At 68.6% G+C, this 261,166-nt stretch overlaps 21 protein-coding genes and 1 non-coding gene across 37 annotated transcripts in view; 16 read left to right on the top strand and 6 right to left on the bottom strand.

The window, feature by feature from the left end:
• The window catches only part of MADCAM1 (mucosal vascular addressin cell adhesion molecule 1), a 3,589-nt gene extending 2,100 nt beyond the window's left edge, over nucleotides 1–1,489 (top strand). The window contains exons 4-5 of the mRNA XM_055344270.1: nucleotides 542–916; nucleotides 1,380–1,489. Coding sequence (XP_055200245.1) covers nucleotides 542–916; nucleotides 1,380–1,489 — 485 coding nt within the window. The remainder of the gene's footprint in view (nucleotides 1–541; nucleotides 917–1,379) is intronic.
• A 94-nt stretch (nucleotides 1,490–1,583) lies between these two features.
• On the top strand, nucleotides 1,584–8,792 carry TPGS1 (tubulin polyglutamylase complex subunit 1). The gene is made up of 2 exons (XM_055344879.1): nucleotides 1,584–2,690; nucleotides 8,014–8,792. The coding sequence occupies exons 1-2, from the start codon at nucleotides 2,353–2,355 to the stop codon at nucleotides 8,549–8,551; spliced, it is 876 nt and encodes a 291-aa protein (XP_055200854.1). The 5' UTR covers nucleotides 1,584–2,352; the 3' UTR covers nucleotides 8,552–8,792.
• Nucleotides 8,793–12,846: 4,054 nt separating this feature from the next.
• Nucleotides 12,847–19,848, top strand: CDC34 (cell division cycle 34, ubiqiutin conjugating enzyme). Its single transcript, XM_055343604.1, has 5 exons — nucleotides 12,847–13,079; nucleotides 15,285–15,371; nucleotides 15,477–15,574; nucleotides 16,355–16,489; nucleotides 19,273–19,848. The coding sequence occupies exons 1-5, from the start codon at nucleotides 12,903–12,905 to the stop codon at nucleotides 19,484–19,486; spliced, it is 711 nt and encodes a 236-aa protein (XP_055199579.1). The 5' UTR covers nucleotides 12,847–12,902; the 3' UTR covers nucleotides 19,487–19,848.
• A 9,009-nt stretch (nucleotides 19,849–28,857) lies between these two features.
• BSG (basigin (Ok blood group)) lies at nucleotides 28,858–37,139 on the top strand. The gene is made up of 8 exons (XM_055343603.1): nucleotides 28,858–29,016; nucleotides 34,164–34,320; nucleotides 34,985–35,067; nucleotides 35,167–35,303; nucleotides 35,376–35,652; nucleotides 36,028–36,052; nucleotides 36,201–36,262; nucleotides 36,340–37,139. Exons 1-7 carry the CDS (start codon nucleotides 28,950–28,952, stop codon nucleotides 36,259–36,261), a joined length of 807 nt encoding a protein of 268 aa, XP_055199578.1. The 5' UTR covers nucleotides 28,858–28,949; the 3' UTR covers nucleotide 36,262; nucleotides 36,340–37,139.
• A 4,274-nt stretch (nucleotides 37,140–41,413) lies between these two features.
• Nucleotides 41,414–60,523, top strand: HCN2 (hyperpolarization activated cyclic nucleotide gated potassium and sodium channel 2). The gene is given in 9 exon segments (XM_055344868.1): nucleotides 41,414–42,069; nucleotides 50,156–50,579; nucleotides 51,418–51,579; nucleotides 52,445–52,663; nucleotides 53,868–54,014; nucleotides 56,936–57,176; nucleotides 57,345–57,509; nucleotides 59,166–59,818; nucleotides 59,820–60,523. Coding segments are annotated over 9 exon segments (2,727 nt in total). The 3' UTR covers nucleotides 59,880–60,523.
• A 77-nt stretch (nucleotides 60,524–60,600) lies between these two features.
• On the bottom strand, nucleotides 60,601–72,847 carry POLRMT (RNA polymerase mitochondrial). 3 transcript variants are annotated; one of them, XM_055344059.1, is made up of 21 exons: nucleotides 72,123–72,847; nucleotides 71,682–71,780; nucleotides 69,292–69,881; nucleotides 66,947–67,077; nucleotides 66,643–66,835; nucleotides 65,926–66,075; nucleotides 65,618–65,782; nucleotides 65,376–65,546; nucleotides 64,968–65,192; nucleotides 63,992–64,780; nucleotides 63,576–63,698; nucleotides 63,139–63,261; nucleotides 62,703–62,882; nucleotides 62,494–62,580; nucleotides 62,300–62,413; nucleotides 62,158–62,210; nucleotides 61,948–62,046; nucleotides 61,217–61,289; nucleotides 61,001–61,092; nucleotides 60,843–60,913; nucleotides 60,601–60,761 (listed from the first exon to the last, which is right to left on the bottom strand). In XM_055344059.1, exons 1-21 carry the CDS (start codon nucleotides 72,208–72,210, stop codon nucleotides 60,712–60,714), a joined length of 3,666 nt encoding a protein of 1,221 aa, XP_055200034.1. In that variant the 5' UTR covers nucleotides 72,211–72,847; the 3' UTR covers nucleotides 60,601–60,711. The 3 variants fall into 3 exon arrangements, with proteins under 3 accessions (XP_055200034.1, XP_055200033.1, XP_055200035.1); XM_055344058.1 differs by lacking the exons at nucleotides 71,682–71,780; nucleotides 72,123–72,847 and having other exon boundaries at nucleotides 69,292–71,437; XM_055344060.1 differs by lacking the exons at nucleotides 69,292–69,881; nucleotides 71,682–71,780; nucleotides 72,123–72,847 and adding an exon at nucleotides 67,270–69,285.
• Nucleotides 72,848–77,198: 4,351 nt separating this feature from the next.
• Nucleotides 77,199–80,219, top strand: FGF22 (fibroblast growth factor 22). 2 transcript variants are annotated; one of them, XM_055343999.1, is made up of 3 exons: nucleotides 77,199–77,427; nucleotides 79,478–79,581; nucleotides 79,698–80,219. In XM_055343999.1, exons 1-3 carry the CDS (start codon nucleotides 77,214–77,216, stop codon nucleotides 79,896–79,898), a joined length of 519 nt encoding a protein of 172 aa, XP_055199974.1. In that variant the 5' UTR covers nucleotides 77,199–77,213; the 3' UTR covers nucleotides 79,899–80,219. The 2 variants fall into 2 exon arrangements, with proteins under 2 accessions (XP_055199974.1, XP_055199975.1); XM_055344000.1 differs by having other exon boundaries at nucleotides 79,675–80,218.
• A 929-nt stretch (nucleotides 80,220–81,148) lies between these two features.
• RNF126 (ring finger protein 126) lies at nucleotides 81,149–88,704 on the bottom strand. 4 transcript variants are annotated; one of them, XM_055343998.1, is made up of 9 exons: nucleotides 88,466–88,704; nucleotides 83,925–83,983; nucleotides 83,724–83,787; nucleotides 83,255–83,418; nucleotides 82,640–82,708; nucleotides 82,496–82,565; nucleotides 81,981–82,074; nucleotides 81,725–81,840; nucleotides 81,149–81,645 (listed from the first exon to the last, which is right to left on the bottom strand). In XM_055343998.1, the coding sequence occupies exons 1-9, from the start codon at nucleotides 88,538–88,540 to the stop codon at nucleotides 81,577–81,579; spliced, it is 780 nt and encodes a 259-aa protein (XP_055199973.1). In that variant the 5' UTR covers nucleotides 88,541–88,704; the 3' UTR covers nucleotides 81,149–81,576. The 4 variants fall into 4 exon arrangements, with proteins under 4 accessions (XP_055199973.1, XP_055199970.1, XP_055199969.1 ...); XM_055343995.1 differs by having other exon boundaries at nucleotides 83,174–83,418; nucleotides 88,466–88,701; XM_055343994.1 differs by lacking the exon at nucleotides 88,466–88,704 and adding an exon at nucleotides 84,320–86,176 and having other exon boundaries at nucleotides 83,174–83,418.
• Nucleotides 88,705–92,845: 4,141 nt separating this feature from the next.
• FSTL3 (follistatin like 3) lies at nucleotides 92,846–102,602 on the top strand. 3 transcript variants are annotated; one of them, XM_055344814.1, is made up of 5 exons: nucleotides 96,316–96,495; nucleotides 97,790–97,975; nucleotides 99,637–99,852; nucleotides 101,136–101,363; nucleotides 101,451–102,602. In XM_055344814.1, exons 1-5 carry the CDS (start codon nucleotides 96,393–96,395, stop codon nucleotides 101,501–101,503), a joined length of 786 nt encoding a protein of 261 aa, XP_055200789.1. In that variant the 5' UTR covers nucleotides 96,316–96,392; the 3' UTR covers nucleotides 101,504–102,602. The 3 variants fall into 3 exon arrangements, with proteins under 3 accessions (XP_055200790.1, XP_055200789.1, XP_055200788.1); XM_055344815.1 differs by lacking the exons at nucleotides 96,316–96,495; nucleotides 99,637–99,852; nucleotides 101,136–101,363; nucleotides 101,451–102,602 and adding exons at nucleotides 92,846–93,520; nucleotides 94,743–94,922; nucleotides 95,432–95,724 and having other exon boundaries at nucleotides 97,790–97,856; XM_055344813.1 differs by having other exon boundaries at nucleotides 101,136–102,602.
• Nucleotides 102,603–103,338: 736 nt separating this feature from the next.
• On the bottom strand, nucleotides 103,339–106,815 carry PRSS57 (serine protease 57). The gene is made up of 5 exons (XM_055343959.1): nucleotides 106,325–106,815; nucleotides 105,917–106,070; nucleotides 105,484–105,628; nucleotides 104,078–104,341; nucleotides 103,339–103,660 (listed from the first exon to the last, which is right to left on the bottom strand). The coding sequence occupies exons 1-5, from the start codon at nucleotides 106,401–106,403 to the stop codon at nucleotides 103,436–103,438; spliced, it is 867 nt and encodes a 288-aa protein (XP_055199934.1). The 5' UTR covers nucleotides 106,404–106,815; the 3' UTR covers nucleotides 103,339–103,435.
• Nucleotides 106,816–112,790: 5,975 nt separating this feature from the next.
• On the top strand, nucleotides 112,791–134,150 carry PALM (paralemmin). 2 transcript variants are annotated; one of them, XM_055343957.1, is made up of 9 exons: nucleotides 112,791–112,881; nucleotides 122,241–122,292; nucleotides 122,621–122,701; nucleotides 122,797–122,927; nucleotides 124,034–124,154; nucleotides 125,076–125,097; nucleotides 125,968–126,027; nucleotides 128,195–128,326; nucleotides 132,172–134,150. In XM_055343957.1, exons 1-9 carry the CDS (start codon nucleotides 112,877–112,879, stop codon nucleotides 132,699–132,701), a joined length of 1,134 nt encoding a protein of 377 aa, XP_055199932.1. In that variant the 5' UTR covers nucleotides 112,791–112,876; the 3' UTR covers nucleotides 132,702–134,150. The 2 variants fall into 2 exon arrangements, with proteins under 2 accessions (XP_055199932.1, XP_055199933.1); XM_055343958.1 differs by lacking the exon at nucleotides 128,195–128,326.
• A 1,273-nt stretch (nucleotides 134,151–135,423) lies between these two features.
• On the top strand, nucleotides 135,424–142,487 carry MISP (mitotic spindle positioning). Its single transcript, XM_055343878.1, has 5 exons — nucleotides 135,424–135,559; nucleotides 138,568–140,227; nucleotides 140,658–140,785; nucleotides 141,561–141,599; nucleotides 142,069–142,487. Exons 2-5 carry the CDS (start codon nucleotides 138,622–138,624, stop codon nucleotides 142,147–142,149), a joined length of 1,854 nt encoding a protein of 617 aa, XP_055199853.1. The 5' UTR covers nucleotides 135,424–135,559; nucleotides 138,568–138,621; the 3' UTR covers nucleotides 142,150–142,487.
• Nucleotides 142,488–143,190: 703 nt separating this feature from the next.
• LOC129522253 (collagen alpha-1(I) chain-like) lies at nucleotides 143,191–162,251 on the top strand. Its single transcript, XM_055344376.1, has 15 exons — nucleotides 143,191–143,339; nucleotides 146,405–146,643; nucleotides 147,139–147,401; nucleotides 148,399–148,596; nucleotides 149,315–149,440; nucleotides 150,160–150,310; nucleotides 151,276–151,475; nucleotides 152,234–152,523; nucleotides 155,278–155,434; nucleotides 158,866–159,064; nucleotides 159,853–160,107; nucleotides 160,284–160,547; nucleotides 160,884–161,041; nucleotides 161,096–161,327; nucleotides 161,968–162,251. Exons 1-15 carry the CDS (start codon nucleotides 143,191–143,193, stop codon nucleotides 162,249–162,251), a joined length of 3,165 nt encoding a protein of 1,054 aa, XP_055200351.1.
• Nucleotides 162,252–164,999: 2,748 nt separating this feature from the next.
• Nucleotides 165,000–177,033, top strand: PTBP1 (polypyrimidine tract binding protein 1). 2 transcript variants are annotated; one of them, XM_055343637.1, is made up of 15 exons: nucleotides 165,000–165,132; nucleotides 167,119–167,149; nucleotides 170,470–170,545; nucleotides 170,862–171,034; nucleotides 171,116–171,262; nucleotides 171,353–171,523; nucleotides 171,612–171,722; nucleotides 171,794–171,968; nucleotides 172,206–172,283; nucleotides 173,000–173,148; nucleotides 174,292–174,325; nucleotides 174,759–174,851; nucleotides 174,948–175,164; nucleotides 175,255–175,332; nucleotides 175,436–177,033. In XM_055343637.1, the coding sequence occupies exons 1-15, from the start codon at nucleotides 165,125–165,127 to the stop codon at nucleotides 175,566–175,568; spliced, it is 1,674 nt and encodes a 557-aa protein (XP_055199612.1). In that variant the 5' UTR covers nucleotides 165,000–165,124; the 3' UTR covers nucleotides 175,569–177,033. The 2 variants fall into 2 exon arrangements, with proteins under 2 accessions (XP_055199612.1, XP_055199614.1); XM_055343639.1 differs by lacking the exon at nucleotides 172,206–172,283.
• Nucleotides 177,034–177,258: 225 nt separating this feature from the next.
• Nucleotides 177,259–182,448, bottom strand: PLPPR3 (phospholipid phosphatase related 3). 2 transcript variants are annotated; one of them, XM_055342674.1, is made up of 7 exons: nucleotides 182,430–182,448; nucleotides 181,959–182,064; nucleotides 179,869–180,054; nucleotides 179,649–179,790; nucleotides 179,383–179,578; nucleotides 178,985–179,297; nucleotides 177,259–178,703 (listed from the first exon to the last, which is right to left on the bottom strand). In XM_055342674.1, exons 2-7 carry the CDS (start codon nucleotides 182,031–182,033, stop codon nucleotides 177,330–177,332), a joined length of 2,286 nt encoding a protein of 761 aa, XP_055198649.1. In that variant the 5' UTR covers nucleotides 182,034–182,064; nucleotides 182,430–182,448; the 3' UTR covers nucleotides 177,259–177,329. The 2 variants fall into 2 exon arrangements, with proteins under 2 accessions (XP_055198649.1, XP_055198650.1); XM_055342675.1 differs by lacking the exon at nucleotides 182,430–182,448 and having other exon boundaries at nucleotides 177,262–178,703; nucleotides 178,985–179,158; nucleotides 179,240–179,297; nucleotides 181,959–182,232.
• An 8,098-nt stretch (nucleotides 182,449–190,546) lies between these two features.
• LOC129521404 (neutrophil elastase-like) lies at nucleotides 190,547–192,420 on the top strand. Its single transcript, XM_055342763.1, has 5 exons — nucleotides 190,547–190,616; nucleotides 190,748–190,904; nucleotides 191,261–191,402; nucleotides 191,851–192,081; nucleotides 192,175–192,420. The coding sequence occupies exons 1-5, from the start codon at nucleotides 190,547–190,549 to the stop codon at nucleotides 192,418–192,420; spliced, it is 846 nt and encodes a 281-aa protein (XP_055198738.1).
• Nucleotides 192,421–193,715: 1,295 nt separating this feature from the next.
• Nucleotides 193,716–196,389, top strand: CFD (complement factor D). Its single transcript, XM_055343362.1, has 6 exons — nucleotides 193,716–193,860; nucleotides 194,523–194,611; nucleotides 194,864–195,020; nucleotides 195,102–195,246; nucleotides 195,347–195,604; nucleotides 196,171–196,389. Exons 2-6 carry the CDS (start codon nucleotides 194,539–194,541, stop codon nucleotides 196,330–196,332), a joined length of 795 nt encoding a protein of 264 aa, XP_055199337.1. The 5' UTR covers nucleotides 193,716–193,860; nucleotides 194,523–194,538; the 3' UTR covers nucleotides 196,333–196,389.
• Nucleotides 196,390–198,909: 2,520 nt separating this feature from the next.
• On the bottom strand, nucleotides 198,910–210,110 carry MED16 (mediator complex subunit 16). Of its 2 annotated transcripts, XM_055343360.1 has the most exons (15): nucleotides 210,026–210,110; nucleotides 209,383–209,542; nucleotides 208,062–208,169; nucleotides 207,570–207,739; nucleotides 206,772–207,203; nucleotides 206,173–206,278; nucleotides 204,395–204,550; nucleotides 204,054–204,265; nucleotides 203,018–203,224; nucleotides 202,606–202,816; nucleotides 202,174–202,307; nucleotides 201,637–201,829; nucleotides 201,088–201,304; nucleotides 199,948–200,031; nucleotides 198,910–199,459 (listed from the first exon to the last, which is right to left on the bottom strand). In XM_055343360.1, exons 2-15 carry the CDS (start codon nucleotides 209,513–209,515, stop codon nucleotides 199,333–199,335), a joined length of 2,490 nt encoding a protein of 829 aa, XP_055199335.1. In that variant the 5' UTR covers nucleotides 209,516–209,542; nucleotides 210,026–210,110; the 3' UTR covers nucleotides 198,910–199,332. The 2 variants fall into 2 exon arrangements, 1 of the variants encoding a protein (XP_055199335.1); XR_008666849.1 differs by lacking the exons at nucleotides 198,910–199,459; nucleotides 199,948–200,031 and having other exon boundaries at nucleotides 201,169–201,304; nucleotides 201,518–201,829.
• Nucleotides 210,111–210,403: 293 nt separating this feature from the next.
• Nucleotides 210,404–210,510, top strand: LOC129522626 (U6 spliceosomal RNA). The gene has a single exon (XR_008666927.1). It is a non-coding gene; the product is annotated as a U6 spliceosomal RNA (small nuclear RNA).
• A 1,257-nt stretch (nucleotides 210,511–211,767) lies between these two features.
• Nucleotides 211,768–220,389, bottom strand: R3HDM4 (R3H domain containing 4). Its single transcript, XM_055343361.1, is given in 9 exon segments — nucleotides 211,768–212,718; nucleotides 213,498–213,553; nucleotides 213,636–213,721; nucleotides 214,178–214,263; nucleotides 215,082–215,205; nucleotides 215,605–215,711; nucleotides 215,714–215,728; nucleotides 216,106–216,260; nucleotides 220,260–220,389. Coding segments are annotated over 9 exon segments (816 nt in total). The 5' UTR covers nucleotides 220,343–220,389; the 3' UTR covers nucleotides 211,768–212,614.
• A 2,216-nt stretch (nucleotides 220,390–222,605) lies between these two features.
• Nucleotides 222,606–228,417, top strand: KISS1R (KISS1 receptor). Its single transcript, XM_055344375.1, is given in 9 exon segments — nucleotides 222,606–222,852; nucleotides 223,458–223,582; nucleotides 223,942–224,077; nucleotides 224,341–224,573; nucleotides 224,956–224,997; nucleotides 225,000–225,036; nucleotides 225,039–225,249; nucleotides 225,251–225,385; nucleotides 228,225–228,417. Coding segments are annotated over 9 exon segments (1,359 nt in total).
• Nucleotides 228,418–231,639: 3,222 nt separating this feature from the next.
• Nucleotides 231,640–259,430, top strand: ARID3A (AT-rich interaction domain 3A). Of its 4 annotated transcripts, none has more exons than XM_055343075.1 (10): nucleotides 231,640–231,784; nucleotides 235,074–235,713; nucleotides 236,379–236,709; nucleotides 250,993–251,065; nucleotides 253,294–253,477; nucleotides 253,934–254,181; nucleotides 255,317–255,613; nucleotides 256,021–256,119; nucleotides 256,396–256,968; nucleotides 257,791–259,430. In XM_055343075.1, exons 2-9 carry the CDS (start codon nucleotides 235,307–235,309, stop codon nucleotides 256,563–256,565), a joined length of 1,809 nt encoding a protein of 602 aa, XP_055199050.1. In that variant the 5' UTR covers nucleotides 231,640–231,784; nucleotides 235,074–235,306; the 3' UTR covers nucleotides 256,566–256,968; nucleotides 257,791–259,430. The 4 variants fall into 4 exon arrangements, with proteins under 4 accessions (XP_055199050.1, XP_055199049.1, XP_055199051.1 ...); XM_055343074.1 differs by lacking the exon at nucleotides 231,640–231,784 and adding an exon at nucleotides 231,872–231,937; XM_055343076.1 differs by lacking the exon at nucleotides 231,640–231,784 and adding an exon at nucleotides 232,011–232,074.
• Nucleotides 259,431–261,166: the final 1,736 nt, after the last annotated feature.

Raw genomic sequence — 261,166 nt, 5'->3', positions numbered from 1 at the left:
CGCTCCACCGCTGAGCCCCCAGGGGCCCCTCCTGCTCCCTTTATTTCCATCGTCTGCATCCCCTACTGCTGGCTTCACTGAGAAAGGAGTATGTCTTGTTCACGGCTGTGTCCCCCCAGCGGCTAAAACAGTGCCCAGCACGTAGTAGGTGTTTGTTCTGGGTGGGTGGGCGGGCAGGGGGAACCACGGTGCCCAGCACATAGTAGGCGCACAATAAATACTTGCTGAATAGACGGATGAAAACCCTTCACGTGGGGCCGAGAACACTGTAGGTGCCCAGTTCCCGTCTGACGCTACTAACTTAGCAAACGTGTCTAACGTGGGACGGGCCTCGTCCACGTCATGGAGCCTCGGGCAACCTCTCCCCAGGTGCCCTGAAGTCCCCGTTAACGCACCGGGGGCTGGCGGGGGTGCAGATGGAGCGAGGGAGCTCCCAGGGTGCTGGGAGGGGGTGGGGGGCCAAGAGGGGCGGCGGGAGGGCACGCAGAGGGGCCACCGGGTTTGAAAGATCTTTCACGGTGGGATGCGCTCTGTTTTCCAGTCCTGCGCAGCCTGACCTCCCGGGAGCCCCCCAGCACGACCTCCCCCGAGGCCACCCTAGAGCTGAGCTCCACCCGCAGCTCCGAGAGTCCTGCACCCCCGGCCGGGAACAGCTCCGCCAGGCCCTGCCGCCCCAAGATCCACCAGTCACCCGCAGCAGGGGGTCTGGAGCTGCTGTGTGAGGCGGCCTGCGGCCCCGGGGTGGCTGTGGGCTGGACGCAGGCGCCCGGGGGGCTGGAGGCCTACCAGAGGTGGGAGGCCGGGGCCCAGGCTTGGCTGAGCGTGCCCCGGGCAGGGTGCGGCCCTGAAGGCTGGTTCCAGTGTCGCCTGGACCCAGGGGGACAGATGGCCAGCCTGTACCTGGTCGCGGAAGTCTGTGAGTTCCGGGGGGGTGGGGTGGGTGGGAGCCTCAAGGAAGGGGCCTGCCCAGCCTCGGTCCCCCGTCCCGTCCGGGGGCACCGCGAGGGCTGTGCATCTCGGGGCCTCTGGATTTCCCAGCACCCCGACAGCTTTACAGCCTACAAAGGCCCCGGGAGTACAAGTAGGACACAGCCCCTCCGGCGGCTTCAAGTGTTCTAGTAGCCACGTTTGTTAATAAGAAGGAGACAGTTTACATTTACGTTCTTCCTCCCCCCCCCCAGCTCCGTCTCCAAAACGCGAGGTCCTCTGCGCCTTTCGCCCCCAAGTCCTTTGCCATCCCCGCGGGTTTGCACCCCTCAAAGGTCCTTCCTAAAACCTCAGGAGCTCAGCAAATGCGGGAGCCCCCAGCAGAGGCTGCTGAGCTCTCCCCGCCCCCGTCCCTGCAAAGAGGTGCTCAGGGCCCCTGCTTCCTTCCCCAGGCTCCCCGCCAGCGCCCCCAGCCCTGTGGACGGGCAGCTTGGTGCTGGGGCTGCTCCTCCTGGCGCTCCTCGCCTACCGCCTGCGGAAGCGCTGCAGGCCCGCCCGGTGACCACCGCCCCGCCCGACTGCGCCCCCGGAACCGCCCGCCCCCCCCACCCCCGGCGCCCAGAGGGCAGGGCTGGGGCCCGCGGCAGGGAGCCCGCCAGGCCCCGACCCGCCGGCCCGCTCCCAGGGGTGCAGAGCTGGAGAATAAAGAGCACGCGCCCCGGCCTCAGTGCTTCTGTGCGTTACCGGGATGGGATGCCGCGCCCGGCACCCGAGGATGGGACCGGGCAGGGGCTCCGCCTGGGGGGTGGGGGGCGCCGTGCCTCGGCCCGGGGCTGGCACGCCGGGGCCTGACGCCACGCAGGTGCCCGCTAAAGGGAACCTTCTCCCTGTCGGGGCGGCCTGGGGTCGGACGGGCGGGGCAGAGGCCGGGAATCCGGCGGCCCACCGAGGGCTGGGGGTGCAGACGCTCAGACGGAGACGGGACGAGGCTGACCGGAGGCCGCGCTGGGCCGACGCTCAGTGCGCCGCTGGCACTATCCGCGGGGCGTCCCTGACAACCAAGGAGACCGGTTGCTAGGGGACCATGCTAATGAAGGACTCGCCCGCTACCAAGATGGCGAGCAACCCGGCTTCAGGCCAGAAACCGTGCCCTTCCTAGAGAGCCATTTTGGAGTCTGGCAAAATTCCGGTTCCGGGCCCAGGCCTGGCAGGCTAACCAGCACACGCGGAGGACCCCGGAAGCAGACGGGCGATCAGAACTTGGGGGCGTAGGGGGCGGGCGGTGGCAAGTGGCACGGTCTAGTTATTTTTGCCAGTCTTCCAGCCCGATCCGGGGGCCCTCTGCCCTCAACCAAGATGGCCGCCGCGAGGCGCCACGCACTGTAAGCCTCAACGGCACTTCCGGTCCCGCTGCCCTCAGCGAAGATGGCGGCGGTGGAGAAGCGGCGGCCGGCGGTGGCTCCGGCGGCCAGTTTCACGGACAGCGGCCGGCCGGCGGTGTCCCGAACAGCAGCACCGTCCGACAGCGAGGAGGACTTCCTGCGGCAGGTCGGCGTGACGGAGATGCTGCGCGCGGCCCTGCTGAAGGTGCTGGAGGCGCGGCCCGAGGAGCCGATCGCCTTCCTGGCGCACTACTTCGAGAACATGGGCCTGCGCTCGCCTGCAAACGGCGGCGCCGGGGAGCCCCCGGGTCAGCTCCTGCTGCAGCAGCAGCGCCTGGGCCGCGCGCTGTGGCACCTCCGCCTGGCTCACCACTCCCAGAGGTGCGGGGCGGGCGGGGCCGGGCCGGGGCCGCTGGGGGCGGGGCCGGGGCGGAGCGCTGGGGACTGGGCCGGGGGCCCTGAGGACTGGAGGGCGGGGCCGGAGCGCTGGAGGCGGGGCCGGACCGAGACTGGGGGCGCTGGGGGCGCGGCAGAGGGCGGGGCTGGGGGCGCTGGGGACTGGAGGGCGGGGCGGGGGCGGGGCCGGAGCGCTAGGGGCGGGGCCTGGGCGGAGCGCTGGGGGCGGGGCCTGGGCATTTGGGGCGGGGCCTGGGCGGGGCGCTGGGGACTGGAGGGCGAGGCGGGGGACTGGGGGCGGGGCCGGGGGCCCTGGGGACTGGAGTGCGGGGCGGGGCCGGGGCCGGAGCGCTGGGGGCGGGCCTGGGCGTTTGGGGCGGGGCCTGGGCGGGGCGCTGGGGACTGGAGGCGAGGCGGGGACTGGGGGCGGGGCCGGGGCCCTGGGGACTGGAGTGCGGGGCGGGGGCGGGGCCGGAGCGCTGGAGGCGGGGCCGGGCTGTGACTGGGGGCGCTGGGAGCGGGGCAGGGGCGGGGCCGGGCGCTGGGGCGGGGCCGGGGCGGATCACGGGGCGGGGCCTGGGGCTGCGGACGCGGAGCCCCCGCCCCCACCCCCCCCCCCCCCCCCCCCCCCCCCCCGAGCTGCTCGCCGGACACTGGTGCGCTGGGCTCCGCGGGCGCTGGACGCGGACTGCGGGGCTGGGGGCGTGGGGGCGGCGCCGGGAGCTCTGGCCGCTGGTCTCCGAGACGCCCTTCCGCAGGCGCAGTTCCCCCTGCCGCCCCCACCACTCCTAGAAACCACCGGCCCAGAGAGGATCCAAAGCCTCGGAGCGAGGCCTCCCACTCGGGGTTTCTCCTAGATGCCTTCGTACTAGCGTCATGGCGTCCCCGTCCATCAAGCCAGAAGTGGATGTTTCCAGGGCGGGGCAGTGGAGACTGAACAGCCGGGACCCCCAGGCCCCCGGAGGCAGCTCCCAGTGGGCAGGGCCGTGCTTCAGGCACAGGGAGAGGAGCGGGCAGGTGCGCGGGCCCCCAGGCTGCCATGGTGCCCTGGAGGGGATGGCACCGCCACCCTCCCGCCCAGCAGTTCTGAGCCCACGGATCGTGCTTGAGGAATAGGTGTTGAGCGGTCGGCCCCCATCAGGTGGTTGAGGGGAAGCTTTTCGGCTTGCAGCATCCACCAGGTGAGGTCGTGACAGTGCGGGTGGGCTGGGCCTTGGCTGGGGGCTGGGGTCCCTAGAAGGAGAACCCGAGGCAGGCAGCCACGTGCGCCCCCAGGAGCACCCAGGAAGGGAGAGGAAACCTGGCCGGCAGGGGGTTCCCTCGTGCTTCCGCGCCTGCCCACCTGTGAGAGGCACGACCAGTGACGCTGGGGAGTGATCCCGTGTGGGAAGGGGGGCGGAGGGTGGGAGTCTGAGCAGAGCACCCACGCGCTCTGCAGGCCATCTGAGGCTTGCAGGGGCGACGGTGGGAAGGAGGTGTGCAGAGCACTCCTAGGTAGTCCGCGGGGCCGTCCACAGAGAGGGGAGGCCACTGGTTGGGGGACGTTCTCAGGGTTGCTCGGGGACTCACGTCGGGCGGCTGGGGGATGGACAGCAGGTTGTCCAGCTGGGAGAGGTCGTGGAAGCCTCAGGAGAACGGACAGGAGCCCAGGACCCAACCCTGAGGAGTCCCAGCCTCGGAAAACCCACAGAAAACCATGATCAGGCCAACCGGATGGGAAGGGGGAACCAGCAGACAATGGCATCCCGGGACATCTTACAAAGGGGAAAAGTCATCCGCGGTAGGGCCGCCACGTACCGTCGTGCAGGTGAAGCACTGCGCGAGTCACTCACCTGTAGCCAGTCCCAACGAGGGTACTCCTGTGGAGGCTTCCTGAGGGTTTCCCTAAGTCCCGCAGAGGCACCTGGTGGGCTGGCGGCACTCCCGTGTCCAGTGGCCCACGTCCGAGGGCTGAGGAGTACCTTGGGTTTAGGGCCAGGAGAGCTGTATTCGTGTCCTGTGGCTGCCCTAACAAACCACCACGAACTTGGTGGCTTAAAACAACAGAAACTTGAGGTGCCCGACCGGCTCGGTCGGTAGATCCTGTGACTCTTGATCTCAGGGTTGTACGTTTAAGCCCCACATTGGGTGTAGAGGTGACTTAATAAAATCTAAAAACAAAAAAAAAACCCACATAAATTTATTCTCTCACAGTCCTGGAGGCCGGAAGTCTGAGATCAAGGGTCAGCGTCAGGGCTGCGCTCCCCCCGGAGGCTGGGGGGGCGGGGGTCCTCCTGCCTGTTCCAGCTCCTGGGCCCCAGTTATCCTTGGCTTGTGGCCACATCCCGCCAGTGCCCATCGGTGTCCTCCTCTGAGTCTCCGGTCTCTTTCTCTCCTAAGCACAATTGAATTGAGCGCCACCGCATCTCACGTCCAGGTCGCGAACTGACTGCATCTGCCAAGACCCTGTTTCCAATACGGTGGCCCTCGCAGGTTCCAGATAGACGTGCATCGTGGGGGCCTCTGTGCACTGCCCTGCAGGGGTGTTGGAGCCGCTGGGGGCACCTCGGGGCTGCAGGGGCACGGCAGGCGGGGGCGGGGGTGGACGTGGGGAGTGGCCAGCGCTGGAGGCAGACGCGCCTGAGCCCCTAGGCTCACCTGGTCTCCCTGGAGACAGAGCCAGTGGCTAACTCGGAAGACCGGGTCACCGTCGGGAGCCCCTGAGCCCAGCCCGACGGGCCAAAGGCAGAAGCCAGGCCAGACCCGTCCCCTTCCCCTGAGGCTGGGCAGCTGCCCCCGATGGTGAGCGGGGCCGTCCTTGAGGGCCCCTCAGCACGAGAGACCTGGGGAGAACTCCCCAAACCCCCTTCCTGTGTGGCGCCAGAGCAGAAGCGCCGGCCTCCAGGGGCCCCTCGGCCACCCCCTGCCAGCCTCCAGGCCCCAAGGGCATGAGAACGGTGTTCACGTGACTGGCTGCGGGCGGCGTGCCAGGCAGGGCAGGGTGGGGGCAGATCTGGACCTCTGAGCTGCTCCGCGGGCCCCGTGACCTGGGAACCTGGCGACGGGCCCCAGCACGTCCAGCTGCCTTCGCTTGGTCTCCGGGCCGGGCTGTCCTGGACGCTGCGGGGTGCTGACCCACACCCCCGGCCTCCATCCGCCCGGTGACGCCAACCAGACGTGCCCCAGATGTCCCCAGGCGGCCCTGGGTCAGTCACCCCCCAGGAGCCCCCGGCCTACAGCGAAGAGGTTCCGTGTGTCCCCGTGGAACGTTCCACACGTGCTCGCACACACGTGTCGTTTAAGCAAAGGCTGACCTGTGGGTGCTGTGGGTGCTCCGACCGGCCCTGCCTCTCCGGGAAGCCTGGTCCCGGAGCCCGCGTCCCGCAGAGTGGGCGCCCCCTGGTGGCCGCGGGGAGGTGCAGCCGCGCGGCGGGGGCTGGAGGCTGGTGTCACCCTCAGGATCCTGCGCCCACCCGGGGTGGGACTACGCCTGCGGGGTCCTCCAGCCCTGGTCACGGGGTCACCCCCGGGCCGGGCACCGTCGTAAGTCCTGGGCACAACTTCCGTCCTGTCCTCACGGGAACCCTGCAAGGCAGGGATGAGGACGAGAGCCGGGGACGGCGACCAGGACCCAGGTGCAGGTCCGGGTGGGCCAGGTGCTCATGGGGGGCGCTGGGTGCCCCCGGGACTGGCTCAGGAGAGCCGGTGGCAGGCAGCCCGGGTGCTGGGGGGGGCAGGCGGCAGGTCCCAGGCCACCATCCCGTCGGGACAGCTGCACCAGGGCAGCGACAAACAGCTCTGAGACCTCAGCGGCCCTGACAGGCCGCGGGTTGACCAGGCCTGGCACCGGGGCGCGGACCACGCTGCTCGGGCTCCCACGCTGGCCTCGGCAGGGCGCACAGGAGGCCTCCAGCCCCGCGTCTTGGCGGAGCGGGTCACAGGCTCTTCCCCACCTGCGGGTGCCCCCTCACCTCCTGCTCACCTGTCGCCCCCACACCAGGCAGGTGGGCAGCGCCGTGGGGGGCACGCCCGTGACCCTGGGACGCCAGGCGGGACGGAGGCCCAGGTGTGCGAGCCTCCAGGGCACAGGCCGTCCCCGGCCCCGAAGCTAGAATCTGTGACCGCTGCCATTTCCGGCTGCAGGGCCGGCGTCGTCAGCGGCCATTGGTCGGTGACAGCAGGGGGAGCGCCGTGTCCGCGTCATCGTCCTTCCCGCTCCTGCCGCAGGGGCTTCGGGGCTCGCGGGACCACTAGGAGGTGGGGTGGCCACCCCCGTGATGCAGGGCGATGCAGGGTGAGCCCGTGGGACTGGGACACCAGTCGGGTGCCACCCTCGCGCTTCGCAGGCGCCCGGTACAGCGTCAGGGCCAGTGAGCGAGGGGGAAAGGGTCTGTGGCCACGCGGATGGAGAAGAGCCCCAGCTAGGAGCCCCCCTGCAGCTCCGGTACTGCCGGGCCTCGGTTTCCCCCTGTAATGGGCTCTGACCCTCAGGGCTCCTGGGGGCGCACAACCTCCACGTGAGCAGGTCCCCCCACGGGGAGCCCAGATGCTGTGCGGGTCACGCAGGGGGTGCACCGAGCCACACATGCCTCCCCGCGGGGCTGAGCTGGGGGCGCCCGTGCCTCTGCTGGGACCCCTGGCGCTGGGACCCCAGGTGAGCCGCCCTGAGCCTCCCCACCTGCCTGTGCAGGGAGCGGGGGGCAGCTGGGCCGCAGGGCGCGAGGCAGCTCCCGAAGCTCCTAGCACAGCCCGCGTGGGTCGGGTCGAGGGGCCTCAGGTCAGCAGACAACGGGTCGTACTGCCGGTGTCGTGGCTCAGCCTGTCGCAGCCCGAAAGGCGGCAGCAGCGGCGGGTCAGCGGGTGGACGCGGGCAGCTGCTGATAAAACTGTTGGGCCCGATTTCCGCGGGGTGCGGGCCGGGGGGGGCCCAGGGGGAGCAGCGGGCGGCCTCGGCGGTGCGCACGGAGCACCAGCCGTGTACCAGGCGGCGTTCTGGGCGCTGGGGGCCGCGGGGGCCGACCCGTACACCCTGATGTGGGCTCCTGGGCTGACGTCCGGAAACAAATGAAGCTGTGTCATCAGGCAGGGGTGGGGGCCCCGCAGGGCGACCCCTGAGCAAGGACTCAGAGGAGCTGCAGGAGCCGCGGGGAGACCGGGGGAGGGCGCTGTGGGCAAAGGACGCAGCCGGTGCCAAGGCCCTGGGGCCTGACCACGCCCGGTTCTCGGAGGGAGATAGAAGGGGACAGGACTCGGGGCGGCAGGCGGGCGGGCGAGTGAGCCAGGGGCCGCCGGGCCCCGCCGCTGGCCCAACGCTCCCGCCCTCCCGCAGGACAGCCTTCAACAACAACGTCAGCGTGGCCTATGAGTGCCTGAGCGCCAGCGGGCGCAAGAAGAAGCCGGGGCTGGACGGGCGCACCTACAGCGAGCTGCTCAAGCGCATCTGCCGGGACGGGGAGGCTCCCGAGGAGGTCGTGGCCCCCCTGCTGCACAAGATCCAGTGCCGGGACCACGAGGCCGTGCCGCTGGACGTCTTCCGCGCCGGCATGCTCACCTGCTTCGTGCTCCTGGAGTTCGTGGCGCGGGCCAGCGCCCTGTACCGGCTGCTGGAGGACCCGGCCCTGGCTGTGGCTGACCGCCGGGTGGGCCAGGCTGTGCTGGACACGCTGGAGGGGGCCCTGCAGGCCAGCGACGGGGCCCCGGTGCCTGCCCGCTACCTGGAGGCTGGCTCGCGCCTGGGCCCCGACAGCCTGGCGCTGGCCATGGACCGCGCCCTGGTGGCCCGGCGGCCCAGCTCCCCGATGACGCGGGAGGAGTTCCTGGAGAAGGCCGCCGCCCTCTTCATCGCCAAGGTCAAGCCCGTGGCCTGAGCCCGCACACCTCGCCGCCCCCTCCCGCACCCACAGCGAGGTCGCAGCCGCAGGTCGCTGATGCGGGTCTGGGACTGGGGTATGCCCGCGGGCAGGGGCCGGGCAGGGAGCCCCCCACCCCCTTCAACCCTGACATCGCGCCCCAGCCCCGTCGGGGGGCCTCGGGTCCCAGGAAGTGGGCACCCCCACCCCCACAAAGGCCTCTCCTCCCGCTGGTAATAAAATCTGTTCCCAGGCCAAGGTCAAGCGCAGTGTGTGTGCCCCCCTCACCCCCACCCCGGCCCGTCCAGCTCGCCCCGGTGCTGCCTGGGGTTGGGCTCGCGGCTTGCACACGCCGGGGCGCCCCCGAACTCGGCTTTGTGGAAGCGGTTGGCTCCCGGGTGCCCGGTGAAGTGCCCCGGGCCTCAGCTTCCCAGCTGTTGGAGGAGGAGGACAACGGGGTGACGGGGGAGCAGCAGGCGCCTGCGAGCCCTGTGGGGCCACCTGCCCTCTGAGGAAGCGACTGGCTACCCAGGCTTTGCAGATGGGGAAGTCGAGGTGCAGGGCCTGCTCAGAACCCACACGCCACCCCCACCTGCGCCGGCCCGTCCAGAGCCCACTGCCCACTGGGCGTCCCCCCCACCCCAGGGGCTGCTTCTGTGCAGGGAACCGCGGGCAGGGAGGGCGGCCGGGGTCAGACTCCCAGCCCCTGATCGCATCAGGCTCAGGGACCAGGACAGCCCTGCTCTGCCGGGGCGACCCCGTGGGCAGAGTTGAAGCCCTCCCGCGTGCCACGGGGGGCCAGGAGCACCAGGTCCCCGCTTCCCGGCACAGGGCAGCCCATCAGGGAACCGGTGACTTGTGGCTGCTGACTGTGCGTTTTCCAAAAACGCCCACGGCACCATTTCTGCTCCCAAACGCTGGCCCAGAACTTTCCGCCCCACCACCAAAGGCAGATCAATAGGTGGCATCTGCGTGAATTTCAGTGGCTGTGTGACGCGACGTCATTTCCACAGCCGGGTCACAGAGGTGGCACCTGCCCCCTGCCCCGCCCCCGGTGTTCAGGACTGCGCAGCCGTGTTGTGACCCGGTGACCAGGTTCACGAGCTACACGATCCTTGTTTTCAGCCACAAAGTCGTTGGCCCGTTTATTGTGCAGCGCTAGGTCCCTGGAAGGTCAGCTGTCGCGGGTCCCCACCCACCTCGCCACCTGCACGCTGGGCCCACCGATCCCGGTGCCCCAGGTGCTGGACGAGGGGCCCCGGGGGGCACAGGGCAGCCCCCTGCCTCAGGCGGGAGCCAGGACCGCGGCCTCGTGGCGGCGCCACCGTGCCTGGGTCCAGATATCGTGGCGGCGCCACCGTGCCTGGGTCCAGATATCCCCGTGTGTCGTGACCCGGCTTGACCTCTGCCAGCCGACGGTCCCTGGGGCGGACGGGACCTCCTTACCTGGCCTGGACCTCCCCCTCCCCACCTCCACCCTGAAGCCTCCTCCTCTCACCTGGGCTCCGGGGCCTCCCGGCTGCCCCTGTGCATCCTCCTCGGCTTCAATTACTGCCCGGACATCCGGGATTCTCAAATTCATGGCGTGGGTCCCCGGCCCTGCCCTGGAGGGCCAGCCGCCTACCGCGTCTTCCAGGGACACCCCAAGCACATCCCAGGCCCCACGGCAGCGCCCAGGCCTCCCAGGGCCGAGGGTTGGGGGGATGCCCCCGTCCCGCTGGCTGCTGTCCACAGCTTCATCTCACCGCCCCGTCCTCGGGGTGATAGCTGCAGGTGACCCGGCGGTGGCCGATGAGATGCAGCCCGGGGACGTTTTTTGAGGTGGCTGAGCCGGGAGGACCTGGCCTGCAGCGGTTCTGTCACAGGCCCCGAGCCCAGAGCCCGTGCTGGGCTGACCCGGGGACCCCCGGCCCCTCGCGCGGCCTCGCTCTGCCCCCAGGCACGTCGGGTTCTCCTGCGGCAGCTCGTCCCCACGTCAGGGCCTCTGTGCACCTCCCCCTCCATCCCTCACACGCTCCTGGGGACCTCAAGGCCCGATCCTCGCTCCCCTCCCCGGACACCATCTGGGTAAAGCCCCCACCGCTAGCGCTCGCCTTGTGCTGTCGCAGCTCCTGCTGCTGGGTGTCCACCGGCTGGTTTGTGACCAACGTCCCACTTCCCCAAGGGGGAGGCGTGGGCACCTCTGGTCACTGCCGTATCCTCAGCACGTAGGTCGCGAGTCAGTCAGCTTCGCAGTGGAACAATCCGAAGCTCATAGATGCGTGTTCAATTCCTACGGCTGTCGGGACAAATCTCCACACGCTTAGTGCCTTAAACCATTCACGCCAATCCTCTGACAGTTGTGGGGTCCTTCCGCCCAGGCCGTGACCCCGGAGTCCCGGGATCGAGTCCTGCGTCGGGCTCCCCGCAGGGAGCCTGCTTCTCCCTCTGCCTGTGGCTCTGCCTCTCTCTCTGGGGGTGTCTCTCAGGAATAAATAAATAAAATACTAAAAAAAAAAAAAAAAAGGAACTGATCAGCTTGCACATGTGGAGTGTGCAGGGAAGGTCAGCCGGCCCGCCTCGGGGGCACGCGCGGGGTCACCGGCACTGCCTTGCCCATCGGCTCAGGCTCCCCGAGTGCCAACTCCATGTGTGGCGCTTGAGCTGACGAGGTGCCCCACCCCCCGACTCCAGGCCCAGGTCCTCCCGGCTCAGCCACGGGGGGCGGCCTTCTCAGAAGCCCCAGAGCTCCCTCGTCAGATGGCTGAGCCACGTGCTGTTCCTGGACCACACGGCCGCGGCTCTGCCTGGGTGACCCGTCCCTACGGCCGGGGCTCGGGGCTCAGTCCAATTCGAACGTCACAGACGAAGAGTGGGACGCCCCCACAGGAGACGGAGGTGCGGTGGGCACAAACCCTGGAGGCCTCAGAGCCGGGAGCCGGCGTCCCTGGGGGGGGGGTGTGACGCCCCTCGTGGCACCTGCTGGAGCGGCCCCAAACCAGTACGTCCCTTTACATCTCCAGAACCAGCCCCCCCACCCATGCTTCGTGGGGGAGCGGGGCTTCCATCGGGAGATCCTGGGATCTGGATTTGCAAGAATCGTGATTACTTCTAATTACTATTTACTGGCAAGCTGCTCCATGCCGCTGCTGACATGGGCGCCGCGGGCACAGAACGAGGGCCAGGGAACCCTTGGCCAGGGGCACGGAGCCAGGCGGCCCGGGGTGCAGGGCGGCGGCTGCCCACTCTGCGGATGGGAACGTCGGGGTCCCCGCCTTGGGGCAGCCGCCGGAAGCCGCTGCCGGGCCCGGGGCTCTTCCTCCCGTCCTCTGTCCCTCTCCTCTAGACGAAATGCTGCTTCCCTTGCCCCAGACAAGGCTCCCTGTGTGTCCTCGCCTGGGCGACGGCGGGGGGCGTGGGGGGAGGGGTGGCAGGTGTTGGGGCACCTGGAGGAGGGGCTCGCAGCACAGGTGCTGGTCTGGGGCCTGCCCCCGACACCTGCCGGCGAGGCTGCGGGCACAGCGCCACGCCCACCCTCTGGGTCCCTGAGGGCGTGGAGGATGGAGGCCGGGGCCAGGTGTGCGCGCAGGTGTGCGTCCAGGTGTGCGTCCAGGTGTGCGCCCGGCGCGGTGGGGACTAACCCCGCCCCCAGCTCGGCCCCGCGCTCCGCTCCCCGGACGGGAAACTGAGGCACCGCCCCCCGCGCCCGCCCGCCGCTCCTCCCCTTCCGCGAAGCCACCTGCTCCGCCCCGCCCGGGCCAGGCGACCCCGCCCCGGCCCCGCCCCGCGCTGGGACGTCATAGAAAAGACCCCAAAAGCCCCGCGGCGCGTGCCGGGCCGACGCAGCCCAGCCCTGCCCGCCTCCCCGCGCACAGACGTCCGGGGTGCTCGTCCGAGCGGCGGGCGGCGGCGGCGGCGGCGGCCTCCCGGGGGTCGGAAGCGCCCGGGCGCCTGCGCGCTTGGCCTCCCCTCCCCCCCGTCCCCTCCCGGCGGTCGCGCCTGCGCGCTCGGCGGGCCGGGGGCGGGGACTCCACTTCCCGGCGTGCCCCGCGGGCGGGCGCGCAGGCTCAGTGCGGGCCCCGCCGCGGCGCGCAGGCGCGGTCGGGGGGCCGGAGGCGGCGCGCACGCGCAGCGCGGGGCGGGGCGCGCGGGCCAGGCGGAGGCGAGCGCCGGGCGGGCGGCGGCGCCAGAGCGAGTGGAGCGCCCCGGGGTCCCGGGCGGCGGCGGCGGCGGCGGCGGCGGCGGCGGCGGCGAGGAGGAGGAGGAGGAGGAAGGCGGCGGCGGCGGCCCCGGCGTCCCCCCGGCCGGCGCGCGGCCCGGCCCGTCCCGCGCCCCCGCCGCGGCCCCGCGGCCCCGCGCGCCCCCGACCCCGGGCCCCGCCGCCGCCGCCATGGCCCGGCCGCTGGTGCCCAGCTCGCAGAAGGCGCTGCTGCTGGAGCTCAAGGGGCTGCAGGAGGAGCCGGTGGAGGGCTTCCGGGTGACCCTGGTGGACGAGGGCGACCTGTACAACTGGGAGGTGGCCATCTTCGGGCCCCCCAACACCTACTACGAGGGCGGCTACTTCAAGGTGAGCCGCGCCCCCCGCCGGCCCGCCCCGCCCCCGCCGGCCCGCCCCGCCCCGCCCCGCCCCGCCCCGCCGCCTGGAGCCGGGAGCCGGGAGCCGGGAGGGCCGCCGCGCCCGGCCCTGGCCGCGTTTCCCCTGGTGTGACAAAGGACTGGAGCCAGGCCCCAGGCGGCCCGCTGACCTCGCCATCGGAGCCCGGACGGGCCGGAGGACGCTTCTCAGGTTGCAGGGCCGCTCGCGAGCCAGAGGCGGGCCCAGGGGTCTCCCTGCCGGGCGGTGGCGAGCGAGCCCTCGGCCCAGGCCGGCCCAGGACCCTCCCTGCTCGGGAGCCTGCGCGCCCTGCCCGGCCCGGCCCGCCCGGCCCGGCCCTGCCCCGGGCAGGGTGGGGAGCAGAAGCCAGGCGGTGGGGGAGGGGCGGCCGCCGCTCCGGGGCACACGTCTGTGTTTGCACTTTCAGCTGATGTTTCAGCTGCTGCTCGGCCGCCGTCAGGGAGCAGCCTGGCCAGCTGGGGCGACTCCCGAGTTGCGAGCACCCCACCGTGGTGCTGCAGTGGGACGGGGGGGGGGGGGCGTGAGCGGGGACAGCCCTGGGCCAGCTTCCGCTCGGCTCGGGGAGCCCGGCCCCCGCTGGCACGCAGGGCACGGATTTGGGGTTGGCCACCTAGTAGCGCATCCCGGGCCCTCGCCAACCTCCTGCTGTCTGCTCCGGGCTGCAAGGGCGAGGGCTCCCGCAGCCGGGCCCTCGCAGCGGCCCTCAGCAGGCCGGGCCCCTGGGTGAGGCTGCAGAGCTGGAGGGAAAGGGCTCGGGCTTCGGGCTCCTGACTTTTGCCGGTTAACTGGTTGCAAGGGATTCTGGGTAGATCCTCCAGGCTGGCTTTGGGGGGGGGGAGGGGTCATCCCACTTGAGAAGAAGGGACTGGAGCTGGGCCACGGCCAGATTTCCAGATTTCCAGCACGTCTGCCACAGGCCCTGTCCTGCAGGAGGCCAGCCTGGGCCCCACACCCAGTGTGGTCCTCGTGCAGGTGCGACCGGGCGGGAGCGGAGCTGGGGAAGCGCGGGGCAGTACCACCGTCACTTCCAGCCGCTTCCCCCAGCGCCCTGCTGCCAGCCCAGCCTCCTGAGCCTCCTCCGTGAGCCTCGGGGTGCCAGAGACGGGCAGTTCAGAGGCCTCCTCCCGGCTTATCGCCGGGCGTCCTCAGCAGGGGACTTTCCTTCTCTGAGCCTGAGCTTGCTCAGTGGTGCAGTCTCCCCGGGGGATGCTTGACTCCGTGGGTGCTTGGTGCCAGGGAGCCCCCCCCCCCCCGCCCCAAGGGCCATCACTGGAAACTCTTAGGGCAGGTTCTGAGTTCCAGGAGTGCTCTGCAGTCCCCAGCCAGCTGCCTGCCTCCTGGGCCTCAGCACGGTCACCCCAGAGCAGAGGGACTTCCCCCAAATGCCCCGAGTGCCCCCTGCCCAGGAAGGTGACTTTCCAAATTCGGGCCTGGGGGAGTTGCCGCACACGTGCCCAGCTTTGGCTCCCAGCTCACTGGCTCGCCCCTGCCAGCCTGGAGCTCCGCCAGGATCCGGGGCCAGGCCTCCCCACGTCTGGGCCTGGGGCTCAAACAAGCCAACGCGGCTTCTTTACCTGCTGAGGCCTGAGCAGTGTGTCACCTGGGCAGGTGGCCCTCCCCAGTCTGCCCCGTGACCTTCCTGTCTGCCTTCCTGGCACCCCCGTGATGGACACTTGTGGGCAGAGAGCCCGTCTGTCCAGCGCTGACTCATCTCCTCCCACAGGGCCCGGCCCACAGAGGTGTCGGGAGTGATTGCTGAGTGAACACACGTCTATTTTAGTCTTCCCCACAACCTGGAAACTGAGGCCGAGGAGTCCACCACCGTGCGGGGGTGCACAGCTCCCAGGGCCCTGCCAGCCGGAGCCGTGTGCCGGCCCGAGCCCGCCCTGCTCCCTGGGGCCTGGCCACGCGTCCCTCCCACGGGCCCGGGCTGAGCACGGCCTGAGACCTGTTCCCAGCCGCGGGGTGGGGCCCGGATCAGCTCGGTGGACCCGGAGTAGTCCTGGGGCCTGCGGGGGGCGCATGCGGCAGGCGGGGTCCAGGCAGCCTCCGGGCGGGGGCGTCTGTCCCGGCTCACACCCTGGTCTGCGGCCCTGGGCTGGGGGCCCCCAGGGCCGTGGGCGGCACTGGCTGAGCTCCTGCGCTCTGCCCTCCCAGGCACGCCTCAAGTTCCCCATCGACTATCCCTACTCCCCGCCGGCTTTCCGGTTCCTGACCAAGATGTGGCACCCCAACATCTACGAGGTGAGTCCACCGCGTGCCCTGCAGCCTCCCTGTCGGGGGACACGCTGCGCTGCCTGCCGAGCGGTGAGCGGTGTGGACCCTGATCCCTCCGTCCTGTCCCCACAGACGGGGGACGTGTGCATCTCCATCCTCCACCCCCCAGTCGATGACCCCCAGAGCGGGGAGCTGCCCTCAGAGCGGTGGAACCCCACCCAGAACGTCAGGTGAGAGTGGACCGGGCCCTGTGTGAGGGGTTGCTCAGCAGATGGACCCCTGCCCCTGTGGGGCTCCCTCAGGCCCGGCCAGTCCTGGGGCGCGGACGCGGGAGGACAGGGCCACGACTCCCTGCGGTACCGTCCGATCTGCCCTGGCTCGCCTCCCGCCGCGATGCGGGGGGCCCCAAAGACCCCTGGGCCAGCTCGCAGGCCTGACCTCATTTCCTGAAGCCCCCTGGCCCGTCCACCATCAGGAACAGTCAGTCACTGGGAATCTCGAGTCCGCTCTGGCTCCCTCGGTCCCTCCACCTTTCCCCAGGGGGGTCCCCTCCCTCCGTCCCCCACAGAGCCCGGTCCCCTGTGTCTCAGGGCTGAGCCGCTCACCGAGTGGCCGGGCCTCCCTGCCTCCCGGCCTGCATGTCTGGGTCCAGCCCGAGCCGTGGCAGATGCTGGTGTCACAGAGGGACCCACTGGCCTGCAGGATGTCTGGGGGGCGGGGACGTGGGCGACGCAGGTGGTCCTCGCTTCAGCTGCCCGCACGTCTGCCCCTGCTGTCCTCGGGGCCTGAGACAAAAGCCCGTAGCAGTGAGAAGTCCAGGCAAATGTCGCTTGTGGGGCTGTGGGTCGGGGGCCTCTGGGCTGGCTTCAGGGTGTCTGGGAGCTCGCCAGGGACGCTTGGGCCTGGGGGTAGCTTGCGAGCCGGGCTCCGGCTGTGCCCACAAATGCCGTGGCCCGAGGTGTGTGGCCAGGCCAGAGAGCGCCCTGCACCTGTTCCCCCCACGCCCCCAGGACCATCCTCCTGAGCGTCATCTCGCTCCTCAACGAACCGAACACCTTCTCCCCGGCCAACGTGGACGCCTCTGTGATGTACAGGAAATGGAAAGAGAGCAAAGGCAAGGACCGGGAGTACACGGACATCATCAGGTGAGGCACGGGGACGGCGGTGCCGGGGAGCAGCCAGCCAGGCCCAAGCCACGCACGGGTCCTTCCTCTTTCCCCTGGTCTCTGTGGCCCCCGCCCCACTCTTCTTAAGGAAACGCGTGTGACCTGTCTCAGGTCGCCAGGTGCCCCCATCACGCAGGCGCGGGGGCCGTGTGTCCACCACGTGTGACGCGGTATCTGCGAGCACAGCTACGTGGTCTGCACCATGCGCGGGCCTGACGGGCGTGTACACGAGCCCCCGAGCCTCCACCACTGAGCTTGAAGCAGGTCTTACCGGGGCTCCTTGGCTCCGGAGCGAGACGGGGCCGTCCTCGTGGTCGCCTCCGTCCCTGGCCCTCGGCCGCGAGGCCGCCTGCGTGAGTGTGGCCGTGACTGCTCACCCCCAGCACTGGCTCCCGTCCTCAGCGTCGTGCTCATGCTCTCTCTTGGGCGGGAGGCGCTCTCCACGTGTGTGTAGAAGTCCCTCCTGCTCCTGTATCCGCAGCAGCGCGGGGTGTAGGTTGGCCAGAGCTGATCCCCCCCCCGCCGCCGTGCTCGTGTTCAGTGCCCCCCCCACCCCCGGGAACAAAGAGGCGAACATCCCTGGGAGAGCTCCAGAGCTCCCTTACGGAGCGAACGCTCTGCGGGTCTGGACGGGGTCGGAACGCAGTGAGGGCCCGGCTGGCCCTGGGTGGACGCGTGAGCCGCCTGCGTAGGCCCCAGGGCGGCTTGACCTCATTCTCTCCCTCCCCCGTGCTGCCGGGTTGTGTGACTTCCCTGTGTCCATTGTCCATTGTCCATTGTCACCTCGGAAGCGGGTTTACGGACTCTTTCCTGCCGGGCTTAACCCTTCGTGAGGTCGTTCACGAAATCTTCCAGTTCCTGCTTTAGCTTCTACCTAGGAAGACAAGCAAGGCGTGCTTGCGCCTGCGTTACGACCCCACGGATCGAGGTCTTAGCATTTACTCAAGGGAAACGGGCAGTGTCCCCACCGCTACCCAAGTGAATGTTCAGAACAGCTTCGCTTTGCCAACCACTGGCCACAACCCGGGTGTGCGTCCGGAGGCCCGAGGGAGCGAGCCGCGGCCTGTCTGTGAGGCCCCGGGGGCTTGTCAGTGGCTCCGCAGCACTTCTGGGACGAGGGGTTGGAGCCACGGGACCTGCGTGGTCAGAACCGCGGCCGTGCGCTGATTGGCAGGGTTCACGCAGGTGGAGCTGCAGGAGCTCACGTGGCTGAGAAGGTGACGCGCTTGTGACAGAGAAACGTGTGCTCGAGGAGTCACGGCAAGGAAGCCCCGTGATCTTACTGGGTCGCCCCCCGGGTGCCGTCCTGCGTGGCCTTCCAGATCCCCGCACCCCCCAGCAACGCCCGCCATGTACCCGGGGCCTTCCGCGGCTGTCACGCTGCCCTCGGGCCTCACGCACGGGCCCCCCTCCAGTCACTGGGCGCTGTCCAGAGCCGCACGGGCTCCCTGGGGATGGCGTCCTGCGGCCTCCCGAGCCCCTGGGCCCCGCGGGGTGCAGCTGGGGGACTTCTTGTCCGCTTTTCTGTTGGTTTTTGTTCTCTCTGGTCAGAGTGAAATCACATCCATGGGTCCGGCCCATTTTTGTGGGTTCAGGGGTGTTTGGTGTGAGCCGGGTCTCGTGAACGATCTCTGCAGTATTGCTCGTGTGAGCTGAGCGTGTTTCACCCCCAGACCACACACACGCGGCCCCAGGGTGATCCGTGCACATGCCGGCAGCCCCTTCCCACGTTCCGTGCGCCCCCCACCCCTGGTCCCGGGAAGGCTGGCCCCCGATGCTGGGCGGGCGCAGCGTGTGGGTGTGGAAGGCAGGGCCGGGTGCTGCGGGGTGCCGGCCCCCTCCGGGAGGAGCTCTGCGACCTCGGGGGCTGCGTGTGGGACCTGTGGGGTCACGGCACCTGGGGGGTCCTGCCCACGCGGCCCGCGCCTCGCCCCAGTTCTTTTCCCAGCCACCTCCCACGTGGCACCAAAATTAAAACCAGACTGTTTTTATCCTCAAGACTCCCTGTGGGCCAGCTCGCAGGCGCCCACGTGAGGGAGGCTGCGGGGCTGCTCCTGCCCGCCCCCCGCGTGGCCGGCCCGCGGATCGAGAGAGGGTGCGTCAGTGGGTCGTCGGTGCCGGGTGTCTGTCCCGGGGGCGATTCGCGTGGGGCCGCTGGGCTCCAGGTGGGGACGCTGCCGCCTCCAGAGCGGCGCCGGGCGGGTCCGCGGGAGAGCAGCGCGTGGGGGGAGCCTCGGCGTCCTCCGGCCCGTTCTCCTCGTGTTGGTGCTGCTGGTCTGCGCCACCCCGTCCACCTGTCCACCCATCTGTCCACTGTCTTCCTGTCCATCCCATCCACCTATTCGTCTGTACACCTCGCCTACCTGTCCCTCCATCCACCCCGTCCACCTGTCTCTCTGTCCACCCATCTCTCTGTCCATCACATCTACCTGTTGCCCTGTCCACCCCGTCTACCTGTCCCTCCGTCCCTCCGTCCCTCCTCGTGTGGCGGGCGCTACGCTGGGGCAGGCCCTGAACACAGGAGCAGCAAGTTCAGGCTGAAGCCCTAATCCCGTCGCCCCGGTGACCACGCTCTTGGCGCCGCGTCAGGTGGGGTGTTGTGGCTGGTGCGCTGAGCGTCGTGCAGAAGCGTGTCGTGTGCTCCGGGCCCACGGCCCTGTGGCCCTGCGTGCTGCCCTGCTGGCCCCTGCCTTGGCGTCGGGCTGGGCTCCCGGGGAGGAGCCCGTGGGGCACAGCCTAACCCGCCGGCGCGTCTCCTGCAGGAAGCAGGTCCTGGGGACCAAGGTGGACGCGGAGCGGGACGGCGTGAAGGTGCCCACCACGCTGGCCGAGTACTGTGTGAAGACCAAGGCCCCCGCGCCCGACGAGGGCTCGGACCTCTTCTACGACGACTACTACGAGGACGGCGAGGCCGAGGCCGAGGCCGACAGCTGCTTCGGGGATGACGAGGACGACTCCGGCAACGAGGAGTCCTGACACCGCGACCCCGAGAATAAACTTACAGATTTTACCTCAGCAGGCCCGGACTGTGTGGCGCCGAGACTGCCGCGCGGGAGGGACGCTGCCCGGCCCTTGGGGGGTCTCCTTTCGGGTGTCGCCCTCCCTTCCCGCGTGTGTCCTGGGTCCTCTGCTTCCCAGGGGCCGCCTGCCTCGCCCCGTCCCTCGGAGCCCGCCAGGCGGGGTGGCGGGGCCTGGGGGCCCTGGGCCCCGCCTGTCTGCAGCGCCTGCAGCTGGAGCCAGAGACGGCCCCCAGCTCGCGTGTGGACGGATTCACTTGTGGTCACCTCTTCTCTCTGCTTTGGTTTGTTTGGAATCTAAATAAAACGACTTTATGAGAAGCTAGAGAAGCAGCCTGTCCTTGGCCTCCCCGAAGGGCTGCGGAGAACCGGGTGCCAGCAGGCCCTGGGGGGCGTGGCCCCGGGACACCTGCAGCGGCGCGTGCCCGTGACCCCCAGTGCCCAGGGAGATTGAGGGGGCCCCTACAGGGATCTGGGGTCCGGTCACAAGGGAGCTGCTGGGTTAACTGCTGCCTGGGGCGGGACAGCTGTTGGCAGCCCGGGGCCACCCCGCAGGACCTCGGGGTGGGCTGACCACCAGGCCCAGGCGGCCCCCGTGCAGCCCCCCTGCGGCCACAGCACCGCCGGGTCCTGCGTCGAGCTGTCACCCAGGCCTCGCAGCTTCACTCACAGTCGCCTGGATTTGGGGTCGGATGGCAGCGTCAGGACAGGCCCCTGCGGGTCGGACGGGTGGGGGGAGGGCGGCAGGGGCGGGCCGGTCCGGGGCTTCTCCGCACCCACCTACGTGCCACAGCACGACACTGTCCTGCGGTCAAGTGTGGAAGGTTGCACCCCTCAGTCTGGTTTCTGGCTTAGACTCGAAGGGCTGGGGCTGCAGGGCCTGCGAGAGGCCCCCGGTGGGACCGGCAGCGGCGTCCTCAGCCCACAAGGACGCCTCAGTCCGCCTGCGGCCGCCACGCCCCTTCCCCTCCTCCCGGCCTCGGGGCCTCGCCGGGCATCACCAGTGACCAGGGCTGGGGCACCCGGCAGGTGTGGAGCCAGGCCACCTGCGGCGTCCCCCCCGCTTCCCGCCCGGAGGCGTTTGCGGGGACAGCTGTGGTGGGGTGGCTCGTCTCCCCTCCACCCTGTCTGGGGGGCCCGGAGGCGTCTTGGGCATCCTCCCATCCTCCCCCCGGCTCCGCGGAACAGGCGCCCACGGGTGCCTGGGCCTCCTCACTGCACGGCGGCAGGGGCTGCAGGACGAGGGGCCCGGCAGCGAGGCCGCCTCCACCCGCTCCACCCCTGCACGGGATTGGACGCAGGCCCGAGGCGGGGACCGGGACCCCAGGTGCTGACGGGAGTCATGTCCCCCGCAGACCACCCCCCACTCAGCTGCCAGGGAAGGCCTCGCACACAGGCCCGACTCGGTGCCAGTCCTGCGACCTGTCCCTGGACGAGAGGCGTCGTTAGAGCCTCGGCGTCGGGAGCCGCAGAAGGGACATGAGTGGGGCTGCCCGAGGGGTGGGGGTAGCACACGTCAGACCGCGGTGGCTGTATGCAGACGGCGCAGTGCGTGTGTCCTGTGCAATGTTTTAACGGCAAGGAAATGAGGCCCCTGGGGGGCTCAGCGGTGAGCATCTGCCCTGGACTCAGGGCGCAACCCCGGGTCCCGGGATCGAGTCCCGCATCAGGGTCCCTGCGTGGAGCCTGCGTCTCCCCCTGCCTGGGTCTCTGCCTCTCCGTGGGTCTCTCAGGAATAAATAAATACAATCTTAAAAATACTGAGGAAGTACGTTGCGTGTGTCCGGGATCCCAGCAGCCCGTGTCTGCCCGGTGGGACCCCTGGCACCGACGGGGCCTCCTCCCCGGGGCCGGGCGCTCGTGGGTAAACTGGAAACATGCGTAACACTCTGTAAATACTGATTCTCCTCGAAGCCGTCCCTGGCCCGACACAGCCCCCTGGGTGAGGACGGGGCCCGGCCTCGCATGCCAGACGCCATCAGACGAGCACGTGGGTGGTGCCTTCAGCGGCCTGTCGGGACCTTTGTCTCCGGCCGCCTCTCCTTCCCAGCGATCCCTCCAGCGGCGAAGGGCGAGACCCCCAACTCAGACCGACACGCGCAGAAAGGAATTTCATTGGTTTCTGTGAGTGAAAGGCCACAGGGGTTTCAGGCACAGCTGGATCCAGGCCCTGCCCCATCCAGACTCTGTGTCCCCCGACCCGTGGTCAGCAGGGTAACCCCCAAAGATGTCCGTGCGCTCCTCTGGGGTCTGTGGAAACCGCAGGGGCAAGGGAATGGGTTGTGCCCTGGAGCCTGCAGGGGAGCCGGCCCTGCGCAGCTCAGCCCCTGGGAGGGCCGCTCACCCCGGGGGGCTCCCCTCACCCCGGGCCCCCCAGGCCAGCCCCCCGGATCGCCCCCAGGCCAGCAGGGTGAAAGCTCCGCGGACGAGGCCCAGACCCCGGCCTTCAGTGAGCTGACCCCCGAACCCCAGGGGAACCCCGGGAACCAGCGCGGGATGGGATCGGCCCCGCCCATCATCTGAGCCCAGGACCTGGGGGGCCTGCCCTGCCCCACGCCCTCCGCGCCCTCACGGTGGGGGGCTGGGGGGCCCTGGGGCACGGCATCGGGGACACCCCCTCAGGAATGCATCCCCACCTGCCCATAGGCCCCCCTGGCCCACACGGGGGACCCGTGCCTCGATGCACGAGGATGCCGCCAGGTAAACCCATCCCGGATCGGCCGGCAGGAGGGCGCTGAGGCCAGGGAGGCTCGGGGCCGTGCTCGTGTCCCTGAGGAGCCTGCAAGATGGGGGCTTCAGGTGCAGCTTGATCAGGCGCTCGGTGGGGGCCTCCGGAGCCCACCTGCCCCTCGGCCTCGTGATCAGGAGACGGGCTCACGCGGGGCGCCTGGGGTGCCAAAGCCTGGGCGCTGGCAAGGGTCGGTCCCGGGCCCCAGCCCCGAACAGGTCCCGGGTGAGGAGGCACCAGCCTCACCCTGGGCGGCCGCCCACTGGCCACCGCCCGCACCCTGACCCCACTGCCCAGGGGCCCCCGTGCTCCGACACCACCTTGGCCCTGTGCCCGGGGCCCACACGTGACCTGGGGCGGGTGCGAGACTCGGGCTGGCCGCAGCCCCACCTGCCCGTCCCGTCCTGCTCCCCTGCCCGCCCCCTCCACTCACCTGCCCCCAGTCCCCTGGCCACGGCGCTTCAGGACCTGGACCAGCGTCACGCTGGCCCCGCGATGTCGCTCCCTGCATAGTCCGCCTGGCAGGCGGCCAGTCGCTGCAAGAACCGGCCCGAGCACGGGCAGGAGCCCCAGGCGGGAGGCCCGAGGGCATCGGCCGAGGCGGGGGCCGCTCGACAAGCCCGCGGTTGACCCCAGCAGTAGCCCATTTCTCAACTACAGAGAGTGACACACAGAGAGGGTCTGTGACAGCCCGCGGTCACACAGGCAGCAGTGGTACCAAGGACCAGGCCCAACGCAGCATGTGCAAATGTGGCTGTGGGGGCTGGGCTGTGCCCCGAGTCCGGGCCCCCCTACGGGCACACGGGGTGACCTGTGCTCTGTGGCCTCCAGCAGGGGGACTCGAGGGGCCCGGTGTCCAGCCAGGCTGAACCGGCTACAACCCCGCCCTGCAGGCCTAAGGCCAAACCTTCCTGGCCCTGCTGTGCCCCACCCCCACCCCGACAGCCACGTCACAGCCGCTGTGCACCCCCCCCCCGACCTGATACCCCGGGGGCGCCCACCCCAGCTTGGCAGAGCCGAGCGCCAGGATGGACAGGAGGGGCCGAGAGCCGGCAGCCGGCCTGGGGGGCCCACCGGTGCGCTCCGCCCCCGCCGGAGACCAGCGAAGTCCAGAGCTTCTGCTGGGACAGGCTTGGGGGCAGCGCTGGAGCCACAGCCAGGGGAGGGGGGCGGGCGCAGGGGGCAGGGGGAGACACCCAACAAAGATCCCAGGATCGACTCCTGCCTCTTATTTTTTTGTCACATCTTTATTGAGACACAATTCACTGTTGTTCCCTGGGTGCGAGAATGTTCACAGGGCTGTGCGCCCAGCACCTCCAGAACCTTCCATGAGCCCAACGGCACCCCCGCCCCACCCCGTCACCCCCTCCCCGGCCCCCCGAGCCCCCTCCCCGTCCGGCACGTGTCCACATGTGGACTCACACCCCGTGGGGCCTCCTGTGTCCGGTTCCCTCCCTGAGCGTCGGGGGCTCGGGGTCTGTCCCCGGGGCGGCGTGGGGGGACCTCACCCCCATCGGAGGCCGATCAGGCTCCCGCGTGGGGCGCACACGTGTGTTCCCTGCACCTGCCCACGGACATCTGGGCTGTTTGGCGGCGTTTGGCGGCCGTGAGCAGCGGAGGCTTCAGTCCTGGCCTGTCTGTCCTGCCCGGCGCGGCCTGTGTCGCCAGGGCCCCAGCATGTCCTTGCCCCGCGGGGAGCTGCGGCTCCTTTGTTCTGTGACGGCCTCCAAGGCCACGAGGCCCTTCAGAGGCAGGGAGGCCCCGAGCAGCTTCCTCCCCAGCCCCGGCCTCGGGCGTGGGGCCTCCATCTGGCTGCCATCCGGGCAGGGCGTGCACCAGGCGGCTTATCTCCCCACACCAGCTGTTCCTGCCAGCCCGCGGGGGTCCCCCCACTGCTCCCCAGGTGAGTGGGAGGGAGGCCCGGAGGCCCCGGAGGAAAGAGAAGGGCCCCACCCGCCGGGGAGGAAGCTGCCCCTGGCCCAGCTCCTGCCCCTGGCCCTGGCCCTGCCGCTGGCCCTGCCCCAGCCCCTGCCCCTACCCCTGCCCCTGGCCCTGCTCCTGCCCCTGCCCCTGGCCCTGTCCCAGCCCCTGCCACTCCCCCTGCCCCTGGCCCTGCTCCTGCCCCTGCCCCTGCTCCTGCCCCAGCCCCTGCCTCAGCCCCTGCCCCTGCCCCTGCCCTTCCCCCTGCCCCTGGCCCTGTCCCAGCCCGGGCCCCTGCCCCTGGCCCTTATTCTGCCCCTGCCCCTACCCCTGGCTCTACCCTAGCTGATACCCCAGCCCTGGCCCAGCCCTGCCCCAGCCCCAGCCCCTGCCCCAGCCCCTGGCCCTGCCTCTGCCCCTGGCCCAGCCCCTGCCGAGCCCCTGGCCCTGCCTCTGCCCTGACCAGCCCCTGCCCCAGCCGCAGCCCCTGCCCCAGCCCAGCCCCTGCCCTGCCCTGCTCCTGCCCCCACCAGTTCCACAGGACACTGGGCCGCTGCCACTGCGGGAGCCGTCAGGGCAGAGGCAAAGCCAGAGAGCAGGCGTCAGACAGTCGGAGGCCGGAGGTTGGGCTGGGCTGTCCCCCCCCAACCCCGGCTCCCCCAGCTCCCAGGGGCCCGGTCCCTCTGGCTTGTGCCCGGGTCACTCCCGTGTCTGCCTCTGTGTCCCGTGGCCTCTGCTCTGTGTCAGGATCCCCCTTCTGTGAGGACATGAGCTGCAGGACAGCCCCCCACCCAGTGTGACCTCATTCCACCTGGTGACCCCTGCCCTACGCCTAGATGAGAGCCTTTCCTGAGGCTCCCGTGACCGTGGGCTGGGGCACCACAGGCCCCGGCACAGACACGGACACCCGTCAGCACCCGTGGCCTGTGATGGGCACATGGAGGGGAGCCGGGCGGGGACAAGGCCACCCGTCAGGGAGGGGCAGGGGCAGGGCACGGTGAGCTCAGGACGCGGACGGGCAGGGGGAGCCTGGGCCACCCCCGGGATGCCCACGGGCCCCAGGACAGCCGCCTGCGGTGTGGGGCCTGCGCCGCCCCGGGTCCAGGTCCGGAGCAGCCGCTGCCCTGCAGGCGGGGGCGCACCCGCGGAGGCGTGACTGGAGCATGGATCCCACGTTTGGCCCTTCCTCCCTCACCTGAGAGTGAAGGTGGGCGCCTGCCGCTCGCTGCCGTAGGCGGGGGGAGGAGAACCCCTCGGGCGCCCCCAGGGTGCCACCCCAGTACCCCGCCCACGGGCCTGCACCCTGGCCCCCGCCCCTTTCCCGATGACCTCCCAGGCCCCCTCCCCTGGGGCCCGGCGTCTTTCCAGAGCCCGCGGACATGACATAACATGACATGGACATGACCTGGCTTGACAACCCCCTGGCCCGCGCCCTCCCGGGGCTCCCTGACCCCGAAGAGGAGGGTCCCCCACCAGCCTGCGCACTGCCTGGACGCGCTGGGGCTAGAGCTGTGCCAGTGCAGGGAGGCGCACATGGAACACGGGGCCCAGACGTCTGGGCAGCGGACAGGTGGCGCCGCACAACGAAAACCGGGTGTCCTCCGCCCCTGCTCTGAGTTCGAGAGGCGGCGATCCCAAGCGAATGCTCGGCGCCCGGCGGGGATGGAGTCCAGGGCTTCGGGGCGGGACAGGCCTCCGCCGGAGCGGCCCACGGTACCCCCGGCCGGCCAGGACCACGGCGGGACACACGGCCGGCGAGGCTGGGGACACGGGCCTGGGGTGCCAGGGCCACGCGGGACTTTGCCACCGGACGGCTGGACCCAAGGGAGGACAGGCCGGGGAGGGGCCCTGCGATCCTGGCCGTTCTATTTGAGGGAGACGTCCAGAGCTGGGGCGCAGGCCCCTCCCAGAGAGGGTGCAGGCCTCGGTCGCGGGGGCGGGGGTACAGCGAGGAAGGGCCCCGCGGACGGCCGGCGGGCAGGGAGCTCGGGCTGCGCACGGGGTCAGAGTGGCCGGTGCGCGGGGGGAGCCGACCGCAGGTGATGGAACCGGGCTGCCTCGGAGCAGGGCAGAGGCCCGGACACCCGGTGTCTTCCCCCAGGTACCGCGTGCCACAGACCTATGCTGTGAAAATCGATTTTTTTTTTAATCTGAAAATTAGCTATAACTGGGCGTCTGCATTTTTATTTGCTAAATCTGGCCACTGCGCTTGCCGGAGCAGCCCTAGAAGGGCTCTCGCGTCTGGGGGGGCCGGGGGGGCGGGGCAGGTGGGGAGGGGACCAGGCACAGCTCAATTTGTAAACAAAGCAGAGCCTGCCTGGCGGCCCTAATATTTCCCACGAGATCTGTGCTCAGCCCGCGGGGCGGGCAGGGGAGGGGGCCGCGGAATTCCACCCGGGCCCAGGGAGTTTGAAGCCAGCTGGCCGCCTTCCCGCTCCTTCTGCACGTAGCTCTGCCCCGTCCCCCCCCCCCCCAGAGGCCTTGTCCAGCCCGAGGCCCACAGGCCAGGGCTTCTGCTCGGCCGCTGCTCCCGCTCCCTGGTGCTGAGGCAGGTCCTGGCCTCTCACCCTCGCACTTTCTAGTCAGCCGGGCCCTGGCTCTGCTCAGCCTCCCCCCTCCGGCGCCGCCTCCTGGGTGCCTGCCGGGCTCTCCCAGGCTGCCCTCCCCTCCGGGGGCTGCTGCTCAGCAGCTCACGGCCGCTCCCCCCAGAGGGCCGAAACCTCCCCTGTTTCCCTTCTGGGTGCTCCGGCTGGTCTAATGGTTAAACTGACATCACCCACGAGTGGGGGAGAAACAAACATTTAGCTTAACGACACGTGGGAGATGTGCGGAGAAAGCAGGTGGGGCTCCCAGAGCGGTCGCCCTCATGCAGGCTGCGGCCAAGAGTGGGTGCCGTGTGGGGGGTCCCCAGGGCGGCGGCCCGGGAGAGCACAGCGGGTGGGGCAGGGTGCACGGGCCAGTCCTTGGCCGCTGCCCTGGACACGGGGGATCCCCGTCCTGGTCCCCAGAGGGAGGCACCTTAGGAACGGGTCTCCCCGTGAACGTCGACGCCTCTTCAGAGCTTCTCTGGTCTCCGCCGGTCTTGAAAAGCGCAAGCAGGTGAACACAATGGGAAGAGGCACCGGGGCTGCAGGGGACGCGGGGAGCCTGGGTGCAGCCGCCCGCCCTGGGGTGCGCACACAGCCGTCGGGGCGCTGGGTGGAGCAGGAACTGCTGGGGCGTGACCCGCCGCGGCTGCACCCGTGTCCCCGTCCCTTCCTCCCAGCCGCGTGGGGGGCTCTGGGTCCTCGCCCGCCAACGCTTGTGATTTTCTTGCTTCCAGCAGGGCCCCCGCCTGTGATTTGCGTTCCCTGACGGCTCACGACGGCACCTCTGCATGGTTAGTGCCCCCGTGCACGTCTTCTTTGGACAAGTGTCGCATTCGGGTCCTTTGTCTGTTTTCAATTGGATTATTTGTCCGTGTTTTAAATCCGGTTGTAAGTGTTCTTTACATGCTCTAGATATGAGGCCCTCCTGGGACGCGTGATGTACCCGTGCTTTCTCCCGGCCTGCGGGCCGTTTCCTCACTTCCTCCTTGCAGTTCTTTGAAGCACCAGCTGTTTGATCCTGATGAGGTCCTGTTTAGCTATTGATTGTCGCTCATGCTTTTGCTGTCGTATATAAGAAACCACTGCCTGAGCCAAGGTCGTCAAGATGACACTACCTGGTTTTTGTTTGAAACCATTTTGTCATTTCGAAAAGTGTTTGCGGTACGGGGTGCCTGGCTGGCTGGGTTGGGTGGAGCACGCGACTTCTGATCGCAGGGTTGCGAGTTCGAGCCCCACGTCGGGTGTAGAGAATACCACTATCATTAAAAATAAAACCTTAAAGGGGCACCTGGGCGGCTCAGTGGTTGAGCGTTGCTGGGCGTGACCCCAGAGTCCCCGGATCGAGTCCTGCGTCGGGCTCCCTGCATGGAGCCTGCTTCTCCCTCTGCCTGTGTCTCTGCCTCTCTCTCTGTGTCTCTTATGAATAAATAAATAAAATCTTTAAAAAAATCATAAAATAAAATCTTAAAAAATAAAAATATGAGTAAAATCTTAAAAAATAGAAAGTATTTGTCGTAAAATATAGGGACCTCACGGCAGGTTTTCCAGGCAAAATGCGGCACGGCCAGTTAATGTGCATTTCAGATAAACAGCGAATGCTTTTCCTGGCAAAACTGCGTCCAGATACCGCCCGGGATCCTTGTACCAGGAAATTACTCATTCTCCATCTGCAATTCAGACTTAACTGCCATCCAGGTATTTTTATTTGCTAAATCTGCCCGCCCGCGCCAGCCCAGGGCGACGTCCCACCTGCTCACAGGGATCCCTAACCCCCTCCCTTAATGCTTTCTTCCCCTTCCGTACTGGGATAAAACACACACGACAGAAAGCGAGCTGTCAACCACCTGGGAGGATTCCCCCCCCCAGTTCTGACGTCACAGCCTGAGAGGCTGCAGAAAGGGAGGAGGGGCCCAGCGCAGGCCCCGCCCCCGTTCCCTAGCAACGCAGCCACGCCCCCAGGCAGCGAGGCGGGGCCTCCAGGGTCACGTGGGGCGCCCGCCGGCGCCCGCTCGGGCCAGCGCGTGCAAACGTGCTTCCGCGCGCGTGCGCAGGAGGGCCGACCGGCGTGCCGTGCGCGTCCCCGCCCCGCGACGCCGCCCTGCGCGCGCGCGCCCGGGCCCCCTCAGGTTCTTATAGCGCCGCGGGCGGCGGTTGGCGGCGGCGGGGTCGGCACGGACGGCGGCGGCATGGCGGCTCGGGGGCTCGTGGTGCTGGCGCTGGCCCTGCTGGGCGCCGGGGGCGGCTCCGGGGCAGGTGAGCGTCGGGACGGGCGCGGGCGGGGGCGGGGCGGGAGGCGCGGGGGCTCCTGGGGGTCGGCGCGGTGGTTCCTGGGGGTCGGCGCGGGGGCTCTTGGGGGTCGGCGCGGGGCGCGGGGGCTCCCGGGGGTCTGGGCGGGGGCGCCGGGGGCGGACGCGGGGGCTCTTGGGCGGGGGCGGGGGGCGGGGGGCGGCCGCCCCGGAGGTGGGGTCCGCGAGCCCCGGAGCGCCCGGGCGGGGGGCGCGGCGGAGAGGCCCGGGCCCGCGCGGCCCAGCAGCGAGGGCCGCCGGGTGGGCTGCGGGGCCTGGGGGGACTGTCACTCTGGGCAGGTTCGGGCCCGGAGCTGCTCGGGAGGCTCCTGCCCCGGCGTCGGGCGGCGCGCTGAGCCCTCGGGCGCCGGGCGGGCTCGTCCGCCTGCGGAGCCGGGGGAGGAGGTGGCGTCCTGCCCACCCTCTCCTTTTCCGGGGCTGGAAACCGAGGCCCGGCTGCGGAGGGGAGTGCCCCAAGGTCGCCGCGAGGTCGCCTGGGCAGCCCGGGTCCGGGCAGGGGGCAGGGGGCAGGGGGCAGGGGGCAGGGAGCGCGCCGAGCCCCGCGTTCAGCTCACACAGCGTCCGTTCCGCGGAGGCCTTGGGGACTGGGCAGCGTGTGGGGCCGGACCGACGGCGAGAAAGAAGCGGGCTGGGAGCCCGAGTGTCAGGGGACACACAGCAGGACGGTTCTTCCCGGGTTGAGACTCCCCGCGTGGCTCCGGGTTAAAGATTTCCAGGGATGGCAGGTAGGGAACAAAGTGCAGGAAGGGTCTGGGCCTCCTGCGGAGCTTCCCCCGCTTCCCCCTGGCCCACTTGACTCGCTTGGCCTCTGACCTCCTCCTCGTCGGACGGTTTATTGAGAGCCTCCGGGCGAGGGCCTTGGGCTGGCGGGCGCGCCGCCTGCTGTCCACCTGCCAGCGGGTCCCGTCCCCGCAGGACTCAGGAGCCCGCAGGCTCGGCGGACGCGGAGGATAGGCTGCTGTTTCTGGCAGCGCCAGCCCTGGGGAGTCGCTCTGCGGGGCTGGCGGCCCCGGCCCGCGGGGCGTGGAGGAGGACTCGTGCTTTTCCTGAGCCGCCCCTCTGTCAGAGGTGGAAGCGCGTCTCTACCTGGTTCCTGGCTTCAGTCACCAGCGCTCCAGCCAGGAGGCCGGGAGGACCCCTGCCCCCTCTCCGGCAGCCTGTAGCGGGTGGGCGGTCTCTGCACTGAGCCCACCTGGGATCCGTGTCTGTGCTTGCTTCTTCCTCAATTTTTTTTTTTAAATGAAATATCTTGACGTGTATCTCGTTAGTGGTTTTTTTTAGGCAGAGACACAGGCAGAGGGAGAAGCAGGCTCCCTATAGGGAGCCTGATGTGGGATTCCAACCCAGGACCCCAGGGTTACACCCTGAGCCGAAGGGAGACGCTCAACTGCTGAGCCAGCCAGGGATCCCTCTCTGTTTGTTTTTAAATATTTTACTTATTTATTTACTTATATGACAGAGCACGAGCGGGGAGTGGAGGGCAGAGACGGAGGGACAGGCAGGCTCCCTGCTGACACGGGGCTTGATCTCCGGACCCTGGGATCAGAGCAGAGCCGAAGGAGACGCTCACCCACTGAGGGCACCCCCACCCCCACCCCCACCCCCACGCCCTGTTTTGTCTCACCTTTGACAGTTCCACCTTTTCCGGGAACTCCCAGGAATGCCGTGGTCCTTTTTCCACTGGGACGGGTGAATTATTGACAGCGTGCGCCTCTCCTGTCTGGGTCAGTGTCCCAGATGCTTGCTTCAGGGGACGCCGCCAGCAGTGGCTTTCCTCAACTCACGCAGCACATGCCTGGCAGGTTGGCGCCCGTGTTGGCCGAGGCCCAGGACAGGGCCCTCCCTGGGACTGTCGAGGGTCCCATCGTCCTGGCAGGCCTGCTGGGGAGGGCACAGGCGGGCCCCAGGTTGCTAGCTGAGTCCTGCAGGCGGTGGATTTGGCCTCTGGGCCTCAGTTGAAGGGAGCGGGGAGCTGCCTCCTGGTGAGATGGAGGGGAGGGGAGGGGGGAGGCCCAGAGCCTGTGGCTGGCATCCCAGAAATGTTCTCTTGCTCCTCCTACCTGAGCGGAGCTGCCTGCCGGAGCTGCCTGCCGAGGTGGGTGGGAGGAGGCTGGGTGCTGGGGCCTCCTCCCAGCTCCTGGGCTGTTTACCATAAGGCCTGCCTGGCTGAGTGCCCTGCCCGGCTGCCTCAGGGCGTGGAGGAGGGGTGGCTGTTTTTAGATGAAGGTGACTTGAGAACGTGGGTCACAGTCACTTGGGCCAAAACAGAGTTTTCGCTTTTCAGGCTCTCTCCCTGTTTCCTTCCTGCCCCTGTGAATTCCTGGGGTGCCTCGGTCAGGGCACAGGTGTCAGCCTGTGGTTCCTCTGAGACGGGGTGGGGATGCCCTGCCTTGGCCCCTCTCTGAGCCCCTGCAGTCCCTGCCGCCTCCTGGAAGTAGCCCTCAAGCCTGTGGCCTTGGGCACTACTTTCTCTCCCGGCTGAGATCGGACCTTTCCAGCAGCCTCCGGGTCAGGGGACACGGCAGAGACGCGAGTCCTGAGGCTCTGGAGAGGCAGGCCCTGTCTTTCTGGGAGGAGGCCCCTCTCTGGCCTCGCTTTGTGCCCTGACTCACCGCTCCCGGCTCTGCACAGAGGGGTTGGTTTTGCAATCTTGGGAAATCGTGACTCCTGAGAAATGCGGCTTACTGGGAGGTGATCCTTGTGTAGAGACGGCACCGCCACAGGAGGGTTTCACTCCTCTTCTGGCTTCACGCCTCTGTCTGGTTGTAGCTGTGCACGTCCCACCTTGCCCCGGAGCAGAAAGCCTGTGCTACCGGCCGTGTGGCTGTGAGCACGTGCATGTGTGTGACGGGTGTGCGTTTGCACACACGCGTGTGCATCTGTAGGCCAGCATGCGCGCAGGAGGGGCTGCCTGGGGCCCCGGAAGGGGGCCTGTGCACTTCCTGTCTGGCTCTTCCCCTGCATGCCTGCAGTTCTGAGACCTCGCGCGTCCTGTCCCCCACCCAGGCTTCACACAGAGAGGCCACACCCCCCACACAATGGAGGTGCATCTTGAGGAGCCAGAGCCCGCGGGTTGGGTCGGGTTCATGGTGGGTCAGGAGGGGAGCTGTCAGCCCACGGGTGGCTGATGCACGTGCCGGGGACTCTGAGGGGGAGACATGCTTTCCGCCCGTGAGTTGTTCTAGGAAGCGGCCCTGCTGTGACCCCCTCCGGTAAAGAGCGCTGCTGCCCTTGGGTTTCCAGTTTAAATTTTCTTTCTTTTTTTTTCTTTTTTGAAGATTTTATTTGTTTAAGAGAGCATGAGCCGGTCCAGTTTAAATTTTCTTTCTTTTTTTTTCTTTTTTGAAGATTTTATTTGTTTAAGAGAGCATGAGCCGGGGAGATGGGGGCAGAGGCAGAGGGAGAGGGAGAAGCAGATGCCCCGCTGAGCTGGGAGCCCGAAGGGGCTCGACCCTGGGATCACGAGCTGAGCTGCAGGCAGAGGCCTCACCCCCTGAGCCCCCCAGGCGCCCCTCAGGTTGAGTTTTCTTAATGACCAGGTGTCTGTGTGGATGAGGGCGCCAGTCTTTTGTTGGTACTTCCCTCTCCTGAGTTTTCACCCAACTTTAACCTGTAGGCGTAAACTAAGTGGGAAAAGGCTTATTGCCAACTGCCCTGGGGTGGCCCTGTCTGTGCCCACATTCTCTGACCTTCTAGAAGGAAGGCCTGTGGGGCACTTGAGTTTGGGTGACGGATGCTAACGCTTGCACTGAGACTGCTCCCGGAGGAGGCGGCCAAGGGACAGGGTGGGCACGATGGTGTCCCCGTGGCCCGTGCTGCAGGCCCTGGGATAGGGCTCTGATGTGGACCCAGGTGGGGGGCCCTCCCCCTGGCCCATTCTCGCGGCTGCATCCTCCCGGGACTCTGGTCCCTGTGGGGAGCTGCTCCCTGCAGAGGGCCCTCCATGGTCAAGCCTTACTGCCCCAGCAGGCCGCTCCCCGTCTGTTCTAGGTGATTTCCACACTTCACTTTCTAAAGTGAACATCTTGAGCCAGTGGGGAAGTTTGCCTAGCTGGAAATTGGACGGAAGGGCCACAGGGCCACCCACAGCATCTGGGCCATTTCTAGTGGCTTAGTGGCAGGTGGGAGTGGAGTCCTTGATGCTCTGGAGGAGAGTGCCGTCCAGGAGAGGCCCCCTGGCCCCACCTCAGATGGCCTTGCTCTGGTGGGGGGATCTGCAGGAGCGTCCAGCAAGGGGATGGCGGCCTGGGCAGGGGTAGGCTTATCATTCATCACTCATTCATTCAAGAGTTGGGGCAGAGGGAGAAACAGATGTCCGCTGAGCCGGGAGCCCAACATGGGGCTTGACCCCAGGACCCCAGGATCACGACCCGAGCTGAAGGCAGAGGCTTTCACCCACTGAGCTCCCCCAGGCGCCCCTAGGTTTACTTTTTTTTTTTTTTTAAATCTTTTTTTAATTTTTATTTATTTATGATAGTCACAGCGAGAGAGAGAGAGAGAGAGGCAGAGACACGGGCAGAGGATGAAGCAGGCTCCATGCACCGGCAGCCCGACGTGGGATTCGATCCCGGGTCTCCAGGATCGTGCCCTGGGCCAAAGGCAGGCGCTAAACCGCTGCGCCACCCAGGGATCCCTTTTTTTTTTTTTTTTTAACATTTTATTTATTCGTGAGAGTGGCAGAGACACCGGCAGAGAGAGAAGCAGGCTCCCGCAGGGAACCTAGTGCGGGACTCGATCCCGGGACCCCGGGGTCACTCCCTGAGCTGAGGGGAGACGCTCAACCGCTGAGCCCCCCGGGGATCCCAGGTTTACCTTTTAAAAAAGGAATTTCAGGTGTGTGCTGGGGCTGGACCCAGCAGTCGAGGTCTCGGTCCTTGTCCCGGAACCCAGGGTGGTCATCGGGTCCTGTTCCCGACAGGGACATGCATCAAGGGCCCTGTTCTGACGTGATAGGTCTTCAGACCCCGGGCCCCTCTCACTCGGCGGGCAGCACTGGGTGTGATTCAGGCCTCGTGGGCAGGTGGCATGGGGCTCTGGGTTTGGGTCCTTTCTTGCCCTGATCCCTTTGCTCACGTCCTCTCGTGTGACCCCCAGGGAGCGAGATCTTGACTTCTGTGGAGGACATTGGCTCCAAGATACGCCTTACCTGTTCCTTGAACCGCAGCACCACTGAGATCACCGGCCACCGCTGGGTGAAGGGGGACAGGGTGCTCAAGGAAGACACATTGCCTGACCCGAAGACGGAGTATGAGTGAGTGGGGTTGAGATGGTGCCCCAGCCTGCCCCTGGGCCCGCAGAGACACCAGGCCCCCCATTTCAGCCTGTGGGTGTCACCCCAGACCCCTACCCGCGCTCTGCTTGCCCTGACGTGTTGTTACTGCCCACGGCCTCTGGTCAGTCGTGGTGAAGGCTGTGGTCAGTGGGCTTGCGTTGGACAGATGTCAGACAGTAGCCCTGCTCCGACCCTGGGCAGTGAGGTGGCCAAGGCCGGGGGTCCAGGGAGGGGCTGATGGCTGCTGAGTGTAGGGCCCGCCTTCGAGACCCTTCCCTTCTTTCTCCAGTGCCGGCTGGGGTGGGCGGGCTGACTGGCTTCTTCCCGGCCTGGAACCCCTGAGTCCCCGGCTCACAGGTCTCGGGCGCTCCAGGCCGCCCCGCTCGCTCCACTCTGAAGCCTCATCTTTGTCGGATCCCGAGCCAGCCAGAAGCTCAGTCCTGTTTCTGGTGGCTTGGTGGCTGGGCACAGAGGGTCGTGGGGTGGGACCAGGTCCCTGTGCTGTGCTCGCACCTCCTCGTCCCTCCTGGGACCACCTGACCAGGCCTTGCTCTGGCTCCCGTGGGAGTCACCTGCAGCCTTAACTCAGGACGGGATGGTTTTCTGCTGTGCGCCCCGCTCATGGCCACGCGTTTGCTTGCAGGGTGGACTCGGATGAGCGCTCGGGGGAGTACTCGTGCATCTTCCTCCCAGAGCTTCTGGGCAAGAGCAGCATCGAAGTGAGGGGTGAGCTCGGCAGGCCTTCGGGCGCATCTGGGGGGCGGGGGCTAGTGGAACCCCCAGGGAGGGGGCTCAGGCGCCCGCCTTGCTCGGTCTCCCCTGCAGGGCTCCCCAATATCAAGGCTGTGAAAAAGTCGGAGCACGCCACTGAGCGGGAGACGGTCATGCTGGGCTGCAGGTCGGACTCCTTCCCCCCAGTCACCGACTGGGTGTGGTACAAGGTGGAAAGCTCTGGGGACCAGGTGAGACCCGCGCCTGCCGGGGGCGGGTGGGTGAGGCTGGCCTCAGCCCCTACAAGGTCTGCCTGCTCCTAGGTCATCAGCAACAACTCCCAGAGCAAGTTCCTGGTCGTGTCCTCGGAGACCAAGACGGAGCTGCACATCAGAAACCTGGACCTGGAGACCGACCCTGGCAAGTACGTGTGCAACGGCACGAACTCAGAGGGCACCAGCCAGGCCGTCATCGTGCTGCGCGTGCGAAACCGCTTCGCCGCCCTCTGGCCCTTCCTGGGCATCGTGGCCGAAGTCCTGGTGCTGGTCACCGTCATCTTCATCTATGAGAAGCGGCGGAAGCCGGATGAGGTCCTGGATGGTGAGCTCACACGCCCTTTGCGCGCTGTTTGGTTGTTGGGGGGAGGCTGGGCCACCGTCCAGGAGCACGGGAGAGGAGGGTGCTGCGGGGTTGAGGGTCCCCAGCTGGGGGCTGCTGGCCCGAGGCCTCATCTGCCCCACTGTGCCCTCCGCTGCTCTGCCCAGGCCTGTGGCATCGGCTTGGCACCTGAGGGCCGTGACCCCGACAGCTCATTTGGAGGGTGCATGTCCTGGGGGCAGGGCTGGCTCCTGGATTTACAGTAAGGGACAGTGAGGGCGGGGCCTGTAGGACCCGTGCCACCCTGCTAGGGGCCTTGTCCGGGGACCGCTCCTCACGGCCTGTCCTCTTCTTGCATGTGGCTGCGCATCCACACAGACGAGGACACGGGCTCCGCTCCTCTGTAAGTCGTGGCCTCGGGCGGGCGGGCGGGTGGGCGGGCTCCCCTGGGCAGGGCTAGCGGGGCTGCCGGCCCTCCAGTGGGCACGTGGTGGGGCTGGGGCCGCCGTCCTGCCCTCCTGAGCTTTGGGAGCCGTCCTTCCTCTCCCCAGGAAGAGCAGCGGGCATGTCAACGACAAAGGCAAGAATGTTCGCCAGCGGAACGCCAACTGAGGTGAGGCGTGGAGGGTGCAGGGGGTGGGGGCCCCGGGCCTCGGGCTGGGGTCTGAACCTCCGTCCCGCCCTGCACAGGCCTCCCGCCTCCGCCTGGAGCAGCCGCGAGCAGCTCAGCGGCTGGTGTCTGCAGATTCCGCGTTCTTTCCTCTCACAGGAGACCCGCCCCACGAAAGCAGACCACACACCGTGGGTCAGATCACACTTTTCTTTCCTTTTTTAATCTAAACTAGGGTTTTCTACACATAGAATTCCATTCTTTAGGGGGTTTTTCCTTTTTAAACATTTTGTGAGTGTCTCGGGGGAGCCGTGAGCTTCCTGCGAGACTCCTGTCCTCCCCCCGTCTGTTCGGCCACCCCTGCCCGCTGTCCCCTCGCCGGCCCCCCACCGCCTCCCACCCGCCCCTCCGGGCCCCGCCACCCGTCCTTCGGCGTCCCTTGGGCATCTAGCCTCCTCTCCCCTCGTGGGGGTCGTGGTGGACAGACTGGCCCATCTCTGGGGCTCTACCTCCTGGGGCTGCTGGGCCTTGTTGGGACCCCTGTGGAGGGTCACAGGCCGTGCACGGTGCACGGTGCAGGTGCACGCATCCTGCCTGCCCGAGTCCATGCTGGCGGGTTGCCTCGGGTCTGTGTTGTGCGTGGGACGGCTCTGACCACGTGGCTGCTGGCGGGCCCCGCCCACCCCTCCCTGTCCCTCCCCGCTCCTGACGTCCACCCGGTTGCAGGGGAGTTGCCTGGCCACCAGTGCTGCGGGTCTGCCGTTATGGCAGCTGCAGGACCCCCTCCCCAGCTGTTCCCCAGCTCCCGACTCGCCCGCCACCTGCCTGCTCACCAATAAAGAAAGCCTGAGCCGTCTCGTTCTCGGGCTCCTGTGCACACCGCCTGCGTCTTCTGGAGAGCTTGTGGGGGCGGGAGCGCCCCTGGTGCTGAGTCCTGGGTGCAGTTGGGGTGCATGGGAGGGGCTGACCGGCTGGCCAGGAGCTTTGTTCCCAGGATGAAGGCTAAGGGTAGGGATGGAGTGTGGGGGGCAGAGGACCATGGGTGCCGTGGGAGTGTTCAGAGAAGAACTGGGCCCCGTGGTGGGTGTGAGCTAGGTTCCTACGTCCACGGGGCCCGGGACTCCTTCCGGTGGGTCCCCCCGGACAGGACCAGACCCACAGCTGCCTGGCACCTGCCTGCCCCAGGCCAGAGGTTCCCTGTGGTGTGAGTGGTGTCTGGGGAGAGGGGGGTGTCCAGGACCCCACTAATGGGCCCAGCCTGGACGGGCAGTGCCGCCCGTGGTGACAGAGGTGGCCCTTCTGAGACTGGCCCCCAGGACGAGGGGTCCCTGTTCGGCTGAGCCTAGCCTGACCCCTGGGGGAAATGACAGTCTGGACGCTGGGTGGTGCTCTGGGAACAGGAGGAGGAGGCAGGGCCTTGCTACTGAGGCCCCCGCCTGGTACCAGAGGGGAAGCTTCTCAGAGAAGGGGACCCCACTGCCCACCTAGGGCCTGAGCTGACCCAGCACCTCCCCTGTGGACCTGGGCACAGGCCTCTGGCCCGGCCAGAGCTGAGGTCCCGGAGCGGCCAGAAATCAGGGTTCGGGGGGAGATTGGTCTTTTTCAAGGCTGGCAAGTTAGATCCCGCACAACAGTGTGAAGAAGGGGTCGGCCCACGAGCCACGGGTGGGAGGCCCGGCCCCCGGGGGTGGCTTTCTCAGGCCCCGGGCCGCCTAGCGTGTCCACCCGCCCGGCCACGTGCTTGGGCCTCCGGGCAGCAGCAGGTGGTTTCCCTGGGCTTCTGTGGCTGGAACAGGGTCCTTTATGGGGCCCCACACCTTGGCCTGGGGGGCTGCGGGCCTGGCCCTTCCCGCTGGCCATCAGAGGGAGCTACGCGCCTGCCACTGAGCAGGGTTTGGAGGCCACGGGAGCCCCTCTTTTACAGAAGGCCCCTGGGGTTGCACCCGCCTGGCCCTGTAGACCCCACTGCCCCCTGCTGGACAGGCCTGGGCCAGCCTCCCTAAGCCCTGGGGCGCCCTGGGGTGCCCTGGGGCACGAACCGCGCACACCGGGGGTGGAGGATGCGCCTTCCTCCTGGTCCCTCCGCGATGTTGACTGAGCAGCCCCGGCACAGCGGGGGCTGGGGTCTTTGGTGGACGGGCAGCGTTCCGGGGGGGCCCTGATGAGCTGGCCCCTCCCTGGAGGCGCTGCCAGGGCTCAGGGGCAACCTCCAAGCTCCCCCGAAGTCGGGGGTTCCTGGGGGTGTCCTCTGGGAAGCCAGGGTCCCGGAGCCCAGTGCGGAGGGGGTGCGGGAGCTCCCGGCCGGCAGAGCCTTGGGCCCCAGAGGGGTTTCCTGGAGCACGACCTGTGGGGGGGTGAGGCGAGGCGGCTGAGGCTTGGCCTCCTGACCCGCGGAGACGCCCCCGACCAGAAATAGCATGAAGGGCTCCCTCGTCACCAGCGGCTTCGGTGGCCCTCCGAGCCCTGAAGCCTCCATCCGTCCGGCTCAGCCTCAGTTCCCCCACAGTGGGATGGAGACAGCACAGGATGGGCGGGGCAGAGGGGCAGGGCACGAGCGATGTGCCCTGCGGCGTCCCTGGGCCCACAGATGGGGACACTTGTCCCAGACCGGGAGCCCCAGACCCCTGCCCCTTGCAGTGGGGGCCCCCAAGGGCTCTCAGGTCGGCAGCAAGGGAGCGATTTGGGGGCCTCACCCGGCAGCAGAGAAGATGGGACAGAGGTGTTGGGGTCATCAGTTTGGCCCTCCCACTTGCTGGGGAGTGCGGTCTCTGTAGGGAAAGGAGAGTCCCGGTGAATCCGCGGTCGGCTGACCCGGGGACCCCAGCTGGGCTGTGCGACACTGGGAACCGGGTGGTGGGATGCCCCGCCTGCCGTCACTGGCCGCCCCGGGCAAGGTGCTGGCGCGGGTGGCTCCCGGACTGAAGCCAGGGGCCCTGCCGCCAGCTGATCACACAGCGTGTCCCTGAGCCGCGGTGGGCTCTCCTGGTGGCCCCTGACGCTCAGAGGGTCCCCAAGCTCGGGGCCTCGGGCCTTTGCACCTGGACTTGCCCCGACTAGAGAGGACGCAGGGTCGGTTGGGGGGTGTCCCCAGAGCCCGTGCTGGGGCCCAGTAATGCTGAGCTGATGGGATCGGGGCTTCTTAGCAAAGGCAGCTTGAGGCCACAGACCTTTGTGAACTCGGGGTCTCACAGCCGTGCACCCTCCGCCGTCTGAGCGTCCACCCACCCCGGGAGCCTTAACAGCCTTTGTTGTCCCACAAGCCAGTCACCCTCCTGCCTCAGGGCCTTTGCCACCTGCCAGACGCTCTTCCCACAAATGTCCACGTGACACCAGCCCTCCCTTCAGACATCACCTGCCCCCCTGGGGAGGCCTCGGGACCTCAGCCCCAGCACCTTTGTCTTCCCTGTCTGGCTTTGAGTTCTGTAGCACTTAACCACCTTCCAGGGGGTTTGTCGTATCTATTAAATGTAACGTTTACTGTGGTGAGTGTCCCTTCTGCCCACCTCGCAGCAGGGTGCCCGTGGCCCAGGTCCCAGCCCACCGGTGCTGAATAAATGTTTGTTGAACGAATGCAGGGCATTGCGCCCTGGCCGAGTGTGGAGAGGGGGTGGGAGAGACTGCGGGGCTGGTGGCTGTCTGTCCAGGATGGAGCCTGTGGGACGGGGAGGAGTCGTCAGGACTTGAGGGCCGGGTCCCCAGGGCCCAGGGAGGGGCTGAGACCCCCCAGGTGACTCCCGGTCCAGGCCCGCCTCTCCCACTCCAGGCTCGGTGGGTCTGCCTCCTCCCCACTCTGTGCGGGAGCCCTGGGGCGCTGGCGGCCTGCCCAGACTGACAGGCTCCCAGGGTGAGCATAAAAGATCCCCCTTCAGCTGGAACACACATCTGCCCGGGGCGGGCTGCAGCCTGGCACTGCCAACCCTACTGCCTGCCCAGCTTCCCCTCGCTGCCTCAGGACGCGCAGCCCTGCCGCCCACCCATCTGGCTGCAGGTCTGGCCCGCGGGTGGGAGCGGCCCCTGGATGCCCGACCTGCTGGGTAGAAGCTCAGGAGACCCAGGCCTCTGTCCACCCCTGTCACCCGTGGGCACCTGCTGTGTGCAGAGACACGCTGGCGGGTGGATGCACCCGTGGGAGCAGGCATGAAGGTGGAACGTTCCTTCCCGGGTTCTCCAGGTCCCTTCTCGCTCCTGTGTCTCTGCCTGCTACTTGCCTCTTGGGACACCTCCTCCTCCCCTCTGGCTGTGCTGGGATGGGGGCCGGCGGCTAGGGACGGTCCCGGGCCTGTGCCCTCGTGTCCCCTAGCACCAGACAGCCCCCAACCTGATTCCAGCCCGGGACACGGAGCCTCAGGCGTCCTCCCAGAGCGCGGGGCCGAGTGGCCGGCCGGGCCTGAGCCGCGGGGCCAGGGCAGTGGGGCCCTCGGGTGCGAGTCCGCGGCCGCCCCGGGACCCTGGCTGGGCACGTCCCCGTTTTGAAGCCCACCAGCGCCCGGGAGATGAGCCGCCGCGGAACCTCAGGGCGCTGTTTGGGGCGGCATCAGCGCCGCTGGGGGGCGCCCCCTGTGGCCCCGGTTCCTCCCTTGCGGGCGGGGAGGGGGAGGCGGAGGGGGAGGGGGTGGCGGTGCGACCCCCGCGCACGCACGTCCCCGCGTCCGCGCCCGCCCGGGCCTTCGCGCCGCAGAGCACGGGCTCTTCTGACCCGTAAAACCCTCCTTTTATTACGGAAACTCTCGAGCCCACGGAGGAGGGAGGCCGGCGCGGCCCCGGGGACCGGCCCCAGCGCGGGGAGGCCGTGGCGGAGGCGCGGCCGAGCCCGGTGACCTTGGGCGCGTCCTTCCTCCCGCGGGCCTCAGTTTCCCTTCTGCGCCGAGGTCTGAGCGCGTCGCCCGGGCCTCCGGCCGCGCGACCTTGGGCCGTCCCCGCCTCCGCGGCCTCAGTTTCCCCGGCGCGGGGCCCGGGCGCGGCGCGCGGGGAGGGGGCTCCGGCAGAGGGGCCCGCGCCGCCCCGCCCCGCCCCGCCCCCGCGGCCCCGCCCCGCCCCCGCGGCCCCGCCCCCCGCGGCTCCGCCCCGGCCCCGGCCCCGCCTCCCCCCTCCCTCGGGCTCGGGCCGGCGGCGGCGGCGGCGGCTCCGCTCCGCACTGCCCGGCGCCGCCTCGCCATGGACGCGCGCGGGGGCGGCGGGCGGCCCGGGGACAGTCCGGGCGCGACCCCCGCGCCGGGGCCGCCGCCGCCGCCGCCGCCGCCGCCCGCGCCCCCCCAGCCGCAGCCGCCGCCGCCGCCGCCGCCCGCGCCCCCCCCGGGCCCCGGGCCCGCGCCCCCCCCGCCGCCGGCGCCCCGGGCCGAGGCGGCTCCGCCGGAGGCGACGGACGAGGGCGGCCCGCGGGCCCGGCTCCGCAGCCGCGACAGCTCGAGCGGGCGTCCGGCCACCCCGGGCGCGGCGAGCACCGCCAAGGGCAGCCCGAACGGCGAGTGCGGGCGCGGCGAGCCGCAGTGCAGCCCCGCGGGGCCGGAGGGCCCGGCGCGCGGCGCCAAGGTGTCGTTCTCCTGCCGCGGGGCCGCGGGGCCGGGGCCGGGGCCGGGGCCGGGGCCGGGGCCGGGGCCGGCGGACGAGGCGGGCAGCGAGGAGGCGGGCCCGGCGGGGGAGCCGCGCGGCAGCCAGGCCAGCTTCATGCAGCGCCAGTTCGGCGCGCTCCTGCAGCCGGGCGTCAACAAGTTCTCGCTGCGGATGTTCGGCAGCCAGAAGGCCGTGGAGCGCGAGCAGGAGCGCGTCAAGTCGGCGGGGGCCTGGATCATCCACCCGTACAGCGACTTCAGGTACCGCGCGGCCGCGGCGGCGCCGGGGCTCGGGGCTCGGGGCTCGGGGCTCGGGGCTCGGGGCTCGGGACGGACGCGCGGCGGGAGGGCGGGAGGGCGGGGCCGCGCGCCCCGGGGGTGACCTCGGGCCCCGCGCCGACCCCGGGCGCGCCCCGGACCCGCCCCGCGAGGCCCCGCCCCGGGGGGGGCGCGGGAAGCGCGCAGGCCCCGGCGAGCCCCCGGCGAGCCCCCGGCGCGCCCCCTCCCACGCGCCCCCTCCCACGCGCGCCCGCGGGCCGGGGTCTGAGCGCGGCCGGGCCGAGAGGACGAATAGAGGGGAACGTGGGCGCCGGGAGGCGGCGGAGCGGAAGGAAGGCGGACGGAAGGGCGCTCGGGAAGGACGCGTCCCGGAGAGGCCGGCGGCGCGGGGTGAAGGGCGCGGGGCCCTCGTCCAGCGGCTCCGCCCGCGCCGCGCCCCAGGGAGGCGCCTGCGGGGTCCCGGCCGGGGCCGCGGGGAGGGCGCCGGGCGCGCGGGGGTCCCCGAGCTGCCCTCCGGGGCCGCAGCGGCCGGAGCCGCGGGGCGGCGTGTCCGCGTGTCAGTGGGTGTGTAGACGTCGGTGTGGATCACGGCGGCGGATGCGTGGAAAGGCTCCGAGCCGGCCCGGCCCAGGGTCAGGCCGAGGATGTCTTTGGTTCGTGCTCCCTGGTGCGTGCCCCGTGGCCTGCGGGTGCGAAGCGTGCGTGTCACTGCGGGCCGTGTGTGTGATCACGAGCATGTGACTGCAGGGGGCGTGGGCCCGGGGCCATGGGCACAGTGACCCGGGGGCCCTAGGGGTGTGTCCGCGTGGTAGGTGTGCCGGGAGAGGGGCTGCGTGCGGGCGGCCGGGGCGAGCTGAGCTGTGTGCACAGTGCGTGCAGGGGGTGTGCAGGGGGTGTGCACAGTGTGTACAGGGGGTGTGCACAGGGTGTGTGCACGGTGTGTGCAGGGTATGTGCACGGTGTGTGCAGGGAGTGTGCAGGGGGTGTGCAGCGGGTGTGCAGGGGGTGTGCAGGGGGTGTGCAGCGGGTGTGCAGGGGTGTGCAGGGGGTGTGCACAGTGTGTACAGGGGGTGTGCAGGGTATGTGCACGGTGTGTGCAGGGGGTGTGCAGGGGGTGTGCACGGTGTGTGCAGGGTGTGCGCCGCCTGGGAAGTTTGAAGCCGCGAGGGACGCGGCCGGTTGGGCGCGGAGGGTCCAGCCGAGCGCGCGCGGCTTCAGCACCACGGACAGCGGCCCGCCGAGCCCCGCGGAGCAGGCATCCGCAGGGGGGACGGGGCTCCCCTGTCCTGGCCCCGCTTCATAGCTCAGGAAACAGGCGCCAAGGGGCGCACAGGCCCGGGACAGAGGTGGACGCCGGCTCCTCACCCTGCAGACCTGCCCTGGGAGGCGGAGGAAGCCTGCCCAGTGGCCTGAGTTCCCCGGGGAGGAAGGGGGTCCACACGGCGGGGCTGCGGGCGGGAGAGCTCGGTGTCTGCACTCGTGATCCGTGACCTGGCCGGCGGGCCGCGGAGCGACATCGGGCACACAGCGGGCAGGGGGCGGGGGCCGCAGAAAGTAGCCATTGCCCCGGGGCTTCTCCAGCACGTCCGCCTGCAGCAGCTGCCTCTCCCCCGCCGGCAGTGGGTGGCCCCGGCGTCCTGGGGCCACAGGAGGGGCAGTTGGCAGCCTGGTGACCAGCAGCTGCGAGGGCGGGCGGGAGGAGCGGGGCTTGCTGGTCCTCGTGCCCTTCTGAGCATGGTCACCTGTGAGGGTCCAGGCAGTCCACGTGGTGCGGGCTGAGCAGATAAACCGTACGACGGGGTGAGCGTGTCCTGTGGTCGGGACGAGGGGAGACGCCGTCAGACCGAACGCTTATGATACCCCCACGCTGCGATGCGGCAGGGCCTCCGGACCCTGTGTTTTGGCATCGTCAGCCCCTCCGATCCCGAACCGCAAGCCTCCTGAGGTCCTCCTGGGTCAGGTGCTGCGGGGACACCTTACTCATACGGATTCAGGTCCCATGTGGGCCGCGAGGTGGATGCGGCTGCCGGTCACAGGAAGGGAGCACGGACGTACAGCCGCTTGCCCAAAGTCACACAACTCATCAGGGGCAAACGGGGGGTTGATGCCTGGGCTGACGGCCCCCCGGTCCCGGCTCTGGCCCCAGCTCAGGCCCATGCAGGCCAGGAGGACCCGGGAGGAGAAAGGTCTTCTGGGGGTTGTGGAGATCGGGGGCACCCGGGCCTGGGCTGCAGGCGTGAGCGTTTGAAAGCGGTTGGCGGAGTGCCGGGCAGGGGCCCCTCTGGGCCCCGTTTCCACACTTGCCTCTTTCACATCTGACCCGGTTGCACAGATGCCATCCTCTCTGGCGCCTGCACCCTCACACTGTGCAGGATTGAAGGCAAAAGAGATTTTGGAGGGCGGCCCCAGGCTCCCTGCCCAAGGCCACGGGGTCGCCACTTCCTCGAGCTCTGACTTTGCTGCTTGTCTGGGAAGCTGTCCCCACGCCGCCCGGCCTGGCACACACCTGGCATCGAGAGCGGGGCAGTTAGTGTCTGGTGACCTGGAGCCACCCTGGCTGTGCCTCGTGTGCCCCGGGCCGTGGCTGCCCTGAGTGGACTCGCAGGAGTGGGTGGAGGGAAGTGTCGGGGCACAGAGCACGCCCCGGGGAAAGGCCCGATGTGCAGGGTGTTGGGGGCAGTCGCCAGCCCCCCTGCCCTGTGCTGCCGGTGGCTGGGCCTCCCTGCCTTGGTTTCCCCTAACTGTGAGGGGCTGGGCTGTGAGGACTACCCCAGCCATGCCGTCTGGTTCTCTGGGGATGCGGGGAGTTAATTCCTGTTCCCTTCCCCTGGACCAGCACCAACCTAGGGAGAAATGGTGGGCATGCGTGGGGCCTGCGGGGACCTGCTGGGTCCACCCGTCCTACTCTCTGCCACTTGACGCCGCCTCCCAGACGGTGACACATGCAGCCCTGGGGCTGTGGGGCCGGAGGGCCTGGCGGCACAGTCCTCACCGCCCCGGGAGAGCTTGGGCGATGCTGCCCCGGGAGAGCTTGGGCGATGCCACCTCCCCAAGCCTATAAGTGCCTCCCAGGTCTGATCTGAGTCTCCCCTGCCGCTGTGACTTGGGTCCCGTAGTCCCTGATCCTGGGCCACCCGGAGGCCAGTGTGACGGGAAGGAGAAGAGCCAGTCCCTCTCCTGCCCCTCAGAGGCATCTAGACGAGGCCAGGACCAGTGGACGCTGACCCGGGTCTGTGTCACGCTCTCTGGGGTCCCCAAGGGGCCTGGGGGGGCGGCGTGCGGAACACGATGGCCCCGAGGTCTCCCGGCCCAGATGGCCTGGCGGAGCTGTGGGAGATCAGTGCGCCGAGCTCTCTGCAAATCCCTGCATTAGCTCGTGGGAATAAATCCTGTATTATCCGGGGACGGGGGGGCCACGGGGGCGGGGGGGTCAGGGCCGAGGCTCTCCCGCTGCAGACCCAGCTCGTGGGCACCGGGGCACCGTAGGGACAGGGAGGCCTGTCCTCCTGTCAGGGAGGGGGGGAAGGGGGCTCCTTGGGCCTGCGGAGGGCAGGGGCCGGGCGAGGGACCGGGGAGGCCGAGGCCCCCTCCTCTCTCTGGGGCCCTCCTGCCAGAGCTTGGGAGTTGGGGTCCCCGCCTTAAGCACGTCGCATGTCCAAGGCCCTGGCCTCACCGTGACGGGGACCGGGCAGGGCCAGGGCGATGCTCGGGTGGGTGCCCACTGGCCCCGTGCCTGCCCCAAACCCACGCAGTGCAGGCCATCCCGTCTCCCTCCCGCCCCCTCCCGCCCCCTCCTGACCCTCCCTTGGCCAGCGCAGGCTTCCCGAGGTGTGCATATGTCCGTCGTCCCCTCCCCGGGCACCTCCCCGGGCACCTCCCCGGGCTGCAGAGCCTGCCTCCCACCCTCACCCAAGTCCTCGCATCTGCGCTCCAGCCCCAGGCCACCCGGCCGGCCGTGACAGGGGACGTCCCACCGCAGCCGCAGGACCTTGGCCCGTGCTGCTCCTCGGCCTGGGCACGCTGTCCCCGGGCTCTCCCCAACGGCTGCTTCTCCCCCTTGCCCGCCCGCCACGCCCTCCGAGACGCCCTCCCGCTCTGGCCAGAGGGACCCTCTGGGGTGCCCCCAACCACGTGTGGAGTGCGGGTCCCGTGGGCGAGGGCGCGGGGTGGAGCTGGTCTGCACGGGCAGCGGGCATCCTCCCCTCGGGCCCGCGGGGCTCACCAGGATGGCGCAGCTTCCCGTCCTAATCCCTGACACCGCCCGGGGGCTGTACCCGCACGGGCCGCTCAGGCCCTGATCCCGGTCCCCTGCTCGCTCCTGATCCCCGACCTCGGCCCTAATCCCTTCAGATTTGCCCGATCGCTAATTCCCGCCTGTTTCCCGCGGGGTTCTCAGCGCCCGGATCCTGGGGCGCCTCCCCGCCTGCATCTGCCCCGTCCCCCCGGGTCCCACATCTGGCCTGGTCCTGTCGCTCAGCACTCAGCCTGCCTCAGTTTCTCCATCTGAGCCCCGGGCCAAGGGGTGGTGGGGCTGGGCCCCCACGGAAGGCCGGTGCCCGTGTGGCAAGTGTGGGTGATGGGGGGCCGGGGCCCCGAGCCCTGACCTCCCCAGTGGACAGGCCGCTGCCCTCCCGGGGGCGGGGCGCAGTACACAGCACTGGGGACCTGGGGTTCCTCGGGGTGGGGGCCCCACTGGGGCGATTTAAACTACGGGATTTAATTATAGTCCTTGAAGGCGCAGCCCCGGGCCCTGCTGGCTGCCCCTGCACACCCCGCGCCCCTCCTGGGGGGGCCAATGTGGGAGGGAGGACGGCAGGGAGTCCCAGGCCGCACAGCCCAGGAGCGGGGTCGGGGTTGGGGTCTGGCTGAGGAGACCTGTACTCCCTGTCCCCCAGCTGGGTCCTTTGTGCCAGACCTTTGGTTCCCCTCGGTAGGTGCAGTGTCTGTCGGGGGGGGACCAGAGGGCGTGAGAGGGCAAGGGTCACGGCTCTGGGCACATACGGGGCATCCTGCTTAGAGCAGTGGGTCACCCTAGTGATGGCCCGGAGCTGCCACAGAGTCCTCTTCCCTCCCAGCCCCGCTCTGCCTCTTCGTACACCCAGAGGACCCCCTGCCCCAGGAAGACAAGCGGTACCGAGGGCCAGGGCCGGGGGCCACTCCCAGGGGCCAGGGCTGTGGACGCAGCCCCAGGTCGAACGAGGGTTGACCCTGACCCTGACCCTGAGCGTAGACAGCTGCAGTGTTGACAGAGGACAAGTCCTGGGAGCGCAGGCTGGGGACTCCCTGGCTGGGCCACATCTGTGTCGGATGCCTGCCCGACCCCCCGCCCAGGAGGCCCCCACACGCCAGCCCTGCAGATTGTTTCTAGGCTCCTCCTGGGGGTTTCAAGCTCCCCTCCATGGTTTCTAGGCCCCCTGGGGGTTTCTAGCCCCCCCCATGGTTTCTAGGCCCCAGGTGGGGGGTTTCTAGCCCCCCCATGGTTTCTAGGCCCCAGGTGGGGGGTTTCTAGCCCCCCCCATGGTTTCTAGGCCCCCTGGCGGTTTCTAGCCCCCCACCCAACCCCGTTTGTAGGCCTCTGGCCTCCTCAATGACTCTTTCCTGCTTTGTCCCAGGGCAGGCCCGGTTCAGGGAGGGTGAGTGGGATCAGAAGCCTCACACCGTGGAAGCGCTGGGGGCTGGGAGTGGGGAGGGGGGCAGCAGGCAGGTGGGGCCCCTCCATCCCGGATCCCAGAGCCCGGCTGCATTCAGCCAAAGGAAGGCCTTAAATTTTGAGCAGTTACTGGATTTTGCCCTTAATACGACCCCCAGGTCGTCAGTCCCTTTCGCCCCGTCCAAGTGTCCGTCCCGCCCCGGGTACTCCCGTGGGCCCCCCTCCCCGCCCCGCCCGTGCCACCCCCCCACCCCGCTGTGGTCCTCTTGCACTGGGGAGGCTCTGCCCGCCAGCCGAGGGGCTCCCACCCCCAGCTCCTCCGTGGGCCCGGGCCGTGGACTTGCCCGCGGCCGCACCTGCCAGCAGGCGGGAGAACTGGGTGTCAGCCCGGTCTGGCTGTTGCCGCCCAAGTGTGAGCCGTTGGGTGCCTTCCAGCCTCTGGCTCTCGAAGACTGAGCTGCTGTGAACATCTTGGTACAAATTGGTTTTTAATTTTTTTCTCTTCCTCTTGGACAGCTTCCTTGGGATCGCTTCCCCGAAGTGGAAGCCCGGGTCGCCCCGCGGGCGGTGTTAGCGCCCCTCCTTGCAGCGCTGGCCAGAGGGCGCCTACTTCCGTGACTCCCAGAACCGGAGCTCACTGGGGCCAGGCCAGGCTGCATCTTATGGCTTTTTATTTCTTTGGGCTCATGTCGGCGAAACCCAGCCCTGGGCCTGGGCCCGCGCTTCCATCCGTGCGGGAGGAGGAGCCAGGGAGCCGGGCCCGTCCTGCCCAAGCAGGATTGAGCCTCCTCTAAGTGCTCGTGGGCCCCGGGCCGCGACGGGGAGAGCCCCGCACGCACCTGCCTGGCGGGGGAACACCTGGACAGCTAGCGGGCTCACCCGGGGGTCACTCCCTGCGGCGTCACGGGAGAACTAAAATACACGATCAGAATTTGAGACCCTCCTTTACCTGAACCTAGACGGGCTGTGTGGGCTCCGGCCCCAGATCTAGGGCATGTGCTCCCCTGAGACCCCCACCCCACGGTCTCAGAGTGTGGTGTCGACGCATATGTAACAGAATTTGGCATTTAATTGTTTAAAAATGTACATTAATATGGCATTAGGTACAGTGACAATGTTGTGTGATCACCACCACCACCCACGTCAGGACTTTCTCATCCTCCCAAACAAAACTCCCTGCCCCCCAAAAAAAAAAAAACAAAAAACTCCCTGCCCCCCATGTCCTCCCCCCCGGGCCCCCCCAGCCCCCTCCCCGTGCGTGGGCGAGCCCCACGGGGCCTCCTGTGTCCGGCTCCCTCCCTGAGCGTCGTGGGCCGGGGTTTGTCCCCGGGGCGGGTGAGGGGGCCCGGAAGCTTCCACCGTTGTCTGTTGTGAACCATGGTCCTGGGAATGTCCTGTGAGGTCATCTGTTTGAGTTCTTGGGGTTCACACCTAGCGGTGGAATTGTTGCGTCAGACGGAAATTCTGTTTACTTTTTTAAAAAGGATTTTATGTATTTATCTGAGACAGAGCGAGCGCGTGGGAGGCAGGGAGGGGCGGAGGGAGAAGTGGGCTCCCCGCGGCGAGCAGGACTGGACCCCCGGACCCGGGATCAGGACCTGAGCCGAAGGCTTCACCGACGGAGCCCCCCAGATGCCCCCTGGGCTACAGTCTTGGGGAGCCAACGGCACGGTGGTCCCAGGGTGCTTGTGATGCACGTCCCCGACGGCCCGACCGTCCTCACGCTGTATTCACAGCTCGATGCACAGCCTGGGCCTTTCCCGGGGACCTCCCCGGGGGCCGCTGAATGCACCTGGGGGCTTGCATCTGCCCCGGGGTCCTGGCAGTGGGATCAACCAGTCCCCACATCCTCAGGAGCATTTGCCGCCCTCCGGCCTCTCGGCTCCTCCCGCCATCCGCCCCCCTGCAGGCCTCGGTCCCTTCCTCGGTCCCTTCCTCGCTGCCTCTGCCCCCCGGGGCACCCGTACCCCGTCTGCGGGAGCCCAGCTGCTCCGGACACTGGGGTGCTGCCCCCAGCCCGCCCTCCCCTCCTCCCTCCTCCTTGCTGGTCTCCCCTCTCCTTTCTCACCCAGACTGGTTTCCTGGACGCTCACCCTGCGTCTCACATTTGGACCTCTGGGGTCATGGGGCACACTTAGCCAGTCTGGGGCCACCTCTTGGGCTCTGTCGGGCCTCCTGCTTCTTCCAGGAGGGCAGGTTGGAGGGACCCAGGCTTGGGGGCGAGCCCAGCGGGCAGTGGCTTGCTGGCTAGGCGTGGGAGGGCTTCCCGGAGGCGGGGTACACAGTACCTGGGAGTCAAGACCAAAGTCCTGGCTCCACGGGAGGATGCGAGATCCGGGCCGGTCCTCGGTGGGGACGTCAGGGCCCGCAGGGCACGTGCGGGCGGAGGCCGGGGTGACAGCGGTGCCTCGCCCCCAGGTTCTACTGGGACTTCACCATGCTGCTCTTCATGGTGGGAAATCTCATCATCATCCCCGTGGGCATCACCTTCTTCAAAGACGAGACCACGGCCCCGTGGATCGTGTTCAACGTGGTCTCGGACACGTTCTTCCTCATGGACCTGGTGCTGAACTTCCGCACGGGCATCGTGATTGAGGACAACACGGAGATCATCCTGGACCCCGAGAAGATCAAGAAGAAGTACCTGCGCACGTGGTTCGTGGTGGACTTCGTGTCCTCCATCCCCGTGGACTACATCTTCCTCATCGTGGAGAAGGGCATCGACTCCGAGGTCTACAAGACGGCGCGTGCGCTGCGCATCGTGCGCTTCACCAAGATCCTCAGCCTCCTGCGGCTGCTGCGCCTTTCGCGCCTCATCCGCTACATCCACCAGTGGGAGGAGGTGAGCCCACGCGGGTGGCGTGGGGGGGCGGGTGGGGGCGGGCAGGTGGGGGGGCAGGGGGCGCTGGGTGTGGGCGGGCGGGGGGGTGGAGGGTGTCAGGTGTGGGCAGGGGGCTGGGGGCTCTGGGTGCGAGCAGGTGGGGCGGGTGCCTGGTGTGGGTGGGCGTGGGTGGAGGTGTCAGGTGTGGGTGGGGGGCGCCGGGTGCAGGCAGGTCAGAGGAGGGCACCTGGTGTGGGTGGGCAGGGAGAGGAGGGTGTCAGGTACGGGCAGGGGGCGCCGGGTGCGGGCAGGTGGGGGGAGCAGGGAGCTCTGGGTGCAGGCAGGTGGGGGGGCGGAGGGTGTCAGCTGCGGGGGGGCCTCCGGGTGCGAGCAGGTGGGGGGCGGGGGCCGCCGGGGGTGCTGTAAGGGCCTGGGTGGAGCCACAGTGCAGGGAAGTCGTGGGGGTCCCGGGCGGCCCGGTGAGCACGGACCAGCGCAGGCGCCCTCCCTTCCCGGGCGCTGTAAGAGGAGGAGCCCACAGCCCCCTCGGCAGGAGCCCAGCGGCTCAGAGGGGCCAGATCACGGGAGATCACGCCTGCCCCCTCCCGCTGCCCCAAGTCGGGCCTCTTCTGGGCCCGGGGTCACCGACCCCTGCTCCCACGCCCTCCCCCCTCCCCCCCCCCCCTCCCCCTCTCTGGCGATGTCCCCTCCCCCTTCCCCGCCGCCACCAGGCTTGAAGGGGACTGTCTGGGGGCTTTGGAGACGAGGCCACGGGCGGGGCCACACGCGGTCGCCTGGGGCACTGTGGAGGGGAGGCAGGGGGACCCTCAGGCGGGACCCTGACCCGTGCGCCCCGCAGATCTTCCACATGACCTACGACCTGGCGAGCGCGGTCATGCGCATCTGCAACCTCATCAGCATGATGCTGCTGCTGTGCCACTGGGACGGCTGCCTGCAGTTCCTGGTGCCCATGCTGCAGGACTTCCCGCGCAACTGCTGGGTCTCCATCAACGGCATGGTGGTGAGCGGCGGGGCTCGGCCGGGCGCTGGGGGGCTCCCCTGGCTTCCCTCGGGCTTGCGGCCCCTGAGGCCCGACCACCCAGGCGGCTCCCAGACCCCGCGAGCGGCACAATGACCTCGTCTGTCACCAGAGATGATGTCATCGGCTCGCAGTTTTCTTCCGACTGATTCTATTCTCGGTGACACACATGTACTTAAAAGGCAGCTTTATTTATCGGGACCCTGAAAGGGGAAGGCAGGGTCACGGGCCGTAAGAACAGAAAGCACAGTGGGGGAGCCCAAGCACCTGCTGGTGCCCGGCTGACACCCCGACTGTGTACAGGGCGCCCCGGGTGCCAGACAGCAGCCTAGGGTGATGAGCCTGCCCGGGGGCCGAGAGCGCCCTCCCCCCGCCCCCCATGGCCTTGACCGACCCCCCAGGGGCCATGAGCCCCCCTGCCCCCCATGGCCTTGACTGACCACCCGGGGCCCCGAGCCCCCCCGCCCCCCATGGCCTTGACTGACTCCCCAGGGCCGCGAGCCCCCCCGCCCCCCATGGCCTTGACCGACCCCCCAGGGCCCCGAGCCCCCCCGCCCCCCATGGCCTTGACCACCCGGGGCCATGAGCACCCCCTGCCTCCCATGGCCTTGACTGACTCCCCGGGTCCGCAAGCCCCCCCGCCCCCCATGGCCTTGACCGACCCCCCAGGGCCCCGAGCCCCCCCTGCCCCCCATGGCCTTGACCAACCCCCCAGGGGCCATGAGGCCCCCTGTCCCCCATGGCCTTGACTGACCACCCGGGGCCACGAGCTCCCCCTGCCCCCCATGGCCTTGACCGAGCGCCCGGGGCCGCGAGCGCCCTCCCACCGCCCCCCATGGCCTTGCAGAACCACTCCTGGAGTGAGCTGTACTCCTTCGCGCTCTTCAAGGCCATGAGCCACATGCTGTGCATCGGCTACGGGCGGCAGGCCCCGGAGAGCATGACGGACATCTGGCTGACGATGCTGAGCATGATCGTGGGCGCCACCTGCTATGCCATGTTCATTGGCCACGCCACTGCCCTCATCCAGTCCCTGGACTCCTCGCGGCGCCAGTACCAGGAGAAGGTCTGAGGGGGACGGCACCCTCTGGAGGTCTGGGGGCCCCTGCACCGTCCCCCGGCCTCCTGTGCTGTGCTTGGGGGGGCCGGCAGGGTCGGGGGGGCGCTGGGCACCTGGAGGGCCGGTGCTGTGATGAGCAGGAGCTGGAAGGGCCCCGAGGCGGTGACGGAGGGAGCGGAGTCTGGGGCCTGGGGGGGACGCAAGCCGAGCAGTGGGAGCCGGGGGTCCAAACGCGCTGGGGGGGGGGCTGTCTCAGAGGCGGGCTCACCCCAGGATCTCCGGACCAGCTTGGGAAGGGCTGGGGCAGGAGACACGTGGGGCAGAGTCTGCGAGCCCTGGGGTCGTGCGAGGACACACGCCGCCGCCCTCAGACGAGGTCTCTGGGGCCCTGGGCGGGGGCAGGGTCTGCAGGGCCAGGCCTGGGCCCGGGTGGGCGGCGGCCAAGCTGCCTCCTGGACTCCGCCCATGCCCGGCTCTGCTCCCTAGTGGCGGTTCCTGGCTGCTCAGCTTGAGCCCCCCCCCCCCCGCCCCCCCACCCCCCGCAGTGCCAGCCGGGTCAGCCGGGTCAGCTGGGCCTGGAGCCAGAGCCCCCGGCTGTCCGGAAGCCACGGGCCTCACACCCAAACATGAGCTGGTGCTGCCACCCGCCCGGCGTCACGGGTTCCGCTGAGCTCAGGGCAGCTGTGTGCGGGCGGAGCCCGGGGGGAAACGGGCTGGGAGACCCCTGGGGGCACCGTCCTGGGGACAGCAGGGCCTGGCACCCCCACCTGCTGCCCACACCCCCGCCCTGCCCAGGAGGGGCTGAGCCAGTTTCTGGAAAGATCTCTGGGGAGGGGAGCCAGAGCCAGCGGCAGGGCTGGGAGCCTCTGGGACAGGGTCTGGGATCTGGGGCCTGAGCCTCTGGGACAGGGTCTGGGATCTGGGGCCTGAGCCTCTGGGACAGGGTCTGGGATCTGGGGCCTGAGCCTCCGGGACAGGGTCTGGGATCTGGGGCCTGGGGGGTCCATCCACCTCTGATAAGGGCCCGCAGTCCCGCCGTCCAGCCGTTTCCCGGGAGGCAGGGAAATCCTGCCCTCGTATACGCTGCCCCCAAATGCCGCCCAGAAGCTCCTAACGCGTCTTGCTGTTCACCCGCAACTCAGAGTGAACGGGGCACCCCGAGTCTGTTGTCGTGGTCGCCGCTGACCCGGGCCCCCGCCCCGTTGTGCAGTACAAGCAGGTGGAGCAGTACATGTCCTTCCACAAGCTGCCCGCCGACTTCCGCCAGAAGATCCACGACTACTACGAGCACCGCTACCAGGGCAAGATGTTCGACGAGGACAGCATCCTGGGCGAGCTCAACGGGCCGCTGCGGGAGGTGAGGCGGGGCGGGGGAGGGCGGGGGAGGGCGGGCCCGGGGTCACCCCCGACCCAGCGCCGCCCCTCGCGGCCTCAGGGACCCCGGCCCGCCGAGCCCACCCACCCGGCCGCTGACAGCAGCAGGGACGACGTACGTGGCCTGCGTGTTCTGGGCCTGAGACCGGAGACCCCGGCGTGGCCGGCAGGCCCTGCGGCTGCCTCCCCGACCCCAACCCCGCCTCGGGCCCGAGTGCCGCGTCCCCCTCCCCCCCCCACGTGTAAGGGCACCTGTCACCAGCTCCGGGGCCTCCGCAGCCCAGGACCACACCTGCGAGACCCTGTTTCCGAGTCAGGTCCTGTTCACGGGCACCTGCGGTCGGGACTTGAACACAGGATTCGGGGGACATGGCTGAGCCCGCAGCCCTCAGCCGGCCGTTCTCGGGCACCTGCTGTGAGGCCCGCCCTGCACCCTCCGGGAGGCCGGGGAGCCTGCAGGCCCCCGGGTGGAGGGCACAGCCCCGGGGAGGGAACCAAGGGCCAGGGGGAGGGGGAGGGAGGCGGGGGGGGATTCCTTCGGGGGGTGGGGACCATTGCCCACAGGAGGCGGGCACTCACCAAAAACCTTTAATTGTACTGGATCATTCATTCATTCATTCATTCATAGACACAGACCCCACAGATCAGAAAAGGCACACGGCCCAGTAGTTTGTGGGGCTTTTCGAAATATTTGTGTATTTAAAATCATCTCCACACCCCGCGTGGGGCTCGAACTCACGACCCTGAGATCAAGAGCCACAGGCTCTGCGCACGGAGCTGCCCAGTGCCCCCGACCAGCGGCACAGCCACTACCACCGGCCACAGCCCTGGGTCCCCGGAGGGCATCCCCCGTGACCTGTTCTGTCCCCAAACAGAGGTGCGCGGCCTCTCCCAGCCCCCATGCTGGACGCTGCCCGCCGGGGGCCCCGCAGATTGAGGCCCCGGGCCCTGCCCTCCTTCCCTGAGCTCTGCGGGCACCTCCGCCATCAGCGGGGTGAGGGCCGAGGGTAGGGTCCGGGCCCTCTGGGAGCGAGCACGAGGGATACGCACCCCAAAGCCCAGGTGAGAGGAGCCTGTGGGGAGGCCTCAGCTGCGTTTCTCTTCTTCTGAGCGACGCTGAGCATCTTCCCACGTGACGATGGGCTGTTTCACTTGTGTTTCTCCGAGAACCGGCCACAACTGTCGCTGCTCTTTTGTCCTTTATGTTTGGGGGACTTTGTGTGACACAAACTTCCACCCCAATGGCTGTTTGTCCTTTAACTTTGCTTATTGTGGGTTTTTTTTTTTTTTTTTTTTTTTTGCCATATGTGATTTTCATGCTGCACGAGCGCTTGCTGTATGCAGCAGGTAGTAAATACGTGCTTGCTGTGCCGAGTGGGTGTTCCGTGTTCCACACCTACTCTCTGTATACAGCAGGTGCCCCGTATGCTTTCTCTACATAGCAGGTGCTCAGTACCTACTCTCTGTATACAGCAGGCACTCCGTACACACGTGCTGTAGGAGGCCCCCATACCTGCCTGCTGTATACAGCAGGTGCACAGAGCAGACTTTTCTGGTTTGGTTTCCCACGTGTGGGTCCCCTTGGAACGAGCCTGAGAGGCCGTGTGGGGAAGCGATCCGGGTCCGTCTCCCGCTACCCGGCGGCCGCGGCTGGTTTCGCCGGGTGGCTTGTGGGGCGCCCCCAGCAGCCGCCGTGCACGGGCGTCCCTGGGCTTGCACCCGGCCCCCCATGCCCACACCCGCGGAGGCCGTGGAGGCCGTGGGGCGGGCTCGTGGTGTGGGGCCGGCCCCCCTCCGCTCTCCTCCCGGACTAGCAGGCTTTCCTGCTGTTCTTGCTGAACGACGTTGCCGGCCTTCAGCAGCTCAAAAGCAAACCCGATGGCACGTCCTCTGCGATCCCGCGACACGTGTGACTGAACGGGGACAGCGGACGTCTTCCGTCGTTGTGGCGGCGAGGTGTTCCGGCGTCCGGCCGTGCCGCGGGGGGTGGCTCTGCATCCTCCCCAGACAGGCGCCGGCGCTTCTCGAGCCCGGGCCGGCAGCCTTTCCTGGCCGTCCGCCGGCGCAGGTGGGGTCTCTCCAAGCCGCGACCTCTTCCGTGGGGTCTTGTCTGTGCAGAAAGGCTGCTGGGTTTCTTTCCAAGGCTAAGCTCCCCCTTTGTTGCAGTGTCGTACTGCAGGCTGCGCTGGGGGGGGGTGAGCGCGACACCCTCACGCGGCCACCGCACAGTCGAGCCTGGGACGTTTCCACGCTCACCCTGAGGAGTCCTTTACAGGCCCTGGGTCCTGATGCCGCCTTTTTCATCTTCGCGCTGGCCGTCTCGACTTGACTCCTCTTACTGTTTTATTTCATTTATTTATTTTTTAAAAATTTTATTTATTTATTCACGACAGAGAGAGAGAGAGAGAGAGAGAGAGGCAGAGACACAGGCAGAGCGAGAAGCAGGCTCCATGCAGGGAGCCCGATGTGGGACTCGATCCTGGGACTCCAGGATCACGCCCCGGGCTGCAGGCGGCACCAAACCGCTGGGCCACTGGGCTGCCCTCCTCTTCCTCTTTCAGTTTCCGTGGGTTCTTTTGGGTTTCCCAGATCACCGTGTTAAAAGAACAGTCGTAAAGAGCTTTAGTGTCACTTTGTCCTTCCCGGTTCTCGTGCCTCTGATGGCCTTTTCCTGCCTGACTGCACAGGCCGGCGTTGCTCACACACACACACCTTTTCTTGCTCCTGTCTTTGGCGGTAAAAGCTCGGGCTCCGCCCCGTAAGATGCCGCCTCTCAGGCTCAAGTGCCAAGCTCCGTTGGTAGATGAAGAAACTGCGGGATCTGAGGGAGGAGATGGGCCCAAGGTGAGGGCCCGATGGACACAGGACGGTGCCCTGCGTCACCCCTGCTTCCTGCCCCTGCAGGAGATCGTCAACTTCAACTGCCGGAAGCTGGTGGCCTCGATGCCGCTGTTTGCCAACGCGGACCCCAACTTTGTCACAGCCATGCTGACCAAACTCAAATTCGAGGTCTTCCAGCCGGGCGACTACATCATCCGCGAGGGCACCATCGGCAAGAAGATGTATTTCATCCAGCACGGCGTGGTCAGCGTGCTCACCAAAGGCAACAAGGAGATGAAGCTGTCCGACGGCTCGTATTTTGGGGGTGAGCGCCTGTGGGGACGGGGGTGGGTGCAGGGCAGGCGGAGGCCAGGAGGCTGGAGCGCACGCCTAGTCGGTGGGAGGCCCGGGCGGGTGGGGCGGGTGGGGCGGGTGGGTGTAGCCGGCGGCTAGGACCTGGCGGGCTGAGGCCGGCGCCCTTGGCCACACGCAGAGATCTGCCTGCTGACGCGGGGCCGGCGCACGGCCAGCGTGCGCGCGGACACCTACTGCCGCCTCTACTCCCTGAGCGTGGACAACTTCAACGAGGTGCTGGAGGAGTATCCCATGATGCGGCGGGCCTTCGAAACTGTCGCCATCGACCGCCTGGACCGCATTGGTGAGTAGGCCGGTCTCGGGGGGCATCAACCCGAGATGAGGCGGTGCGGCCCAGCCGGGCCTCCGGGCCCCCACGAGTCCCCAGACCAGGCTCTGACCTGCTCTGTCCCTTGGCCAAACGTGGCCCTGGTTTCCTGAGGAAGAGGAAGCGTGGGGAGTTCCCAGTTGTGCAGAGCTTCTGCTCACGTGGCAGATGTTTGCTGAGCACCTGAGTGCCAGGAGGTGTGGGTGGTGGGCCAAGAGGCTGTGTCGCAGGCCCCCCGCAGGCTGATGTCAGAGGAGGGGGCGTGGGGGTGGCGGGAATGCCTTGTGAGGCTGGGTGGAGGCCAGGATGAGTAGCCGTTGCCAGGCAGACAGGGACACGGCATGTGCAAAGGCCTGGAGTCCAGGCAGCTGGAGAAGGGGGCGGGGGGAGGCAGGGAGCAGGTGCACGGGGCCGAGTAGGCCGGGGAGGACCTGATGGGACTGGCGTGGGACAGGTGAGTAGTACACAGGAGGGAGACGGGGCCTGGCTGTGAGCGAGGTGGCCTTGGCTGCAGGGAGAGGCAGGGGGTGACGTGAGAGCCCTCAGGGCTTGCTGACGACTAGCTACGGGAGTCGGGCCGACCGTGGCCCTCGCTGCTATTTGGGGGAAAAAAGACAACAGGAAAAGCAGGCCTGGGCGGAGTGCAGAGGTGTTAGAGCAAAGGCTTCCCGGTATACAGAAGGCATTCAATTCACGTTTATATACAACAGGCACTCAACCATTTGCTCTTACAGTAGGTGCTCAACATATTTGGGAGGTGCTTAGATATGTTTGCTGTATACAGAAGGCTGTCCACACATGCTTGCTATGTATGTGGCGGGCACTGAGCGCTCTGGCTGTGTACAGGCAAGTGTTCTCCGTGTGTTGCTGTACACTGCAGGTGCTCAATACATGGATTACTGTACACAGCAGGTACAGTGCACGCTTGCTTTAGCATGATACCCGCTTCGTGTATACAGCAGGCACCTCATGTGCTTGCTGTATACTGTGGGAGCGCAATACATGTTTACTGTATACAAAAAACCGTGCTTGTGTCCCAAGCACGCTGGCAGTATACAGTAGGTGTCTCATGCCAGCTTTGCCTACGCAGTAGGTGCTCAATGTGCTTCCTACTCACAAGTCCTCGGTTAATGCTTGTTGTATACAGCAGGTACTTGATACCTGCTTGCTATACAGGGTGGCAGGTTGTGCGTACTTACAGCATACAGTAGGTGCTCAGCTCTGCTTGCTATCCATGGCAGACAGGTGGTATCTGCTGTGGTCAGGGGCTCCGTGCATGGGGAGTGCTGTGTGTGCCGCGGCGCAGACGGAGCGCCCGACACCTGCTTGCTGTGCGCGCGTGCGCTGTCCACGAGCTTGCTGTACACAGCGGGCGCTCCGTGCATGCTTGTCGACAGCAGGTGCGCGTCTGGCGCCAGCAGGTGCGTGGTGCTGCCTCGGCGCAGGGGGCACTGTGCGTGCGGCCGTGCCTCGCCGGTGCTGCCGGGTGCGCTGGGCCCGGCGCGCGGCCCTAGGCCCCCGGATGCCGCGCCCGCTGGGTGCGTGCAGGAGGCGCCGCATGCATGCCGCTGCCGGGGGAGCCCTCCCCGCGCCCCCCGCCCGCCCGCGCTGACGCCCCCGCCCCGCCCCCAGGCAAGAAGAACTCGATTCTGCTGCACAAGGTGCAGCACGACCTGAACTCGGGCGTGTTCAACAACCAGGAGAACGCGATCATCCAGGAGATCGTCAAGTACGACCGCGAGATGGTGCAGCAGGCAGAGCTGGGCCAGCGCGCAGGCCTCTTCCCGCCGCCGCCGCCGCCGCAGGTCACCTCGGCCATCGCCACGCTGCAGCAGGCCGTGGCCATGAGCTTCTGCCCGCAGGTGGCGCGGCCGCTCGTGGGGCCGCTGGCGCTCGGCTCGCCGCGCCTCGTGCGCCGCCCGCCCCCGGGGCCCGCGCCCGCCGCCGCCTCGCCGGGGCCCGTGCCCGCCGCCGCCGCCAGCCCCCCGGGCGCGCCCGCCAGCCCCCGGGCGCCGCGGACCTCGCCCTCGCCCTACGGCGGCGCGCCCGGCTCCCCCGCCGCCCCCCGCGCCGGGCCCGCGCTGCCCGCCCGCCGCCTGAGCCGCGCCTCGCGCCCGCTGTCGGCCTCGCAGCCCTCGCTGCCCCACGGCGCGCCCGCGCCCGGCCCCGCGGCCTCCGCGCGCCCCGCCAGCAGCTCCACGCCGCGCCTGGGGCCCGCGCCCGCCGCCAGGGCCGGCCCGCGCAGCCCGGACCGCAGGGACTCGGCCTCGCCCGCCGCCCCCCCCAGCCCCTGGCGGCCTCGACCCACTGGACTCCGCGCGCTCGCGCCTCTCGTCCAACTTGTGACCTTCGCGCGCCGCCCCGCGGGCCCGGGCGGGCCGGGGGCGGGCCGTCACCCACACCAAAGCCATGGCATCGCGCTGCCCGGCCGCCCGCCCCAGAAGCCATAGAGGAGCCCAGGCAGTAGTAGTCGGCGGGCGGGCGGGGCACCCCCACCCCCGCGAGCCCCAGCCCTGCGCCCCCCACCTCGTCCTCGCCCCCCTCCTGGCGGCCTCGCCTGCGTGTGCGAGCGCGGGGGCTGCCTTCACCGCGGTGCCTCAGTTCCCCCAACTGTGAAAGGGGACGGGGCGGCCGCGGCCGGAGGAGGAGGCTGTGGAACCCGCCGCCCGCCCCGTAGGTGGCCCGCCCGCCCCCGGAGGATTCTGTTTTTTAAGTGCAATACTCGGCCGCTGGCTTCCTGCTGCCCCCATCGCTCACGCAATAACCGGCCCGGCCCGTCCGCGCGCGTCCGTGCTGACCTCCCCGGGGCGGGCACACCCAGCCCCTCCGAGCCCGGCGTCCAGGGCCCGGCAGGCCCCGTGGCGCCGGAGCGCGGGGCGAGGCCAGGCCACCGTCGAGATGAATGTACTGACGAGCCGAGGCAGCAGCGCCCGCCGCGCCCCACGCCCCTAACCCCACGCCCCCATTCCACGCAATAAACGACAGCATTGGCGTCCAGCCTGCCGGCCTCTGATTCTCGGCGCCGTCCGGGCGCGCAGGTGCCCCAAGAGCGACGGAAGACACTCGGTCCCACGGGTGGCAACAGAGCTTTATTTACACTATGGTACAGGGCGGGCTCCCGCGCGGCGTCTGCCTGGGGACCCGCCTGGGACCTGGCTGGGGACCGCCGCGGGCTGCGTCAGCTGAAGAAGTAAGTGGAGTGCTTCACCTGCTCCAGGTCGAAGGCCCCTGCGGAGCAGAGCGCACACCGGGCGTCGCGGGAGGCCGTGGGCAGGGGCACCCCAGCGTGCACTCCCGGGCCCCGCTCACCTGTGTCCGGCACCGCCTTCAGCGTGTCCTGCAGCTTGCCAATCCACGAGTTCTTAGGGTGCTTCAGGGACCTGGAGCAAGGCCGGGCGGGCGTGAGGCCCAGGGGGCGGGTGGGGCGGGTGGGGGCCGGGGCAGGGTCGGGGCCGGGGGTACTTCACCTGGAGCTGCAGCAGAATCGCTTCACCAGGAACCTGGACAGGTTGTGCAGGATGGGCTGGCTGTGCAGGTGGACAAACTGCTCGCGGCACACCTGGGGGAGGGGACGGTGGGACTGGGCCTGGGCCTCCGAGGTCAGGTGGGGTCACGCCCCCTGCCCAGCCCCGCCGTGGTGGCGGGATGGAGGCCGACAGGTGCCTGCGGCCGCTGGGGCTCACCTGGTTCATGACGGCCACGTCAGCCGCGTGGGTCCAGAAGCAGTCGTGCACGGACACGAAGGTCAGGCCCTTCCTACGGCAGCGTCAGGGTCTCCTGTGAGGGGAGGGCCGCCCCCCCCGCCCCCCCCCCCGTGTCCTCGCTGCTCTCGGGCTCACCGCGTAGGTGCAAAGTTCCCTTAGGAAGAACACTGGGGCCGTGCGTTGCCCCCACCCCTGCTGCCACGGGCACCCCCCCCCCCAGGGCCCTGGGCACCCACAGGGAACTGACAGACAGATGCGACCCCAAACCCCAGGTCTCTCTACTGCCCCGCTGGCTGCCCCCGAGGGGCTCAGGACAAACCCCGATGCCTATGCCTCCCCTCACAAGGGCGCCCCCCAGTTGTCAGAGCTGTCCACAGGCAGCACTCACCTGGGTGGGACCTAGAAACGGGTCACTGAGAGCAGCCGCGCCCTCCCTCCAGGCCCAGCCCACTCCCCCAACCCCCCCCCCCCGTCACACCTCACCGCCGCAGGGCCTTTGCACAGGCTCACACAACCCCTTTCTGGGCACCAGGTCCAACACCGCACACGGTTAGGGTCCTGACCCTGTCCGACCTGGCCTCACAACCTCCCCTCGTCACTCCACGGGCCCCCACTGTGTCCCCAACACCCAGACCAGGGCCCGCACGCAGCAGCTGACGAACAGGTGTGGGGGGCACACGGCCTGCGAGGCCGCCAGACTCAGGGCCCACCTGTAGCAGTGCAGGGCTGTGAGCATCATGTGCGAGGAGTCCAGCGAGTGGATGAAGTTCGGGGGGAAGCCGTTCTTCTGCTTCAGCGTGTTAGGCTTCCTGGGGACACAGGACGCTCAGGCGCCTGGGGGGCCGACCAGGGGCAGTCCCTCGGCCAGGCTCGCCGCCCCCCTGGCTGGCAACCCCCCCCGGGCACCCCCCAGCACTCACTGGGTCGTGTCCCCACTATTGCTGAACGTGAGGCTCTGGATGCCACCACCGATCTGCAGGGTCGGGAGGGGAGGGTCAGGGAGGGGAGGGTCGTGAGTCCCACCCGACGAGCACAGGGGTGGGGGGGCGGGGGTGGACGTACCATCACTTTGGAGTCCCGGTGATAGGGCTGGATGATGGGGACGCCCAGGGGTGTCACCCACTCCACGGCCGAGCCCGTCTGCGCGATGAGCCGGGCGCTCTCGGTCAGCCAGTGCTGTGGACGCAGGGCAGGGGCTCAGGGCGGGGCCCAGTCGGGTGGCCTGGTGGGCCCAGGGAGGGGACAGGGGGACACACCTGGATGGCCCGGGTACCCGAGAACATCTCCTGGAGGCTGTTGAACACCTGGCGCACCAGGTAGTGGGAAGCCTCCCACACGAACTCCTGGAGGGAGCAGGGTGGTCAGCCGGGCACTGGGGGGCAGAGCCGGGACGGCCTCCCCACCCCACCTCGGGCCACCTGCTGCCCCGCCGCCAGGGGTCGGGGGCGAGGGGCAGCGGGCGCACCTGGGGGAAGTTGCTGAGCTCCCGCAGGCGCCTCTCGATCTGCAGGCGGCCCCCGTAGCGGGTGACCCCGTACACCACGGTCATCACCGTCTGCTTGACCACCTTGCGGCTGATGAAGCCATCGAGCACCTGGGCGACCCGCACGCCCCGCTGGGCGTCCTGCCTGCGGAACACCTCGACCTGGGCGGGCGTCTGGGGTCAGCAGGCGGGTGTGCAGACCCGGCGTCTCCCTCCCGCCCGGCAGCTCCCCTGCGAGGCCCCTCTTCTTCCCAAAGGCTCCAGCTTCCCTCCTCTGACACCTCGCTCAGGGAAGCCCACCCTGACCGCCCGGCCCCATCACGGGGGGACAGAGACCACGGGCTCCGCCAACGCAGGCGGCCGGAGGACGGAGACGCCAGTGGGCTCTGCGGACGGAGGTGGGGGACGTGGCGCCCACCTGTGCAGCCACCCCGCTGTACACGTCCTGCGGAAAGTCTGAGGGCAGCAGGTTGACCGAGGCTGCGCCGATGCTGTCGCGGCCCAGGGCGGCGTAGTGCTGCAGCCCGTTACAGGAGCCGTCCTGGCCGACGGGAGAGAGGGGCCCGGGCAGGGCTGGTGACACGGACCCCGGGAACGGGCCACAGCTCCAGGGCTCCCCAGGGCGCAGCACGCACCACCCGACGCCGGACCCGGAAGCCGAGAGGCAGCACAGTGCGCCTGAATGAGGCCACGCAGCAAGGCTGGCCGGGCCCCTCACGGGGACACCAGGAGACACAAGGCGGGGTCTGCAGGAGCCACACACGCACAGCTCCTCTAGCCGAGCCCGCCGCGCCAAGCTCCCCACGCCAGGCTCCCCACGCCAGGCTCCCCACGCCAGGCTCCCCAGCCGCTCACCTGGTGAACCGGGAAATGAGACACGAAGGCCGTGGGGTCGGGGGAGCGCATGGCCCGAGCGATCTCCATGCAGCAAGCCAGGGCTTGCCAGGGCTCGTCCACCTCCATCCACCACTTCCGGCCCTGAGGGAGGGCACAGTGGGGCTCGGGCCGGCCCGGCTGGGGCCGGGGGCCTAGGACAGAGCCCCCGGGGCGGTGGGGGGTGACAGGGAGACGGGAGCAGCCCCCAGAGAGCGGCCAGGGGACGGGGAAGGGCCTGGGAAGGGGACCCAGGATGACCGAAAGGAAGGACAAGGCCAGGAGCCCAGGGCCAGCCGACGGGGGCCTGGGGAGGGGGGTTAGGGCCGCCTGCTCCAGGCACGGCTCGGGGCTGTCAGGAGGGCACAGGGCCCCGGCCGCCCCCTCCCCGCCCCTACCGTCATGGGCCGGTCGGCAGAGTCCAGGATGTCGTCCATCACCTCGTCGGCGAAGACCAGGCGTGCCTGCAGCGGCTCGTGCTTCTTGAGCCCCGTGAGGTTCACCAGGTGGATCTTGAGCCAGTCGAGGCCGTGGGGGCCGAGCGGGCGGCCCTGGGCAAACTCCAGCAGGGCGCGTGCCAGGTCACTGCCCAGGTGGTTGAAGTGCGGCGGGCAGGGGTAGGTGCGGCCGCGGAAGTCCATGTTGTGCGGCAGCCAGAAGACGCGGTGCCGCAGGTGCTGGGCCAGCGAGAGGCGGTAGAGCGCGTCGGAGCGCAGGCTGTGCATCTCCCGGGCCACCTTCAGGCAGCGGGCCAGCTCCCGCCGCACCTCGGCCTTCTGCGCGGGCGAAGCGTCGGGGGGCAGGCGGCCCTCGGGTGGCCGGGGCGCCTCAGAGGGCGGGGCCGGCACGCCCAGGCGGGGGCAGCCCTTGGCGGCGAAGAGCTCCAGGACCAGGTCCAGCACGCGGCCGTTAACGCGCCAGGCGCAGTTGCCCAGCTGCGTGAGGGCGTCCAGCGCGCCGTGCAGCTCGGCGGGTGGGCAGCTGTCCAGCAGGCGCTGGTGCTGCATGGTGCCCTCCAACGAGCGCATGAGCTTGGTGGGGCTGAGCAGGAAGGCGCCCGTGTGCGGCGACGTCCAGGGCAGCGGCGGGCACAGCATGGGCACCTCGGCCGCCTCGAAGACCAGCGTGTGCTCTGCGGCGGCGGCCAGCAGCTCTGTGAAGGCGGGGTGTGGCTTCAGGATGCCGATCTGGGGGCGAGGCAGAGGCAAACGTGGCTCCAGGGCCCGGCCGTGCCCAAGGACGCACAGCGAGAGGACACCGCCCAGCGTCCCGTCGGGCACCCCAGCCCCGAGGCCGTGATTTCAACAGGCCCCGCCGTGGCCCAGGGGTCCCCAGCCTCCTCTCCGGTCCCCGACGCACCCTGAAGCAGCCTACCTGGCGGAAGCTGCGGAAGGAGTACACGTGGTACAGCACGGGGATGAGCGTGCAGGCGCCCTGCGGGGCGGCCAGGCTGCCCGGTATCCGCACGGTCTCCACCAGCAGCTCGGCCAGCCTCTTGCCCAGCTCCACCAGCACCGGCAAGGGCCAGGGCTGCTCGTGGGGGGCCTCAGGTGGCCCCAGCGCCTCCCAGTACTGCCGGGGTAGGTGGGGCGTCGCCACCTGGGGGAGGGGGGGGGACGACAGTGGGTCAGGCCCTGGGGGGCTGGGCCCAGAGCTTACTGCCCCCGGCCACCCCCGAGGGCAAGGCGACAGCCATCCCGGCACAAAGGGGCGGGGCCCGGGGGCAGACCCAGCTGCCCCAGGGAGGGAGGGGAGCAGGGACGCCCGGGTGCCGGGCCTCACCTGGGTGTCTGAGGCCAGCAGGTGCAGGTAGCGGTAGTAGCGCTGCTGCAGAGCCTGCACCTGGCTGCTGAGCTGCTTCCTCTGCACCATGTGTCGGTTGAAGACGCGCATGCCCAGCTGCTGTGCCAGGGAGAGGAGCGACTCTCCCTGCGGGGGCAGCACCTGCAAGGTCTGGGGGGCGGCACTGTGAGCCCAAGCCCCGCCCCCTGCCCCCCACGACCCCGACGTCCCCCAGGCCCCACCTGCAGCAGCAGCTCGGCCATCTCCTTCTCAGTCAGCACGCACAGGAACGGGAAGAGCGAGGGGCGGCCGGTGCGGGCGGCGCGGGCCTCGCTGGCCTTCATGTCCTGCAGCCCCAGGCACAGCGCCTGTGCCCACTCGGCGCGCAGCTGCTTCAGGGTGTCCCGCTGCGGGGGACGGACACAGGAGTCACCACCACATGCACTCCAGGCCCCCGGGGGCAGGGACCCGAGCTCACAGGCACCCTGGAAGGGGCACCCTGAGCCCCGGGGCCAGGTGGGCACACAGCCTACCCCAGCCAGGGCCTCACCGCCTGCAGGACCTCCTTGGTCAGCACCCGGGCCTTCTCCACGGACTCCACGGGCACGGTGGTGGCCATCTCCACGCGCAGCTGCTCTTGGAAGAGGCTCTGCAGCTTCTCCAGGGGCAGGTGCAGCTTCGGGTATGACACGGGGTCGCTCTGCGGGCGCCAACAGGCAGGCGGTGAGGCCGAGAGCCGCTGCCCGCCCCGCCTTCCGTGCCCCCCACCCGCCGGCCCCAGCAGGGCCACATCTGAAAACCGCCCGTCTGTGTGGCTGCAGGGAAGCGGGGTGCGGAGCAGCACCCAGTGCTGGCCTGGCCTCCCCGGGCAGGCCGGGCAGCCTGGAGAGACAGTTCAAGTCCCCGGATGCTGGCATTTTCTTTTCAAACTCAGGACCGTGTGAACACGTGACCCACCCAACAACAGATCAATTAAAAACAGCACGACCGACAAGAGAACCCCGAAAAGGGCCTGCGGGGCGGCGTGTGCCCGCCTGGGGCTCCAGGCCACACAGGCTCAGGCCCTGGTCGCCGGCTCTGCCTGGAGCAGCACAGCCGTGCCCCTCCCGGCGTCCACAGGGTCAGGGCCCCGCTGGGCACCCGGACGCACCCAGTCTGGCTGGGCCGGCCTCTAAGGAGTGGGGAGGGCACCCCCGGGAGGCGGGGGGCTCCGAGAGGAGGACGGGGACGGGCCCAGGCCCCCAGAGACCCCACTGGGCCTGCTCACCGTGGCATAGATCTCCCGGAGCAGCGGCGAGGTGTTGACCTGGGGCGGGCACTGGGGTGGCGGCGGGGGCCTGAAGGTGGGCTGCACCTTGCGCACCGCCCTCAGAACCAGGGCCCGCTCCTCCTGGCACAGCGGCACGGAGGTGAACAGCTCCTGCAGCTTCAGCCCGTCCTGGCCCATCTGGTCCAGGCACCTGCGGGGGACCCAATGCCAGGTGGCCGCGGGGGGCGGGGGGCGGGCTCCCGGCAGGGCCAGGCTGGACGCTTCCCCCCGTCGCCGCGGGTCGGCCCTGGTGCCCACCCACCTCTGGATGGTGGTGGTGCTCTGGTCCAGGCGTCCCATGCACTGCAGGGCAGCCGCGTAGGACAACAGGTCTGGGGTGAGGCCCGCGTCTTTCACCATGAAGAACACGTACAGCAGCTCTTTGTAGGAACCCTGGGGAGACCAGGCTGGGTGAGGGCCTGGGGGGCCGGCCTGCCCCCTCGGGACCTCTCTCCACGGCCAACAAATCAGACAGGAAGACGAGCTAGCCAGACGGCGCCCCGAGCGCCCTCCGAGGGCGGCGCTGCCCGCGGGGACACAGCGGCAGGGGCGGGGGGCTGGCTTCCGAGGGGACCACGTTAACACCTTGCTCTTGTGGACGAGAACACGCATGACGTCAGCCTCGCTGCGAGAGGCTCCCCGGTGCTCCGCAGAGAACCCCGCGGCGTGTCGGTCTCTGATCCGCGGTCCCATCACGCCAGCACCTGGGCCATCCCTTCCCCCAAGACCCCTGCCTCGTGTGAGCGGCGTGCACGTCGGCAGCCGTGTTGGGGGAGCGGCCAACACCCCCGCACACACGGGGCCTAGCAGTGCCGCCCCAGGGCCTCTGGAGACCACGAAGTGCCGCGTCCCACCCCCAGTCCCGCCGCCCACATCTCGGGTGCCACCGCCAGAGACCACGGAGCCAGCAACCGGGTTCTGAGGGGCCTGTCCCGGCCACCCTGGACGGGCTGCCGAGTCACCAGCACGCACGGCCACTCCGGGGTCTCCAGCTCTGCCGGGGCCCAGGGGCCATGCGCGACTGGTGTGCACGAGGAGCGTTTACGAGGGTCGGAGTTCTACCGGGCGCCGCTGTCAATCCCACATTCACGAAGTAAGGCCACCGACACGAGAACACGCCCTTCTGAAGTTCGCGTGCCCTCTCGCCCGGGTCCTCGACACGTGTGGTCAGAGCCCTGAATCAGCTCTGTCAGTCCCCGAGAATCCAGTAGGTCCCATACTTTACAGATGGGAAACTCGGGAGGGGAGAGCGCTGCAGGCCAACGGGGGACACGCCGGGGTCTGGGGACAGCCAAGCCCATCACACACGTGGGCTGCCCAGAAACAAGGACTCACAGAGCCAATGACGGCTGTGGAGTCCGTGCGTATTGGGGGGGCTGGAGCGGGTGGACTAGTGACACCCCCAAGTTCATAACAGGGGCTCTGCTGGAAACGGGGTCTTTGTTGCTGTAACCAGTGAGGATGAGGCCATGTGCACGTGGCGAGGTGGCCGCGTGACCTCAGAGGCAGACCTGGAGGGACGTGGCCACACCTCCAGGAGTGGGAGGAGCAGGAAGGACCCTCCGCGGAGGGTGGCTCAGCGGTGGGGCGTCGGCCTTCAGCTGAGGGCGTGACCCCGGGGTCCGGGATCAAGTCCTGCATCTGGCTCCCCGCAGGGAGCCTGCTTCTCCCTGTGCCTGTGCCTCTGTCCCTCTCTCTGTCTCTCAAGAATAAATAAGTAGAACATACATATGAGAAGGAAAAAATAAGAAATCTCCAGTGCCTGGAACCACCCAGACCGTGGTCACTTGTGGCAGGGGCCGCAGGAAGCTCTCGCAGGGGCTCTTGGCAGGAACGTCCCGCTAAAACAGGGCTCCTTCCTGGGGTACCTGGACGGCTGTGACCTTGCACGGAGGGCACAACCCCTCTGTGCACCCCCAGGGACGAGTGTGGGCCAGAAACCGCCTGTGACGGCCACTCGTGGACACTGGGCATCTCCGCGGCCCATCGTGGCCCGTCAGAGTCTGATGCAGACGTAGGAGTCTCAGTAGCTCCTGGGCCTGCCGCCCGGGCCACGGGGGTGCAGTGCGGTGTCCAGGGAGCCCACCCTCCTGTGCCCGCACCCGCGTCCTCACCACTGCCTCCTTTGCGGGCCTGAGAGCGGGGCTGCAGGTGCACAGCACGGAGGAGGGATCCCCTGGACGCAACACTGTCCCGAGCACACAGGGGAGGTCAGGGGCGCTCGCAGGGACACGGCGCGCGGGAGCAGAGCCCGGAGGGAAGCGCGTGGCCACCAGCGCCCGCGTGCCCATGTGCGAGACGGAAGGAAGCGTCCTGACGGATAGACCCGCTCTGCCCTCCGGAGTCGCCGTGCGGAGGGAGGGGGGAGGCCCCCAGGGTCCGGCAGCCCTGGCGCCAGGAGGAAAACGCCAGAACCGGAGATTTCTTCCTTCTCTTGGCCGTTGGCACTTCCCCCAAGGGCCACGCCCGCTGCGCCCGAGAACTGTCAAGGTGGCCACGGCGGCCAGAGCAGCGCTCGGACGCGGGCTGCGGGGACCCAGTGGTGCCACCACGGTAGAGGGGTGGAGGGGACGGGAGCCCCGCCGACACCCCCCGGGCCCCGCTCACCTTGCGGGCCCAGCCCAGCAGGACGACGTTGTACATGGCCAGCGTGAGCTGCTGCTGCTGCCGGGCCCGGCCGTGGTGCGTGACCAGCACGTGGTGGGCGAGCGGCAGGTGGCCGGTGCGCAGGCAGCAGTCCAGGAAGGCCAGGAGCCGGTGCTGCTGGACCTCCAGGCGCGCCGAGGCGGCCCCGGCCTGGGGGGCCTGCTCGGCCTTGCGGCTCGGCTTGCGCGGGGTCTCGTGCAGCAGGCGCGCCAGCTTCTCCTCCCAGCGGCTGTGGGGCGCCCGGGGCTCCCCGAGCTCCAGGTGGCAGGCCAGCCCGGCGTCCAGCAGGCGGGGCAGCACCCGCAGGGCGCGCTCACACGCCTCCGGCTGCGCGTGCCCCTGCAGCTTCACATCCAGCTGCTGCTTGCGCTTCTGCAGCGTCCACTTCTCCTCGTCCAGTTTCTGGGCCCAGCGGCCGCTCGTCCGCCCAGCCGCGCCCTCGGCCCTGCGCTGGGCCTTCCCGGGGGCCCGCGGCCGGGCCACGCCGACCCTCTTCACCGTCACCTCGGACACGCACTCGGCCTGTAGCTGCCGCACCCGCGCCTCGAGCACTGTGGGAGCAAAGGGCAGGGGCGTCAGGGGTGTCCGCCCGAGGGGCGCGGCCCCTGCTCCTGAGGCTTCGGCTCCACGTCTCTGCTGACAACTGCCTCGGGCGCCCCGATGTTCAGGCACACGCACCCACTCAGCACCTGTCCGCCTGAGCCTCTCCAGCCCAACTCCCCAACAAGCCGCTGGCGTCCCCCCGAAGCCCACTCCTCCACGTCTCCCTCCCCGGCAGGGCCGTCCTCGCAGGTGCTCAGCCAGAAACCCAGGGTCGTCCAGGCCTCTCTCCGTCCACATCCAGCCTGTCAGCACGCCCTCGGGGGTGCGCCTCTGCCTTCAAATCCATCCAGGTGCCTGGAGCCCTCGCGGTGCACTCTGCTGCAGCCCCAATGGCCTCAGGGCCTTTGCACGTGCTGGGCCTGATGCCTACACGTGGTTGGGCAAAGGTTCCGGTGCTGGCCCTTGGCACAGCCACTGTATAGCTGGTGGGAGTCCCAAGCGCATCAACACCGGGCCTCGTTCTAGGTCTTTCTGTCGGAGACGCCTTACTTCACACATACTGTTAATTCGTGACCCCTGAAGCCACAGCCAACAGCACTGCAGCTCACTCCCGAACAAACACCTATTTTCTCCAAGAGGCACCTCACCGCCTTGCTGAGCGCAGAACACCACAAAGCGCCGCTGTGCTTAGGGGCTGCTCTGAACACCGAAATCACCAACAAAAGTGCAAAACTGCAAAAACAGGGCGCCTGGGTAGCTTAGCCCGCTGAGAGTCCGACCCTTGATTTCGGCTCAGGTGGTAACCTGAGGGTCGTGAGATCGGACCCCACGTCGGCTCCGCGCTCGGCGAGGAGTCGGCTTGAGACTCCCTCTCCCTCTGCCCCTCCCCACCGCTCTTGTGCTCTCCCTCCAAGGGACAGACCGTTTAAGTTAATACGACCTGGCAGCACTAAACGTACCTTGCGGAGGGCACCCGTCTGCAGCACGTGCGAAACGAGAGGTAACAAGAGGCCAGCGTGCGACCTGGGCCTCCCTCGGCGGGGGGCGGGCGTGTCACACCACGTGCCTCCCAAGGAACCACGAAGGCACCCCATACTGATTTCAGGGCCGTGCGTGAACTCTGCGACCGCCCTCAAGGACCCACCGTGCCTCTCCCACGGGACTGCGGCCGACCGACCGGGGAGCCGGTCTCGCTCACAGAGCAGGGGCTCAGCAAAGATTTGCCGAAGCGGAGTGGGAAGTCAGGGTGACCTTGGCCCTCCGCGCGCGCCAGACCCGGGACACGTGTGCTGAGGCCACAGGCTGGAGCAGGGCCGTGGCACAGGCCACAGGGACCTTGGTCCTGGGGGGGGGGTGCGGGGGCTGCAGACTACCAGGACTTCCAGAACCTTCCTACGGGCAAACGACATGTGGCCTAATCTTTGCTTTAAGGACCTCAGGGAGCAGGTGAGAGAGGAAAGGCCGCGGACGGGGAGGGCGTCACTCTGCTTCTGCACGTTTGGATTCTCCTGAAGCCGCGGTTCTCGTTTTAGAGGCGCCTCCACCCCGGGCCGGGTCTCGGAGGCACAGGCCCCCCCCCCCCCCGCCTCCTCTGCAGGCGCCAGGGCTGCCCGGTGCTTCCAGGGGTCCTTCCGGGTCAGGAAGACGGGAGGACGCCCCCCGCCCCGCCCCCGCCCCGCCCCCGCAGGAGCCGGCCCAGGAGCCAGCGGGGCGCGCGGTCGGGCCGGGGTTCGGGTCCCGGCGGCCCAGCCTCCCCTGCGCCATCTCGGGCCCGCCGCCCTCGAGGAGGCCCCGGGGGTCGCGCTCACCCTCCAGCAGCTCCGCGAGGCCCCAGTCCTTCCGGCGGTCCTGCTCGCGGGGGCTGGCGGACGAGCTCGCCCCGCGGCCCCCGCCGCCACGGAGGGTCCCTGTGGGCGACACGCGGAGGCTGCGGGCGCGGGTCCTCGCAGGTCAGGGGTCCGCGGCCCCACGCGGGGAAGAAGCCCGGAGGCCAAGGGTCACGGGGGCCCCGAGCTCGCGCCCCCCGAGCTGCAGGCGCGGCGCAGGGCTCAAGCGCCGCGGGCCCCGAGGGCGGGGTCGGCGGCTCCAGGCGTCAAACGGCCCCGTCGGGGGGCCCGGGGGGCGAGGCGCGCTCGGGGCGGGGGGGGGCTCCCCAGAACAGGGCCCCGGGCCCCCGGGCAGGCGTGGGCGCTGGCTCCCGGGGCCTGGGGCGAAGGCCGCGGCGTCGCGCTCGGGGCTCCCCGCGTTACCTTCCTCGGCGGCGAGGCCGGGGCGGCCCGCGGGCCACAGGGCCCTCCGGAGGCCGGACGCACCGTGGCCCCAGCGCAGCGCCGACATGCCACCCGCCGCGCCGCCCGCGCCGCCCGCGCCGCCCGCACTGCGCCTGCGCCGCCCGCGCCTGCCGGGAGTTGTAGTTCCGCGGCCTACGGCGGCTGTGACGGGACCACGCAGCGAGAGGAGGCAGCCGGAACCACAATTCCCAGGGAGCAGCGGGGCCGCGGAGCCTCGGAGGCATGCGCCGGCGGAGCTCTCTGATTGGCTCTTCCGTCTGTCTCGAAGGGGCGGGACAGAGCTGTTGCTTGGGTAACCGCGTGACGGGAAGACCGCTCCGGGAGGACCCGGAAGCCACGTTTGTTTGGGCCCGTGCGGTTGAGCGATTCCGGTCTGCGATTCCCAGGCTCCGCCGTCGACTCTGGGGCGCGAGCCGCGAGCCACGTACCGCGGGGGAGGCCGGCGTGGGCAGCTGCGGACCCGAGCCGGGCCGGCCGGGCGTCTCCGTCGCCCGCCCCGCCCGCACACCGGCCGCCTGGACGGACGCGAGGACGGACGGACCAGACGACCCGGCGCTCGGAGGCTCCCAGCGCGGCCCCCGACGTGACCTCGCTCCGGCGCGTGCGGGGCGGGGAGCCGGGGAGCATGTGCAGTGGCCGCGCCGGCAGCCCCGCGGCGGGTGCAGAGGCCCCGAGGCGCGTCCGGGGTGCTTGGCCGAGGCGGGGGGGCGGAGCCTGGGGAGGCAGGGGCGGAGCCTGGTGGCGTGGGGGCGGAGCCTAGGCGGGGGCGGAGCCCGGGAGGTGGTCAAGGGCGGGGCCTGGCGTGGGGGCGGAGCCCGGGAGGTGGTGGAGGGCGGCGGGGGCGGAGCCCGGGAGATAGCGAGGGGCGGGGCCTGGATGGGGGCGGGGCCCGGGAGGTAGCGAGGGGCGGGGCCTGGATGGGGGCGGGGCCTAGGGGCCGAGCCGGGGCGGCGGGGCCCGGGAGGTGGTGCAGGACACCGGCGCGGCGGGGGCGGAGCCCGGGGCGGCGACCCGCGTCCGCAGGCGTGGGCACCGGTCGCCCAGGGTGGAAGGGCCAGCCCCTGGGCCGCGCGGTCCCTCCACAGCACATTCCAGACGCGGCTGCCCACGCGGGGCTGGGCCTCATGATCCCAGCGGCGGGGAATGTGCCAGCCGCGGCCTCTGCAGGCGCCCGGGGCCTTGACCTCGGGTCTGACTCACTCCTGGGAGCGCCCTCGGCCCTGGGCCCCCCGAGGCCTAGACGCCCGGGACCCCTGCTCCCGCTGGAGCCCGGGAGGCTGCCCGCCCGCCCCCCGCCCCCCGCGCCCCAGGCCCGGCCGCACGGTCCCCTCCTAACACGGCTCATCGCCAGCGAGTCCCCGCGGGGCTCCCCGCTCCTGACGGTGACACCGAGTTTCCTTGTAAAACTTAGGAAAAAGGTGAATGATAGTTGAAGTGGCCCCGGGGCCCCGGGTTCGAGTCCCGCGTCGGGCTCCCTGCATGGAGCCTGCTTCTCCCTCGCCCTAGGTCTCTGCCTCTCTCTCTGTCTTCCTGTGTCTTTCGTGAATGAATAAATAAAATCTTTAAATTAAAAAAAATAGAAAAAAAACTTAAAATAGGGCAGAGAAAGGCAAGGGTCTGCAGATGGAGAGGAGGCTGGATCCCGGCGCTGCCTGTGGGGAGTTGCCACGAGCGGGGGCGCCTGCGGGCTCAGTGGCTTGAGCCTCTGACTCTTGGTTTGGGCTCCGATCGTCGTCTGGGGGTCCCATGAGCCCAGGGTCATGGGATCGAGGCTCATGGCAGGCTCTGTTTAGCGGAGTGTCTGCTTCTCCCTCTCCCTCTGCACTCTCTGTCTCTCTCTCTCAAATAGATCGTTAAAAAAGTAAATGAGTTACCACACACCCAGTGCCCTCGACGACAGAAGCGCATTTTCACATTCCTGGAGACCCACCCGACGCGCAGCATCAGCACCGTGGGCTGGAACCAAGGGCTCGCACTGGGAGCTCCAGGCGGGGGTCCTTGCTGCCTCGGGCAGCTTCTGGGGGCGCCAGGTCCCACGCCTGTGGCTGCACCCCTCGGCTCTCCGCCTCCGTGGTCGCATGGCCTCCTCTGTGTCTGTGTCTGATCTTGCCACGTTTCTCTCATAAGGACACTTGTGACCACACTTGGGGCCTGCTTAGGGTGCTTTCCTCATCTGCTCATCTTAATTTTTTTTTTTAAGACTTTATTCCTGAGAGACACAAAGAGCAGCAAAGACCCAGGCAGAGGGAGAAGCAGGCTCCGTGCAGGGAGCCCGATGTGGGACTCGATCCCGGGACCCCAGGATCATGCCCTGGACCCAAGGCAGATGCTCCACCAGAGCCACCAGGCGTCCTGAGCATCTTAATTTATTCGTATCTTTATCTGCCAAGGCTCTTTCCAAATAAGGTAAAACTCCCAGTTTCCTGGGATGAGAATATGGTCGCGTCTTTGACAGGGGCCGTCGTTCAGCTCATCAGAGATGACACGGGGTTTGTGACCAGGAAGCAAGGCTGTGTGGTAGGGCCGGCGGGGCGCCTGCCTTGGCTCAGGCCGTGACCCCGGGGTCCCGGGATCGAGTCCCACGCCGGGCCCCCCGCGGGGAGCCTGCTTCTCCCTCTGCCTGGGTCTCTCATGAATAAATAAAATCTTTAAAAAACCCCAGACCACCTTGCCTGCAGCAGACACGGCCTGTGCCCCGAGGTGGGGCCGCACCATCCCTGCAGCCTACTCTCATGCATCCGCTACGTGGAAAGGTCCCAGCGCGTGTTTCCTGAGGTGAGATGTCACAAGGGCGCATGTCAAGAATTCAGCTCGGGTGTCCGTGTCCCCCGAGCCCCTGGCACCGCCACCCATGGCCGACACACCCGCCCTGCCGCCTCCCACCGCACAGTGGTTCGCGCACAGTGTCGTGTTTATTCCCTGGGGAACCTGCTGCGGAGCCGAGAGACAGTGGCGCGTCATGGGCCACGTGGCAGCAATGCTCACAGCGCTGTCCTCACACCCACTCCATAGGCGTCGCGTCTCCCGAGGTCGCGCACCGTCTCTCCGCTCTGCCCGGTGAAGACGAGCTGCAGGATGTGCCCACGCGGGCCGCGGCGCGGCGGGTGGTCAGGAGGCGGGCTGGCGGCTCAGAGGTCCACCCTGACCCAGCAGGTCTACTTCTCTACGTACACGCGGGACAAAGGAAACCGCGTCCACGTAGAAACCAGTACACCCACGTCCACGGCGACACAATCCACAGCAGCCAAAAGATAGAAATGACCAAGTGTCAATAGATAAATGATACAGTCCCTGGACCCCGTGCAGGAGCAAGGCCCCCACGTGCCCCGGGGACGGACCCGAGCCCACACGCTCAGGGAGGGGACCAGACACAGGAGGCCCCACGGGCTGGGAGTCCTCGCGTGTGACACGTGCAGGGCAGGGAGGGGGCTCATGGAGGTAGGGGTGGGAGTTGGGGCCGGGGGGAGGGGCTGGAGGTGCAGATGGGGATGAGGGCGGATGGCGACAGGACTTCCTTTTGGGGCGATGGAATGTTCTGGAACTGGATAGAGGTGATGGCTGACGCCGCCACCTTGAAAACACGGAGTTGCAGGCTTACCTGGGCGCACTGTGAGGTATGTGAATTATATTTCAATGAAGCTGTTATTAAGCTCCAACAGCACCCGGGGCAGGACAGCTTCCTGGGCGTGGGTCCACCCCCACCTCACAGAGCCCCCAGCACTGTCGTCCTGGGGGCAGGGCGGGGACACTCCAGGAAGGGGAGTTTCTGGCTGCTGGGAATCAGGATGTTAGGAGTCTGTGCCCAGCGAGCTTGCGCGTCGCCGCCCTCCATCCTCCGGCCCACCTTCCAGAGGCAGCGCGAGGCTCGGGGTGGGGGTGGGGGGGACATGCACTCCCATCTCCGTGCCCAGGCCCCGGGGCTCGGGCACAGCCCGTAGGAGGCCCGCCTGCGCCCAGGAAGGAGGGTCAGGGAGTCCCCAGAGTGGGCCAAGGCTCCCCAGCTGCCAGGCGGCCCACTCCGCCCTCCAGCACTGCACCAGGCCAGGCCTGTCCCCTCGGCTTCACCTGGGTGATGCTTACGGTGCCACCTGGGCCTGCTGAGCAGAGGAGCAGTGGAGCCCTGGGGTGTGTCCTGTGTGCGGCCTGGGGCAGCTGCTGACCCACCCACCCCCGTGTCCCCACCTGTCAATGACATCGCTGGGCTCTGTCTGGGGAGGCTCGGTGCGCCCCTCGCAGGATCCGGGCCGCGGGGTGGCTCCCAGCGGGCCTGGGTGTGTCTAGTCATGAGCGGGGATGGCTGTCGATGGAGCCACCCTCCCGGGCCATGCAGCTCTGGACGCTGGGTTCAGGGCCCGCCCCAGCCATCATCCGCGCCCGGGTCAGCCGGCCACAGACGGGCTCGCGAGCGCGGCACCGCTCCCGTCCCCCGCCCAACCCCGGTGCGCCCGGCGGTCCCTGGGGTCGCTCGCTCCCTGGGGCCTGGCTCTAGGGGGCTCCAGCCTGGGGCCAGGCGAGTCCACCGGGCACGACCCCTGGCAGCTCCGCCCCTCCCGGGTCTCGGGCTCCCCCGGCGCTGTGTCCCGTGTCCCTCCGTGTCCCTGCGGGCCCGCCTGTCTCACACCCACGACCCCGCAGCCCCTGCAGGCTAAGCCGGTGACTCACGGACACGCACCGGCCTCCCCGCCCCGCAAGACAAACACGCGCGGAAGCAAGACAGTTCCCGACTGGCCCCGCCCTCGCCCCGCCCCCTGGCGCAGGCCCCGCCCACCGCCGGCCCCCGACCGCGGTTCCGCCCCGCCCCCTGGCGCAGGCCCCGCCCACCACCGGCCCCCGACCGCGGTTCCGCCCCGCCCCCTGGCGCAGGCCCCGCCCACCGCCGGCCCCCGACCGCGGTTCCGCCCCGCCCCCCTGGGCGCAGGCCCCGCCCCTGCCTCCCTATTGGCCCGCGCCGGCCGGCCCCGCGTGGCCCCGCCCCCCGGCGATGGCCGAGCCGCGGCCGCGCGGGGGGCGGCGAGAGCGGGCGGCGAGCGGGGCGCGGGGCGCGGGGCGATGCGCGGCCGCCTGTGGCTGGGGCTGGCGTGGCTGCTGCTGGCTCGGGCGCCGGGCGCCGCGGGGACCCCGGGCGGCCCGCGGAGGCCGCGCAGCTACCCGCACCTGGAGGGCGACGTGCGCTGGCGGCGCCTCTTCTCGTCCACCCGCTTCTTCCTGCGCGTGGACCCCGGCGGCCGCGTGCAGGGCACCCGCTGGCGCCACGGCGCGGACAGTGAGTTCGGGGCCGGCGGGCGGGCGGGGCCGCAGCCGTGGGGGGGACCCGCCGGTCGTCGTCCCGCGGGGTGTGCGGCGTCGGCCCAGCCGCTCCCGGCTGGGGCCTCGGTTTCCCCAGCTGTGAAATGGGCCCGGCGCAGGCGCTGGAGGGTTGGACAGCGGAGGGAACGCTCCCGGCTCCGGGCCTGGCTCCAGCAGCAGAGAAAGGTGTTTGCCGAATAGGTGAGGCAGGGTCCCTGGGCGCCTGGGCCGAGCGAAGCCCCCCCAGGTCCCGGGGACACCGGGAGCTGGGAGCAGAGCTGGGGTCCGCGCCGCGCCCAAGCTCAGAACCCGCCCGGGTGGGGGCCCCTCTGTTTGTTCCCACACACCCTCTAGGTGGCCGAGGCCCAGAGAGGGCAGACCACGGCCCCAGGGTCACCCGGCTGGCGTGGGCGTCGGGGTGTTGCTGGCGCTCCTTAACGCCCAGAACCTTGTCGGTTGGAGTCACCGCGCTGACGCCCTGCCCAGCAAACAGGAGGCACTCAATAAGTGTTTGTGGAATGTATGCAGGCGAGGAGGCACGAGCAGAGGGGGCGGAGGAGCCCGGGCACCTGCGGCGGGCCGTGCCCCTGCGGGCCCATCTGCCGGGAGCTCCGGGGCCGGGCTGGGCAGCGGGGCGGGGGGTGTAATCATGGCCACTGCCTGAATCACCACCATTAGGGCAGATAATCACCCCCTGCCCTTGCAGCTGCTTTCATCGGGCTCCCAGGGCTCTCATTAGGCGCACCGGACAGGGGCGATGACGAGGGGACTGGCTGGGCCGGTGCATCGCTGGTGGGCACCGGCTGGCAGGTGGCTCCAGGCCGGCTGTGGGGCCCGGGCCTCCGGGTGACTCGGGACGGGCGCTGCGTCTCTCGGAGCCTCGGGTTCCCCATCTGGGCAGCAGTGGTGGTGACTCGCGGGTGGTGACTCGCGGGGTGCGAGGCCTCGCGGGGGAGCTCTGTGGGGTGGGCGTGTGGAGCCCTCCTCTCCTTCCCTACTTCTGCGGTCATTGACTGGGTGGCTCCCGTGTGCTGCAGTGGGCGCAGGGAGGTCGCCGTGACCAGCCCGCCCTCGAGAGGCTCCCACAGCAGAGGGCAAAGCGGTTACACACGCGATCAGCTAACAGGGTCATTTCACAGGAGGCCACATAGGGTGCGAGTCAAATGAAAATAGGGTGAGGTCCTGGTGCAGCTTAATCTGAGGGGCCTGGGGTCCCCGAGGAGGTGGGCCTGGGTGGGCTCTCCTGCAGACAGAAGCTGACTGCGCGAGAGGAGCCGGGTGCCTGACGGGGGAGGTCGCGGGTACAGAGGCCCCATGCTGCGTGGGGTGAGCTCCCCATCGCCTGAGGCATCCAAGTCCAGGCTGCAGACCGGAGGGCAAAGCCTCGACTCCAGATTAGCCCCTGGTACACGGCGGGGCCCGGGTGTGGGAGACTCCTCACCCCTCAGGTCTGCACACTGGGCAGCGGGGACAGGGGGAGCCATGGGGAAGGCTCCCAGGGGCTCCCCCGCCTGCCGATGGGGCCCCACACTGGCTCTGGCACGTCCCAGGCCTCAGTTTCCCTCTCTGGGGAGTGGGCACGGTCAGCACCCCCCACCGGGGTTGTGGGGTGCGGTTGGGGCTCCCTGAGCACCCCATGTCCCCCGCCATCCGGAGCTCCGTGTCCCCAGCCGGGATGGCCAGGGCGGGAGGCCGTGCACCGCCGGTGTGGCCGGCACCCACACCCATCCTGCCTGTCCTGTTTATCACCTGCTGTGACAGCGGAGCTCCAGGCGCCCCCCACCCCAAAGCCCTCCCTCCCCTGCACTCGGCTGCGGCTCCCAGGCCCTTGGGCCCCTCCCCGCTGACGTCCTCCCACCTTTCTGCCCCCGCACCCCCGGGTGCTCCCGGCCCCTCCTGGCAGGGCCTGTGGCTCCCCCGTGTCCGCGCTCGGGGCCCAGCCCCCAGGAGGCCTGGATGACCCATGAGCCAACAGGAGCGCTGGGGCCGGGGGGGCAGGCCCTGGCTGACCCCCAGCCTCCCCCCAGGCATCATCGAGATCCGCTCCATCCGCGTGGGCGTCGTGGCCCTCAAGGCTGTGCACACGGGCTTCTACGTGGCCATGAACCGCGGGGGGCACCCGTACGGGTCGGTGAGTGCCGCGCGCGGGGCCGGCGGGCGGCCGGGTGTCTGCCGGGGGGGGGGGGGTGCCCGTGGCCCACCTCACACGCCCGACCCCCCGAAGCGGGTCTACACTGCCCACTGCAGGTTCCAGGAGCGCATCGAGGAGAACGGCTACAACACGTACGCCTCGCTCCGCTGGCGCCACCGCGGTCGGCCCATGTTCCTGGCGCTGGACGGGCAGGGGGCCCCGCGGCGTGGTGGCCGGACACAGCGGCACCACCTGTCCACCCACTTCCTGCCCGTCCTGGTCTCCTGAGGCCGCCAGGGCTTCCACGAGGGGTCTGAGCCGCGTGGCCCGGGGCGCGGCCCAGCACGTCGGGTCACTCCCCGTTTCCAAGCGCTCCCGGGGCGGCCGCCGCGTGCTGGGCCGGGCACCTGCCTGCCTGACTCCCGGGAGCTCCCGAGTCTGGGGACAGGCGGACGCCGAGCTGAGCAGAGGCCACAGGTGTCCAGTCACAAGCGGGGGGCACGGACGCCCCAGAAACGCTCCGCCCGGGCCGGAGCCTGAAGGATGTGGCCAGGGGTCGGTCCCCAGAAGGGCTGGGACGCGGCCGAGGCGGCTGGGAGGTGGGAACCCGTTGGGGTGTTGGAGGCTGGGGGAGGGGCAACACGGAAGTGCCACGGGGTGACAGGTCTCCATCCTGGTCCCGGGAGGTGGGGGTGACCTGGGGTCCTGGGGGGGTCCCCCCGAGGGGGAGAGCCCCAGACACGGGCAGACCCCGCGAGGCTGGTGGTGACGGAGCAGGGGCCGCGGGCGGGGGAGGGAACGCCCCTGGAAGGTGGGGAGCAGGGGGGTCTCCCTGGGGCCCTGGGGGGGGGTGACCAGTCCTGCCTGCCCCTGGGTTTTAGGACTTCTGAGGCCATCAGAGCACCCGCGTGAGCGGTGGCGTCCCACCGGAGCACACACACGCGCACGCGGGTCTCCAGCAGCTCCGGCGGTGACCGTGGGGCGGGGCAGGCAGGGCGGGTGGTGCAGGGGGCCCCGTGCAGGCCGAGGGGCCGCGGGGCTGCTCCCTCCCAGCACCCCGAGCCCTGCCACCGTGGGCCGGGAGCACGCCGCGCCGGGAGGGCGACGGTCCTGGGGGCTCCCACCCCCAGCAGCCACCCTGCACCTGGAGGATGAGGTCGGGGAGCACGTGCTGGAGGGGCGCTGGGTGGGGCCGGGGCCCTCGGTGAAGCTCTGCAACCTCGGCGGCTGTCGCGGGCGGGGCGGCTCCCAGGCGGGTCCGCGGCCACGGAGCTGGCGAAGGCGCGACCTCGGGGCCGCACAGCTCGGCCCCCCCAGCGCCGCACAGAAGGAAAACACCGAGCACCCGCTTGTTTCTAAGTAGGTGTATTTTTAAATAGCTTTCAAGATACACATATTTTTTTCCTTTAAAAAACGTCTGTCGGAGCAGTTTTGTTGTGTTGCTGGTCGTCCTGTGGTCCCGAGCCCCCTGCGCTTGGCTTGGGGCCTGGTGGCCTGTCCGGGCATCGCGGAGACCCCGGCCTAGCGGCTCCACCCGGTCTTTCCACAGATCATGCAGGGCCGCACGTGAGCTAAAACGTCCATTTATTTCAAAGCAGTAATAATTTAAAATTATAAAAACCTTTCCGCCGTGGACTGTGTGGAGGGTGAGGTTAGAGACAAACGGGTGGGGGAGCCGGGGGCGCCGTGTGCCCAGGCCCCTGCGCCTGACGCCCCTCGGGGAGGCCTGAGCTCTCTCCAGCCTGGAGGCGGCGGTCCTCCGAGTCTCTGCCCGCAGCGGGGGTGGTGTGGGCGCCGAGGCGGGTGGGGGCACCTCCAGGCTCCAGCTCCGCGGCGCCCCCCACCGCCCCGCAGGGCCTGGGGCGCGAGGTCCTGTGCTCACCGGGGGCGGCCGGAGGGGGGCGGGGCGAGGGGCTCAGGAGTTGCCGGCTGGGTTTTCGTTGCTCGGCGAGCTGGAGGACGACGACGACGAGGAGGACGAGAAGCTCACGCCGGTCAGGCCCGGGGGTTGGTGGCTGTGTTCTGTCCCGTGAGGCTTTTCCGGCACACAGGGCAGCTGTCGTGCTTTGTGGGGACAGAGGGGGGGGCGGTTCAGAGGCCGAGCGCGGGGTGGGGGCCCAGAGGCCGCGGCCCAGGGGCTCACCTGCTGCAGCCAGGGCACGATGCAGCCGTCGTGGAAGAGGTGGCTGCAGGGCAGCTGCCGCACGCGCTCCCCCAGCCCGTAGTCGTCCTTGCACACGGGGCACTCCAGCCCGGAGCCTGCGGGGCAGGGAGCCTGTGACAGCCCGAGACCCGCGGGGCAGCCCTGGGGCACGCGGGGCGGACTCCCGAGCCCCGTGTCCTGGGGAGGGGACGGTGTCGGGACAGGGACCGCGGCCCCGCGGCCGAGAGCCACACACCTACGTGTTCCTCGGTGACGGGGACGGTGGGGAGGGCCTGGATTTTCTCTTTGTCTGCAGGCGGGGGGCCTGTGTTTTCAAACTGATTGAGGAGCTGAAAGACAAGAGGCCAGAGTGCCGGGAGCTCGGCAGGCAGGCGCGGCCCCTCGCCCCGCAGGGCCCTGAGATCAAGGCCGGGTTACCTGCAAAAGCACCAAGGCTGGTCCTCAGACCCCCCTGAAGCCGAGCCCCGTGCTCCTACCCGCGCTTCTGCTTGTCCCGTCAGGGCCACCTCGAACCCAGGGGGCGGCGGCCCTGCGGACAGCTCGACCCCTCCCGGCACCGAGAGCCAGGCCCCCACCCCCCGCCCGGGGGGGGCTCAGGATGTGGAGGTTCACAGGCACCCCAGGGCGGCTGGGGCAGGGCACCCACCCCGGGGACCCTCGTCCCCTGGAGCATGGCCCGTCCCGCATCTCATCCTCAGCACAGGGAGATGGCGACTCCCCGGTGCCCACTGCGGGGCGGCCACCCTGTACCTGCGTGATGATGGCATCCAGGCCGTTGGCCCCCCAGGCGTAGTCCATCGGGTTTGAGTGCAGGACACCCCTGGGCAGAGAGGTCTGGGGTTCAAGTGGCGGAGGGGCCGGGGAGGGCCCCAGGGGACCCGCCCCCCTACTCACCAGGGGCCCAGGCCCAGGCTGGGGATGCTGGCGGGAGTGATGATGCCGTTGACCAGCTGCTGGATGATCCTGGAACAGAGCGGGGGCCGGGCCTGTGGTCAGCGCCCTCCCGGGCGGGGCCCTGTGCGTCTGAGCCCACGGGGACGGGCCAGGCTGCACCTGTGAGGACGCTGGCGGCCGGGCCGTCCCCGCTGGGGGTGGGGCCTCCACGGAACAAGCCTCAGCCCGCAGCACGGAGGGAGCTCGGGCCGAGGAGCGGAGACGCCGGCACCACCCTGCTCGCCTGCCGCTGGGACACCGGGACCCAGATGTGAGCGGACAAGTCTCAGCCATGGCGTGGGGGGGGGGGGGGGGGGACGGGCAGGGACAGCCCGGAAGGACGGGGCACGGCACGGACCAGGGGCCTCGCTCAGGGCCCCCCCCCGGGGCCCCCAGGACCCTCAGAAGGGCACACGGCCAGTCCGCCGAGTCGGGATGGGGCAGGCCGCCAGACTCCCAGGAGCGCCCCCGCCGGCGGCCCCCTCGTGCCCTCACCCTTCCAGCGTGGGGACGCCTTCGTGCCGGCCGGTGGCCCGCCGTGCGGTGAGGCGAGCGCGGGGCTGCCGGGCGCCATACCGGTGCCGGGAGTGTTGCTCTCTCTCCCGCCGGCTCTCGGGGTCCCTGCCCTCTTCGGCCTGCACCCCAGGGGGGAACGTGGGGATCTCGAAGCTGTCGTCAAAGATGCCGAAAGCAAACTGCCCGTAGCCCTGCGGCAGCGTGAACAGGTGCTGGTCCACGTTCTGTGGGGAGGAGGGCCGTGATCACGGGCAGGGCAGCAGGCCCTCGCCCGGACCCCACGTCTCCTCCGGGCGCCACGGGGCGCGGTCCCAGGCTCGGGGCTCGGAGGGAGGGGGACGCACCAGGGGAGCCTCGGTGTGTGCGGGACAAAGGAGGGAGGAGAGTCCCCAAGGGTCAAGGGACAATAGTCAAGGGTCAGGCCCAAGGGACAGCCTGACGGGGGAAGGGGGTAGAGGAGGGCAGGGGGCACAGGGGAGGGCAGCTGCCTGGAGTGAAGCCTGCGGTCTGCGGTCTGGGGCCGACTCACCTCGAACGGCGGCCTGCTCTGGTCCGTGGGGGCCGTGGAGGGTGCGGACCCGTTCTCTGTGCTCCTGGGAGGACGGCGCAAGTCAGCAGGGGGTCCCCCGGCCTCGGGGCTGCCCCCCCACGTGGCCCATCTGGGCTCTGCCCACAGACCTGAACCACCCCAGGGGCCTGGGTCGGGCCGCGTGCACCTGGGCCGCGTTACCTGGTCTCTTCTGGAAGCTCCTCAATGAAACCAGACTCGCATCTGGGGCAGATGTAATCCTGCGGAGGAGAGGGCGGGTGAGCGCCGGGCCGGAGGGGCCGCGGACTCAGTGCAGGACACGCTCCACAAGCACCTGGGAAACCGCTCAAGGCCAGGGTCAGACCCACGGGGCGGCCTCGGCGGGGCACGGGCACCCATCACCCGGGGCGACGGCCGCTGGGTCTCCAGGCCTGGAGCCCCTGGACCCGCCTCTGCTGCAGGGGACCCCGCCACAGTCCACCGCACCAGCTGCCGAAGGCTCTGACAAGGCCTGTACCAAACGGGGTCCACGGAGCAGCCCCCACGTGCACACAGAAGCACCCGCCCCAAGCTCCTGGGAGGGTCGCACGACTGACCTTGGGGCCCCAGGAGCTCATGTCCCAGGAAGGTGACCACGGAGGCTGGAAGTGCCACCCAGGCAAAGGGACCGGCCTGTGGGCGTCCCATGACGGCACTTCTGGAACATTCCTGCAGCCCCAGCACAGAGCCTGTGACCCCATCCCCACTGGCCACGCCCTTCCCGGCTCCCCACCCCCCACTGGTCAGACGGGGGAGACGGAGATGTCCTGACTGGAGGCTGGGGGGCCGGCCCAGGGGCAGCGAGGTGGGAAACACCAGACCCCACCTCTGGTTCCCAGAAACAAGCCCAAGCCCACACCCGTGAGGGTCCCAGAGCCGCAGGGTCGGGAAGACAGCTCAGCTCTACCTTCGGGGACTTTCAGAAGCGCTCACCCCGGTGGGAGAGAAGGGGGCGCTGACCGTCCCAGGGGGGCCACGGGCACAGGGCACAGGGGCTGTGACCGTCCCCCGGGGGAGCAACACCGCGGCTCAGCCTGGCCCTTCCCTGCTGACATCCAGGAGCGCCAGGCACCTCACCTCCATCAGGGCAGCGGGTGCCACCGCAGCACAGGCCGCGACCCCTGCACTCCCCGCGCTGCCGAAGGCAAAGGGGCCCCCAAAGGGGTCTGAGCCCGGGGGGAGGGTAGCAAGAGCTGCATAGGCCGTGGGAACTGAATCCCAGATACACACACACCCTGGTAATTCATCGACCGAGGTACAAACAACCCAACTAAAAACGGCTCAAGAACCAACACGCAGGTCTCCAAAGACACGACGGAGGCCGCCCAGCGCCCTGGGCCCAGGCACCGCACCCCAGAACCCGGGACACGCGGCCTGCCCGCAACACACGATGACAAGTGGCGCGAGGATGCGAGGACGCGGAGCCATCAGAACCCCACCAGGCGGGGGGCCGTGACCCGGGGCAGCCGCTTCGGACACAGCCCCGTGGTCCCTGGAAGAGCCGCACGCGGAGTCATCGACCGACCCCACAGTTCTGCAGCTGCCCATGTGCCCGGGGGGCACAAGGACACACGTCACACAAAACCCATCACACGTCCACGGGGATGTGGCCCAGCCATGCGCAAGAGCATCACTCGGTCGCCCGCGGGAGCGAGGCCCCCCCAAGACGCCACCCCGGGGACGGACCCCAGCCCCCGACGCTCGGGGAGGGAACCAGACACAGGAGGCCCCTCGGGGTGCGAGTCCACGCGTGTGACACGTCCAGGACGGGCTCGTCCACGCACGGGGAGAGGGCCGGGGGGGCCGGGGGATGACTGATGGGGACGGGGTGCCCTTGGGGTGATGGAATGTTCCGGAACTGGATAGGCTGGTGGGTGCACGACTCCCGCGTGTACAGAAAGCACAGACGCGCACCCTGTGCACAGGTGGGCGGTGTCTCAACAAGGCTGTGAGGAGGAGCAGTGAGGACAGTGACCTGCGCCCCTCTAAGTGGGGCCGTGGGGGCAGCTCTGCTGCACACGGGGGGACCGGCCTGGGCAGGCGGCACGTGGAGGCGTCTGCCTGGGGCTCCCCTCGGCCCAGGGCTGGTGAGAAGGCGCGGGCTCTCCCCGTTTCCTCGCGGAGCCCACCTGCCCACACCTGCCTGTCAGCCGGGGGCCTCCGTGAGCAGTGGCCCCTGCGTCCCCCGAGCACGCCGCCTGTCCCCAGCCCCGCGCCACCTGGGCAAGGCTGAGGGGCCGGAGCGGAGCTGCCGGGGCTTGCGGCGGCTCCTGAGCGTCCCCCGGCGCACGAGCCCCTGGTCCCGCTCCCTGCTCTGCACTCTGCCCTGTGGGCACCCCAGCCGGCCGCTCCCGCTCCCCTGCCCTCTTCTCAGGGCCTGCGCACCAGGCCCTCTGCGGAGCGTTCTCCCCCAGATAGCTACCTGGCTCGCCCCCTCTCCAAAGCCGGGTCTCTGCTCAAACGTCACCTCCTGGCTGCGAGCCTCGGTCTCCCCACCTGTAAACGGAGGACGGCCTCAAGCCCAGAGCCCTGGAGTCCGTGGCCACTGAGGACCAGAGGGCTGTGGCTCCTCTGCTGGCCGTGGGCAGGGCCCGGCCTCCGTGCCCTCTACCCCGAGCAAGCCCCACGCCCTGAACCCAGATGTGCCCGTCTGAGCCGTGGACCACCTGGTGCAGGATTTCAGGCAGGCTCCAGCCTCTGCTCGCAGGCAGCGGGGAAGGGACCAGATCCGGGGGTGTCCCCGCGCTCTGCATGCCCCAAAGGCTTTGGTTGGCCCGAGCAGCCAAGCGAGGAGACCCCCGATGGAGCGGGTCCCGAGCCTGCGTCCAGGTGGGGGCAGCCCGTGCTCGCCCGCCCTAACTCGCGAGCACCCGTGTCTAACCAATGGCTCCTCACCGTGAACTGCTCGTAAGAGGAGGGCAGGGGGAGGCGAGGGGACGACCCCACCCGATGATGCGCCTAAGAGGTGCACTAACCCGTCCTGAGTGACAAGGAGCACACGGGGTGCAGACAAGGGAGCGCCCAGGCCAGGCAGGTACGGGTAAACGGGGGACCCCCTGGCGGAGTCACAGCGGCGGCTGCCCCCCCCCCCCCCCCGAGATCGTCTGCCCTGGGTGAGGTGGGCCCTAGGGGCGCCCCAAGGGGCCAGAACTCCAAGAGCGGTGCAGACCCAGGGAGGACCCAGGTGCAGAGCCGAGCCGGAGGGACTGAGGCTCGGGCCCACACGCAGACGTGGGACTCCCCTGCCCCACCAGCCCCCGGACCCCAGGAGCGCACCTGCTGCCCACAGCCCGCCTCAGCTGCCACTGCGCAGAGGGACCCGCCCCCCGCACTTTCTTGCTGTGGTCTCAGCAGCTGCCACCACTTCCCACGTTCACACCCCATCTGTCCCCCGAGCGGAGCGCCCGTGAGCGTCGCGCCCGCTGCCGCGTGCCGGGGTGCGGAGCCTCGGCAGGGCCCGGCAGGGTGCGCGGCCTTCCCGCCCAGGGCCACCCGGGCCCACCTTCCTCGGTCTTCCCAGGGGGCTTCTGACGCGGCTGCTGGGGACTGGGACCCCCTGACCGCACACGCGTGGCAGCCCCCAGCGGGCCCACGCGGCTCAGGGGGGCGCCCCAGCGCGCGGCCTGCCCAGCACCCAGCACCCAGCACCCAGCGCCTCTTGGGCTCAGCCTGCTTCCATCCCCGCTGACGTCAGACCCTGAGCAGCAGCAGCCCTCCCTGGAGCACCCAGTGGAGGCGCGGGGTGGGGGCGTCCGCGGAGCCCGGCCCAGCTCCGTGCTCTGCGCTCCAGGGACCCGGTGGGGTCCGCCGCGCGCTTCGCCTCTCCAGCTGCGGACGACGGCTCAGCGCGGAGCAGGGCGCAGGAGGCGGCCGCGGGGTGCCCGGCGGGCGGGGAGGCGCCCCCGCCGCGTCCCGGGGAGGGGAGGAGGAGTCTGGGCGCGCGCGGCAGCCCGCGGGCCTCCGAGCCGGCCGCCTGCCTGGTCCTGCCCCCACACGCCCGGCCCCAGCGAGGCCGCCAGCCTGGCCCCGGGCGGGCTCCCCGGACCCATCCTGCGGGCGGGAGCGGAGCGCCGCGGCGGGGAAGCCCCGAGGGCAGGCACGGGGCCGGCCGCCTCCCCGCGAGCCGAGCGCGCGCGCCCCCGGCCGACGGCGCTCACCGCCGCTGCCCGTCCGCGCCGTCGCGGTCCCCGAGCCTGGGCCCTGAGGACAAAGGTCGGGGCCGCGGCTCAGGCCGCCGACCCGGAAGTGGCCGCGCAGCGCCCGGGGGTCGGGGGTCGGGGGTCGGGGGTCGGGGCGCCGGGGGCCGGGGCCCGGCTCGGGGCGCAGCAGCCGGAAGCGGCGGCGCAGGGCTTCCGGGAGCCGCGGGGCACGTCGGGCGGCCCGGCAGGTGCGGCGCACCTGGGCCCCGGCCCCTGGAGCCCCGGCCCGGCACGAGCAGCGCCCGCCGCCGCCGCCGCCGCCGCCAGCCCGCGGGGACGCGGGGACGCGGGGACGCGGGGACGCAGGCCGAGCCCGGGCGCGCCGCTCCACAGGTCGCCGCCGCGCCCGCCCCGGGGCCCCCAGGCCGCGGCCGCCAGGCCCCCGCCCCCGCCCCCTCCGCCGGCGCCGGTCACGCGGCCGCGGCGGCCTCAGTTTCCCCGGCGGGGCCGGCCCGCCTCAGGCCGAGGGAGCGCTCCCGCCGCCGCCGCCGGCCCGGGCCTCACCGGCAGGCGCGGCACGATCTCGACGGAGCAGCAGTGGCAGAAGTACCGTCCGGGCTGCGGCGACGCCTCGGCCATGGCCACTGCCGCCTCCTCCGCGCCGCCCGCCCCCCGCGCGGCGCCCGCCGCCGGCCGTTTGCTGCTCCCTTGCCGGCCGACGCGCCCGCGCACGCTCACGCACGCTCACGCACGCTCACGCACGGCACGCACGGCACGCACAGCGTGGGGCGGAGGAGCGCGCGGGAGCGAGGCGGGCGGCGCGCGCGGCGGGCGCCGTCCGGGCGACGGTGGTCGCCGAGGGACAAACTCGGCCGGGCGCCTCGCGCGCGGAGCCGCGGGCGGGGGGCGGGGCTTCTGGCGGGGGCGGGGCTCCGGGCGGGGGGCGGGGCCGAGATACCCGGGCGGGGAGCGGGGGTGTGGCTGGGGACGAGCCCGGCTGGGAGGCTGGAGGAGGCGGAGGGGCGCGGCCTGCTGGGGCGGGGAGCCCCCCGGCGGGAGCCCCCCTCTTCCCCGACCTGCCTCCTCGGCTCCCCCACCCCGCGTGCCACCGATCTGACCCCGCGTTGTTGCCCCCGGGCCTTTGCACGACACCTGCGTGCCTTTCCTCCTCCCTTTCCTGAGGCCTGAGATGCTCCTCGGCCACACTTTCTCGCACTTACTCGTCCCGGCGGGAGCCTGCACGCCCGGGCCCTAATGAGGTCCCCAGGTGTCCCGCAGGCCCCGGGCCCGCAGCCTGCGGAGGGGAGACCCAGGCCGGCTGCGCGCAGCGTGACCCGTGGAGCACGGCCTGAGGCTGCCGCGTGTGGCCTGGTTTTCGAGCGCGAAGGAAACCTGACGCCCTCCCCCCACCCCACAAACTAACCCGCAAAACTTTGATGATCACCAGGCACAGGCCGGGATCGTTCCTAAGGCCAATTCCAGCCCGACCGCGCATCTATTTACGCCTCCATCACACGCTCATTGAGCACCTGCTGCACGCAAGGACACGCGTGGAGAAGCACTCAGCGGGCCGTGAAAACGGGGCCACAGGGCTGGATGCAGACGCCAGCCCCGTGACACTGAGCCAAGGATGGGTTCCTGGGGCTGGCCCTGCCTGGGGGGGCAGACGGGGCTTCCTGGGCGAGGGGGCATCTGAGCCAGGGCCTTGAGGACCGGACGGGAGTAGGCTGGCGCTGGGCTGCCCCAGAAGCGGGCAGTGCAAGCGGAGTGTCAAGCAATTAACCCTGGAGCCTGTGTGCAAAGGCTCTTGGATGTCGGGGGGCCAGGGACTCGGGTGCCAGCCAGTCTTGTCCCCATCAAGGTTCACAGGTGACTCCAAGCCATTCCTGCTCTGACCCCTGGAGAGCACGCTGGTCCCGCCTCTGGGAATCCAGGAAACCTGTGCCTCCCACGCCCAGCCCCTAGCTCGTTGACACCACAAACCCTTCCACCCATCCAGCCTGCACAAGTTCATGAGGTGTCGCCCCAGCGGCCCCAGAAGCAGCCGGCCCCGCTGCCTGTGAGACCCTGGGTAGGTCACTTTGCTTCTCCGGACACAGGGTCCCCGCAGGGAGCCTGCTTCTCCCTCTGCCTGCATCTCCGCCTCTGTCTCTGTGTCTCTCATGAATAAATAAAAAAAAAATAAAATCTAAAAATAAAATAAAATAAAAATAAGTTCTCCGTACACATTGCAGAACCTGCCGCCCGGGGTTCCGGGACTGGATGAGGCTTGGCGCACGCACAGGCACCCACGGCACCTCCTCCGTCCTCAGCGGGCCCTGCTGCCGCCCCGAGCTCATCATCACTGGCTCCCCTGGGCGGGCCAAGCCGCCTCCCGCCCCGGGGCCCTGGTCCGCTCGGGCCCTCCCCACCGTCCCTTCTCTTTCCCCGCTTGTCGGGAGGCTGGCCCTATCCCTTTGTGAGGGAGTCCCAGCCCATACAGCACCCCGCGGCCCAGCACCCTCTTTCCTTCTGCAGCCGCCCCCGGCTCCGAGCTGTCAGCGGCATCACAGAGGCCAGTGCTCAGCACGGAGCCGGTGCCCGCGGGTTCCCGGGCACATGAATAATCAGCGGGCCCCTGCTGGGTGCCGGCTGCAGGCCGGGACCCGGGAGCGCAGGGGAACACGGAGCCAGGGTTTTGCGTGTCATAAGACCACGAGCTCAGTGTGTGCCAGGCCTGAAGTTTAATCTTCCTGCAAGCGCCATGACCGGGACCCCGTTTTAGAGCCGGGGAGACGGAGGGTTCAAACAAGGTGGTGCAGCAGGGCCAGGACTCGAGCCCAGGCATGGGCACTCCGGGGCCCTGCGTGGGCTCTTGCCTGCTGGCCGGCCTGGGACTGCGGCGTTGGAACGCAGGTGCTCAGGCGGCGGCCGCAGGTGACCCAGTGGCTCCAGGGTTCTGGGGCCCTCAGGCTGCCGGGACACCCTTGGGCAGCGCCCTCATGTGCGGGCACAGCAGAACCCCGGTGGCTCCTGTCCGTCTCCTGGCATCTCCCTGGAAAGGCTTTGGTGGTGGATTACGGAGGCAGGGGGACGCCTGGGCCCTAGAGATCCCACCCGCCCCGCCCCCCACAGGGCCATGCCTCCCCCCCAGACTTCCCACAACGCGTGTGCTTGCCTCTTGACCCTACAGGACAAGGCCAGTCAGCTCCCATCTGCAGCACGGGGCTCCCCTGCCTCCGGCAGCCGCGACCCTGGTTTCCCAACTCTCTCTGGTCACCAGGCCTCCGCGCCCCCGGCCGAGAGCATCCTTTCCTTCCGCTGCCACCACGCTGAGTCAGGAGCCTCGTGGGCAGAGGGGAAGTTGCCCTGACAGTCTGCACCCGTCTGAGTTCCCCCGGGGCAGGTGACTCTTGCTCTTGCTAGGTTTCCCCTCCTGTCACCCAGGGACACCGCGGTGGCTTCATCCACGGCGTGGGGGGGGGGGTCTCAGGAGGTCAAGCGCCTAGAGGGGCAGGGGCCCTTCCTCTCCTCAGCCTCCGCCAGGTTCAGCCTTTTTCTGTGTCTTTGCCATGTGCTTCGATCTCAATTTGAGGCGCGTGACGACATTCAAAGCTCACTTCCCTTTCCAGGTGAGTGGCCCGTGTGGCAGGTGGGACAGTCGCATAGAAATCATGGCGGGAATTGCGCTTAGGTCAGTGAGCCCGTAGCTTAGGTGGCCCGTCCGGGCCCAGGTCTTCACCCGGCAACATTCCTACAGAGCAACTGTCTGCTTGTGCACTTGTGCACTTTTTCTTTTATTTTTTTCAACCTTTTATTTGTATATTTTGAGTTATGTCTTTTTTCCCCTTTTTATTAACATTTGTTGATGTTTTTTATTTGTGCGCCTTCATTCCATGCCTCCGCACCCAGGGGCCTCCGCAGAGGCGGGCTACTGGTTTACCCAAACCACGGCCCTCCACCCCGTGGGCCTCTACCACGTGCTCGGCGCCGCGGGGCGGCTCGGCTCCCGCACCTGGGACACTCCCGGGACACCGCTTGCGGGGACCTGGCCGCACCGGCTCGGGGGGGGGGGGGGGAGCGACCTCCTCGCCCCATCACAGTCGGGTCCCCGGAGCGTATCTGGAGTCCGGGCCAGCACGGCCCGGCGGTGGGTGGGGGGCGGGCGTGGTGCAGGGACCCAACACCCCGGGCTTGGCGTCTCCGCACCCCGAGCGGCGCACTTGCACTTGGCTGTTTTTTGTTTGTTTGTTTTGTTTTGTTCTTTGTTTTGTTTTGTTTTTTTTGCACTTGGTTGTTACAGCAGCAAACCGCAGCCTCATACCTCCGGCTCCCGGGTCACGTGCACACTCGGCCAGCCCCGCCCAGGCCCCGCCCAGGCCCCGCCCCAGCAGGCTCTCCCCCCCACCATTGGCCAGAGCTGGGTCACATGGCTGCGGCTAAGCCAATGGCTAGCAAGAGGCGGGGCCGACATGACGTCATCCGGCTTGGCCTATCAGCATTCGCCTCTGGGCTGGGGGTGCAAGTAATGCTGCCTGCTTTCTGCACAAAATCAGCTCCCTTTGCAGGGAAGGGGGTGGGCGGGGAGCCCTGGGGGTGGAGCAGTGGCAGCGGGAAGGGGCTCGGATTGAGCAGGAAGGGCCTAGAAGCCAGGCTTCAGGGCCTGGACTGTGTCCGGGGCCGCGGGGAGCCGGGGCGGGTGTGAGAGGGGAGGGCAACGCCCAGCTGTGATCTGGAGTCTTCGGTGGCGGCCCTGGGTTCGGCGTCACGTGCCCGGTTCGAGGACCCAGAGCCCCGAAGGCTTCAGGACCCAGAGCAAGCGCTGCAGGCAGTGGGCTGGTGTGGAGGCTTCCGGCTGGAGGAGGGTGGCGGGGGGGTGATCCTAAGCGCCCTGGGGTTGTATCCTGGAGGCACAGGTTGGCACCTCAGGCCGTGTCACTCCCAGAGCCCCTGCAGGTCCTAAAGGCTCCACTTGAGTAAAATGGCCACAGGTTTACTGAAAGCTGGCTCTGTGCAGTGCAAGCAACAAACTCAGCTTCAATGGACTTCATCTTACGGGGTGGAGGAGTTCAGGCACAGCTGGATCCAGGACTTCCAATCACCGTACAGGGAGTTTCTGCCGCCGCTCTCGGCTCCGAGGCCTGCTGGACTGGCTCCTCCCCGGCCATGGGTACGAGCCACCGGCAGCTCTAGGCTCACATCCCTCCAGCTCTGGCAGGAAGGGAGTCTCTTTCCCAGAAAAAACACCTCAGGGTCTGCTGTTTGCCAGATGATCCTAATTGGTTGAGCCTGGGCTGGTGCCCGCTCCTGGGATCATTTGGGCTGGGAGCACGGGAGGTGATTTCCCAAAGGAAAATCTGGTGCGGCGACCGGAAGGAGGGGGATGCCAGCCACAATCCGGGGGCTGGCCCTCACTGTCCAACCCAGAACGGGAGGGCCCCGCCCCGCCGCTCAGCCCACGGGGGCTGGAATCCTGCTTCTCTGGTGCTGATGTCAGTCCCAACACTGTGGGGCTTTGTGGCTGCCGGAAAGTCACTTCCTTCCTCACCCTCCGTGAAATGGGCGCCCGTCTCACGGCATCGTGGCGAGGGGCAAGGAAGACTCGTGCTGCACCTCCCCGGGCCAGACGCCTATCTGCTGGTGAGTAAGACTCGCTGTACGCGTGCCCTGCCGCGCACCGGGCGCCGGCCCTGGCATCCCGGCTGGGATCTGCAGTACCGGGACCTCTGCCCACTTTGTGGATGAGAAAATGGGGCAGGGAGAGGTCGCGCGTGGCCTCGCCCAGGTGGCACATCCTGCAGCGGCTTCCACCGGCGGGCTCCCTCTCTCTCCAGGCCTCAGGGTCACCTCCTTGGAGGCCCCCCAAGCTTCCTGCTCCCAGGGCCTCGTACTGCCGCCCACCTTCACGCTTGTGTTCGCTCCCTTGTTTGCGTCCAGCCCACGGGGCCCGCGTCACTGTGGCACCAAACCCAACTTGCAGGGCCTGCCTAGCACTCCTGTGACAGATTGCCCCAAACTCAGTGGCTTAAAACAACACAGATTGGGGACGCCCGGGGGGCTCAGCGGCTTAGCGCCACCTTCAGCCCAGGGCGTGATCCCGGAGTCCCGGAATCGAGTCCCACATCGGGCTCCCTGCGAGGAGCCTGCTTCTCCCTGTGTCTCTGCCCCTCTCATGAATAAATAAATAAATTCTTTTTTTTTTCAATAAAATCTTTAATAAAAAAACAACAGATTGTTCTCCTCTAGTCCTAGAGATCAGAAGTCCAACATGGGTCTCTGAACTAAATCAATGTATCGGTGCAGTTGCCTTCCTTTTGGAGTCTCGGGGGTCGGGGAGGGGGATCTATTCCTTGCCTTTCCAGCTCCTATTTTAAAATTTTTTTTGGAAGATTTTATTTCTTTATTTGAGAGAGAGAAAATAAGTGCACATGTCGGGGGGGGGGCGGTAAAAGCAGAGGGAGAGAGGATCCCAAGCCCCCTCCCTGCGGAGCCCAACCCGGGACTGGATCCCAGGTCCTTGGGTTCATGACCTGAGCCCAAGTCAGCTGCTTCCCCCGCTGACCCACCCCGGCGCCCCAGCAAGTGCCCTCCGTAATGCCCGTCACCCACCACCTCCCTCCACCAACTAGTCCCCAAGTTAAGAGTCTGTTAGGGGCGCCGGTGGGCTCAGTCAGAAGAGCACGCGACTCCTGGTCTCGGGATGGAGTTCAAGCCCCACGTTGGGCACGGAGCCTACTTGAAAAAAGTCTTTTATGGTTTGCATCTCTCTCTCTTTTTTCCCTTCCCCTATGTCCGTCTGTTTTGTTTCTTAAATTCCACAGACGAGTGACGCCCTATGGCATTTGTCTTTCTCTGACTTAAGCTTTTCCAGCCTCTGGAGGTTACTCACATTCTCTGGCTCGAGGCCCCTTCCTCTACCTTCACAGCCGGCGACGGCGGGTCACGGACACCTCCCGGGTCGCAGAGGGAAACGGTCTCTGCGCGGCGCTCCTCTGATTCCACCTGTGTCGTCCGGGGCCACCTGCCCATCCAAACCTTCCAGGTGGGCTCTCTCTTACCTGCGGCCCAAACATCCTGCCGCTTCTGTTCCCACACCCCCTGCCCCACCATTGCTCGGTCCAATGTGACATTTAAATGTCACGGTGAATGTCTGAGCTCCTCCCCTGAGAAGTCGGCCTCGACCTCCCCCGTCTGCCCTGGGTACGGCATCCTCCATCGGGACGCTGATCGGTCCCATCAGGGACTGCTTTCTGGGGGGTCTGGAGGAGTGAAGCCTGGGGCCCTGGGGAGTCACGGTGAACGTCTGAGCTGGGGAGGAGCGAGGCGGGAAGTAGGCTGCAGGGGGTGAGGCTGAGGCCAGTCCAGGGTGGAGAGGGGGGCATGGAAAGGGGGCTCCCCAGAGAGGACCAGTGCCTTGCTCTAGGTCGCCCAGCACATGGCCTCTGGGTGTGGGGGCGTGTGTGTGACGTGCCGGGCTGGGGGCAGAGGCTGCTGGCAACCACCCTCAGTTTCGAACCCACGCCCGGCTGACAATAACCCTTTGGTTTGCAGAGCCCAGGCTGGGGCGCGGGGCCGCGGCAGGGTCAGGTCTCGGCCAAGGTCACAACACCCAGCTCTTGCACACCCTCGCTGAGAACTTGGGTCCCATCCCTGCCTCACTCCCCAAGCAGCGAGGATCCCCTCCACGGTCAGAGGCCAAGGACAGGCCAAGACAGCTGGGCCTCCTCCCTCGGGGCCACCAGGCAGGAACCTGGCCCCTGGCCACCGGGGCGTGTGGGTCAGGCCGAGCGGCTGAGACGGAGGAGGGCGCTTGGCATCTTCTGGGGGCGTCTCTCCTGCATTAGGTCTGTGGGGTCTGTGGCCGCGAGGAGCTCTGGCTTCCACACCTGCGGGGGGCAGGGGGAGGAATACGGGGCTGGGGGGTGACCTGGGACCATCGTCGCCCGGCCATACCTCGTTGCTCCCAATATTTTTTATTTTCCGGAAAGCATCTGCCGTTCTTTGAAGTGACACGGTCCTTTGTCCACCTGTGTGTGTGGTTTCTGCGGCTGCTGGGTACTGCCAGCCTGCGCCAGCCCCTGGTGGCTCCCTGGACCCCCGAGGGCAGCACGTGCCCATGGCCCCGCGGTGCGCCTCCGGGACGCGGGTCTCCCGGGGGCGCGGGTGCCCGACATCACCGTCCTGCAGGCGCAAAGCCCGGGCGTCCGGGGCGGGGGCGGGGGCGGGGGGGGTCACCGCGGTCCCGCCCCCGGGGGTGTGGGCGTCCGGGTCCCGGGGAGCCTCCCCGCGGCCCAGGCCCCGCCGCAGCTCAGCTGCCCTCGGGGCGCCCGGGCCGCGCCTGCACACACCGGGCGCCACCCGCCCCGCGCCCCGCCCCGGCCCGGCCCCGCCCCGCCCGCGGCCAGCGGGACTTTATAGGGAGCGCCCGCCGCCGCGCTGGGAAGTCGGTGCCGCCGCGCCCTGCCCGCCGCCCGCGCGTCCCGCCGGGGCCGCCGCCGTCTCTGCGTCCGCCATGCGTCCCGGGGCGCCGGGCCCGCTGTGGCCGCTGCCCTGGGGGGCCCTGGCTTGGGCCGTGGGCTTCGTGGGCTCCGTGGGCTCGGGGGACCCCGCGCCCGGTGAGTGGGGCGGCCGGAAGGGGCGGGCGGGGTGGGCCACCCACGTGGGCTGCCCGGAATGCGCGCGCGGCGCTGTCGGGGGCGCGGGGGCGCGGGGGCGCGGGGGCGCGGGGCGCGGCGGGCGGCCGGGGCTCCCCTCCCCCAGCCCGAGGAGGGTCACCCGCGGGTCAGCAGGCAGATGTGGCTCTTTCACAACTGTCCGGAGTAGGAGGCACAACGCGGCTGCATGCATTGAGCGCTGACTGTCTACCTCCTCCCCCTTGAAAGCACGGAACGGCCCAGCGACGGGTGTGCGCTCTCATCACGCCCATTTAACAGATGGGGAAACCGAGGCACGGGGTCACACAGCTTGTGAGTGGCAAAGTCAGGATTCGGGCTTGCAGCACGTGAGCCCTGAAGCCCTCAAGCCGCAGACAGGCAGGGCGGGGCGGCCCTAACCCTAACCCCACCTGAGGTCTCAGATCCTCCCCCGGTTTGCTGAGGCACAGGGGCTGTGGGAATCCCACGCCTGCCACGCCTGCCACTCGTCGGGGGACGCCAGGCGAGGCATCTGCCTCCCCCTCCCCCCCGCTCCCTCCCGCCTCAGTTTCTCGGTGTGTAAGAGGAGTGCCAAGGTGCTGAGTTCCCCGAGCTGGTGCCGGGAACCAGGGAGCCCTCTGGCAGGGGGGCCACGGCCACTCGGGCCCCCGTGTAAGGGTGAAGGAACCGAGGGCCATCTGCCTCCCCGCCCCACCCGCAGCCCCACCCCAGCCCCGCTCGAGGGGGAGCGCCGAGCCCCCTCCCCGAAGGCCGTGTCCCCAGGGAGATGGTGAGCTCATGCAAGGGGAATGTTCCCAAGTTGGAGTGAGTAAGAGGCGGGCCAGGCAAGGGGGGGCTGCCAGGCGAGGGGGGCTCTGCGTGCCCTCGGGCGCTGTCTAGACAGAGGGCAGAGGCGGAGAGGTGCCCCGGGGCCCGCTGACCCTGACACGTCCAGCTCTGGGTGTTTGACTGGTCGGGCAGGATGCCAGCCCTGGGCCTGGGGGCCTGGAAGCAGGAAGGTGGGGAGCACTTCCCACCACGAGTGGGGGTTGTGGCTCAGAGAGGCGGAATCCCAGAAGGGTCGCCAGGAGCGGGGCTGAGCTGGGATGCGAGCACCCGCGCAGGTCTCGGGAGCACATCATCCCCGCTGTCATGACGGAGCACCAACTGTATACACCCCAAGGGCGGGGAGCGGGGTGGAAGGTCAGGGCCTGGGCGCCGGGAGTGCCACACGGGGGCACCTCTAGTGCCTAGTAACTGTCCCCCGCGTCCACAGGCGGCGTGTGCTGGCTCCAGCAGGGCCGAGAGGCCACCTGCAGCCTGGTGCTCAAGACTGACGTGAGCCAAGCGGAGTGTTGCGCCTCCAGCAACATCGACACCGCCTGGTCCAACTTCACTCACCCGGGGAACAAGATCAGCCTTCTGGGCTTCCTGGGCCTTGTCCACTGCCTCCCCTGCAAAGGTGAGCCCGTGGGCGTCAGCCGCAGGCCAGGGGCCCCGTGGGACAAGTGAGAAGGCGCTGCCCCCTCGGGGGTGTGCAGAGGAGGTTGAGGCTGCCGGGACGAGCGTCTGTGCAGTGCGTCCGGGGTCAGAGAGGGGCTGGGGACTGCAGGAGCCCGGGCCTCAGCCTCCCTCAGCTGAGGAGTCAGGAAGATGCTGAGGACCCCCCGGCCTGGTTTCCAGCCCCCAGGCCCCTGCTCACGCCGAGGGCTCTGCCTGGGTGACTTCCCACCTGCGCCCCACCTGGGAGGAGGACACGCGACTCACACCTAGCTCCTGGAGGTGGGGGTTCCCAACTGGCTGCTTGGGCTTGTGACCCCACAGTCAGCGTTCCTGAACACTTACTGTGCCCACAACCCCACAGATTTCAGGGACCCGTGGGGGGACCACACACGCATGTTTAGCGAGCATGTGCCTCTGGACCCTGATCTCAGCTGCCTCCTTCAGCCGACTAGGAGCTCTTTGAGGGCAGAGTGAACGAAGCAATAAGCCAAGACGTATTCTCTGCCCTGGAGAAGGGGACGGGGACCCTCCCAGGCCCCTCAGGTCACGGCCGAAGCTGCAGGGGCCCAGAGGTGGTGTGAGGGCACGGCTTGAAGGAGGTGGGCATTAATTAGGGTGCTGGGTGCCAGCTGGAGAAAGTATGGGATCCGGCCCTGGTGGGTGGGGCCGGGGCAGGGAGGAGGCTGCAGCTGAGGGCCCAGCTGGCTACTGGGATGTGATTAATCCCTGATCGGCCTGGCTGGGTGGTCTTGGACTCACTGCTGTGTGCCCTGGCTCCTCCCCACCCCCACCCCCGGGGTTCTGCGAGGACAGACTTCACAGAATGCCTGGGCCGGGCAAGACGAGGTCCAGGTCACCCCCCCCCCCCATCTGGCCTTGGGAAAGGCAACTCAGTTCTCCCACTTCCGCTCCGCCTGTGAAGCCACCCAGGGGGAGCGTTTCCAGATGTGTGTGGGCAGCAGCGTGGGAGGTGCCCAGGTGCAGCCCACATGCCCTGGCAGGGGTGACCTGGGGGCACCCGCACAGGCGCGTTACGCTCGTGCTCCCCCAGTCAGCCTCACTTTACACACAGGGAAACTGAGGCTGAACTCAAGAGCTCGGTCGGGCCTCCAGGTCCACAGCAACAGAAGGGGGGGGGCGTCCATCTGGGGCCTGGAGTTTTCATCCTCCGCTCACAGCTGTGACGGGCCTCGGTTTCTCCTTTTGGTAAAATGCTGACCATGGCATCACCTGCGGGGGGGGAGGGGGTGGCTGTGAGATGGGCGGCCCATTAGTGGGTCCCGGGGCCCGCGGGGGCGGCGGAGACCCCACGGGGAGGCTTGCCCTGGCCGAGAAAGAAGGCAGGGGGAGCCCCTCCCCAGGAAGTGAGCGCCAGGCGCGCCCTGGGGTCGGCGGGTTGGCGACCCCGACCCCAGGCCCGCGCAGGGACCGCCGACGCAGCCCTCCCCTGCCCTCCCCGCCGCCTTCCCATAACCGGGCGTCAATCCGGGAACAGACGCCGGCGAGCGGGACCGGACGCCGGAGCTCGTCCCCGCTCCCGCCCCCAAGGGAACCGAGCGCCCGACCCGGGGGCGCCGCGGGCTCCGCGGCCCCGCCCCGACGCGCGCCCTGTGTCCGCAGATTCGTGCGAGGGCGTGGAGTGCGGCCCGGGCAAGGCGTGCCGCATGCAGGGGGGCCGCCCGCGCTGCGAGTGCGCGCCCGACTGCGCGGGGCTCCCGGCGCGCCTGCAGGTCTGCGGCTCGGACGGCGCCACCTACCGCGACGAGTGCGAGCTGCGCGCCGCGCGCTGCCGCGGCCACCCGGACCTGCGCGTCATGTACCCGGGCCGCTGCCGCAGTACGTGGGGCGGGGGGGGGGCGGAGACCGCGCCGCGGGGTCCGGGCGGGGAAGAGCCGGCTGGGGCTGCGGGGAGGCGGGGCTGGGGCTCACGTGGGGAGGAGGCAGGGCTGCGTGACCCGGGGCGGGCGCGGCGCGCGGAAGGGGCGTGGCTACCCGAGGGGCGGGGCCTGCGGGGGAGTCTGAGGGGCGGGGCCTGCGGGGGGGGGAGCCCGAGGGGCGGGGCCTGCGGGAGGAACCTGCGGGCGGGGCCTGCGGGCGAGCCCGAGGGGCGGGGCCTGCGGGAGGAACCTGAGGGGCGGGGCCTGCGGGAGGAACCTGAGGGGTGGGGCCTGCGGAGGGGAGCCCGAGGGGCGGGGCCTGCGGGGCGGGGCCTGCGGGAGGAACCTGCGGGGCGGGGCCTGCGGTGGGGGAGCCCGAGGGGCGGGGCCTGCGGGAGGAACCTGAGGGGCGGGGCCTGCGGGGGGGGGAGCCCGAGGGGCGGGGCCTGCGGGGGGGGAGCCCGAGGGGCGGGGCCTGCGGGGGGGAACCCGATGGGCGGGGCCTGTGGGGGCGGGGCCTGCGGGGGAGCCCGCGGGGCGGGGACTGAGGGGCGGGGCCTGCGGGGGAGTCTGAGGGGCGGGGCCTGCGGGAGGAACCTGAGGGGCGGGGCCTGCGGGGGGAAGCCCGAGGGCGGGGCCGCGGGGGCGGGGCCTGCGGGAGGAACCTGAGGGGCGGGGCCTGCGGGGGGGAGCCCGAGGGGCGGGGCCTGCGGGAGGAACCTGAGGGGCGGGGCCTGAGGGGCGGGGCCTGCGGGAGGAACCTGAGGGGCGGGGCCTGCGGGGGGAGCCCGAGGGGCGGGGCCCGCGGGGGCGGGGCCTGCGGGAGGAACCTGAGGGGCGGGGCCTGCGGGGGGGGAGCCCGAGGGGCGGGGCCTGCGGGAGGAACCTGAGGGGCGGGGCCTGAGGGGCGGGGCCTGCGGGAGGAACCTGAGGGGCGGGGCCTGCGGGGGGGAGCCCGAGGGGTGGGGCCTGCGGGGGCGGGGCCTGCGGGAGTTACCTGCGGGGCGGGCCCTCGGGAGAGCCTGAGGGGCGGGGCCTGCGGGGGAACCCGGGGCGGGGCCTGCGGGGGGAGCCCGGGGGCGGGGCCTGCAGGGGGAACCCGGGGGCGGGGCCTGCGGGGGGAGCCCGGGGGCGGGGCCTGCAGGGGAAACCCGGGGGCGGGGCCTGCGGGGGGAGCCCGCGGGGGCGGCCCAGCGCCGGCCCCGCGCCGGCCCCTGACCCGCTCCCGCGCCCCGCTCGCAGAGTCGTGCACCCACGTCCTGTGCCCGCGGCCGCAGTCGTGCGTGGTGGACCAGACCGGCAGCGCTCACTGCGTGGTGTGTCGCGCGGCGCCCTGTCCCGCGCCCTCCAGCCCCGGCCAGGAGCTCTGCGGCAACAACAACGTCACCTACATGTCCTCGTGCCACCTCCGCCAGGCCACCTGCTTCCTGGGCCGCTCCATCGGAGTGCGCCACCCGGGCAGCTGTGCAGGTGCGGCGCGGAGCGGGGAGCAGCGGGGTCCGGCGTCCCGCCCCTCCCCGCGCCCCCATTTCTCCTCTGCTCCCTTGCACTCTGCAGGCGCCCCTGAGCCGTCGGATGCAGAGTCGGAGGAGGAGGAGAACTTCGTGTGAGCCTGTGGGGCCGGCTTGGGCCTGGCGTTCAAGGCCTCCCCGTTTTATTTATTGCCGCAGCCGAGTCTAATTTATGTCCCACAGACGCTCCCCAGAGTCTGGACCGGGACCAGCCGGGGGGAGGTCCAGGAGCCCCCAGACAATATCCTGGAAGGATTAGGGGAAGGAGGCCTGCGGGTGTGGCTGGGGGTGGGGTGCTGCCCAGGAGGACCCCCTGCGTCTGCCCTGGGGGGTAACTTAGTTATCATCACCGCGGAGAGGGTGGGGGTCCCCCGGCCAGCAGTGGCTGAAGCAGCCCTGCAGCCCTCTAGGCCGCAGATGGGGCGAGGAGGGGTCCGCAGCCCCGTGTATGAGCCTCAGAACCCACCCAGGCCCCGGTGGACAAGGACTTCCCCGTGGCCTCAGTGTCCCAGGTGCGCCCAGCATGTCCCTGGGGTGGGTTGAGGGGAGGGACACTCTCCGTGTCCCCTGACACGGCGTCCAGCCAGCATCAGCCTGGAGCAGGGCATATGTCCAGTGGTGCCCCAAGCAGTTAGGGCGGGACCCTGCGGGGCCACCGGCCCCTGCCCACCCCCTGGCGCGTGCGGGGTGTATGCGCCCATCGCCCCCCTGCCTCCTGGAGCCGCGTGTCCAGGCGCCAGCCCTCCTGCTTGCTGCCCGTCCACAGGTGAGGTCCAGACCAGAACCCTCAGTCCCACAAGACTCGCCCTGGCCGAGCCCCTAAGCCCAGCCCCCGCCTGGACCCTCCTCACCCACCTGCCAGCTCAGGAGGCTTGACACCAGGCGGGTGATGGCCCTGGGCCTCGTGTGGGGTGTTGGCAGGTGTCACCTCCCCGTGTCTGCACGCACACCGAAGGCCCAGGCCACGCGTGGGGGCCCCACGGGCAGGAGCCCGGCTGCCCGAGTCCGGGCGAGCCGCGCAGGGGCCAGTGGTGCTCATCTTACCCTCGCCCCTCAGAAGTGCCTTACCTGTGATTCCCAGAAAAGTGCCCTTGAGTAATTAGTGGGCTCCCCGGAGCCCCTGACAAGGCCCCCTCCCCACCCTGGGGTCCTGCCTCACCAAAGAAATAAAGACTCCACTCTGGAGTGTCCGAGCCTGGGTTTGCCTCTCTCTCTCTCTGGGACTCTGCTCCCCTCCTGGGGGGCTGCGGCTCTAGGCCTCGGTGTCCACCTCTGGGCAGCGGGCAGCAGCCGGGGAGACGGCTGAGGAAGGTGATGTGTGGAGCGGGGTGGGGGTTGGGGGAGGAAGCCCTCCTTCTAGGGCAGGAGATGGAAGAGGGAGTTGGGATAGCTTAGGGCCCCCAGAAGACTCCCCCCCGTTTAGGCTGCAGACACTGAGGACAGGCCCGGAGGGTTGAGGGTGTGATAACAGCAATGATACAATTAGTAATAATAAGGCAACGATCAGCAGCTGGCACTCACCCCCCCCACTTGCTGCTTGCCGGGCAGTTTGTTCCAAGCACTTTTTGGGGTCAAGAAGGGACTTCCCGTGGAGCCAGGCCACCCTGAGACCCCATCCCGCCTTGGCCTCCCCACTTGTATGTGGTTGTGATGAGCTGGAGGCTGGAGGAGTGGCGTGCCCAGGGGGCCCTGACTGCGGGCTGGGGGTCGGGGTGGGTAGGCCCAGAAGGGTCAGTGTGGGGACGGAGGCGAGGGGGCCTGGGGCCTGAAGCCAACGGGCCAGATGACGAACCTGAGCAAGTGGCTCCTGGTCACGCAGGGAGGCAGTGGCCAAGCAGACCCTCTGCCACGCTGAGCGGAAAGAGCAGCTCAAAGGGCCGTGGACGGACCCTGGAGGTGAACCGTCGTGTCTGGTTATTCAGTTAATGTTTTATTTGGTCGTTTTGGCCCTTTGTGTTTGGAAGCCGAGCCCTCTCCTACCGCAGCCCCCGCCCCGTACACGCCGGGCCTCCCCGGGGCTCCTTGGCCATCTCACTTCTGTAGCCAGGCCCGCTGTGGGTCAGGGAGCTCCCGCAGGGACTCCGGGGCCCGGGGCGGGGGGCCTCTGGGCCCTCGAACCACATCCCATATCCAGCTCACGAAGGCAGACACCTGCGTGTACACATCGGGGGTCCTGGGGTCGCCGCACCAGAGTCCGGAGAAGGACACGAGGCCGTGGGCCCGGTTCCTGCACACCAGGGGCCCCCCGGAGTCCGCCTGGGGGTCGGGGGGTGGGGGGAAGGCAAGGTCACGGCCGCACGTCTGGGCCTCGTTCCCGGAAGGTGCCCGTCTGGCCAGGACCCTCCCCGCCGGGAAACCCTTCAGGGGCCGTGAGCCTGTGGCTCCCACCCTCCGGTCTGCCCTCCTTGCCCTTTGTGAGCCCAGGGCCTTCCGGGCTGTTCTGGAAGTTGAACCGAGACGGCTCTGGTCTCGGGCTTTTCCACGTCCTGGGACCTGTTACGGCCCCCACTCAGCGCTTCCGGTGTGCACGCACACGTCTGCGGGGCTGTGTGCGCCGAGGGGGCCTCACCTGGTCACGGGGGAGCTGGGCTGCGTTCCCAGGCCCCGGCCCGGCCCCCCCCCCGGCCACGGTCTCCTCGTAGCCCCGCAGGCCGGGCCGAGGCGGCGTCTTACCGAGCAGAAGCCGCGGCGCCGGCGGTCCCCGCTGCGCGTGCAGAGCATGGCCGGGCTCAGCTGGCCCCTCCAGGAGCTGTTGCAGGCGTCCAGGCCCAGCACGCGGACCTCAGCCTCCATCAGCCCGGGCGGCAGGTCCTCAAAGTCGGATACGGAGCCCCAGCCGGCCACCCGGCACCGCGCCCCCACCTTGAGGGGCCTGGCGTCCCTGCGAGGCAGCGGCAGCAGCCCCACGGCCGGACCCAGGGTGGCAGAGCCGTTCAGCTGCAGGGAAAGCGCCGGCTCAGGGCTTGCCCCCAGCTGCCCCTGGGCTTCCTGCCTCGGTTTACCCATCACGACACCCGGGCCCTTCTTGGCCTTATGTTCCCTGCCTGCCAGGCCTCGCCCCTACCTGTGAGCCTTCCGGGGCTCCCCACTGTCCTGGGTCAATGCCTCCGGGCTCACGGCCAGAGTGAATTTACCGTCATTCCCCGGTGCCCCCGCCCTCCCGCCGGAACCCCTTTCCCATCCAGCCCTGAGGTCTCAGCTTAGATGTCACCTCCCCCGGGGAGCCCTCCTAGATCCTCCCGCGGCGCGACAGGAGCCTCCTCTGGGCTCTCGTGTGCCCGTGTCAGGGCCCGTCGACCCAGCGGGGACGGGCGGCTCTAAGGGCACCCCCCCGGGGCTGTTTGTTCGTGTCTGTGCCCCCAGTGCCCAGCACACAGCGGCCGCTCCATCAGTGCTCATGGGATGTGTGACTCGGGCCCTGGTGTTGGCTCTCAGGCTCCCCCCGGCCTCGGTTTCCCCGGCTGCATCAGCGGATGGGAGGACCAGAGCTTCCCGGTTTTCCAGCAGAATCCGCAGGCCGGCCTGGGCACTCGCTGCCCCCTTTTCATTTCGCAGAGAGAACACGACGCCCTCGCCGCCCCGTGCGCAGGGGCCTGTTCCCGCCACGTTGGGGTTCCATCCCCTGTTTTCTCCGCATTTGGAGAGCAGGTCTGAGGTGTTTTCCCCTCAAAACGGAGGTCCCGGGGGGGGCCCGGGCCTGAGCGGGAGTGTGGAGGCAGCCTCTACCAGGAGGGACGCGCCTTGTGTGGGCAGGAGGACGCCCGGCTTCCGGGGGGAGCTGCTTCCTGCCCGGAGCTCCCGTGTTCTGAACCCCGGGTCTGCATGTGCGCGGGGGCGGCAGTCCCTGTCCTCCCGGAGGAGGCGGCACGCAGTCAGCGGTGCTGGACATTGGACAGGGGGACGGAGGGACGGGCGGTGTCTGCGGGGAGCTGCCCTGGAGGGGGGCGGGGGTGCGAGCCTGCGGGGGTGCGGGGAGAGCGTGGGGGGCACGGAGGGCAGAGAGGTCAGAGCTGACCTGACTTGGGAGCTCGCAGGGTCCCTGCGGCTGTTCCTAAGACACACGCCCGCCCCCGGCTCACCTGCAGCAGACAGATGTCATTGGCGTGGGTGGCCGGCTGGTAGTCCGGGTGCCTGATGACGGCCGAGATGCCGAACACCTGCTGCGTCGGCTCCGAGGTGCGCAGGACGTGAGCCCCCAGCACCACCAGGCCCACGCGGGGGTCCCTGCAGGGGGAGGGGCTTGAGAGCGAGCCCGGGCCCCCATCGCCGCCTGCGGCCCATGGCCCGACGTTCACGTTAACGGAGGTTCTGAGCACGACGTGATGCGTAGGTTGGTCCTGCCTCACGCCTCAGGGACACGGTGGCCGCCGACGCGTCCCCTGCTCTCGCCGCAGCTACTCTGCGGCGTCCTCGGGGTGGACGTGGGCCCGCGTCACTGCCCGCGCACTTGTCTTGCCCTCCCCCCAACCGCCCCGGCGGAGGCGGCGGCGGCGCGGCCCCGGGTGCACCCACCTGTCGCTGAAGCAGTGGGCGGCTGAGACCACCCAGCGGGCCCGCAGCAGGAAGCCCCCACACTGGTGCTGGCCGCCAAACTTCACGGACACCATGTAGGGCCGGGAGTGGGGCGTCACCTCGTGGCCCCCGATGATCCGGGCGCCCCAGGAGCCTGCAGGCGGGTGGGAGCACGTCAGGATCGGGCAGGAAAAGGGCGCTGGGAGGGGTCGGCCAGGGCCCTTGGGGTGGGGGTGGGGGCGGGGGGGCGCGGGCAGAGAGCGGCTGGAGCCAGGGGCCCAGAGGGGGTCCCCGAGTGCGGGAGGAGGGTCTGGATGCCTGGAGCCTGGCCCCGTCCCCGGTCCCCGCGACGAGAGGGGCAGAGAGCAACCCAGAGGGCCCAGCGGCTGCACAGGTCGGGGGTCTCACCCAGGGGCCCCATGGACAGCGCGAGGGCCAGAGGCATGGTGAGCAGCAGGCAGCCCAGGGCCCCTGTCCCGGGCCTCATGGCGGTGGCAGGCGGGCAGCTCCCTCCACAGCTCAGCAGGACAGGCCCCCCCGCAACGGCCAGGAAGGGGGAACCTGGCTGTGGCCTGTGGCCGGAGGTCGGCCAGGCCCTACGGCAACGCCCAGTTCTGCGCCGCGGCTTCGGGGAAGTCGGGGATGTGGGGTGACTCTGCTGCCGCGGGGCCGTCCTTGGTCCTCCCTGCACCCAGGGCCAGGAAGCAGGGCGGCGAGGGGAGGGGCGGCTCAAGGGGCCCGCCTGGGGCCACCTGCCGGCCCTGTGCCTCAGTTTACCCACCCTCTGCCCACGGCGCAGGTGCGGGGAGCTTCCCGCAGCGCCCAGGCGGCCCTCGGGGGCAGGCGCTGGCTCTCCACCGGAACCGGGTCTGTCCCCCCTCAAGCCGCCCTGGCGCGGACCTCGGGGCTGTCAGGACCCAGGGTGGGCCCGTGCCCCGGGAAGCCCTCTGCTTGCTGCTGCCTTTGCTGCATTTACCAAGTCCCTGCTGTATACCAGCCTCTGGCAGGAGCCGGAGGGGAGAGCGTGACGGGGACAAAGGCCCCCACGCCGTGGTGCTCATGTTCCAATGGGCCGGGGGATGCGGGGTTAGATCTGGCGATTCGGGGTCACAGTAACCACAGTCCTGGTGACCGGAGTGCATGGACTTGGGGCCGCCGGGCAGAGGCTTCCGTGGGCACGGGGGCGAGGCGTGAGCGGCAGGGCCTGGGGACGCCTCTGGGACACAGGGGTCCCCTTGCAGAGGCTCTGCTGAGCCCGGAGTCCTCGCCGCGTGCACACCAGGTGGACAGGCTCCCCACGCAGCGTGGAGGACGCAGCAGGAGAGGGTGGCTGGGGGTCGGGTGGGGAAGTGGGGCCTGGCGCCCGCCGTGGTCGTTCCCACCTGGAGCCCGGGGCTGCCCTGGCGCCCGTGGAGGGGAGGGGCCCAGCATGTCCCTCGCCATGACGCCGCGCCAGGGGCACAGTGGGCGGCCGGGCCTGGAGACTGGATGAGTGTGGGCCCCCCGGGGGTCCTGGGGGTCCTCACGACCTCCGGTGTCACGCACATACGATGGTGGTCACCGGACGTGGCAAGCCTGGGCAGGAGGACCTGGTGAGGACGCAGGGTCACCCCCCCCACCGGGCCTCGACCAGGTCCCCTCTGCTGTGGGAGGCCACACGTCCCAGCTCCGGGGACCAGGACGGGGACGCCTCTGGGGCCGAGTGGAACCCACCAGAGTCCCGCATGCTGACTAGACGGCTGCGGGTCGTCACCCCATTTTTACAGCCGAGCCCTAGAGCCTCCAAAGCAGCAGCGGGGGGTGTAACCCACTGGCCCTGGGGGAGTGGCCCGGCCGGCATGCCCGCTCCCAACTTTGGCCCCGTGAGCCCCACCAAGCTGCTGCGGCTGCAGGGACACGTCAGAGCAGTGGGAGGGCCAGAGGCTGGGGACCCGCGGGAAGGGACCACGGGGTGGGTGTGGCTGTTATCTGCGCGACAGCCGACCCTGTGGCCACCCAGGGCCGTGTGGGGCTCCGTCTTCCCCCAGGCCTCGCCTACCCCCCCTGGGGCTGCTGGGGCCCCCTCCCGGTCGGCACTTTCTGTCCCTGAGACCCCCCGGGGAAACTGATGCACGGTGGCGGCGGGGGGCGGCTCCGGGCTCGGGCAGGGTCCCGCAGCGAGGGACTGATGGGGCCCTGAGGTGGCCGTGGCCGCAGGCCGGTCCCCACAGCCGCCCATTTCCTCCCCGTCGGGGGGGAAGGTTGTGAAACCAATAACCGTCCTGCCTCGGCTCCAACCGCCCGGCTCGCGAGGCCCCGAGGAGCGGGCCGGGGACCAGCCCTTCATTCTCCGAACTGAGGCCCCTGACCTGTGTGGCTGCACAGCAGAGGGTGTGAGCCCCCGGACTCTGGGCTTCAGTCCGTGCAGGGTCCCCCGCGGAGGATCCGGGTGGCTCTCCCACTCCAGCAGCCGCGGCCACAGTGGCGGCGGCCGTGATGGCGACAACGATGGCGATGGCTCCTTGGACGGGACGCTTGCTTTTGTTATTGATTTGTCGGAGCTCTTTATACGTTGAGGAGATGAACTCAGGGTCAGCTGAGTTTCTTTTCCTGAGCAACCGTCAGGGGCAGAGGCCACGGCCTCCACGGGAGTGCGTTTAGATGCTGGCGGCGCCGTGCAGACGGGACCCAGCCGGCTGGTCCTGGGTCCCTAACCTGCGGAGGCTGGGGCTCCCGGGGGTCGTGGCTCCACCTGCTGCCCCATGCAGGGCACCCCCCCCAACCGGGCCTGTCGGTTCAGGGTGCTCTGGAGCCCGCGGCGTCCGGCTCACCCCTTCCCGGATCCTTTAGGGAGGTTGTGGCACCAAGAGCTCCTGAGGGGCTGCCCGGTGGGTGCAGAGGCCAGCGCTGGGCGGGGGCTCCAGGCGCGTCTCAGCGGCGGCCACCCCGTCATCGCCGTCGGCTCTCGTTCGTTCCCTGACCCTGCCATGCTTCACCGCGGGTTCCGTCCGCACAAGTGGAGACACTGAGGCACAGCGGAGTGCAGTGACCTCCCTGGGGCGGCGCACGTCCATCACTCACCCCGAGGGGTATGCAGTCGGAGCTCAGTAGGTGCACGGCGGAGCGGCAGGAGAGGGTCAAGCAGCGAGGGCCGCTGCACGTGTGTGGAAAGCCCCCGAGCGTCCCACGGGACGCAGACAGGCCTGGAGCCCTGCACCCCGCAGGCCCTGCCCACGCCCTGAGGCTCAGAGCCTCACCCCCGCCCCGCGGGAGGAGGGAGGAGGGAGGAGGGAGGAGGGAGGAGAGCCGGGGTTTGGAGGTGCTCCCACCGCTGGCATCGCCCGCCGCTTCCTTTAACCCACACGCTCCGGTTCTCTCGCTGAATTTGATGAGCAGTCCAGGAGCTCGGCCCGTTTCCTGACAACGGGCGACCCGAGCAGGAGACGCAGGCCCCTGGGTCCCCTGCAGCCCTCGAGCGCCCCTCTGCGCGGCCCGTGGGGAGTGTGGGGCTGCCAAGCGCCGGGCAGAGAGCGAGGAAAGGATGTGGGGGGTGGGCGCCTCGCACGTGGGCAACGCTGAGGGGGGTAAACTGAGGCCTCTGCCCACTGTGTGTGCAGGCATCGGGGGGAGCAGCTTGGCCACTATTCCCCAGAGCCACCCCCACACCTGGGGAACAGGTGACCTGGGGCGTCTCTGAGATGTCAGAGCGGGGAGAGGGCACCCCTTGCCGAGTCCCCGTGTGCTCACCTGCAAAGGGCACTAGCACCAGGCTTCCCACGGGGGCTGTCAAGGTGGACGGTGGGAGATAGGAACCGCCCGTCCCCTGGGTGTTTGCTGAGCACCCGCTGACCGCCCACCCCGGGTGTTTGCTGAGCACCCGCTGACCGCCCACCCCCGGGTGTTTGCTGAGCACATGCTGACTGCTCATCCCCTGAGGTTTCCTGAGCACCTGGTGGGTGCTGGCACTTTCCTGGGTGCTGGGGCCTTGGCAGCAGGGGAGGCAGACAAGTCCCTGCCCTGCTGGACCACCTAGATGACACCATCTGCCAGAAGCATTGAGGGGTAAGAGTGGGGATCCCTGGGTGGCGCAGCGGTTTGGTGCCTGCCTTTGGCCCAGGGCGTGATCCTGGAGACCCGGGATCGAATCCCACGTCGGGCTCCCGGTGCATGGAGCCTGCTTCTCCCTCTGCCTGTGTCTCTGCCTCTCTCTCTCTCTCTCTCTCTCTCTGTGTGACTCTCATAAATAAATAAATAAAAATAAAATAAAAGAAAAGGGGGGTAAGAGTGGCCAGAGAAGGACAGGGAAGGAGGCGGGCTTTAAAATAGGGGACCCGGGAGACCCAGTAACAGAGGGCAAGCGGGGAAGGTGCTCCTGGAGGCCGGCCCTGCGGTGGGGAGAAGTGCCCACAGGTGTCCTCAGGTGCGGAGGGGGCGGTGCAGGGAGGCCCAGGCTTGCAGGGCAGGCTGGGCCCGGGCTGGGCTGCAGGCCCTGGGGAGCCACCGCTGCGCCGGACCTGACCTGATGGGTCAGAGTGGGGCGGAGCTCTCTGCTGGGACTGTGGGCTCGGAGGGAGGGGGGGCTGGGGTGCACACTGGGCCTGAGCCAGGTCGGAGGTGAGGGCGGCTCTGACTCAGGGACCGGGGACGAGGGGGCTTTGGGGGGCGAGAGTCCCCTGAAGTCCAAGGGCCCCAGAGGAGGGGGCAGGAGCTCAGGGCAGGGCAGGGGTGCTGGGCAGGGTCCTGCGGGTGGCCACGCCCAGGGGGAGGGGGGCCAAGGAAGTGCGGGGGGGAGGATGTTGTCATGAAAACTGCAGGCGCTGGGGGCCGCCGAGGGCACAGTGACCCCACCCAGACCGGGATGGGGGCTGCGACTGGGGTGCAGAGAGGGGCAGTGGGGATGCGGCCTGGCGTCAGGGCCAAGGTCAGTGCCCGCCCACCCGCACCTCTGCCTCCTGTGGCACCACCTCCAGGCTTGCCCCCCCCCCCCCCCCCCCCGGCAGCGGCTGCCTGTACCCCTGACACTGGGCCTTGGGGACTCTGAGAGGACTTTGCTCTTGACCTGAGGGCTGGTGGGTACCCTGGGAAGTTTAGGGCGGGGCAGGGACTAGCCCGGTGGGGGCCGTGGCTCCGTGGCTCCGGCAGGCCCTCCCCGTCCATACCCTCCTCTCCCTCCGGTTCCTGTACAGGACGCAGCAGTGGTGCCTCAAGCCTCGCGTCATCTACCGGCAGCCCCAGACCGAGAACGCCCCGTCCCCGCACCCAACAGGCCAGGTGCCCGGCAGGTGCTCCAGGAGCCCTGGGCTGAGGGACGAGGAGGGGGAGGGGCGGCGGGAAGCCACTCGGGTGCACATGTGCCGCACACCTCGCGGGGTTGCATCTGGCCCAGCACGTGTTTTGGGAGCGAAGTTTGGTCGTGCACGGCCACGCGGGTGCACGCGGGTGCTGCCTCTGGCTGCGTGTGCGCCACGACGGCCCAGCTGAGTCCTTGCACAACCGTTGGGCCTGCAGTGCTGAAGACGTTTACTCTCCGGCCTCTACAGAAGTGCCAACCCCTGAGCTAGCGTGTGCGGGCACCGTTCCAAGCCGGGTGCACATTCAGTCCTTTAACCCTCCCGCCGCGCAGGAGGTGCAGGCCGCGGGGTGCAGGGGGGGGGGCGGGTAAGGCGCAGCCCCGCGTCCCCCGAGCAGCCCGCGCGGCCCTCCGCCCAGCGCCCGACACTTCTCGGGGCCTCACTGCTTTCGCACTAGAGGAGCTCAGGCGGACGCCCTCCCGGCTCCGAGCTCATTCGCGGTATTTCCCTCCATGTGCAGACCCACGTGCGGAGTGGAGGGAAGAGTACCCCCCACTCCAGGCCCCACATATGTTCAGGGCCGCCGGGGGCTGCTGTGGTCATCAGAACCCGGGAGGTGGGGGCTGTGGCCTGCATGGTGGTGGGGGCAGGTCCTGCCCCCCTCCCAGCCCGTGGGGTCCACCTGGTGACACTGGCAGCACGCAGGACTCAAGACAAAATGTAAGGAGCCAACAGCGGGCATCTAGCGGCCTCGGGCGGCTGACCGTGCGGGCTCCCGCCTCGTCTTGCCGGGCCTCCCGGGCTGGGCCTCACGCTGAACCCCAACGTGGTGGTGTCCAGCTGCCCGCCCAGCGTCACCCTTGTCATCCCTCCAACCCTGTCCTTCCGGGGGGGTGGGGGCGCCCCGGGGGGCAGCGGGACCCCAGCACCCCTCACCCCACCTCCCTCGTGGCAATCCTGCTGGCTCCCCTTGCACGATGCGCCCGGAATCCACCTGCCTGTCCGCGGGGTCCAGCCTCCACCCTGTCCCGGGGCTGGGGGGTCCCTTCTCAGCCCCAGGCCTCCCCGCTTCGGCTTCGGCGTCCCGGCCGCGGAGGGGGCCTTCGGAACAGTCAAGCGGGCTGGTCCCTCCCCTGCAAACTGTGCCCTCTCGGCCCCTGCTGTGTCTCGGGCTCCGCGGTGCCCGTCCAAGGGTCCGGCTCAGGGTCGCCCCCAGACCTTGGCGCGGGCGCTCTGGGTCGGACGGGCCCGGGGGGCTCCCACCTGCGGGCTGAGCACCGGCGTCCCCGGCGCGCCCTCGGGCAGGGGCTGGGCGGGGGCCGGGACCGGGCGCTGGCGGGCGGCGGGCGGCCGGCAGGGGGCGGGCGCGGGGCCGCGGCTCCGGGAGGCGGCGGGGAGCGCGCGGGGAGCGAGCGCAGGGGCGCGGCGGCGGCGGCGGTGGCGGAGACGCGCGCGCCCAGCCCACCCCCCGCGCCCGCCGCCGCCCGGACAATAAACAGCCGCGCGCGGGGCGATGCCCGAGCCGGTGCCGGTGCCGCCGCCCCCGCGCCGCGCAGCCCCGGCCGCCAGGCCCTAGCGCCCCCGCCCCGGCCCCCCGGCCCCGGCCCCGGCCCCGGCCCGGCCCCGGCCCGCCCCGCCCTGCCCCGCCGCGCCCCCAGCATCGCCGACCCTCCCGGACCGCGGCGGGGAAATGGAGTGAGTAGGCGCGCGCGGGCGGGCGGAGGGCGAGGCCGGGGACCCGGCGGCCCACGGACTAACGGGGACGCGGGGGGCGCCTGGGGAGGGGGAGGCCGCGCCCGCCCGCGCCCCGCGCCCCCCGCGCCCCCCGCGCCCCGCGCCCCCCGCGCCCCCCGCGCCCCGCGCCCCCCGCGCGCCCCCGCGCCCCCCGCGCCCCGCGCCCCGCGCCCCGCGCCCCGCGCCCCGCGCCCCCCGCGCGCCCCGCGCCCCCCGCGCCCCGCGCCCCGCGCCCCCCGCGCCCCGCGCCCCCGCGCCCCCCGCGCCCCGCCCCGCTCGCCGGGACCCTGCGCCACCTGTGGGCTCGCAGCGCGGGGATGGAGCGACCCTCCCCAGGCCGCGCCGGCCTGCAGCTCCCCGCGCCCCGGGCGCCCAGTCCTCGCTGCGCCCGCTGCCTGCCGCCCCCGAGGGCCCTGCGCCCCCGGCAGTGCCCGGGCCCCGCGGGCGGGAGGGGGCGTCCCCGCAGCCTGCGCCTCCGGATGTGCGAGCGCCGAGGTCCAGGTGCTTTCCAGCAGGCCAGCCTGGGTCTGATCCCCCCCGCAAGGAGCGCGCGTCCCCAAGATGGGCCCCCAAATGGGGTAGCCGGGAGCCTGGCCGGCCTAGCCTGCGAGTGGCCTGGGCAGCCTGGGGCCCTGGGGCTCCGGTGAGGGGCCGCTGGGCGGCAGGGGGTCTTGCACGTGCAGTTCGGGGTGAGCGTGCCCGGTCCCATCAGAGTCGCCTGTCCCCCGGGCGTCAGGGCAACCCCCAGGCCCCACTCCCACAGGTGGGCCCTGGCAGGTTGGGGGGGTGTTGACAGGGCCAGGAGGCGGGAAGCCGTGTGTGGGGTGCTAGCAGCCCCCCCCCCGCCCCCCGCGGGTGCCGAGGCCTGCCGAGCCTCGCTTCGGGCCCGGTCTCCACCCTGGACGCGGAGGTCCACCCGGCCCACCCGGCGGCTCCCCCTGCCCTTCCCACTGGGTGTGTTTTCTGAGCCGACAACTCCCCTCCGGGGATTCACCCGTGACCCGCCACACCCTCAGCTGGGTGGGGGCCGCCGCCTCCCGCCCTCCCCAGGAAGGCGACACCCGATGTCCTCTGCTTTTGAAAACCCAGACAAAGGCCCAGCCTGCTCCCCCACCCGGCCCCGGGAGCCCAGCCAGGGGCTCAGGGGAGCCAGGGCCCGGATGTGTCTGCACTGGGCTCCCCGACTTGTTTATCTGCTCTGCTCCCCAGGCCCAAGGGGGGGGCTCTGGGCCTCCCGACAGCAGACCCTGAGCGCAGTGTGGCTGTGGGGAGGGGGTGTCCCAGGGGCTGCGGGTGACAGACAACGGGGACGTCCGCGCAGAGCGGAGGAGCGAGGGGGTGTTCTGGTTGGACTCCTGTTTCCTGCGGTCCCTCTCACCCTCAGCGGTGACAGTGAGGCCCAGAGAGGGAGTCACACAGCACAAGGAGGGGCCTGGGTGCTGGCTGCCCCTGTGCCTTGTGGTCGTGGGTCAGATATGATGCCGTGGGTCCCACTCGGGGGGTTCGCTGGTTTCTCTGGGTGCAGACGTGGGGCCAGGACTTGGCGTTCGGGGGCCTGAATGGCCGTGAGCGAAAGCCTCCCTCGGTGGGTGCGCCCGGGGGCACGATGGGTGGGGAGTGGCTCCATCTGGGTCCGTTCCCGGGATCGCAGGTGTCAGTGGGGTCCACGAGGACCCGCCCGCTCGTTGCTCGTTCGTGGATGCTGCCGTCAGAGCCGCAGGAAGGAGATGCCTGCGGCTCTGGCTGCTGCCGGCGAGTTGCTTTTAAGAACACGTTTAGGAATTTCACAACGTTGTGTTAATTTAAGGATCGAAGATTCGTTTTTGTTCACTTAAGAATTTGAGGGTTTAACACAAATTGTGGAGGGACCCCCAGGGAGGCCGGGGGCAGGATGACCGTCCCGGGAGCACCTCGGAGGCTGGGTGGGAATCTTCGCTGTGGGGGATTTGAGGGGCTGCTGCGCTGGGAGCCTCCGGCGCTGGCGGGTGCGCGAAGGCCAGCTCGGCTCCGAGGCTGCCCCCCGATCCCCGAGCGGCCGCCCCCCGACGCCCCCCTGAGCGCCGGCCTGGCTGAGGGCAGGGCTAGGCCTTGGGGCCGGCCCGGAGAGCACGACCCTTCCCAGGACCCTTCCCAGCTCCCTTCCGACCCACGTCAGGCCTGGACGTTCTCCGCTGGGGCACGATGGGTCCTCAACGTCCCTCCACCCTCTAGTGCCCCCGCGGAACAAGCGCGGAGCCGGTTGACAGGCAGCAGCGTGCCCCGATGATCGAACCTAATAACAAGCTTTTATTCTCGTTGTATCTATTTTCTGACGTTTTTACTCGGAGGTTTGTGGGAGCGCCTTCTGCTTCTCAGTCTTGGTGACCACGTGGCGGTTCCGCGGGGGAGGGGGGCTCACTGGACCTGCGAGTGGACTTGAAGGGAAGGAACAGACTACGGTGGAGGTGGTGGCAGGAGCACGGCAAGGTGGTTAACGTTTAGTGGGCACCTGCTGTGTGCCCAGCCCTGTTCTGAGTGCTTTGTCTCTGTGGACTTGCTGGATCTTTACAGCAGCCCTGCGAGGTGGGGAAACCGAGGCACGAGAGGTGACAGTGCCACACCCGGGGCCACGGAGCTCCTGGGTCCTTCAGCGGCCAGGGTCGGGGGATGGGGGCCTTTGCACCTTCCTGTGTCCCCTTCCTGTGTCCCGGGCTGTGGTCCGGGGAGGGGGTATCCTGACATTGGCCTTTCACCCTGGTTTTGTCCTCAGCCACATGGAAGGTGGCCTTGGGCGCTAGAAGCACCTGCCTTGAGCCTCCCCACCCCACCCCCGGGCACCCCTCTGTGTCTGCTCCATTTGGGGCATGGAGAGGCGGCGTCCTGACCCCCGCTCCGTGGGACGTTGAGCGGGGCTGAACAGGGACGGGAGCCCGCCCAGCGCCCCGGGGGGATACCCTGGAGGACGGGGGGTGCGGTACGGCCTGAGCCCTGGAGCGCCACGGGCAGGAGCGCTGCCCCAGCCGCATGGGGACGAGGTCTGGGGTCGAGGGTCGGTCCTGATGCTGCGAGATGGGCTCACGTTCACCCTTGTCCGGGTCTGGGGCCCTGTTTCCGTCCGTCCTTCCGCGTTCGGGGAACCCATCTGTTCCCTTAACGCTGTTTGCTGACCCCGCGAGCCTTGTGTAGGGTCGGGCCTGAAGGAGGGTCTTCCCCGCGCTGTGGGCAGGGGTTCCCCGTCCATCCCGTCGCCGACCTTTCCTAGGAGGGTCGTGCCTTGGGGCGCCTGCTTCCGGCAGGTAAGCGGCCGACTCTTGGCTCCGCTCAGGTCACCGTGTGATGGGGGCGAGATGGAGCCCTTGTCAGCCTTGCGCTGTCCCTCTAATCCACACGTAGAGGGCTAGGCAGGCAGAGGGCATGCCCGGCGGGGGGACCGGCCTGTCACCAGGGCGGGGGAAGGGAGCTCTCTCGGGTTTGGGCTCTGGCCGGGTCCTGCCAGCCTGCATGCCCAGCTGCGGCGCCACGGGCAGCCCGGGAGGGCGTCCAAGCGGGACAGGGGTGAGGCTGTGACCAGGCCTAAGAAACAGGCTCTGGAAGCCGAGGAGCAGGTGGGGGCTCAGTGGGGACAGCCACCGAGGGGGCGGCCTGGGGAGAAGGGCCAGGGCTGCGGGGGGGACCCCGCGTCTCGGTGGCCGGGTCGGAGGCGAGCACTTCCGTGGTGCTCAGGGCTGCCCACAGGTGGGGGGAGATGGCGCAGGCCCTGGACGGAGGGACAGAGGGTCGGAGTGCGGGGTGGGATCGCAGGGCTGTGACATCACACTCACGGGGCTCAAGGACCCCCGAGCCGGTCACCCGGACCGTCTGGATCGGGCGGGGAACCAGGAGGGGAGCCCCAGCCGGGCGTGCAGTGGGGAGACAGGAGTCAGTGGGTGGGCGCCTCGGGGTGGACGAGAGGGTGGTGGTGGGTGGGCGCAGGGCTGCGTTGGGGGCAGCAGGGTGGGGCTTTCGGGGCAGGGCCCTGGCCGGGAGCTTCGGGGACCCTCTGGCGCAGAGCAAGAGCCACTGCCCGTAGGGTGTGCGCGGGCCCTTCGGCCCGGGAGCGTCCAGGGCAGGGCGAGCGGGAGCTCACGATGCCCCGTGGGGCGGCCCTGGCGAGACGGTCTGCGCTCCTGCCGCGCGAACGGACGTGTGCTCTTGCGGCCTTGGTTGACGTGCAGCTCACACGGCGCTCGACCCACCTGATGCAAGCACGTCATTCGGTGCGTCGCACGGCCGTACAGCCGTCACCTCTGCCTAGTTCCAGAACATTCCCTGAGCCCCAGTCCGTGGCCGAGGGATGTGTGCACGTGTGGACGGACCTCCCTGAACTTTCATGTTCATCTGTCATGGACGCCGGGGTCGTCTCATACGTTAAATGTAGCCGTTCTTTAAATTAATTTTTTTTTTTTTAAATTTTTTATTTATTTATGATAGTCACAGAGAGAGAGAGAGAGGCAGAGACACAGGCAGAGGGAGAAGCAGGCTCCATGCACCGGGAGCCTGACGTGGGATTCGATCCCGGGTCTCCAGGATCGCGCCCTGGGCCAAAGGCAGGCGCCAAACCGCTGCGCCACCGAGGGATCCCCCTTTAAATTAATTTTTGAATTAAAAAGAATTTTAAAGATCTTATTTATTCATTCACGAGAGACACAGAGAGAGGAGCAGAGACACAGGCAGAGGGAGACGCAGGCTCCATGCAGGGAGCCCGACGCGGGACTCGATCCCGGGACCCCAGGGTCACGGCCTGGGCCTAAGGCAGACGCTCAAACCGCTGAGCCCCCAGGTGCCCCGTGTAGTCACGTCTGGGGTGAGGTGCTTGGGGCCTGTCCCTTGTCCTCTGACGGGTGTGGGGAGCCTGTGCCCTGTTTTAAATAAATGTGACATGTGACAGTGAGTTTTTTCAGAAACAGGGACGCCCGGGTGGCTCAGGGTGAGCATCTGCCTTCCACCCAGGGCGTGACCCCCGGGTCCCGGGATCGAGTCCCCCGTCGGGCTCCCTGCATGGAGCCTGCTTCTCCCTCTGCCTGTGTCTCTGCCTCTCTCCCATGAATAAAATTCTTAAAAAACAAAAACAAGCAACAAAAGGAAGTGGTTGTAGGACAAGTGGCCCACAGGGGTGGCAGGAAAGTGACAGGGGAGGGAATCCCTGGGTGGGGACCTGAACTGACTCCTCGGTCCAGCAAACGCTTATTGAATCCCTCTAGGGCCGTGTTAAGGACAGAGACGCTGTCCTTGTGGGGAAATAAGGGAGAAAGTAAGTGAGCCTGGGAGGGGGTTGGAGGGGGTTGGAGACCTCTTCGGGGAGGTGACAATGACGGAGGGCCTGAGGGAGTCGGTGAGGCCCAGGGGGGCGCACAGCAGCCAGAGGACCCAGCGAGTGCAAAGGTCCTGCGGTGGGTGGGCCGCCCCGAATGCTGGCGGGGAGTGGGGGCGGGAGGGCCCTTGGCCTGTGGGGCTGCTCTTTGCAGCTGGCGGAGAAGGCCTGTGGGTTCACGCCCCACTGCCCTCTGGTTGTGAGGGCCCAGGGCAGGATCCATGCCCGCCCCCCCCCCCAGGTTACTAGCCAGCAATTTGCTCCTCTGGCTCTGCGGCCTGCTCCCATCTTGGTGGAGCCTCTGCCTAGAACATTCTAGAAAGCCCATGCATGCCTCATGCTGTTTGCCTCCCCAGGGACCTGTGCTGAGTGCTCAGGGTCCCAGAGGAAGAGAACTCTCCCTGGCGAGGGGAGAAGGTCAGGAAGGCTTCCTGGAAGAGGCAGCTGCCCTTGAGCTTGGAGGTGGAGGAAGGCGCACAGGGGGAGGCAGGGAGCAGGTGGAAGGAGAGGGGTGAGTGCGGGGAGGCTGCGGCTTCCCGGGGGGTGATGGGCGGGCGTGGAGGGCTTGGAGCGGGGAGGTTGGGGGGCTGACGGCTGGCAGAGGCCCGGCAGGGAGCAAGGGACCCCCCACCCGAGGAAGCCCCCCCGGGGGACTCTGCTCCCCTTCTCTGCCCCCAAGACCAGGGCGACGGGCAGCTGTTTCCGTTTAGCGAGCGCGGGAATGCTGCTGGGCTCTGGGCTCCACGCCTGCCTGCCGGGCCAGGACCCCTCCATCCTGTGCACCCCACGCCCGCTGCCCTGCCCGCTGGGTGACCTTGGGCGGGTTGCATAACCTCTCTGGTGCCTTCAAACCCCGAGTGCCTCCCAGGGCCGGGGCCTGCGCAGGGCTCGTCGGGGCTTGGGCCTCATTAGCTCATCTCCGAAGCCAGGATTATCTCACGCGCTCGCAGCCCACGCCCTCGCGAGTCCTGAGCCGCCCACACCGGGGCTCGAGCCCAGAATTGGCTCCAGGCGCTCTGTAAAAATAATCAGGCGAGGCCCGGAGCCTGAGCACGGGGGGAGGTGGGCCTCCCGGAGGAGGGTGGGCCCCAACACCCGCAGCCCCGAGGGGTCACCCACGCCCAGCAGAGCCAGGGGAGCCCGGAGGGTGGCTGCGCCCTGGGTCACCCCGGGAGGGGGGGGGCACCTCTCCAAGCCCGACCCAGGCCTTTCAGCCAGAACTCAGCGGGCGCCTCTGGCCTCTGCTCCTCTCCCCGAGCCCCACCCCCACCCCGGAGCGAGTCCGGCGCCCACGCACGACCCGCCCACCCGCGGGGAGCCCCCGTGCTGTGCGCCCTGAGCACCCAGGGCGCCCCGTCTCCCTTAGCAGCTGCGGTTCCTCCCCAGCAGGCCCGAACCCCCTCCCGCGGGGCGAGCAGGCCCAGCAGGTGTCCCAGCCTCAGTTTCCCCGCCCTGGAATGCAGGACGGAGCCGCGGGGGGGGGGGGACCGGGCCCGTGTTCTCCCGCCCCGGCCGTCCCCGTCCCCGGAGGCCTCTGGTCCTACTTCGGTTTATTTTTCGGACGATGCTGAGCGTTCTCTGGGCTTGACTCGTCCGCCGGCAGCAGGGCAGGCCCAGAACCTTCGGGGCTACAAGGCCCTCCCCGTGACCCCGGGCGCCCCCCTGCGCCCCAGCCTCTCGGCGGCCCTGGAGCCCGCGGCGGGGAGCCCCTTACCCCCCAGCGCCGGCGGGGGCGGGGGCGGGGGCGGGAGATGCTCGGCGGCCCAACCCCCCCGCCTGCCGGCCTCCGCGTTGCCATGGGGACGGCGCGGTTGCCAGGGCGACCGCCTCCCGCGGGCCCCACCAGGGGGGGTGGCGCCTGGGGCGGGAGCGTCGGCGCCGGGGCCCGCGGAGGGGGGCGGGGAGGGGGGTGCAGCCCCTGGGCCGTGCCCTCCGCGCCTGACCTTCCCCTGACCTGGTGGCGGCAGGACCCGCCGCCCGGGGACACTGGCCGCCTTGTTGTCTGCCGCCCGCTGGCCGGCCACGGAGCTGCCCGGTGCCCGCCGACTGGCCACCCGACCCCCACCCCACGGGGCGGCTGGTCCCTCCACCCTGCAGGCCGGGCCGTGGGGGTGTCTCCCCGCGACACCTGCCTGGGCCGCGGGGGGCCTGCGGGGGGCCTGGGCCGTGCCTGTGGCCCTGGTCCCCGCCGTGCACTGGGCACAAGTGACTCGCCCTACTCGCCCTCTCTGGGAAGGGCATTAGCAGGCGGGGAACAGTAAGGCCAGGGCGCCGGCAGGGAGTGAGCCGGGTGCCCAAGCGCAGCCCGGAGGTGCTGGCGGCAGAGGGGGTCAGGGCGGCGGGCACAGGCCTGGGTTTCTCCCAAGGGGTGATGGGGGGACACCCCGGGGGGGGGGGACTCAGCGTCTGCCCTCTGCCCAGGGCATGACCCCGGGTCCCAGGATCCAGTCCAGCATCGGGCTCCCTGCAGGGAGCCTGCTTCCCCCTCTGCCTGTGTCTCTGCCTCTCTCTTTCTGTGTGTCTCATGAATAAATAAAATCTTTAAAAAGAAAAAAAAAGGCAAAAAGGGGGTGATGGGAGCCAGGGAGCCATGAGAGCAGGAGACCGAGGGCTTCTGATTCTCGCCTTGGGAAGCTGCCTCTGGTTGGGGGGCGGGGAGTGGTGGTCAGGAGCCAGGGAGGTAGCAGGCCGTGGTCGAGGCCTGGGATGGGAGACGTGCGGCCTGCGAAAAGTGGAGGGTGGGCCCGTGTGGGGAGCTCGGGGCGTCACCAACGCAGAAATGTGGCGGATCGGGCCCTTCAGGAAGGGCCTCCGCGCTCGGTTGCTGGATCGAGCCTGTCCCGAACTCCACCCAGCTGGAGCCAGCCTCCCTGAGGAGGGAGAGAGGGAAGCCGCAGAGGGTGTGGCTGGTGCTGCCGGCTCCCCGGGGGGGACACAGAAGGCAGGTGCCGCCCTCCAGGAAGCCAAGAGCTGGGTGGGGTCACCTGGCCGGGGCGTGAGAGCCCGATGATTTCACGGGTCTCAGCGAGGCCAGGAAACAGCCTAGTGGAGCGGGTGGTGGGGCTGGAGGCCAGGAGGGTGGCCTGGGGCTGGGGAAGGGGCGAGGCTCGGTGTGGGCCTTGGGCCTGTTTCCTTTCTGAATCACCGTGGGGGGGGGGCTGTCCCAGCTGTTTGTGCAGGTGGACACTCAGGGCCCCGGGGGGTGCAAGGTGGCTCCTGGTCCTGACGCAGGCTGAGGGCTGGGTGGGGGGACTCTGGGGACTGGGTTCCTGTGCCCAGAACCCGCGTGTGCCCCCCAGCCCCCCCCCCCCGCGCCTGGCCCCGGGTCACTAGGACTTACGCAGGGAGCCGGGAGCCCGGACCCCGAAGGCCTCATCTGTGTCCAGGCCCCGGGAAGCAGGAGCACGTCCTCCAGCCTCACTGCTGCAGACGCTTCCTGAGCACAGGCTGTGCAGCTTCCGGGGACCGGGACACAGCGGGGAGGGAAGGGCCGGGGTTTGGAGCCTGCCCTGTGGGGGGTTCAGGGGAGCAGAGGGCGGGGCAGGGGCCTGGAGGTCGCACCCCTGCCCACCCCCAGGAAGCTCTGTCCCTTCAGTGGCTTTGAGCAAACGCCGTGGACGAGGGAGGTTCCGCGGCCTCTCTGGGCCTTTGGGCTCCCGGGAAATCCCGGGGAAGCAGACGTCCCAGGGTGGATGGTGCACGCTGCAAACCCGAGGGCTGCAGGGCGAGGCCGGCGGGTGTTCCTGCGTGTCCCCCCACCCGGGGCTGGACAAGCTGTACATGGTGGGTGGGAGGCGAACGGGGGTGCCCTGGGCAGTGTCGGCGTCTGGGCCGGGAGGGGGCACTCGCTCTTCTGAACCCCGTGCGCCCTTTGAGGCTCAGCGCCGCCCTCCCCGCCCTCCCGTCCTTGGGGCCCTGTCCTGGGGGACAGCGGGGGCTTGTTGGGAGAACCCACGAGGTCCTCCTTGACCTTGTGCGTCCCCTCCCCCAGGGTCCTGGTGGCAGAGACCACGTCTCAGCAGGAGCGGCTCCAGGCCATTGCAGTGAGTTCCCAGCGGTGGGGCCCACTTCCCGACCCAGGCCTTGGGACCCCAATGGGGGGGTGGCAGGGTCCCCGGGACTCGAGTGCCGGCTGGTGCTTCCCCACTAAGTGAGAACGGGGAGACCCTGAGGTCCTCCGAGTGCGGACCGTCGTGCCCCGGCTCCTCTGGCCGCTCTGTGCGGGTGGGAGATCACGCGGGGGAGCAGAACCTGCCCTTCTTTGGGGGGGCAGGGGCCAACGGGCCAGCTGGGTGCCATTCACAGGAAAGCAGGGTCTTCGGGGCCAAGCCCGGGGTGGGGGGCGCAGCCCTGAGCCCCCATCCCGCGCAGGAGAAGCGGAGGCGGCAGGCCGAGGTGGAGAACAAGCGCCGGCAGCTGGAGGACGACCGACGGCAGCTGCAGCACCTGAAGGTCCCGCGGGCACCCCGGCGGGATGGGGGGGGGCCGGGGCCCGGGGGGCGGCAGCAGGAAGGCCGCCGCATTCTGACCCGGCCCCCACCCCGCAGTCCAAGGCGCTGCGGGAGCGCTGGCTGCTGGAGGGGACGCCGTCGGCGGCGTCGGAGGGCGGTGAGGACATGCGGAGGCAGATGCAGGAGGACGAGCAGAAGGCGCGGCTGCTGGAGGAGTCCATCTGCAGGTGGGCGCGGCGGGCGCGGCGGAGGGAGGGCCGCGGGCTGGGGCGCAGAGGCCGCCGCAGGACCCCTTCCAGCTCCCCCCCCCCGCAGGTGCACAAAGCACGGGGTGGGGGGGCAGGTGCCGGCAGCCGCCTCCCCGGGGGCTCCCTGGCGCCAGCCCAGCGGGTGCTGTCCCCTGGCTCACGGACGCAGGGCAGATGCGGGCGCTGGGCCTGCAGGAAGGCGGGGGCGGGGACAGTGGCCCCCGGCGGGGACAGAGGCCTGGAGTTTCCGGGCAGGCAGAGGCCCAGGCTCGGCTCCAGGGCAGCGGGGTCACGGGGACGGAAGCCGCGGCCAGAGTTCCACATGTGCACTTGGGGGGAGGCCTGCCCGGCCCCAGCACGCGCCCCGCACAAGGCTCCCCGTGGAGGCCGGGGTCTTCCCAAGGCGTTTGGAAGAAGGGGGGCAGGTGTCGCGGTGCCCCCGGCTGCTTCCTTCCCGCCTGTGAGCGGAGGCCGGGCAGCACCAGGCTGGGGTGACGGGTGACGGGCGCCGGGCTGGACCAGGGGCTCCGGGGGCCTCGGCTCTCGTCCTCCCAGGGCAGCCCGCCGCCGCTTGGTGCCCCAGCCTGGACGCCTCCTCCAGGAAGCCCTCCAGGCCGACCCTCACTGTGGGCGGCGGAGGCTCAGTTCCTCCGGGGCACCTCACCCCCGGGGCCTGACAGGCCCACGGCCCAAAGCCTCCTGAGGGCCACCCCGTGGGGCGGGCTTTAAAATTTTTGTTTTGTTCTCGCCGGATTGTGTGGACCATTATCTCCTGGAACTTGGAAGGGGACATGGTTTTTCCAGTTTCCCCAGAGAGATGAGGCTTCCCGTAAAAACAAAACAAAACAAAACAAAACAAAAAGCGCACATCTGAGTGGGACGCGGGAGAGTTGGTCGGAAAGCAGGAGAAGTCAGCCGCAGCCAGCGAGGGGGGCGGAGGCCGGGCCGGCGGGGCCGCTGCTCCGTGCCTCGGTTTCCCCGGCTGCGGGAGGGAAGGAGGACGCCTCGCGGGTGCGGCGCTCGCGTCTCGAGCCCGGAGCGGAGCGGGCGCCCGGTAAGCGCGGTGGCCTCTTGTGCCCCCTCAGGCTGCAGAAGGAGATCGAGGTGCTGGAGGACGCGGGCCCGCTGCCCGCCGCCGGGGACGCACCCGCCGCCCCGAGCCCCGCCGAGGCCCACAAGGCCGAGGTGCTCGTCGATTCTCAGCAGGTGAGGGGGTGCTGACCCTCCCAGGCGGCCGCCCCGGCGGGCACCCACTCCTGAGGGCACCCACCCCTGCGGGCACCCGCCCCTCCTGGCTGCAGGCTGAGACACCCCCCTTCAGGGTCACTGTGGCACAGAATTCAGAGCTGGGGCTTGCATTTGGATTACAGCCTCCTGCCTCCCTGTTGTGTGACCTGGGACAGTTGCTTTGCCTTCCTGGGCCTCAGTTTCCCCCCGCCCCGGGCCTCAATCTCCCCCCAGGCCTCACTCAGGCTCCTCCTGGGCCTCACTGAGTCTCCCCCCTGGGCCTCAGTCTCCCCCCTGGGCCTCAGTCTCCCCCTGGGCCTCAGTCTCCCCCCTGGGCCTCAGTCTCCCCCTGGGCCTCAGTCTCCCCCCTGGGCCTCAGTCTCCCCCCTGGGCCTCAGTCTCCCCCTGGGCCTCCCTCCCCCTGGGCCTCCCCAGAGCACCCACGTGCTGGGATGTCGTGAGGGACGACAAGTGCTCTCTACACGAGACCTGCCCGTAGGAAGCCGTGGACAAAATCCCCACCTGCTGTCACCCTACTTGCGTGGTCACAGCCGTCGCCCGTCCCCTGCTCGCAGTATCCCCTTCAGGGGGAGCAGGGTCCCCATTCGATGGGAGACAAGCGCTGTGGCCCAGAGATGTTGGGAGCACCTGTCCCCACGCCCTCAAGGGTCGGCGCTCTGGGCTTCAGGGCCCCGGGGGGTGGGTCAGGGGTCCTGCCCCTTCCGTCCTAGGGAGGGTTGGCCCCAGGGCGCTGCAGGACCCGCGTCCCCGCTCCGTGTCCGAGCCCCCAGCTGCCCCTCCCATAGCCTTGGTCTTGCTCTCACTGGCCTTCGGGGCCGACCAGGGCGGCGTGGCCCAGGCCCGGCCTCACTGACCAGGTCTCTCCCTCCTCTCTTGCAGGCCCCGGTGGGCACACCCAAAGGTAGGCTTCTGCGGGGGCCTGCACAGGCTCGCGGCCGGTGGGGGGGTCCCTGCACACCCTCCGCTGTTGGGGTCATGAGGGTCGTGGCCTTTCTCACGCAACCGCGCCTGGGCCTCACCCAGCGCCCCTCATCGTGGCTTCCCTCCGGCAGGCGAGGGATCCGAGGCCCTCGGGGTCCCCCCCTGCTCACCTGCACCCCCCCCGGAGCTCCCGGGTGGGCACCTCGCTTCTCGCGTCCCCAGCTGGGGTCCGGGGGCCGAGGAGCCGGGGTCCCAGCCGTCCCGGGGCGGCCGCGCTGTTCGACCCCCGCGGGGGTGTGGGCGCCGGGCGGAGCGGGAGCCTGCGCCCGATTCCCGTCTGGGCGCTCGCGGGCCCTCGGCAGCGTGGGCTGTTCACGCGGCGCGTGTCGTAGCTTCCGGAGCGCATCACAGCTACCTGACGTGAAGCGCGTCTTCCGCACGTGCCTGGAGAGCGTGGACGGGAAGCCCAGAGTCTGGCCGGACTCGCGCGTCCGTTACGCCGGGCAGTGTCCTGCCGTGGGGTTAGAAGTTAATAATTAAAAAAAAAAAATTTCACGCGGGCCTCTGAGCGATTTTTGTGAAAATCGTTGGGGCTGAGAGATGGACACGGCCTGGGGCTGGTGTGTGTTTGGGGGCGGGGCACGCGGGGGGCAGGGGTGCGGGTGTCCGCGCCAGTGTGTGTGCCAGGGAGGTCTGGGCGTGTCCGGGTGGCTGCGGTACTGGGGGTGTCTGCGTGTCGGGGGTGCCTGGGGGTGGGGTGTTCTGCGGGTGCCCGGGGGGCGTCGGGCGTCCGTGTGACCTCCTCTCTCTGACCCCATCTCTGTCTCTTCACCCTCCGCCTCCTGAACAGAGACACGAGCGTCCAACACCCCCGTGAGGACGACCGAGGGCTCCACCATGATGAAGGCAGGTGGGTCAGCCCCCAGCTCGCCCCCCGCGTCCAGCTGCTGCCCTGGGGCGCCCGGAGAGGCCAGGGCTGCGTCCCACGCACACGTGGCCTCGGCAGGAGCTGTGGCCGTGGGGGTGGTCCGGGCTCGGACCCCGGGGTGGGGCCTGGCCGCCCCCTCTGCTTTGGCACCTCGGGCACATGCTGGCCCAGCTTCCTCGAGAAGGGGGCCCCCCGCATGGCAGCGCTCTAACCCGGCCCCCGTGGCTCCCCGCCTAACCCGCTGCTCACTCCTGGGGCCCGGCGGGGGTGCACACGTGCGCACACAGCCCGCTCACGCCCGCTCACGCCCGCTGCAGACCCTCAGGCCGCCGCAGGACGGGGAGTGAGCGCCCTGTTCCTGGAGGCGACCAGGCCGGGGCGTCTCTGTGCTCCTGGGTTAGTGCTGGGTGTTGCACAAAGTGGGGGTTCAGGGCCCCGCTCTGCCGCCAGGCCAGGCCCTCGGTGTCCACCCGCTGCAGCAGCGGGGTCGAACCGGCCGCGCGCCCGGGGCCGGGCACAGAGCCCGACGGCAGTGACAGGTCATCACGGTCGGCAGGGCCCTCGGCTGCTGCGGGTGCTGGGTGAGTTGTGCCGGCACGAACCACGGAGGGAGGCGGAGAGCATCTTGGCGGCAAGGGGCTGGCAGGGGAGGCCCGGGACCTCCCACGGGGTCATGCAGCTTTGCGCCAGGAGGCTCGGGACAGAGGGTAGCATCAGCCAGAGAAGGGGGGCCCATGTGCCAGCTGCACCAGCCCCCCTGACCTTAGCCGACGACCTCGCGTAGGCACAACCCACCCCACCGCGCGCCTGGAGCTGAGGGCGTCAGGCTGTGCAGGGACGTGGAGTCAGACGACACTCGGTCGGTCATGGTCGGTCATGCGGCAAGTGCTTGTTGAGCACCTGCTGTGTGTGACATATGAGGGCCACAGCCCGGGGTGGGGGGGGGTGACGTCCTGACAAGGACTGCGCCCTCTGCAAGGAAGTTATGGAGAAAAGAAGGCAGCGTGCAGAGCTGGAGGGGGGAGGGTTAGTCGGAGGGCTGGGGGAGGCCAAGCTCACGGCCGTTTGGAGCAGGGACCCAAAGGAAGCGGGGGAGCAGGGCACGGGGTTCAGGTGGGGAGCAGGGGACGTGCAAAGGCCCTGGGCTGGCCGGGCCCTGGCTGGTTGGAGGGGTAACCGGGAGACCTGGGAGGGGGAGGAGGGGGGCTCGGGGCTGTGACAGGGCGAGGCGCGCAGGGTCTCGAGGGAGGAGGGGAGCCCTGCAGGGTGGCGAGGGGGGGGGACGTGCCCCACTCGGTGCTCATCGGAGCCCTCTGGTGGCCGTGGAGAGAACAGGGTGGGGGGGCGGGAGCCGAGGGGGGACAGCGCAGGTCCTGGGGAGTGGGGGGAGGGGGAGATGGAGGGGGAGATGGGGAGGGCGAGAGGACTGCGCTGGTCCTGGGGGGGACACGTGGGCGGGCTCCAGGTCTTCCGAAGGCTGGACCCACGGGCTCTGCAGATGGACCCCTGGGGGATGAGGACGACTAGGGAACTGCCCCGACGGGTGGGAAGACCCAGGAGGGCACTTACAGGGTAGATGCAGGGGGGAGGCTCGGATGAGGTGACTCGGGGCGCGGGCAGGGGGCAGGGTCACTGCGGGAGGGGCGGGGGGACCCAGTGTGCCCTGTGTTCCTCGTGGGAGGGATTTCCAGGGGGTGGGGTGGGGTCTTGGCCTCTGAGCTGCGGTCCCGATGGGTCAGCGACTCGGGGAGGACGGTCCGTTCTCCGTTCTCCATAGCGGGAGGGATGAGGGGCCGCCGGCTGGACACGCGCGTGGAGAGCGGGTCGCAGAGCGCCGAGCGCTGGGTGGTCCCGCGGGGAACGGGGCCCTCTGACCCGGGCCTGGGCGCTGCCTCCCTCGGACTCACTCTGCGGCTCTGCGGAGATGGGAACAGTGTGAGGCCCTGCCGCTGGGCGGGAGTGCACGCGGGGCCTCGAATGCCGAGCAAAGGGACTCAGGCGGACGCTGGCAAGCGGTGGGAGGAGGCGGAGCTGGGGGGCGCCCCCACTGCTTGGCTCTGCGCTGCCGGCTCCCCTTCCCTGGCTTGGCTGCAGCCGGCGGGGGGCACGTGGGCGGGTGGCCTCGGGTAACCCGCGCCTCTCGTGCCAGCCATGTACTCGGTCGAGATCACGGTGGAGAAGGACAAGGTGACGGGGGAGACGCGGGTGCTGTCCAGCACCACCTTGCTCCCCCGGGAGCCGCTCCCTCAGGGCATCAAGGTCTACGAAGACGAGACCAAAGGTATGCAGCCCCCGCCCCCCCCGCCCCCCAGCCCGGGCCAGAGCCCGACCCGCAGCCTGACCAGCACCGAGCATGGGGCAGGCCCTCCGCCCACGGCGCTGGTGGGTAGAGGCGGTTCTGCGTGGACCCGCAGCCCCGTCGCTCCTCGCTCCCGGAATCTGCCCTGGAGCTTGGCTGAGGGTGGGACTCGCCTCTATCCCTGGGCTTCCGAATAAAGGTGACCAAACCCCCAGGGGTGCAGAGGGCGCCCTGAGAGGGCCTAGCAGGGCGGGGAGGGGCCCGGGGGGCTCCTCAGAGGACGTGAGCGGGTGCTTGTCCGTTGAAGGAAACTGTGTGTCTCACAGCGGCTACAGCACGTGCAAAGGCCCCGCGGCGGGACGCAGTGTGCTGGGCTGGAGGACCGGGCGGGGGCTGGGAGGCTGCTGCAGAGTGTGGGGAGGGTGGGCAGGGGCCGCGGTGCTGAGACCTGGTTTGGTTTTGGGGGTTCCTTCTAGCAGCTGGTCGGGAAACAGGGTGTGAGAGACCCCCACAAGGAAGCCCGCCTGGGAGGAGCAGAGGAACAGGGCAACCTTAGTCAAAACCCCAGCATGTCTGTCTCTCTGTCTCTCTCTCTATAATTTGCATACATAAAATTCACTCTTTTTTTTGTTTTTAGGTAAGAAAAAGTTTCATGTAAACCGCATTATCCATGAGTATTTATTGCTTTATTTATTTTTAAATTGTTTTCAAAGATTTTATTTGACGAGAGACACAGAGAGAGAGAGGCAGAGAGCGCGCGAGCCTGCGCACACCAGCAGGGGGAGTGACAGGAAGAGGGAGACGGAGAAGCAGGTCGGGACCTGAGCTGAAGGCAGACGCTTCGCCGCCTGAGACACCCGGGCGCCCCCACTGTCAGGATTTAGACAGCAATTTTATAAGTCTTTTGGCATTTAAACTTTGGTCATTTTTGGCATGGCCTGCGATCGTAGCACATAAACAAACCCCGGGAGGGGAAATTTTCTGGGCAATAGTTACCACGGTGATAGGAGGAGGAGAAGAACCCACTTTATTTTTTTTATTTTTTTTTTAATTTTTATTTATTTATTTATGATAGTCACGGAGAGAGAGAGAGAGGCAGAGACACAGGCAGAGGGAGAAGCAGGCTCCATGCACCGGGAGCCCGACGTGGGATTCGATCCCGGGTCTCCAGGATTGCGCCCTGGGCCAAAGGCAGGCACCAAACCGCTGCGCCACCCAGGGATCCCAAGAACCCACTTTAGTAAACAAAATACGTTTTAAGAAGGAATTAAAAAGGCATCATCAAAATCAAGGGAAACATGGGCTTTCTTCATGCAGTGGAACCCACGGAGCCGATCACCCGAGCGCAATAGAAGATCATAGTGCCCAGCTCCGGAGCCCGTTAGCAAGTGCACAAGGGCTGCCTTTACAAGAAGATGATGCGCGGAGCGGAAGGGGACAGGACAGGCGCACAATTCAGTATAGAGGGCAGTGGGTTTGGGTTTATTTATTTATTTTTTAAATAGATTTATTTATTCATGAGAGACACACAGAGAGAGAGGCAGAGACACAGGCAGAGGGAGAAGCAGGCCCCATGCCGGGAGCCCACGTGGGACTCGATCCCGGATCTCCAGGGTCACACCCTGGGCCGAAGGCGGCGCTAAACTGCGGAGCCACCCGGGCTGCCCATGGGTTTTGGTTTATTCACCATGTTGCTTTTTTTTTTTTTTTTTTTTTTTTACTAATTCCAGAACATTTTTCTTCCCCAAACAGAAACCCTATCACCCCCTGTCCCCACCACGGCAACCACTAACCCCCTTCCAGTCCATGGATGAGCCTGTCCTGGACGTGTCACACACGTGGAGTCACATACTACGTGGCCTCCTGTGTCTGGTTCCTTCCCTGAGCGTCGTGGGCTCAGGGTCCGTCCACGTTCACATTTTATGGCCAAATAATATTCTATGGCTCAGACGGATCACATTTTGTTTATCCGGTCATCAGTTGACGAAGATCTGGGATGTTCCCACCTTTTAGTTTTAGAATGCTGTACAAGTGTTTGTATGGGCGTATGTTTTCGTTTCTGTTGGGTGATACCTAGGCATGGAATTTCTGAGTCATATGGGGATTTCTGCGTTTAACCCTTTGAGGAACTGCCATGGTGTTTCCTGTAGCAACTGCCCCATCTTTCCTTCCCTCCAGACGTGCGTGAGGGTCCCCGCCTCCCCGCTTCTTCAGCAACACTTGTTGTCCATCGTTAGGTCGTTATTATTACTGTAGCCATCCTGGTGGTTGTGGAATGATACCTCACCGTGGTTTTGGCTCCCGAAGCCTCGTGTTCTCAGAGGCTGCTGGGGTCTCTGTGACATCCGGGAGGCCACGAAGGGGACCTGGTCACGGCCCGGCTCTCCCATGGTTTGGGGACGGAGACCTGGGGGCAACCCCCCAACCCCCGTTCCAGCTCTCACCAGCTGTGTGACCCTGGGTCACTCCCAGCTGCCTCGTCTCCTGGACGAGAAAGACCTCACGGGGCCAAGGGCAGAGGAAATGCCCGAGTTTGCAGAAGGTCCTCGCCTCCGCCTCTCGGCGCAGCCCGACCCGGCCCTGGGGGATTCTGGACCCGCCAGACCGGACTCTGGTTGCTTAGCGATGGGAAGGTGACCCGTTTCCATGGCGGCCGAGGGCCCCAATTCCTATCTTAGGGCAGGGGCCAGTGGGAAATAGCTCGGTTCTGAGGGGACACTGCACCCTCCGGGCCTCCAGCCCCGAGTCACTGCGAGGCCTTGAGGCGTGGACGCCCCTCCCTAGGGGCCTGGAAACTGAGAGTGGAAAGTACTTTCCTCCTGGCCGGCAGCCAGGTGCTAGAGCCCTGACCCTTGGCCGGGAGGTGGCGAGTCCCGAGGGTGCGGGGTGTGTCCCCCCGGCAGGCAGCCAGGCAGCTGTGTCTCCGGGAGTTTGCTGGGCTGGGGACTGCGGCCTGGACTCCGTGGGTGCTGCACCCCAGCCCTCGGCCCCGGGACACGCCAGGTCAGACAGACAGACGGGGCGGTCGCAGAACGCTTGGAAGGTCCACGCAGCAGGTTCCTCACGCACTCGCCTCCCAGGGCACGACGTGCCTTCTTTCCAGACGCGGGTAGAGCGTTTCCAGGAAGTGGCCGTGCCCGGGGTCGCACGGGCCGTCGTAAACAAGGTCACCAATTTTATGTCTTATGCCCTGTGTTCCGGGACTGGAGCCCCCTTCTCCCCCGACCCCAAACTGATAAACACCCCTCTCAGTGAATCTGGCTGCAAGAGACAGTCCGTGGTCATGAAGTCATAAGCCCCTGAGACTTGAGCGAGGATGGCGCAAGCCGACCCAGGCCACAGCAGGGCGGGCTCGGCCCGTGGGCGACTGTCCTTGAGAATAGGAGCTACACGGCGACCCAAGACCGGCCACGGGGTCCCAAGGAAGGAAGAGGTCGCGCTCCCCGAGAAACCCCTCGTGGGAGGGACAGGCCCGCGGTCCGGCTCGGTCCCCCTCTGCACGGCACCGTGTTGGCCGCGGGAGAAGCCGTCGTACTTGGCAAGGTGGCCTCGCGGGACCCTGTCGCTGGGGATGTGGACGGCCACGAAGGGCGGGACAGCTCAGTCCCCGTCCACTAACTCCCACGAGCACCTGCACATGCTCGTCGGCGCCAGGTTGTCGGGGCGCACAGATGCCCGCGGGGAGCTTTGAGTGTCGGTTGGTTTTATAACGTGTGATTTTGTCTCACTTGCTCTTTAGCCTAGAGGGTGGGCCACGGCCTCGCGCGGCCCCCCCGCCCCGAGAGCCAGCTTACTCCCTCTCTCTCTCTCCCCCCCGCCCCCGCCAGTGGTCCACGCCGTGGACGGCACCGCGGAGAACGGGATCCACCCGCTGAGCTCCTCCGAGGTGGACGAGCTCATCCACAAGGCCGACGAGGTCACGCTGAGCGAGGCAGGGTCCACGGCCGGGACAGCAGAGACCCGGGGGGCGTCCAGGGAGCCCGTGCAGACCACACCGTCCAGGCGGGAGATCACGGGCGTGCAGGCGCAGCCGGGAGAGGCCACGTCGGGGCCGCCGGGCATCCAGCCTGGCCAGGAGCCCCCCGTCACCATGATCTTCATGGGTTACCAGAACGTGGAGGACGAGGCCGAGAGCCAGAAGGTGCTGGGGCTGCAGGACACCATCACGGCGGAGCTGGTGGTCATCGAGGATGCCGCGGAGCCCAAGGAGCCCGCGCCCCCCAACGGCAGCGCCGCAGAGCCCCCCCCGACCGCGGGCTCCAGGGAAGAGAACCAGGTGGGGCCCGAGGCCCCGGCCAGCGACCCCCAGGACCTCGACACGAAGAAGCAGCGCTGTAAATGCTGCTCCATCATGTGAGCCGCCCGGTCCCCAGCCCCCGGCCCCACCCTCCACACCAGTCACCCACCAGCCCGGCCCCGGCCTGCCCACCCTCCACCCACACTCACGGGCCCCAGGACACGCGGTTGTCACATGTTCCTTCTGAGTTTTCTTTCATTGGAAAGAGAGGGACAGGGGTCCCCCGCCCCATCACCACCCCCGACGCCCCAACCACTGAGCCGTGCACCTACGCCTGGTAGGAGACAGACATGGACAGACCCACTTTTTCCGGAATGAAGGGCACCCCCCACGTCACGGCAGCTCCGCAGATGCGGCCGTCACCCACGGCGGTCCTGGCCGGGGTGCCGGGGGCCTCGAGGCCGCCCCAGGCCGGCCAGCCACCCTCTGGGCCTCCTGCCTGTGCCTTCCTGCCACCTCCACTGAGGTCCCTGAGGGGACATCCTGCCGCAGAGGGACCCGGGGAGCCGAGGGCCCCCGGGAGGCTGCTCTGTCCCCGCTTAGCCCCTGGGACGGGGGTTCCCGGCCAAACTCCAGCGTCCGAATCCTGGACACTCGGGGTGAGGCCGTGCCCCTTGGGGGAGTCTTGGTCGGAGGTCAGGCTCAAGGTCTGGGGAGGGAGCAGGGCCCCTCTGGGCGCCCCCAGCCCGACGTGCCGCGCCCCCCACGCCGTCTCTGGCCGTGGCCAGGGGATGCTGGAGCCCGGGAAGGGAGAGCCCCGGGGTACCCCCCGCCCCGCCCGGGAGGGGTCTCAGACCCCCGCCCTGTCTCCTGCAGCCGGTGGCCTCTGCGAGCCGCCCCTTGCACAAGGCGGGGCCTCATGAGCCGCTTCTAGCCCTGAGCTCCGACTCCCACTGGGCCCTCCTTCCTCCTGGTGCTAATTTGGGGACCCTGGGGGACTGCCCAGGACCTGCTGGGACCAGGGTGCTGGGTCCCTCCAACCGTACCCCAGAGATCAGGCCACTGCCAGCTCCACTGGGCTTGGCACGTTTCTGGCAGCGGCGGGGCGCACGCAGCCCGGGCCGGGGGCTTCCTCCGCGGGAGACCCCATCCGCCGCCCCGCCCGACGTGAGCCTGTCCCCCCGCCCGGGAGGGAGAGGGGTGCGGGTCCCGCTCCTGGGGGCGGCCGCCACCCGGATGTGCACGCACGGCTCCCTGGACGCAGCCACTCGCCCCCAGAGGCACACGTGTGCACACGCTCCCACACCCTCCGGGGCCTCCCGCCCGGTGCCGGGGCAGGTGCAGGGGCCAGCGCTGCCGCAGCCTGGGTCCCAACTCCGCTCTGCCCCTCAGTGGCAGGGGGAGAGGCCGTGTCTGAGGTGACCCTGGGCCGTGGCCGTGGGACCCCCTCTTCCTCCTCGAGTCCTCGAGCTGTGAGGCTCCGCTCAAGTGCCCCTCCGCTTCTGACGTGTGACAAGGCCCTTATGTTCTCGACTTTCCCAGAGAAGCAAATAAACAGTGTGAACAGCCCCAGGCCCTGGCGTCCTTGGCTTTCACCTGGGGGGGGGGGCACCAGGGCGGCGGGGCCGTCGGAGGAGGCCCGGGGGAGCCCGTGGGTCCGCAGCCCCGCGCTCTGGGGCTCCCCTGGGCCGAGGGTGGGTGTCCGTGCAGCCCCCACCTGTGCCCGCCTGACGGCACCTGGGGACAAGGCACATCTGGTGGGGGCAGGACCTGCCCTCCCGCCCCGCCCTCTGGCTGCGAGGCTGCCCCCTGCTGGACCCACAGCCCCAGAGACACCCCCCCACCCCCAGCAGGTGCACAGTGGCTGCCACCTGCCCCCGCGGGGCCTCAGCTCGCCCGTCTATACTGCAGGCCTTATGAACCCTGAGTGGGAGGCTGCCCCAGTTCAGGGGCAGGACGTTGTCCCCACTACCAGGTGATCCAGTCTCTGGCCTTTGGGGGCCTCAGTTTCCCTATATAAGCAACAGGGTGAGGTGCATACGATGGGGGGCGGGGGAGAGACGCCGCTTCAAATCCCAGTCCTACCATTTGCTGAAAGAAGAGACCGAGGGTCAGAGGGGCCCACAGTCAGCCAAGAGGCCATCAGGACAGAGCCCCGGAGCATGGGGTGCAAGCCCCGTTCAGTGTAGACTGACCACCGGCCACGGCTCCACCCTGCAGAGTCGCTGGGCTCCTGCAGCCCTGACGGGTTCCCTGCACTTCGACCAGAATCAGGCAGGACGGCAGAGTGCCCGGCCCGCACCCCCGGCCGTGGCGAGCCTCGGTGCCCCCATCGGTCAGTGGGGCCTGGGCATTGCCATCCTGCTGACATTCTCTGGCCCTCGTCACGTCCCCGTTGGGAAGTGGCCCGGGAGGTCCTCCCAGCTCTGTAACATCCCCGTTCAGAGGAGGGAACAGGCTCAGAGGGGCTCGGTGGGATCTGAACCCAGGCCCGGCGGAACAGCCCCCCGACCGGGACTCGCAGGCGAGGCCTGCAGCAGAAAGGAGCTCTCTGGGGTAGTAGCCCCAAAGGGTGGGCTGAGCCAGGCGGTGGGGGCGCTGCGGCAGGGCCTGCAGTGTGACTCTGGGTGGGGACACCCCGTTACTGGGGTGCTGGGGAGCCTGACCGCAGCTGGAAAGAGGCTTCCGGTGAGTTCTGGCTCCGTGGGGCTGGAGGCCCCGGGCCGAGGGACAGTGTGCAGCGGGCACAGCGGGCACGGTGCCTGCCCTCCGCCCCGCCCGGGTATCATCTTTCTCCCTCCGCCTCTGGACTTTGTTTCCCGAGCCGAGGTGGGGCCAGGGAGGAGGGGGTGCCCCTGCCTCCCCTAGGCAGGGCCCTTTCCCCTGGCAACCCGTGGGCAGGGCGGCGCCAGGAGTCTCGGTGCCTGTGGACAGAGCCGGAGCCGGGCTTGGAGGCCGCTGGGGCCCGGAGCCAGCAGGTGAGGCTGGAGACGCGGGGGGGGGGGGGGGGGACACCAAGGTTGGGTGCGGCGGGGTCCCATGTGGGGCGGGGCTCGATTCGGGCATGTGCTTACCTGCGGGTCATCCTCAGGGTGCAGGGAGGCGGGTCCTCCACTCCCCGCCCCGTCTCCCCCCGGCCCAGCTGGGCTTTCAGGACTGGCGGGGGCCTCCCTTGCTCTGCACCCCAGGCGTCTCTGAGGTCGCGGGGTCTCTCTCCTTCCTGCCCCACCCCCACCTGGGGGAGCAGAGGCTCCCTGTCTGCCCTGGGCTTCCAGCCTACAAATCCCACAACCTCGAGCCCTGAGCCTCCAGTGGAGGGGTCTGATTGGAACCCTCGTTGGTTCTGAGAAATCCGGAGCTTCCGGAGAGACTTTATGAGTGCCAGCCAGAGCCGTGCTTGCAGAGGCCTTGAGCGGCGCGTGACACCCCCACGGGGTCCAGGGTCTGCTCGGGACACACAGGAGGAGCGGTGGGTGGGGCAGCCTCCGCCTGGGAGGGGGGCGGCTGAGGGGCTGGGGGGACTGGTGAGAGTCCGGGGGTCTCGGGAGTGGGGGCTCCGTCCCGCAGGGCCCCAGGAGGACCGTCGCCCCCAGCGAGGCCCTCCTTGCCGTGTGACCTTGCCCTCCCTGAGCCCTGGGCCCTCCTGGGTGCTGAGGAGGAAGCAGGTGCACGGGCCATAAACCCCAGACCCGTCGGTACCGGCGTGACGCGGGTGGGGCCGGCCGGGAGCCCCGGGGTGGGGCGCTTCCTGGAAGAGGAGGCCCAGGCTTCGGGACCTGCGCTCTGTCACCAGCTGTGCGACGTCCGCGGGCCCCGGTGGGGGCAGCATCCTCCCAACTCACCCACGCGTAGCCCAGGGTTTAAATAATAGTGATACTATCAGCAACCTCCCCCTCTAGGCTAGCATTTATGTGGCACCCACTGTATACCAGGTACAGGGCACCGACTGCACGGCAGGCCCTGGGGTGGGGCCGACTGCCGCGGACTCCACCTCCAGGTGTGCACGCGGAGGCCAGCCCACGAGCTAGTGGGGCCCTGGGGCCTTGAGCCCGAGCCCCGCCCCGGGGCCTCCGTGAATCACCCTGCAGGAATGGCCAAGCCGAAGCTGGGCCCCCCCCCTGTGCCCCACCCGTGCCCCGCCCGACCCGGACACCGACACCCTTGGGGCAGGTGGTTTTCTTTCCCCAAGTGAGTGTCCCCGGGTGGCTCCGAGATCAGCAAACAGCCCTGCATCACCCCTCCGGCGCCTGCCCTCCCGGGGGACCTCCAGGGCCTGGGGGCCGAGGGGAGGCCCGGGGCGGGGGGGCGGCCTGGTCTGTGGCTGAACAGACCCCGCCGGGCAGGCCCCGGGCGCCCGGAATGAGCAGTGTTTGCAGAGCCCGCGGCGTGTTCAGTCTTTATTAAGTACGTGCTGTGTACCAGACCAGAAGAGGGGGACCTGACGGCGTCGGACCGGGGGGAGGACAAGACTTCAATGACCTATGACCCTCTCAGAGATGCACCCAGCCCGTGACCTCCGGGGCGGCACTGCCGTGGGGGACCCCGGCTTGCTTGCTCTTAACCGTCGCTTTTCCAGTTACGGCTTCCGGTTTGACACAGAAGCCGTCCAGCTGCACGCGGCGGCGACACGGTTCCCGTGATGGACTTCACGGTGCTCGGTGCCACTCCTCCGGCGCAGGGAGGGCCGCATTTCCCCTAGAATGACAGTTTTTACAAGCAAGCTGACCTACAGGCCGCGGACGTCATAGTGACTCCGACAGAACTGGGGGTGGGGACACGGCCAAGGGCTGCTCCAAGGGCTGGGAACAGCCACTCTTCCCTCCCCGGCTGTGAAGAGGTGACGCCCAACTTGGGTGCCGGGCCAGGCAGCACGGGATGCTCAGACAGCAGGCTCCAAGGCCAGGGCAACCTCAGGGGGTGGCGGGGCGGGGGCTCCCTGGAGGAGGTGTCCCGTGGGCTGCAGCTAAGAGGGGTCCTCCAGGCAGAGGGAGCTGCAGGAGGAGGACGAGGAGGTCGGGTTTGGGGTGGGGACAGCTGCGAGGCCTGGGGGCCTGCGCGGAGGCCAGAGGAAGGCCGCACTCCAGGGAGGCCGGGAGCCACGGAGCTATGAGCGCAGGTGCATGACCTTGGCGGGGGGAGGGGGTTCCTGCATCTGTGCTCAGCAGAACCCCGATGCTTGAAGGGCTCCAGCCGCCCCCCCGGGGCGGGGGGCACCAGATCAAGGTGTGGCCAGAGGCTCCGGGGCCTTCCGGGCCCAGCAGGACAAGGTCCACGGCCTGTCGTGGCTTTATGGCTCGGGGGGGGGGGGGGCGGAGGGCCGACTGGGAAGGGACAGTGTGCCCTGGGCAGGTGCCGCGGAGGGAACCCGGATGCCCGTCCCTGCCTCCCCTCCTCTCTCCCTAAGTCTCAGTCTCCCCACCTCACATCTGTTCATGAGGGACAGGCCCCCCGAAGGAAAAAAATCACAAAGGAACCTCAGAGTGGGCGCCGGGAGGGAGGCAGATGCGCGAGCTCTGGGGGCCCGGGGAGGTGGCCTGGGGATGGGCTGGGGGAGGCGAGGTGCGGGGCAGCATCTGCGAGCCGAGATGGGGGGACACCTGCAAACGTCAGTCGCTCATGGGGCAAACTGGTGGGTCAGAACGGGGGTGGGCTTCAGGTACGGCTGGATCCAGGAGTCCAAACAATCCCAGCGGCCCAACAAGCCCAGCGGCCAGAGGGTCCGATTTTCCTAGGTAATTGCCAAATCTCAGGATCAGGATTTCAGGTCTCTGGCAGGTTGGGTCACATGTCCATCCCTGAGCCAATCACAGAGGCCAGAGGGTAGAGCGCCCTGATTGGCGGACGGGGCATTTACTCACCCCTGCACCAACCACAGAGGCCCTTTGGCCAGGACTTTGCCCTGGAAGGGACTGCAAGGTGTGCCTCTCCCCAGAGTGCTGCCTCCTGTTCCCTGACCCCTTGGCCCCGATCCCTCCTCGTCCCTCAGCGAGCGCAGAGCGTCTCCGCCGCAGAGCCGTGGCCAAGCTGAGACCCCCGGGACATGGACCGCGTGACCAGATACCCCATCTTCAGCATCCCTCACTCGCCCCGCCTGGCTGGCCTGGCCCCCGATGAAGACGCCAGCTACACGTTTGAGGTGCTGGATGTGGGGCCCGAGGCCAGTGGCTGGGGCCAGGACAGGCCACCGGCGTGGCCCGCTGACCGAGAGGCCCAGCCGAGCGTGGCCAGGACTGGGGCGTCCCTCCCGGGCCGGCCGTCGCAGTGGACGCTCTCCAGGAAGGCTGACGGCGAGGAGGAGGTGACGGCCTTCCGCCGGGACGCAAGGGACGCTCAGGCTCGACGGCCGCGGGACCTGGAGCGGGAGCGCCGGGCGGTCATCCAGGACCAGGCCCTCCGGAAGAGCAGCACGGTGGCCACGCTCCATGGCGCCCCCGGCCCGCGGGACCCCCGGGACCCCAGCCAAGCCCCGTCGGGGCCCCCGGAGGATGACGCGGTGGACAGGGAGCAGATCGACTTCCTGGCAGCCAGGCAGCAGTTCCTGAGTCTGGAGCAGGCCAGTGCGGGGGGCGCGCTCCACCCTCCGACCCGGGCGGCCCCCGCACGAGCCCCCCCGGGGGCCAGCCAGGCCCCCCGGCCCCCTAGCGGGCTGTTCCTGGCCAACGGGTACGGGGTCCCGCCGAAGCCCCAGGAGAGGGAGGTGGTCCTGGAAGAGAAGATCAAGAGCGGCCCGCCTGCTGCCTCTGGCGCCCGGGCTGCGGGTGACCCCGGCTCCCCAGACCAAGGGGGGGCCCCAGAGCTCCCCACGGAGACCCCCATCGAGCGGGAGATCCGGCTGGCCCAGGAGCGGGAAGCGGACCTGCGGGAGCGTAGGGGGCTGCGGCAGGCCCACGCCCAGCAGGAGCTGGTGCAGGTCCCCAGCCGGCCGCTGCTGACCAGGGTGGGCCTCCTCCCCGCCCCCCGGCGCGAGCGAGGGCGCCCGTCCCTCTACGTGCAGCGGGACTTGGCGCAGGAGACGCAGCGGGAGGAGGCCCACCGGCAGGGGCTGCAGAGCAGGCGGAGCGCGGCCTCCCCGGGGGCGCAGCTGGGGCTCCGGAGAGCCCGCAGCTCAGACTCCGTCCTGGATGCGCCCGGGAAGGTGAGCCGCGCCCCGCCGGAGCCCTCCCCGCCCTACCTGCGCCCCGGGAGCCCCCCGCCCGCGTCCCCGGCCTCCTCGCAGGCGCCAGGCCCGACCCGTGGGGCGCCGGCGGGGGAGGCCGCGCGCGCCCGGACGCCTCTCTCGGGACCCTCCGGAGAGCACTGGGGCGCGAGGCAGAGGAGCAGCAGGCCCCCCTCGGGGCCCCCGCGCGCCCACGGGGCCGTCATCCCCTGGGAGTACTTCCACCTGAGTCCCCTGCGGTTCCGGGTTCCCGACGCGTCCCCGCTGGAGGCCGCCCCCGCCCGAGGCTGGGACCGGGGCGCCACGCTGGCGTCGAGGCTGCAGAGGTCCGGGTCGTCGGAGCTGCTGGACAGGGAGGTGGAGAGCGTCCTGCGGCGCGAGCGGGAGGTGGCGGCCGAGCGGCGGAGCGCGCTGTTCCCGGAGGTCTTCTCCCCGCCGGCCGAGGATGAGGACCGGGAGCCGGGCTCCAGGAGCTCCTCCGCGGCCTCGGGTTAGGATGAGGGGGCGCGATGGGCCTGGGGGCACGGCTGGGTGCGACGGGGCGTGGGGTCTAGGGTGCGGTGGGGTTGGGGGGTGCGGGACGACGGGGCGTCGGGGGATTCCGTCCACCCCCCCCCGCCCGTCGCCAACTCTCGAGCAGGAGATCTTGGGGAGAGGTGTCGACTGTGGGTTTTCTGCCTTATACCCGCGGGCGTCGCGTCCTCCGGGTGGGGGGACATTGCATCCATGGCCGGGCGGCCCCTCTGTCCGCGCGGCTCCTGACCGGGGCTCCGGCCCCTCTGATCCGTTCCCCGCGAGCCGTCTGCTCTGTCCGGCGTCGGTCCGTCCGTTTGCCGTTTCCTGTACTGACCCCGCTTCCCGGCCAGGGGCTCCTGCCTTCAGGGGACCTGAGACACTCCCCGCCGCCCTCCCGCCCGCAGGCGTCACCGGCCGCTACTCCGTGTCCGAGGCCCACTTCTTCAGCCCCGTCCAGCTGCACTCCGGCCTCGTGTGGACGGCGGAAGGCCCTGCCCAGGCTGCTCCTGGGCAGAGGAAGAAGGAGCAGCGGGTGAGTCCCGGCACCTGAGAGTGGCTGTGCCTCAGTTTCCCCCATGTGGGAAGTGCGGAGTGGGTAAACCGGGTGTCTGTTCGTGTCGGGGCTTCTGCTGTCAGGGCCACCTCAGTGGAGTTCCCCTCCGGGAGGCCGCCCCCCAAATTAGTCTGAAGGAGGAGGACGGGGACAGGTCAGCCACGTCCCCCCGCTGTTGTCCCGTGTCCACGGCTGTCGTCGCCGCACATCGTCCGTGTGTGCCGCGCACGGGGCGCTGACGCACTGCGTCCGTGGGACCCGAGAGCCGGGTCTGGTCACACACGCTCTGTGCTCCCGAGCGGCGACCCGACTCCACATGCCCCAGTCTGTGACCAGGGGGCCATGTCCCCCCCTGCCCGGTGGGGTCGTGGGGCCCCATGACCTGTGCAGAATCACAGCAGCTGCAGCCTCAGCGCCCGTCCAGCGGTTCCAGGCCCAAATCCCAGTCCTGCCCCTTGCGGGTGTGTGACGTGGGGCAAGTCCCACGGTCCCAGCAAGGACTTGTCCCCGCTGACCCTCGGTCAAGTGCGCGTGACAAGAGCACGGCCTCTGTGAGCCTGGGCGAGGGCCTGGCGTGGCCAGACGTTTGCAGAGAGAACACGGTTCTCCGGGGGCATCAGGCCGTGATGGAGGGGAGCCCCGGGGGGGACATGGGGTGCACAGCTTTGAGCTCGGACCAGTCAGGGGACACCTGGGGGGTCGGTGGTGGCCCCGCGGGCTCTGGGGTGGGGCTGACGCTCGTTCCCTCCTGCAGTACGCCAGCATCAACTCCCTAGACCGCATCGACTCGGAGGTGAGTGCTGCCCCTGGGGACCAGCCACCGGTTCCCCCACCCGCTGTGCCCCCTGCCCCCGCGTCGGGGCCACCACGGCCCTTCTGGGCATGGGGACTCGGACCCTTACTGCCTGCCGGGGGCGGACTTTGCGGGGACCTGCTTTCGGGGCCGTGAGTGAGGTCTACCTGCCGCCTCTTGACCACACAGTGAAGGTTTGGGACAGACAGAAAGAGGGGTTCGTCTGAGCGTGCACATAGCCAGCCACTTCCCCGGGTTTGCGGAGGGAACGTTTTTTGAACAGAGTCCGAAATGTCCGGCTCTGGCACTTGGCCTGCTGTGGGTCTCAGTGTGGCTTAGCCCGTCGCTTGGTGCTATTACCAGAGGTAGAGGGTCTGAAATAGGGGAGGGGAAAGGCCTGAGCTGCCCATGTTCTAGATCCCTCCTGGGAGTTGGGACCCTGATGGGGACCCCGCGCCTCCTCCCGCAGGTCCTGGAAGCCACGCGGGTGACCCACCACAAGAACGCCATGGCACAGCGCTGGGAAGCGGGCATCTTCAGCAAGGACTGAGCCGGCGGGTGGGGCGCCGTCACCCCCGCCCTGCGGCGCCGCAGGAGCGGAGACGGTGGCCGGTCCCCCCTGCCCCGTGGGAAGGAGGCCCCGTGAGACTCCAGGACCCGACGACCCGGGTCCGGGCGCCGCTCCGGGGGCAGATGCGCGTTCGGGTGGGAGGGGGTTCTCTTCTGTTTTCATCTTCCTGGAGACGTTGTTCTGCTTTCTGTGGCTAAAACTGGGGACAAACGAGACCCGTGTCGATTCTGCTTCTAAGGCTCTGCCCAAACTCTCAGGTCAGAGAGGGAGGAGGCAGGTCCCCGCGCCCCCGCCCTGGGACAGGACGCCCCTGCTGGTCTGAGGGCGGAGGGCTGCCCCTGGAGGAGCCGCAGGCCCGGGGGGTGCCCACTCCAAACCCCGACCCCAGGCACCTGGCGGGCAAGGGGCAGAGAGGGCCTGTCCGCTGCAGTCCACCGGCCGCGCGACCTGCCCACCCAGACGCGGAGCGGGAGAGGCTGGGCGCCCCGCCTGCCCCCCCGTGTTCATGCCTCTGCCCACCCCGGGGCTGCCAGCATCAGGGCTCGCCCAGTGGGTGAGGCCGGGGGTCCCCGTGTGCCCCCCAGGGCATCAGCCTTGGCCCCTCCTGGTGTCGGCGGGAGGAGGGGTCATTAGTCGGGCTCGCCGGGAGTCGGTCATCCTGGGCTCCATCCTGGCTCTGCCACCGCCCCGGTGTGGCCCGGGGGTCCCCAGGGCGCCTGTGCCCCGGGTGGTGACCCGACGGCCCCCGGGGGCGCTCGGCTCTAACTCAGCGCCTCCGCCCCAGGCCCTCCCGCTGCCCCCTCCGCAGCTGCTGCGGGGAAAACCGACGCAGCTTTCTAGAAATCCGTGTTGAGGGGTCCCTACGCGGGCGGGGGGCGGGAGGCCTGAAATAGCGGGGCGGGGGCGGGGGGCAGCGCGGTGGGCTCTGAGGACCCCACTGGGGCCCCGGGGGCGGGGCTATGGGCTCCATGGGCGGGGCTATGGGCCCGGGGGCGGGGCTGGAGCTCCGAGGGCGGAGCTATGGGCCCGGGGGCGGGGCTGGAGCTCCGGGGGCGGAGCTATGTGCTCCATGGGCGGGGCTATGGGCCCGGGGGCGGGGCTATGGGCCCGGGGGCGGGGCGGGGGCTCCGCGGGCGGAGCTATGGGCCCGGGGGCGGGGCTGGGGCTCCGTAGGCGGGGCTATGGGCCCGGGGGCGGGGCTGGAGCTCTGAGGGCGGAGCTATGGGCCCGGGGGCGGGGCTATGTGCTCCATGGGCGGGGCTATGGGCCCCGGGGCGGAGCTATGGGCCCGGGGGCGGGGAGGGGGCTCCGCGGGCGGAGCTGCCCCCCCACAGGGCCGTGTTGGGGAGGGCAGAGCTGTGGGCCCCCAGAACAGGGCCACTGCAGGGGGGCTACCTCAAGGCAAAAGAGACAGGCCGCCGGAGGAGGCAGGGCAGTCTGAGGGGGGCGGCAAGGTCTGTGTCCACAGGGAGAGCCTGGGCCTTGCAGGGCGCCCCTCCCTGGACAAAGTCAGCTCCTGGGATTCCCACAGCCGGGTCCCAGCTCCGTAACCAGCCCTGCGATGAATGCCAGGGGCCCCCCCACCGCCTCCAGCATGTCAGCCCACTGGTGCCGAGGGGCTTGTCCCTCCGTCCACCGGCTCAGGATGTGCGAGGCTCCGGGCCGCACTGACCCACCACTCACACCAATGCTCTCATGGTTCTGGGCTCAGAAGTCCTAAAAACCAGGCGTGGACAGAGCTGGTCTCCCCCCGGGGCCCCAGGGAGACCCCCTCCTGCCCCCCCACCTTCCAGAGGCGCCCGCTCCCCGGCCTGCAGCCCCTCCTCTGTCCTCACCACCAGCAGCACAGGGTCTGCCCGTTTCTGGGGCTCCCCCCTGCCTCCCTCTTGGGAGGATACCCAGGGCCCCAGGGTCACCCCACCTCGGGGCCTTGACCCAGGTCCCCTCTGCCGTGGGAGGCGACACATCCCAGCTCCAGGCACCAGGACAGGGACGTCTTTGGGGCCGTTATTCCGCCCGCCACACAAGTCTCCTCAATTACCCTGCCCTCATGTCTGCTCAGGGCCACCTGGGACTGTTGCACAGGCTACGTACAAGGCACCCAGCCGAGGTGCAGAAGCCTGGGCTCCCCTGTAACTCCCCCACCCCCAGCCCGGCCACGCTTCTTTGCAGACAGGCCACATCCCCTGGGGGCAGTCCCTGGATTGAGACCGTCCCATGGTGGGACCAGCCCTTGTGGTCTCGGGGTCGGAGCCCAGGACGCCCCCAGCACTGTGACCCGCGAAGCTTCCCCGAGACACAGTGATGTCCCCTCCCAGCGCGCCTCCCTCTGGGTCTGCCCCCCACACTCTCCTCTGTCCCCGAGCTCTGCTCGTGCCTGAGGGTGCCACAGGGATCCCACGCTGGAGGCTGAAAGGGGGCCTTGCGGTCCGGCCCTGTTGCCTGGGGGAAAGGGCCGGCAGTCACATCCACAGGGCCCGCACACCCCATCACCCAGGCCGGGGTCCCAGGCACCTATGGTGGGGGCCACGCGACACCCGCCCACCATACTCCCAGCTCCATGCCAGTCCCTCTGCCGCCTGTCGGGCTGTGTCATGTGCCCCGTGTGTCCGCAGGGGGCTCATCTGGGGGCATGGGAACCACTTAGGGCAGAGGTCCGCAGCCCCTGGGGACGTGCCATTTGAGGTGCCGTGTGGGTTCCAGATGCCGGGTGCCCGCCAGCCCCGACCCCACGGTGGTGCCCAAGCAGGAGAGACATGTCCTGCTCCCCCAGCCAGGAGCCAAGTGTTTCCTACACCCCTGGGCCATCGGGTGGGGGAAGACAGGCATGTGTCCCTCCTGCCCTGCCCCTGCCAGGGTGACCAGGGCCACCAGTGGGGGTCCCTGAATGTGGATGGGGGCAGACGACGCAGTCACAGGAGCACAGTGCAGCCCAACTCACTGACCTTTTTTTTTTTTTTATGATAGAGAGAGAGAGAGAGAGAGAGAGAGAGAGAGAGAGAGAGAGGCAGAGACACAGGCAGAGGGAGAAGCAGGCTCCATGCACCGGGAGCCCGACGTGGGATTCGATCCTGGGTCTCCAGGATCGCGCCCTGGGCTAAAGGCAGGCGCTAAACCGCTGCGCCACCCAGGGATCCCTCCAACTCACTGACCTTTATGCAACAACAGCAGTTCCGCACGAAGTTAAACACAGAACAACCATGTGACCCAGTGATTCCACTCCTGGGTCTGTGCCCAAGGGAACTGGGATCAGGGACCGCCCCCCCACTGGTCACAGCACCTCAAGTGATGCTCAGCAGGAGGGGCAGCACCAGGTGTCCATCCAGGGGCGTGGGTACACACACGGTGAGGTCTGTCCACACCCGGGATACGACCCGGCCTCGGGGAGGAAGGGACCTCGACACCTTCCCCTGCATGAACAGACCCCGAGGACGCCGGGCTCAGGGAGGGGACCCGGACCCAGGACGCCTCCCACAGGACCCCACTCCCAGGAGGTCCCCAGAGGAGACCCGTCCACAGAGACAGAGAGGAGGTGGGAGCCAGGGGGGGTAGGGGGGTCAGTGCTTCCTGGGGACGGGGTCTCCGTGTGGGGAGATGGAAGGCTCTGGAGATGGTGGGGGTTGGGTGCGCGGCGGGATGAGTGTGCTCTGTGCCCTGAAGTGTGAGCTTAGAGAGGGCTAAACTGGTAAAATTTGTATCATATGTATTTTACCAAGATTTTTTAAAAGTGAAAGAGAAAGTCTTCACTCTCTAGAAAGCAGGCCAAGGCCCTTGGGAACCCCCCGGAGGGGACTACAATTTGCCGGTTTAAGGAAACCACAAGTACCCTAATGGGTTCAGTGTGTCCCAGAGTCTTGCTCGCTCTGGGGGTGAGGTCCCCCCGCAGCAGCGAGGCAGCGGGACGTCCTGTCTGTGGTTCACACGGGGTCATTCCTGTAACGCGGCCCTGCCCTCAGGATGGGGAGGGCGTCGTGTCCTCCTGCCAGGTCTCCACGTCCCCAAAGGTCCGCACTCGAGGGGCTAAACGCGTTTTGGGGGGTAGACCCCAAAGGAGGGAGGACAGCGGGCGACCTCAGGGCGGGCTCTGGGGGTGAGCGGGGAGTGGGGTGAGGCCCCATGTGCGCGGGTCCCTTCCTGCGTGGGACGGTCCAGGAGGGAGGAGCGTTCTCTCTGGGGCCTAGAGGCGACGGGCCCTGCCTCCTCCAGGCGGCCTCTGAGCGCCTCCCTCCCGCAGGACCACGTGCAGCTCTGGGAGGCAGGACGCACTGGGCGCCGGGAAACCTGTGGGGGCCCTGGGAGCAGCGGGAGCTCGGGTCCCTGCGGCCACGCCAGCAGCACCCCTGCCCGGAGTCAGCACAGAGGGGACGGGGGGGCTGCCCCCCGACTCCCTGGCCCCCCTGCCCGCCTGCCTCGGCGGGGACGTGACCCTGCGCTGTCCTCCACCCTCCGACCCGGAGGCACCTGCAGCTCAGCGTGAGCGGGAGAAACCGGGAGGTGACCTGCACGCCCCGGGATCAAGGGAGCCCTTCTCACCGGGATGAGGGGCGCCAGGACCCTCCCGAGAAACAGGCGACCCTACTGGACCAACGTCCAAAGCTCCAATGGTTAAGTGAAGCCCATGAGCGGGCAGAGATCACAGGGAGGCCCACCTGCCGTCCGAGCTGGGGGTGCGGCAGCGGGCAAGGGGGGTCACTAACGGCAGGAGCTGGGGGGGGGGGCTCGCCCGGAAATGCGTGACTGACGTAAAAAAAAAACAGAAAAGGGCCGTTTGCAGATTGATCGTTAATTAGTAACAGATTAGCACACACGTAGCGGCTCATAAGGGCACCTGTGCCCGGCCTGGGGCCCCCGCACCCCCGAGGCTGCGAGCAGTGCAGCCCGGCCACCCGCGCAGCCCAGGGCGCCACCGGGCAAGGCCCCTTCCAAGACCCTGCAGGTGTTGCTGGGATTATTGTCTGACTCCTACAGGACCGGCCCCCACAGGCGCTTGCCAACCCCTGCGGCTGTTCGTGTCACTCGGGACCAGGTCGGGCCCGCCCAGCATGGTCTCCCTCTCCATTAACTCCAAGGTGACCGACTGGGGCACCTTGACCACATCTGAAAAGCCCCCGCCCCAACTTTACCAAATCCTGCCCACACTCGGGAGCTCCCAGTATGTCATGGGAGCCAGGGGCCGGGGGGCAGGAATCTGGGGTCCACCTAGAATTCTGGTCCTCTTCGGGAAGCCAAAGGTGGGTTCCGGGGCGCGGGCTCTGCCAGCAGAGACTTTGGGTTCCCAGAAGTCAGCCAGCCCTTGTTCCCGCCCGAGTCTCAGTTTCCCCATCAGAAAGGGATCTATGGGAAGATGCGGTGAAGAGGAATGCCTCGCCGTTGGGGTCTCGAACTGTGGCCCGAGGGGGGAGTTCAGAAGTCAGACTTGTCTTACTTGGCCGTCGGGATTTTACATTTTTAGGAGACTCAGCTAATTTGCCAAATTTAAAAATCAGGACCTTTTTCCTTTTTCTAAAGATTTTATTTATTTATTCATGAGAGACACAGAGAGAGGCAGAGACCCAGGCAGAGGGAGAAACAGGCTCCACGCAGGGAGCCCGATGTGGGACTCGATCCCGGGTCTCCAGGATCACGCCCCAGGCTGCACGCAGCACTAAACCGCTGCGCCACTGGGGCTGCCCAGGACGTTTTTTTATTAAAGCCTGGGATTTTGGGGCAGCCCAGGTGGCTCAGCAGTTTAGCGCCTGCCTTTGGCCCAGGTGTGATCCTAGAGACCCGGGATCGAGTCCCACATAGGGCTTCCTGCGTGGAGCCTGCTTCTCCCTCTGCCTGTGTCTCTGCACCCCCCCACCCCGTTTCTCATGAATAAATAAATAAAATCTAAAAAAACAAAAAACAAAAAACCTGGAATTCTGGCTGGTTTCAAGAATTCGCTGTTCCCTGGCCAGGGTGGATCGGGTTTTACGGAGCCGGAGCCCCGCTGGGCCCTGGCCCACACCCTGAGCCTGCGGAGACGGAGCCCAACTCACAGCAAAGCCCAGATGAACGGAGGCCACAGGCGGGCTGCCTGCTCCCCGCCTGCAGGGTGGCTGCTGTCACGGGTTCAACAGGGGCCCCCACATTCACGTCCACCCCGAACCTCAGCCTGTGACCTTCCGTGGAAGCTCTTGCGGGCGTGACTCGTTGCTTCAAGTGAGGCCACGCCGAGTGGGCAGCCTCGGGCTTTCTGCTCCTCAGCGTGCGGGTCCGTGTCGCGGGCGGACCCTGGGGTTTCCGGCGCCCGCGGGACGTCCCAGCAGGGAGCAAGCGGGGCCCGCGTCCTGGCCGTCCGATCGCCACGGCGCCCTGTTCCAGCAGCGGGACGCCTGGGTGCAAGCAGGGCCCGACGGGATCACCCGGGAAGACCGACGTCGGCCCGTGACCGTGTGCGTGCGTGTGCGGGAGGCCCCCGGCTAGGCCGTGTGAAGACACTCGACGACCGGGTCACTGCGGGAAGCTTCCTCCCACGGGAGGAACGTTCCGAGTGACGGGAACAACGCCCGCCTCCGGAGCCTTCTGCACTGGGTGGGGGGGGTCCTCATCTCTGACATCTAAGCTTCGCGGAGGCCAGTATCTCATCTAATCGCGCCGACACCCCCGGGCCACGAAGGGACTCACGAGGGTCACACGGCTGCTCGGCGAGGGCTGCGCCGGCGGCCGAGGGTCTCTCTGGTCACAAGAAAAACAGACTGAAGCCGACTCAACGCAGAGGCTTTGACAAAACAGGAATTCACAGCTTTGTATAACTAACAAGCCAAAGTAGGGCCGGCTTCAGGCTCAGCTGGTTCTGGGACCCAACCCGTTGATACCAACCCCTCAGCTGGTATCTGGGGTTCCCTTCACTGCTGACAGCCGGGGGATCAAGTCCCCACTCTGCCACGAAACCCTGAGGGATCACCCGCGCCGCGCCTGTCTTCTCTCAGCCCGGGGTGGGGGTTACCAGGCACCTGGCGGGCGATCAATGCTGAGAAAAACCTCGGCTCTCAGCTCTTGTTGCTACTGACCAAGTAAATACACGAATCCCCCCACCGGACGACCCGGGAGTTGCACACGACTTCCTGGTTTGAAGCAGAGGGAGCTCGTGCACGCTGCCACCAGAGGGCGGCAAACACAGACAGCGCTGCAGCCGCTCACCCGCCGGGAGAACCTGGCCTACGGCCCCTTGCAAGGTCCGGCTCCTCCGACCTACGACCAACCCGAGAGGAGCCGCTGGAGGCCAGCCCCCGAGGGCCCAGCCGGGGTTAAGGGGGTTAAGGCGTCCCAGCCCCACAAAATGCCCCTGGGCGGATGCAGACACCCAAGAGGGGAGGGTGGCGGACGGAGGGGCCCTTACCAGGGTGTTTCAGAGGAAAACATGCCCTTTATACACGTTTCTCTGTATTCAAAAACCTTTCCGTGGATTTTTTTCCTAGAACATTGAGGTCATTAAAAAAAAAAAAAAAAAAAAAGTCCGGGGATCCCGGGTGGCGCAGCGGTTTGGCGCCTGCCTTTGGCCCAGGGCGTGATCCTGGAGACCCCGGATCGAATCCCACGTCGGGCTCCCGTGCATGGAGCCTGCTTCTCCCTCTGCCTGTGTCTCTGCCTGTCTCTCTCTCTCTCTGTGACTATCATAAACTAAAAAAAAAAAAAGTCCCCCAAATTGAAAAATAGGCGTGTTAGCGCTCGCGGTATTAGGTGTACGGGTGTGACTTTCTTCCAGACTCCCAATGGAACGTGTAGTTTTGTTTCCCGTCCCGCCTCCGTGAACCCTGTTCCTGCTTGGGGTCCGATGAGGGTCTCGGTCATGTGCAGACTGCAGAGGGTTGGGGGACGGGGGGAGGGGCTCAGAAGGGGGGGCGGGGGGGCTCCAGGGGCTCCTGCCAGGCCCCCCACCAGCCCCCACTATCTCTCCTTCGCACTAGAACCCCCTCCCCCTCTCCCTCCCCTCCCTCTCCCCCTCCCTGTTACCCCTCCAACCAGGCAGAGCCCGGCCAACCCCGGGGCCTTTGCACCTGCCGCACCCTTGCCAGGTGGCTCCACCACAAGTGCCCCTTCAGCGCCCCCCTCAACCCCGTGGAGTCTGGATCTCAGCTGGGCCGCTGTGCACCTCCCTGGGGGGCAGGGGGCAATCGTGGGGCGGCGGTGCCGACTGTCCAGGGGCCCCAGACACCCGCCAGCCCTGGGGCAGGGCCACCCAGCCGCCCGCCGATGCCGCTGGCAGCCACGTTCACGGCCCCTACTTTAAGGAACTGTAAAATTCAAACTGAGCGCTCCCCACCCTGACGTGTACGGTCTGGGGGCGTCTTGGACACTCACCAGGTTGAGCAAACGTCACCTCATCGACCCCAGAACACCCGGGCCCCAGGAGAAACGGCGTCCCCGTTGGCAGGCACCCATCGCCCTCCTCAGCCCCAGGTAATGCGTGTTTGTCTCCGACCCTGTGAGTTTGCCCACTTTAGGGACCGCGGGTCCAGGAGCCCTTCGTGGGATGTCGCACCGCGAGCCTCTCCTAACCGGCGCTTTGCCCTCTGACCTTCCTAAAGGCTTATTTGGACGAACCAAGTTGTTCAGAATAAAATATCGCATGTTTTGATTAGAAATAAATCTTACAGGCGAGGAAGCTAACGTATGAGTCATGGGGCGCCGGCCTGCCAACCGTGGCGGCGGGTTTTCCACGCGGAGGGCAGGGGAAGTGAGCTTGGCTGCATCCACGGTGCGGGGGTGGGGGGGACGTGAAGGTTGCCCAAAGCCGCTCCCGCCGTCAGGGGTGCTCCTGGGGCGCAGCCCGGCCCCCCTGCAGAGCTGCAGGCGCCGCACCAAGCCCCCGGTTTGAAGGCCCAAGACCTCATTTCCCACCAAGTTGCACGGAAAAGGATGGGGACGGGGAGGCCCCTGTTTACGTCCCGTGCACACCGGCTCGCCAGTCATTTGTGTGACCACACGGCGCGGAATGCGAGCCTGGCCACCCCCAGGGGCCCCAGGACCGGCTCCTGCCCTGGGGTCGCGGGGCTGGCAGGTGCCAGGGTGGGCACGGCAGGCGCTGGCTCCCAGCCTCCCCGGCACGTGGACTGTTCGGGGTCTTGCACGTGCCCCCAGGAAGCGGGCAGCCGCGAGATCACCTGCACTGGCTGCTCACAGCCGCGACGGAGGTGGAAACGGACCGAGTGTCCGGCAACGGACAGCGCACGGGCACGTCCCCGGCCGCCGGCAGGAGCGAGGCCCCCACCCGCCCCGGGGACGGACCCCGAGCCCCCGACGCTCGGGGAGGGAACCGGACACAGCAGGCCCCACGGGGCGTGAGCCCACGCGTGTGACACGTGCAGGACGGGCTCGTCCACGCACGGGGAGGGGCTGACGGGTCCGGGTTGCTTTTTGGGGAGATGAGATGTTCTGAAGCTAAGAGCGGTGATGGATAAATGCACTAGAGGCCACTGGCTTGTGCTATTTATTTTTTTTTTAATTTTTTTTTTATTTATGATAGTCACACACACACACAGAGAGAGAGAGGCAGAGACACAGGCAGAGGGAGAAGCAGGCTCCATGCACCGGGAGCCCGACGTGGGATTCGATCCCGGGTCTCCAGGATCGCGCCCTGGGCCAAAGGCAGGCGCCAAACCGCTGCGCCACCCAGGGATCCCGATTTTTTTGTACATAACTGAGAAGCACGTCTTGGGGTGCCCGGCGGGGGAGTCGCGACTCCTCATCTCAGCGTCGTGAGCTCAAGCCCCGGGTCGGCTGTAGAGATGACTCAAAAATAAAATCTTTTAAAGAGAGTGTATTGTCGGGGCACCTGGGGGCTCTGTTGGTGAAGCGTCTGCCTTCAGCTCAGGTCTTGATCCGGGGTCCTGGGGTCCGGGCGGCTTCCCCCCCCCCCCCCGGCCCCGACCCCGGAGACCCGCAAGCTGTTTCCTCTGACCGAGAGCCTCTTAGGGTTTGTCTCCGTGGCTGGTCTCACCCTGTTTGGTTTCCCCTCCTTCCCTCCTGAGCCCGACTTGTCCCATCTGCTCAGCCTGCAGGGACCGTGTGGTGCTGCCCTTTCTCTGTTGCCCCCCAGCGTCGTGCCCCGGGCCCCGCCTGCCCACAGGAGCCTTCCTCCCTGCAGGAGGCTGAGCCATACCCACCGTGGCCACGGGCCACGTCTTTGTCCAGCGAGGTCGCAGGGCGCCGAGGCTCCTCCACGGGCGGCTGCCACTCGGGTCCCCGTGTCCTTTGGGGTGAGGCCGGCAGTGCCCTTGCCAGGCCAAGGGGCGCCTGGGCCACCTGGTTGAGGCGCCCCCGCCATGTGCCCGGCAGCCCGGCCTACACGCCCTCCGGTGGCCGCCACCTGCGTCCCGGCTCTTGCAGGTGGGAGGTGGCCGCCCGTGGCTCTGACCCGCGCTGCCTGCCACCGAGGGACGCGGAGCATCCTTCCACGCGTCTGTGGCCACCATGTGACAAACGTCTCTTCATTCTTCTGCCCATTTTAAAAATATTTTATTAATTTGAGAGAGAGCGCACGAGAGAGCACGGGGCGGGGGGGGGGGCAGAGGGAGACGCAGGCCCCTCCGCACTGAGCGAGGAGCCCGCCGCGGGCTGGACCCCGGGCCTGGAGATCAGGACCCGAGCCGAGGGCACACGCTCCCCCGACCTCCCGCCGGGTGTCCTTCTGCCCTCTCCTAATCAGGTGCCACATCCAGACTGAGCCTTAGGAGAGCCCTGCTTCTCCGCGATCCTGGAGACCCGGGATCGAATCCCACGTCGGGCTCCCGGTGCATGGAGCCTGCTTCTCCCTCTGCCTGTGTCTCTGCCTCTCTCTCTCTCTGTGACTATCATAAAATAAAAAAATAAAATTATAAAAAAAAAATAAAAAAGGAGAGCCCTGCTTCTCAGTACCCCCTTTTATAAAAATAGACTTTATTTATTTTTTTTAAATATTTTATTTACTTATGAAAGACACAGAGAGAGAGAGAGGCAGAGACACAGGCAGAGGGAGAAGCAGGCTCCATGCAGGGAGCCCCATGGGGGACTCGATCCCGGGTCTCCAGGACCAGGCCCCGGGCTGAAGGTGGCACCAAACCGCCGAGCCATCTGGGCTGCCCTAGACTTTATTTTTTAAAAAGATTTTAGTATTTTAATCCCTACCCCCAACACGGGGCTCGAGCCCACGGCCCCGAGATCAAGGGTCAGGCGCTGCAGTGACGGAGCCCAAGGCGGCCCCCAGACATCATCTTTTGAGCACATTTCTAGGGACACAGGAACCTGGAGCAGGAGCTGCAGAGAGCTCCCCCCCTCCCTGTTCCCTCCCAGGGTGTCTGTCCTCCTCGGGGCCTGGGTCAACCGACATAGGACATTACCAACCACAGCCTGCAGGTGACCAGGGCTCACTGTCGCTGCTGCACGCCCTGTGGGTTTGCATGAATGTCACGGACACGGAGCCACCGTCACCGCATGGCCCAGAGGAGGCCCTGGCCCTGCAGACCCCCTGCTGAGCCTGGACAGTCACCGAAGGGCCAAGCCCGGGGCAGACACAGGTTGTTCAGACCCCACCGCCCCTGAGAGTGAGTCAGTGACCCTGACTCTGAGCCTCAGCCTCCAGGGACAGGGGTGGGGTGAGAGAGGCAGCCTGGGCTCCTGCAGGCCGGCAGGGAGGGGGCACCCAGCACCGCCCTCCCTTCCCACCTTCCCTCCCCTTCTGCTCCCCTCCTCCCTCCTCCCAGCATCCTCCCTCTCCGTCCCCCTCCCCTCCTTCCCCCCCTCCCTGCTCCTGTCCTCCCCTCCCCTCCCTTCCATTTCCCCCCTACTCCAGGCAGGAGACACTGGAAAGAAGCCACCAGGGGCAGCTACCGATGAGCAGCCACAGGCCCTGGCTCCCCGGCCTGGGGACCCGAGCCTCGGACTCAGGATGGGCCGCAGCACGCGGCCTGGGCAGGTTTTTCCGGCCCACGGAGTCCAAGGCGGCAACTCAGCACGAGGCTGCCCAAACTTGTCCAACTTTCCCAGTTTCGCCCCCGGGGCACCAGGCTCTGCAGTGATGAAAACACACCGTGCGGTCTGACGTGTGCGGGGGACGCCCTGACGGTCCCCGCAGGAGGGCCTGGGCCTGACCCAGGCTGCGCTGCGTCCGCAGGAGGGGAGCCCGTCGTCGGTGGGAAGACAGCAGGGCAGCAGGACACAAAACAGCCGCTCCTGGGTCGGGCACGGCGCTGCCCCCGTCCAGAGGGTGCAAACGCCCGGCGCTCACCTGCAGCTGGACGGACGCACACGACGTGTCCCCCACACGCAGGAGAGTCCCTGGGCCGCCAACGGGGACGAGGCCCCCATGCACCACCCCAGGGACGGACCCCAAGCCCACGATGCTCAGGGAGGGAACCGGACACAGGAGGCCCGACAGGTGTGAGTCCACGTGTGTGACACGTGCAGGACGGGCTCGTCCACGCACAGGGAGGGGGCGATGGAATGTTCCAGAACTAAATAAAGGGATGGTTGCACAATACACTCAATGTAACAAATGCCACTGAATTGTTCACTTAAAATGGTTAATTCTGGGATCCCTGGTGGCTCAGCGGCCCAGGGCGTGACCCCAGGGTCCTGGGATCGAGTCCTGCATCGGGGTCCCTGCATGGAGCCTGCTCCTTCCTCTGCCTGGGTCTCTGCCTTTCTCTCTGTCTCTGTGTCTCATGAATAAGTAAATAAAATCTTAAAAAAAGAAAAGGTTCATTCTACGTCATGCAGATTTCCCCTCAATCTGGGCAAATACAGGAATCCAGCTGAGAGCAGCGTTCCTCCCAGATGGGGGCCCAGCGCATCAGGAGCATGAGCACCTACTGGGCGCCTAAACCAGGACCCAATTCTCTGATTTCCCAAGGACAATCTCATCTCCAGAACCTCCGCTGAGGCCTGGAGGCCTGATGGATGTTACCTGTTTGCCTTAATTCTCCTTCCAGGAGGTGGTCGGGGTCACACAGTGAGGGCTCGGGACCCTGACTGGCCAACAGCAGGACCCCAGGTCAGGGGATCTCCGGGGACCTGGCCCCTGAGCTCTGCGGGCTGTGACCGATGCCCAGGGTCAGAGACACCAGCAGGGTCTGGGCAACCAAACGGCTCCACCATCACCCCCAGATCCTCCCCGGGCCGCTCTCAGGCCCCCTCCCAGAGCGCAGCCGGGGCCTCCCCGGGCCGCTTCCCTGTGGCCCAGTGCTGGGGACAGAGACAAGGACGCTCTGTTCCAGCAGCGGGGGCCGCGGGGCCTCAGGACGGCGCCCGAGAGCGGCGTGGGGTCAGAGCCGGGGCGGGGGGGGCGGCAGGCCCAGGGCTGGCCCAGTCGCCCCCGCGGGAGGATCTGCAGCAAACTATCAGCTCGTCACAAGCTGCCCCCCAGGACCCGCGAGAAGGCCCTGCCCGACCTGGCTGCACCCGCCACCTGCTGCCGCCTTTGCTTTGTGCCCTCCCACCCCGTGACTCGCGGGCTGTCCCCGGGGAACGCCAGGTCCCTGGGTGTGCGGTCGGAAACCTGCTTCACCTCTTCACCTGAGCCGTGCAGACCTTCTGGAAAGACTCCGCTGCTGTGCGGCCTCCAGACCCGGCGGGGGGGGGGGGTGCAGGGGGGCTCAGTGCCTGCCTCGGTTTCCTCGCCCGGGAGCCTGGCATCCACGCCGTGTCCCTCCCCTCCCCCCAGCCTGGCCTGCAGGCGGCCCAGAGGGGAGGGCAGCGGCGAGGCCCTGCACGGGGACCTGTGGCCAGCCAGCCGCGCTCTCCAAGGAAAAGGGCTCCTGGGGGGGGGGGCGAGGGGATGCAGCCCGCAGGGTGCTGGAATGTTCTGCTGGTGGTCCTAGGGCTGCGCTCAAGTCCCCGCAGAATCCCGGAATCCCGAAGGAAAACGGAATTCCTGGCCTGGCGGCTCTAATTTAAAACAAACAAACAAACTGTGGCCAGAGGAGGAATGCCAGGCATGCGCGTCTCCCCTCCGGGCTCCCCCCAGGCCCTCCCAGGCCCCTGCACAGAGCAAAGAAAATGATTAAGGAAACACCCAACACCCATCAGAACTGCCCCCCCCCCCCCCCCCCCCCGCCCCAGTCATGTGGGGGCCGCGTCGGGCCTCCCTGCAGGGACGGGTCCTGGGCGGGGATCCTCGAGGCTTGAACTCTGTGTGGTCCCGGGGAAATCGAGCCCCCATGGAAGGTTCCAGAGACGAGTCTCACAGGAAGAAATAACCAAGAATTTACAGGTTGTTGGAGACCTACGGGCATTTCGAAAACCGTGTCTCGGAAGCCTTGGCCTGGTGGCGACCCGGCCCCGCCGCCCCGCCGGAACCCCGCACAATATCTGGAAATGACACAAGAACATTCCAGAGGCCAGACGCTGTGCTCTGGAGATAAACACAAACATCTCAGTACGTTCGTTTTTACTGTTGGGACCTATTTTATCTTCAGCAAAAAGGAAATCTCCAAGAAAACAAGGGGAGATAGAAGCTGACAGGGTCTGCACCTGCCCACTTGATTCTAGAATTTTCCACCAGGAGAATGTCTAGGATTTTAAACCAGATCGAGGGGATCCCTGGGTGGCGCAGCGGTTTAGCTCCGCCTTTGGCCCAAGGCGCGATCCTGGAGTCCCGGGATCGAGTCCTGCATCGGGCCCCCTGCATGGAGCCTGCTTCTCCCTCCTCCTGTGTCTCTGCCTCTCTCTCTCTCTGTGTCTATCATGAATAAATAAATAAAAAATCTTTAAAAAATAAAAAAATTAAAATTAAAAATTAAATAAACAAAATCTTAAAAAAATAAAAAAACCAGGGATCCCTGGGTGGTGCAGCGGTTTGGCGCCTGCCTTTGGCCCAGGGCGCGATCCTGGAGACCCGGGATCAAATCCCACGTCGGGCTCCCGGTGCTTGGAGCCTGCTTCTCCCTCTGCCTGTGTCTCTGCCTCCCTCTCTCTCTCTCTCTCTGTGACTATCATAAATAAATAAATTGAAAAATTAAAAAAAAATAAGGATGGGGCATCTGGGGGCTCCGTCGGTTGTGTGTCCACCTTCAGCTCAGGTCATGATCCCGGGGTCCTGGGGTCCAGTCCCACGTCAGGCTTCCTGCTCAGCAGAGCGTCTGCTTCTGTCTCTGCCTCTGCCCCTGCTCGTGCTCTCTCTGTCTCTGTCTGTCTTTCAAATAAATAAATATGCACACACAGTCTTTTAAAAACATAAGGACTTCGGATTTTAGGGAAAGAGACTGTCAGCTCAGTCCTGGGTTCTTCCTGTTTGCTGAGCTTTGCTGTTCAGATAGGAAGGCTCTTGGCTGTTGGGCCAGTGGGAGGGAGCGGCCGAGGTCCCGGGCCCTGCGGAATGTGGGGCCAGGCCCAGTGGAGATGCGTGTGCGGCGCACACTTAGGGCCGCCTGCCGCCCAGCCCGTCGTGAGCGGGCGCGAGAGGCCAGGTAGGCCGGCGCGTGTGAGCGGCTGCGGCGGGAGGTGTGGGTCGGCGGGGGGAGGCGGCGGGGCCGTGGGCTCCTGCAGGAGGAGGCGCGGCTGTCACACCCCACGGCACACACGTCTCCTGGAGCCTCCGAGCGGGGCGACGGAAGGTTCTGGAGACGGATGGTGGGGCCCCTTACACGACAGCCTGAGCGCGTGTAGAGACGGTGAAGGGGGTGACTACGCGATGCATATTTTGCCACAATTTCCTTAAAAAAAAAAAATGACGTTTCAGAAGGATTGTTGGCGTCATCCTGGAAGTTTCAGGACACGCGATGCGCAGAAGGGAGAAGGAGAGCCCTCCGATCGACGAAACGTGTGTCCCCTTGGCGAGTGAAATAAAGTTCCAGGACGCAGGGACGCCCGGGGGGCTCAGCGGTTAGCGCCTGCCTTCGGCCCAGGGCGTGGCCCCGGGGTCCTGGGATCGAGTCCCACGTCGGGCTCCCTGCGTGGAGCCTGCTTCTCCCTCTGCATGGGTCTCTGCCTCTCTCCCTGTGTCTCTCATGGATAAATAAATAAAATCTTAAAAAAAAAAAAAAGTTCCAAAATGCAAACTTTTACTTAAAGATGTAGTTGTCTGTGGGAGAGCGCGAGTGTGAGTGGCAGGCCGGGGGCATGGGGCTCTGTCCCTCCATCCCCCGAGCCCCCCAGGCCCCCCAGATGCTGACTGTAACCGGCTCCGGGTGGGAGCCTGGGACGCGGGCAGTGGGCTCGCCGGGCCTCCTCGGCCGCTGCGCTGGGCCTGGCCAGCTGGGTGGGTGCGCGGGAAGCGCCCACGGCCTCCGAGGACACGCGGCGGCCGCCAGCCAGGCTCAGCACATGTGCACACCGTGTGCCGGCCGCTCCTGCTCTTCCCCACGTCTAACCTGCACAGGGAGCATCTAACCCTGGAGAAAACGGGCGAACACCCCAGGAAGGACGGGGAGCCCCGCCCCCCGCGGGGGCCTGGACGCACACGCCTCCCGCCTCCAGCCTCCGGGTGCAGAAGCTGCTCTTCCCATGACCCGCAGGGCGGGCGACTCCGGCCTTGGATCCCCTGCGAGTCACCTGCCCCGGGGGGTGGCGGGGCCCGTGCACCGGGGTCCACGTAGCTTCCCCCTGTGGGCGTCCTTCCATGAGCTCGCTGGTCCCTCGTTCAACCTCGGTGCAGAAACACCTATTCAGAGCTGCACAGGAGTCTGGGGCCAGCGGTGGCCCTGCCCTCCCCTGCCCTCCCCTTCCCTCCCCGCTGTGCCCCCCCCCCCCCCGCAGCCTCGAGCACTCGCCCCCTGGGAGGAGCACCCAAGCAGCCGCCACCCCTCGGCCCTGCGGAGCCACAGCAGCTGGGGATGCAGCATCTCCCCCCCCAGGGAGCGAGGCCTGCGCATCCGCTGCCCGAAGGCCGGGGACCAGGAGGGGGCCAGGTGGGGGCCTGGGGCCACGGGAGCGGCTGCCCACGGCCAGGGATCAGGTATCTGTTTCCCACTATAAACTATTGATGCCGCGATGTCACCGATGTCAGCAGCAAGAGGCTTACGGTCTCGGGTTTCATACGTTACCTGTTATGAGGCTGGAGGCCACTGCGCCTTCTGCCCCAGAATCCCCGCGGGCTGGCGGGGGCGGGGGGACGCTCCCTTCTCTGCGCCTGGATCCTTCCAGAAGTAGCTTTTTTTTTTTTTTTTTAATATTTTATTTATTCCTGAGAGACAGAGCGAGGCAGAGACCCAGGCAGAGAGAGAAGCAGGCTCCCTGCGGGGAGCCCGAGGCGGGACTCGATCCCGGGACCCCAGGGTCACACCTGGGCCCAAGACGGCCGCTCTACCACGGAGCCCCCCGGGCGCCCCCAGAAGTAGCTTCTCGCCAGGGTTGCACGTCCCTGACACGGAGGCAGCGTGACGGCAGAGAACACCGTGGGGGGGCTGAGCAGCACCCACCCCGTCCACGGCGGGGGCACGTCCACGCCAGCCGGGGGGTCAGGGGGCCCTTTCAGGGGTGGGGTGATGAAGCTGCGGAGGGCCACAGCGGGGCCGGGGGCTGCTCCCCAGGGAGCGGGTGGCAGGGCTGCGGTCCCCCGGGTGTCCGTGACCCTGCGGCCAGGCGGCTGGCGGGTGAACAGGTGGCCCAGGATCGCTTACAGCCCGGCTCACGTTCCCTCCGCGGGATCGAGACATCTTCCTTTTCATGAATTTTGCAGGGGCCGCGGAAGCAGGCGGCTCCCCTGTCACGTCAGGGCCGCCGGCCGCCTGCCCACCCCCGCAGGTCCCGTGGGCGCGGCGCGGTCCCCGCATTTCCAGGGAGCGGCGACACATGTCTTCAGGTCGGGGCAGGAGGAGGCCGGGCTCCTTCCTGGGGCGGTGCGGGCGGTGGGCCGGTGCCCCGGTGCCCTCGGGCCGGGCTCGCGGCTGCCCCCCCATCTGCGCCACGTCAGCCGGCGCTTCTCCCGGCCTCTGTGTCCACAGTCCCCTCACGAGGTCTCCAGCCATCCTCGGGGCCACCCTGCTCGGCGGGACCTCGGTCTGACCCACTTCCAAATAAGGTCGCGGTGACGGGCGCGGGAGGTCAGGATGTGGACACACCTGGGGCAGGACCCCCCCCCCACCCGCAGCCCTCCGCGCCTCCCTGTGCCCCCCCCCTCCCCCCCCCGTCCTGCCTCTGTGTCGCGGCGGCCACTTCCTGTGGGGCCGTCACAGCTGCCAAGGGTCACTGCCCTGGCTCCGTGCGTCGTCCACGTCCCGCGGCCCAGCCGACGTCCCACGCAGGCGCCGAGTCTCCGGCCTGCGGCTCCGCCATCCGCACCTTGACAGAGAAAGCCCGGCCCAGGCCTGGGTGCCGCGAGGGGGGCCCTGGGACAGAGGGGGACACGGGCGCCGAGGGGGCGGCAGCAGGAACGCCGGGCGTGGAGGACGGGAGCCCCGGACAGGGCCGCAGGGAACGTCCTCCGAGGTTCCTCAAAGGTGAAGCACAGAGCGCCCCCCGGGACCTGGGACTCCCCTCCCCGGCGTCCGTCACGGGCTGGTTGTGTCCCCCCAACCGCAGGCTGCTGCAGTCCCCACCCCGCACCGCGAGGGGACCCGATGGAACCTTCTGGAATTGACCCCTGGGATGCTGCACTCCTTGGGGATGGACTAGAGCCGATACGACTGGCGAACTGCGGTCTCTGTGTCTCCGTGAGGCCGCGGGCGCACCCCCAACAGACCAGGGACCCCCGCCCACCGCCCCCAAGGGCAACCCCTCCTGACCCGGGCCGTACCCGACCCTTATGCTTCTGTCGTCCCCCCACGGCCTCCCAGGGCTCCGTGTTCTCCAGGGCCGCCCGCCCAGGGGGTCTTCAGGGGGACGGCGCGGGAGTCGTGGTGGCCGTGGGCCACCGTCCTCGTGCTTCCCTCCCCGTGTGGCCTCCCCCCGGCCCCGTCCAGCCCAGGCCGCTCTCGCCCGCCTCTGGGACCCTGTACGGCCCGAGGCTGCTGTTCCCTCTGCCTCTGATGCTGTTCCCTCCACTCAGCCCCTCAGAACGACGTCCAGCGACGGGGACCCCAAGGCCGCGCCCTCCCCTGGTGACCGTGCGGCCTCCAGAGCCTACGGCTGCCGAGCCGGCGTGCGCCCCACCATCGTCACCACGACACACCCCGCGGGGCCGGCGACCAGCTCGCCGGGCGCTGTGGGTCAAACCCCGGGCCCCGATCTTCGGGATTGTGGGTTTGCGAAGTCGCCCCCGCCCTGGAGCTCGTGCGCGGGTACCCGCAGACGGATCTGTCAGATCCCCTGGAACGTTTGTCCGGGTCACTGTCACTCGATCTTCCTGGCGGGTTTGTGGTCACTCCGGGCGCTCCCTGGGCAGCGTCAGCGGGGGGAGGCCCGGCCCGGCCGCCCCGTGTCAGCCCCGGGGGCAGAGGAGGGCTCTTCCTTCCTCCTTTCCGTTTTTAAAGATTCTATTTATTTCTTCTCCGAGAGAGAGAGGAGGAGGAGAGCAAGCTGAGCCGGGAGCCCGACGCGGGGCTTGACCCCAGGACCCCGGGACCATGACCTGAGCCGAAGCAGCCACCCCACGACGGCCCCTCCCGAGGCTTCCGGAGGTGGAGTGTTTCACGTGTCTGCGGGCGATCACGCTTCACGGTGACCCCGAGGGCTCCGGGCCTCGCAATGGCCGCGATGCGCCTTTTGGGGAAGACGCGTGTGTTGGGGGCACTTTGTCCCTCGGCGCTGCCGCCCGGAATCAGTAACGTGAGCCACACGGGGCGTCTTTACACAGAGACGCTCGAGATGGTGGGCAGGGGACGGGCTGTGGCTCGGCCGTCGGGGACCGTGGGCCATGCGCGTGCCAACGGCGAGCCCACGGGATTTCCTCCGTCGAGTTTTCCCCGAGCTCCACCTTAGGGAGAGCGAAGCGTGCGGGTCCCAAAGCCTCCGAGGCCTGTGGCCCGAGCGCCCCTGGGCGCCGCCTGCTGAGCCCCTTGCTGCTCCCCGAGCGCTGCCCGGGGCTCTGGTCGCAGCTGGTCACCGGTCTGAACGCACTTGTCCTGGGCACACACCAGGGTGCTCGGCTGGCGCCGCGGGACGGGACGGGACGGGACGCAGGCAACCCCGTGAGGGGACCCCAGGCCTTCCCGCGGGCTCACCCGCCCCCCACGGCCTTTGAGCTTCACACGCAGGGTTTCTGAAAAGCAGCTTTATTACCCGAGACTGGGAGACTGGCAGCCTCGCTGCTCGCGGCCGGCCTGCGCTCCCCTGGCTTTCCGGAGTGTGCACCCGTCGGCACAATCAGGGGCGATGTGTCCTCTCAACACCGGGAAAGAAATCCTGGCCGCCAGCTGTCACCCCCCACCCTGCCCAGCCCCCTGAGCCCCAGCATGTGTCACACGCGTGGTCTTCACCCCGTGGGGCCTCCTGCGTCTGGTTCCCTCCCTGAACGTCGTGGGCCGGGCTCTGTCCCCGGGGTGGCGTGGGCACCTCGCTCCTGCTCGAGGCTGGGGACGTGTCCGTGCGCGGGGGGGACACGTGTCTCCGTTTACCTGCTGGTGGACACGGGTCCTTGCACTTTTTGGCCGAGGCCTGAGGCTGCGGGCAGCGTGGGGCACACCCCGAGGAGCGCAGCCACTGCGTCGGGGGAGGGGGGCTCCAGGCGGACCCCGCAGAGGACCCCTCTGCAGCACCCACTCCCCAGGGGGAGCCGCCTGGGTCCCGCCTCGTATTGGCTGAGACGCTCAGGCCGCTCCCCGACCTGTGTTTGGGGAAAGGAAATGAAAGTATTTCCTAGCGGAGGATTAAACAGTTGCGACAGGAAAGGGTGCGGGAGGTGGCCAGTGGAGCTCACGCCGCCTGGGCAGCAGGGACGGGCTGCATCTGGGAGGAGACCGAGAAGCGCCCCGGAGGAGGGTCCCCCCTGGGGCTGGGGCCTGCACGGGGCCTGGCAAGGGACCTGGCAAGGGACGGGGAGGAAGAGGCCGAGATGGAGGAGGAGGACGGGCTGGCAGCCTGGGGCCTGGGGCCTGGGGGGCAGGACCCCGGCCCAGGGCCATCATCCGGCCGAGTAAGGCATTCGGTGGCGCCTCCCAGCTCCCTGGGGTCCAGGCGAGGCTCCAGGCCACCCACGGGGGCAGGGGTGGGGCAGCCGGTTTGACCCCCCAGCCCACACCCCGTCCCCTGCCCCCCACCCAACCGCCTTTATAATCCAAGCGCCAGTAAACAAACACGGGAATAAATATTCTGAGACTATTAACTGTTTCCAAGTGAAACAGGGGAAAGCCCGCAGGAGGACTGGCTGGGTCCTGCCTCTTGGTTTCCACAAAGGAGTAAACTGAGGCACTGCACCCCCCCAACCCCCATCTGATCTGAAAAGAGGAATGGGGCCCAGCAGGCCCCCTGCTCCCCGGGGATGCCGCCCTCCCCACCCTCCCCACCCTCCCCACCCTCCGCGCCCCAGGCCGGCTCCTCCCTCCCCGGCTCCCGGCTCCCGCCCTGCAGAGGAGCCTTCTCCAATTCGCAAAGGAACACAGGGTGATCCCACATCCACTGTCGCCCTAAATCATTAATGAGGGAAGCAGCTGGCGGGCAAGGCTGGGGGGGGGGCCGGGAGGCTCCTGCAGTTGGGGGGGGGGCACCCATCCGACTCGCCCGAGCCGGGCACCGAGTGTGGGGACCCCGGGCCCCCCGCCCCGGGCACGAGGCCGTGTCACCTCGGCGTTCCAGGCCCACCCCGGGGCGGCCCGACCCTCGGGGTCCTCGCTCTGCAGCCCCCGGGCCGCCCTAACCCTGGCCCGAGTTCGAGTTTCCGTCGGGGAGCCCGGCGCGTTGTAGACACGAGAGGGCTCATCCTCAATGGGGGGGGGGGGGGCGCCTGCTAGGGCAACGTTGGCAAAGGCCCTGGGGCAGGGGCGCAGGACCCGTAAATCAGGGCGCCCGGGGCGAGGGGCCTGCCGGGCTGCGAGGTGGCCTCGGGCTTCCTCCAAGTGGGTTTTAACACGACTCTGAGTCCGGTCGCTCCCCGGCCCCCGTGCCCTAGAGAGGGAAGACGGGCGGTGCTGCTGGCGCCCCGGAAGCCAGCTCCCAGGGGGGCCCGTGGGGGGGGCGGAGCGGATCCCCCGGGACATTCCCGGTTAGCGACCCTGGGCTCCAGATGCGCTCGGCGCGGCGAGGTTCGGGCACGGCCGGGAGGCCTCGGTGCAGGGAGCGGCGGCCCCAGGACCTTGGCACCGCCCGCGGCGCCGACGTGCAGGGATGTCCTGCGCTCGGGTCCCCCCAGGCCTGCACCCCTGCGCGGCGCGGACGTGCCCTGGCCGCCGGGACGGAGTGCGCCCCTCCCTGCAAGTGCCCGGCCCCGGGGCGACCCCTGAGCACCGCCCGCCCGCCCGCCACGGCCGAGGTCAGCGGCGCAAACGGAGCCGCGGCCCAGCCCGGGCGGCGCTCGGCCGCCTCCACCGCCCCGCGAGCCGCTCCCCCGCGAGCAAGGGCCCAGCCGCGAGCAGCCCTCTCGGCCACGTGCCCAAAAGCAAGATGGACCCCGCAGGTTCCCTGCCCGACCCCAAGATGGCGACGCACCGCCCTCTACCCTCACGCCCGTGGACGACCCCTGCCCGTTTGCAAGATGGCGGCGGCCTGGGGGAAAGCACGCTTCCCGCCTCCTGACTCGCCACGTACCCACTCTCAAGATGGCTTCTCCCGCAAAGCCGCCCGCAGGCGAGCAGTGCGCTCACTGGCTTACGCTCGGGGATATGGTCCCGCCTTCTCTCCCCTCCCCCGTCTCTACGGGTCGTTTCCGCCTCGAGCCCTGACGGACGGCCGGCTCCCCCAATGGCCGCCCGCCATTCCTCTTGGCCCCGCCCCCCGCGCGACGTCCTAGCCATTGGGAGGTGCCGGCTGGGGCCCGCGGCGCCCGCCCCGCCCCCTCCCCGTGGCGGGAGCCAATGGGCAGCGCGCGCGGGGGACGTGTTCGGGCGTCTCCGCCATTTTGTGAGTCTATAACTCGGAGCCGTTGGGTCGGTTCCTGCTATTCCGGCGCCTCCACTCCGTCCCCTGCGGGTCTCCTCTGTGTGCAATGGACGGGTAAGCACTGCCTCGCCGCGCCCCGCGGCGGCCTCCTCGCGCTCCAGCTTCCCCCTCGCCGCCGCCCCGGGCTGTTCGGGGCCGCGGCCGGCGCGTCGCTGCGCCTCCGCCCGGGTTCGCGGGCGCCTCCGGGGTCCCTCCCCTCCGCGGGCCTGGGGCGCGGGCGTGCGGGAGGCTGCCGGGGGCTGCGGAGCGGGCGGCGCCTCCGGGCCGTGGGGGAGGGGGCGGGCCGGGCCCAAGCCCCGCTCGCTTCCGGCCTCCGCGCGCCTCGTCGCGAACGCACGCGGCGGCCGCGCGGCCCTTCCCGCTTCCCGTCCGCGCCGCGCGCGCGCGCGCGCCGGGCTTCGCGCGCGCGCCGCGTGAGCCTTGCGGCGCCCCGTACCCCCTTCCCGCGCGCCGCCGGGCCCCCGCGCCTGCGTGCGCAGCTCCCCGCGGCCCCGCCGAGCTGTGCGCGTGCGCGGCCTTTCCCGCCGCGCGGACTCTGCCCTCGGCCTCCCCCGCCCGCCGCGGGCCCGGGCGCGGCCCCGAGACGCCGCCCTCGTCCTGCCCGGAAGGGCGCGGGCCCTCCTCCGCCCCCGCCGGCCGCCGGCCCCTCCCCGGCTGCCCACAAAGGATGGCCGCGCGCCCGGCCCCCCGCCCCCCCTTTGTTCCCGGCCGCCGAGCGGAGCCCCCGGGCCCCGGCGCCGTGGAGCTGCCCGAGCCGGGCCGGCCGAGACCTTTGTCTCGGGGCTGCGGGGTCCGGGTGGGAAGGGGCGAGGCGGCCGGAGGCGGCTTTCCGCGGGGCTGTCTCCTTGCCGCGCGCCGGGGCTCGGCTTATCTCCTGCCCCCCGGGCGGGTGCGCGGCCCGGACGCCGGGGTCACGTGCCCCGGCGCCGGGGCTGGAAATGATGGGTTTCGGGGCCGAGTCGGGGAGGGGGCGGAGGGGGCGGGAGCGGCGGGAGCCGCGGCCGGGCCGCCGGGGTGGGAAGCCGGGAGCCGCGTGCCTTTCATTCTTTGGGTTTTCTGGGGAGCTCCCCCTGGGCGCGGGGAGGTTCTGAAGGTCCGTTGACGGGAGATCGTGAGTTTTGCCGGAGGAGGGAGGGAGGGGAGGGGAGGGGAGGGGAGGGGGGGGCGGCCCAGGCAGGGGGTGGGCCCGCAGCTCGGCTTCCCGGGCCGGACGGAGGAACCGAGCCCTCCCCGAAGCAGGGGGTGGCGGGGCGGGCGCACGGGGGGCTCCAGGGCCTTGTGCCCGCCTGAGCGGCCCGTCCTGGGCCGAGCTCCGGGAGCCCTGGGCCGGCGCCGGGCTCAGCCGCAGGGCTCAGCCGCCAGGTAGCCATGTTCCCTCCCGCCTTCCCGGCCCGCCTGGGGCAGGGAGAAAGTCCAGTCACGCGGAGCGGCGCGGCGCGGGTTGATGAGTAACCTGTTAATTTTATCTGATGGCTTTAGCTGAGCTGTCTCCCTTCCTCGGGAACGGTCCATCTTCCGACTCGGAGTCCCCGTTTGTTCCGGGGATCCAGGGCTCTGGCCCCAGGGCCTAGGAGCCCCCGTTTTCACTGGCGCTCGTCCCTGCTTGGAAGCATTTTCTGAGCACTTGCGTTGTTGAGGAACGCGGACCCCAGTACTTGAACCTCAGCCGGAGCCCCAAGGGCCTCTCTCTCCTGGGGCTTTGAAGACGGGGCGCGCGTCTTTGTCCGCGGGCAGGTCGGGGGCGGGGCCGGGGTCTTGCTGGGAGGGAGGGAAGCGGAAACACGATGGTGGCTCCTTTTCAGGTTGAGGTTGCAGGACGACGTTCACTTCCCTGCCTTCAGCGGTCTAGTTGGCAGAGGGCCTCCTGGGGGCAGGGGGCGTCATGCTGCCAGAGGCCAAGCTGTGGCCTTGCGGGGGCTCTGGGGGGCCCTCTGGAGCCCCGGGCAGGGATGGGACCGGGACGGCTCCTGCCCGGCCTTTCCCACCTGCTGAGATGGGGAGCACACCTGGCTAACTGTTGTCCTTTTTCTCTCCCTACAGCATTGTCCCAGATATAGCAGTTGGTACAAAGGTAGGCACTTCTGGCTCGGCTTCCTCACTGTGCTTGCTCGGCCTGAGTTCACGGCGACCGTGTGGGCCTGTCTGCTCCTGCCGCAGAGCGCTCCGTGTTGTCCTTGTCCGGTGTGCAGACCCCCTCCTCTTTCCCAGCTCTGTCCCAGGCTTTGGTCTCGGGCCTCATGGGCTCATGGCCCCTCGACAGCAAATGCACCTTTGGCCTTCATGTGGCTCTTTTCTGCCCAGCTGAAATCTAGAACTGGCGAGAGGCCTGCTTGTGCCTGTTGCCAGTTGAGGCAGGCCGTGCGGGGCTGAAGGGGGCCTCTGCACACCCCTGGGTTGATGGTCAGCCCGTGCTTAATCTCCAAGCAGGCTGTGAGGAGGGTGGTGGGACCAGGGGACACGCGGCGTTTCTGCGGCAGTTTGGGCCTCCTTTTGATGTTGTGGTTTGGATAGTTTTTGCTCTAAAGGGTTCCGTAGACTTTCTGAGGTCAGGGAAAAGCGGAGTACCACATTCTTTCTGTGCAGGGTTTCTGTTACTTGTGTGTCTGAGTAGTAGGGAAGGCAAGTGTCGGGGCACAAAGCTGGCAGAGGTTATCTCCCCACAGTAGTGAGGGGGCCGAGGTGGCTCTGCCCCCACTGCGCCCGGGAATGTGACCTCCCGGGGAATCCTGGGGCTGACTTCGCTCTGCCGGTTAGTCGCTTACCAGCTCCAGGCTGTGTCCCTGCTGTGCGTGGCTGGGAGCCAGGGGAGTCCCCCCTCCCTGGCCGTGGTTCCTGAGCTCCTCCCTGAGCTCCCTGCAGGTGGCTCAAGTGACCTGAGCAGCCAGCCAGCCAGCTGGTTTCTGGTCAGTCGGCCATGGTGCCTGGGCTAGGTTTCACTTTTCCCAAGTGGGTTCTTGTCTTCACACGCTGCCTGTCCTGATCTTCCTGCAGATAAAACCTGTTTGTTCAGTGGCAGGAGGGGAGAGGGACTTTCATCTGGAGCGTTTGTAACAATCACAGAAAATGTCTGGATTGCAAGTAATCCTCCCCCTTTCTGGGGGAGCTGCTTTCCAGCTGGAACAGCTCTTCGGCGGCTGTCCTTGGAAGGGTCCCCTCTGGGCCATCCTGTTCCCAAGGGACCTTTGCTTCCAGAGTAAGAGCTGCTCAGACAGAAACCCCGGGGGTGCTCTCTGGGGGGGGGGGGCACTATCTCCCACCCGAGGCTGAGGTGCTCCGCCAACAGGGCCCCCCTGAATCTGCCCCCCGGCCTACCCGGAGGAGTTGCACAAGTTGTGGGACGTGAGCGGTGTGGGGGCTCTCAGCTCTCCATCGAGGAAGAGAAGGTCCTCGCATCGCCATTCACGGCAGAGCTGCCCTGAGCTCAGCAGCCAGTACACTACTTGAGGGTTTTTTTTTTTCCCCGGTAGATGCTAATGCTAGTGGGGCCCAGCTGTGCCCACATCCCGAGGCTTGTGGGTGGCCTTGATGTCACCGTGGCTGTGGGGTGCTGTTGAGGGAATGGGAGTGGGAGCTGACAAGTGGGCACTTTGCCCTCAGAGACGCAGGGTGGGGGCCAGGAATGCTGCCACTGGTGGAAGTCGCAGCCCACCCGTCACCAGTCAAAGCCTGGGGCGCAGAAGCCCATTTAGAGGCTGCGTGGCCAGTAGATGGCGGATCCTTGTGAGCCTGTGGGGGCACGTCAGGGCCCCCGAGTCCAGAGACAGAAAAGGCTTTCCTGAGGCTCGGGCAGGTGGGATCTTGACGCGTCTCTACTCGGCGTGTGTCCTGAGTGTCTGGGGTCCCACGCGGGCCTTTGTCTGGGCCGCGCTCACTGGGGAGCCCTGAAGCCCCCCGCTTGGCATCAGGACAGCCTGCAGCTGGTTGGTGGTTTTTGACATTTTGTTTCATCATGTCAGAGGATGGCCTGAGAGTCTGTTCGTTCCTTTCTGAACCCTGGTGCCGAGTGTGGGCACTTCCTCTGCATCCGTGGCCTCCAGACTCGTGTGCTGGGGGGATCTCCGCAGATGCTCACCCGTCCTGAGGTGGTGGCTTGGGAACAAGCCCACCGAAGCTGCCTCCGCTGCCTGGGGCAGCCATTCCTGGTCCTTACCTGGAGGGCAGTCCGTACGTCTCTTGGGCCTTATTCAGCCGGGCTGCTGGGCTGCTGGGCCTGGAGGCTCTGAGGGGTCCTCGGGCCGCCCAGCGCTGGTGGGGGAGGCTCCTGGCGGGAGATGGGGGGGTAAGTGGCTGCCAGGCAGGCCCCTTGGAGGAGGGGCCGAGAGGAGGCGGCGTCCTTGACGCGAGAACAGGTGGGAAAAGCAGCTTGAGGGCGAAGGGCTGAGGCGGTGGAGGCCCAGGTGGGCTGGTCTTTCCTGTTCCTGCCGCAGGGCGGCGCAGGCCTCAACCCTTCCTGGCTCCCAGCTTTGTACCCACAGATTCCGTTTGAGAAGTCCCTCCTGGTTCCAGGTGACAGGGTTCAGGCCCCAGACCTGGGCCCTGGGCTGCCGGGGGCAGAGGCGGGCAGTGGGAGCCCAGTCTGTGAGGCTTGTGGGTCTCTGGTGCTTGGGTCCCGTGCAGCTGCTCGCCTTGCGTGGAGTGGTTCTGTCCTCTGGCCTCACCCGGGGAGGGAGGGCTGCCTGCCTTCTAGCCCCGGGTCCGTCAGATGCTCTGCTCGGTGGTCTGAAAGCAGCCAGGGGGCAGGAGGCTTGTGGAAGGACGGCAGCAGGCTGCAAGTCACGGAGCCCGGCGAGGGCGGGCACCCACGCTGCTTCCTCGGGGCCTTGGCGGGCTCAGCTGGGTGCCCCCGCTCCTCACTAGATCGCACTGCCCCTGCTGTGCCTGTGCGGAGAGGTAGTATTTCGGTCTGTCCCGGAGCCACGGGGGCGAGGCTCAGGTTCCCTCAGACGCCTGGAAAATAGGGCAGGCTCCTGTGGCTCAGCAAGTGGCTGCGGCGCGACAAGGGGGCTTTGTTCCCTGGGCCTGCCAGCAGCCCTGTGGTCGTCGAAGATGGTCTTACGGTCGTGACGTGGGCAGGGCTGCCGCTGAGCTCTGTAGGACAGAGTGGGCAGGGCTCAGCCCCAAGTGGCTGTTGGTGTGAGGCCCCGTCCACACAGGAAGGGGCCTGCAGAACGTGGATTGGAAGTGACAGACCTGCGGAGCCCCTACAGGTGGCAGGTCCCCGACCCCTGCTTTGGGAAAGGAGCAGCATCTTGAGATTAGGACCATGAGGCATTGGGGAGGGAGGTGCGGTCTTTTCTCCAGGCCGAGTTGCAGAGGTGGGGGGGGGGCACAGCTGGTCTGGGGGGTGGGCTGGTGTCCCGCTCTGCTCCACACACCCCGTCTCTCTTCCAGCGGGGATCCGACGAGCTTTTCTCTGCCTGTGTCACTAACGGACCCTTTATCATGAGCAGCAACTCGGCCTCTGCAGGTAACGCCCTGAGCACGGTCGGGTCCCCCTGGCTGTCGGGTCCCCGGCTGTGGGCGCCCCTCCTGTCCCCGCATGTGTGCTCGGCTGCTCTGGAGGACGCTCGGGGTGAATCGGCCCGGCCGTTGTGACCTGGGGCCTGGTTGATTGTGGCCTGGCTTCCCTGTGGGCGGGTGGGCGGGCACCAGGCATGGGGACTGCCCTGTCCTTGCAGTGACTTTCCAGAGTCCGGGAAGAAGCTGGTTCTGGGGAGAGGGGCAGATTGCTTCATGGGGGCCTGGACGGTGCTTGACGCCATAGAAACTACTACTCTTTTCAGCAAATGGGAACGACAGCAAGAAATTCAAGGGTGACAACAGAAGTGCAGGTGTGCCCTCCAGAGTGATCCACATCCGGAAGCTCCCCGGTGACGTCACGGAGGGCGAGGTCATTTCCCTGGGACTGCCCTTCGGGAAGGTCACCAACCTCCTGATGCTGAAAGGAAAAAATCAGGTACCTGCCTCAGCCACGTGCGCCCCCTGTCCCAGGAAGGCCCCGGGGGTCTGGTCCCGGCTCACACCCCTGCCCTGCCAGGCCTTCATCGAGATGAACACAGAGGAGGCCGCCAACACCATGGTGAACTATTACACCTCCGTGACGCCTGTGCTGCGAGGCCAGCCCATCTACATCCAGTTCTCTAACCACAAGGAGCTCAAGACGGACAGCTCGCCCAACCAGGCAGTAGGTCTCGGGGTCTGGGGTGCGGTGCCCTCGGGTGGGAAGCAGGTCACGGCGTGGAGCTCGTAGCGCTAACTCCCCCTGCCCCCACAGCGAGCACAGGCAGCGCTACAGGCCGTGAACTCCGTGCAGTCAGGAAACCTGGCCCTGGCCGCCTCGGCTGCCGCGGTGGACGCTGGGATGGCCATGGCTGGCCAGAGCCCGGTGCTCCGGATCATCGTGGAGAACCTCTTCTACCCAGTGACTTTGGACGTGCTCCACCAGGTGAGGCCGCCGCAAGCGTGTGGCGAGCTGCCCCAGACCCCGGCTCCGGCTGTCCCCAGGCAGAGGTTGACGGCTTCTTCTCTTGCAGATCTTCTCCAAGTTTGGCACCGTTTTGAAAATCATCACTTTCACCAAGAATAACCAGTTTCAGGCGCTGCTGCAGTATGCCGACCCTGTGAGCGCCCAGCACGCCAAGCTGGTGAGTGGGGCCCTGGGATGCCCGCCCCGCCAGCGTGGGGCCCGCAGCCGCTCACCGCGCTCTCCCCGCAGTCGCTGGACGGCCAGAACATCTACAACGCCTGCTGCACGCTCCGCATCGACTTCTCCAAGCTCACCAGCCTCAACGTCAAGTACAACAACGACAAGAGTCGTGACTACACGCGCCCGGACCTGCCCTCTGGCGACAGCCAGCCCTCGCTGGACCAGACCATGGCTGCTGCCTTCGGTAAGACTCCTGGCGCGGTGCCCAGGACCACTGCGTGCCGCGGGAGGCGAGGATGTGTAGCTCAGTCTCAGTGCCCCAGGCGCCCCGTGACGCTGACTCTGTGCCCAGGGAGGTTGGAGCGTGTTGCTCCTTACGTGGCCAGGACTGCCCACTGTGTGTGTGGGGTCGCGGACACACACAGCCCTCGCCCGCGGCGGAGGTGGTGGGTGCGATGATTAGTGTCTCATTTGTTTCTAGGTGCACCTGGTATAATGTCAGCCTCTCCGTATGCAGGAGCTGGTTTCCCTCCCACCTTTGCAATTCCTCAAGCTGCAGGTACTCAAATGCTTGACCTTGGTCCCGTCGATTGTGCATGCCCACACACCTTTCCAGTAGCTCTGCTTCCACGGGCACCTGACGTGGGCGCAGGCTCGGGGGGAGCCCGCCTTCCTGGGTGCGGGTCTCTGGGTTCCCCGAGGAGCCTGGACAGGGCAGTCGTAGGACAGGGCCGTGCACAGAATCCGCTAACCCCACAGTCTCTGGTCTGGTTCCCTTAAAGCACCTCCCGGGCGAGGACGAGCGCGCACGGTGGTTGGAGGGATGTGTCCTTAGTAGATGAATTTAAGTGGCCTGGTAAGCAGAGCGGCATGAGCCGGGTGGGCGCACCCGAACGTCCCTCCCGGGGGCCGGCCTGCCCTCGTGACAGGCACGGGCCTGCTGTGTCCCGCCCGGTTGTCGTCTGCATGGTGACGGGCACCTGCATGCACGCACGGCGGAGGCCCGCCTGGGGCTCGATTCTGCATCCACTGAGCGGAGCTTTTGTACTGTTTGGCGCATGTAGACGGGTCCAAACCCGGCGCACCCTGTGCTGTGAGGAGAGCGAGGAGGCGCCAGCAAGGCTGCGCGGTGGGCACCGGGCCCAGAGTGGCCACGGCACCTCCTGCGTGTTTCCTTTGCATGAGGACGGGCAGGACCAGTGCTCGCCTCTTGGCAGAGACCCCGGGCGCCGCCGCTCACCTCTCGACTGCCTCCTCCCCCTTCCCCCCCTCCAGGCCTCTCCGTTCCTAACGTGCACGGGGCCCTGGCTCCTCTAGCCATCCCGTCGGCGGCGGCGGCGGCGGCAGCGGCGGGCCGGATCGCCATCCCGGGCCTGGCAGGAGCAGGAAATTCTGTCCTCCTGGTCAGCAACCTGAACCCCGAGGTACGTGCCTCTTCTTTCCAGGCTGTGCGTCCCGGAAGCACGAGCGGGGGAGTCACACTCTGGGATCTTAGTGCACACGGCAGCAGGCCGAGCTCCTGTCCGCCCCAGGCGCCGGGGTCCCTCTGGGGCCTCCCCCCACCCCCGGCCCGGGGCACGGTGCAGCCCCTCTGCGCTGGCCCGCTCCCTGCCTCCTTCCTTGGCGCTCAGAGTTCTCTTGTTCTCCTTTACGCCTTGGTTTACGTTTCCAGTTCGTAATACGCAGAGTTGAAATGTTTTTCGATAAGTGAAAGCAGCCCTCCTAGTCTGTGGCCCAGCGAGGCGCGGTCTGAAGAGGCCTGCCTGCGGCCGAGGGGCGGCGCCCGCAGCCGCGGTCCCAGGGGTGGCGATCCTGCGCCCAAGCCCGTGGCTGCCTTTGGCTCAGAGGGAGCTTGGGTGAGCTGACGAGGGCTCGCGGTCTCTAACTGCTGAAACATGGGACCGGCTTTAATGAGCGTCTCAGACTGTTCTGTCCTCTGTCTGCCCCTCCTGTGACTTCCTGGCCGCGGCGGCCGCGGCGGCCGCGGCTCTCCGGGCCGGCACTAGAAGCCCTCCACTAACAGACTCCGCCTTGTGCTTGTGTGAGCCTGGTTCAGAGGCCCGTCCGCGGCGAGCAGGAACAGGAGCGGGAGGCGGCCGCGGGGTCTCCTGCCCGCCGCGGGGAAGGGCGCTCTCCTGCCTGTTCCGCGAGGTGAACCCGTGACTGTGTAATGTGTGTAGATCTTGACTGATGGAGCGCTCGTATTTCTTATGTATTTACTGACCTGTGTTTTTTTGCTACTTTTTTTCTTTTCTCCCCTTCCCCTTTCCCAATTTTTTTTCTTGCCCTGATCCGGAATTTCTTTGCCAACTGACTGCACGGTACTTCTGCTTCCTGTTGTTGCTTGAAACAAAACAAAACCATAAATAAATAAAAAAACAAAATTCCCCCTCAAACCCTGCTCTCCGGAAACCAACCTGCCCTTGAATATTAACATCCTGACAACTTCATCATCCATCAACCTGCACGCCTGCGGGGCTGCCTCCTCGTGGTGGACGATTGGCAACTCGCCCCTTGACCTCTCCCTTTCCCTGTCCCTCGCTGCCTTGCTCTGCTGTCCTCTAAAGAGAGTCACACCCCAAAGCCTCTTTATTCTTTTCGGTATGTTATCATTCACACTTTTATTACCTTGTTTTCATTTAATTGAGGTTATTTTTGACGCCCTAAGATGTACTATGAGTTTGCAGTTGGGCATCTGCCTCGTTACGTGGCTTGCCTTCGGTTTGCGTATTTATCCTGATTCCGTAGACGCATGGTTTATTGCCCTGCATGCTTTTCGAAGAGTTAAACGTGTTGGTAGCATGCTAAAGTGATGGTTCTTGGCAATTGACCTTTCCTGGATTTTATGACTTCTCTGCTGAACGTAGTCTTCTGGTAACATCCCCTGTGACTAGACGCAGGTGCCCAGAGGCAGAATAAGCAAACCTTCAGGAAGAGCCAGCCCTGTGCGGGGTGTGCGGGGCGTGGGGGCTGGCGGGGGAGGCGGCGGCGGGGCCCCGGGCGGCTCAGTGCCCCTGTCCCTGCGCTCTTGAAGGCGTGTACGGCGACGTGCAGCGGGTGAAGATCTTGTTCAATAAGAAGGAGAACGCCCTGGTGCAGATGGCCGACGGGAGCCAGGCTCAGCTGGGTAAGGGCACGGGGGCACGGGGGCACGAGGAGCAGCGGGTGGGGGGGCCGGCCCCTGCCCGGGGCGCCGTGGGTCACCCGCGTCCTGCCTCCCCAGCCATGAGCCACCTGAACGGGCACAAGCTGCACGGGAAGCCGGTGCGCATTACGCTGTCCAAGCACCAGAACGTGCAGCTGCCCCGCGAGGGCCAGGAGGACCAGGGCCTCACCAAGGACTACGGCAATTCACCCCTGCACCGCTTCAAGAAGCCGGGCTCCAAGAACTTCCAGAACATCTTTCCACCCTCGGCCACCCTGCACCTGTCCAACATCCCGTATGTGCTGGGAGGGGGGGAGTAGGGTAGGGTGGGGGGGGGCGCCCCGCCCCCCGAGGAGCAGCGACTGAGCCCCTTGTCCGCCCCCAGGCCCTCTGTGTCCGAGGATGACCTCAAGATCCTCTTCTCCAGCAATGGCGGGATCGTCAAGGGCTTCAAGTTCTTCCAGTGAGTGTGGGCCCCGCCCCCTCGTCACGGGCCCCGCCCCCAGCCCCCCCCCCCCCCCCCGCGTGCCCTGACTGGGTCCCCCCCACACCCCTCCCCCCCCCAGGAAGGACCGCAAGATGGCCCTGATCCAGATGGGTTCGGTGGAGGAGGCCATCCAGGCGCTCATCGACCTGCACAACCACGACCTGGGCGAGAACCACCACCTGCGGGTCTCCTTCTCCAAGTCCACCATCTAGGGCCGCCGCGGACCAGCCTGCCGGCGCCCGGCCACAACTTCCATCATTCCAGAGAAAAGCCACTTTAAAAAGCAGCTGAAGTGACCTTAAAAAGACCAGAGATTTTATTTTTTTAAAAGAGAAATCAGTTTACCTGTTTTTAAAAAAATTAAATCCGATTCACCTTGCTCGCCCTGGGGAGATGGGGGTGCCGGCCTCAGGCTCCGGGTGACGAGTGGACAGTGCACCCCGCTCCCTCCCCAGCCCCCCCAGCCCGTGCCTTCTGCAGCCTCTGTGGGGTGGGCGCTCCCAAACCTCGACTCGGCTTTCTTGTGCCTTAAAACCCGCTGCTGTGGCAGGGCCCTCTCGCGGCAGCAGACGCGGGGGCCGGGGCGGGGTGGGCCTCCCGCGTGGATCACGCGCCTGGTGCAGCGGGAGGCCGTGAGCTGCAGGGTCCAGCCGGCACCCCCAATCCGTTTAATCAAGTGTGTGATTCTCCCCATCCCCAGCCCCAGGGACCCCGGCGCGGGGCGAGACCCCGAGGGTGCCGTCCCTGTCCTTCAGCTCGGAGCTCTGTGTCCACTGTAACCTCTGTATTATGCTTTGATGCAGTTGCAGACATCTGTGCCTAGCAATATTTCCAGTTGACCAAATATTCTAATCTTTTTTCATTTATATGCAAAAGAAATAGTTTTAAGTAACTTTTTATATAGCAAGATAAAGATGGTATGAGTGTAATCTCCATTTCCTACTTGTGGTATGACCTTGCATACTGTACTTTTCTATTTTATTCCTTGTAATGAAGTCGCAGGGCAGGATCTAGTTTCCAGGGCGGGCCGGCTGGGGGCCGGTGCAGGGGCCCCGGTCCTTCCCATGACACCTCCAGATGCCTTACTCACACCTAACCTGTCCTCCTGCGGGGGGACAAGCGCTCTTAAACGTTCAGGGTTTCCTCTTTCCTGCAGATTTTGGACCAAAGTTTGTTTTTTGGGTTTTCTTTTTTCTTTTTCTTTTTTTTTTTTTTTTTTGTCTGCCTCTAACGCTGGGGCCCCAGAAGGTGGGACAGCGGCCCCCAAGTCTTAACTGTCTCCCGCACATCGTCCTGCACTCACGGGTCCAAGGGGCTCCCGTGCTGGCCAGCCCCTCCCTTGGGCCTGGACCCTCAGAGAGTCCGTGTTGGGGTGGAACAAGGGTGTAAATATTTATAATTTTTTTATACCTGTTGTAAAACGAGGGGCAGCAAACGTGGTTTTTTATAAAGGCGACACAGATGTATATTTTGGTAACCCGCACTTACAGGCTCAGTATTGTGACGGGGAGCGCGGCGCATTCCACGGCCCGCCCCGGTGGCTTGTAATGCAGAGAGAACCGAATTAAAGCGATTTTACAACTCCTACCTTTTCTGTAGGCTCATTCTTCCCGTCCCCATTGTAGAGGGCAGCTGGCCAGTCTGCTGGACTTTGAATAAATGTCTCTGCACCCTGCACTCGATTTCCCTTTTTATTCCGCCTGCTTGTCTTCACTGCTGTTTCCTCCTCTGAGTTTAGCTCTCCCCTCCCTCTGGTCACAGCGGGTCGGGGGTCGGGGGGCCTAGGCTCTGGCCGCCCTGCAGCTGCCCCCCACCCCCACCCCGGGGGAAGTCCGCGTGGGGGCCCCGGGCCAGGAGGGCCAGTGACTCAGCCAGGACTCAGCCGGAATGGACCTTTTATTGTCTGATCTGGTGAAGTGCTCCCCACCCCCCATGGCCTCCGCTGCACCCCATGCGGCCCCCCAGGCCCCCACTCAGTCCTTGAACCTCCGGGCCGCCTGCATCTTGCGGTAGTAGCTCTCCGCCTCCGCCTCGGCCTCCCGCTCGCCCAGCGCCAGGCCGCCCGCCTTGCGCCTCAGCGTGGACTCGCGGCTGGCCGCCCCCAGCGCCCCGTCGGCCAGGCCCAGCGGGGGCAGCCCCTCGCCCGTGGCCAGGTTGACGGTGGCCACGGCCCCGAAGCGCGGCTCCTCCTGGTCCACGTCGCTGATGGACGAGCCGGGGGACACCCCCGGCGGCTTGGGCCCGCCGCGGAAGCCGCGAGCCAGGTCCCCCAGCTCGTAGCCCCCCTCGCCCTCCGCCTTGGCCGCGCCGCCCGCCGTCTTCCACTCCCAGGGCCCGTTGCCCGCAGACAGGTGGACCACCGGGTGGTGGGGCGCGTGTGCGTCGATGGTGACGATGCTGGCCGAGTCGCGGTCAGACGGCGACCGGTACTGCGAGGAGTCGGAGCTGGCGCTGGAGGACGAGGCCGTCTCGGCCGCCTTGGGCCCGGGCCCGCCCGGTGCCTTGGACATGGCGATCACCTGCAGCAGCCGCGGCGGGTTGGCCACGCGGGGCTGCGCGGACGCGGCGGCCACGGCGGCCCCGCTCTTCTCGGCCATCATGAGCCACTTGGCCCGCACGGCCGCGCTGCTCTTGGGGGACAGGCCGGCGGCCGCCTGCACCCCCTCCTCCGGGATGTGCACCAGCGGCTGGGGCCCCGCGCGCGGCGGGAGGATGACCCGGGGCCCGAGCCCCGGCCGAGCCTGGACGGTGGGGTAGAGGGAGGGCGGGGCCGGCCCCCCTTCCTCGCCCTCCTCCTCCTCCTCCTCCTCTTCCTCCTCCTCCTCTTCCTCCTCCTCCTCCTCCTCCTCCTCCTCCTCCGCCATGGGCTCCGCGGGGGCCCGCAGGTGCCCGGGGCTGGCCTCGTCGGGCAGGCCCAGGCCGCGGCCCTCCAGCGACTTCTGCTTCCACTCGCTGATGAGCTGCTTGGAGCGGGAGGCGTCGAGCGGCACGTGGATGGTCATGTGGCGGCGCGCGGGGTCGTCGAGCGAGGGCGTGCTGACGCGGGGCAGCGTGTGGCTGAAGGTGACCATGTTCTCCTTGCCCATGGGGCTGCGCGGCGCCAGCAGGTCCGCGTCCACGCTGGCCCGCTTCAGGCTGCCCAGGGAGCTCTTCTCCCTGGCCACGGGCCGGGGCACGCCTTCCAGCCGCCCGGGCGGGCCCAGCTCGTCGGTGCTCACGGACTTGTTCTGCTGGTACACCGAGTCGTGGCCCCGCTGCGTGAGCGCCCGCAGCGCGTCCTTGGCGGGCGCCGGCGCCACCGGCTTCTCCGCGCTCGGGGCCTGGAAGTTGCCCACCGCGTGGCAGGCCTGCGGGGCGGGGGGGAGGGAGGGCTGAGGCCGGGCTTCTCCCCGGGCCCCCACTCGCCAGGCCCGCCCGCGGGGGGAGGCCCGGCCCTCGGTGCGGAACCGGGTGCGGTCCCAGGCTTCCCCCGCGGGGCGCGCGGTCCGGCCACCCGGCCTCTCGACGTTGGGCAAGTCGGAGCCCCCAGATTCTGACTCCGGCATTCCGAGGGGGACACTCGCTGCCAGGGCAGGGCCAGGCCGCCGGCCTCCCCCCGGACCGCCCCGGGCCTTCCCCCGTGCCCTACCAGGTAGGCAGCGATGCCAGCCCCGATGAGGAAGCCCGCGTAGACGTCCACCGGGTGGCTGCGGTACTGCGTGATCTGGGTGAGGCCGCACACGCCCGCCGCGATGGCGAAGGCGAACACCAGGATGGGTTTCAGCAGCTTGGTGGTGTCCGAGATGACGGAGTTGAAGTACATCTGGGGGCGGGGGCGGGGGCGGGGGCGGGTCAGCGGAGGCCGCGCTGGGGCCCGACTCGGGCGGGGGCGGCCGGGACTCACCGACACGTAGACGGCGGCGAAGGCGGACAGCGTGGCGTGCTGCGAGGGGAAGGTCTTCCTGCAAGAGGCGGCGGGTGAGCGGCGGTGAGCGGCGGCTCCGGGCGCCCCGTGCCCTCCCGGGGCGGGGTGGGGGGGGAGCTCACCGGGCGGACAGGATGGCGTGGGTGTCGTGGCCGGAGCAGATGTCCTGCGTGATGTAGGGGTTGGCCTCACACGACGTGCCCAGCAGCGTGTAGTTGGGCTTGCACACGGTCAGGAAGAAGGGCGCGTGGTAGCCCGTGGCCAGCTGGATGACGTCGGTCACCAGGGCGGTGGCGCACAGGCCGAACACGTGCACGCCTGCGGGGCAGCGGGGTCAGGGCGGGGCGCGGGCACGCGGAGGGCGGGCGGGCTGCCGGCGGGGACTCACCCACAAACCGCACGGTGCGCCGCAGGAAGGAGTTGAAGCTGCAGCCCCCCGCGTGGATGCTGCCCTCCGCCCCGCCGGGGCCCCCGCCGCGGCCCCACAGCCGGGACTGCACGCAGTACAGCAGGCCCTCGCCGACCATGATCTGCCGACAGGGAGGCCTTCAGCCGCGGCCCGGGCGCCCGCCCCCCGCCCCCGCGCCCCCCGCCGCGCCCCGACCCACCGACGCCGCGGGGGCAGCAAAGGCCAAGCTGAGCAGCATGAGCAGCGGGATGAGCTCCTCGTTGGTCTCCACGTAGGGCATGGAGAGCGTGCGGTCGTAGCACTGGAAGCCCACCTTGGCCGGCTTGAAGAGGTCCGTCAGCTCCAGGAAGTACAGGGACACGACGGAAGACGCCACTATGGGGAGCTGCGGGCGGCGGCGGCCGGGGTCACCCTCCACGCCCCAGGCGCGGCCGGCCCCCTGCCCCCCATGGCGACCAGGGCCCATCGCCACCGGAGCGTGGGGCGCTGCGGGGCTCAGATCTGAGCAGGACCCCGGCCCTCCCCGCGCCCTGCACCTGCCCTCGGGCCAAGGCCCTCACTGCCCAGCACCCAGGGGCCCGGGCGGCGCCGTAACAGGGCCCCCGTCCAGCCCCGACCTTGGGGGCCCCGGGGGGGGGAGACGCCAAAGTTGGGTTTGTAGGAGCTGGGCTCGAGTCCAAGGAGCACGTATTGAGCGCCTGCTGCGTGCAGGATGAGGCCCGCGGCAGCAGAGTGAAGGGGTTCACGTTCACAGCCATCTGCTGGACTTGAATCCTGGCCCCACTGCTTCCCCGTGCCTCAGTTTCCTCAGCGGAAAGCAGGGATGATGGAGTCACCAGCTCCCAGGGCTTCAAGGTATAAGAACAGGTACGTCGGAGGTGCCTACGCCGCGCCCAGCGCCACGACTCCCTCCTCCGTGATCAGGGGCACAGTTGGCCGTTGTGGGGTGGCCAGACCTCGTCAGGCTGGGCCCGGGGTTTGAGGCGGGGCCTGGGCGGGTGCACGCGCTGAAACCCTCCGCAGGAGGGTCCTTGGGGGTGTAGCTCTGAGCCCGCGCCCCGGCTTCCAGGCGGTGTGGTTCCAGCTGTCGTGCCTGCCTCTGTCCTCTGCCCCCGACTCCGCCCCCCGGGACCCCACTGGAGGCGGCCACCCCTGGAAGGTCCCTCTGTGGCCCCCACTTGTCCCCGCATCCCGAGACCCTCACCCAGGAACACCGGAGAGCCCGTCGGGCCCAAAGGAAGAGGATCCACGAATGTCACGCACGTGAGGCTCCCGGGGGGAAAGCAAACCGGACCAGGCCCACGGCCTTGCATCGAGGACCCGTCAAACCGGTGCCACAGCAGACAAGGGCGCGCAAGACACTATGGCCTCTGTGGGGGGAGCCTTGGGGTCCTTCCTGAGAGACTGGCCTGCTCCCCAGGGACACAGGCCAGGCAGCCCCTGGATGTCCAGCTCCCTGGGGTGCTGGCTCGGGGCCGCTGGGTCAGCGGGAGGCTGAGCACCCCCCCCCCAGGAAAGAAGCCAGGAGCACACACTTGCCTGGAGAGGTGGCAGGCGGAGGGTTACATGTGTGACAGACGTGAGTGGGTGTGCAACGCTCTCAGGGAGGACCCAGATGAGAGCAGGGGGGTGAGGGGGGCTGCGGAGGGAGCGGCTCTGCAGCGACCCCATGACCCCCCATATGGGGACCCGAATGCAGACCCAAAAAACGATCAGACCTCCCACCCCTAGTGGGGAGACGAGCCGTGGCTGTGTGCGGGGTGGGGGGCGGTTGCTCGGCCTGGGCCCCGCTCATGCACCCACAGCCCACTGCCCGCCTGGGTGCCCGGTGGACGGGGGTGTGGCCACAGAAGATGTGGACGCCGGGTCCCAGGTGGGTAAGCGCCATGGCTGCCGTGAGCAGCGCTCAGTGGGCCAGGGGCTGCACCCACGTCTCCCGGTTGCCGCGTTCAGGAAGCCCTCCGAGGGCCAGGCCTGACCCACGAGACGGTGCCCGCCGGCCACCTGCCTTCCCCGCCGCAGAGGAGGGCCCTGAGCCCGGCCCCGGGCGGGCGGCGACCCAGCACCCGCTGCAGCCCCTGCAGGTGACGGAGCCCCCCAGGCCCCTCGGCTCCTCCCTCGGCCGCACAGCCCTGGGCGGCTCCGGCCCTGCTCACCCTGCGCAGCCCCAGCCCGGGCACCCTGGTGACACCCTGCCCACCCGGCTTCGGCGCACGCCCCCGGGTCCCCGGGTGCCCGGGTGCCCAGGCGGGGGCCGGGGCCTGTGCCCAGCGCGGCGCCGCCCCTCACCTCCACGAAGTAGAAGCAGGGCAGCAGCGTCATGCTGTCCTTCGGGGTCTTGTGCTTCTCCCTGGCGGCGATCATGGTGCGGCGGCTCGGCAGGCCCAGGCCGGGGCTGCGGGGACAAAGGCGCTGGAGGAGGGGACGCGCGGTCCGAGCCCGGCCGGGGGGACCCGCTGCGCGCCGCCTGCGGGGAGGGGCGGGCGGACGCGCGCCCGAGCCGCCCGGGGAAACTGAGGCCGGGGCGGTCCCCGCGGGCTCCCCCCGCGCACTGCGGCCCCGCGCGGCGATCCGGCCGGGCTCCCCCCGCATCCCAGACGGGGTCGGGCGGGGCCCCGGGGAGGGCGGGCCGGCGCGGTGCAGGGGGCCCGGCGGGGGCGCCCCGGGGCGGGGGGGAGGGCGGGGGCGGGGGGGCGGGGGCGGGCGGGGGCGGGGGGGGCGGGGGCGGGGGCGGGCGGCGCTGCACCCGCAGGCCCTCACCTGGCGCTCGGAGGGCGGAGCCGGCGTCGGCGCGGGGCGGGGGCTGCGGCGCGGAGAGCACAAAGCGCGGCCCCTCCCGCGGGTGGGGGCGGGGCGGGGAGGGGAGGGGCGGGGCGGGGAGGGGAGGGGCGGGGCGGGGCGGGGAGGGGAGGGGCGGGGAGGGGAGGGGGCCCGGCCGAGACCCCGCGCCCGCCGAGGCCGACGTGCGGCGCCAGGGGCGGGGCCCTTTGTCTCGGCGCGTCGGGGCCCGCGCGTGTGCGTCCGCGGCGGGGTCCTCAGGCGGCGCGGGGTGCGCGCGGGGCTCCCGCCTCGGCGGCCGGGGGGCCTGGGGTCTCGGGGGTCCTGGGGGGCCGGGGGGTCTCAGGGAGCTCAGGGGGCCCTGGGGTCTAGGAGGGCCTGGGGGTCCTCAGAGGGACTGGGGGTCTCAGGGGCACTGGAAGTCTCAGGGGTACCTCGGGGGTCCTGGGGGGTCCTCAGGGTCTTGGGGACCCTGGGGTCTAGCGGGGCCTGTGGGGCCTGGGGGTCTCAGGAGCCTGGGGGCCTCAGGGTCTTGGGGGGCCTGGGGGGCCTGGGGTCTCAGGGTACCTCGGGGGTCCTGGGGGGTCCTCAGGGTCTCAGGGAGCCTGGGGCCTCAGGGTCTTGGGGGCCTGGGGGCCTGGGGTCTCAGGGGTACCTCGGGGGTCCTGGGGGGTCTTCAGGGTCTTGGGGGGCCTAGGGGTCTCCAGAGGTCTCAGGGGGTCTCAGGGGGCCTGGGGATCCCCAGGGGGCGGCCTGGGGGATCTCAAGGGCCTAGAGCCCTCAGGCCTGGTAGGAGCAGGTTAGGGCTGCAGGGGGCGCTCCCTCCCCTCCTGGGCCCTCAGGTCAGCCTGGGGGGGGCCCAGGTCCATGTGCCCCCAGGTCTCCCCACCTCCGCTCCCTCCCTGGACACCGCTCACAGGCACGGTTCCATGGTGCAGTGTGGAGACAAGAGGCTGGGGGCTCGCCCTGGCTCCCAGCACCCCGGCTCTGCCTGCCACCCCACGGGTCCCGGACGCAGGACGCAGCCCAGGACGCAGCCTGATGGCCCAGGACGTGGGGGCGGCTTCCCCGGGGAGCAGGGGGCACCTGGGGCCTTGCTGCTGCCACATGTCGTGCCCACACGCCCACCCCACAGCACTGACTGGCTGCCCCTCCATTCCCAGTGGGGACCCCAAGGCCCAGGAAGCTGAAAGCCCCGTTCCACGTCACGGGGACCCTAAAGGACAGGATCTTATTCTGTTCATTTATTCATCATCTTTTGTTTTTTTTTTTTAATTCACCATCTCTTAAGCACCACTGTACACTGGACCCTGAAGACTGGCTGGGGAGCCCCTGGGACCAGGACGGACCCCAACTACCAGTCCCGAGGTTGCACCTCTCATTAGAGGGGGGGTGAGGGCTGCATTAATTGAGCGCCTACTGTTGTCGCCAGGTCTGTATTTCTGCTCAGCCATTTAGGCCCCGTCCGAGTCCTGGCTCGGACCCTTTTTGCTTCGAAAGACACAGCTCCGTGGGTTTTCCACGATGATCGTGTGTGTGGTGGCGAGCGAGTTCCAGGGGGCTCACACCCCACCGGCGCCTCAGTTTCTTCACCCACAAGTGGGCGTAACAGGTGCCGCGACCTGGCTGCCGCGCCTCTCGCCGGGCCTCGGTGTCCCCTGGAGCCGGAGCCGGGGCAGCAGTTGGGAATCCTGGTGTCGCAAGGCGGCCACAAACGGCCCTCCAGGCAGGAGGAGGGGGAGAAAGTGGGGCAATCGCTCTTGGCTGCTTCCTGGGGGTGGGAACTGGTCCCGGGACCCTCCTGATCCCGCGGGGCCTGGCGGAAAGGGTCCCGCTGGGGGGGACGGGGCCGGTGGCCCGCCGCAGCTGGGGAGCCCGGACGCGAGTCCGCGACACGAGGGAGCCAGGGACAGCTTCGAGCGGGAAACGCGGCCTGAGCGCAGCTGCTCAAACCCGGACCGTACTGGGGTGTCTGGGGGGCTCGGTCGGCCAGGTGGGGTCCTGCCCCCGGGGTCCTGGGATCAGCCCCGCGTCGGGCCCCGCCCCTCGGGGGCTCTGCTCCTCCCCCCGCTCGAGCTCTCTGTCTGTCTCCTTCTCTCAAATAAATAATAAAATAGAAATGTTAAAACATCAGCTGTTTTAAACTATGCCGGGCAATGGTTTTTTAATATTTTCATGGAGTTGTGCAACCATCACCACAGAACGTTCCATCACGCTCTGAGGAAACTGAGCCCTTCAGCCGTCGCCCCCCAGCCCCGGCCCCCCCCGAGCCCCCTCCCGGTGCGGGGACAAGCTCGTCCTGGACGAGTCACACACGTGTCCCACCCCTGGGGCCTCAGCGTCGTGGGCTCGGGGTCGTCCCCGGGGCGGCGTGGGGGCGCCTCGCTCCCTCGGGCGGCCGGGCGTCTGATGGGTGGGTGGACACGCCGCGTGCACCTGTTCACGAGCGCATGGACGTCGGGGCATCCGCCGCCCGCTGCGTGGACAGCACGTGTGCGTGTTTATCCGCGGCCCTGGTGTGGGGCCCCTGGGCACACCTGGTCCCCGAGGCGTGGGCTGCTCAGCGGCGCGACTGCAGAGCTCCCCGAGGAACCCCCAGACCGTGTCCCTGAGGCGCCCCCGTGGTGAAAACTCACTGTGTTGGCTGCAGGCCTCTGACACCCCTAAAACCACCGCACTGCACACCCTAAACGGGCGGCTTGCACCCCTGTGGACGTGTCCCCATGAAGCTGCCGGGAAGGTCAAACGTGGCGAAGTCCACGCGCGGGGCCAGGAGGCCTCGATCCCGGGCGGGGGAGCAGGGCGGCTCCGCGGCGCTCCGCCGGGGAGACTGAGGCCTGAGCCCCCATTATGAGCGGCGTCCACGCTTTCCTGCCGTGTTGCCTGTCGGCCCCCCCGCCGGCCAGGGGCTGTGGCCAGGGCTGTGTTCGGCAACGGTTAACCTCACGCACCCTCACCCACCCCCGGAGCGCTGGCTCGGTTTACAGAGGGGGAAACTGAGGCACGGGGCAGGACCATTGGAGGAGTCCAGGCAAGCCCTGGGAGCAGTTGGTGGTGGAGGCCTTGGGCAACTTCCTGTCTTCCTGCTGGGAGAGGCTGGCGCCATGCGGGGGGTGGGAGGGGGTGCGTGCTGGGGACAGGGTGCTGGGGAGGGGCGCCATGGGGGTTGCTCCTGGGGGAGGGGTGCTTGGGAGGGGGTGCCATGGGGGGGTGCTCCTGGGGGAGGGGTGCTGGGGGAGGGGCGCCATGGGGGGTGCTCCTGGGGGAGGGGTGCTGGGGGAGGGGAGCCATGGGGGGTGCTCCTGGGCGAGGGGTTCCCGGGAGGGGGTGCCCACTGCCCCGGTGTGGGCTCCCCTGCCCTGCCCACCGCCCCGCCCACCTGTCCTGTGAGCGCTCAGACCCTGGGCTGCGGGCACCCTCCAGGGCCAGCGAGTGCACGCCCCGGGCCGGGCACCCCGGTCAGCGCTGGGGCTCCAGGCCCAGGTGGAGGCACCGGGAGGCCTCAGCCCCTCCCCACTGTCCCTCCCCAGACCCAGAGGCAGACCTGCCCCAGTGGCCCTGGCCAGGCCACCTGTCCTCTCAGGCCGGAGGGGAGGGAGGCCCCGGGGGTTCCCAGGGATGGGCTGAGACCAAGGGTGCCCCCCAGTGGGCAACAGGCTCGGGGGACTCACGTCCGGGGAGGGGGCTGGGCCAGGCTCGGTCCTTGCTCCTGTCCTGCTTCTTGGGCTGCTGGTGACCAGTGACCAGTAGGTGACAGGGGGAGGGAGACGGGGGCTCCGGGGAGCGGAAGGCTCTCTGTCTCCTCTTCCGGACGCAGCAGGGGGTTCCCCGCCCGGCCCCGCGGTGGGTGTGAAGGGCTGGGGGGCTTTGCCCCAAAGACCTTAGTAGGGGCCAGCATGGCTGCTGTGGGGCCGGGGCCGGGGGCAGTCGGAGTGTCCTGCTGCTGCAGATGGGAACGCCGTGCCGGGTGGGGGTCGGGTGGGGCCTCCGTGCACAGTCCGGTCGCCAGCCTGGGGACCCCGCTGGCCTCCCCCGAACGCGTGTCCTGGTGCAGTGTCTCCGGGCGGTCACTCGGGGGCCCAGCGCCCTCCCCGCGGCACCCAGGCCTGCTCGCATCCCCACATCCTGACGGACTCCGTGTTGACATGCTTTGGCACGTGCTGTGGGGGGTGGTCCCGTCCTGTCCCGTCTACACGCGCGGGCGAGGGATCCCTGGGTGGCGCAGCGGTTTGGCGCCTGCCTTTGGCCCAGGGCGCGATCCTGGAGACCCGGGATCGAATCCCACGTCGGGCTCCCGGTGCATGGAGCCTGCTTCTCCCTCTGCCTGTGTCTCTGCCTTTCTCTCTCTCTCTGTGACTATCATAAATAAATTAAAATTAAAAAAAAAAAAAAAATAAATAAATAAATACACGCGGGCGAGCCCTAACCTGCGGGGCTCACCTCGTCCTCACGGCCGCCCGCGTCAGGAGCCGCCGTCCACGCGGACCAAAGAGGGGCCCGCCCCCTGCTCGCGGGGCCAGGCCTCGGTGCGTGGGGGACTGACCCGCTGTCCATGGGGTTTGCAGCCCAGACCACTGGGCGCGAGGAGCCCCGATGTCGTCCGCGTCACCGCAACCCCTTGGGACTGGGGTCACCCCAGGGTGTGCACTGACCAGCTGGCCGCAGCGTCCACAGGTTCCGGGTGCACTCGGGGGGCCGGGGCCGCGAGGACGTGCTTGTTCCCATGAAGGCGAGGGAAGGGGCTCCCAGGGGCCAGCGCTCTGCCCAGAGCTGCCCCGCGGCCCCCTGCCCCTCAGCTGGGCACCCCCGCACCCCGGCACCCCCGGGGCTCACCCAGAGTGGCCACCAGGTTCAGTGGAGCACCCGTTGCCCCGGGTTACGGATGGAGACACTGAGGCCCGGGGAGGAACGTTGGTGACTCGGAACCCGCTTGTCCGGGCTGGGGCCTAACGAGCTCACCTGCCGTCATGGTTCGCACCCGTCCCGCCTGCAGCGCCACGCTGACACGGGCAGGGGGAGAAACTGAGGCACGCCCTGCAGGCTGGGCCTCCTGGGTGCTGGCGGGTCCGCTGCGTCCGTGGGCCCCACCCGCCCGCCCGGGCGTTGCCTGTTGCGTCACCCTCCCCCCAGCACCCTCCCCTCTGCCGCCACCCAAGCTGCGGGAGGACCCGCAGCGAGCTCCCGCCTCCGCCTCGCGCCCGTCCCCGCCCCCACCGGGCGCCAGAGCAGAGCCGAGGGGGGTGGGGGGCCGCGAGCCGGCAGCAGGTCCGAGTCTGTCCTTCTGTCCTTCCGGCCTCCTCCTTCCAGTTTTATTTAAATGTACTTCACATTCCGTGCGAATCATCCTGCAATTCGGGGGCTTTGGCACATTCACAAAGTTGCGCAACCACCACCTCTGATTCCAGAACATTCCATCAGCCCAACGGCAACGCCAACCCCATCAGCTGTCACCCCCAGCCCCCCCAGCTCCACCCCATCCGTGGACGAGCCCGTCATGCACGTGTCACACGTGTGGACTCACACCCCGCGGGGCCTCCTGTGTCTGGTGCCCTCCCTGAGCGTCGGGGACTCGGGGTCCGTCCCTGGGGGGGGCCTCGCTCCTGCAGGTGGCCGGGGACACCCCGTGGGGGAGCGGGTGTGTATCTGCTCCTCATACTCCTGCGTCTACTACATAACCGAAGCCCCGTGAGGCATGGCTGACCTTGGGGTCCCTTTACAGCTGGGGAAACCGAGGCCCTAAGTGCCTTGCCAGTGTGTTAGTGCAACAGGACGAGGGTTGGCAAGGAGAGGCCTGGGCCTTCGAGCAGGTGAGCAGCCCAGGCGGGCTTGGGGGGCCAATCCGGGCGCCAGCCCCTCCCGGCGGGGGCCGTGGGGCGGCCCGTCCAGTGCTGCCCTGGAGCCGCGCCCAAGCCCAGGAGTCTGCGTACACAGAAAGAGGCCAATAAAGCCCTGCTGTCGCCTGGTCCCCCTCGGCCACGGGTCCTAGAGGAAGCTGCAGACTCAAAACTCCCCTGACGCAGCCCCACCCCTGCCCCTGCCCCCAGCCCTGCGGCCGCCGCCCTGCCTGTGTCCCTCCAGGGGGGAGCGCGGCCCAGGGTCCCCAGCACCCAAGTTCCCAATTGTAGATTCGTGGAGGGCCCAGGTCACGCAGGGACTCTTCCCGGACGCCAGCGCTGCCGGGGTGACCCTGATTTCGCTGCTACCCATCTCTGGGCCTCAGTTTCCTTTTCTAGAAAATGGAGTCCCCCTAGCCATTGCCCAGCCAGGCCCTCGGGGGACAGCTTGGGGACTCCCGGCTTGGGGACTGCGCAAGCACCAGGCCGCGGGAACGTGGGTCCCAGCAGGGGCCGGGCTGGGGGTTGGGGGAGCCTTGGGGGGCTTCCTGGAGGCAGGGGCAGGGCGAGTGCCAGGGGCACGGGCTTCCTGGAGGCGGTGGAGGGGACAGCGGGCTGGTGGGTGCGGGACTGGGCCTAGGGGACAGGTCAGAGGCGGCTGGGAGGGCGCAGCGGTCGCGGTGCGGCAGCGGGAGGCAGCACCTTCTGTCCTGACCACCTCTGCTGCCACCCGGTGGCGTGATGCAAACTCGGGCCGCGACAAGCCGCCGGGTGGGGACAGGAGCCGTCACAGCTGGCAGCCGCGGCCCACTCCCGGGGATGCTGACGCGTGTCAGGAGGGTGCCAGGAATTTCCCGAATTTCCCAGGAGCCCAAGGCAGGGAGGTGGTTTCTAGACAAAGCCCAGGGGGACCCTTCGTGCCCAGGGAGGGGGCAGTGAGGTCGAGTGGGGGGCGTCCATGGCCCGTGACGGGAACGGAGACCTGCAGCTGGAAGGCCCTTGAGGCTGCTCTGGAGGGGTCGGACCCAGAAGGGGAGGGGGCCGCGGTGCCGGGAGGGGGGCAGTCCCCACACTTGAGGTCCCCGCGCCCCCGAGGACGTTCTTACCGTGGCCTGAGTGACGCCGGTGAGGTGCCCGCATCCCCAGGGCCCCGAGTGGACGTAGAGCCCCGCCCGCCTGCGCCCCTCGCGGCGGCCACCCCCCGCCCCGCAGGTGGCTAACGGGTAGTGACCCTCGAGGACGCCACTTTGTCACCCGCGTCCATTTATCCTCATTTTGCCCCCAGAGCCTGTCGCTCATGCGTGTTGTAGAGACGGGGACATGGAGGTGCACACGGGTCCAGTCCGCGGCCTGCACGGGTGCAGCAGGCGAGTGGCCACCGCAGGAGAGTCCACACACTGCACCCCCGCGACAGGGATGCACAGAGTACACGGGTGCTCAGTAGATGCAGCTGGGGGTACACCTCCAGGGACACGGCTGCCCCCCTTCCGTCCACCCGACCCCACACGGGGGCTTACAAGGCTCCAGGGACCTTCAGGGACGAGGGTGGGGGTCCCGCCGGGAGGGGAGGGGCAGGATGGGGGGGGCATGGGGCCCTGGGACCCTGGGGACACCGAGCGCGGGCTCCGGGCGGCTGGGGCATCTGCCCAGCCCGGACAGTGGGGGCCCCCGGTGGCCCCAGCCCGGGCACCCCCCGATCCGTTCGCGCCTTCCCTAGCCTCAAGCCAGCAGGACGTTGCCTCTTGCGACAGCAGCTGGCAGCCTCCTGGGGGAGGCGGGAAGTGGAGCAGGGGTGGGGGGGATGGGGGAGCGGGCCTGGGGGACTGCCGGCCGCCATCCTGCTGTGACCTGGGGGGGCTGGGGCGAGCTCACATCTCAGGTGGGGGCCCAGCCGCCCTGCCGCCCCCAGGGGACGTTGGGGCAGTGCACACGGCCCTGGGTAAACCGAGGCAGCCAGGGGTCCCGCCAAGGTCTGTCGGGCGCAGGGTGCCGGTTTCAGTGACGTCACAGGACGCCCCACTGAGCGTGGACGTGGAGGTCGGCGGCTCGCCCCTGGACGGCCCGTCCTGCGCAGCCCTGGGGACCCGCTCACAGTGACAGCCTGGGAACGTCCCGCCCTCCGGGCCTCCCGCCCCCGCCTCCCCTCATCCCCGGGGGGCACAGGAAGTGGGGACACCTGGCCCCTCCATGGGGCAACGGCAACGGCCAGCGGGGCCTATAAGAGGGGCCGGGGGCCCGGGGCCGCGACACCACTGCCGCCCGGCCATGACTGCCCACCGAGTGCCCGCCGGCCCTGCCCTGGGCCCGCTGCTGCTGCTGGCCACGCTGCTGCCCGGTGAGTGGGCGCGGCCGCCCGCACCCTCGTCCTCGGTCCCCTGATCTCAGCCAAGCCCGCGAGGAGCCCTGGGGCCCGCGAGGGCCACGGGCCGGGGGCCCCCGGCGCTCACCGCCCCCGTGTGTCCTCAGGAGCCGCTCTGGCCTCGGAGATCGTGGGTGGCCGCCCGGCCCAGCCCCACGCATGGCCCTTCATGGCGTCCCTGCAGCGGCGTGGAGGCCACTTCTGTGGTGGGACCCTCATCGCCCCCAACTTCGTCATGTCGGCGGCCCACTGCGTGGACGGCTTGTGAGTCCCCCCGGCTCCCGCCGCCTTCCCCGGAGACTCGTTTCCACCTCTGTGTAATCGGGACACGGTGACACCAGGGCCCCGAGGTCCTCCCAGGGGCTGCCCTGTGCCCCCCGTGCTCCCCGTCCCCTCCCTCTGCTCCCGTGTCCTCCCTGTGCCCTCCCCGTGCCCCCGTGCCCTCCCTGTGCCCCCTGTGCCCTCCCTGTGCCCCCCCCATGCCCACATTAGTGCACCTCCCCTGCCGGGTCCAGAGGGTGCGGTCCGTGCAGACCCTCCTGGGCTCGGGGGGCACAGCTGAGGCCTGGGGTGTCCCCACTGCCAGGGCCACCTCGAATCACGCCGTCTGTTTGCCGCAGGAACTTCCGGTCGGTGGTGGTGGTGCTGGGGGCGCATGACCTGGGGGCGCGCGAGCCCACCAGGCAGTCGTTCACCGTCCAGCGGGTCTTTGAAAACGGCTTCAACCCCATCAGGCTGGTGAACGACATCGTGCTCCTGCAGGTGAGCCGCTGGGCAGGGCGCCCGGGGGTCGGGGCGCTGTCCCTGCCACGTCCCCTCCCGGTGCCTCGGCCTCCACCGCTGGACGGGAGGACCCCGCCCCCGGGGCTCTGGGAACTGAGGTGGCGCCGGAGGCGCTGAGCCTCGGCCCATCAACAAACTTGTATTTCGTGCGGCCGAGCACGTGGACCAGGAGCCTCTAGGATGAAACCCTCCCTCCCCCACCGCTTGCGGAGTTACTATTCCCTGGGAAGGTTCTAGAACAAGGGCTGTCTTGTCATGGCTGCTGCCCACGGTGTGTGCCGTCGAGTGCCCACCGTGCGCTGCGTTCAAGGCACGTCCACGTCCGGAGATGCTCAGAGCCCCTGTGCTTGCTCCCACTGCGCATCTGGGGAGACTGAGGCCCCGGAGGGGAGGTCATGACCCTGATGCCCCGACCCGCCCCCCGCAGCTCAACGGCTCGGCCACCATCAACGCCAACGTGCAGGTGGCCAGGCTGCCCGCCCAGAATCAAGGCGTGGGCAGCGGCGTGCAGTGCCTGGCCATGGGCTGGGGCCAACTGGGCACGACCCGGCCGCCGCCCAGGATCCTACAGGAGCTCAACGTGACCGTGGTGACCACCCTGTGCCGCCGCTCCAACGTGTGCACGCTGGTGCCACGCCGGCAGGCCGGCATCTGCTTCGTACGTACCCCGGCCCCCGGGTGCCCTCCCTGCTCCCCCCTCGTGGCCCCCGAGCGTGGACGCGCGGCCTGCCAACCCCGTCTGTGTCCACAGGGGGACTCCGGGGGGCCCCTGGTCTGCAACGGGCTGATCCAGGGCATCGACTCCTTCATCCGCGGCAGCTGCGGCTCCGGGTTCTTCCCCGACGCCTTCGCCCCCGTCGCTCAGTTCGTGGACTGGATCAACTCCATCATCCGCCGCCCGCTCGCCCTCCCGCCCGCGCGCCCCGGCCAGCAGGACCCCGAACCAGGCGCCGCCCACACGCCGCCCACCCCGCATCGCCCGCATCCCACCCAATAAAGCCCTCCCTGGTTGTGAGAACGTGTCCGGGTGTTTGTGGCGGCGCGGCTGGGGCGTCTCGTGAGCCTGCTGCCCCCAAGGGCAGCCAATTCAGGGCATCGGGGAAGGGGCGCCGATTGCCGTTCCTGGTTGCCAGGCTCCCGGATGGAACCGCGGCAGCTGCTGAGGCCTGCGCTGCGGCAGGTGCGCCCCGAGGGCCCCGGCTGGCCCTCTGTGTCCCCGGCAGGTGACGAGGTGCAGGTCCAGGCAGGGGTGAAGCCGCGCGCGGGAGCCCACGCTGGAGCCCCAGCTCTGTGACTGGTCAACTTCCCTGAGCCCGTTTCCTTTTTTAAGTTTTTTATTTTATTTATTTTTTAATTTTAAATTTTCTTTATTTTTTAAAAAGATTTTATTTGTTTATTCATAAGAGACATACAGAGAGACAGAGAGGTTGAGAGAGGGAGACCGGCAGAGACCCAGGCAGAGGGAGAAGCAGGCTCCCTGCGGGGAGCCCGAGGCGGGACTCGATCCCGGACCCGGGGTCACGCCCCGGGCCAGAGGCAGATGCTCACCCGCCGAGCCCCACAGGCACCCCCCACCCCGAGCCTGTTTCCCTGCAGGAAGGACCGAGGCGAGGGTCCGCGTCCCAGCCGCCCCCCACCTGCACTCCTGCTGGAGATTGTGGCCCGGGCTCCCGGGCGGGGCTCTGGCCCCGGGGGCCCCACGGCCTTGGCCAGTCCCTGGCAGCCCCCTCCCCACGCGGTGTCCGGCTGCCGTGCGATTGGCCTTTCATCCTAGTACTGCACCATATACCCTGGTGGTGTCTCCGCGGCCACTGGGCCCCTGGGGGTGCTCGGGGCCCTTTGTCAAACCGCCGTCTTGCCGAGGCGTCCCCAGGCCTTGCTGCGATTCCCACCTCTTCCAGGAGCTGGGCTCCATCCCCTCCAGGACTTGTTTGGCTTCTGACCTCAACAAGGAAACCTGTCAGGATCTAGCAGATCACGGTCCTGTTCTGTCCATCCTTCTCTGTGTATGAAACAGTCCACGGCGAAGAGAAAGAAGGGCAACGTTGCGCAATGCGCCCATTGGGGACGTCCAAGGTCCACCCCACCCTCGTGGTCCCAGCACTGGCCCCGCCGTGGGTTCATGAGACGTGGATCCGTCGTCCCCCCCTGCTAGAGAGGGCCATGTAACCCTTGGCTGACCAGAATCTGCCATCCCTTGCTCACAGCGATTGGTTTGGGAGGGGACACGTGAGGGAAACTCAGCTAATCAGACACGGCCTGGACAAGTTGGCTGGAAGGATGGAGGATTTGGGAGGGGCCTGCCCAGCCACTGGGCTGGGTCTGGGGCTTTTGGGGTCACAACGAGGGAGACTGGTGAGGAGAAAAGCCACCGAGGAGGAAAGGAGAAACCAGAGACAGAGATAGTTCAGGCTCCTGGATCAAGCCACACCTGAAGGTAGGCCCCCTGAAATTCCCATTTAAATTTCCTTGTTGAAGACTCTACCGAGTTCAACTTGGTTGTTTTTCTAAGAAATTTTATTTCTTTGAGAGAGAGAGAGAGACAGAGAGACAGAGATGGAGAGAGAACAGGAACGGGCAGTGGGGAGGGGCAGAGGAGCAGCAGGCTCCTCGCTGAGCAGGGAGCCCAGGACCCGGGGATCGTGATCTGAGCCGAAGACGCACGCATCACCGACTGAGCCAGCCACCCAGGCGCCCCTCGGCTTGGCTTTTCTGTCACTTGTAGCCCACAGTCCCTCGAGCTGCCTCGACAGGCCGCCTCTTTAATATGCGCCTCGTTGGGGTGTCAGGCCCCCGCGCCCCCAGGGACGAGCATGTCAGGCCACCTCCCATCCCCACCCCGACCTCTCCTCCAAGTTGGGGGAGGAAGAGAAACAAGAGAAGGGCGGAAATATGAGGAAGTTGGTTGTTTACAAACTGTGGTCTCCAGCTGCTGTTGCAAAACTTGGGGCGGGGAGAGCACCCTGGGGAGATGGGGGGGGCAGCGGGGGGCCGGGCCTGCTCCGGCCTCTGCGCATCCTGGGCTCGGCTGCCACAGGGCCAGCAGGTGGGTGTGTGGAGCGCTGCCCCCCGCCCGGCTCACACGCGTGCCCGTCCCAGGCCCCACGGCGGCAGCATGGCCCTCCGCCTCCGCCCGGTGCCCCTGGTGCCCCTGGTGCCCCTGGTGCTGCTGGGAGCCGCCCTGTGTGGTGAGTGGACCTGGGCCCAGGGGACCGGGCGCGGCGGGCAGCGGGGAGGCGCGGCTCCACCTGGACGGAGGGCTCTGCTCGTTAGGGACTCCCCGAGGCGGGAGCGCCAGGGCCGAGCTCTGCCCACGCGGGTCCCACGCAGGACGCAGCCCCGCGGGCCGAGCTCGCGCTGAGCCCGAGGCGCCGCGTGGGGCGCGGGCTTGGCCCTGATCCCCCGTCACCCGCCCCCCGCCTGCCCCCTCCCACCCGCAGCCGCGCAGCCTCGTGGGCGCATCCTGGGCGGGCGCGAGGCCGCGTCCCACGCGCGGCCCTACATGGCGTCGGTGCAGGTGGACGGCAAGCACGTGTGCGGCGGCTTCCTGGTGTCGGAGCGCTGGGTGCTGAGCGCGGCGCACTGCCTGGAGGACGTGTGAGCGGCGGGACCGGGCGGGGCCGCGGCGGGACGGGCTGGGGGCCGCGGACGGGGCTGTGACGCGAACCCCGCTCCCAGGGCCGACGGGAAGGTGCGGGTGCTCCTGGGCGCGCACTCGCTGTCGCAGCCGGAGCCGTCCAAGCGCTGGTACGACGTGCAGCGGGCGGTGCCCCACCCCGACAGCCGGCGCGACACCATCGAGCACGACCTCCTCCTGCTGCAGGTCAGCCACCTGGGCCGCCACCTGGGCCGCCGTCCCGCCCCCGTCCCCGCGCCCGCCCCCGCCCCCGCGCCGCCCTGACCCCGCTCCGCCCCCTCCGCAGCTGTCCGAGGACGCCGAGCTGGGCCCCGCCGTGCAGCCCCTGCGCTGGCAGCGCGAGGACCGCGACGTGGCGGCCGGCACACTCTGCGACGTGGCGGGCTGGGGCGTGGTCAGCCACACCGGCCGCCGGCCCGACCGCCTGCAGCACCTGCTCCTGCCGGTGCTCGACCGCGCCACCTGCAACCTGCGCACGTACCACGACGGCACCATCACCGAGCGCATGATGTGCGCGGAGAGCAACCGCCGCGACAGCTGCAAGGTGCGCGGGCGGGGCGGGGCCACCGAGGGTGCGGGGCCGGCAGGGTGGGGCGGGGCCACGGAGGGGCGGGGCCGGCAGGGTGGGGGCGGGGCCACCGAGGGTGCGGGGCGGCGCCACCGAGGGGCGGGGCCCGACGGGGTGGGGCGGGGCCACTGAGGGGCGGGGCCGGCAGGGTGGGGCGGGGCCACCGAGGGGCGGGTCCGGCAGGGTGGGGGCGGGGCCACCGAGGGCGGGGCCGGCAGGGTGGGGGCTGGGCCACCGAGGGGCGGGGCCGGCAGGGTGGGGGCGGGGCCACCGAGGGTTTGGGGCCGGCAGGGCGGGGGCGGGGCCACCGAGGGTGCGGGGCCGGCAGGGCGGGGGCGGGGCCACCGAGGGTGCGGGGCCGGCAGGGCGGGGGCGGGGCCACCGAGGGGCGGGGCCGGCAGGGCGGGGGCGGGGCCACCGAGGGGGCGGGGCCGGCAGGGCGGGGGCGGGGCCACCGAGGGGCGGGGCCCGACCCGGGTCAGAGCAGGTGCGCAGGCGAGGGGCGATGCCGCGGGCGCCGCGCTCACGGCCGGTCCCCGCAGGGCGACTCCGGGGGCCCGCTGGTGTGCGGCGGCGTGGCCGAGGCCGTGGTCACCTCGGGCTCGCGCGTGTGCGGCAACCGCAAGAAGCCCGGCATCTACACGCGCGTGGCGAGCTACGCGGCCTGGATCGACGGCGTGCTGGCCGGGGGCGCGGCGGCCTGAGGAGGCCCGGGGGGCGGCGGTCGCGGGCGCCGAGCAATAAAGTCCTGTCCTGCATGAGCCCCGCCTGCTGAGCACGCGCCGCCGGCCGCGGGGCGGGGACCCGAGGGCGCAGGTCCCCGCGCGGCCGCACGGGGGCGCCCCGAGTCTTCCGCCCGAGGTGGAGGGGCTGGGCGGGGGGTCCACGCGGAGGTGCCCCCTCCGCTCAGCGGATGTCCGGCCTCCTCCGTCGGGTCTTCCCCACCGTGTGCGGGGCCCTGCTCCGGACTGAGCACCCTCTGAAGTCAAGCTGTTCTTGTGACCCACGGCCTACATGGGGAAACTGAGGCTCGGGTCCGAGGGAGCTTCCGGGCAGAGCCTGCATTTGGCCCCAGAGCCCCGGCACCTGCGCAGGTTCATGGTCCTCTCCAGGTGCTGCGAGGTTGCAGGAGGAGGGACGCTGATGGACGTCCTAGAGCCCCCCCCACCCCGCACTGACGGGGCGTCCTGGGTCTCGGTTTACCTTTCTGGGCAACGGCAGGGCGGTCAGAGGGCAGAACCCAGGCCCTGAGGCCCTGTGCTTTCTCCCACTGGGTGAGGGGCCACGGAGACCCGGTACCTGCTCGGCCCCACGTGTCAAACCTGGTCCAACTTGTTGAGAAAAAGACTGAGGGTCTGAGAGGCGACGTCCTGGGCCCCACGGGGGCTGGCGAGCTGGGGTGGGCACCTGCAGCTGAGGGTTACAGCATTCGCCTCGGAGCCACACGCTCGTGGGCACATAAGCACTTGCTGAGCACCTGCCGCATGCTGGGCCCCAGGCTGGGATCTGACAGTGGCTTGGTCACTGTCCCAGGACGCGGGAAGCGGCTCCGCCCGTCTGACGAGGTTCCTGGCTTCCCACCTGATTTAAGAAATTGTGCGTATTGACATGAGGGGACGGGAAGCAGAATTGCTGGCCCTTCGACCCCGGACACTCACTCGTTCAGAATTTCCTGACCGAAATGATGGTGCCAGCGAGGGGTGTGAATGATCCAGGTTTGGGGATGTGGGTGGGGCTACCACACTCAGTACACACAGCAGGTCAGTGGCAATTTCAGAAAAACACCTTCCGTAGGACGACAGCGCACGTGGTATTTGGGACCATCTTGTGCTAAAACACTATTTGCTCATGTGAACTTCCAACTCCACTGGTCCCAGGGGCTGGGGGATGCTGGTGGCAGGATGCTGGGGGCCCAGCCCAGGCCCCTGGGGGGGCCGGGGGAGACTGGGCTGTGGGTCTACCCCCCAGGAGAGGGGCAGGATTTGGGGGCAGGAGGGCCTGGGAGGGAGATGCACTTATGTCGGGGCTTCTGCAACCTCGAGGGAACTCAGAAGCCTGCTCACCCTGTGGGACCCTTCCAGCAACTTCTTTAGATGGGTCTCAGGTGCGAGTGTCATGAGCCCACAGGGGAGAGCAGGACAACCCTGGGCAAGGGCAGGGATGACCCAGGTGCCCAGGATACCAGGGCCACACCTTCCCGCCACTCTTGCTGGGGGACAGTGCTGTAGGGACCAGGGCAGTGGCTGGGATGCGGGCCTTCATGTCCAGGGGTGGGGGGAGCACCACCTCCGCACAGCATTGCATGCAGGCCCGAGGGGGGACCCGGACCCCACCCCTTGATGGGAGTCGTGTCTGTGCGCGCAGAGTGCAGAACGGCCCTTTGATGTAAAACAAGTAACCAGCTGAACCGCCTTGACCGAAGCCGTAAATCAAGTAGGACCGCTGACAGGACAGGGCCGGGGAGGGGCGCGGGGGTGAGGGGCGCGGGCAGCTGGGCCGAGGGCGGAGCAGGGTGGAGCAGAAGCGGCCGGGCCTCGGGCAGCACCTCACCCGCCACAGCGGCAGGGGCCGGCACCACCTGGGGGAGGGCCCGCAGAGCTCGCTCGGGGAGAGGCCTCTTCCGCGCTCCTCACGACTGCCCAGGAACCTGCCCCCGCGCAGACAGGGAGGGAGGCCGACGACCGACACATCGTCCCGCTCCAGCTCGCGGGCAGCTCAGCCCATCGGCAGTGACCGCCCGTCCCGTAGGCCTCGGCCAGGGGAGGCTGCCCTCACCGTCCCCGAGTCACTAAAGGGGCAGCAGGCACTGGGGACTGGCAGGGTGGGCGGCAGGAGCCCACTCACTGTCAAGGGCCCACTCGTCCCCCCTACACACCTGCTCAGACAGCCACGCGCCCCCGGAGCTCCCACCAGCCCCAGAAACTGCACACGCACGGCGTCCACCCCGCCTGCTCACCTGAGCCTCCCAGCAAGAGCCAATTAGCGCTCAGCAGGGCGGCCGCGCTGCCTGGAGGCCCGGGGAGCAGGACACAGCAGGACGTAATTGGGGAAAAGTGTTTGTGGGCAGAAGGCGGGACCCCCGGGGGGACCAGGCCTGAGCTTCCAGAAACCAGGGGCCAGAGCAGCCCATGGGGTGTGTGTGGGGGGGGTCAAAGTGGAGACAAGCAAACAAGCCTCCCCACCCCGAGCCTGCGGCTCCCTGCAGGGTCCTGTGACTGGCACGCAGTAGGCGCTCCATTAATGCAGACAGAGCGAGACAGTGACACACGGGAGCCCAGAGCTGTAGCACCAACAGGGCACCTGTGACCCGGGAGCACGTTTATTGGCCCTGTTGAGGCCAAAACCACCCGGTGTGCTGGCAAAACAGGTCAGGGGACGGAAGCAGCGCCCCCACAGACTGGGCTATCCTGGCTCCTGGGAGCCTGGACCTGGGACACCCAGCAGGGCCACTGGGGGCCTGGGGGCCAGGCAGGGCAGCAGGTGCGCTGTGGTCCTGCCCGAGGCCGTGAGCCACAGGCCTGTCTGGGTCACCACCTGGCACAGGGGACGTGAGTCGCCGTCAGGCTCCGAGGCAGAGACACCAGAGCCCGCTGGGGCACGGGCGCCTGAGGCTGCAGGCCGTGTCCTCCCTGCCCGTGCAGTGATGGGCACAGGCTTCAGCGGACGCGGCCCAGAGTGTGGAATGTTGTCACCGTGAGGCCCAGTCAGGGGTAGCTGAGGGGCACCCGCCGCCAGAGACCCCCGCACACGCAGTTCTTGATCCACCGCTGTTCCCACTGCTTGACGGCCGTCGTCTTATTGGGCGACCTGAGCATGGTGACGCAGCCGCACCTGCAGGCAGAGCCAGGCGGGCGAGGCCTTGGGTGGGGGTCTCCTTCCACCTGCCACTGGGCCTCTGCACCTGCGTCCCCCCCAATGCCATTCCCTGCGCCACCCCCAGCCCCGAGGGAGCTGCTCCACGTGCTTGCACCGCAGCTCAGGCATGGCTCCCTCACCCCGAGAGGCTAGGGTCTGAGTCCTGGCCGGGCTGCTCCCTAGCACTGGGACCCTGGAGCCGCGAGACCTGCATCCAGGGTTGTCTGGCAACAACCGGGGTTGTATTTGCAAAGGGCCTGGGCTGCATTTCTATACTTGCTGGGCTCCTGGGAGCTCCCCTGGGGCAGGTGTAGGCCCCGTGGTCACCTGTGCCCAGGCACCTGCTCAGCACTGATGCCCAAGGCAGCCTTGGCGCCTGCATGGGAGGTGCTCCCATGACCCACGGCTCGTGGGGGACACACCTAGCCCCGAGGCAGTGTCTGGGTGCCGTGGGCAGCACTCACCTGGTGCAGGTCTTGCACTCTTCTGTGGGGTAGGCGCCCAGGTGCAGCCTCCGAAGGTGGTCGATCTTGGGCTGGCCTGGCGCCCTGGCGGATGAGAGAGACCGGGAGCAGCTCAGAGGTCCACGCACACACAGACCTACCTCTGACGTGCGGGCCCTCTGCCTGCGGACACACTGGCCCCTCTAGAAGCCTCAGCACGGGGGGGGGGGGGGCCTGGGCGGGGTGTAAGATATCAGATATCTTAAAACGTTTCCAGAACAATGAGTTTAAAACCTCCCTGTGATCAGCAACTCCCTCTTTTTTTTTTTTTTTTTTTTTAAAGATTTCATTCATTTACTCATGAAACAGAAAAAGGCAGAAACACAGATGGAGAGAGAAGCAGGCTCCCTACAGGGAACCTGATGCAGGACTCAATCCCAGGACCCTGGGGTCACATCCTGGGCCGAGGGAGACACTTATCTGCTGAGCCACCCGGGGGTCCCATCAGCCCCTCCTGTGTTCAGGTTTTTCCTGAAACTCAAATGCAAACCCGGTCCTCCCTCCGCGAGATGAGAAGGAAGATGCAGAGGGTTGGGTGCTCGAAGCCCTTCACCCAGAGGGGCCACAGGGCCCCACCCTCCTTCCTTTGGCTCGCTGCTGCCTTCTGACATTTCTACCCAAAGACACAGACCGCGTGGGGAGTTCATGCACGACGGTCCACCCGGTGGCCTGAAATGAGGAAGTGCCTCGTCTGACGGTCGGGACACCTGTCCTGCCTAAAGAGTGGGGATAAAACCCTGCCCGTGCGCCACTGGGCAGCACGGGCTGAGTCCACACCATCCAACAGCAGCTGCCCGTGACCGGCTCTGGAGGCCGCCCCTCGGCTGTGGGAACACCCCGCCTGGGGCAATGGTTTGTCCACCGGGGCCACGCAGTACATGCTAGAGCCCTGAGGGGGAGCTGGAGGCAAGTGTGTCACGCAGGAGTGACGGACCAGACAGACGGTGATGTCACACAGATGACCCAAGGCAGGGATGGAGACAGGTGGGAGCGGAGGAGTGACCGGCTGAGCAAGGGTCCCGAGGCCGCGACAGGGTACAGGTCAGAGGGCAGCAGCTGCCCGGTGCACACAGGGGCCATGGGGCAGAGGCGGGCACGCACCTGATGAGGCCGTCCAGCTGCAGGGTGCTGGCGCTGGTGGGCAGAGTGGGCGCCTTGCCGAAGTGCAGGCGCAGGGGCTGCTTGGGTTGCAGGCGGCTGACCAGCCCGTCGCTGACGGGGAGCCAGTCCAGGCTGGGAATGAGCAGCTGGCTGGGCAGCAGGCAGCACTCGTCCACAAGCGCCTCGTCCGGCTCGCTCGTGGGGCCCTCGTCACGGCCTGCGGGGAGGGGACCATGGGGGAGCTGCGTGCCGCGGCCCTGCCCAGAGCACTGCCCACCCGGAGGCACCGTTGGGTGCCTGGGTCATGTCCTGGGTCAGGAGCGCGCAGCGAGAGCCGGGACCCCTCCTGGCCTCAGGGATCCAGGGACGAGAGAACAGCCTACCAGAAACATGCGGCCCGGTGACACCAGACCAGCAAACAGGTGCTGACCTTCATGAGCATCTGTGCTGGGCGCTGGCGGCCAGGACAGTCTGACGGGGTGGGGGACGGGAGCTGTCAGCCAGGACTTGTATTTTGGTGGGGGGATGAGCTGAGGAGTGCAGTCTTACAGCAGATCCAGAGCTTGGTCAGCAGGCGGAAGAGCAGGGACATGCTATCCTGGGTGTCCGAGGTGGCCGTGTACACGGGCAGGCAGCTGGGCTTCAGCAGACCCCAGATGCGGATGACCACCATCAGCTCGCGCAGCATGCCCAGCGAGGTGCCGTCCCGCAGGAAGCTGTGTCCCGGCCGCAGCGGGGAGCCCTGTGGGGAGAGGAGCTCGGGCTGGACCCCTCAGAGCATGCAGGAGTCAGACCAGGGCAGCCCTGGGCCCGGGCATTCCGGAACAATCAGCGGGTCCAGCACCTGGCCACCATGCGGTTACCCCCGGCGGCTAACGTGTGTGCAAGGACAAAGTGGGGCTTGGCGGGGATGTGGGGACCATGGCTAGGGCTGCCGTGGATTTGAACCTGAGGTGGGAGATGCACTCAGCAGCCTTCGTGGCCTGGGACTGGGGCAGGTGTGCGGCAGGGAGGGTGGGGCAGCGGCCAGCGGGGGGGGGTGGGGGGGCGGCGCCGGGGGGGCCTGGACGCAGCCGGGGGCCGCACCTGGTTGGGCAGGCTGGCCAACAAGTAGAGCACGAAGTCCCCCACCCACTGCAGCAGCTGCTGCAGCGCCTGGAGCGTGTTCATGTCCAGGACAAACTCCTCCGTCTTCAGGTTGATCATGACCTTGTCGATGTCTGCAGGACGGAGGCAGTCAGCCACACCCACGGGGCCTCGCAGTGCCCCGTGCCCACGGGGATGCCTGGTCCCATCCCCAGCCCCGTAGCCCCGGCAGCGAGCCAGGCCTGGGCCTTAGAGGGACCCCCCCCCCCGTGGGGACAGCACATCCCTCTGGGGTCAGCCCCGTGGACGCTGGGACGCCTCTGCCCACCTGTGATGACCAGGCCCACCCCACGCCTGGTGCCCGGTGGACACTGAGGGCCGTCAAGCGTCCCCAGGGCACAGGCTGCTCTCTGCGGGCAGGCCAGGACCCACCGGCGTCAGTGATCTTGGTGCAGACCTCCGTCAGCCGGTCGCCAGGGCTCTTGTCAGGTGTGTTGAGGAAGTGAGGGCGCAGGAGTGACTTGAGCGTGGAGCTGACGGCCACGAGGAAGAGCTTGGCGTGATAGTCGCACACGCGGGCCACCGTGCAGGGCGACAGCTTGCACAGGGAGGCCTTCATGGCCAGGATCCGGGTGGACAGGACCTGGGGTGGGGGGCGGGTGGTGGGAGCGGGCAGGGGCACCCCACGGGGCCCGGGAAGCAGCTCCCCAGAGCAGGGTGGAGGTGACTGTGCAGGGCAAGTGGGGCCCACCCTTCCCACGGGCCCTAATCTCCCACAGAAAAGGCTGGAGACGGAGAGCTGACGGGGAGGGAGAGTGGCCTGCACGCCCCGCGAGTGCGCTACCTGCTGCAGGGCCGCGTTCTGGCGCGTGTACTCCTCGTGCAGCTTCTCCACCAGGCTCTGCACCATGCCGGGCTGCACGTGCAGCAGCGTGTCCCACCAGTCGTAGCCGGTCACCATGCAGTACTCCAGCAGGAAGAGCAGGTGCCGCAGGGCCAGGCTCACGTCCAGCGTGTGGCCCATGGACGGCGAGATGCGGAGCATGCTCAGCTGCCGGGAGAGGGAGGCACCCGGTGAGGCCAGAGCCAGCGGCGTCCTCGCGCAGGGATGGGGAGTGCTGGACGCACCTGCAGCCCACCCTGCACCCAGTGACCCCAGGCTCCCAGCTCCCCCCGGGGCCTCGGGTCCAGCCCTTGGGGGCAGGTGGCAGCCGCAGAGGTGCTGAGGCGGAGGCTGGCACAGGGAAGCCGCGGGTGCTCCGTCTCTGCCACAGCAGAGCTTCCCCAAACAGCCGGGGGCTTCGCTACCCCCGCGGGCGTTCCAGGCACTGGGCCTGTTGTCAGGCTAAGCGGCAGGTCCACCGAGGGCCGCGGGGTCCCCGCAAACACAGCCCCTGCTCTGCAGGAGCACGGCTCCTCCCGCGAGGAGAGGCCTGTGGGCTGGCCGGCCTCATGGACACTAGGACACCGTGGGGACACGCCCAGGACGGGGCAGACAAGACCCAGAGGCAGGCACAGGTCTCGAAGAAAAGCGACTCAGAAGCCGAGTTTGTCCAGAGTCCGTGTGGGAGGCGGGGGCCGGGCCGCACGGGGATGAGGGGGGGAGCGTGCCCAGCTCGCCCATCGGCAGGGCCCAGCCAGGGTCCCGCGGCAGGAAGGACGCGCACCGCGCACCCGCAGAAGCCTCACATGCGGCACCTGTTCAATTCTAGCAGGTGGACGTGGTGGAGAGCCACCGTCCTCAGGGCTCCTGCGTACCGAGCACCTGCTGCGTGCACATGACAGGCCAGAGCTGTCCTGCGTGACCCCGGGGGGCAGAGGTGAGGAGTCTCGGGCCACAAGCAGCAGGGCCCGCCCAGGCAGGTGGCTTCTGAGCTTACCTTCCCGTGGTTGTCGATGCCGACCAGGGCCAGAGAGGTCCAGGAGAGCTGCATGGCCTTGAAGTGGACAGCGGGGCCGGCGGTCCGTGGGCGCTTGATGGCCGGCTCGTCCGCGGAGCGTGGGGCCGCTGAGCTGTAGAAGACAGCCATGCTCTGCAGCGACAGCCGGTGCACGATGTGGACGCTGCCGTCGTGAAAGGCCAGGGCCAGCCCTGCGGGCGGGATGCGTGCGGCTCAGGCGTGCGGAGGGCTGGGGGCGCCGGTGGCAGCTCGGGTGCCTGCCCAGCCCTGACGGCAAGGAGGGGCTACCCGAGGGAGAGGGGGCGTCCCGGCGGCCGTACCGAGGCCGGGGTAGAACTGGGTGTCGCTGGCCACCTTCAGGTCAGTGTTGGTGAGCGAGATGGGCAGCTTAGGCAGCGCCACGGCAGACACGCGGTCCAGGTCGTTGGTGGCAGACAGGATCCGCCATTTCAGAATCATGGGCTGTTTGTCGCCAACTGAAAACGGGGCGGACAGGAAACAGAGCAGGATGAGACCCCAGCGGGGCGCACCCCTGCCCGGGGGGCGAGGCTGCCATGCCCCCACTGGACCCGGGGCCCCGACGAGGGCGGCACCCCCGGACCCTGCCAGCCTGGTAAGGCTGGGGCCACACGTGGACGCCCGGCACCACAGCCTCGTGGCGAGGACCCCCCCAACTGCCGGAGTGGTTTCCATGAACCCAGGCGTGGCCAGTGGCTGTGGGCAAATGTGACGCGAGCAGACTCACGGTGCACACGCGCCGGGACGTGCCCGGGCAAGCCCAGGGACACTCGCGTGGTGGGGGGCGACGAGGCGCCCGGCAGCTGACAGCAGGCAGGCCAGCCGCGGGGCAGGGGAGGCGGCCCCTCCCAGGACAGCCTGGAGCTGCGGTTCTGAGCCAGAGTGGGTGGGCTTGTCGCTCGGGGACACCTGACCATCACAGCTCCCCGACCCCTCCGCCTCGAGAGCTGGGTCCTGACGGCATGTCACCACTATAAACCCTCTGCCAGCCCAGGGAGGGAGTCCCGGCAAGCGCTGTCCCCCAGGGGAAACTGAGGCCAGAGAGCACCGAGATGCCTCAGGCCACAGAGCGTGACTCTGTCCCACCCGGAGGCTAGAGCTTAACGGTAACCACAGCGATGTCCAGGGAGCACGTGTGGGCCAGGCCGCCCAGAGCCACTTGCACCTCCACGTGGCACCAATGCTATGTGGCCAGGCTGGCCCTGGTGCCGGGTGCCCTGTGTGCTGGGAGCGGGGGCTGCACCCCGTGGCCCTGCCCACCACAGCAGTCACGCGCCGCCACCAAGCTCACGGAGGAGGGGGCTCTGTGGGAGGGGAGCTGGGAGCCTCTTCACGGTCATTAGTCGCCCCGCACTGCAGGGGACAGGAGCCGCGGGGCCTCGACAGCTTCCTCGGTGGTCGCCCCCTCCTGCACGGCCCACCAGGCCCATCGGCACAGAGCCGGGCTGCCCCCCACGGGAGGCCATCCCTGCACGTAGCCCTGTGGAGGCTTCATCCGCTCTCAGCTCTGGGGTTGGGGGCGTCCAGGGGCTTCATGTGCGGTCAGGCTGGGCCGGCACGTCCCGGGGGCCACGGGGGGGGGGGGGTCGGTGTCTGGAGCGGGGGGTTTCACACGGATGCGGGATAGGGGAGGGGGAGGCGAGCCCGTGCATGAGCTGCAGACACGCTCAGTCGGGCCGTGACCATAAACCAGAGTTTGCAGAGGACTCTCTGGTTTTTAGGGTTGAGCACCCCCTGCAGCCAGGGGGCCGCGTGTACCCCCAGCCCTGCTGCGATGCCGGTTTGTGCCCCGCCCCCGCCGGGCTGGGCCGCACTGGCTCCTGGCCTCTGCCCCAGGACCTCTGCACTGCTGTTCTCTCAAGCAGCCACATGCTCCCCCAGGAGGGTCAGGGTGAGACAGGCAGGCCACTCGCCTGTGGGACGGCGGGCAGCACTCGCGTCTCTGAGCCTCAGGACCACAGGCTCTCCGGGACGGGAAGTGGCCGCAGAGCACGTACGAGGAGGGGGGCCGACATCGTGCAGCTGCTCGGGGCAGCTCCTGCTCTGGAAGCCCAGCGCCCCCGGGAACGGGGAGACTCACCCACAGGTGAGATCTGCTGGAAAACGTTGTTCACAGGCAGCCCCTCCTTCCGCAAGGACCAGCACTCCACGATGCTGCTTGTCTGGCTGGACGCACACAGGAGCACCTGGGGTGCAGGGGACGGCGGAGCTGGAATGGAGACGTCACCCGCAGATCGCAGTGGGAGCCGAGGAAACTACCAGGGCTCCACGAAGTTGGGGGCCTTACTGACACGTGGCTATGCTGGAGTCCTGGGTGACCACCAAAAATGACCCCAAAGATGTCCCTATCTAAGTCCCGGGACCCCGTAGGCCTTGGGGCCCAGCATCCTCACCAGGTCCCCCCGAGAGGGAGGGGGGGGAGCCCCAGAGATGGGCAGACCCTGCACTGCTGGTGGTGAGGACGGAGGAGGGGCTGCAGGCTGGGAAGGGGGCACCCCTGGAAGGGGGAGGGCAGGAGGGGGTCTCCCTGGGGCCTCGGGGAAGACGAGGGGTGACCGGCCCCCCCGTCCACGCCTGGGTTTTAGCATCATGAGGCCTGCATCAGACTCCTGACCCAACTCAAGATGACAAGCGTGTGGAGCTGCTGCAGCTGGGGGAGCGCCCCCCAGTAGGGCGCACCTGCTCCGACATGTCGCGGGCCAGGAACTTGAGGTGGGTGATGGCGGGGAACTTGTCCTTGCGGTTGAGGTCCGTGGTGCAGCGCATGAAGAGCGACGGGAGGATCTCGGTGTCGATGCGGCACTTCTCGCTGACCACGCTCACGCACACCTTGTAGAACTGCACCGGGGAGGCGCTGCTGCCGTCTGCGGTGGCCACCACGATGTTGCCGCCACCCGTGAAGGCGATGTCAGCCAGGGCCACACGGCCGCGCAGCCGGCACAGACTCTCCGTTGACGTGAGCACCTGCCCGCTGGGCTTGAGCAGGGACACGGTGACCAGGCCGCTGACAGTCACGGCGATCCAGCCCTCCATAGGCTTGCCGCCAAACAGCGTGAGGGACGGTGAGAATTTGACACGGGAAAATTTCTCTCCAAAGCTGGAGGCCCCTGACTGCGGGGGGAGAGGGAGCAAGGGGTCCGTTTGCTGCCAAAGCCCCCCCAGCTGAGAGCACCACCCTGCCCCGCCTCAGGGGTCTGCCCTTTGTGACCTGACAACTCCCCCACCCGCCCCGGAGGTACAGAAGGAGTCACTGCGGGACGTTATGGAACCACAGCGCGCGGAGCTCTGAGAACCACCGTCGTCGCACGGCGGCTCACCGAGGACACGGGTGCTCACAGCTTGACTGCAAGCAGGCGTTCGGCCCAGGACTAGAAAACCAAAGGATGCAGGTGGAGGGAGAGGAGGCGGCAGAGAGCAGGAGGACAGGCAGGTGAACGCGTCACCGACTGCATGCGCTTGCTCAGCCGGGACACCCACCTTTTCCACGTGCAGTGCCAACTTCACGCCGTTGTGCAGCCAGGACAGGGCCACGATGGGGTCACCCTCCACCAGGCTGCCCACGTGGCTTTCCCAGCTGTTGGCCAGGTGGTCCGCCATGCTCCAGCACTTGATCTGCCCGTCAGCATCAGCCGACAGGAGCCGGGAGCCTGTTGGGGGCAAACCTGCATTGCAAACCCTCCCCGTGGGCAGGGGCAGCTACTGGTAGCACGTCCGGGGCCCGGGAGAAGCAGCCTGGTGGCAGCACAACAGGGCAGTGGCACGAGGTGCGTTCCCGAAACAAGTGTGCGCACTGGATGCGAAGAGCAGCGGCCACAGAGCCACAGGCTGAGGCTCCAAGTCCCAGACGTGGACTCGGGGGATGTGACCAGGAAGACAGAGCGTGTTGTGACCCTGAGATTCAGGGTCAAGGAGGAGCATCACTGTCTCCCTCAGCCATGCAGGACGACCTGTCCCCAGGCTCCTCCTCACCTGACTGGTCCCACTCGAGGCAGGTGATAGCCTCGCTGTGCTCTGAGTTGACGGAGTGCACATCCCAGGGGTGTTCCGTGTCCAGGATGTGGATCATGCGGGTGAGGTCTGCGGAGGACAGCGCAGTCAGCACGGCAACCCCCAGAAGCCCCAACCCTGGAGCTTCTGAGGACCCCAGGACGGCTCAGAGAGGATGCCAGCGAACGATCTACCCCACGGGGACGGCAGGGAGCTGCGCTACCGCTAACCACGTAGAGCGCCCTGCTGCCAACAAGGAACGGCCTTTGTGTTCCTGGGTTCCCTCTGGAGACCACAGCAGGCCTGTGACCTTGCCACCAGTGTGACCGTGTTTTTAAAAGAAACACAGAGAGGCGTGTGGTTGGCTCAGCTGGCTGAGCGTCAGCCTTCGGCTCGGATCATGATCCCGTGGTCCAGGGATGGAGCCCCACATCGAGCTCCCTGCTCAGCGAGGAACCTGCCTCTCTCTCCCCCCACACCCCCTTCTCTCTCTTGCTACCCACCTTGAATAAACAAACAAAAATCTTAAAAAAAAAAAAAAAAAAAAAAAGGAAAGGAAGAAAGAAAAAGAAATCAGAAAACTCCAAGAAAACGCCCCCAAATGCTAACAACGGGCATCTCTCCACGGCTCTTTTTCCTTATTCTAAGTTCCTCCGCTTTCCTAGTTTCCTCCAACAGATACGTGTTACTTAAACAACACACAGAAAACAGGGCCCCGCAAAGCAACTTCAAACCTTCTTTTCTTTTTACTTTTTTAACTTCAAAGCTTCTAAAAGCAAGATGCGGGATCCCTGGGTGGCGCAGCGGTTTGACGCCTGCCTTTGGCCCGGGCGCGATCCTGGAGACCCGGGATCGAGTCCCACGTCGGGCTCCCGGTGCATGGAGCCTGCTTCTCCCTCTGCCTGTGTCTCTGCCCCCCCCCCCCCCCCGCCCCGTGACTATCGTAAATAAATAAAGAGGGAGAAAAAAAAAATATTAAAAGCAAGATGCAAACGTACAGTCTGGGAAACTGGGGCTCAGGGCTCTCAGCCCTAGTGGACCACACACCCCAGGCCCCATTCCAACCCGAAGGGGTGATTCCGGGGTCCCACCTGCCCCAGCCCCAACGCCAGGCGCAGGAGCGGTGCACCTGCCCTTTGCACGCCTGTGAGGTCAGGGTCCTCGCCACCCGTCGGTTTTGCATGACAAAACCCTGAGAGGGCCACATGGGTGAGGCGCAGCTCCCAGGCACGCCTGGAGACCCAGAGTCCCCCCAGCGCGGACGCTGGGGCAGGGGGGCTGGGCAGGGGGCAAGGAGGCGCACCCTGGTCGTCGTTCCGCAGGTCAGTGGTGAAGGCGATGAGGTTGCGGCAGGACCAGGCACAGGCCAGGGGCACTGACGGGCAGTGGGTACTCTTGGGCCACCTCTCCCACTCGCACACGTAGGCCAGATCCATCGCGTGCCCGCAGGCCACAGGTCCCTCCTGCGGGAGGGCGGGCTGGGTCATCGCGTGGTTCCCCGCTGCCTGCGGGGCGCCGAGATGAACCCAGTCCCCGCCCCCGGGGCTCGAGGGAGGCCTCAGCGGGGGTCAACACCGGCGTGCGGCACAGCTGCTTGGGGAGGGGCCGCCGCGGCCGGAGAGATGAGCGAGGGGGGCGGGGCAGGACCGGCGGCGGGGCCCGGAGGCCTCCACCCCAGGGGGGTCCCCAGGGGGGCGCAGGGGGGCACCCGGACCCCTCCTGCAGCGGAGCCACAGGCGCCGAGCTCCCCGGCGGCCCCCCGCGCCCCCGCGCCGGAGGCGGGCCACGTCCTGACCCCGGGCCCGGGGCGCTACGAGTCCGCTCAGCCCCGCCGTGTCCCCCGAGCCCCGACGCGGACGCCATGCCCCGCCCCCGCCGGCCCCCGGACGCCCCCAGCCGCCCCGCAACCCCGCGGGCGGCCCCCCGAGCCCCAGCCCCGCGCTCACCGAGCAGGCGGCCGCGGCCCACACCCGCCCTAGCTCCGCGGCCCCGGCGCCGCCATCTTGCCCGCGACCGACGAGTCGCCCGCGCAGCGCGACCGCGCCCCAGAGACTCCTGGGAAGGCGGCGACCACCCCGCCCCGCCCCACTCCCGGCTCATTTGCATACGACTCTTCATGGCGTCCCGGCAGCCACCTGAGTTCTAGTTGGTAGCACGGCCTGCACTTTCCCACCTCAGCGAAGGATTCAATCTGGCTACGCTACCTGCTTTGGGAGTATAGAAGAAGAGAGAGGTCGCTGACCGTGGTGTACAAAAAGTTCACCCCTTGTGTAAAGTGATGTCATCTTGGCACTATAAATACCGGCTGGGCCGCCCTGCAGTTCGTGCTCGCTTCGGCAGCACATATACTAAAATTGGAACGATACAGAGAAGATTAGCATGGCCCCTGCGCAAGGATGACACGCAAATTCGTGAAGCGTTCCATATTTTGCCTTTCTCCCCTGACATCCGCGTGTGGGGAAATGGAGGCTCCACAGGTGGAGGCCTGACCCACCGAGCAGCGCCCGCGGCCCCACGGTGCCCCCGGCCACGCGGGGTCCGCCCGGGAGTGGCAACGCCCCACCCTTAGGGAACCCGCGTGCCCCCCCCCCACGTCCTCCAGGGCATCACGTGGCCGTGCACGCTCCAGCGTGTCTCTGAGCTCCCTCCGGTGTCAGCTGGCCGCCAGGTGGGCGCAGGGGGTCCTCCAGGTGGGCTCAGGCGGGCGGCCAAGTGGGCTCAGGCAGGACCGCCAGGTGGGTCCCCAGGTGGGCTCAGGCAGGACCACCAGGCGGGCGCAGGGGGTCCTCCAGGTGGGCTAGGCTGGGCCGCCAGGTGGGTGCAGGCAGCTGCCAGGTGGGTGCAAAGGGTCCCCCAGGTGGGTGCAGGCCGGGCCGCAGGTGGGCGCAGGCGGGGCCTAGGGGGCACGGCCCTGACCCCTGGACAAGCCGCACCAGCTCCCCTGGTGCCCGGCGCTCGGAGACCCCCCAAACCCCAAGCTCTCCACAGGCTGGTGACGCAGACTAGGAAGCAAATCCTCGAGTCCCAGGGGGTGCAGGGGCTGGAGCACACACCGGAGGGAGAAGGGCCCCCGTAGTTGACACAGATCTGCCCTGGGGGGCTCACAGCTCCCGTCCCCCTTTGGGCTGCGCTCCGGGACCCTCCACGGGGACAGCATGGGAGCCGTCATGGGACGAGCCCAGCCGGACGTCCCGCAGGACCCGGCCGGCCCCAGACACAGGAAAGACCGGGAAGGACCGCAGGAAGCCCCGTGAAGGCAGGGACCCGGCCGGGAATGATGCGGCCACAGGCCAGGGACCCCCAGGAACCCCCCGGGACCCCCAGAGGCTGAAGAGGAAGAAGGAGCCTCCCGGGAGCTTCACGGTTGCGCCGCAGGTTGACTTTGGACTTGTGGCTCCCGGGGCTGGCAGACGACAAATTCCTGTGGTTTGGAGCCACAGGAGGGTACTAGGTGCTGGCACCCCAGGAAGCTCATGCCAGTGACTTTTGGGATAGTGGTCATCTGGGAGGTGGCGGGGCCAGGGCTTGCACCCGGGACCTGGGAGGGGACGGCCGCCGCAGCATGTCCCCCCACACCGGCCTCGCACGTGGGGTGTCCCTCATGCAGCCCCGATGACCAGGACCCAAGCTCGTCCTGAGCACCGCGGTGCCCCCAGCACTGCCCCAAAGGAAGACCCCACAGCTGGAGACCAGAGCACCAGAAATTTATTGAACTCTCCACTTTTCCCAAAGCACAACTAGCCACACACACGGGAGGGCTGTCCCCCGGCCCTGATTTGGAGGGACACGCCGGGGTGACCGGTGCGAGGACACCCCAAGGTAACAGGCAGGGGCCGGGCCGGGGGGGCAGAGGGAGGGGAGTGGGGCAGTCCGAGGGCAGAGGCTTCTGGCTGGAAGTCCCGACCTCCAGGATGCAGGGAGGAGGTGTGCAGAGCAGACGAAGCCCCAGGAGCCACCAGGCGAGAGCAGCGCACACCCCGGGGCGGGGAAGACCAGCCTCTAACGCGGAGCTTCTGTTCTAGGTTGTGGGGCACACGCACGCACACGCACGCACACGCACACACGACGTACCACTCCTGGAAAAAGGGGCAGAGCCCCAGAGACACCCCCCCATCCAACCCAAAAACTGGGAGGGGGGGGTCAAGCAGGGAAGGGAACAAAGTCCCCCAATGTATCAGCTGGGGCAAGTTTTTGGTTTTTCTTCCCAAAAGGGAAATTTTAAAAATCTACAACAAATCATGCCAAATTCATTAAAAGTGATAAAAACCCAGCCTCTCACTCCTTGCTCAGGCGCTGGGCCGCGCCGGGAAAGCAGAACGAAGGACGGGGACGGGGCCGGGCCGCTCTCGCCGCTCGCTCGAGGCCCGGGCAGCCCCAGGCCCCGCGGGCGGTTACCTGGAGAGGCGACGGGCAGGGCCAGGCGAAGGGCGCCGCCCGCGGGCAGCGAGTCTACAGGGACGAATTCTCAAAATAATAAAGACACTGCAGCAAATGGCATCGAGGTGTCGGCGCCGCGGAGGCCGCGGGGGCCGCCATCAGCTCCGCTGCTCCAGGTACGCGGACAGGAGCAGCCCGGGCGGCAGGAAGTCCAGGTGCCGGTTGCTGACCCTCATCTGCCTCTTGCCTTCCAGGTCGGCGCCTGCGAGGGCGAGGAGAGCAGCAGGGAACACGCTGCGGGCCTCGGCGCGGTGCCCGGCCCAGGCTTCGGCTTCAAGGCTCAGGGTGGCCCAGCCCCCGATCCCCCCCACCCCCACACCTGAACCAGCCAAGTGCCACCCAAGCTCCACCCGCTTCTGGCCTTTGGCGGGGCCATTCGGTCCCCCCCAATCCCACCCTCCCTGTGTTCAGATCAGTCGGCCCCCGCAGAGAGGCACCCCCAGCGCAGCCCCTCTGTCCCGAGTCTGCGGGAACGAAGAGAAGTATGGGGGCTGCGAATCCACCAGGGGAGCAGGTAGGAGGACCCCCCTGGGGTTGCCATGGGAACCGTCTCCCCAGCAACTCCAGGCATGAGGCGTAGATGAGGAGCGAGGACCCAATGGGGTACCCGGAGGGCCCTCCCTGGGGGACTGTGTCCTGACACCTCCGTTGTAAAAGTGGGGACACAGGCCCCAGGAGGAGGGACATGTCACACGTGTGGCACAGTGGAGGGGGCTACGGCTAAATAGAACCTTGTGTCTCCTCTGGGGGTCCCCGGATGTGCCACACAGGCCCCTCTCTCCCTGTGCCGTGAAGATGCTCAGCGAGGAGCACCTGTGCCCACAGCATCACCCAGCACGGAGCCAGGCACACGAGGAGCCTCTGATGAATTAGTGCTCAGTCCCACTGCCTGCCCCATGCTCATGCCCCCCCCATGACTCTGGCCTCGGTTTCCCCAGGCTGCGGGCGGGGGAGGGGCTCCTGCAGACCAGCGGCACTTACTGGCTGAGATGAGGTCCATGTACTGGCAGACGGCGTGAAGCAGGAGCCGCTCAAAGCTGGAGAGGAATGGACAGTAGGTGGCGGTGGGCCGGAGCCAGACCCCCGGCGGAGCCTACCGCGCTCACTCCCCCCAGTCACCTGTTGTCCAGCATGGCCGTGTACACGGCCTGGGGGGACACAGAAAAGAACCTCAGCAACCGCTCCTCCCAGGTCTCCAGCGTTGCCTGCAGGAGAAAAGGGCCCAGGGGTGAGGCCGGAGGTCACACTGCGGACGAGCTGTCCAGGCCCCCTGCCCTGGGCAGCCTCTGCAGCCTCTGCAGCCCTAGGTTCAAATGTGGCCTTTGACCTGCTCCCTGAGGCTACGTAACCCTTCCCAAAGATACCAGGACTGGGATAGCTCCATGCTACCCAACTCCTGTGCCTTCGCCCTGGTGAACTCCTACACATCCTCCAGGAACCCACCTGCATCATCCCTGCCCCTCCCGCCCTCATGCTTAGCCCTTTCCGGGCCTGGTTCCTGCACTCTGATCACACGGGTCTGTATCCTGCCTTGTCTCCACCAACACCACCTGCACTGCGTGACGTATCACCCATTACACCACCTTCAACTGAGAAGGTGAGAAAATAAAGCCACGAAAAACACCGAGCCGGTGGAGAAAGAGGCCTGGACGGGTATTCACCATGGGGATGCGGCTCCGCTTGAGGACGGCTCTCAGACGCCGGCTGATGCGCTGGAAGCAGTCGCGGGGCGTGTAGGCTGGATCCTCTACGGGATTTCCTTGCGTGGGGCATTGGCTGCAGCGAGCCTCTGGCCCGCCCACACAGGCCCCTCCCACCGGCCAGGCCCCGCCCACAGCAGGCTCCTCCCCCACTGGCCCCAGGCCCCGCCCACAGCCAGGCTCCGCCCACGCACCAGGCTCCTCCAACCGGCCCCAGGGCACCGACCACACACCAGGCTTTCTCCCACCTGCCCTCAAGACCCCCCACACCAGGCTCCTCCCCACCCACCCATGGGCTCCCCCCACACCAGGCTCCTCCCCCTGGCCCCAGGCCCCGCCCACACCAGGCTCCTCCCCCACTGGCCCCAGGCCCCGCCCACACCAGGCTCCTCCCCCACTGGCCCCAGGCCCCGCCCCACAGCAGGCCCCTCCCCCACTGGCCCCCAGGCCCCGCCCACACACCAGGCTCCTCCACCTGGCCGCCCCACGGCCCCGCCCATAGCCAGGCCCCTCCCCCCACTGGCCCCCCAGGCCCCGCCCACAGCAGGCTCCCTCCCCCACTGCCCCAGGCTCCGCCCACAGCCAGGCTCCGCCCACGCACCAGGCTCCTCCAACCAGCCCCAGGGCACCGACCACACACCAGGCTTTCTCCCACCAGTGCTCAAGACCCCCCACACCAGGCTCCTCCCCACCCACCCATGGGCTCCCCCCACACCAGGCTCCTCCCCACTGGCCCCAGGCCCCGCCCACAGCAGGCTCCTCCCCCACTGGCCCCAGGCCCCGCCCACATTCCAGGCTCCTCCCCTCAGCCAGGCCCCGCTATCCAGCCCTGGGGGCCCCCCCAAACTCCTGTGAAGGCCCGCACCTCTCCTGCGGTCCTCCCCGCGGCCAGGCCCCCTCCTCCGCGCCTTGCTCTTGCCCTCATCCTCCAGGTAGCGGAGAACCCTTTCCTGCTCCTCCCCGGAGCGGTTCATGAAGTCATTCCAGACCTAGAAGAGAGGCGGGCAGGACCTGGGCTAAGGACGGCGCGTCCCCAGCCTCGGGTTCCCCACTCGGCGGCGTGCAGACGGCCACAGCGCATGGACACACCCCTGGTGGGCGCGGCTGCCCCTGGGGGGACCTGCTGTCTGGACGGGGGATGGACACCGGCCAAATCCGCCCCCTGGGACTCCTTCATTCCCAGTGATGGGCAGATGCCCCAGGAGTGCTGGGAAGTCCCGGGGGTGCCGTGGGAGCGCTGGCTTGGGCTGGGGACCCCCGGGGGAAACAGGCTGGTCAAGGGACCAGAGGGGGAGGATCGGCAGGGCCAGGTGTGGCGGTGGAGCAAGGATGGGGGAGGCGCCAGGGGGCTGGAGCAGAGGGAGACAGGAGGGGCGCCCGGGCCCCACCTCCACGTAGGTCTCATTGCTGCAGGCCTCTGCGAAGATGCCGGGTGCTGCCGGGGGGGCCAGGTCCCCATCGTCCAGGCCAGCTGTGCCCCCGTCTGTCTCCAGCAGGTTAGGAGGTACTGGGCTAGATGGAAACAGAGGGTCTCTGGGCTGGGGGGCTGGCACAGGGGTCCCCCAGTCTCCACAGAAAGCCGAGAGCCATCTTTCCACCCTGGCCTCTGTATCAGGGCCCTCCAGTCTCCCCACGTCCCCGCTCCTGCCGTCCTCCCCAGAAGGCACAGACACACGGAGCCTGCACCTCCGGAGCGCCTACTTCTCCCCGGCTTGTCGAACTCCTCCGCGTCTTTGAAAACCCAAGCTCCAATGCCCAGAGCTCCTTACGGCCCAGCGGCAGCGTGGCCCAGCTCAGGGCCAGACGCGCGGACAAAGCAGCAGCTGATGCCAACACACACAGCGTCCTCACCGAGGAACCCCCAGGAGGTGCCCCCAAGCCCTGCTCACTGTTCTCTAGGCGCTGGAGGCTCTTCCGCCCCTTGGCCTTGGGCACGAGGTCTGAGTTCCGCACAGCCTGGTTGATGAAGTGCTGCTTCCGCTTGGAGGCTGACAGCCTCTTCACCTGGGAGCCAGCTAGAGCGGGCAGGCAGCCCGGAAGGGGCCTGTGGGCCGGGGTTGGGTAGGGAGGCAGGCCTCAGAACCCCGCCATCGCCCCGGGCCGTGGCCATCACCGGCTCGCTTTCCCTCGCCAACGGGGCGCTCTCTAGACCCTTAACATTTCGCTTTGGGGTCACATCACCCTCGAGGCCCAGACCGTTGTGATGACAGATTTGTAACCTGGGGTCCGGAGAAGAGAACCACTGGCCCGGACGCACGTAGTGGGTGGGTGGCCACGGGGAGCTCCCCTCCTTCCCCCAACCAGGCTCCCAGGCCTTAACTGCCCCTGCCGGCCGAGCTCCGGGACTTGGGCGCGCCCTCCTCTGGGAGTTTCTCAAGACACCTCGCAGGCCCCCAGGAGTCCAAAGGCAGTGCCCACGCCCGTGCGCCTCAAGTCCCCGGAACCCCGGCAGTGGGCCCAGTGGCAGGGCTGGGCGGCCGCGTGGAGCTAATCTGCCCTCCTCCGAGCAAACGGCCTTAATTGTGGAGATGGATTAGCGGCTTGGCCAGGCCACCCACCGGGCCCGGCGCGGCGGGGGGGGGGGGGGGGGGGGGCTACGTGGCCGCCCCGGCAGGTGGCCTGCCCCGCCACCCCTGCCCCAGCATGCTGCACCCACCCAGTGGCGCCCCAGGCTCCCATCGGCTCTGTCCAGGGCTTTCAGGAGGCCACAGCCCCCAGGTGACACCTCACGGCTCTGCTTCTCTGATCACCGGACGTTCAGCGTCCCTGGTAAGCGCCCACCCCGCCCACCGCACCGTGAGCCCCACGCGGACGCTCACGGCCCTGCCGCCGCGCAGGATCCCTCTCCGCGGCATCCCACGGTCCCAAGACTGAGTAGAACCCAGAGTCCAAATACCCGCCAGACTCTCCTGGTCCCCGAAGCTCGCAGGACACAAACTAAACACAGAAGCGTGGCCTGTCCCTTCCAAACCATGGAACTCCAGGGCAGTGGGGACGAGGGGCTTGGAACACGCGTGGAGCATCCACGGCTGCGTGTGTGTCCTGGAGGGAAAGGCCTCATGCCGAACAAGCAAACAGGCGGCTGGGACCCACGCCGCCAGGCCGGGGGTGGGGGGTGCGGGCCCCGTGGCATCATCGCCAGGAGCACACAGGCAGGGGCACCGGTCGGCTCAGAGCCTGGAATCTCAGCCCTGAGTTCAAATCCCTGCGAGGACGCTTTGCTGTGCAGCCTGGAGCTTCAGCTCCCTCTGCACCGTGAGGATTAAGAACGGCCTCTGTAGGGGCCCGTGGGTCTGGAAGGGGCCCTGAGAGCCAGGGGGCAGGTCGGGCACCCTCCCCCACGGACCCAGGCACAACCGGCTTGGTGTCCTCCTGAGGTGGGGAGCTCACCCCCTATTGCTCCCAGCCTCGTCCCTGGATTGAAAGTTCACTGTCTCTTGCACAGACTTGCCACAGAGTCACGGAGCCACTAAGCCGAGACCCCACGGTCTCCACGAAGGCAGCTGCGTCAGGACGAGGCAAATCAAGTCAGCACAGAGCCGGCGAGTGAGGGCTGCCTCCCTGAGGCCCGGGCACCCCCACCGAGGGCTGGACGGAGTCCAGGACGGCAGCCTGGCCGGGCTGATAACAGTCCGCATCCGGGGTGGCTATCGGGTGCTGTCAGGGCCCGGCAGAGCCCTCGGGTCGTGGGGCTGTGACGCTGGCGGCTCCGCACAGCCTCAGGCCTGTGGCAGGGCCAGGACCCGGCCCATCTGAGCAGGTGCACTGCCCTCCAGCCCCCCTGAGCCCACGGAGTCCTGTGGGGGCCCCTCAGGCCGCCCCCCAGCTAAGACCAGCCGGGCCCTCCCCTGCTCTGCCACCACGTGCGGCTCCCACGCCCCCCAGGGCCAGCCCAGCCCTGCCCCCATCATGTGAACACAGGGGTCTGGGCCAGGCACCCACGCGGGGGCCTCATGCCCTGAGCCGAGCCCTGGAATCGGGGTCCCGCCACCAGCTCAGGCTTGCCCACTTGAACCAGATTCCATCAGAAGACAAGAAATGCGGCCTCTGGGGCCTCGTGCGGGTCCTGGATCCTCAATCAAGAGAGCGAGGACGTGGGAGTGGGTAGGGCAGAGGCAGCAGCCCTCGGTCCCAGGAGATGAGATGTGCAATGACGGTTGAGGGTTCTCTGCTGCAGACACAGGGGCCCCCTCACTGTGCCTCACCCCCCGTAGGAACAGTCTGCCCCAGGGCCTTTGCACATGCTGAGCCTGCTGCCTCCAGTACACCTTCTCAGCACCTCTGGGGCTGCTAAATGGCACCGCCCTGCTCCTGCCCAACCTAATCAGCCGGTCGGTCCACGTCTGTTTACTCCTTAGCCCCTGCCTCCCACACTAGACACTCACAAACGGCTGTGCCCCCAGCCCCTGCCCGAGTGGCCGGTCCATCTGTTTCCCATGCCACCGGGAGAGACCACTTTAGAGATGGGGGAACTGGGGACCCACGGGGCTCAGGAAATGTCTGCTGTGTCCAGTGAGGGAGGACAGGCCCAAGGCGGAAACAGAGGCTCCATCGGGGTGGGTCTGGGGGGAACAGGCCCCCTTGCCTCCCCCAGTTCTGTTCCCTGCAGGCTGCGGAGCGAGGCCTTCTATCACCTGCTGTCTTGGCCTAACACGTACCTTCTGTGGTGCCGCTCCCCCCCACACCCCAGGAAGAGGCGAGAGAGGAACCTATTTCCCGAAGCAGGAAACCGAGGAGGGAGGGCTCAGCGCCCAGAGGTGACTCAGGCTGGGGTGGGGCCAACTGGGGCCCCCAGCAGTGACCACACCCCTGGGGGACACACAGAGGTGAGGTGAGGGAGCTCCGGCGGGGACCCACCGGAGGCTGACACTCTCTCTGGATGGGGGAGGCCCCTCAGAGGAAGGTAAATACCCACATGGGTAGAGACCCACATGGCTTCTGGGGAGACACCCAGGTGGAGACCTCCAGTAAGGCTGCAGGAATAAGGAAGCAATAATGCAACAAAGTACTGAAATGTTTCAGTCGATCCTTAAGGAAGCGGATGCTGCCAGGGCACCTGGGTGGCTCAGCTGGTTAAGCCTCTGACTTTGGCTCGGGTCAGGGCCCTGGGACCAGCCCCACGCAGGGCTCCCTGCTCAGCTCAGCGGGGCGTCTGCCTCTCTGTCTCCCCCTCCGCTCCCCCCCGCCCCGCACACTCTTCCTCTCTCAAATACATAACATCTTAAAAAAAAAAAAAAAAAAAAAAGAATGGATGCTCCGTTCTGCCGGGTGCAGGACCCTAGAGCTCCCCCCGCATCCCAGCCATTCTGAGGAGAGGCCGCTGTTCTATCTCATTTTACAGAGGAGGAAACTGAGGCACGGAAGGTGGCGTCAACAGCCCCGGCAGCCGGGCCAGCCCACGGAGGACGCAGCCCTGTCCTTCCCCCCTGCCCACTCCCCAAACCAGGACCACAGGACGGATGGCCCAGGTTCCTGCCCGGACACCCTGATTAGCCGGGAACCTGCCCCGGGCCCACTGGGGTTTGTACCCAGAGTGGGTGGCTCCCCCGCTTGCGCTCCTGCCCACCCACGTTTTAAGCACCCCCCCCACGCACACCTAATCTGTTAAGTCCTCGCATATGAACAAAGAGCCCCGTGCGCTCCGGGGTGGGGGGCTGAGAATCCCCACAGGTAAGCGCAGGCCGGCGTGGGGGGCATGCCCAGGGCGCCGGGAGGGTTTCCGGGGCCACCCGGCAGCCGCACCTCGGACCCCAGCAGGCGGCCCGGGCCAGGGGATCCAACCTGCCCCCCGCCCCCAGCGAGTGCACACCCGGCCCAGGGTGGGGGGCCCTCTGGCCCCTCGGGCCTGCGAGCGGGCAAGCGGGCTGTGCTCCCTCTGCCCAAACACCGGGTGGCAACCAACCCCCACCCCCAGCCCTCCGGCCTGGGTCCCCCAAGGAAAAGGGGCGGGGCGGCCCGGGCTGCAGGCAGACAGCAGGGGAGAGGGGAGCGCAGGGGTGCTGGAGGCCCAGGAGGCACGGCCCGCCCGCCCCGCCGCGCTCACAGCGTCCGCCGCCCGCCCGGGGGGCTTCCCACCGCCGCCGCTGCCTCCTCCGAGCCGCCCTCCGGGTTCTCCAGCGCGACCATGGCCCGGCTGCTGTTGTCGCCGCCGCCCGGCAGGGCCTTCTCGCGGCCGTGCAGGAAGTGACGGGCGCCCAGGGGCGGGCCGGGGCGGAGCCTGCGGGCTGGACGTGGCGGGCGGGCGGGGGCTCAGGCCACGGTGCCTGCAGATCGCCGGCCACCGGCGGGGTATGGGGGACACTCAGCCCCCAGGAACAGGCGGGGAAACTGAGGCCGGAGGTGCGTGATGCCTGCCCCTGAGGCCGGGCCAGGTAGCCAGCAAGGAGGGGACATCTGTGTCGGAGGCGAGGGTCAGCTGGCACGACTGGAGCCCCAGCCCCGCACCACCAGCCCCTCCCCGAGCCTGGACGGCGTGGCTCAGTTTACTCATCTCTAAACATAAGCCACCAGTTCCCACCCCCTTTCACCCTCAAGGACCCGTAACAAGTGCTGCCCCCCCACCCCGGGGTGACCGGGGCCCAGTGATGGGCTCTGAGGGTGCAGCAGTGACCAAGACAGAGTGGGGAGGGAAGAGGAGCTCTCGGAGGGAGGGACTGGCAAGCCGCAGAGTGGGAGGGGCGTGTCAGGCAACGACAACAGCCAGTGCAAAGGCCCTGAGGCACCCAGAGTGACCAGAGCAGGGGGTGAGTGAGCCCCAGGGGGCCGAGGTAGACGGCGGGGCGTGCACCCGTGAGCCTGGTGCCCCTGTGACAGGAGGTCTGGTTTTTGTTCAGAGGCAATGGGGAGCTATGGGAGGGCTTAGAGAAGAGAATTAACTCTGCTGCGGAATCTAGAACCCACCCTTCCACCTACATGAAAGGTGGGGAACCGGGACCCTGCGAAGCAACACCCCAGGGATAAGAGCTGCCACAGGCGGCCTGTTGGAAATCGTGCAGGACCCGTGACCCCATCACTTTCGCAAATAAAGAGAAACAAGTAAGGAGCATGAGGAGGAGGAACCACTGAAGGACCCCGAAAAGCACCTGCTGTGTGACGTCACTCCTGGGGCAAGGTCAAAGAAATCGGAGTTGATGGGAATCCAGGGAGAAGGCACCCTGGGGAGCGAGCAGGGCAGGGGCGCTGGGGGCCGGCAGCGTCTGTCCCTGCTCTGGCCCCCGGCCACCAACTACTCAGTAGATGTGCTCCCTCTGGGGATGGGGGGCGGCCGCAGCTTCTGGAGCCTCCCTCCCGGGCGCCTGTGCCCTTCCCAGCACCCCCTGCCCCGGCCGCCGCCTGCCCAGGAGCTGCGCAGCCTCTGCTCCCCACAGCCCTGCCTCGAGGCTCCAGCCACCTGCTGAGTGCCCCCCCACTGCCTTAGACCCACCCAACAGTCTCCCCCAGAATTCCTGCCTCCGGGCAGCCTTGCGTCTCCCCATCCTAACCGTCCCTTATTCTCAGGCCAGGCTCTTACGCCGCCCACCCCTGACTTATGTGCTTCCGTGGTGCCCCTGTGTGTCTCCCTGCTCCTCCCTTCCCCACCTCTTAGGTGCGTTTTCGTCACTGGTGGCATCTCTCTGCCTGGGCGGTACTTGGTGAGGGCCGGACGTCCTGGCAAGCGGGCACGTACCGCAGGTGCTACGTGTCTGGGTGCGGGCTTGGGGTCTACGGTCCTTGCAAACTGCCCTCCGCCGGGTTCCTACCCCCAGGGCCACCAGGGCCCATGTCACCACTGCCCACGTCCCCAGGGCAAGTGTCTGCCGGTGCTGGTTAGGTGGGAGGCAGTGAGTCCTGGTGAGGCTAAGTTTCGAGACCAGGCGTCTTCTAACCATAGGATCCTGGGCAGCCCTGCCCGGCTCGGAGCCCCCCTGGCTCTGCAGCGCCCGTCCTGCAGCCTCCACCGGGGCCGGCCTCACCACCAGCCACGGCCCTCCCATCTGCGACCCCCAGCCACTTGCAAGGTCAAAGTCGTCACCACTCTTGTCTCTGTGCTTTGGTCCGGGCTGCCTGCCCGTCCTGAGTGTCCCCGTACAGTTAGGATGGTCCTTCCAGGACCCACGGAGGCCTCCAGGCGGCTTACCCCTCTCCCCCTCTCCTGCGGCCCCCCAGCCCCTCCCCCAGCCTGTCCCCTCCTGTGCAAGGAGAGGACGGAAAGGGGGAGACGTTTGCTGTGCAGAGGAGTGGACGGCACGGAAAGGAGAGGGCGTGTCCAGCAGGGCTGGAGAGGCGGGGACACCGCGGGGAGCCCGGTATAAACTCTGGGGGGGCTGCGACGAATCACAGAAGCTGCCCAGCCCTGCGGAGTCGCCCTCCAGACCCAGGGCGCGGCCAGGAGGGAGAGGGCAGCGAAGCCATGCGCGTCGCGGCGGCCACGGAGGCCCCCAACGCGTCCTGGTGGGCGCTGGCCAACGCCACGGGCTGCCCAGGCTGCGGCGCCAACGCCTCGGACGACCGGGCCCCGGAGCTGCGGCTGCTGGACGCCTGGCTCGTGCCCCTCTTCTTCGCCGCGCTGATGCTGCACGGCCTGGCAGGGAACTCTCTGGTCCTTTTTGTCATCTGCCGCCACAAGCAGATGCGGACGGTGACCAACTTTTACATAGGTGAGCGCCAGAGCGCTGCGCGGAGCCCGCCTGCCACGCGGGGGTCCCCGGGAGGGAGAGGCCGGCGCCCGCCCACCGGCCCTGCACCGCTGACCGCCGACCCGTTATCTTGGGCGGGAGCCCCAGAACTGTGCACCCAAGGGTCCGGGGCCGGGCAGTTAAGGCGGGTTTGGGGGGTTGGAGCATGGCCCTGCCGCTTGAGACGGTGTCGGATTAGAACGCGGTTCTTATAACACCGTGTGCACTGAACAAAAGTAGGGGGCGGGGCTGCAGGACCCCAGGTGCAACCTTTGCCCCGTGGCTCGGTCCACACATTCGAGGAAGGGCTGGGCCACCTGGCACAGGTGAGTGTCGGTGTCCTGTGCTCTGTGGTGACGCGTGGGCCACCCTCACTGTCTCCGAGGGGGTGAAGGGTGGGGGGCAGGTGCTGAACCTCAGCCGGGTGGGGCCGCTTAGGCAGGCTCAGCAGGGTGGACTGACCCTGGACGGTGCCCCAAATCCTCTGCCCTAGGTCACTGCAGGGGAGGGAGGACCAGGGGGCAGGGCCCGGGGCTGTGTGGGGAGCCCTGGGCGGCTGAGGTGCCCCGCTCGTGCCCTGCCTGCAGCCAACTTGGCGGCCACGGACGTGACCTTCCTGCTGTGCTGCGTGCCCTTCACGGCCTTGCTCTATCCGCTGCCCGCCTGGGTGCTGGGTGACTTCATGTGCAAGTTCGTCAACTACATGCAGCAGGTGTGCGGCTGGGGCGCCCCCCCGGAGTCCAGGGGCGGGCCGGGGCGGGCGGGGAGCCCGAGCAGGTGAGAGGGACGAGGCCCGGCAGGTGGGGAGATGCAGACCGGGATGCGGGTGACGGGCGTGAGTGCCCGCGGTCCTAGCATGGCTCTGCGTCTCCCCGCCTCACCCCAGGCCCCAGCGGACCTCAAGCCTCCACTGTCCTGGGTCCTGTCCGGCGCCCCGCCCTCTCCTGCCCCAGCAAACTTGCCAGGATGGCCCGGGTGCACCTGAGTGGACACGAGGGGGGAGCCGCAGGGTGGGTGCAGGCAGGGGGCCGCGACCCCACACGGGGCGAATCGCGCTCTCGGTGCTCGCAGGTCTCCGTGCAGGCCACGTGCGCCACCCTGACGGCCATGAGCGTGGACCGCTGGTACGTGACCGTGTTCCCGCTGCGCGCCCTGCACCCCCGCACGCCCCGCCTGGCTCTGGTGGTCAGCCTCGGCATCTGGGTGGGTGAGTGCAGCGCGCGGGCGCACGGGGGTGGCAAGACAAGGTGTTGCTGCTGGGCGCGCCCCAACGGCCCCTCTGCGGGCCTGGGGCGCGCGTGCATCTGGGGAGTGGGCTCAACCGCGCTCCCTGCAAAGGTGAGCCCCTGGGGGCGCGGGCCTGGGAGGCGCTCGGTGTCGCTGCGGGGAAAGGCCCTGGGGAGCCATGGGGGGACCCCCTGGGCGCCCCTCGTCCCCCCGGCAAGGTGTTCAAGCTGCCCGGTGACCCAGGCTCCGCGACGGTGTCGGCGCCGGTGCTGGCCCTGCACCGCCTCTCGCCGGGGCCCCGCACCTACTGCAGTGAGGCCTTCCCCAGCCGGGCCCTGGAGCGCGCCTTCGCGCTCTACAACCTGTTGGCGCTCTACCTGCTGCGGCTGGCCGCCACCTGTGCCTGCTACGGGGCCATGCTGCGCCACCTGGGCCGCACCGCCGCGCGCCCCGCGGCCACCGACGGCGCCTTGCAGGTGTGCGGCTGCGCGGGCGGGGGAGGGGCATGCGGAGGACGGGGGTGGGGGTGGGGGGGCGGGCAACGTGGGAGGCCGCGCGGGTCCGAGGGGAGGCAGTGGGGGAGGGGGGCGCCGCGCTAGCGCCTGATCCCCGGGTGGTGAGTTCAAGCCCCGCACGGGGGGCCCGGAGCTCGCTTTAAAAAATCCTAATAAGTGAACCAATAAAAAAAAAAAAAAAACAAATTTACATTAAAAAATAAAGAATAAAATAAATAAAAAATCATACTAAGTGAAAAGAAAGGAGAGGAGAGGAGACGAGGTGCAGGGGAGCGCCGCAGCGCGCCTCCACCTTGCCTCCTTCCTCCTCCCTCCGCGCTCCTCCCTCCTCCCTCCGCCCCAGGGGCAGCTGCTGGCACAGCGGGCGGGCGCCGTGAGCGCTCGGGTCGGGTCTCGCGGCTGGTGGCCACCGTGGTCCTGCTCTTCGCGCCTGCTGGGGCCCGATCCAGCTGTTCCTGGTGCTGCAGGCGCTGCGCCCCGAGGGCGCCTGGCACCCGCGCACCTACGCGGCTTAGGCGCTCAAGATCTGGGCCCACTGCATGTCCTACAGCAACTGGGCGCTGAACCCGCTGCTCTACGCCTTCCTGGGCTCCCACTTCCGCCAGGCCTTCCGCGGGGTCTGCCCCTGCGCCCCTCGGCCGCCCCTCGCCCCCCGCCGCCCCGCCCGCGGAGCTGCTCCGCCTGGGCGCGCCCCCAGCCCCCACGGGCCGGGGGCGCCCTGGGGTAGAGCTGGGCCCCTCCCAACAGGTGCTGCCCGGACAGCAGCTGCTACCGTGTGGCTGCCCCGCGCGTCCTTTCTGTGCCACACAGTCCTAGTGAGGACGTCCTGTCCCCGCCAAGGCTCCGCACCGACTCGCTGGCCCGCTTGCTGCTGCCACACTGCAAGGCCTTACCTCTGCGTTTCCTGAAACTGGAGGCGATGCCGGGGACACCCCGCTCTCCGGAACTTTCCCTCCAAAGCACCCCTAGACATTTTGCCCACGCTGCCTCGCAACTGTGACTTTGTGAGCTCCATCCCGTCTTCAGATGTATTAGAACGTGAACACCGTGTGCGTGGTTTTTTTTTAAAAAGATTTTATTTATTTATCCACAAGACACACACACAGAGAGAGAGAGAGAGAGAGAGAGAGGCCGAGACGCAGGCAGAGGGACAAGCAGGCTCCATGCAGGGAGCCCGATGTGGGACTCGATCCCCGGTCTCCAGGATCATGCCCCGGGCCCAAGGCAGGCTCTAAACCGCTGAGCCTCCCAGGGATCCCCACCGTGTGCGTGTGTTAAATTGCAGAAATAAGGTCTCCGCCCCGCGGGGAGCATCCAGGGTCCTGGGTGTCACTGAGTAAACGGGCCCTCCCTGGCTCGGTGCGGCTGCCTCATCACAGAGCACCCAGAGCGGGGGGCAGTGGGAGCAGCAGGCCACGATCACTGGCGATTCCGGCCGCCTGGGCTCAGCCGGGCTGCAGAGGCTCACCTCACGGCTCGGCCACGCTGCATGGCTGGGCGCAGTGGGAGTCCCTCGGGTGCCCCTCAGGTGCCCCTGGGGTGTGGCTACGGGGGGGTGAGTCCCCCCCCCACCGTGGCCCCACAGGCCAGGGCCCATTCACCTGGAAGGGCAACGGCCCGGATTTTCTGGGGACATCGCAGGCTTCCCAACAACCCAGGTGGGCGGAGATGTTAACATGAGGCCAAGAGGACAAAATATGGGGCCATTGTGACAGTGACCTGAAGTCACTGGTTCCTCCTTTATTTTTATATTTTTTCAAGATTTTAATTTATTTATTCCTGAGACACAGAGTGAGGCAGAGACACAGGCACAGGGAGAAGCAGGCTCCACGCAGGGACCCCAATGTGGGACTCGATCCCGGGACTCCGGGGTCACACCCTGGGCCGAAGGCAGACACTCAGCCCCTGAGCTACCCAAGCATCCGGGAAACAATTTATTAAAAAGAAGGTTAAAAAAAAAAAAAAAAGAAAGAAAGTTAAGAGGGGGCTCCGGGGCATTCATCTCAGAAACAAAATGTCCTGTCACAGGAAACCTGTTCCCATGTGCTCGCAGCAGCTTTACCTGTGGCCGCCGACCGTGGACACAGCTCGGGTGTCCTACAGACCAACCGTCCACGCCACAGGACGCCACCCAGGGGTGGACACTTGTGGGCGCCCTGTCCACACCCTGCCGTGCAGACACGCGGCCCCCGGGGCGGATCTCCCAGGATCACGTAGGACACAAAGAGGCGACCCCCGAAGGATATCCCCCGCCAACAGGGGGACATGGGAATGGAGAAGAGGTTAGGGGCGCCAGGCAAGGGTGCAGGGCTGGTGAGGAGGGACCCCCCCCATATAATGAAACGGGGAAATGCAGACCCGGAGGGTGCATTGCCTCGGTGTCCATGTGGGTAGTCGCATAATTTTGCAAGACGTCACTGCTGGGGGAACCCCGGTGACGTTGCGTATCAGGATTTACTGTGACCTAAGAAACACCCAGTTAAAGGCTTGAAAGGGATGTCCCGGAAGAGGGGTCCCCGGAGCTCATTGGGCTGGACCGGATTTCCAGAGCCCCTCCGGGTGCCGGGCTCTGCACTGCGGCTGGGCCTTGGCAGTGCCACGAGCAGCCTGGTCTCCCACAGAACTAAAAAAAACTAAAAAAAAAAAAAAAAAAAAAAAACCAAACCTAAAAAAAAAAAAAAGAAGGGGGCAAACTACCTGGAGAGACGAGAGGGGACGGCGGTGAAGGGGGTTCTCAAAGGGACCTCTGTGCCCTGTGCCAGTAACTGGGAGCCTGACCTTGGTCGGGGGTGAGGCCGGGAAGGCTTCCTGGAGCAGGTGAGTGTGAGAGATGTGAGTGGAGCATGGAGGTGGAGGGACAGCACAGGGACGGAGGGCACAGGCAGTGCAAAGGCCCTGAGGCAGGCAAGTGCTGGGTTGGAGGAATGAACGGGCAGAAGGCCTGTGGGGCCAGAGGAGCGGGAGGTGGGAGGGCTCTGCAGGGGCCAGTCGGGCCTGTCCTGAGGGTGGTGGGAGCCATGGTGACCTCTAAGCAAGGAGACACGTGGCCCCAGGTAGGGGGAGATTTTTCCAGGTTGTCTCCTGACCGCCACCCCCTTACTTTGACGGCTGCCAGGACCAGGCACCCTCCGGTGCAGTGCACCTGCGAGGGGGTGGGACGCCCCAGGGCCGCCCAACTGGGATGAACCCTGGGGCCGGCCTGGAGGGAGGGGCTCATTCCAGTCCCAGGTAAACAGTGAAAACGTATTAGTATAAGGAGGTCCCGGGCAATATGCGGGGCGCCCCTAAAACCTGGCCGCGAGCCCTGTATTTACGGAGGAATTCTGAGTGGAGCCTCAGCAGGATCTAGGGAGGAGAAAATGCACCCCGCGGGCCTCAGTCTCCCCATCTGGCCCCGGCAACTCGTTTCCAGGTGACTCGGCGCCACCTGGCGGCCCCTGTGGGAGTCACGGCGCCCCGGGCCCCCCCCGCCCGGCCTGCAGCCCCGCAGGTGCCCGGCAGGTGGTGCTCGCAGCCCACCAAGGAGTCGGGGCGGGGCTCACCTGGACCCCTCCCTGGACCGCGGCCTGGATCCCTACCTGGAGCCCTACTTGAACCCCGCCTGGACCCCAGCCTGGACCCCTACCTGGACCGCGGCCTGGACCCCTACCTGGGCCCTGGCCTGGACCCCAGGCTGCACCCCAACCTGGACCCTAACCTGACCCTCCCTGGACCCCTACCTGACCCCAGCCTAGACCCCAGCCTGGACTCCAACCTGGATCCCAGCCTGGACCCCTACCTGGACCCCTTCTGGACCGCAGCCTAGACCCCAACCTGGATCCTAATCTGACCCCTACCTGGACACCTCCCTGGACCCCATCCTGGACTCCTACCTGGACACCAGCCTGGACCCCTACCTTGGACCTCTACCTGGACCCCAGCCTGGACCCCTACCTGGAGCCCTACCTGGACCCCTACTGACCCATACCTGGGCACCTACCTGGACCCCTACTGACCCCTACCTGGGCCCCTACCTGACCCGCTACCTGGACACCTACCTGAACCCCTGCCTGGACCCCAGCCTGCACCCCAACCTGACCCCTGCCTGGACCCCAGCCTGCACCCCAGCCTGGACCCCTACCTGGCCCCCTACCTGGACTGCGGCCTGGACCCCAGCCTGCACCCCAACCTGACCCCTACCTGGACCCAGCCTGGCCCCCTGCCCCAACTGCATTATGAATTTTCCGGGTCCTCATCACTTTTGTCTCAAGGGATCTTGTCCACTAAAAAATATTAAATGTGACATTTTACAAGTATAGAGAAACTAGTTCAGGGGCGCCTGGGAGGCTCAGGTCATGATGGGGGTGCCCCCCTGCAACCACCCCCCCGCAACATATCCCTCCATCTCTCACATAAATAAAAATCTTTAAAAAAACAAACTACGGGATCCCTGGGTGGCGCAGCGGTTTGGCGCCTGCCTTTGGCCCAGGGCGTGATCCTGCAGACCCGGGATCGAGTCCCACGTCGGGCTCCCGGTGCATGGAGCCTGCTTCTCCCTCTGCCTGTGTCTCTGCCTCCTCTCTCTCTCTCTGTGACTATCATAAAACAAAAACAAACTACTGTAACTCAGGCTGGATTTAGGATCTTGTACGTCTTACTAGTATATTTGCTTCTTTCTTTCTTTCTACTATAAAAGTTGCTAAAGTTGCATTTTCGTGGATCTGTGGATCCCGGCTCCAAGGGACCGTCTATCTGGAGCCCCGGTGACAGGGGACCCCCCCCCCCCAGGCTGGCTCGGTTTGGGGTTTGGAAATCAAGACGGTGGCTCCGTGTGGCCCAGACAAGACACCAATGAGCCTGCGGGCGGAGGGAAGGAACACGGGAGTCTTCCCTTCAGCCGGCACTTATCGAGCGCCTAGTGTGTGCCGCGCAGCCTGGGCTGGAGCCCGCGCCAAGCAAGGTCCAGCAGGTTAGATGAATAAAGATGTTTGGAAACAAGTGCTCGGATGAAGATAAGACGGGTGACAGGCTGGGGGGCCCCCGTGACCCTGCCAGGTCAGGGACGGACCCTCCAAGGAGCTGAGGCCCGCTCGGGATAGGGCGCAGGCCTCCGGGCGCCCGGGCCGGGGCCTCAGGGAGGGCGGCCACGGAGCAAGGCCCAGGAGGAGGAGCACCACGGGGAGGAGGCCGCAGGGGGTCTGGGTGAATTCTCAAGAGGGTGCCCCCACCCAGCCCAGCGTGGGGAGGCGCCTCCCAAACCCACAGGGGCCCCGCAACACAGGCTGGCCCAGAAACCTTCCAGGACCTGTGTCTCTGGACCCATTTCCCGGCTTGAGAAACAGCAGGAAGCGGAATCCGCGGCCGGTGGGGGACCTGGGCCTGCTGCCCACCCCGTGGGCCCCCAGGCTGCGCCTGAGGTCCCCCTCCCTCCCTCCTGCAGCTAAAAATAGGATCCCTTTGGCTGGAGGCAGCTGGGAATCCCGCAGCCCCTCACCCTCTGGGCTGGGCACCCTAGGGAAGCCCAGGCAGCAGTTTTCCCCTGGCGGTGGGGGGGGGGCAGCACCCCACCTGCCCCTGCGGGTACCCCCCCCTTCTGAACAGAAGGAGGTATAATCCTCAGAACCACGCCACAGGGACTCCTTTCACAGGAGGGAAACTGAGGCACGAAGACCCCCGCCCTCCACGGCTCTAACGGGGGTGGGGCAGGGGGTGCTTTCAGACCCGTTTGGCTCTTCCGAGGGGAAGAGGCTTTCCTGCTCTTTGCAGAGGAGGGCCTGGGGCCGCGACCCTCTAGGGCCATCTCACCTGGGTCTCTCCAAACTTCGCCTCCCGGGGCAGGTGTCTGCCCCTCCCCCTGGGGGGTGGGGGCGGCGAGGCCCGCAGCTGGGGCTGGGTGTTTAATCGCCTACAGGTGGAGGCTCCGCCACCTGCGTGCATTAGGCTACTGAGGCCCTGGGGCTGGTGGGCAGGACTGCGGCCTGCCGGGTGGGGGAGCCGCCCCGCACCCATCCCCCTGGCTTGGGAATCCCCACCCCCCACCCCCACCCCCACCCCCACCCCCCAGAGCAGGAAACCTGCAATTTGCGGGGAGGCTGGATGTCCAGCAAAGGTGTCAGCGCCTCAGGGCACTGGGAGGGGGCTGCGCTCGAGCTCCACCCCGAGGACCCGGGAGAGGTGCCCCCCATGCGGCTCCCCTTCGCCCCCCATCTGCGCTGGAGCCTGCGCCCCTGCACTGGGCCCCCAGGGAGCGCTCGGGGCCTCGGGGCCCCCCAGCAGGGGCGCGCCCCACTCTGTGCCTCAGCCTTCCTGTCTTTGAAATGGGGGCGTGAAGAGCCGTGGGCACCCGGACGGCCACCGCAGCTCGGAAGAGGACCGTTCGTATTACTACCAGGGACATCAGGTGACCTCTCCTTGGGGAGGGGTGACAGTCCCGTGGGGGGTCGGGGTCATCGCGATTTCACTGGGAATCTTCCCGGGCGCAGCACGCACTCCGCCGCCCTGACCCCCCCCCCGCTCCCCCCTCCCGCAGCCATCCCCTCCCAAGGCCCCCCCCCCACCTACAGCGCCCCCGTCGCACGGCCCTGGCCGCCCTCCCGATCCCCGGGCCTGCGCCCATTTCCCGTCCCAGTAGCTCGAGTCATTACCGGGTGTTTAATCCCCATTTTACAGATGTGGCAACCGAGGCTGCGCTGGGGGTGGGGCGGGTGGAGGGCTAAGTCGCTAGAGCCCCGCGGCTAGAGTAGGGCACAGGGTTCAACTCCGAGCTCGGCAAGGCCAGGCCCGTCCTCGGTGGCGGGTGAGGCGGCGGAGGGGTCCCCCACCCGGCCGGGTCCCTCCAGCCCTCCCGCGCCGAGGGCCGCCCCCTCCCTCCCTTCCCCTCCCCTCCCCTCCCCCTCGGACGCTCCCTGCCGGCCCCTGTGCGCTCGCGGCCTCGGCGCGCACTTTGCCCACCGTCCCTAGGCAGGGGGCGGGGCCTCCCCGTCGCTGTTCCCCTTCCCTTTTTATTATTTATTATCACTTAAAGGGGCCGTGACCCGAAGTTTTCTGGCCACCCTCTCCCCCTCCCCAAGACCCGGGGCTGGCGGCGCGGCCTCGGACCGAGCGCGGGGGGCGAGGGGGCGTCCGGGAAGGGGGAGGGGGCCTCGCGAGACCCCTCCCCGCGTCCCGGGCCGCGGCGCTGAATCACCGGCGAGGTATTTGCATCTGAGAGCGATTTGTCACCCGGTGATTTGTCTGCGGGGCGGTGAGCGCGCGGGGGGAGGGGCGGGGCGGGGGAGGCCGCGCGCGGGAGACTCTTACCAATCGGGTCGGATGGGGGTGTAGACGCGGACTCGGCTGGCGGCTCGGTGAGTCGGCGCGCGGCACAAACCCGGCGGAGCGCGGCTCGGGCCCGGCCGGAGGCCAGCGCGGTCGCGGCGGGGCAGGGCAGGGCAGGGCGGGAGGCCGGGCGCGGGGCAGGCGCCCCCCGAGCGGGCCCCGCGGGGTGAGGCCCGGGGCGCGGGGGCCGGGGGCGGCGGGCGAGCGGGGGCCGTGCGCCGGGGAGCCCACCCGGGGTCTCCGAAGTTGGGCAGGGCGCGCGGGGGGGCGGCCCCCGCGGCTCGGGGTCGGGGTCGGGGTCGGGGTCGGGGTCGGGGTCGGGGTGGCCCTCCAGGCGCCCCCCTCGAGACCCCTCCCGGCTCCGCGGGGCGCGGGGGCGCCGGGGGTCGCGGGCGCGCGCGGGCCCCCCCTGGGGCGGCAGGAAGTGGCCCCGTGCGCGGGGGCTGCGCCCCGGTCCTCGTGCGCCTCGGCCCGCGGGGTCCCGCGGGGTCCCCGGGGTCCCCGGGGTCCCCAGGGCGCGGGGTGGGGGCAGGGCTGGGGCGCCCTCCCCGCGCGCACGGCGGAGCCAGGAAGTCCCCCCGGAGCGGACCCGCCGCCCGCGCCCGCGCCCGCGCCCGCGCCCGGTGCTGCGGGGATCCCCGGAGACCCCCCGCGCCCCGGTGCCCCCCGGACACAAAAGCGGGCGCAGGAAGCGCGGGGAGCGCTTTGCCAACCCCAACGCTCGGCGTCCGACCCGGGGCGGCGGATTTGCCAATAACCTTCCGTTTTGAGTCGCCGGCCGGACGGGCGCCCCCCCACCCCCCACCCCCACCCCCCCACCCCATGCAAATCGGTCGCTTTCCAAGAAGCCTTTGAAATCCGGGCTGGGGTTTTTGTCGTCTTATTTCTTCTCTTTCTTCGGTTTTTCTTTTCTCACTTCCTCCGGGCCGCCCCCTCCCGCCCCCCAGCCCCCTGCCCAGCGCGCTGCCCCACCCCACCCCCTTCCCTCCCCGAGTGAGGGGCCCCTTTCGCCACCCGCGGGCCCCAGCCTTGCACAACTCTTTAAATAACCGTGTTTTGCAAGGCCCCGGCCGAGCGGGTGACCTCTCTCCGGGAGGCACTGGGGGGAGGGTGTGGCCCCGGGGCCCTCTGGCCCCTGGCGGTCCCGGCGACCACCCGGCACCCCCCACCGCTGCCTGCTCCCTGCCCGGGAATGCCTCTCCCTTGGGGTTGTCATAAAGCGGGGGTAGGGGCCGAGGACAAAGGGCTCCTGGGGGAGGGGTCTGGAGGGGGGTGGGCGTCGCCAGCTTGGGGTTAACGGCGGCCTGGGGGCCCCAGGCTGGGCCCAGGGGAGCTCTGGGGTTCCCACCTGCCCCCTCCGCCAGCCCCAACGTGGAGGCCTGCCCTGCGCCCCTCCCCCACCGGGCGACCCGGAAGGGTCATTAAACCCAGCAGGCCTGGGGGTGGGAGGCTGGGGGGGGAGTGGCTTCCTCTGGCCTCTTCCTTCTGCCCCCCAAAGGGGAGGGGGGGCGAGGCCTGGAGCGTTTCCGTGCAGAGGGGGGGCTCGTCTTGAAGTTGTCAAATGTGGGGGAGGGGCAGTGGCCCAGACTGGACGGTGGGCCTGAAATGTCCCCTCAGCACTGCTTGGGGCGGGCGGGGGGTGACCCCCGTCCTGGGAGGGAGGGGAGGCAGGGTGGGGGGCTGGGTGCTGCCCCGCTGCCTCTGAGGACCGACTGCATGGTCACCCCCCAGCGCTGTGGGCCCGGAGAGGGTCTTTGTACCCTGAGAGCCCTGCCTCTGCTGGACACCGGGGTCCTCCCGGGACGTGTCCCACCCCCGACTTCCCACAGGGGCTGCCCCCCTGCCCCCCTGCCCCCCTGCCCTTCCAGCCATCCAGATGGAAGCCCCCGGGGTGGTGGGGTCTGGGGAGAAGGCAGCTCCTGGGGCTCTGCCTGGGGAGGTGGGGGGCCCTATGCTGAAGGCTCCCCTGAGGGGGGTCAGTGTCGGCTCAGGGGGTCACCGTGGGGGTCAGGAGGGTGGCCAGCCTGCTGATGGGGCGTCCACCAGCTACTCCTGGGGTGTGGGTTCCTGTCTGGCCCCAGCAGTAGCTGGGGTCCCTTTGCTGGGTTGGGGCAGCTCCTGCCCCCCCCCCCCCCCCCGCATCCCCGTGTCCCATCCCCTTTCCCTGTGATGTGCCATCTGGGGTGTCACCGCCAGGCCTGTTGGGTTCCGCCCGGTTTACTTTACTGTTTTACTGGCGGCCTGGGCGGGTGGGGGTGTGGCCTGGCCTGGGCTGGGGGGGCGGGACGCGTCCTTCTGTCCTGGTGGGGCTCTGCTGCGCCTGAGACCCTGGCCCTCAGGGTTGGTGGTGCTCTGAGGGGACCCCAGGCTGGGGCACAGCTCCTGCACTCTGGGATGTTGGGCCCAGGGGGGTCCCCAGGGGCAGAGGTCACGTGCGGAGGGGAGTGAGGCCGCGACGCCTCCCACGCCTCCCAGGCCCCAGTTCCCATCGCAGCCCGGCCTGGAACCCGCTCTGTGCGTCGGCCTCTGACGGCCCATCTGTGGGGCTCAGTTTTTCCTATGTGTAGCATGGGGACCGCCCGGCGCCCCCGTCCCTATGGGGACACGGTGCCTGCCTTTGCCGTCACAGGCTTGCTTCACCCCTGCTTGAGCACAGGGGGGTGGGCAGGGTCAGGACCCCATCTCCCTTTGGGGCAAAGGCCCAGAGAGGTTGAGGCGCAGGGGTGAGCAGGGTTAGCTGAGGACCTGGATGTGGGGGGGCTGGAGGGGTCGGTGCAGGGCTGCGGCAGGGGGGTGCAAGCAGCGCCTGGAACTCAGAACCAGAACCCAGAACCCACCTGGTGGCTGGCTGCAGCCAATCGGAGGCCGGGCGCCCGGGCCCCCTGCTCTATGAAGCAACAATGCAGGGTCTCCGGGGGTGTGGGCAGCCCTGCTGCTCGTCTGGGTCGGGACCCCTGGGAGCTCAGGGCAGGCTGACCGCGCTGTGGGGCCTGCTGGAGGGCAGACGGAGGGGGCGGATGGGGACAGCACCGGCTCCCGCCTCCGGGGAGGTGTCCAGGTTTGCGCCCCGACGGCAGTGGATGGGAGGGATTTCCCAGAGGCCTCCGTGGGCTGCGCCCCACAGGGAGCCGGGCGGGGTCTGACGGTGTCTCCCGCTGCCCGCAGGCTTCGGCACCCCCGTGGATGAGCCCGCCCGCCGCTGCGAGCCGGCGCCTGGCGTGAGGAGGCCGCACCGCTGGCATGCCCTCGGCCTGAGCCCAGCGCCGCCGCCCCCCGCCACCCTGCACCGGCCCGGCTCCCCTGAGGCCCCCACGCTGCAGTGCGGCCGGGCCCCCTCCCCGCAGGGGCCGCCCCCGCCGCCCACGTCTGGTGCCCGGGGCGGCCCGGCCCGCAGGGCCATGAAGCTGCAGGCCGTGATGGAGACGCTCCTGCAGCGGCAGCAGCGGGCCCGCCAGGAGCTGGAGGCCCGGCAGCCCCCGGCGCCCCCGCCGCCCGCGCCCGCCGAGCTCCCCGCCGGCCCCCCGGCCCGCCCCAGGGCTGCCCCGGACGAGGACAGGGAGCCGGAGAAGGCCCGGATGCAGCGGGCCCAGATGGCCGCCCTGGCCGCGATGCGGGCGGCCGCCGCGGGCCTCGGACCGGCGCCAAGCCCCGGCGGCTCGGAGGACGGGCCCCCCAGCCTGGAGGACGAGGACGCGGCCCGGGAAGGCGCTCCGGGCTCACCGGCCCCCGCCGGCCGAGGGAGGGAGGCGCCGGGACACGGCGACGGCGACGGGCACTTTGAGGACATGGGCTCCGACGGTGACCTGTGAGTCGGGGTCCGTAGGGGGCGGCTGTGGGCGCTGGGCGCGGCCGAGACACCACCCTCCCGAGGGCCGCGGAGCAGCACGGCCCCTTAGAACTTTCTAGAGGGTGGTGGGCAGGCGAGGGGGCGGTCTGGGTTTCTGGCTTCATTCCATCCTGACTTAGTGGACGGCCAGGCGTGGCCAGGAGCCCCGGTGCCCGGCGGTCCCGGGGAGCCTGCAGGGTGGGCGCTGGCCGGCTCACTGCTGGGCCTCGGGCTGAGAGCTGGCGGGACCCCAGCGGGGTGGTCCTGGGAGGACGTTTAGCGAGCAGAGAAGCAGGCGGTTGTGGGTTGTGATGGAGAAACAGAGGGGTCTGCATGTGTGGGGGTGTCTGGGGCCGCGAACAGCGAGCCTGGCAGCAGGAACAGCTGGTGCAAAGGCCCTGAGGCAGGAACCAGCTAGGCCCCGACTAGGCCCACCGAGGAAGCCTGTGCAGCAGAGGGCAGGGAGGGGTCAGCAGGTGGACGGGGGCTCCGGGCTGCGGGGAGACCGTGTCGAGGGTGGCCCACGACCCTCGCAGCACGTGTTGAGAGGGGGAAACTGAGGCTCTGGCCAGGAGCAGACTCTGCCCCAGGGCTGCAGCCAGCTGGCGCCATCTCCCCTGACCTGTGCCCCCTGCCTGCCCCAGGAAACTGAAATGGGAGGAGGAGGAGGAGGAGGAGGAGGAGCTGGAGGAAGACCTGGAGGAGGACGAGGAGGACGAGGACGAGGAGGAGGAGGACTACGAGGACGAGGAGGGGCTGGGGCCCCTGGGCTCCCCCGGCCTGGGCCCCGCAGCCCTTGTGCCCCGCAGGGCCCCGCTGTCCCAGGCCTTCCGCGGCGACGGCGGGCCGCGGGCGCTGGGGGGCCAGGAGCGTCAGGGAGCCAGCCTGGCCCACGCCGGCGGGACAGCCCACGTGGCGCCCCCGCTGCAGCCGCCCGACCACGGGGACTGGACGTACGAGGAGCAGTTCAAGCAGGTGTGTGCGCTATCGGGGGGCGCCCCGCGGAGATGCCGTGCGGGGGCAGGAGGCCTGAGTGCCCCAGGGGCGTGGGTGGGGGACGCGAGCCGGGCGGCGAGTTCGGGGGTGCGCGCATTTGGGGTGCGTGCCGTCTGCGCCTGGAGGACCCAGACCTGCACGACGGGGCTCCAGGCTGGGGAGCTGCCCAGATGGAGGCCATGCGGCCGGACCCGGCTTGGCGTGGGCTGCGGGTGAGCGTGAGGCGCCGCGGGCGCGAGGGGCAGGGGCGCGGCGGTGCAATCTCGGAGGTCGTGGAGCAGGGTGGCCTCGGCTCGGTGCGCCTGCAGGCGGCTCCCGGGGCTGCGGGGGGCGGGGAGGAAGCAGGGCCGTCCCCCGTCCGGGTGCCGTCCCCGCGGGCGGTGCTGTCCCTGCGGGCGGCCGGGGCAGAGGAAGTGGCCGGGCGGGGGACCCTTTGAAGTTGGGCCGAGCCGGGCAGGGCAGATGGAAACCAGATGGCGTCCGGCCGGGCTCACATTCCAGGCCGCGGCCAGCTGGGCCCTGCCCCGACCTCCGGGAGTGGCCGGCGGGGACCCGGCCTCCCCAGCCCCACGCCCCAGCGTCCAGGGCTCCCTGGGCTGCGGACAGGGCTGGGCCGAGAGCCGGGCAGGGGCTGTGGTGCCCCGGGGCAGCCCCGTCGGGGTGGCCGCCTCCGGGAACTGGCTCTGGGCCCCTTGGGGGGCGCTCGAGGCCGCCCGGCGGGGCCTGGGGGCTGGGCTGGGGGCGCAGGACGGAGGGCGCGGGCTTCCCTGCTCGCCTCGCTTGGGGCACGGCGCCGCGGCCCCGGCAGCCCTGAGAGGTGGGAGTCAGGCTGGGAGGCCTGGGCTGGCCGCTGGGGATGGGGGGCGGGCGGGCTGGGCAGCGGCGAGCTGGCTGGAGGGAGGGACGGCCCTGGTGGCTCGGCTGGGGCAGTGCCAGGGCTGGGTGACAGCCAGCAGACGTCGCCCCCATGGGTGTGGCGGGCACCCCGCACCCCCTCCTGCTGGACACTCTGCCCCTGCGTGGGGACCCCGGGCTGAGCGCGGGCGCCCAGACACGGCCCCACCCTGCTCCCTGCCTCAGTGTCCCTCCTCCAGAAGGGGGCACCCGCCGGGCTGGGCCCCTGCTCGTCATACTTTGCAGGTGGGAGACCTGAACCGTGGCACCGAGGGGGCGGTCTCCAGTGCCTCGCCCTGCGTGTGCCCCCGGGTCAATGCAGCACGTGGGGCGCGGGGCCAAGTTACAGTGACCAGGTCCCTGAATATTTACGGGGGGGCCCAGGGTCGCGGGGTCGGAGCTGGTTGGGATCCCTGACCTCCCAGGCCTGCTCTGTGGCTGCAGCTCCTGGGGTCCGGGAGGGTCCAGCCAGGGTCAGGAACCCCTGTGCCGTGGGGTCTCGGGGTCCCCTCAGCACCTCCTGGGGACGTGGCACCCGGTAGCCATGGGGCAGAGGCGTCAGGGACCCGGCTGCAGGGGGCGGTGGGGGCGGCCTCCTGGGTGTGCCGCGTGGGTCGCGCGTTGCAGGGGTCGGGGAGGCTGCACCTGGCACAGAAAGCGTCCGGGCAAAGGCCCTGAGGCAGGACTGAGTCGGGCGCGTGTGGAGGTCCGGGGACGGGACGCGGGGGCCCAGGCCTGTGGGCGGTGGGGGGCCTGCCCTGCGGTGCCCACGGGATCTCCTTCCTGCCCGCTCGGGGCCGTCCAGCTGCCGGCGCCGCCCCCCCGCCCAGCTGGCCGAGCACCTGCGTGGCGGCTGTCCACGGGCCCCGTGTTGACTCTGGCGCCTGCCCCGCAGCCTTCCTGGCACGTGGCAGCCCCGCCGGCCGGCCGCCCACTTGGCACCGTCGCTGCCTCTTCCTCCCCAGTCTTGGCAGGGCCCGGGCCCGACTTCCCGCAGACCCCGGTGGCCGGCAGGTTCCGCCGTGGCCCACGGGCCCTGGGCCGGCGGGCTGCTGGCCACGGAAGCTTCCGTGGGTCCCCGGGGACGCGCGCGGACGGAGGCCAACACGCCTGCCGCCTGCAGCCAGCGGCGGCGGTGCTGGGGACCTCGGCCTCCTGGCGTCTGACCTGGCGCCCTGGGGACAGCCCGGTGGCCTCCCGTCACCGCGCCCGGGCTCCAGGGGCGCCGCCGGCCCGCGCGGCCGGGACCTTTGGGATCCTGGGTCTCAGCAGGTCGATCGCCGGGAGGGTTTTCAACAGTTTCGTTGGCATCGGACGCACGTGTGCGTAGTTCAGGCACCGCCTCGGTGGTTTTCACGTCTTCACTGACTTCCGCAGGCGACTCCGGTTTATCTTAGGGCGGTTTTGTCGCCTCAGACATGAAGCTTTGTGAACGTACCCATTGCCCGTCACCCCCCCGGCCCCCATGGGCCCCCCCACCCTGAGCCCCCGCCCGTCCTGCACGTGTCACACGCGTGGGCTCACACCCCGCGGGGCCTCCTGTGTCGGGTTCCCTCCCTGAGCGGCGTGGGCTGGGGTCCGTCCCCGGGCGGCGTGGGCGCCTCGCTCCTGCTCCGGGCGGGTGGCTATTTACTCTCCTGGAGACGACACTCGCTTGTTTACACCTTGGGCGCCGTGAGTCGGTGAGCAGGTGTGCACACGTCTGCATACACGCGTGTTCTCTGGTCTTGTGGCCCCTATGCTGGGAGCGGGTCCGCCGGGACGGGCGGTGGCTCCGGGCTTGGCCTCGGGGGGCCCGTCGCCTGCGTCCCACGGTGGCCGCCCGAGGCTCCCGCTCCTCCACGTCCTCGCCAGCGCTTGTGATCGCGACCGTCCCGCCGTCACGGTGGCGCCTCGCCGTGGTTTTCGTTTGTGATGCGTGTCGGGACGTTTTCCTCGTGCCCTTCGAGGTGGCGTCCGTGGCCATGTGCCTCGTGAAGGAGCTCGAGGGCGTGGAGGGGACTGTCGTAGCTGACGCTTGTCACCGCCCGTGCGGGAGGCGGACCGAGCGAGAGGCCGAGTCCAGGGGCTCCCTCAGGGCGACCACGGGCTCCACCGCAGCACCCAGGGGCGCGGGAGTCACGGCCGGGACGTGGCCCTGGGGTGTCCAGGGCAGGCCTGGCGCAGGGACCTGCTTGCTCTAGGGATTGGGGCACCGGGGCCCCGGGCCTCTGGCTGCTTGGTCTGCTGCAAGCCGGCGGGTCCAGGGCCCCGACACGCAGGCGGTTAGCTGGGGACGGTCACCGCGGCCTCCGTCCTCGCGGGGACCCCGTCTGGCCCGAGGCGTCGTCTCCCCGCAGCAGCACAGCCCGTGTGGAGGCGACACGTGGGCCTCAGACGCCTTCGCAGCAGGACGCCGGGTCCCGTGTGGGGCGTGTTTTGGTCCTTTCAGGGCCGTGGGTGTTTCAGCCACGGGACCGACACAGCTGTGCGTCCTTAAGTCTCCTTTTGATTCCAGAAGTGACGCCGTTGTCGCGGGAGGGGAACCGGAGGCGCTGGCCTTCCCCTGGCTGCCTGAGCCCAGGAACGTGCCGTGAGGCGTCGGGGTGCGATGCTCTGGGAGGTGTCGCGCCACGGGTCCGGGTGCCCCCTGCCACCTGGTTCCCCGCAGCGCGCCCGTCTGTCTCCCCGTTGCTCCGCTGGAAACGACACCACAGTGGACGCCGCTGGCTCCTGGGGGCTGGGCCCCGGAGGTGGAGGTGGAGGTGGCGGGGGAATCGCTGGGGCCCGGGGCTTGGGCCCGGCAGGCGTTCCTTCATCCTTCCTGGAGCCCCCGGCGCCCCCAGGCTGCGGACACAGGCACTCCCAGGCCTCAGGGGCCCCGGCTGGGCTGGGGCAAGGAGGAACTGGGGCGTTGCAGGATGTGTAGGAGTGTGCCACATGGTGAGCGCGGGCTGACGCCTGCACCCCAGGACAGTGCGGCTGGGACATAAGGTGGGGGGGTCGGGGTGGGCAGACCCAAGGGCAGAGGAAAGCTGGGCTCCGGGGGGGCCTCGGTGGGGTCTGGAGCCGGAGGATGCTTCGGGGCCTGTGACCCGGGCAGGACCAGGGAGGCCGGGGGAGGGGGTTTTCCTGGGGGAAGAGGGTGTTCTGAGCAGAGGGCACGGCCTGGGCACAGGTTCAGAGGTCAGACCCGAGGTCCTGAACCCGGCGACGCGTGTCCCGTGTGCTTGGGCCAGGGGCCAGCTGTGGCGCGGGGCATCCTGCGGGGGCGCTTGGGGGGCAGGGGCGTCGGGGAGCCCCGGGAACTCCTGCCCACCCACCCCCCCGGCAGTGCCCGCCTCATCAAAGCTGCTGCGGCTGCTGGCGCGGAGCCAGAGGGCCGTGGCGGGCTGGGAGGCTGGGAGGGCGCGCGGCCGCCAGCCCCTGGCACCATGCCCCCGCCCGTGCCAGCCCTGGGACCGCACTGACTCAGCCGGAAGCACCTTATCTGGCCCCTGCGCCGCCACCAGCCGCCCAGTCACCGCCGCGGGGTCACGGCCGCCGGGGCCTGGCCCCACGCCCACCATCCGCTCCCCACCCGGCGGCTGCTGCCAAGCGCCCGGCCCGCCCCACGCTTTCTAATAACACACGCAGCCGCCGGGGAGGGGTGCCCGCGGGCGGGGCGGCCTCGGTCGTCAGCATCCCGTCGGGGGGCGTGGCTGAGCCACTCGGGCTCCAGGCTGCTGCCGCGGCGTGCGGGCGAGGGGGACCCGGGGCGGGCGGGCGCGTTGCCCCGTGTTTCCTGGGGTCTGTGCCCCGCTGAGCCGGGCCGTCCGGGTGTCTGGAGGCCGCGGCCTTACGTCCGCCCGTCGCCGTAGCAGCCTGTGTGCCCCCGTGGACGTGTGCACGAGCACCGCGTGTCAGTCCCCACCTCCCGTGGGCGCGTCGGCGTGTGTCCTGGGGCCTGGACGCGAGTGCGTGCCTGGGTGCCCCGCCCCGTGAAGCCCGAGGTCGAGGGGGACCCGTCGCCCTCAGCCAGACTTGCCGTGGGGTCCGTGGTTTGCCTGGTTGGCTCCGGGCGCAGCTGGGCCTCCGCGCCTGCCCGTCCAGGGACCCCGAGGGGCTGCGGGGGAGGGGGAGGGGGGCTCTTCCCTCAGGCACTGGGGGGCTGCCGGGGGCGTGCTCTGATCCAGAGGGGCCCTCGGGGAGATGCTGGCAGGGCCTGGCCCTGTGCCTCGGTTTCCCTACCTGGGTCAGAGACCCCCACCCTCTGAGTTTCCGGGTCCCTGGGGCCAGCACCCCCATGGCGACGTGTCCGGGCTCCTTCCCATCTTGGATGCAGCCACCGAGCCGGGCTGTGCTCTGTGCTGGGTCAGGGGGCAGCTGGGGCGAGGGTGGGTGGGCACGCGCGGGGGCGGGGCGCGGACCGCCCCTTCTCCAAGCGCCGGGCTGCACGCGGCCAGAGGACAATTGGGGGTCACGGGGTTAAACGGTAACCAGTCTGCCTATTGAAGGCCCAGCGTGGACGCGGCCTTGCCCCGCTGCCCGGGCTGGCAGGGGTCCTGTGGGGCCGGGGGGCATGTGGGGAGCACGGGGGGACACAGACCCGGCACCGCCCCCCGCCCCGACCAGGAGAGCAGGGCACGGAGGACCCAGGCCCCAGGAGGGAAAGTGCCGCGTGCAGGTGTCGTCGTGGGCTCACCGCCGTAGCGCCCTGACCCCATGCAGGTGTCCCCTGAGACACAGGCCGGTGGGCCCAGGACGAGGCAGGGGGTCTGGGACCAGGGATGCGACGGTCCCTCCGAGGGGCAGAAGGGCCCGGCCGTGACCCCTGAGGTGCGCCCGGGCCGGGTCCTCTCTGGGCACCGGTGCCCGGCGAGCGGAGCAGCAGACGGGCCGGGCTGGCCCAGGGCGCGGGCGGGTGTCTGGGGCCATTATCTGCCAGCGAGCGAGGGTGTGTCTGTGTTTGTGTGTCTGGCTGGACGGGCGTGTCCATGCTGTGCGGGGACCTCGTCGGGGTGGCCGGGCCGTCACGCCTTGGGGAGGGCCACGCTGCAGGCGAGGCCGGGTGGGCAGGGGCAACGTGTGCCCAGGCAGGGCGGCCAGGCTGTGTGCCCGCCCCGGGGTGGACGTGGCCCCTGGCCGTGTGGAGATCCAGGTCCGGGGCCCTGTGGGGGTGTCTGCGTGGGGCCTGGGGTCTCGGGGTTTCCCTCCAGGTAGCGCTGTCCGCCGGCGTGGGCCTCGCGTGTCCGTCCAGCTGCAGGGGCGGGGAGTGGCCGTGGCCAGGCTGTGGTGTTGGTTCCCCTGCTCGGTGACGCTGCACAGACGCGTCCCCAGGACTCGGCGGGGCCTGACCTGGGTCCCCGGGCTCTGGGGGGGGGTCTCTGGTGGCCCCGCGCCCCCGTCTGCCCCGCCGGCCCCCAGCGCCCGCTCACCCACCCCTTCTCCCAGCGCCGTGTTCCCGGGGGCAGCAGGTGCCCCCTGCCCGTGCAGCCTGGGGACGGCGCACACGCTCGCCACCGAGTGCCCGATTCCGGGAAGGGAAGTGTTGCCGGAAGCGACTCATTTCCTTGCCCCCCGCCCCCCGGGACTGGAGTGCCCAGCAGAGCCACCAGGGTGGCTGCGGCCGTGCCCCCCCAGCCTGTTTCCCTGACTGTAAAACGGGGTCACGTCAGAGCGGGCGCTGGCCATTGCCGGCCATCGTCAGCGCTCCCGGGAGTCGGGGGCCGCTCGTATGCCCCGTGCCCGCGGCTTGGGGTGTGGCCAGGCCTCCCGACGGCGGGCAGGGGTGCAGGCCGGCCCGGGGTGGCTGCGCTGCGCCCGCAGAGCCCGAGCAGGGGCGAGGGGGACCCCGCCCAGCCGGGCAGGTGTCTGCGAGCGTCCCCAGGCCGGGAGGCCGTCCCCGCGCCCCCCAGGCTGCTCGGGGCTCCCGTGGGCGAAGGCGGACGGTCCCTTTCAGAGAAAACCGCACGACGGGATTTAAGTTCCCGGGAGCCAGGCCCCGGCCGCAGCCAGGAGGGACACACGGGCCCACTTTGTGCGGTGACCCTCGTACCAGACGCCCCCAGGCCGCCGCCAACGTTGGATCTGTAATTGCTTGGGTTTTGGGAGAAGGTTCTGGGTTTTTTTTTAGAATAATCTTTTTAAAAAAATATTTATTTATTTATGAGAGACACAGAGAGAGAGAGAGACAGAGGCAGAGGGAGAAGCAGGCCCCCTGCGGGGAGCCCACGCGGGACTCGATCCCAGGACCCCGGGGTCACGCCCTGAGCCGAGGACTCACCCACTGAGCCCCCAGGCGCCCCAGATTCTGGAGTTTAGTCTGTGTGGCCTGAAGCACTTGCCCAGAGGACCCGGGTGCTTGAGGGTGGGGTCGCCCCCAACCCGAGAGGCCCTCGCGGCCTATCTGGAGGCGCTGGGTCCTGGGTTCCGGGTTCCGGTGTCGCTCTGCAGCCTTAGGTCAGCGCCTCCATTTCCCGGTGACGTGGCTCCACGGGGACGGTGCTCGTCTGCAGGGGGCCAGGCCTGCGGGCGAGGGGCTCCCACGGGCAGATGTGTGGTCCCTGGGCCACTGCTTCCGTGTCCTGCCCTTGTCCTGGGATTGTCCTTCGGCCGCCGGCCTTCCTGGGTACGCTCTCGGCGCTGGACCCGCAGGCCTGGGGTCCTCAGTTTCCCCAGCTGTGACCCCACCAGCCCCGTGTGGCCCCCAGGGCGGTCCCCCCAGGTATGTCCTGCACCGCGGGCGCCCTCGGCCACTCCTCGGGGGCGGTACGGAGCCCTGTCCCACAGGAGGCCGGGGAGGGGACCGCGGTTTGGTGGCGGGCACTTGCCGGGCCCTCGCCGTCATCCGGGAAGCAGCACCTTTAAGCTTCAGCTGCGCGCGGGGCTTTGTGACTCGTTTCTGGAGCTTTTTATTACCCTGTGCCGTGGGCGGCGTGCTGCGTCTCTTCGGGAGGGACCGCGGCCGGCCGGGGGTGCGTGGCCGAGCGGACAGATGTCGCGGCCCTGCCCAGAATCACTTCCCCAATTTCCCGCGAGCCCAGCGGTGCGGCCGCATCTGTGTGGAGGCCGCGCTGACGGGAAGTGAGAGGCCGCGGGCCGGGCGGTGCCCGGGCAGGTGCGCGGGGCCGGCGTGGGCAGCCCGCTCCGTGACCTCGCCTCCCCGCCGCCCGGGCCTGGGGAGGGCGGCCCGCACCCCGCGTCCAGCGCTGGCCCCGCCGCAGGGGCGCCCGCCCCTTTCCGAGCTGCGTCCTGGGAGTTTCCAGGACAGACTTTGTCACCTGCAAACTCCCCGGTGCCCGCGGCTCCCAGGCCCGGCGCCCGGCCTCCGCTTCCTGCTCGCCCCAGTGACCCGCACACCGAGGCTCCGCGCCGACGGCCACTGTCCAGTCCCTGCGCCGCCCTGCCCCACCTCCCCCCGAGGCGCCCGCTGGGCCCCGTCCACCTGTCCGCCTGTCCATCTGCTCTGAGGTCGCCGTGGGGAGCGGGTGAGAGCGGAGCTTTGCCGTCTGGGGGGCTGTGTGCCCTCGGGGGAGGACCGCGGGCTCTGGGCGTCCGCCTCCCGCCTCGTGTGACTCTGGGACCGGACGGATAAAGCCTGGGCTGTGGGCGCCCACAAACACCTGCCTCAGTTTCCCCAGGTGCACCGTGGGCGGAGGCCGTGGGGGGTGCCAGCCTGCCTGCCCTGCCCCCGCCCGGCAGCTGTGGGGTTTCTGTGCAGGGAGAAGGCTGGGGTGGCCCCCAGGGACTCTGCGCCCGGCCCACCTGGGGCCCAGCAACAACGGCCGCGCCTGCTGAGTCATCTCTGTCGGGAGGGGCTCCTGGGGGCTGGGGCGGGGGGGCCAGGGAGCGAGACCCCAGTGAGCCTTGTCTCCTGCCTGCCTCCATGAGTGGCCACCTGCTGTATACCGAGCGCCATGCCCTGCACCCCAGCCGCCGGTGCTGCCCTCGGGGCCTGGTGTGGGTGGGAGATGGCGGGAAAGCAGCCGGCGCAGGACAAGCACAGGGTCGGCCACCACGTGAGGGTGCAGGGGGGCCTCCCTGGACGGGCTGCCCGGGCCTGGGGTCGGGAGAGAGAGCCCAGCCAGTGCACAGGCCCTGGGGCGAGGCCTGGGGCGCAGTAGAGCACTGCCGGGGAGGATGACCCGGGGGTGCTGGACGGGGAGCAGCCCCCGGGGCCTGGAGCCGACGGCAGGACCCTGGGCTGTGTCCTGAGAGCAGTAGGAGCCGCGGTCAGCTCTGGGGCAGGAGAGACGCGACGGCGTCTGCATGTAGAGATGAAACCTCCTCGGACACCCCCGGGCGGCTGCAGGGCGGACGCGGCGTCTGGTTTACTGTTCTGCTCGCTCTCGGGGCTTTTCACTCGGCTTTCAGGGGTTTCTTTTTTTTTTTTTTTTTTTTAAATTTTTATTTATTTATGACGGTCACACAGATAGAGAGAGGCAGAGATACAGGCAGAGGGAGAAGCAGGCTCCATGCACCGGGAGCCCGACGTGGGACTCGATCCCAGGTCTCCAGGATCGCGCCCTGGGCCAAAGGCAGGCGCTAAACCGCTGCGCCACCCAGGGATCCCCTTTCAGGGGTTTCTATGGTGGAGGCAACCCTGGCGCCCATCAACGGGGGGACGGGCAAACAAAACACGTCCCCCACGCACGGCCACATCCCTGGGCCGCCGGCAGGAGCGAGGCGCCCACACGCCACGCTGGGGACCGACCCCGAGCCCCCGACGCTCAGGGAGGGAACCAGACGCAGGAGGCCCCACGGGTGTGAGTCCACGTGTGTGACACGTGCAGGACGGGCTCGTCCACGGACGGGGAGGGGGTTCGTGGGGCCCGGGCTGGGGGGCTGGGGTTGTTTGCAGTGATGGAATGTCCTGGAATCACACAGGCGGCGGCTGCAGGTCCGCGAACACGCTCAATGCCGCTGAAACGTTCACTTGAAAATGGTGAATTCCGTGTCACGCGACTCTTTCCTCCATGAATAAGTTTTTCTCCCGATCCAGGGGGAAAGTGGGTGGATTCAAAGCCCCGGGTCGCTGCTGCCCTGCTCCGAGAGCGTCGGGCCCTGGGCCTTGGACCCGCTGCCCTCCCCAAGGGCTCCTCCGCGCGCCCCCTGCCCGGCCCTCCCGGCTTCCTCGACGTCCCCTGATTTTGGTTGGCGTCTCCAGCTGGTCAGGGCAGCGGCCGCCTCCTCCCGGCGGAGCCCTGGACTTTGGAGCCACCCGGGTGGCAGGAGGGGGCCTGAGCAGACACCGTTAAAGGGGCAAAGGTCGTCCTGGGGGCCCCGCAGGCGGGCGCTTGCTTTCCAGCGGGGGCCCTCGGCCTTGGGGAGGACGCGGGGGCCGCTGGGAGCCGCTCAGCGGTGCCCGGGGCGGGGGGGCTGGTGGCGTGACCTTCTGGGGGCCCAGTCGTGCCCTCCCCACGTGGACGCGCCGCCGAGCCAGGTCCCTCCGTCGGGGCTGTGCTGGTGGCCGTGGCGCCGCCTCCCGCCGTCCGTGCGCAGGGGTCTGGGTGGGCTCCAGGCCTGGGTCTGCGTCTCCGTGGGGGCTGCAGGGTGCGCGCCCCCACCGCACCCCACCCCGGCCTGCACCCGACCCGGCCGCCAGGAGATTGCCCGCGGCCCAGACAAAAATGCTCCTCCCGCCGCAAACAAGAATTTCCTGTTTGCCCTCCTGCTCTGGGAGGGTGGGAGGCGGTTATCTGGCCTCGGCCACTACCTGAGCCTTATCTGCGGCCGCTCACATGGGCTAGGGGGCTGCCCCTCGGGGCGCAGCGGGGGGAGGGGGCGGCCGCCCGAGGGGTCAGGTCCTCGCGGGGGCAGGAGGGCGACGGGACACGGGAGCCGGGGCTGCTGGGCAGGGGACACGTTCAGGCTGCCGGGAAAGCCCCTGTGGCTGCTGAGTGTGGTGACCGCGGCCTTGGGGTTGCCCACTCCGTGCCTCAGTTTCCTTTTCTGTGAAGCGGGAGGCGCTGGCTGGGGGAGGAGCGACACACGGTGGGCCCCGCCGTGGCCATGAGCCCCCTGACGCCGTGCATCGTGCCCGAGGGGCAGAGGGGCCTGCAGGGGCGCCCCCCGGGGCCAGGGAGGGACACGACTGCCCCCCCCCCGCTCCTGCAGGAAAGCTGGGGCCTCCCACCCAGGCTCGCACGCCCGATGCCCGTCCTCGAGGTCCTGCGCCCATTCCACGGGTGAGCAGACCGGCGTGGCGGCGGCCGGGTGGACGCAGGGCGGGTCGCGCAGGGTGAGGCGGCCTCCAGCCCCCCGGCCTCGCCCAGAGCGGCTGCGCTTGACGGATTTGGGAAGGCACAAGGGCCCATCCCCGTGGTGCCCCCAGAAACCTAGAGTGAGCTGAGCGCCACTGCTTTTTTTTTTTTCTCAAAGATTTTATTTATTTATTCATGACAGACACGGAGCGAGGCAGAGACACAGGCAGAGGGAGCAGCAGGCTCCACGCAGGGAGCCCGGGTCTCCGGGATCAGCCCTGGGCCGAAGGCGGCGCTAACCCCCGGGGCTACCGGGGCTGCCCATGCTTTTTTTAAGATTTTTTTTGTTTTTTTGGAAATACAGAAAGGGAGAGAGCGAGGGAGAGAGAGAGGGGGGGAGAGAGAGGGGGAGATGCAGACGCCCCGAGGAGCACGGAGCCTGATGCAGGACTCGATCCCAGGACCCCGGGGTCATGACCGAAGCCACAGGCAGATGCTCCACCACTGAGCCCCCAGGCGCCCCGTCCACTCCATTATTAACCACCTGCTGTATGCCCAGTTCTAGACGTTGGGAGCGGAGCACACGGCACCTCTGACGTGCTCCTGTGGATCCTGCGGGTCCTGGGGCTCATGGGGGCCTGTGGGGCGGGCAGGCCGGTGACCAGGCCAGTGTGTCCACCACGCACGTGAGAAATGGCCCGCCGCCCATGCACAGGTTCCACACGAGAGCCGTGAGAGCCACAGGGTGGGCGGGGCCGTGACGCCCGCTGGGTGGGCGCGGCGCTCCAGGTGGGAGGGACACCAGGTCCCCCAGAGATGGGGCCGCGGCGCCCGTCAGTTTCCAGAAGCAGAAAGAGGTCTGGGCAGAGGGTCTGACGGGCACAGGTGGGTGCGGGTGGGCGCGGGTGGGCATGGGGGGCTGGGGGTGCCTGGTGTCATGAGGTCAGGCAGGAGCCGGAGCAAAACCCCGTGACCGTGATAGGAGGACCCCGCACGCAACCCCAGGGAAATCAGGCTGCGGGGTCAGGGAGTGGGGTGGCCCGGGGGTGGGGGGCTTCCGGAGGTTTCTAGGTCGCCAGCCTGGGTTCGTGGCTGAGGCAGGCGACCCGTGTCAGCCTGAGAACTCCGGCCGGATGGAGGCCGGGACGACCTGGAGCCCCCAGGGGCAGGACAGCGGTCCACCGGCCTACGGGGAGTCTGGACGCCGTCCCCCGTGCCCTGGGGCCACTGGCCAGGGCGGGACACCTCCTGCAGGGAAGCGGAACTGGGGGCCGGGGCCCCATAAAGCTGGGGTGGCCTTTACTGCCTGTCTTTGTTGTCGGCTGCCCAGGGCGACAGCCTCCCTGGCCACACGGCCCCCTTTATGGCCTCGGACAATACCCTGCCCCACGGGGCTCTGTCCACCCGCCATTTGGCCGGGGGGTTAATGCCTCTGCCCCGAGCCAGGTGCTCCCGCTGCCGGGTCTCCGTCCTGTGCCTCAGTCTCCCCCTGGAACGTGGGGTTCAGGACACCTCCGGGAGCTCAGGGTGAAGCTGTTGTGTTAATGCGCCGACCCGACCCCGATAGCAGGAAAGCTGGGGCTGGGGCGGGCACTGAGCCCAGGGAAGGTTCTGGAAGGGTGGACCTCCTCCCCGGCCGAGCCCCCCGAGCTGGGATCTCAGGAGAGGTGTTGCCCTGTCAGGGGGGCCTGTGTCCACTGACCCCTGGCGAGTGTCCCGGGGCAGCCGCACGACCACCGCAGGCGGGGGGCGAGGGGGCCGTTCCTGGGGCCGCAGGGAGCATCCTCGTCCCCTGGTCCTCACGTGGGGTCCTCGGTGGTTATGTCTCTTCTCCCACAAGGACATGGGTCATCGGGTGGGGGGGCGCCTGCGAAGACCCCGATTCCAGATAAGGTCTGGGCCCCGGGTCGGGGAGGCGGGCTCCAGGGCACCTGCCGCCTCTGATCCCTCGGCCCAGCCTGGACCCCACTCAAGTCCTGGGGTTCGCCCAATGACCATTTATTAAGCAGCTGCTGGTACTTGACCCCTTCTGGATGCTGGTGACCAACGGCGAGGTCCCTCGCGGCGTCGTGCTGGACGGGTGGGGGTGCGGGTGGGCCGTGTGGGCAGGAGCAGCCCGGCGCAGGGCAGGGGCGGGTGGACGCCCCCGGGAAGGTCCACCTGCAGGCCACACACCCCGAGGCGGGGGCATCGGGGCCTCCCTGACCATAAATCAGCGCAGGAATGCGGCCGGCCAGCCTGGCCGGGGCAGGGCAGGGACAGAGCCCCGACCACCCGGCCGGCCCGCGACCCCGCTTTGTCTCCAGGCCGCGGGTGGGGGGACCCAGAGCCGCCCCAGGGACCCTGCCTCCCAGGGTGTGGGGTCGCGCGGGCGGCAGGAGCCGGGCGTCCGCGTGCTCTTGGGCCCGAACAGCCCGGTGTTTGGTGGTTTCAAGGCCCCCCCTGCTGCCCATCCTCTAGGCTCCTTCCCCAGGGCTTAATTTGAAGGTTGCTGTTTGCTGCTTTTCCCCCCCTGGCCCCGCCCGCCTGCCCCTGGGAGCTGAGGGGCACTGGGTCGTGGGCCCCCCACCCCCAGAGCAGCGACGGGCCAACCCCAGCCGCCGGGCCCAGGGCAGGAGGCCCCACGCACCCCGGCTCTGGGTTTGTGCCCCCCTCTGGGCCTGTGTCCTCACCCACAACACGCAGCCCCCTCCCGGGAGCGGGAGCAAGTGTGTGACTCAGGGGACAGCCCCCGCCGTGCCCGCCGCTTGGCAGTTACCTGCCCGGGCGCTGTTTGTCTCTGCCGAGCCCCCTCCCCCGGGTGGCTCCAGGGACCCGTGAACGAGGCCTCGCTTGGGACAGGGTCTCTGCGGACGCCGCTGGCTGGGAGCTCGCAGGCGGGCGACGGGTCCCGCAGGACGGGAGGAAGCGTGCGAGGCGGGGGCGGACGTCGGCCCCAGTGGGGGAAGCGGGGACACCGCCCCGGAGCCCCCGGGAGCTCGGCCGCACGCAGCCCTCCAGAGCCGCGGGACAAGAAGGCCGCGTTCCCGTGGCCGCGGTGGTGACGCACGCGGGGATCCCCGTCGTTGCGGCAGGTGGTGGTGGGCTCCCCGGGCTCGGCGGGGCCTCAGCGCCCTCGCTGCCTGTGTGTGGCAGCCCTGCCCTGGGGACACGGCGCCCGTACCCCAGCTCTGGTGCTAACTGCCCCGTCCCCCCGACCCCGCAGCTCTACGAACTGGACGGGGACCCCAAGAGGAAGGAGTTCCTGGACGACCTGTTCAGCTTCATGCAGAAGCGAGGTGAGGCCCGCCCACCGGGGTCCCGGTCCCGCGGCAGGAGGGCGGGTCCTTGGGTCCTGGCGGCGTCTGCTGCCCAGGCCCGGCTCCAGGGTCCCGAGGGCCGCGGGCACGGGCCGCCCAGATGGCAGGGGCCGCCCTCGTGGCCTAGAGACTGGAGCTCCCACGGCCGCTGGTGCCACGTGCGGCCCCAGACCCCCTGCGCCCCCCGGGGCCGCGGTCCCCCTCCGGGCGGCTCCCCGACTGTGCTGCCAGCTGGGCTGCGTTTATCAAGTGCCACCTCCGGGGCCCCTCGTGCCCTCCATTCCCCTGGGTCTGGGGGTGTCCTGGCGGGGAAACTGAGGCCCAGAGAGGACACCAGGCAGCCGGGAGGGTCCCCACGGCCTCAGCCTGGGCCCAGGGCTGCTGGGGGGCAGAGGGATGGGGGTTCTAGAGGCACCCACTGTGAGGCGGGGTGGGGGGCTCGACCCTCTGAGCAGAGACGCCCCTCTGGGGGAGTTACTACAGCTCCCTCGGCTCAGGGAAGGAAACTGAGGCCCGGCAAGGGGACCAGTGCTCAGCCCTGGAGGCAGGAAGGGGCGGGGCGGCCGGGGTCCACTTGGGGCCACTGCAGGGGCGGCTGCTTTGTCCAGGGCCCCGCCGCCCCGCCCTCTCCAGCCGCCTCTGTAAACACAGGCCCAGCAGCCGGAAAGGAGGGAGATGGAAGGGGAGGGGCGGCCTCGCATTAACCCCTCCCGCGCCGGAGGGGCCCCGTGGGGGGGCTTATCGCTGGGAGCACTCGCAGCCTGGGCCTGCTGCCACCGGGTGCTCGCAGAGATCCGCCCCCGCCTCTTTATCGCCCATCACACCTGCCAGAGCCCCCGCCCCCACCCCCACCCCGCGGGGACACTGAGCCCCCAGGCCCGGAGCCGACCCCTCCTGCCCTAGATGGGCGGGTGCACTAGGGGTTCAGGGGGTAAGGTGAGCTGGGGGGGGCGGGGGTAGGCACAGCAGCTGGTGACCACTCGGGGCTCTGAGGGTCGGAGGCCAGCCGGGCGGCCCTGGACGGCAGGGAGCACAGACTCCTACACATGCGTCAGAACCCAGCCCCAAGTGCTCCCCTTCCCTTCCTCTCGTTTGGACCCTCGCTGCCTGTAACTGGCGGCCTGGAGGGGGGGCGCTGAACGTCTGTTACATGCCCCCACTCCGACCCCCAGACCCCAGGTCCTGCGCCCCACAAGCCCTCTTCAGTCCAGAGGGTCAGTACATCTTCCCTCACATCACAAAGTAGGGGCCTCCTCGCGTTCGCGTTCGGGGCCTGGAATGCGGGAGGGGTCCCACCGACGCCCCACCCTCCTGCTGTTTCCTTGAAGACCTCCCCACCCTTCCTTATCGCGCCCGCGGCCCCCCGCCCCCCGACCTCCCTCTGCTCCGGCCCTGCTCCTTCTGTAAACATCCGACCAGGCCTGGCCGCAGAGCCAGGGCGCGGGGTCCCCGGAGGATCTGTCCTGATGCAGAACCCGCCCCCGTGCCCCCCCCACCCCCCGTGTCGGGTTCCCCACTCTCCCTCTTGGGCTGACAGACGGGGGTGGGGGTCTGAGGTCCAGCCCCCTCCATCCTCCCAGGTCGTCCTCTGTTAGTGGGGCTTTGAAGCTGGGAAAGGGCAGGAGGTGACACAGACCGTTCACCCTGGGGGAGCAGGTGTCGGGGACCCGGAGGGTGAGGGTTGGGGGCACGGGTGGGGTAGGGTGCGGCCCACTGCCCCACTTGCTAAGCTGTAAGGGGGATGACGGAGCTCTGTCCCCACGGCAAAGTCCCCCGGGGACGCGGGCGAGCGAGCAGTTTGGTGACGTGGGGAGCCGGTGAACAAAGGCTGCTCCGCGCGTCCCCAGGTCGGCAGCCCGTCCCTGGCTCCGTGCCCCCGTGCCCCCGGGTGAGATGAGCACTGAGCAGATCCCGCTCTCTCTGGGGGGCTCCCAGCTGCAGCTCTAACCCCAGGAGGTGCAGGGCGACGTCAGGGACGGCGGTGGTTGTCATGACCACGCAGTCCTGGCATCGGGGGGATGGTGGGGATGCTGCTCAGCCCCCCAGCGCCCAGGACGCCCCGTGTCCCTGAGTCGGGAGAGACCATTCTCTGGACGGGCGTGTCGTCTGTGGACTTGGCATCTGCCACCTGTCGGGTTCCGCACCCCCCCCCCCGGGGCAGCTGGCAGCGCCCTCACTCACCCCCGCGCCCTGCCCCTCCCCTGCAGGGACGCCCGTGAACCGCATCCCCATCATGGCCAAGCAGGTGCTCGACCTGTTCATGCTGTACGTGCTGGTGACGGAGAAGGGCGGCCTGGTGGAGGTCATCAACAAGAAGCTGTGGCGCGAGATCACCAAGGGCCTCAACCTGCCCACGTCCATCACCAGCGCTGCCTTCACCCTGCGGACCCAGTGAGTGCCCGCCCGCGGCCCCGAGGAGGGGAGGCCACTCTGGGCAGGAAGGACAGGGCGGGTGAGGACGAGCCTGGGGAGGAGCACGGGGAGGAGCTCAGGTAGGAGTGTAGGGAGGAGCGTGAGGAGTGCAGGGAGGAGCATAGAGAGCAGCTCGGGGAGGAGCACGGGGAGGAGCACAGGGAAGTGCAGGGAGGAGTGTGGGGAGGAGTATGGGGAGGAGTGCCCCAGGACGTTGGGGGGGCTCAAGGAATGAGGACGGGGATTAGTGAGGCGGCCCTGGCGTTGGGGGTGCGTCCTGGGGCCAGATGCTGAGAGGGGGACACGGGGAGACGGGAGCGGCCGGAGCAGGTCTGAGGCCGCAGGTCTGAGGCCGGGGAACGACGCGGGCGGCACGCGGTGGGCGGCCCGTGGGGGCCCGGAGGCGCCGGTGCCATCCTGCCCCGCCCCGCGCAGGTACATGAAGTACCTGTATCCCTACGAGTGTGAGAAGCGCGGCCTGAGCAACCCCAACGAGCTCCAGGCCGCCATCGACAGCAACCGGCGGGAGGGCCGGCGCCAGAGCTTCGGGGGCTCGCTCTTCGCCTACTCGCCGGGCGGCGCCCACGGCATGCTGTCCTCGCCCAAGCTGCCCGTGCCCTCCCTGGGCCTCGCCGCCAGCACCAACGGCAGCTCCATCACCCCGGCCCCCAAGATCAAGAAAGGTAAGGGTCGGCCGGGCCCTCTGCCCTGGCGGGGACGCGGGACGCCTCCGTCTCTCCGAGTACCTGGGGCGACCCCCGCCGGCGCTGGCTGGGTGGCGGGGCGCTGTGTCCCCCGCAGACGGGACCAGTTAACCCCGCGGGGAGCACACGCGCTAACCCGCGCCTCCCCTGCCCGAGGGGCCGACACGTCCCCGCCCGCGGCACAGGACAGCCGGTTGCTGTGTCCCTCCCTCCGCTCGCCGTGCAGCAGGTGCCGTCACCGCGCAGTGCGGCCCGTCACACTGACCCTTCGCCCTCCGCGACACTAGTGCTCGCCGCCCCCTCCCGAGCCCAGCTCTCCGGGGCGGCCTGAGTATTCAGGGGGACCCCGCGGCCCAGGACTGGTCAGATCGCAGCCTGGCAAGGTCGTCGTAGTGCCCGCTCCTTCGGTGCTCTGGGCCTCGGTTTACCCACCGCACCCCTGGGTTGCTCAGCGATGCCCACGGGTGCTTAGCGGGCGTCCACGGTGTGTGAGGCCCCGCGCTGGAGCTGGGGCGACCGTGGCGGGGGGAGAGAGAGCCGGGTGGCCTTGGAGCCGTGCCGGGCCCACGCGGGTGGGTCCCCCGGGATCCTGAACGGGTGGCATTGGAGTGTGACCGGGACAGGGCGCTTCAGAACCTCCGGCAGGGGGCCCGGCGCGGGTCGGACCCAGGCCCCACGGCCAGACGCACAAGGGGCAGTTGGGGAGGGAAGGCGCAGCGGGTCACGGGTCACAGTGGGCTGTCGGTTTGCAGGGCCGGGAAGGGGTGTGTGGGGCGGGGTCTGGAGCCGGGCTGCCCGGGGCCCCTCACCCGTGCTGTGGGGGTCGGGGACCGGCTCGGCCTTCCTGGGTGGGGGGTGTTGAGTGTGTCACAGGACACGGTGGAGCCCGGATGCTCGGGGTGTCACTGTGTGCGCCCTGTACCGCCACGGGCTCGCCGGGTCACAGTTGCCGCCGTGCTGTGTCCTGAGGCTCCCGGGGTGGCCGCGGTTTCTCACACCCCGGGCCTCACGGGGCTTCGCACGCTGGTGCCGTCCCGGGCGCCCCGCGCACGTCCCCGCCTCGGCTTGCAGGCAGGGCCCTTCTGGCCACCAACTCCTCTTCTCTCCCGTCCAGAGGAGGACGCCGCCATCCCCATCACCGTCCCCGGCCGCCTGCCCGTGTCCCTGGCGGGTCACCCCGTGGTGGCAGCCCAGGCGGCGGCAGTGCAGGCGGCGGCAGCGCAGGCAGCCGTGGCGGCTCAGGCAGCGGCCCTGGAGCAGCTCCGGGAGAAGCTGGAGTCTGGGGAGCCTCCCGAGAAGAAGATGGCCCTGGTGGCGGACGAGCAGCACCGGCTCATGCAGCGTGCACTGCAGCAGAATTTCTTGGCCATGACGGCCCAGCTGCCTATGAGCATTCGCATCAACAGCCAAGGTACCAACCCAGCGCCCAGACCCTCCGTGCCTCCTGCCCGTGTCACGGGTAAGGGCCTCGTAGTCAACCTATGTAAAGAGTGCCTGCAAATCAATAAGAAAAAGAAAGATAAATTGGATAGAAGGAGTGGGCCGCTGTGACCCGTAGTGAATTCACCTGGAAGGCCCAGTCAGGCACCCACGAGCTAGCGAGGGGATAGAGCCTCCCCCCGTCGGAGTTCGGCGATATCGAATCCTGCTCAGGATCTGGGGAAAATGGGCCCCCCCGGGTCCTGCTGGCCAGAGAAACACTAATCTCAGGCCCACAGGTTGTTCTTCCGTGGGTTTCTGGAGCACCCACTGTGCGTGCGCGGGGCGGGCGGCAGAGCGGGTCCCGTGCTGATGGCGCGGTGCCTCTCGTTCCCGCAGCCTGCGACAGCCGCCAGGACCCCGCGGCGAACCTGGGCAGCCCCAACGGCAGCAACAGTATTAGCATGTCGGTGGAGATTAACGGGATCATGTACACAGGTAGGAGCCTCGGGGCCGCGGCCGTGGGCGCTCGGCCCGTCAACGCAGGGCGCCGGGGGGCCCGGGTCCCGCGGGCTCTGCTCCCCGGGCGGCCGGAGAGAGAGTCGCGAGGTGTCGGCGCGTGCAGCGGGGCCCTAAGTTAGGGGCCTTTGTTCCGTTGCGGCCCCAGGGTTCCTTCTAGAACACCGCGGCGCCGCCGCGTGCCGGGCTCAGCGCTCAGGGCGCCCGGTGGTCCTTGCAGCCACGTGACGTGTTTCTCCCCTGTCCTCGCACTAGGAGTGCTGTTCGCTCAGCCACCCGCACCCGCGCCACCCTCAGCTCCCGGCAAAGGCGGCGGCGGCCGCGGAGGCAGCGGCGGGACCTGCAGCAGCGCGGGCAGCCAGGCCGGGCCGGCGGGGCTGTCCACACCCGCCACGTCTTCTACCTCAAATAACTCATTGCCTTAACCGCTCCGCTCCCCACCCGCCCCCGCCGCCCCCGGGGAGCCCGCCGGGCTGGGGGGGCAGGCGGGCCGCAGGGCCGGGGCGGCGGAAGACACGGGTGGGGAGGGCAGGGATCCACAAAGGAGCCACAGCTAACGCCAAAAAGAAAAGAAAAAGAAATATATATATACGTATATATATATATATATAAAGAAAATTTAATAAAACAGGGGAAAACCAAGGAACACTTGAAATTACTCAGGTTCGGACATTGAGAGACGTGGATTGTGAGATCAGCGAAGGAGACCGGAGGAGCGAGGGGCGTGTTTCCGGGGCCGCGGCCCTGCGGGACCAGCTGCCGGGGCCGGGTCCGTGCGGGCCGGTCCCCGTGGAGGCCGATCCTGTTTACCTCATACATCTCTGCACTGTGCGTTTTCATTTTTGTGTTTTCTTTTTTTTTTTTCTTCCATTCATCACACACTCACCACACCCAGCTCCTTGTGTTGAATGAACCCCTGAGCCAAGATCAGCTGAATTTTTTTTTTTTTTTCCTTGTTGCTTTTGGGAACTTTTTTTTTTTTTTATTTTTTATAAGGAACAGTGATACTCAAGATCTATAGGGTTTTTAATAAGAGGTTTCGGGGTTTTGTTTTTGTAAATAATCTATTTTATTCTTGGGGGAAGGAATCAAACCTTAGGGAAAGGATATATATATCTATATATTTGCGTTCATTCAGGGAAACTGGACTTGAAAAAGCAAAAAAAAAAAAAAAAAAAAGCCGAAAAAGAAAATTAAGACCCTTTCTATATTTCCCATGACTGATTTGGGTTCCTTTGTGTGTTTCCTGTGGTGTGGTGGGCGGCTGGCAGGCGCAGGCCGCGCCGGGCCAGAGCCAGGACAGGTGATGAACTCAGGTGCTATGGGCGGGGCCAGGGGCCGGGATGGGGGTGCAGGTGGGGGCACCTGGGGGGTCTCCCTCGCTGTGCTCGTGCGCTGCCCCCCCCCAGACTGGAAGTCTTAACGGGAGAGGAGGGGGCTCCACCCGTCGGCCCCAGGCTCCTGTCTCAGGGATGAATGTGGCCTGGGGACGCTCGAGGTTACCCGTGCGGGGGACGCGGGGGACGGGTGAGCCGGGCTTAGCTCAGGGCCAGGTTTTGGGGCCGCGGCATCCCGAACACCCCCCGCCCCATCGTCTTCTCCTTAACTGTCTCTTCGTTCTCTCTCGGCCCCGCTTGCTTGGGGCCACAGCTACCCGCGGTGACCAAGTGGACACGGCGCCCGCCCCGCTCGACCCTGCGGTCCTGGTTAGAGGTGGGTGTGAGGGGGACACCGCGTGGCGCCCGGGGGGCTCCTGGCGAGGCCGAGGCCCAGGGGCAGGTGCATGCTGCTGCGCTGCCCTCGCGGGTCCCTGCTCCTCGCCGTGCGGGGTCCCCGTGGGGGCTCCGCTGTCCCCGGGGCCAGCCTGCCGGCTCTAATTGGGCCCAGGAGCCCGGCCTCGCTCGGGGGTGGGGGGGGCAGTGCCCGCCTGGCAGCCTCCTTGCCCCCCCACGAGGCCGCCTCCTGTCTCCCGGGAAACCTGTGGGGGGAGGGCCCGGGCCCGCGTCCTTGGGAGGGGGCCCCTCTCTGGAATCTCTCAGATCGTGGGCACCCCCACAGCCCCCTCCCGGGAGTGGGCGGGAAGGAGCGCTGTTTCCTCCCCGCTCTTCCTTCTGGAAGGTTCTGGCCTTCCCTCGCTCACTGCAGCAGCACAATCATTGTGGGGGGGGGTCTCCACACAGCGAAGCCCCCCGGGCCTGCTGCCTTCAGGGCTTCCCGGTGGGGGGGTCTGCAGCACGTTTCTTTCTACCTCAGGTCTGACTCGATGCCAAACCCCCGCCCCGGCCCAGGGCGTCCGTGTGCACCGCCCTGCCCGGGCCCCTCCGCCTGGAGCCGTGCGCCCGCGGGGCCCCGTCGGGGTGTCGCATCCTGGGGGCGCGGGTGTCCCGCCGAGCGGCGATGACTGTAGGGGCGGCCTCGGTGCCCCCCGCAGCCCCTGCGGCTCCGGCCCGGGGTGTAGGGAAGGGGCGGCCTCCGGGGGCCCGTCAGGACCCCCTCCTGCAAACTGGGGGATGGGGTCGGGGCGGCCTGTCCGCCCTTGGCTTGTGCGCTGTTCATTCCCGGGCAGGTGGCGCTTTGCAGCACGGCGAGGGCGGGGACCCCAAACTCAGGGTGAAGAGGAGCCCCCGGGGCTCCCCTGCTGGCGACCTTGCTTCCAGAATCTTCCGCATGACCCCCTGAGCTGGGGGCTGGGCTGTCTGGGGCCGGGCGGCGGGTTAGTTTCCATGGTTCTGCATTTCTACACCACTTTCCCGCTTTTATCACTTTTGCCCACTTTGTCCTCCCCCCTCCACCCCCCTTAATTTTGCTTTTGCATTTTTTTTTTTTCTTGGCAAACATGAACTCAGCCTTTCATTCCTGACATGTGAAATTTCAGTTTCTCTGGGGTTTGTCAGACGGCGTGGGTGCTGCGCCGGGACTCAGGTTAACGTGAAAAAAAACTTTTAAAATAAAAGGTTTAAACGACTCTACCTCTGGCCGGGCCTGGCCTGTCGCGCCCTGGCCACGGCGGGGCAGCCTGTATCGATTTCAGTTTTTGCAGAACATTCAGGTATTAAAAGGGAAAAAACAAAAAAACAACAATAAAAAAAAAAGACAAAAGACCTAAAAAAAAGAAAACCATAAAAAAAAAGGAAGAAAAAAAGGTGTGTGATTTTGAAATTTAAAAGAACACTGAAAGTTTACATTTTATAACATTATTATGCAGATTGTATTTAAACTTCAGAAATATTTAAGACAATTGTAACCCTGTAAAGCTGATGAGATATTAAAACAAAACACTTCTGACAGAAGAGGCGTCCTGTGGTGGATTTTTGGGGTGTGGGTCCAGGTGGCAGTGGGCACAGGGGCTGACCCCCCCACGCCCCGGGGACAGGGGGCGGGTCTGGGGATATCCGAGGGGTCACCCTGCGGGGCTCCTGGCGTGGACGGGTGCGGCTGGGGATGCTGCTCACCCCCCAGACGTGCCCCCGAGTGACCTGGCCGCCCCCAGATGTCAGCGGTGCCCCGGGGACAGGCCCCTGATTACAGGGTGTGTGTGACCATCAGCACCCCTGTGGGGACCGGGTGCAAAGTGTCTATTTTAGGGATGGGGGGGACACAGGTGCCGGGGCCCAGGGTGTCCTAGCCTGTCCCCCAGCCCCTCCACAGAGTTTCCTGCCCTGCCGGGTTCTGATGCCACAGTCACTCCCCAAACCCAAGCCCCAGGGTGTGTGGCTGGGCCCCCCACACCCCCGCTGAGCCTTCCTCGGGGCCTTTGCAGAGCTTCCCACTGCCCGGAACGTCCACGCCCGCCGTCCGGAAAGGCCCTTGTCACCGTGGGCGACACTAAGCCGCACGTGGGCCTCTGCTCTGCAGTCCTGGGCGCCCCCCTCGGGCCCCCGCCATCTCCAGAGTTGGGGACCCAGCCCGCGGCCCCCACCAGCCTTCCCGCGGGGCTCTGGCCTTGTCTCCTCACGATCCCGCAGGTGTAGCAGGTGTACCCCAAGGGAGCCGGGACCCTGGGGCCGGGCGCCCCCCGCTGCAGTCCTCGACCCCTGGGTGCAGCCCACGCCCTGTGTGCATGATTCAGGCCGCTCAAGGGGCGGCTAAGCCACGTGCCCCCGTGGCCCCCCCGTGCCCCCCGCACACTGGGTGTGTGACGGCTCAAGGTCAGCGTGTGCAGCTGTGCAGGCCCGGCCTCCTGCCCCCTGGCTCCCCGGCGCTCCGGCCTGCACCGGCCCGGGCCAGTCCTGCCCGCCTGCCTGCCCGGCCCTGGGGCTGAGCCTAACCCTGCCCCTCCTGTCCTGCTGGGTCGCTCCCGCTGCCGGGGCCCCTGTCACACACACACACACACACACACACACACACACACACGCCTCTCCTGCTCCACGGAATCAGCTGTGGCCCCAGCCTCCCCGGGGCAGGGGTGGGGGGGTGGGGGGTGTCAGAGGAGAGGCAATCCTCCGGCCTCTCAGGGCTTCCCGTCCCCACCCCAAGAGAGAAAAGAAAAATAACTTTGAAAAGGAAAACAAAGCATGTTGTATGTTGTTGGGGCGACTGGGTGGCTCCCCAGGGGGGGTATCTCCCTTCCGCCCAGGTCACGATCTCAAGGTCCTGGGGTGAGCCCCAAGGGCTCGGCGGGGAGCCTGCTTCTCCTCTGCCCCGGCCTCTCCTGCTCATGCGCTCTCGTTCTCAAATAATAAATGAAATCTTTATTTAAAAAAAAAGGAAGCTTACAGAAGAACAAATTGGGCTTTAAAAACAACAACAAAAAAAAACCCCAAAGGGCCATCTCTTGCAAACTGGACCGGCCAGTCCACATCTTCATTCCTCCGCAGAGAGGCCCAGAGAGCGGGCAAGAGGCCCCGAGGTCACACAGCCCCAGGGGCAGCGGGTCAGCTGGGCCCCTCCCTGCCCCCCTGCCCCCCCCCCAGCCTGGAGCTGGTGAGGATGCCCCGGAGGCTGGGGGAAGGGGGAGACACTCAGATCCAGACTGTCAGTGAGGGAGCCTGCAGGGAGCCGGGGTCTGGGTGGGCGGCGGGCCTGG

Source organism: Nyctereutes procyonoides, unplaced genomic scaffold, assembly GCF_905146905.1.
Source record: "Nyctereutes procyonoides isolate TBG_1078 unplaced genomic scaffold, NYPRO_anot_genome, whole genome shotgun sequence".
Classification (NCBI taxonomy): domain Eukaryota; kingdom Metazoa; phylum Chordata; class Mammalia; order Carnivora; family Canidae; genus Nyctereutes; species Nyctereutes procyonoides.
Note: the sequence above shows the minus strand (reverse complement) of the source record. Positions and strands in the feature narration are given on the sequence as shown.

What these genes read in the sequence shown, in the direction of transcription:
- CDC34 (XM_055343604.1), top strand. Translation starts at nt 12,903, where the DNA reads ATGGCCCGGCCGCTGGTGCCCAGCTCGCAGAAGGCGCTGCTGCTGGAG. An exon ending in ACGAGGGCGGCTACTTCAAG is followed by an intron (nt 13,080 to 15,284) that starts GTGAGCCGCGCC and finishes CTGCCCTCCCAG; the next exon opens with GCACGCCTCAAGTTCCCCAT. An exon ending in GAGTACACGGACATCATCAG is followed by an intron (nt 16,490 to 19,272) that starts GTGAGGCACGGG and finishes CGTCTCCTGCAG; the next exon opens with GAAGCAGGTCCTGGGGACCA.
- FSTL3 (XM_055344813.1), top strand. Translation starts at nt 96,393, where the DNA reads ATGCGTCCCGGGGCGCCGGGCCCGCTGTGGCCGCTGCCCTGGGGGGCC. An exon ending in CTCGGGGGACCCCGCGCCCG is followed by an intron (nt 96,496 to 97,789) that starts GTGAGTGGGGCG and finishes CCGCGTCCACAG; the next exon opens with GCGGCGTGTGCTGGCTCCAG. An exon ending in GTACCCGGGCCGCTGCCGCA is followed by an intron (nt 99,853 to 101,135) that starts GTACGTGGGGCG and finishes CCCCGCTCGCAG; the next exon opens with AGTCGTGCACCCACGTCCTG.
- LOC129521404 (XM_055342763.1), top strand. Translation starts at nt 190,547, where the DNA reads ATGACTGCCCACCGAGTGCCCGCCGGCCCTGCCCTGGGCCCGCTGCTG. An exon ending in GCTGGCCACGCTGCTGCCCG is followed by an intron (nt 190,617 to 190,747) that starts GTGAGTGGGCGC and finishes GTGTGTCCTCAG; the next exon opens with GAGCCGCTCTGGCCTCGGAG. An exon ending in ACGACATCGTGCTCCTGCAG is followed by an intron (nt 191,403 to 191,850) that starts GTGAGCCGCTGG and finishes CGCCCCCCGCAG; the next exon opens with CTCAACGGCTCGGCCACCAT.
- PLPPR3 (XM_055342674.1), bottom strand. Translation starts at nt 182,033, where the DNA reads ATGATCGCCGCCAGGGAGAAGCACAAGACCCCGAAGGACAGCATGACG. An exon ending in CCTGCTTCTACTTCGTGGAG is followed by an intron (nt 180,055 to 181,958) that starts GTGAGGGGCGGC and finishes CGCCGCCCGCAG; the next exon opens with CTCCCCATAGTGGCGTCTTC. An exon ending in TTGCTGCCCCCGCGGCGTCG is followed by an intron (nt 179,791 to 179,868) that starts GTGGGTCGGGGC and finishes CCCTGTCGGCAG; the next exon opens with ATCATGGTCGGCGAGGGCCT.
- BSG (XM_055343603.1), top strand. Translation starts at nt 28,950, where the DNA reads ATGGCGGCTCGGGGGCTCGTGGTGCTGGCGCTGGCCCTGCTGGGCGCC. An exon ending in CGGGGGCGGCTCCGGGGCAG is followed by an intron (nt 29,017 to 34,163) that starts GTGAGCGTCGGG and finishes TGTGACCCCCAG; the next exon opens with GGAGCGAGATCTTGACTTCT. An exon ending in TGGAAAGCTCTGGGGACCAG is followed by an intron (nt 35,304 to 35,375) that starts GTGAGACCCGCG and finishes GCCTGCTCCTAG; the next exon opens with GTCATCAGCAACAACTCCCA.
- CFD (XM_055343362.1), top strand. Translation starts at nt 194,539, where the DNA reads ATGGCCCTCCGCCTCCGCCCGGTGCCCCTGGTGCCCCTGGTGCCCCTG. An exon ending in GCGCACTGCCTGGAGGACGT is followed by an intron (nt 195,021 to 195,101) that starts GTGAGCGGCGGG and finishes CCCCGCTCCCAG; the next exon opens with GGCCGACGGGAAGGTGCGGG. An exon ending in ACGACCTCCTCCTGCTGCAG is followed by an intron (nt 195,247 to 195,346) that starts GTCAGCCACCTG and finishes CCCCCTCCGCAG; the next exon opens with CTGTCCGAGGACGCCGAGCT.
- MED16 (XM_055343360.1), bottom strand. Translation starts at nt 209,515, where the DNA reads ATGGATCTGGCCTACGTGTGCGAGTGGGAGAGGTGGCCCAAGAGTACC. An exon ending in TGGCACTGCACGTGGAAAAG is followed by an intron (nt 207,204 to 207,569) that starts GTGGGTGTCCCG and finishes CTCCCCCCGCAG; the next exon opens with TCAGGGGCCTCCAGCTTTGG. An exon ending in CCAGCAGATCTCACCTGTGG is followed by an intron (nt 204,551 to 206,172) that starts GTGAGTCTCCCC and finishes CCCCGTTTTCAG; the next exon opens with TTGGCGACAAACAGCCCATG.
- ARID3A (XM_055343075.1), top strand. Translation starts at nt 235,307, where the DNA reads ATGAAGCTGCAGGCCGTGATGGAGACGCTCCTGCAGCGGCAGCAGCGG. An exon ending in GGCCCCCAAGATCAAGAAAG is followed by an intron (nt 254,182 to 255,316) that starts GTAAGGGTCGGC and finishes TCTCCCGTCCAG; the next exon opens with AGGAGGACGCCGCCATCCCC. An exon ending in CATTCGCATCAACAGCCAAG is followed by an intron (nt 255,614 to 256,020) that starts GTACCAACCCAG and finishes TCGTTCCCGCAG; the next exon opens with CCTGCGACAGCCGCCAGGAC.
- MISP (XM_055343878.1), top strand. Translation starts at nt 138,622, where the DNA reads ATGGACCGCGTGACCAGATACCCCATCTTCAGCATCCCTCACTCGCCC. An exon ending in AGAGGAAGAAGGAGCAGCGG is followed by an intron (nt 140,786 to 141,560) that starts GTGAGTCCCGGC and finishes TCCCTCCTGCAG; the next exon opens with TACGCCAGCATCAACTCCCT. An exon ending in TAGACCGCATCGACTCGGAG is followed by an intron (nt 141,600 to 142,068) that starts GTGAGTGCTGCC and finishes CTCCTCCCGCAG; the next exon opens with GTCCTGGAAGCCACGCGGGT.
- TPGS1 (XM_055344879.1), top strand. Translation starts at nt 2,353, where the DNA reads ATGGCGGCGGTGGAGAAGCGGCGGCCGGCGGTGGCTCCGGCGGCCAGT. An exon ending in CTGGCTCACCACTCCCAGAG is followed by an intron (nt 2,691 to 8,013) that starts GTGCGGGGCGGG and finishes GCCCTCCCGCAG; the next exon opens with GACAGCCTTCAACAACAACG.
- POLRMT (XM_055344058.1), bottom strand. Translation starts at nt 70,170, where the DNA reads ATGTGGACGGAGAGAGGCCTGGACGACCCTGGGTTTCTGGCTGAGCAC. An exon ending in CCAAGGAGGTCCTGCAGGCG is followed by an intron (nt 65,783 to 65,925) that starts GTGAGGCCCTGG and finishes CGTCCCCCGCAG; the next exon opens with CGGGACACCCTGAAGCAGCT. An exon ending in ACGTGGCCGTCATGAACCAG is followed by an intron (nt 61,093 to 61,216) that starts GTGAGCCCCAGC and finishes CCCCTCCCCCAG; the next exon opens with GTGTGCCGCGAGCAGTTTGT.
- PTBP1 (XM_055343637.1), top strand. An exon ending in TGCTGAAAGGAAAAAATCAG is followed by an intron (nt 171,035 to 171,115) that starts GTACCTGCCTCA and finishes CTGCCCTGCCAG; the next exon opens with GCCTTCATCGAGATGAACAC. An exon ending in ACAGCTCGCCCAACCAGGCA is followed by an intron (nt 171,263 to 171,352) that starts GTAGGTCTCGGG and finishes CTGCCCCCACAG; the next exon opens with CGAGCACAGGCAGCGCTACA.
- PALM (XM_055343957.1), top strand. An exon ending in GGCAGCTGCAGCACCTGAAG is followed by an intron (nt 122,702 to 122,796) that starts GTCCCGCGGGCA and finishes CCCACCCCGCAG; the next exon opens with TCCAAGGCGCTGCGGGAGCG. An exon ending in TGCTCGTCGATTCTCAGCAG is followed by an intron (nt 124,155 to 125,075) that starts GTGAGGGGGTGC and finishes CCTCTCTTGCAG; the next exon opens with GCCCCGGTGGGCACACCCAA.
- FGF22 (XM_055343999.1), top strand. Translation starts at nt 77,214, where the DNA reads ATGCGCGGCCGCCTGTGGCTGGGGCTGGCGTGGCTGCTGCTGGCTCGG. An exon ending in CTGGCGCCACGGCGCGGACA is followed by an intron (nt 77,428 to 79,477) that starts GTGAGTTCGGGG and finishes GCCTCCCCCCAG; the next exon opens with GCATCATCGAGATCCGCTCC. An exon ending in GGGGGCACCCGTACGGGTCG is followed by an intron (nt 79,582 to 79,697) that starts GTGAGTGCCGCG and finishes TGCCCACTGCAG; the next exon opens with GTTCCAGGAGCGCATCGAGG.
- PRSS57 (XM_055343959.1), bottom strand. Translation starts at nt 106,403, where the DNA reads ATGAGGCCCGGGACAGGGGCCCTGGGCTGCCTGCTGCTCACCATGCCT. An exon ending in GCCCACTGCTTCAGCGACAG is followed by an intron (nt 105,629 to 105,916) that starts GTGGGTGCACCC and finishes CTCCCCCTGCAG; the next exon opens with GGACCCCCGCGTGGGCCTGG. An exon ending in ATGACATCTGTCTGCTGCAG is followed by an intron (nt 104,342 to 105,483) that starts GTGAGCCGGGGG and finishes CTTTCCCTGCAG; the next exon opens with CTGAACGGCTCTGCCACCCT.
- RNF126 (XM_055343994.1), bottom strand. Translation starts at nt 84,463, where the DNA reads ATGGGGTCACAGGCTCTGTGCTGGGGCTGCAGGAATGTTCCAGAAGTG. An exon ending in GGCGTCCCCACGCTGGAAGG is followed by an intron (nt 82,709 to 83,173) that starts GTGAGGGCACGA and finishes GCTCTGTTCCAG; the next exon opens with GATCATCCAGCAGCTGGTCA. An exon ending in TGGATGCCATCATCACGCAG is followed by an intron (nt 82,075 to 82,495) that starts GTACAGGGTGGC and finishes CTTGTCTTTCAG; the next exon opens with CTCCTCAATCAGTTTGAAAA.
- LOC129522253 (XM_055344376.1), top strand. Translation starts at nt 143,191, where the DNA reads ATGGGCCCGGGGGCGGGGCTGGAGCTCCGGGGGCGGAGCTATGTGCTC. An exon ending in CCCCCGAGGGCCCAGCCGGG is followed by an intron (nt 149,441 to 150,159) that starts GTTAAGGGGGTT and finishes CCCTCCAACCAG; the next exon opens with GCAGAGCCCGGCCAACCCCG. An exon ending in CTGCGTCCCGGCTCTTGCAG is followed by an intron (nt 152,524 to 155,277) that starts GTGGGAGGTGGC and finishes CATCACCCCCAG; the next exon opens with ATCCTCCCCGGGCCGCTCTC.